Source organism: Girardinichthys multiradiatus, chromosome 2 (genome assembly GCF_021462225.1).
Source record: "Girardinichthys multiradiatus isolate DD_20200921_A chromosome 2, DD_fGirMul_XY1, whole genome shotgun sequence".
Classification (NCBI taxonomy): Eukaryota; Metazoa; Chordata; class Actinopteri; order Cyprinodontiformes; family Goodeidae; genus Girardinichthys; species Girardinichthys multiradiatus.
Genome location: NC_061795.1, coordinates 8126402 through 8370194, shown reverse-complemented (window position 1 = coordinate 8370194; position 243793 = coordinate 8126402). Strand labels below are relative to the sequence as shown.

The following is a 243793-nucleotide window of genomic DNA, read 5'->3' as shown; positions in this document are numbered from 1 at the left end:
GGAGCCACCTGAGAACCACCCATCAACCTGCCTGTCCACCCTCCAATGTTAAAACTCCCCAACCATAGTGGAGTTTCCTGGAAGAGAAGAAACAAAGCACTTCATCCTCAAACTGTTCACAGCCTGTCAGCCTCAAGCCACCATGTAGAAGGACTTATTTCCCCCAGTCTTGCCAAGAAGTCAGCATCTAAAGAACACATTCACATTTTCTCTGTTTCCAACCAGAGTGTTTACCAGCTTCTGTCTTTCTCCTTCAGAGAGACCCCGCGTTTGTCCACCAGCTCCAGCCCTGGTTCCAGTCCGACCTTTATCCATGTTTTTTTTTTTTTTTAACAAAATAGTACATGGTAATTCTGAATGTAAAATGTACTTAGTGAGAGGTGCAGCCCAAAATAGAACATCTGTGTATCTGTCAACACCTGAAGCTCAACACCTGTAAGTATGGGTGTGGACGTGCTCCTGTATACAAGGTTTCTCCACAAAAATATGCAATAGCGAGTGTGAGGACCCACAGGCCTGCCCCATGGTCCCTGGACGGACAATGAGGAGATCCGAGCCACACACATCTAAAGGCCTCCCAAAGCACAGGAACCCCAGGAGAACCACCGCCGGGACTACCGCAACCCCCCCCCCCAGAGAAGAGCAGTGGAGAGTCCCAGGGGAACCACCCAGCAGCGACAGTGCAGAAGCCCCAGGGGCCGCAGCAACAAGTCCACAGGCCCCGCTGGCAGCCGTCCACACCCGAGCAGATCCAGCCATGGACCCAGAGGCCCAAGACCCCGGGACACACCACCCCCCAAGCAGAGGCCCGACAGAGCCCAGGGGACCAGGCCCCGGCAAGCAGCCACCGGGAGTGAGCCAGCCCACACCAAAGCACCCGGCCGCGGACACCGAGAACCACAAGTACACCAGCGGGCAGAGACTCCAACCACCGGCAGCTGATCCAGGAGAGGGAGCAGTTCAAGACCCAACCTGTCGCAAAAAAAAAAAAAAAACAGGCACACAGTCACAATCACCCACTTCCCCCCCTCATGCATACACATAATATCACTCACACCCAACGTAAGGATAAACAACAATGGACGTCATACACTCACTCACACTCCCCATGCATACTCTATACTCCCAGGTCCAGGTGCCGGTACCCCCTCGGGGCAACCAACCCCCAGACTCAGGAGGTGGTACCCTTCCCTCCTGGGGCAGAGGCAGGCAGACAGCGCTGGTACTGCCCAGACCCGGGTGACCCCGGCCCAGCTCCCGCCCCCCCGCCCCGAACCCAGTCCCCAACAATCCCCATCCACCTCCGGAGAGGGGGCTATGTACAAAAGAGGGGTCCACATGGCCCAAAGCAACCCGCCAACCGGAGCCGCCCCAGGACGGAGCAGTCCCGACCCCCCAACGATCTCCGATCCCAACCCCATGAGTCTCCCACCCCCAGTGAACCCCAACAAGAACCTCCCCACAGGGCTACCCCCAACAAGGACACCGATATCGAACACATCCCCCCGAACCCAAACGCCACAAATCCCCACCCCCACAGGGGCACACCCCCACAGGTGAACTCCGTGGCCGAGAAGCCGATGAAGCCACACCCACACAACGCAAGCTCCACACACAGCCCCGCTCTAAGAACCCCCACCACACCCTGCTCCCCCACCACACAGCGTGCCACAACAGCAAGTCAAGGGCCCTGCGCAACGCCACCCCCGCCCACTGGCGCAACAGGGCAGAACCCACCCAGCACCGCACCACAACCGGACCCCCGACCCCACACCATGACGGGACAAACTCATCCACCAAGAGGTCCCCTTTATCCATGTTTCTAAATAAGCTGTTAAAACGTTGTCTTTGTCCTCGTGGTTGTGTATCTCAGTCTAAGAAAACTCCATTATGACAAGACCTAAATTGCGAGTAAAACAAGGCTGTGTGCTGCTATCTCAAAAGGTGTCCCACTAGTAATATAGTTTAAGTTATTCAAGTTCAGTGACAAAAGCGCACTCTTATGAATATTTAATTTGTACCCAGAAATATCTTCAAATTTGGAGACATGTCAAACGTCCAGATAAAGCAACCTTCATCCACAAAAGGAGGAACCAGGGTTTCAAAAAGAACACATCAGAATCAAAGCAACAGAGCTACTCCAATATGTTGCCTTGAGCGGTACAATTCAAATGAAAAACAAAACAAACAAATGAAACATGGTGAACACATGTTAGACTTTGGAAACGTAATTCGGTTCTGCCAAATGGGATTTGGAAGCGTGTTGCTTGAACAAGAAACACCATCTGGTAGGCTTTTTTGTGTGTGCACAGGGGCCTCAGGTGCTGCATCACCATACATAGTATTGTATAAAAAGTATGAATGTAGCTGAACTCTCAGCTGATGCCCACAGAAAGGACTCTTGATGTCACTGAAGTCCCAGCCTCACTTCCAGTCCGCCATCTTGGGTGGCTCCGTGTTGCTTCACAGCTCTACACAACTGAGCAACATTGCATACTTTTTCACCCATGGATAAGTATCTAGAGTAGTTACAGTCTCCTGATAAGGCCATGTACCTCACGAAAATTGTGGTGAACAGCAAGGTGGATGCATATGTACTGCCTGTTGGTTTCTTTAGCGCAAATCCAGACAATTGGCCACACATATCACACAATCAGAATCGGAATCAAGTGCCAAGTTCGTACATACAAACAAGGAATTTGACTCTGGTACACTTTGCTCTCTAGGTTTTTAAATATATTTTAAATATATTTATGCATATATCTTTATGTCCTTAAATATACATATATACAAAGTTGCATTTGCAACTTCAGTATGCAGTTGTTTGGTACACTATTGAATGTTCATCAGAGAAACACCCTGGGGGAAGAAACTGTCTCTGTGGCGGCTTGGTTTTAGTAAACAGTGCTCTGTAGCGGCAGCCTGAAGGTAAAACCCTAAACAGTTTATGTGCAAGGTGTGTGGAGTCTGCTGAAATTTTAGCAGCTCTTTTCCTGACCCTAGACCTGTATAAATCCTGGATGGAGGGAAGGTCAGCCCTGATTATTCTCTCTGCAGTCCTGATTATTTGTTGCAGTCTGGACCTGTCCTGTTTTGTGAATGAGCCAAACCACACTGAGATGGATGAAGACAGGACAGACTGAATGATGGCAGTGTAGAAGATGACCAGCAGTTCCTGTGGAAGGTCGTACTTCTTGAGTTGCCTCAAAGTACAGTCTCTGCTGGGCCTTCTTTCGAACTGTGTCAATGTGTGAAGACCATCTCAGGTCCCCAGAGATGGTGGTTCCTAGGAACCTGAAGTGGTCCACAGCTCACACGGTGTTGTTGATGATGGTGCAGGGGGTGTATGGGGGTGGTGTTCTCCAAACGTCCACCACCATTTCCACAGTCTTGAGTGGGTTGAGTTCAAGGTAGTTCTGACAACACCAGTGTACCAGCCGATCCACCTCCTGTCTGTATGCAGACTTATCACCATCCTGGATCAGACCAATGACAGTGATGTCATCTGCAAACTTCAGGAGTTTCACGGACGAGTCCGCTGAGGTGCAGTCATTTGAGTACAGGGAGAAGTGGAGTGGGGATGGAACACACCCCCGGGGGGCACCAGTACTTATTGATCTGGTGTGGGACAAGATGCTCCCCGGCCTCACCTGCTGCTGTCAGTCCGTCAGGAAGCTGTTGATCCAATGACAGATGGAAGCTGGGACGTTAAACTGGTTGAGCTTCTGGTGGAGGATGTCTGGTATGATAGTGTTGAAGGCTGAGCTGAAGACTACAAACAGGATCCTGGCGTACGTCCCTGGACGGTCGAGGTGTTGTAGGATGAAGTGTAGACCTAAGTTGACAGCATCATCTGCCGACCGGTTTGCTCGATAAGCAAACTGCAGGGGGTCCAGCAAGGGGCCTGTGATGTCTTTCAGGTACTTCAACACCAGCCGTTCAAAGGATTTCATGACCACAGACGTTAGGGCTACAGGCCTGTAGTCATTTAATCCTAGGATGGTGGGTTTCTTGGGCACCGGGATGATGGTGGATTATTTGAAGCAAGAGGGGACCTCACACGTCTCCAGTGACTTGTTGAAGATCCGGGTGAAGATTGGGGTGAGTTGATTTGTACAGGCTTTCAGGCATGATGGGGAGAGTTTATCAGGTTCTCCAGCTTTCTTTGTTTTCATGTGCTGAAAGAACCTGTTTACATCTTCCTCAGAGATCTTTAGTGCAGGCAGAGGATCTGAAGGTAGGGGGTTGGTTGTTTTATGGGAAGAATTTGTTCCTGAATGGGATGTGGAGGAGATGGTTTGAGGTGTGAACAGCTTCCTGTCATGCCTGCAGTAGAAGCCATTCAGACGGTTAGCCAGGTGAGGATTCTGTTCAGGATGGGTGTGGGGGGCTCCTTTAGGCAGTCAGGATTCTCAGACTGGTCCATACAGCCGAAGTATCACCAGTAGAAAGGCTGTTCCTTAGCTTCTCACTGTAGCTTCGCTTGGCTGCTTTGATCTCCTAGTTTGTTCCTGGCCTGCCTGTACTGCGCCCAATGTCCAGTGCTGTGAGCTTCTTCCTTATCCCTGTGCAGGTTCCTGAGATGTGGAGTAAACCATGGCTTGTTATTCCCAAATGTGCAGTGTCTTGGTCTGCACACACATGTCCTCACAGAAACTGATGTATGATGTCACCACATCAGTTAGTTGGTCAGTGGCTGAAGTTTCAAAAACAGTCCAGTCTGTGCATTCAAAGCAGGCCTGTAGCATCTGCTTTGATTCCTCAGTCCACTTCTTAACAGTGTGAACCTTGGGTATGGAAGCTCTTAGTTTCTGCCTGTAGGTTGGGAGGAGGTGGATAAGAGAATGATCCGAAAAACCCAGAGCAGCCCTGGTAACAGCATGATATGAGTCTTTTAAAGTTGTGTAACAATGGTCCAGTGTGTTTTTGTCTCTGGTGGGACACTTAATATGCTGTCTGTATTTGGGGAGTTCATTGGAGAGGTTTGCACTGTTAAAGTCTCCCAGTATTATGATGAAAGAGTCCGTGTATTTTTTCTCCACATCTGTAAGCAGCTCAGCGAGATGTTTTTCAGCGGCAGAAGTGCAGCCATGCGGTGAGCCAATGAGCCAATTATTATAAACGAGGAAAACTCTCGGTGAATAAAACGGTTTACAGTTTATGCAAAATGTCTTCAGATCAGGACTACATGTTTTCCCCAGCACTTTTATGGCTCTGCACCAACCTTCATTTATATAGAAGCAGATTCTGCCTCCTCGCTTCTTCCCCGATAGCTCCGCGCTGCGATCCGCTCTGAACAGCTGGAAGCCTGGTATCAGCAGTGCGCAGTCCGGGATGTTTTCATTTAGCCATGTCTCGGTGAAGCAGAGAACCGCTGATCCGTGGAGGTCCGTGTTTTTACAGGTGGGAAGAAGCACCTCATCCATCTTATTACTTAGAGAGCGGACATTTGCCAGATGGATTGAAGGCAGTGGTGTGCGGAGTCCTCTTTGGAGGAGCTTTACCAGCGAGCCAGCATGCTTTCCCCTCCGACACTTTCGGTGCAGTATCCCATAAAGTGCCCTGGCTCCGCTCGCTTGCATTTCATATATGTATTGTTCATTTAGTTGTGTAAAACACATTTCAAATATTACTGGTCTGTTTGAACTATGGTGAATGAACGTTCCTCATGTCCGATTTCAGTCCCTGTTTTAGACTAGCTGTCCTTGGGTTAAGCTGTCTCTGGAAATGTCCCCGATTTTATCATTTTATGCATGAGAAAAAATGTTGCATTTGTGGATTGGTATTATTGTAGCTGGGGGTTGAGTATAGATCGAGCTGATAAAAATAGATCGAGCTGATAAAATCTAGCCCGACCATACGCGGGCCAGCGGCAATAAAAGCCAGACCCAAACCTGACCAACTCACCTGAATATAATCACATGAATAAATATTTTATTTATTTTATTTGCACTTTCACTGCAAAGATATAAACATTCATGATTTTATATTATATTGTTTTAAAACCCCTTGTTTTAAAAATCAAGACATAAGAGCACAACTTACTGAAGTAGGTCACAGTTCTGGGTTGCAGTACAGAGAACTGCCACCCAGCTCAGAATTAGCTGATCAGCTCACAGTCTTGGCAGACTACTTTCCAGAATATTATTACAATAAATGTAGATGAACAAAAATGTGCACTGCTCACTTGGGCGTGAGTCAGGTTCAAGCCGTCACTCGTGATACGGCCTCGCTTTGCTGATCTGAGTCTCTCCCAAAGGCCTTTGGTAAATCTTTCTCTCTTTGTATTATTCTTCTTGTATTAAATTTTTGCATTGGAAATCATTGGACTTATCATTTACCAAATTAAACTTGTGTTAATCTTAATTTCCTGCTCTTCATCTGCTCTTTCTCACGACATCTGGACTGGGGTGTTGAGGCTGTATTATGATATCTGGTGGAATTATTTTACCTCAACAGTGCCTAAACTTTCACACTACTGTAAGCAATAAATTTGAGTCAAGAGACATAATAAAACTCATGAACTGTTTTGTGTATTTCACTCACAGTGTACAAGATCACCAAAAGAAACAGTAACAATAGTATAATAAAAGCACACAGTTTGTTAATGTTCTGAGGTTGCTGTGTAGTCAGTCTTCTTATTAGTGACAATGTTAACAGGCTACATGACAAACTGGTTGCCCAGGGCAGCATCTTGATAGAAGCCCAGATACTTTACCATAACTGGGTTCTTGCCAAAGTGTTGTCGTGCCATCAAGTGTTTCTGTTCAACCCACTGGATAAATGTGGTTTCATATGCCTGGAAACACAGTAGAAAGACTCAGAGGAACAGCTGGACATGGCCATAAAGAGAACTTCTGAAGTCCTGAGAAAACAACTTTAGCAAAACTTGTCTTCCATCTTACCACTTTATTGATACCTTAGTCACATGAACAAACCTGATGAATATCTTCGACTTGCGTGTGAGCGTAAGTCTCCTCTTTGCACAACAGTATGCAGTTCCAGGGACTCCAGTCCTTCTGATGTTCCCAGCGAGCAAATGCCAGGTTATAGAGGTCTCTGCTACCATTGAGAGCTGAGCAGGAAGCCCAGACTTTTTCTGTTAGGTACTGAATGTCTTCCACCTGAACAGATGCAAAGGTCACGGTATAGGCAGCTGTAATTTTTAAACTAAGACAGCAAACTGAAAGAGAGAGAGAGATTTTTTGACAGATGACACCTGTCCAACTACACGCTGGCAAGTCACAGAGAATAATTTTACCTTGGCCCGGAAGCATAACATGCACATAACATGTACCACTAAAACTACTAATTTCAGAATGCGGTGGAACTACTAACATATTATAATGTTAGTCTGGGGTTGTAAATATGAGCTAAGTCTGGACGGACTAGAAGGGCCATTAAGGTCACTAACCTAACCCTTATTTTAGAAACATAATTTATTTAGGCTTATGTTCCATATTTCTGTTTTAACACTTCGTGTAAATCCCCTCCTTGAACCGCCACCTTAACGTGGTGGAAGGGTTTGAGTGCTCAAATGATCCTAGAGGCTATGTTGTCTGGGGATTAAATGTCCCTGGTAGGGTCTCCCATAGCAAACAGGCTCTAGGTGACGGGTCAGACAAAGACCGGTTCAAGACACCTTCATGAGGACCATAAAACCGAGGTACGTGACATCGCCCGGTACGGCGGAGCCAGGGTCCCACCCTGGAGCGAGGCCTGGGGTTGGGACTCGTCGGAGAGCGCCTGGTGGCTGGGTTGCTCCATACAGGACCCGGCCGGGCCAAGCCCGAACGAGAGACGCAAGGCCATCCCCCAGTGGGCCCACCACCTTCAGGGGGAACCATGAGGGATCGGTGCAAAGAGGTTCTCAGCATCTATTGTCGATGCTACTGCCTGTAGCTGTGGTGCTTGTCACGGTAGCAATCCCCAAACCCGGTGGTGGACACCGGCAGTAAGGGACGCTGTCAAACTGAAGAAGGAGTCCTATTGGCTGTGGTTGGCCTGTGGGACTCCTGAGGCGGCTGACGGGTACCGTGAGGCCAAGCGTGCCACGGCCGTTTGGGCTTGAAGCGATTCTGGCAAACCGTCCAGCACCTCAGGAGGGGGAAGCAGTGCTTCACCGACACTGTTTACAGTGGGGCTGGGAAGTTGCTGACCTCGACTGGGGACATTATTGGGCGGTGGATGGAGTACTTCAAGGATCTTCTCAATCTTGGAAGGAGTACTTCAAGGGATCTTCTCAATCCTGCCATCATGCATACCCTGGTGGAAGCAGAGGCTGGGGACTCGGGGTTAGACTCTTTCATCACCCAGACTGAAGTCACCAAGATGGTTAAAAAGCTTCGCGGTGGCAGGGGTTTGGGGGTGGATGAGATCCGCCCTGAGTACCTCAGGTCTCTGGATGTTGTGGGGCTGCCATGATTGACACGCCTCTTCAACATTGTGTGGCGGTCAGGGACAGTGCCTCTGGACTGGCTGGCTGGGGTGGTGGCCCCTCTTCATAAGAAGGGTGACCAGAGAGTGTGTTCCAACTATAGGGGGATCACACTCCTCAACCTCCCTGGTAAGCCCTACACCAGGGTATTGGAGAGAAGAGTCCAGCACATAGTTGAACCTTGGCTTCAGGAGGAGCAGTGTGGACCAGCTCTATACCCTCTACAGGGTACTCGAGGGTCCACATGTGTTTTGTGGACCTGGAGAAGGCATTCAACTGTGTCCCTCGTGGTGCCCTGTAGGGGGTGCTCCAGGAGTAAGGAATTGGGGGCCCTTTATTAGGGTCCATCTGGTCTCTGTACAAGTGGAGCAGGAGTTTGGTCCGCATTGCCGGCACCAAGTCAGACCTGTGCATGTTGAACTCCGGCAGGGCTGCCCTTTGTCACCGGTCCTGTTCATAACTTTTATGGACAGGTTTTCTAGATGCAGCCAATGGGCCGGAGGGGCTCTCGTTTGGGGACCAGTGGATTTCTCTTCTTTTTGCAGATGATGTGGTCCTGCTGGCCCACTCTAGCCAAGACCTACAGCATGCACTGTGGCGGTTCCACCCGTGCGGCCCTCCAAAGAAATGTCAGCCCACACCATTACTGACCCACTGCCAAACCGGTCATGCTGAAGGATGTTGCTGGTAGCAGATTGCTCTCCACGGTGTCTTCAGACTCTGTCACGTCTGTCACATGTGCACAGTGTGAACCTGCTTTCATCTGTGAAGAGGACAGGGCGCCAGTGTCAAATTTGCCAATCCTGAAGTTCTCTGGCAAATGCCAAGCGTCCTTCACGGAGTTGGGCTGTGAGCACAACCCCCATTTGTGGACGTCGGGCCCTCATACCTTCCTCATGGAGTCGGTTTCTAACCATTTGTGCAGACACATGCACATTTGTGGCCTGCTGGCAGTGCTCCTCCTGTTCCTCCTTGCACAAAGGCAGAGGTAGCGGTACTGCTTCTGGGTTGTTGCCCTCCTACGGCCTCCTCCCCATCTCCTGGTGTACTGTCCTGTCTCCTGGTAGCGCCTCCAGGCTCTGGACACTATGCTGACAGACACAGCAAACCTTCTTGCCACAGCTCTCATTGATGTGCCATCCTGGATGAGCTGCACAATCTGAGCCACTTGTGTGGGTTGTAGAGTCCGTCTCATGCTACCACAAGTGTGAAAGCATCACCGACATTCAAAAGTAACCAAAACATCAGCCAGAAAGCATAGGTACTGAGAAGTGGTCTGTGGTCCCCACCTGCAGAACCACTCCTTTATTGAGTGTGTCTTGCTAATCGCCAAAGATTTCCCCCTGTTGTCTATTCCATTTGCACAACAGCATGTGAAATTGTCCATCAGTGTTGCTTCCTAAGTGGACAGTTTGATTTCACAAAAGTTTGATTTACTTGGAGTAATATTGTGTTGTTTAAGTATTCCCTTTATTTTTTTCAGCAGTGTATATGAGATAGGGCTGCAGCCATTGATTTTTTTAGTAACAGATTAATCTTAGTAAATTAACATAGGCTTGCCTCAACAAGCGTTTTGAACTTAAATAAAGTTAGTGCCCATTTTAAATGCATTGCAAATGTCAGAAACATGTAAATTCTCAATGCTTTGAACATGGCAAATAAAAAATTATTGTAAACTATAATAAATTGTTTCAAAACAAACATGGTTTTGGTGCATAAAAAAACATTTTTTACAATGTAAACTAGAATCTGATCCATGTAAATATATTTGCCTTTCTGATTATTTTGCATTTTATTCTCTTTATTGATCACCAACAGCAACAGGGTTCCTCCTTTTCCCGCACTAGGTGTCAGCTTTAGTCTCCAACATAACTGGTATTTTTAGTAGATACATCAACATCCAGTGCCTCTACAATGAAATGGAGGAATAATAAAAGGGGCACGCTGGCTTGTACATGTTTGGGTTGTCCATGTATGTAAAGCTTACATTTAAACAGATAGCACTAGCTTATGTCGTCTGAAAGAATTTACTACTTCACTGTTGCAGATACAGTAGCTTTACTGACGTTTTTAATTTGCTCTCAATCATTTGTGTCCATTAGCTTGTAGCATTAGCTTAGCATTTAGCATCGCACATACTTATTGTCACATGCAGTAAGGCAATGAGTATGTGTTTGAGTAATTCATTTAAGGTGTCAATTTTATAGAGATATTATGTTGCAACATTTGCCAAAATATGCATGCGTTGACATCTTCGTAGTGCACACTAGCATTTTCACAAAACAACACAACACAAGTGCTACATGTGACGTGTTTGCACATTGCACATTGTAAGGTCGATGAGTATATATAAGACCCATATGAACATTTATAAAGTCCCAACCTAGTTTCTGGTGAAGTTTCTGGCATAGTCCATGTAGGATGTTTTCTTTTTAGGTGTACTGATGTTGTGTTATTATGGTTCATTGCAGTTCATTTTTGCAATGAATGCACCGGGTTTGGGACTCGTCGGAGAGCGCATGGTGGCTGGGTTGCTCCTCGCGGGACCCGGCAGGACCAAGCCCGAATGAGAGATGCGAGACCATCCCCCAGTGGCCCCACCACCTGCAGGGGGAACCGTGAGGGACCGGTGCAAAGAGGATTGGGCGGAGGATGAAGGTGGATCCCCGGATGCTTAGGCTGGCTCTAGGGACGTGGAATGTCACCTCCCTGGGGGGGAAGGAGCCTGAGCTTGTGCGGGAGGTCGAGAGATATCGACTAGAAATAGTCGGGCTCGCCTCCACGCACAGCGTGGGCTGTGGAAGCCATCTCCTCGAGAGGGGCTGGACTCTCTTCTACTCTGCAGTGGCCCACGGGGAGAGGCGGCGGGCTGGGGTGGGTTTGCTTGTCGCCCCCCAGCTCAGCCGTCTCGTGTTGGGGTTTACCCCAGTGGATGAGAGGGTCGCATCCCTGCGCCTTCAGGTTGGGGAGAGGTCTCTGACTATCATTTCAGCCTACGGGCCATGTGGTAGTGTGGAGTACCCGGCCTTCTTGGCATCCCTGTCGGGGGTGCTGGATAGTGCCCCTCCCGGGGACTCCATTATTCTGCTGGGGGACTTCAACGCCTGTCCCTTGGCCAGGGATGTATTCAACTCTCACCTCCGGGAGAGCTTTGACCAGATTCCGAGGGATGTTGGAGACATAGAGTCCGAGTGGACCATGTTCTCCACATCTATTGTCGATGCTGCCGCCAGTAGCTATGGCCGTAAGGTCTGCGGTGCCTGTCGCGGCGGCAATCCCTGAACCCGGTGGTGGACACCGGCAGTAAGGGATGCCGTGAAGCTGAAGAAGGAGTCCTATTGGCTGTGGTTGGCTTGTGGGACTCCTGAGGCGGCTGATGGGTACCGTGGGGCCAAGTGTGCCGCGGCCAGGCGGTGGCAAAGGCAAAAACTCAGACCTGGGAGGAGTTCGGTGAGGCCATGGAGAAGGACTACCGGTTGGCCCCGAAGCGATTCTGGCAAACCGTTCGGTGCCTCAGGAGGGGGAAGCAGTGCTTCACCAACACTGTTTACAGTGGGTGTGGGGAGCTGCTGACCTCGACTGGGGACATTATCGGGCGGTGGAAGGAGTACTTCGAGGATCTCCTCAATCCTGCCATCACGCATTCCCTGGTAGAAACAGAGGCTGGGGACTCAGGGTTGGACTCTTTCATCACCCGGGCTGAAGTCACCGAGGTGGTTAAAAAGCTCCGTGGTGGCAGGGCTTCGGGGTTTGATGAGATCCGCCCTGAGTACCTCAAGTCTTTGGATGTTGTGGGGCTGTCATGGTTGACATGCCTCTTCAACATTGCGTGGCGGACGGGGACATTGCCTTTGGATTGGCAGACTGGGGTGGTGGTCCCCTACATAAGAAGGGTGACCGGAGGGTGTGTTCCAACTACAGGGGGATCACACTCCTCAGCCTCCCTGGTAAGGCCTATGCCAGGGTATTGGAGAGGAGAGTCCGGCCGATAGTCGAAGCCCGGCTTCAGGAGGAGCATTGTGGTTTTCGTCCCGGCCGTGGAACACTGGACCAGCTCTATACCCTCTACAGGGTATTCGAGGGTTCATGGGAGTTTGCCCAACCGGTCCACATGTGTTTTGTGGACCTGGGGAAAGCATTCGACTGTGTCCCCCGTGATGCCCTGTGGGGGGTGATCCAGGAGTATGTAATCGGGGGCCCTTTACTAGGGGCCATCTTGTCTCTGTACAAGCGGAGCAGGAGTTTGGTTTGCATTGCCGGCACTAAGTCATGAAACTGTTCCCGGTGCATGTTGGACTCCGGCAGGGCTGCCCTTTGTCACTGGTCCTGTTCATAACTTTTATGGACAGCATTTCTAGGCGCAGCCAAGGGCCGGAAGGCCTTGGAACGCCTTGGGCTCCCCCCGGAGGAGCTGGAGGAGGTGTCTGGGGAGAGGGACGTCTGGGCATCTCTGCTGAGTCTGCTGCCCCAGCAAACCGGTCCCGGATAAAGCGGAAGACGACGAGTATGAGTACGAGTATTTTTAAATGTACTGTTTTTTTTCCAACAAAATAAACAGTATGTTATGTTTGAGTTGCCTTCTATATAAGATGTCTAAAGATACAGTAATATTTATATGGAAATAATTCTATTCGAAAAATTTATATCTCTTAAACATAAACTGCATGTCTTCTCTTGATCTTGATGTATAAAACTCAGTTTGACACCCCTCAATATAGACAAGAGTGAACTCTTCAGATGCTCACATGTAGAGAGTGAAAGCAGTGCTTACCTGTAGCAGGAAGGGGATGGTAGCTTCTGTTTTGAGTCTGTGCTCATCAGTTCTCAACCTCCTCAGGATGCTTTTGTACACAGAGTCTTCATCACGAGATCTTGCTATGTTGTCTAGTCTGGTACAGTTTCGGCACCAATGACTCCGGCTGCCACTGGCACATGAGCCAAAGTCAGCAGAGCAAAGGTAACGGTGACAGCCGTGGCAAAAGAACATTTTGTGCTTCAGCTCAGATGGCTTCTTGTAAACCTGCAACAAACTTTCAGTTACACTAACATCTTATTCACACATACTGTATCTCCAAAGCCAACGTGGACATTCAGCTGGCTGTTAATTTAGCTCTAGTGTTAATCATAGATTCAATCTGCACATATTAACTTTGTTAGTATTACTTTATTCATTTTTAATATATATACTAATATATATATATATACTAATATACCATCCAATGGTGTTTTTTTTCTACTACAAACTTTCAATGACAACACAATTCTAATTATACAAAATGCTAAGTTTAAAAAATATATATTTACCCTGACAGATTAAACTTGGTTTTGCCTTTCTGTCACACAGCTTCAGACCATCACACCCATTTTAAAATCAGTTTACATTTTTCAAAATGGGATTTCATTTATTAAGGGAAAAAAAGTTATCCAAACCAACCTGGTCCTATGCAAAACAACACGAGGAATGCAAAAAGAACTCAAAAAGAATTATGCCTCAATCTAAAGACATTAAAAACAGACAGTTTTGGTCTAATGTAAATGTGAAAATGCCATCACAGTAAACCTTATTGGCTTCACATCAAAGAGCACCCTCACCGTAGGGTCTCAAACATATTGTTTACCTTCAGCAGTTTGGCCACTTTGGGGTTAAACACTGGTGTTTTGATATACTGAAGGAACAGAGTACAGATCCTCTTCCTTAGCCCCTCCAGATTATGCTCTTTAATCTCTCGACTCATCAAGTCAATCTCCCTGTCAATCAGATCAATAATATCCCACACCAGCTGACACTCATGCTCCTGTCCAATAAAGAAACACAATCATTTCAGCAATCATTACACTAATGTTTCTGTGAAGCCAAAACAGAAGTGGCATTTTCAGTGAAATCAATGTATATTACCTTAACATTGTTTTTAAGCTTCTTTAGGAAGGTGAGTCTCTGCTGCTTGTCTACAGTGTACAGGCTGATTTCATTGTAGAGCTCTTTCAGCTCCCTGGCTCTGATGTCCTCTGCAGTGTCCATCTCTAGCAGACGACCATTAGCTGATTCCCACTGATGAGGAGCAGCGGACTGGACCGGGTACACCAACCTGTCAGCATTTCTGGTACTGACAACCTATTAGTACCTTTAATCGTGCTCCATAGCCTTTCATTGCTCGAAGGTTTCACTTGTTTTTTTTTTTGTTTTTTTTGCAGGTTTATTTATTATTTATTTCTGAAACTTAATGTACAAAAATTTCACCTTAGCAGAAAAAGTAAGAAAATACGTGTTTAATAGATCATTGCTTTGCTGTAACAGTGCTTCCTGGCAATATTTCTTAAACCATTGAAAAGTCTGTATATTTCCCTTTAAATGGTGCCAAATTTGTAAGAAAATGCATCTGTGGATACAGTAGCAGAGACCAGTTTATGGGTTGTACCCATAAAAACCTGTCAAATCCTCTCTGTCAATGCCAAACAGCTTTTGGTGGAAGTGGTACGATGGTGTGGGGCCATCTGCTTCACTGGAAAAACCAGGCATCATAATTGAACACAGTCTCAATACAGAGAGATAACAAGATGAAATTCTACGACCAATTCTACATCTCTACTCTTAAGGACTCAACTCTGCCACCATAGATGTGAACTCGCTCCCAAACACCACCCAGGTTAGCATTGGTGGAAGCATTGTTACAGCAAAGAAATATTCCACCAAACACAAATTTCCTTACATTTTGTGCAAATTTTGTTTTAATTTAATGTCTTTATCACCATCCATACTGAGAATGAGGAAGCAGTCATAATGAAAACCTTATATACAGGTCCTTCTCAAAATATTAGCATATTGTGATAAAGTTCATTATTTTCCATAATGTCATGATGAAAATTTAACATTCATATATTTTAGATTCATTGCACACTAACTGAAATATTTCAGGTGTTTTATTGTCTTAATACGGATGATTTTGGCATACAGCTCACGAAAACCCAAAATTCCTATCTCACAAAATTAGCATATCATTAAAAGGGTCTCTAAACGAGCTATGAACCTAATCATCTGAATCAACGAGTTAACTCTAAACACCTGCAAAAGATTCCTGAGGCCTTAAAAACTCCCAGCCTGGTTCATCACTCAAAACCCCAATCATGAGTAAGACTGCCGACCTGACTGGTGTCCAGAAGGCCACTATTGACACCCTCAAGCAAGAGGGTAAGACACAGAAAGAAATTTCTGAATTAATAGGCTGTTCCCAGAGTGCTGTATCAAGGCACCTCAGTGGGAAGTCTGTGGGAAGGAAAATGTGTGGCAGAAAACGCTGCACAATGAGAAGAGGTGACAGGACCCTGAGGAAGATTGTGGAGAAGGGCCAATTCCAGACCTTGGGGGACCTGCGGAAGCAGTGGACTGAGTCTGGAGTAGAAACATCCAGAGCCACCGTGCACAGGCGTGTGCAGGAAATGGGCTACAGGTGCCGCATTCCCCAGGTCAAGCCACTTTTGAACCAGAAACAGCGGCAGAAGCGCCTGGCCTGGGCTACAGAGAAGCAGCACTGGACTGTTGCTCAGTGGTCCAAAGTACTTTTTTCGGATGAAAGCAAATTCTGCATGTCATTCGGAAATCAAGGAGTCTGGAGGAAGACTGGGGAGAAGGAAATGCCAAAATGCCAGAAGTCCAGTGTCAAGTACCCACAGTCAGTGATGGTCTGGGGTGCCGTGTCAGCTGCTGGTGTTGGTCCACTGTGTTTTATCAAGGGCAGGGTCAATGCAGCTAGCTATCAGGAGATTTTGGAGCACTTCATGCTTCCATCTGCTGAAAAGCTTTATTTTAAGATTTCATTTTTCAGCACGACCTGGCACCTGCTCACAGTGCCAAAACCACTGGTAAATGGTTTACTGACCATGGTATCACTTTGCTCAATTGGCCTGCCAACTCTCTTGACCTGAGCCCCATAGAGAATCTGTGGGATATTGTGAAGAGAACGTTGAGAGACTCAAGACCCAACACTGTGGATGAGCTAAAGGCCGCTATCGAAGCATCCTGGGCCTCCATAAGACCTCAGCAGTGCCACAGGCTGATTGCCTCCATGCCACGCCGCATTGAAGCAGTCATTTCTGCAAAAGGATTCCCGACCAAGTATTGAGTGCATAACTGTACATGATTATTTGAAGGTTGACGTTTTTTGTATTAAAAACACTTTTCTTTTATTGGTCGGATGAAATATGCTAATTTTGTGGGATAGGAATTTTGTGTTTTCATGAGCTCTATGCCACAATCATCCGTATTAAGACAATAAAAGACCTGAAATATTTCAGTTAGTGTGCAATGAATCTAAAATATATGAATGTTAAATTTTCATCATGACATTATGGAAAATAATTAACTTTATCACAATATGCTAATATTTTGAGAAGGACCTGTACGTGTTTTATCAGTGTATTCCAAGTGTAATCCAACAATTGGAAAACATTGATGAGCCTTTTTATTTACATTTCATTGTGGCTTAAGCAGATTAGTGGCACTCACCAATAAAACTGATCAGACTAGAAGGTTACATAAGCTGCTTCTTTCCACTGAAGCTGCATAAGAAAATTGAAATAGATCTGGATTGTTTAAAATTCACTAAAGTTAACCAGCTTGCAGCTGATGTATCTCAAGATGATTTTTTTTTTTTTATTGTTAACCTTAACGTCATTTTAAAGTTACAGTTTGGAAATAAAAAATATATATTTTCAGTGTGTTCCATGAGTAAAAAAGTTACCCCTGACCTTGTTTAGGAAGTCCCTAACAATTTTGTCATGGTTGTTAGCTTCTACGTTGATCTGATGACGACCAATGGCTGCAATAAGCTGCATTTCCTGCTCCACCAGCGAGCACAGAGCCACCTTTCTCTCAGCCCCTCGCAGGGTGGAGTTTATCTGCTGCTCCTCCTCAGTCCTCCACTCTAAGAAGTTCACACAGGAAATAGAGATTTTAAGACAATTTACAGATGCAGAAGATTCCTATACCCCCACCCATTGCTTTCAGGCCTACTCTCCAGGGCGTGGTACAGCAAACTGAAGTCCTCTCTTCTCTGTGGGTTCATCCAGCGATTACGCCGGTCTCTCAACTGCTCCTCTTTCTCCTCTTTACACCTTCTGTCTTGCATCTCAAACCAGGCCAGTCGCCGCGTTCGCTCCTTTTTCAGCTGCTCCACTGCCTCCTGGGCTAGCCATCGGCGAACATATGACTGCAGGCAGATAACCTGAGTAAAAAAGAATATACATACTTACATTACAGACCAAAAGTTTGGACACACCTTCTCATTCAAAGAGTTGTCTTTATTTTCATGACTATGAATATTGTAGCTTCACACTGAAGGCATCAAAACTATGAATTAACACGTGGAATTATATACTGAACAAAAAAGTGTGAAACAACTGAAAATATGTCTCATATTCTAGGTTCTTCAAAGTAGCCACCTTTTGCTTTGATTACTGTTACGCACACTCTTGGCATTCTGTTGATGAGCTTCAAGAGGTAGTCACCTGAAATGGTTTTCACTTCACAGGTGTGCCCTGTCAGATTTAATAAGTGGGATTTCAAGCCTTATAAATGGGGTTGGGACCATCAGTTGTGTTTTCCAGGAGGTGGATACAGTACACAGCTGATAGTCCTACTGAATAGACTGTTAGAATTTGTATTATGGCAAGAAAAAAGCAGCTAAGTAAAGAAAAACGAGTGGCCATCATTACTTTAAGAAATGAAGGCCAGTCCGAACAATTGGGAAAACTTTGAAAGTGTCCCCAAGTGCAGTCGCATAAACCATCAAGCGCTACAAAGAAACTGGCTCACATGAGGACCGCCCCAGGAAAGGAAGACCAAGAGTAACCTCTGCTGCGGACGATAAGTTCATCCGAGTCACCAGGCTCAGAAATCGCAGGTTAACAGCAGCTCAGATCAGAGAACAGGTCAATGCCACACAGAGTTATAGCAACAGACACATCTCTAGAACAACTGTTAAGAGGAGACTGAACCCAATCGAGATGGTTGGGGTGAGCTGGACCGCAGAGTGAAGGCAAAAGGGCCAACAAGTGCTAAGCATCTCTGGGAACTTCTTCAAGACTGTTGGAAAACCATTTTAGGTCCTCTTGAAGCTCATCAACAGAATGCCAAGAGTGCAGGCCTATCGAGCAGGAAGCCTGCAAGGGCCTATTGTAATCGTAAGGATTCTTCTTTATTATTATTATTCCATTGCCTCTTTTGGGGACTTTGCCATGCACCAAAACTCACAAAATGTTACCCAAAATTGTCCCCCACGTGAAATTCTTGTTCCTTAATGTCGTTGTCAGTGGGCGTGGCCAAACCACTTAGCCACGCCCATAAACGTGAGTTGTAGAGATCTGAAATTTGGCACACAGGTAGAGCTCCTCAAACCAAGAAAAAAAGTATCTTGGGGGTATGCCCTAAAACGCACAGGAAGTCGGCCATTTTGGGTCAAAGGCCAATTTTTGGCCGTTTTTTACTTTTACTCACCTCGAACTTTAACGAACTCCACCTAGGGATTTTGAGCTATTGGCTTCATATTTGGTCAATATGCAGATAAGGCATGGGGGATTAAAAGTTATCAAAATCCTGAGTTTTCATGTTTAGGGGGTGTGGCCGGGGCACGAACCTGGTGTTCGAGGTCAAAGAGAAAAAATGCAATAACTTTCCCAAAGAAATGCCAAATCACACCAAAGTTGGCATGAAGGAGGACCTACGGGTTCCCGACGATCCTAAGGGGTCATATGCTGACATCATCAAAGCCACGCCCCCTGAGAACAGGAAGTCACTTTTTTCACTTGGAAAGGTGCCTCTCTGACCCCCTTGACCCAATCAACTTGAAAGTGTGTCAGAAGACAGATAACTAGTGGGTCTATCTTCGTTTGAAGCACAGTAACTTTTCATAAAAGGGCGTGGCCTTGGTGGCGCAGCGAAGTTGGACCTCACGCCATGGCCATACGTTTGGCTTTAATTTCCACATACATCATCTGATCTGCACTAAATTCAATGTGATTGATCGTAGTCCAGTCTCCAACAGAGATCTGATGACATATTTGGTGGGCGTGGCCTAATTCTTCCACAGCGCCCCCTAGAAAAAAAAAAATCAGCCCCAAGCCATGCTTTGACCGAGGAATCTGAAATTTGTTACACATATGTAGCTTGTCAGGACCTAAAAACAAGTCACTTGGAGCGTTGGTCCAAACCCCACAGGTAGTCAGCCATTTTGGATTGAAATTGCCATTTTGACCCCATTTTTACTGTTTCTAGCCCACGTATCTGAGCGAATTCCTCCTACAGCTTTTGACTTAGAGACTTGAAAATCACTCAGTATACTCTTAAGGCACTGGGGATCAAAAGCTATCGAAAGCTTTTTGATACATGAAAGCGTGTGGGCGTGGCCACGCCTCAAAATATGACTTCTCGCCATAAAAGACGAAATTGATATAGCTCCTACAAGGAAAGTCAGAGAGCTGAAACCTTCTAAGATTGATCTGCCTCTGGCCCTGAACTATATTCACTCTTCAGATGCTGACATCATCAAAGCCCCGGTTGATCTTTGTCAACCCCCAAACAGCTCTATTGGATTACATTGGAATTTGGATAAACAGCGCCCCCTAGGACACTTTAAGGGCTATAACTCCCTCATACATCATCGGATCCACTTGAAATTTAGTATACATCATCAGGGATCGATGCTGAACATATTGCCACAGTCAGTTCATAACATCATTTCAGCTCCGCCCACTAATAAAAAACTCAGTTCAGCTTCCATCAGGAAGGTCGGATTTCCCCCAAATTTTAAATGTTTCACGCCACATGAGAACTCTGCATGTCCGAACATCATATGACATGTCGCTTACAGTTCCTCCTAGTGGCGATGTGTGGAATTGAATGGCAGCCTCGTCAGGCTCCCGCAGTCGCTGCACAGGCCGAGTTGTGCTGAGGTGCGAGGGCCTTCAAGGCTGCTTGCAGCTTTAATTGTTAATGTAATTATTATAGTTAATTGTCTTCCTTGTATTCTCTAGTTTAATTTCTCTTTTAGTATCTTTGTATTTATTTATGTCCTGGCAATTGTTCCTTTGCACTCTTCTTGTTTATTAGTTTACTTTCTAGTCTATTCAGTCAGTGTGGTTAGGTTGGTTTACTTTTGTATTCTTTATGGGTTCTTTGTTTGTTCTTAGGTTGTCATTGTAGTCATTGTTGTCATTGTTTCTCCACTTACTTTAGTTCATGGTTATTTTAGTTTCTTTATGCTTCATGTGATTATTTATCTTGTTTGCTTGGTATTGTTTCTATGTTTCCTCTAGTTTCTCTGTTCATGGTTATTCTAGATTTCTTATGCTTCTTTGGTTCTTTTATCTTGGTCTGTGGTTTCACTTGGTTCTGCTTACTGTTGTGTTATTTAGTTCCTTTCCTCATGCTATAGTCTCTGTATTAGTTTCACCTGTTCCTTCAGCCTCCCTGCCTCCGTGTCACACCTGTTCTTAGTTCTTTTTATTACTAGCCCTTTGTTACCCTCTGTATATTAGTTAGTCTAGTTCCTTTGTTCAGTGCTGGTTTGTTGCGTCACTTTCCCTGCGCCAAGTTCCCTTGGTTTCTCGTGCTCAGTTAGACCTAGACTTCTGTTAACTCTCTGATACACCCTGCCTGCCTGCCTTCTGTTTTGCCAGAGTTAGGACTTAAATAAATCATCGTTTTGCTCAACATGACGTCTCCTCGCCTGCATCTGCACTTTGGTCTGCAACAAAAACCTCAACATATGACAACAATATTCATAGTCATGAAAATAAATAAAACTCTTTGAATGAGAAGGTGTGTCCAAACCTTTGGTCTGTACTGTACGCATACACATACATTTTTAAAACTATTTGGAAAAGTTAGACATTAATTTATTGACATCCATTTTTCATATAAAGTATTTAATATAGCAGTGGCCCACCAACTGCAGCAACAACAGCTTCATCTCTTCTTGGAAAGTTGCCTCTATGGTTTCAAAGTGTGTTTATAGGGAATATCTGGTTATTCTTCCAGGGGATCATTTCTGAGGTCAGACATTGATGTTGGAAGGAAGGCCTGGCTCCCAGTCTCTGCTCCATTCCATCTCAGAGGTGGTCTACCAGGTTGAGGTCAGGGCTCTGTGCACACCAGCTGAATTCTTCCATACAAAACTTGCTTATTCATTTCCTTTTGGACCTCACTTTGACCTTACTTTGTACATTTTATAAAACCAACTTTTGCTGCAGTTTCAACTGCAGGTCTTTCGAGGTATGTTTCTACCAACTATGAATGACAAAAAAATACGTTTCTGCTTATTTCTTTTAAGGAAACAGCTCAGCCTCAGTCAGATTGGATGGAAAGCATCTTTGGAAACATCTGTTTCCACGTCTTGGCACAGATTCTCAGTTGGATTCAGTTCTGGACTTTGGCTGGGCCATTCTAACATGTAAATATCCTTTGATCAAAACCACTCGTGACAAAATGTGGAAACATTCTATATGTATGCATAGTTTTCCAAATTGCTGTACACCCTAACTACACCTTTTTGTCACATTGTTAGAAATCTACAAACTCAGCTATTGTCAAATCATGATTTTTCCTTTAGTTAAGTAAACAGACATTGTGAATCAAACAAGGAAATCAGTTTTTACTAACAGCTTTTAGCCTCCTGCCATGATACTCATCAGCAGTGATATATTTTCCAGGAGTTATCAACTTGTCATTCACACAGGAGATGTAGCAGCCAATGCCAGTCATCTGAGTAGACATGTTGACAGAACACTGTTGAAGCTTGGACTTCAGGTCAACTGTCTGTTTGAGAGAAAACAAAGCACTAATGAATTTTAGTATAAAACGTTTACCTTCTAAACCAGCAGGTGCCAACTCCAGTCCACAGAGCTACCATCCTGCAACTTTAAGATGCATTCCTGCTCCAACACACCAAAATCAAATGACTGAATTCCCTCATCAGCTTTAGTCATTCAGCTCTGCCGAGGCCTGGAAATGAGCCATTCATTTGATTCAGGAGTGTTGGAGCAGGAATGCATCAGGATTGTAGCTCTGAAGGACTGGACTTGGGCCTCCTCTGGTTTAAACAATGTAGTTTATACAAACACAGCACCCTAAACAGCCTGTGTGGACATAAATATGTACTTGATTAATTTTATAACACTGAATAATTCAAGTAAAACTAATAAACAAAGACTGAGCAAAAGACCTATCAAAATGTTTTGTAAAATGTAATAAAATCCATACAGTTTTTGGAGAGGATAAAATCTATGGAGTCCCCACATTCAATTAAACATAAAATGGTTCACATGCTGTGAAGGGATGCAACCTTTCCAGGGTGTACCCTGCCAACAGCCCCCGGTAAAGACAAAATGTAGTTTTCAACTTGTGATTTCATTCATTTAGGGAAAAAGCAATTCCAACCAACCAGGCCATATGTGAAAACGTTATTACCCACCCTTTTGAATCATGAACTAATTGTGATCAAGTGCCTGTTTTTTGAAAGGAAAGTTTAATTTCGCAAGACAAACCCAGGCTTAATTTTTGCCTCAATTGTAGAAGAAATAAATTAAACAGAACCTGTATAGCAACACGAACCAGGCAAAATAATCCGTGAGCCATAATACATTTGAATCCAAAGGAACAAAGAAAGTGTTTTTAACAGTTCAAAATTTGTTACAAATAGGAAAAAGACCATTGTAATATAAAAAGGATATTTAAAAACAAACTATGATGATATATATTGTTGAGTATTAAAATAATTTAGTTTCATATATGAGTTCAGTTGGCATGTGTAACCATAAAAACTGACATAACATGTATTGTGAGCCTGAGTGGGAGAAGTCAGAGGTCACAGCAGGCTCCAGGTTAGAGAAAGAGTTAATCTCAGGTTAAGATGTTCCCAGCAGCTGTAAGCAGTAAAACGCCGGCGGTATGGGCAGTAAAGCAATAAATGTCGGCTGTTGGGCATGGTATAGATAATAAAGTACTCACATGGGGTTGTCTAATTTACAGCGCGGACACAGACTTCATAATAATTCTTGGAGGGGATGGTCAGTCAGTAAGCTTTGAAGCAAAAGGTATAAGAGGTTTTAACATTTATTGTAAGACAGACCACTCGGTTAAAGACAGCCTTTCTTTGCTGACTGAGTCTCTCCCAGAGGGCCCTTTGGTAAACTCTTTCTTTTTTGTATCATACTCGTACTCGTCATCTTCCGCTTATCCGGGACCGGGTCGCGGGGGCAACAGACTCAGCAGAGACGCCCAGACGTCCCTCTCCCCAGACACCTCCTCCAGCTCCTCCGGGGGGAGCCCAAGGCATTCCCAGGCCAGCCGAGAGACATAGTCCCTCCAGCGTGTCCTGGGCCGTCCCCTGGGCCTCCTCCCGGTGGGACGTGCCTGGAACACCTCCCGAGGAAGGCGTCCAGGAGGCATCCGGTATAAATGCCCGAGCCACCTGAACTGGCTCCTCTCGATGTGGAGGAGCAGTGGCTCTACTCTGAGCCCCTCCCGGATGGCCGAGCTCCTCACCCTATTTCTAAGGGAGTGGCTGGCCACCCTACGGAGGAAGCTCATTTCAACTGCTTGTATCTGGGATCTCGTTATTTCAGTCATGACCCAAAGTTCATGGCCATAAGTGAGGGTAGGAACGTAGACCAACCGGTAAATCAAGAGGTTCACTTTTCGGCTCAGCTCTCTCTTCACCACAACAGACCGGCACAGTGCCTCCATTACTGCGGCAGCCGCACCGATCCGTCTATCGATCACCTGCTCCATTCTTCCCTCACTCGTGAACAAGACCCCGAGATACTTGAACTCCTCCACTTGAGGAAGGAACTCCCCTCCAACCTGAAGAGGACAAGCCACCCTTTTCCGGTCGAGTACCATGGCCTCTGACTTGGAGGAGCTGATCTTCATCCCAGCCGCTTCACACTCGGCTGCGAACCGCCACAGCGCATGCTGTAGGTCTTGGCTAGAGGGGGCCAGCAGGACCACGTCATCTCCAAAAAGAAGAGACGAAATCCACTGGTCCCCAAACCAGACCCCCTCCGGCCCTTGGCTGCGTCTCGAAATCCTTTTTTGTATCATTCTTTTGTATTCAATATGCATTGGGAATTATTGGACTTATCGTTTACCAAATTAAACTTGTGTTAATCTTAATTTCCTGCTCTTCATCTGTTCTTTCTCATGACATCCGGACTGGGGTGTTGAGGCTGTATTATGATATCTGGTGGAATTATTTTACCTCAACAATATGAAAGTGGAAGCATAAATCACTTCTTTAAAAACCAGATCAAATTAGATTAAAATGTATTCAAGAACGTGTCTGGGGGAAGTCTGTAGAAAATACAGTTAATAAGAGCTGCAGTAGTTTTCAGCCATGAAGGGTGCAACACATCCTGTACACACTCTAAAAGTCGAGGCTGTCGTGTGGGAGACTTTCAGGTCGCACCTCTGGGGGAGTTTCTCTTATGGAACAGAGGAGGTTGAGGATGTGAAATCCAAATGGGGCCATGTTCAGGATCTCCATTGCACATGTGGCCTTTAGGAGCAGTGGTCTGAAGGTCATTGTGTGTGTTGTGGTGGCAACTAGAGGACCTGTTGGTTGGTCAACAGTGGTGATGGAAGTTGTCAAGCTAAGAAAACAGTCCCTTAAGAGTTGATTGTCCTTGGGGGCTCCTAAAGCAGCAGACAGATTCCCCAATGGCCAAAAGGGCTACAGCTTCTGTGGTTGTGTAGGAAATGGGAGGACTGCCCACATTCTGGGCCCATCCCAGGTATGTTTGGATTAGGAGGGGAACTTTCGATCAGGACTGACGACATTGTGAGTCTATGAAAACAGCACTGTATCTCCTCAATCCATTCACAATTTTTTCCATCGAGGAGGCAGAGTTACCAAAGTCAAAAACCTTTTTGGGCACAAAGAGTGGACAAGAGTCGCCCTGAGATGCTAAAGGCTTTGGACTTTGTGAGGCGCCTCTTCAATGTTGTATGGAGGACTGGGACAACAACTCTGGAGTGGCAGACTGGGTTGGTGGGCCAAATTTTAAAGTTCTCAAACCAGACACCCTCGTCTGCATGACTACACCTTGAGATTCTATGTATGAACACCATAAACAGAACCTTAGACAAGGGGCAGCCCTGGTGGGGCCCAACACACACCAGAAATAAGCTCTCTGCTCTCAAATGGTTTTTCCTCACTAGCCTTTCAGGGCAGAACAAATAAAACAAACAAAAAAAACTCCTTGAAATGATAATCTAGATTTTTCTTACCTGCAACTAACTTCAAAAGTCAGAAGACAAAGATAATTTGGACATACTTACAAAATGAGTATATACAATTTTTATTAAGGCACAGTTCCTATTCTTGTTGTTATAGAAATCTAACAGGACATTACAGCACCACAAAAGTGGGAACAGGATTAGAAATATGCATAGATTAGCACAAATTATAACATTTCATGACATAATAATATAACTTGGGTTCATGTGTACATTAATAGAAGATAAAGTATTGGCCATGGCATAAATAATATTTATCTTTCAATCAGTTTTGCAATTGAAAACCCAATCTTTTCTGTCATACATATTATTCAAATGAATTAGGAAATAGTGGAAGAATAGTGCTAAAGGTTTGAACCAAAAATAGTTGTGTAATATTTACAGCAGAATTCTTTTAACTAAACCTTTCTGTTTTAGCTTTGGCTGTATTTTTAGGGTCATTGTTCCACACCAAGGACATTAACCCCTCTTAGTTTGCTAACTCAGTTTCAAGTATTGTCCAGCCTTTAAAAATGTTTTCTTCTGGAATTGCTTTGTGTCTATTGATACATCCAAATCCTATCAAGTCTGACAAACTTTCTTTAATCTGCTAAACAAAAGGATTTTCTCACCATATGTCTGCCACCACCACTTTTCATGGCAGGGATGTGTTGTTCAGGCTGATGTGCAGAAAAAAAGTTGCATAATTTTTACAACAGATAAGGGCCAAAGGTAGGAACCAAGTGAATCATGCTACTTGTACCGCACTTGAACACTGAAGCGGCCAGCATAGATTATGCATTTTTCTCAGAGAATCAGAGATTGAGGGTCTATTTTGACCCCAACATTTATTTGCTCAATTTATTCCAGCAATCAATAATTTCTTACAATGAAAATCTCTTAACAAGAACCCTCTCTGTGTGAACAAAGTGCTAGCATTTGTAAAGGGTTATGTCAAGATCATGTTTGTGTATTGCTAAAATGAAGAAATCTGGCCATGACTCTTGACACTGATTTTATCTTTGACTTGTTAAAGGCTTCTTATTTTGACAATCATAAGTTATCAGCCTGTGAGCGTGCTTTAGCCTTCAAAAAGAAATCCTCTTGAGATTGGATGTCTCTTCCAGGAAGAACATTCACTAAGCCATCTGGTTAACATTACGGAGAAAAGCTGGAGCATCCTGAAATCATAAACATGTTGTGACGTAAAATGTTTAATTCCAAGATTGATAAAGTTGACATCCTGTATCCAGTAACTTGAAATAATTGCTTCCTGGAAGGTTGGAGCTTTAAAGTTAGCCTAAAATATTTGTGCAAACTTTCCCAGAAACCTTGCATTTCATTTAAAACTGTTACATGGCACATGTGCACCTCTGCTTAATCAGTGTTTTTGCATGGTTTAAAACTAATATGTTTAAGAAATTATTCTGAGTTTTATGTAAGGTGAAGCCTGTAACACTATTAAAAACCCACCCCAACCCTGTCACCAATTGTTCAGCTAACGTTTTAGCACATTGTGTTGGAATTAAAATAGGAAAATGTATTAAATTTTGCCTCGCAAACTATGGTTTACTTAAAGTAATTCAGGTGATTTAATTTACTATTGTATGAGTGCCAAACAAAGTTTAGCATTGGTAAAAAAAATTACCATCTCCAACTTTCTTTTTCTGTCAAACAAATCTGGATGTATCTATTTCCAGCCTTGACAGCTCGAGGAGAAAGTAGGTAAACAGTAAAATGAACATGTTAAAATGGTGTTAGAACGCTCCCCATGTTACAACTGAAATAAAGTGATTCTTGCTTGCTCAGGGTCCTAATGTGTCAAACGTCATAAGAGTTGTCTGGTCAAAATAATAGTTATTTTAGGACGTTTATCTCCATCTTTTTGATGTAAAACCAAAAATTGATGCTGGTTTATGTCCATAGGTGGTAAATGCTTTATTTATAGTTACTGAGTAAAAGTACTCCTTAAAAACAGCTATCACAAAACCACTGCTCAAAAAGAATAATCTGGACAAGTTAATACAGCAAAATTGCAGGCCCATCTCAAATCTCCCATGCATTAGTAAGGTTACTGAAAAAGCTGTGCTTCAACAGTTAAATGACTTGTAAACAATGACCAGCTGCTTTGATGTCTTCCACTCAGGGTTTTGTGCTTACCAAGACGGCCCTTGTCAAGCTATTCAATGACATTTGCACAAATGTAGACTGTGGAAGAACCACACAGCTGGTATTATTGGACCTCAGCACAGTATTTGACACTGTTGATCATGGTATATTACTGTAGCGACTGGAGAACTGGTAGGTTCGACCGGTTTTTGTCTTACTAGAAGGACAGGGACTCAATAGGTGTCAACATGTAACTTCATGTTAGAGTTGATTAAAAAATCACATGCTGGGTTCCCCAAGGTTCCATCTTGGGGCCCTCCTTTTCAATATCAACATGCTCAGAATAGAACAAACAACAAGATAAGTTACTTTAGCTTCACAGGTGAAACACAGTTCTACATTACAATGTCACTAGGTGACTAAGAACCCACTGAAGCGTTGGATAAATGCATAGAACAAATCAGTGCATGGATGTGCCACAATTTTCTTCAGTTGAATAAAACCAAAATTTAAGTAGTTATTTTTGGACAAAGCAGGGAGTCAGCACACAACTTTAGTTACTACAACTAGAAAACACAGATCAGGCCCGAAATCTGGGTGTAATGATTGACTCAGCCCTGAACCTTCAGAGGCACATAAAGACAATCACTAAGTCGGCCTCCTCACTAAAACTAAGGTAGTAGAGAACATCATCCCAGGATCCCAAGTCCTTACACAGGCCAAGTCCTCAATCTGCTGCCTGAAGCACCATTACCCACCAATTGCCTCTAAGACATTTTCCGTTTAGAGAGAGAAGCAATGGAGACTTACATAAATGACTCCCTCGCTGCAGGGATCATCAGACCTTTGTCCTCTCCCTTGGGGGCACGCTTCTTCTTCGTGTCTAAGAAAGATGGTTTCCTCCAACCCTGCATAGATTACCGTGGCCTCAGCTAAATCACTATAAAGAACAGACACCCACTACCACTCATCTCTGCAGCCTTCGTACCTCTGCATGAAGTCCGTATTTTCTCCAAGCTAGACCTCCACAACGCCTACCACCTTGTCCGCATCCGCCAGGGGGATGAATGGAAAACAGCTTTCAAAACTCCCATTGGACACTTTGAGTACCTGGTTATGCCTTTTGGACTATGTAATGCTCCCTCAGTATTTCAAGCACTCATAAATGACGTTTTCCATGACTTTCTGAACATAGTCGCTTTCGTCTATCTTGATGACATATAAATTTTTTCCAGGAACCTGTCTGAACACAAGCGCCATGTCCGTCTTGTCCTCCAACGACTCCTTCTCAATCGTCTGTAAGTCAAAGCAGAGAAATGCGAGCTCCACCAGCCAGCAGTGACCTTTCTGGGCTTCATTTTCGAGGGCGGACAGGTACGTGCAGATCCCACCAAAACAGAAGCAGTCACAGCGTGGAGTTCCCCAGATACAAGAAAACAGCTACAACAGTTCATGGGCTTCGCTAGTTTTTTATACAGGGTTCAACTGCAATTACAGCCAGATCGCCACACCTCTTACATCACTCATCTCAACCAAGACACCATTCTCCTGGACTCAAGAGGCTGAACAAGCTCTGCAAACTCAAACAGATGTTCTCAGATGCACCCATATTAGTACAACCTGACCCCCTAGAAGCAACTCATCTTAGAAGTGGATGCATCAAATACAAGGGTCGGTGTTGTACTTTCCCAGCGGTCAGACTCCAGTAAACTCCATCCATGTGCCTCTTTCTCCCGTCGTCTCACCCCTCCAGAACGGAACTATGATGTGTGTGACCGGGAACTCCTTGCCATCAAGCTGGCCTTAGAGGAGTGGCATTGGTTGGAGGGCGCTGAACACCTGGTGCTGGTTTGGAGTCATCACAAGAACCTTTCTTACCTATAATCCGCAAAATGTTTGAATCCCAGACAATCACATTGGTCCTTTTTCTTCTCCTGATTCAACCTCACAATCTCCTACTGTCCTGGATCCAAGAACATCAAACCTGACGTCCTTTCATAGTTTTCTCCTGACAAGGACACCACTGAGACATCCACCATCCTACCTTCCAGTTGCATCATCGGCTTGGTAACCCGGGAGACCGAGGACATTGTCACCTGTGCTCTCCAGAGAGAACCTGATCCGAGACTGCCTCCACAAAGAACCACCTGTGTTCCAACCTCTGTTCGTTCTCAAGTCATTCATTGGTTTCACAACTCCAAATTCACGTTTTCGTGGCCATCCATTCACAAGAATGTAAAAGACTACATCAAGGCCTGCACTATCTGGGCCCGAAATAAGTCCAATAATCAATCTCCAGCAGGATTACTTCTGCCTCTACCCATACCCAAGCGCCCCTGGTCTCATATTGCCCTTGACTTAATCAACGGACTGCCCATCTCTCAAGATATGACCAGATTGCCAAACTCCTCGTGAAACATGTTTTTTGTCTCCATGGAATTCCCTTCGACATTCTGTCTGACCGGGGTCCTCAATTCTCATCTCAAGTCTGGAAACACTTTTGCTCAGCTCTTGGTTCTAAGGTCAGTCTCACCTCAGGTTATCATCCCCAGTGTAATGGTGAGACAGAACACCTCAATCAAGAGATTAAAGCTACTCTATGTTGTCTTACGTCGTCCAACCCATCTGACCGGAACCAGTATCTCCCCTGGATTGAGTACGCTTACAATTCACAGTTGTCTACAGGTACAGGTTACTCCCCCTTTGAGATCTCCCTAGGTTACCAGCCACCCCTTTTTCCATCAGATGAAAAGGAGATTTCTGTCACCTCGGTCAACCATCACCTCCGCCGCTGTCACAACATCTGGACCAACACCATCGCAGCATTCAATCGCACTGCTGCCCAAAATAAGAGGATTGCGGACCGTAAACCCATTTCAGTTTACCAACCAGGTCAACAGGTTTGGCTCTCCACACGCGACATTCATCAGCATGATGAACTGATTAGAGACAACCTTTCATTAGCACTGTTTTATAAGGGGCTTTCTGAACTCATGCAGCTGGATGCTGAACTAAACTTGGATAAAGCTGTCAGGATGGCAAGTCAAAGTGAGGAGATGAAAAAGAAACAAGCTTCTCTGAGAGGTGACACCAGGGCACTGGCAAGTGATGTGGATAGAGTCAGAGCATTCAAGAGCTGCAAGCCTGCCAAAAAATAAACTTCAGCACACAAACAAGTCACACAATGCCCTGAACAGCAAAGCGAAATTGTTGCAGTCACAGTGACACAAATGTGGCTGTTCTCCATCACATCCCAAACGTGATTGTCCTGCAAATGAAGTTAAATGTCAAACAAGCAGCAGAAAGGGACATTCTAGCCGTGTGTGCAGAGCACCTAAATCTGTACATTACATTGTAGATTTTCTTGGATCACTATCCAAGGATCACCAGATGGTCTTAGGATGGTGAAAACCAACATTAATAATAGCAGATTGTAAATTGAAAAACAAATGTACCTCAACAAATTCAGCTAAAAAAGATCGGTGAAAAACAATCAGAGTGGCACTTTAATTAATTCTTGCAAGAATTGAGAATGGACAGAAAATACAATCAAACCAGTGTCATGGTCTGCCCACTCTGCTCTAGACAGAGAGTTAGTCACCTTTATAGCTCTTTCACGGCTGAAAATGTAACTCACAACACACAGGAGACAATGAGATAAAACAGTCCTTGAGCATCAGATATGTAAAGGGGGTCAGCATAATGTGAAGCTCTGGAGAGGAGAGAGGTATCTTATCTTGGGTAAATAAAACCTCCATATCAGAGGAAGGCCTTGCATTCCAGGCGTCTCTAAGTGTGGCGTGCTGACCTGGCAAGAGCAGAACTGGTCTGAACTGGATATTTTATAGAAAACAAACCGATTTAGGACACACATAAGAAAAACAGACATATCCCGATGACATCCAGAGGGAGCCCAGTCCTAAATTGCTGACCCGGCTCTCAGTGATACTAAACAGGGTGGCCTATTTACATTTTTTTAAGGTAAGTAAGGTAAGGTAATTTTATTTATATAGCGCTTTTCAGCAACAAGACACTCAAAGCGCTGTACATGCAATTACAATACAATCACAAAGAAAATAAACACAGATACAGACACAGAAAAACAAATCAAATGATAAAATCAAACAACAGAGGTAATTTAAAAAATAAAATAAAGAGAATAGAATGATGGATAAGAAACTGAAAGGAAACTTGGACTGAAAACGTAACTAATTATGCTTAGATGGCACAGTCAAAGGCCACTCTAAATGGATACGTTTTTAATCTTGATTTAAAGCAACTTAGGGTTTTGGCGCTTTTATAGTTTTCTGGGAGTCTATTCCAAATTAGTGGAGCATAAAAACTAAAAGCTGCTTCTCCATGTTTGGTTCTGGTTCTGGGTATGCAGAGTAGATTTGAGCGAGATGACCTGAGAGGTCTGGGTGGTTGATACACTGACAACAAGTCTGTAATGTATTTTGGTGCTAAGCCATTCAGTGATTTATAGACTAACAGAAGTATTTTCAACTCTATTCTCTGAGCTACAGGGAGCCAGTGTAAGGACTTTAGAACCAGGCTGATGTGCTCCACTTTCTTAGTTCTAGTGAGGACGTGGGCAGCAGCGTTCTGAATCAACTGCAGCTGTCTGATCGACTTTTTAGGCAGACCTGTGAAGACACCGTTGCAGTAATCAATTCTAATAAAGATGAACGCATGAATTAGTTTTTCAAGGTCCTGCTGAGACATTAGTCCTTTAATCCGGGAGATGTTTTTTAGGTGATAGAAGAACAACCTTGTTACTGTCTTTATGTGCCTCTGAAGGTTCAGGTCTGAGTCCATCATTACACCCAGGTTTCGAGCCTGACTGGTGGTTTCTAGCTGTATTAACTTAAGCTGTGTGCTAACTTTTAAACGCTCTTCCTTTGGTCCAAAGATTATTACTTCAGTTTTGTTTTGATTCAGCTGAAGAAAATTTTGGCCCATTCATGCATTGATTTCTTTTAAGCATTTACCCAGCGCTTGAATGGGTTCAATAGTCACCTGGTGACATTGTAACGTACAGCTGTGTGTCGTCTGCATAGTTATGATAACTTACGTTGTTGTTTATTAAAACTGAGTTAGGGGGAGCATGTAGATATTGAATAGGAGGGGCCCTGAGATGGACCCTCGGGGAACGCCACATGTGATTTTTGTGCTTTCTGATGTAAAGTTACCTACTGACACAAAAAAGTCCATGTCCTTCAAGTAGGATTTAAACCAGTTGAGTGCTGTACCAGAAAGCCCGAACCAGTTTTCCAGGCGTTCTAATAAAATGGAGTGATCAACAGTGTCGAATGTACAAGGTCCAATAATACCAGCACTGTGGTTCTTCCACAGTCTGCATTTATACGCAAGTCATTGAACACCTTGACAAGAGCAGTCTCTGTACTGTGGTGAGCACAGAAGCCTGACTGGAAGACATCGAAGCGGATGGTCGTTGTTAGGAAGTTGTTTAACTGCTGAAACACAGCTTTTTCAATAATCTTACTGATGAAGGGGAGGTTTGATATAGGCCTGTAGTTCTGCAGTAGCAGCTTGTCCAAATTGCTCTTTTTCAATAGAGGTTTGATAATTGCTGTTTTCAGGGTCTGGGGGAAAACACCTGAACAAAGGGACGTGTTTATTACTTGTGTTAAATCAGATGTTATTACAGGCAAAGCTTTCTTAAGGAAAGCTGTGGGTAAAACATCGAGACAGCAGGAAGAAGAGCTTAGTTGCTGTACGATTTCTTCTAAGTTTTTGTAGTTTATTTGGTGAAATTGGGAAATTTTGTCAAAATCAGTTCTAGTTGGAGACAGCATTGGTACTGGAGTTGATGTGGATGTGCTGACTGCCTCTCTGATCTTTTGGGTTTTTCCAGTAAAGAATTTAGCAAATTCATTGCAGGCCCTGGTAGAGTGGAGTTCAGATGCTACAGTTACAGGGGAGTTTGTTAACCTTTGACCGTGGCAAATAATGCACGAGCATTGTTAATGTTTTTGCTGATGATCTCAGAAAAGAAAGATTCCCTTGCATTTTTCAGTTGTAGGTTATTTCTGTATAGTCTTTCTTTATAGATCATATGTGAACCTGGAGTCCAGTCTTTCGTCACCTGCGTTCAGCTTTTCCACACTCCTTTTTTTTCACTTCTGACTGGTGGAGCACTTCTCCACGGAGACAGGGCAAAGTGGAGGTAGAAGAGTAAATCTGGTTAAAGGTTTCAGCAGCACCATCCTTAAAGATGCGTTTTCTTATCATGTCTCTTTGGCAAACTGAGTCATTGCAGATGATGCTTTCAAAAATAACAGAAAAGTGGTCAGATAGGGCAACATCAGTTATAGACACCTTGGAAATGTTTAGACCCTTAGTGATGATCAAGTCCAAAATATGTCCCTGTTTGCGCGTTTGCAGTTTAACATGTTGAGTCAAACCAAAATTTCTAAGAGTGTCACATAGTTCTATTGCACTTCTGTCTTCAGGATTGTCGATGTGAATGTTGAAGTCTCCCACAATAATTAAACAGTCATAATCGACACATATCACTGATAAAAGTTCATTAAAATCACAGATAAAGTTTGTTTTGGACTTAGGAGGCCTATAAATATTCAAGAACATGGTTTGGACAGGGCTCTTTACCCGGAGGGCCAAATATTCAAAAGAGTCAAATTTGCCCAGGAGTACTTTTTTAGACTCTAATAAATCTTTAAACAAAGTGGCCACCCCTCCACCTTTTCTTTGTTGTCTGCTCTCACAAAGAAAATTGTAGTTCGGAGGCGTTGACTCTATCAGAATGGGGCTTCGTTAAATTCATGTAACTATGTTTCTGTTAAAAACATAACATCAAGATTATGGTCAGTAATGAAGTCATTGATTAAAAATTATTTTCCTGACAGAGATGTAATGTTCAATAAAGCCAGTTTATATGACTTAGTTGTTGATATTAACTCTGTGTCTGGTTGTACCTGACAGTTTATGGCTTTTTTTGATTGTTTATTACTGTCTCTTATCCTTTGGGCTTTGTTCTTTCTGTCACATATAAGCACAGAGATTTTACAACTATCTCCTATCAGGGGCCCAAGTTTTTCCTTGACATGCTCATTTCTGATAGCGTTACCACTGGGGCCCAGACTGTATCACAGAGAAGTGATTTGAAGGTCCTGATTAGGAGGAGATAAATTAGGAGGAGGTGGGGCTCTGTGGCATTTGGAAGATGTTGGTTCGATAGCAGGGCCTCGGCCACGGGGGGTGTTGAATGGAGAAGATGTCAGAGCCATTTGGGTCCCAATTTTAAGAGCTCCTTTCATGTTATCAGAATCCAGTAAAGCAAAAAGCGGGCTCAGTGGGGAGATGGGATAGTTCTGTGCAGTCTGGGTCGGGCTCTGGGGTGAGGGGGGTTTACCAGGGGTGTCGGTCTGGGTCTGGGTTTGGGGGGAGGGGGGTATAATGGGGGGGTCCACCTCTCCTGTGGATTTTGATGGGGAGATCTTTTGTGATGACCTCTCTTTCTCAGCCAACTGGCCGATTGTTTCTGCTGGAGCTGTTGGAGGCAGCGTTATCATTGTTGTTGATACTCCATGTTCTCTGCTGAAGGTCGAAGCTGCTGGTGGATTATTTACTGAATAGAAGAGATTAGATGTGAGACGTCTGGCTCCTGGCTTGTTCAAACAGAAACCATCTTGCTTGAAGAGTTGTCTTTTTTCCCAAAAAATATTAAAGTTGTCGATGAAGTTCACAGGCGTGGTGGCACATGTTTTTTTCAACCTCTTATTAATCATCAGAAGTCTCGAAAAAAAGTGTGACGTTCAAAACTGACACAGGTGCAGACGTCACAGTACTGCCACATGCAGTGTTCCAGAAGAAAGTATGTATACTATAGAGGATGTGTGTGTTGTTTATCATCTGTGCACTGCACCATTTGGAAAACCTGTGAGCTGTAGGCTGGAGCTTGTTGCGCACCTAGACAGCGTCACTCTATAAACACCAAAGCAACCGTACCCAAAACTGTGCACTGGACTCAGTACACCACAAAGCTGAAACCAGTGGTTCCACCATTCTTATTAAAGACTCCAAGGAGGATCCCATTGCCACTATTGGACAAAGTCAAGCAGGAACTATTCCGCATGGAAAGCCTCGAGGTGATATGCATGGGTGAGGAGCAAACAGACTGGTTTGTGGGTGATAAGTGCGCTTATGGGTTGACCTTAATAAACTGAATGAGTCAGTATGTTGTGAGAAGTCTATTCTGCCATCAGTGGAGGAAAGACTAGGCATGCTGGCTGGAGCCAGAAATTTTTGTAAGCTGGATGCAAATATGGGGTTTTGGCAGATTCCTCTTGTTGTAATAATTGAATAAAATTTGTCTTATAGTTTCTCCTATTTTTTAAGTTAACTATTTGATCTTATAATCATTCATGATGTTTGTGTGAGTAAAGAATGTGATGAGTTGTTTGCAGGCAAAGATAATAAATGGAGCTGAGCTTGCAGAGAAGGAAGCAGTCCAGTTGAGGAGGTCATAAAGATGAAGGCTGATTGCACTGAACAAAAGGCGCAACTAATCCTGGAAGATGGAGAGATTGTGGAAATGTGTTGTTAAAGGATAAAGCTGTTTATGACCTGTTTACGATGCAGCTGTTGTTTCCCATCCTTAGAGAGCAACGTTCTTTGTAAATAGGGACCCCCGAAAGATAATAAAAAGAGAGGTGCGGACAGATGCTGTTCAGAGCGGTGCGAGATCTGTAACTGAGCACATCTTGACCGTTTCTCCTCGCAGCGAGTAAAATAACTAATTATTTGTCTCTCTCTCTTCTTTTTGTGATTGTTATAAATATTGTTAGGTTGGTTAAACCTGACATTAATTTGGTCCTTTCGAGCCGGATTCCAACTACGCCTGATGGTTCCAGCGGGTCGGTAGACTCTAGGAAAAGACCGTGCGCACGGCTGTCTTCATCAGGAAGACACACAGACCCTTTCCGGGACTGGATTTCGGCCCGCCCGCTGGGATCTGACGGCTGACGGAACTCTGAGAGAGAGGAGAGGACAAAGTGGTGAGTGAATCTGGATTTAAAACAAAAGTGTGACGAACGACTGGGGGTCATTGCGCGAAGTAAACAAACCCTGTGAATCCTAGGCATTAACAGGTAACAGCAGTGCGCCGGAGTTCTGCTTAAAGTATTAGTGAAAATACTGAAAATTCTGAGGTTAACAGCAGTGCGCCGGAGTTCTGCTTAAAGTATTAGCGAAAATACTTAAAATTCCGTGATCCAAGACGGCGGAGTCCTTTGAGTGTTAAGAAGTATTTTAAATAACAACAGAAAATACTAAGAAAATTCCGCGTTTAAAATGTGTGCATGTGAGAAATGAATGGAGGATTTAAACCACTAGGTTTTGCCTCATACCAAAGCAGTGGGATTGTAAGTGACTAACTTTTGTGGATGCAAAGGCAAGAATTCTCCACTCGAAAGAGTTGAAGTGAGAATTACCACAAACGGAAATTTTTCTGTCACCCTACTGAGGAGAATAATCCAGCATTTAGAATACCCTAGGTATTTATATGCTGGACCAAATTTAAATAAAAGAAATGGGAAAAGGGTGATTTAAATACACTAAAATGAATAATAATGTAAAGATTGGAAATGTAAGGAAGCACAGGATCAAATTAAAATATTAAAATTAAAATATTTAGATAAATGGATAACCACATACCATTATGATGGTCGTTTAAACTCTAAAAAATTAGGTGATCTATAGGATGCAATAATTAAAAGTACATTAAAAGTAAACGTGATTTAAGAAAAATGGACAAAGAAGGTTATGAGGATGTAGATTATTGCTTAAAAGTAACTAAAAAGAGAGAGATGTGATGCAGGAGAAAAGAATGGGTGTTTTTGTGGAAAGCAGAAAAGGTCAGAGGGCTAAGAAGTAATTTTTGATGGATTTACAAAGTAGAACAGCAGGACAGAAGAAGGGGAGTAAAAAGAGTAGGTGGAAAGTTTTTGTTTTGTACCAAAGATCTGATGAGGTTCGACAGGATTGGATGGGCTAAAATGAGTCCCTTTGGTGAATAAATCCATCCCCACCATAGCTGTACCTCAGGTATGTTTTATTTGTGTTTATTTTTTATTATTATTGTTTTGAGACGCTGAAGGCTGTTGATACAGCTTGTCACGGAGGTTCATGGCATGACATGGTTTTTTTTTCTGTGTAACCTTAGAAAATATTTTACTCTTTTTAATAGCCAGAGTGAAACAAAAAGAGGAATAACCTTTTGAAGAATATAGAATTAGACTGACAAAAGTGTTTAAAATACATAGTGGTCTACAAGAAGATGAAGACGAGCAAGGAGCTTATTAACAGCAGTTAAAAAAAAAAAGCACTACATGCTGGTTCCAGGGATGCAATTAATACCTGGGTAAGGAGATATTTTATAGGGTTCCCCACAGCAAATCTAGAAGACTATGTAAATCATGCCCTCCATGCAGAAAAAGTTATGAAGGATAAAAAAAAAAAATGGAAATAAATAAATAAATAATTAAATAGGCAACACCTTTTTTTTCAGCAAGAAGAAGAAGAAGAGCAGATTTATTATTAAAATAACAGAAGGAAGAGAAAAATTTAGAGGCAGAGGACAAAAACCGCAGGGGTCAGAGAGGAGTGAGCAGAGGAAATTACAGACAATACACATCAGGGTGTTGATGTTAAAAAGGAGTAGGACCGCCTTATTACCACTATTAACTGGACGCAGGGATAGCTTTACTAACAGAAGGAAGAAATGTGATTACTCAACTACAAGATCAGATGACACCAGATGATCTACATATTACCATGTGGTATAAAAATACTCCTGGACCAGATAAAACTTACGAAGAAGCATTAAATAAAGTAACCCCTATAAAAGTCATGGTAACTTATGTTTATACAGATAGGAAGAGTACGTCAGTTGCTGAAGTAGTGTTAGAGGATGACACTAGGAAGCTGTGCAACATGTGGTCACTTCCACAAATATCTTTATTCAAGGATAAAGAACTCAAGTGGCATGATATGGGAAGAATAGTGCAGAGGGGAAAAGATGCCACAGACTGGTATGTAACAATAATGAATACAGAAACTAGTGCATCCACAGAATTAATTAGAAAATTATTATTTTGGACAGTGACAGTGCAGGAAGGGATACATTTGCATACAAAACAACAATGAGAACTATTCCTTACTGAACAGGAGGAACAGTTTTTGAATGAAGTCCCTGATAAGTTATGGTCAAAAGACCCTACTGATGTGGGTTTAGTAAAGGAGCATTACCTGTTCAAATTAGAGCAAAAACAGAATACAGGCCCAGAGTAAAACAATACCCTTTGAAATATGATGCTCGTGAAGGGATAAAACCAGTAATAAAGGATTTAATAACTGCAGGGGTGATAATAAAATGCGAGGATTCACCATGTAACACCCCCATTTTTCCAGTTAAAAAAAAAAAAAAACAAGCTCCATCAACAGGAAAGATAGGCAGTTCTGGTTTGCATTTACCTTTGAGGGACAAAGATATAATTATACCAGACTACCTCAAGGCTACTGTGAAAGTCCAAATATATACTTTCAGGTAATGAGTGCAAGTATGGGCAAGTTTGACCCTCCAGGAAGTAGTCAGAGTTGATTATATGTTGATGATGTGCTATTAGCCTCTCCTGATGAGGAGACCTGTAAAAATGACACCATAGCATTGTTAAAACATTTAGCAGAAGAGGGACACGAAGTCAGAAAAAGAAACTTCAGTTGTGTAAAAATGAGGTTAAATACCTAGGCCACAATCTTAGCGCAGGGGGACGCACAATTGTAGAAGAAAGAAAGACTGCAATATTACAAGTTCTAAAACCAGAAACAAAAAAGCAAATGATGTCCTTCCTTGGACTAACTAATTATTGTAGAAACTGGGTGCCAAATTATGCAGAAATAGTAGCTCCATTAAACAAATTAATGTATGAGGAAGAGCTGAAAATGACGTCAGAACTAAGATGGAGTGTAGAAGCTGAAGAAGCATTTACTAACATAAAACAAGTTCTAGTTTCCAGTACTGCTTTAGCATTACCAGACTATAGTAAACCATTTGTTCAGATGGTAGATTGTAAGGGACATTTTATGACTTCAGTTCTGGTTCAACAACATGGAGATAAAATGAAAACAATAGCCTATTTCTTTTCAAAACTAGACAGTGTTGCGTATGTGTAACCATATTATGTGAGAGCTGTAATTGCAGCCTAAAATGACAGTTGCAGTGCTACAATAGTGTTGTTTCACCTTTTAACCTTAAGAGTTTCCCATGCAGTTTCAGCATTAATACTGCAGAATTAGAAAAAAAAGAAAAAAGAAAAAATTAGAAGTGATTTGCAAGATCACAAAATAGTTTATGTGAATGATTTCTCTAAAAAGATGAGAGAGGGAAGACACAAACAGGATATGCATTGGTGACAATGGATATAGTGTTAGAAAAGATGCAACAATAAAGCCCACTACAGGAGATAGCAATGTGGAAAAAACATGGAGCTGCATTAAAAGATGAAAACTATATATGACCAGATAATAAACCTGTTCTACCAAAGAACCTATAAATGGAAGCAATATTTGAGCCATCGTGTTTCACAATGTCTCAACAGGGGGGAATAGTAGGACAGATATATTAATATTATATAACATATTGATTAAATTCTAAAATTCTTATTAAAAAATTTTTTTGTAAAACGTGTTTAGCATGTGTAAAACATAATCCACAAGGGAATTTAAGACCACGAAGGGGACAATTTTCAAAACTAAGATACCCTTTTCAAACAATTCATATGGATTTTATTGAGTTAAACCACAGTGAAGGAAAAAAGTTCTGTTTAGTCATTATAGATGCATTTTCTAAACTGATAGAACTATTTCCAACTAAACATTACAAGCACCTCAGGGTTAACACCCTATGAAACGTTATTTGGAAGACCATACAGACTACCACAGTTCAAAAATCAGTGGGAGTTAGATGAAGAAGCTAACCTAGCTGATTATATGAGGAGTATGTTAGAAACCAACAGAAACACAGTTAAGCTATGATGAATGTTCTATTTCCCAGCAGGAAAACTAACTAGTGGAACAAGGAGACTGGGTGTTGATAAGGAGTGTAAAGAAGAAGCATTGGTATTCACCTAAGTGGGAGGGCCCATATCAGGTATTGCTAACCACTCCCACGGCAGTAAAAATAGCTGAGAGATCAACCTGGATTCACCTTACACATTGTAAAAAGATCATTTCGGTTGAAAGCTCCGTCAGGGGAAGTGATTTACAGACTGATAATAGGGTGGACCCAGACATTTAGAGGCTGGAGAGACCCGAAAGTCAGTGAAGACAATTAAGACACTGGAACCATTTAGAGGAGTGAAAATTTCAGCCAAAATGATTTCTAGATGGATGAACAATGCTTTCCGATGCTGGGTGGTTATATTTTTTTCCTTATATTGATTTTTATTTTTGTAGTATTTCTGGGAACCAGTCAAGATGAATTAGAATGTAACAACATCTGCTATGAGTCATTTGAAACAAGTAGCGCTAAATCAAGGTAGGCAAGATAACCTAACTATGTGCACTAAACAAACTTCTTATACTAATGACATTCAAGTGTGCGTGAAATCTAATACCATAGCTGTGGTGCTGATCCCACTCATTAGCTTGACCAAATGAGGAAGGAAAGGGCAGGATTATAGAAGTTATAAATGGTACTTAACTAATGACAGAAGAGACACCTCATGGTCCATGATGGTAGCTGATGAAGGAAATAATTGGACACCATAGTGGGGCACCACTGCTTATGCTAGTTATCAAAAGAAGTTGTTTAAGCTTCATAAAGCTGATAATGCAATCCAAGTAACAAAGCGAAGAGAGTAAAAATTATGTTAGGAAAGTTAACCACAGATGACTAAGTTCCTGGTTATTACTGGAGTATTAGGAACAAATAATAACTGGTTATTGATGGTAGAGCAAGCGGCTAACATGACTAAAAGAGATTGTGTTGTGTGTTTGGGTTCCAGGCTTTTGTTACAAATAATTCCAGCTGTGATACCACAACTCTGTGTGATGGAAGTAATGAATCAAACTAATCCTAATGAAATGTGTTAGCACAAGGATTCTGTTTTTCCTGTAATTAGAGCAGATAAGGATAAATCAGTATTCCATAAACGGGTCACCACTGGAAACTACACATGTATAAATATGACAGAGAGAGGTAATAAATTGGGAAATCTCATTGCAGTATGGTGTACTACAATTGTAAAAGTAAATAAGTGTTTTAAACCAGTCTCTAGAGAAGACATTTGGTGGTGGTGTGATGACGACAGGTTGTTTGATTGATCACCTTCAAAAGTGACAGGACTCTGTGCTTAATTACTTTATGGTTATATCCTATGTTAGTAGATGAAGTAACAGATGGACTATTTAGTGTTAAATCCACATGATCGGCATGATAGGAAGTGCAGAGAAGTAGCTTGGCAGACTGAGGGAGACTCTACATACATAGATGCTACAGATGAATATAAATTAACTGATCAAGTAGCTGCAGGATTTGAATCAAGTATCTGTTGGTGGTGTACGTTGAACAGAAACATAGACAGGATCTATTATATCCATTACAATGTTCAAAAACTAGGAAATTGGACACAAAGCGGGTTTGAACTGTCCATGACCGATTGGCTTCAACTTCCCTGATGGCATTCCAGAATAGAATTGCTTTGGACATGTTGTTAGCTGAAAAAGGAGAAGTTTCTGCTATTTTCGGAGAAAAATGTTGCACATTCACACCTAACAACACTGCTACTGGCTGATGGCAGCCAAATGAAATCCATAGAAGGTTTGAGATCTCTAAATGGCAAAATGAAAGAGCATTCTGGAGTAGACACCTCGATGTGGGACTCCTGGCTGGATGTGTTTGGGAAGTATAAAATTTTAGTATCATCAGTAATAATTTCCTTTGCAGTGTTTGCTGCAATTTTGACATTGTGTGGATGTTGTTGGATTCCCTGCCTTTGTTCTCTGTTTAACCGTCTTATCACCACAGCTATTTTTCCTATGGAAAGCAGAGTTACACAACTCTATCCGTTATTTAAACATCAGGATGATGAAGATGACGAGGATGGGACTGACCACTTTTCTGGCCTGTATCCAGATCCATTTCTATATGATTCTGTGATTTAAATGTCAGTAAGTACCTCTTGTCTTTGTACTCATGACGATAATCTTACAGTTAAACATTTGAGAGAAGTGGCTGTTTAAGTGATATGAGAATGTGAGCAAATATAAGACAAACAAGGGAGAAATGTTGGAATAATTGAATAAAGATTTGTCTTAGTTTCTCCTATTTTTTAAGTTAACTATTTGATCTTATAATCATTCATGATGTTTGTGTGAGTAAAGAATGTGATGAGTTGTCTGCAGGCAAAGATAATAAATGGAGCTGAGCTTGCAGAGAAGGAAGCAGTCCAGTTGAGGAGGTCATAAAGATGAAGGCTGATTGCACTGAACAAAAGGCGCAACTAATCCTGGAAGATGGAGAGATTGTGGAAATGTGTTGTTAAAGGATAAAGCTGTTTATGACCTGTTTACGATGCAGCTGTTGTTTCCCATCCTTAGAGAGCAACGTTCTTTGTAAATAGGGACCCCCGAAAGATAATAAAAAGAGAGGTGCGGACAGATGCTGTTCAGAGCGGTGCGAGATCTGTAACTGAGCACATCTTGACCGTTTCTCCTCGCAGCGAGTAAAATAACTAATTCTTTGTCTCTCTCTCTTCTTTTTGTGATTGTTATAAATATTGTTAGGTTGGTTAAACCTGACACCCCTGAATGAAGATTCAGAAAAGATAATAACATTCATCACACCCTTTGGACATTACGTTTTCAAGCAGCTTCCATTTGGCATTTGTTTCAACTCTGGAACACTTCCAAAACTGGATGGCAACAGAGGTCACTGAGGGGGTCGAAGGAGTGGTTTGCCACATAGATGATGTGCTGGTGTCGGGTAGTACGCAGGAAGAGCTTGACGCACGCCTTCATCCCATGTTGGAAAAGATACAGAAGGTAGGTATCACTTTAAATACTGTAAATGTGTCTGGGTGAATTTCCTTGGTCATGTGATCCCTGCCAGTGGCATCAGCTCAGACCCAGGCAGCACGGAGGCATTGAAGAGGAAGCAAGAGCCAGCTTGGCAGGTTTATCTCTAAGTTGGCTGAGAGAGACATACCCCTGTGTGATCTCCTGTTGAAGAAGAACTGCTGGACATGGAGCATTGAGCAAAAGCAGAGCCTTTCAAGATCTGAAGGAAGCGTTGTCATTACAACCAATGCTGGCCTTGTATGATCCCAACAGAGAATGCAAGGTCTCAGCAGACGCATCATCATATGGGCTAGGTGGTGTGCTTCTTCAAAAAGGGGAGAGGAGTGGAAGCCGATCGCCTATATGTCCCGTTCTCTCACACCAACCAAGCAGAGATACGCACAAGTGGAGAAGGAGGCATTGAGACCGACCTGACCTTTGAGAGGTTCTGCAACTTCCTCATTGGGAAACATTTCCAGCTAAAGACTGATTACAAGCCTCTTTTAAGTCTCCTGGGGTCCCAAGCATTCAATTCAATTCAATTCATTCAAACATACTTTATTAATCCCAAAGGGAAATTAAATGTTGTTGTAGCTCATTATGAGTGTTTCTTCAAAGAGTGGTTGTAAATGCTGATGGCTGTGGGCAGGAAGGATCTCCTGTAGTGCTCCATCTTACAGCAGATCTGAAGAAGCCTCTGACTGAAGACACTCTGTTGTTGTTGGACAGTCTCATGAAGAGGATGCTCAGGGTTCTCCATAATGTTCTTCATTTTATGAAGAATCTGTCTTTCCAAAATGATCTCCAGAGGTTCCAGAGGAGTCCCCAGAACAGAGCCAGCCTTTTTTATCAGCTTGTTGAGCTTTTTTAAGACCCTGACTCGGATGCTGCTTCCCCAGCAGATGATGGCAGAAGAGATCACACTCTCCACAACAGACTTATAGAAGATATGCAGCATCTTGCTGCAAACACCAAAGGACCTAAGCTTCCTCAAGAAGTACAGTCTGCTCTGTCCCTTCTTGTAGATGGCTTCACAGTTGCATCTCCACTCCAGTCTGTTGTCCAGGTGAACACCAAGGTATTTATACTCCTCCACCACCTCCACTTCTTCTCCCATGATATAAATAGTTTTTGACTTATTCCTGTTTCTCTTAAAATCTACAATCATCTTTGTTTTAGTCATGTTCAAAATGAGATGACTGTTTCCACACCATGCCACAAAGCGGTCCACCACCTTCCTGTACTCAGCTTCTTGTCCATCTCTGATCCACCCCACGACTGAAGAATCATCCGAGTATTTCTGCAGATGACAGGAGTCTGTCTTGTACTGGAGGTCTGAGGTGTACAAAGTGAAAAGGAATGGTGAGAGTACAGTCCCCTGTGGTGCTCCTGTGCTGCTGACTACCTGGATAGAATCACACCCCTTCAGTCTCACAAACTGTGGTCTGTTTGTCAGGTAGTCTTTGATCCAGGAGATTGTCTTCAGGAGTTCTGACAAAGCAAATCAGGTTGGATTGTATTAAATGCACTGGAGAAATGAAAGAACATGATCCTGACAGTGCTGCTGGCTTTGTCCAGATGACAGTGGGTTTGTTGAAGCAGGTATATGATGGCATCTTCAACTCCAACTTCACAGCGATAAGCAAACTGAAGGGGATCCTGATGGTTTACTGTTTGCTTACTCGGGTGGGCCAACAGGAGTCTCTCTAGGACCTTCATGATGTGAGATGTCAGGGCAGCAGGTCTATAGTCATTGAGGACTGATGGGTGAGTTTTCTTTGGTACCGGAACAAGACAGGAGGTCTTCCACAACACCGGAACCTTCTTCTGGGCCAGGCTAAGGTTGAAGAGGTGCTGCACAATCCCACAGAGCTGCTCTGCACAGGCCTTCAGGACTCTAGGGCTGACATGATCTGGACCTGCAGCCTTATTCCGATTCAGTCTCTCCAGTTGCATCTTCACTTGACTTCTTGAGACACACAGGTGGAAGGGGGAAGCAAAGGAAGCATCAGGATCTTCTGATATGGTTGAAGGCAAACATGTAGAAGCAGAAGGGTCTAGGGCTGAGGTGGAAGATAAAAAATTTGAGGTGTTACTGGACAGCTGTGGGTCCTGTGGGTCAAAGGAAGGTGGAATGTCTGTTTGGCTGTGAGCAGGAGAGGAGGATGTGAAGCTTGTTTCTGAACTGAACCTATTGAAGAATGTGTTCAGTTCATTGGCTCTGTCCAGATCTCCATTGGTCTGATCATCCTTCTGCTTGAAGCCCGTGATCTTCTTCATCCCTGTCCACACATCTCTGATATTGTTTTGCTGGAGCTTGCTCTCCAGTTTTTTCTTGTACACCTCCTTGCTGTCTCTTATCTTGACTTTAAGTTGCTTCTGTATACTCCTCAATAATTCTCTGTCTCCCTCTCTGAAGGCTCTTTTTTTTCTTGTTAAGAAGGTCCTTCAGGTCACTGGTGATCCAAGATTTGTTATTGGGGAAGCATCTCACGGTTCTGGTGGGGATGGCGTTATCCACACAGAAGTTTATATAGTCGGTTACACACTCAGTCATGGCATTGATGTCCTTTCCATGTGGCTGGCACAGTGCGTCCCAGTCCGTAGCCTCGAAGCAACCTTGCAGAGCTTCTTCAGCTTCCTGTGACCATTTTCTCACAGTCCTCTTTATTACAGGTTGCCTCTGAACAAGGGGCTTATATTTTGAGCAGAGAAAAACAAGATTGTGATCTGATTTGCCTATAGGAGGTCTTGCTGTAGAGATGTATGAGTCCTTGACATGTGCATAAAACAAATCCAATGTTTTGTTTTCTCTGGTAGAGCAGCTGACAAACTGTTGAAACGTTGGAAGTGTAGCAGAGATTGAAGCATGGTTAAAATCACCAGAAATTGCCACAAAAGCATTGGGGTTTTGTGTCTGTAGCTTAGCAGCAACTGAGCTGATGGCATCACATGCAGTGTCAGCAACAGCGGAAGGTGGAACGTAAACTGTTGCCAAAATAACACTGGTGAACTCTCTGGGTAAATAATATGGATGAAAACTTACTGCCAACAGTTCAATATCTGGACTGCAGAGATGACACTTCACAGTTACATGTCCTGGATTACACCATCTGTTGTTCACAAGTACTGCCAGTCCACCTCCTTTACATTTGCCGCTCCTCTTTAAATCTCTGTCTGCTCGTATGGTTAAAAAGCCCGGCAGAGAGACACTGGAGTTGGGGATATGATCCTGCAGCCATGTCTCAGTAAAACACATAATACTGCATGCCCAGTACTCTGGCTGGGTCCTTTGTAGGGCTTGGAGTTCATCCAACTTGTTTCCCAACGATCTCACATTGCCCATCATAATGGACGGAAGAGATGGTTTGAACTTCCTCCTCTTCTCTCTTCGCTTAGCTCCTGCTCTGCATCCACGGTGTCTCCTTTTCAACTCATCAGGGATTTGGGGTTGTAGTTGAAGTATTATTTGAGCTTTTGAGATATTAATCAGCTTCTCCCGGTTGTAAGAACCAACCCCATTGCCATGGCAATGCATCATAACAAATGTCCAAAAATAGAAAGTATTAGGAAAAATCCTCAAAGCTGCACAGCATCTGACACCGGAGAAGACAGTTGTCCAAAAAAAAAAAAAAAAAAAATCAACGGTATCCAGCAAAAAAAGAAATGTCTGTGGACAACAGATACACTGTCTCAAGCACCAATCAAGACAGGTGTCCGGACGTGAACAACGGACGAACCCAGAATGCAGACTAGCAGGCAGCATGACGGTAGGTGAAAAACAATTTAATAAAAAACAAAAACTCACTCACAGATGGTGACCGCAAAAACTGACATGGGCAGGTTGGCAAGACAGGCTTGGCATGATGAAAACGCAAGACTTGAGCATGATTTGAAAAGATGTTTCCGGGACGACTAACAGAACAGGTGCGATTAAATGGAGCATGGTACAGGTGGAACACAAAACTGATTAACATGGTGCAGGTGAACCGAATAACTTAATTTACAGAACAAAACATGAATGGAGCAAAACATGGCTTGAACAGAACGCAAATCCAAGGAAACAAACTAATAGAAACATAACTAGAAAAACATGAAACGAAAGCATAACCAGATCCAAAAACTTAACTTGACCGCACATGAACTAGAAGACAAAAACTAAAGCATGACTAGGAAAATAATAAACAGAAACATGATTAACGACTGGAGCAGTGAAAAACATAAGGAAAAAACCAGAAACCAAAACCCAAACAACTACAAATCATAACAGAACCCCCCCCCCTTAAGGGCGGATACCAGACCCCCACAAGAGTCCAAACAAAAGACACCCGACCAGGGCGGGCGGTGGGGGCCTTGGTAGGAGGGCCAGAAACAAAAGACAACCCGACCAGGTCGGCCGGTGGGGGCCTTGGCAGGAGGGCCAGAAACAAAAACAGAGTTCCGGCGGGCGACCAGGAGGTCGTCCCCAGCAGGCACAGAGTTCCGGCGGGCGACCAGGAGGTCGTCCCCAGCAGGCACAGAGTTCCGGCGGGCGACCAGGAGGTCGTCCCCAGCAGGCACAGAGTTCCGGCGGGCGACCAGGAGGTCGTCCCCAGCAGGCACAGAGTTCCAGCGGGCGACCAGGCGAACCCTCAGAGGCTGAAGCAGAGCCTGGCGAACCCTCAGAGGCTGAAGCAGAGCCTGGCGAACCCTCAGAAACAGGGTTCAAAGGCCAGAACGAGGACAAAACGTTCCTTAAATCCCTCAGGAAGAGGGTCCAGCGGCGCTTCCTCCTCGAACCCCTCGTCGCAGGGCTCAGAAGCCAGGACAAGGACAAAATGTTCCTTGAACCCTTCAGGAACAGGGTCCGGTGTCAATCCCTCCTCGAACCCCTCGTCACAGGGCTCAGAGGCCAGAACGAGGACCAGTTCCTCACTGAACCCCTGCAGACTAGGAACAGGAGCTGAGGCGTCGGCGGGACCCTCAGTGATGTGAGCAGGAGCTGAGGCGTCGGCAGGACCCCCAGTGACGTGAGCAGAAACTGAGGCGTCGGCAGGACCCCCAGTGTCGTGAGCAGGAGCTGAGGCGTTGGCCAGACCCCCAATGGCATGAGCAGGAGCTGAGGTGTCGGCAGGACCCCCAGTGACTTGAGCAGGAGCTGAGGCGTCGGCAGGACCCCCAGTGACTTGAGCAGGAGCTGAGGCGTTGGCAGGAACCCCAGTGACTTGAGCAGGAGCTGAGGCGTCGGCAGGACCCCCAGTGACTTGAGCAGGAGCTGAGGTGTCGGCCGGACCCTCAGTGGCGTGAGCAGAGGCTGAGGCATCGCAGAGACCCTCAGTGACGTGAGCAGAGGCTGAGGCGTCGCAGAGACCCTCGGTGGCGTGAGCAGAGGCTGAGGCATCGCAGAGACCCTCAGTGGCGTGAGCAGAGGCTGAGGCATCAGCCGGACCCTCAGTGGCGTGAGCAGAGGCTGAGGCGTCAGCCGGACCCTCAGAGGCGTGAGCAGAGGCGTCGCTGGGCCCCCGATGACTTGAGCCGGGGCGTCCCTTTTACGACGTCCTCTGCGATGTGTGGAGGGGGTTGAGGCTGACTTAGGGTCTGGCCTGGAGTCAGGCTGTGGTGTGTCTGGCCTGGAGTCAGGTTGTGGTGTGTCTGGCCTGGAGTCAGGCTCAGGCTCTACTTCAGCCTCTGAGGGTTCGCCAGGCTCTGCTTCAGCCTCTGAGGGTTCGCCTGGTCGCCCGCCGGAACTCTGTGCCTGCTGGGGACGACCTCCTGGTCGCCCGCCGGAACTCTGTGCCTGCTGGGGAGTGTCAGGCTGTGGCTGGGGTGTGTCAGGCTGTGGCTGTGGTGTGTCAGGCTGTGGCTGTGGTGTGGTGTGTCAGGCTGTGGCTGTGGTGTGTCAGGCTGTGGCTGTGGTGTGTCAGGCTGAGGTCCTGACGTGGGCTGCTCAGCAGCAGCAGCAGCAGCTCCCTGGAGTCCTGGCGTGGAAGGAATTGGACGGCATTAAAACTGCCTTACTGCAGCCTCATAATCCCTCTCCATCTGCCTGATTCTGTCCATCAACTCAGGAGAGGAATATATGAGGCTGGTCTTCCTGAAGCTCTTAATCTGGCGGGCTTAGAACCGTAGACGCTGCTCCAGCTCGTCAGGTGTCACCTCAGAACACGGGGCTGGAGCGAGCGAAGACGGCATGGGCGGAGCTGCAGCGAGCCTGGGAGACAGTGCTGTAGCAGACGAAGATGCGGGCTTACTTGTCGCAGCCCTCACGTCGGCTGGCAGGGAAACCACGTCCTCACCTGCCGAACCACAGGAAAGTGCTCCATGCCAACATTTCTTGCGACGGGAGGAGGGCGAGGGCTTCACTGCCAGACCAGAGTGCGCAGCCAGGGGAGCATGCGGAGAACGACGCTGAACCGCCTCACGCTCCATCTGCTCCAGCAGAAGTGGAGAGGGCACAACCTCCAGGTTGGTCGGCAGGTTCCTCATCGCCTCCTCCTTCTGCCGTTCAACCCATAGATCCAAGGCTTCTGCCTTCAGCGTGTCCGCGGGGTCCGTGGTTGGCGGAAACATTCTGTCAGGACGTGAACAACGGACGAACCCAGAATGCAGACTAGCAGGCAGCATGACGGTAGGTGAAAAACAATTTAATTTAAAAAAAATCACAGATGGTGACCGCAAAAACAGACATGGGCAGGTTGGCAAGACAGGCTTGGCATGATGAAAACGCAAGACTTGAGCATGATTTGAAAAGATGTTTCCGCGACAACTAACTGAACAGGTGTGATTAAATGGAGCATGGTACAGGTGGAACACAAAACTGATTAACATGGTGCAGGTGAACCGAATAAACTTAGTTGACAGAACAAAACATGACTGGAGCAAAACATGGCTTGAACAGAACGCAAATCCAAGGAAACAAACTAATAGAAACATAAATAGAAAAACATGAAACGAAAGCATAACCAGATCCAAAAACTTAACTTGACCGCACATGAACTAGAAGACAAAAACTAAAGCATGACTAGGAAAATAATAAACAGAAACATGAATAACGACTGGAGCAGTGAAAAACATAAGGAAAAAACCAGAAACCAAAACCCAAACAACCCCAAATCATAACAACAGGTGAAACACAAGCTGACAGAGCTGCTCAAAGACACTAACATCTAGAAAGAAATGGTAATGGAAAACCTACTCGCAAGCACTACCTATCTGGAGAATAGATAGTGCTAATGAGGATAGAGGATAGGCTGGGAGACCAGCTGGATTCAGACAGTGTATGCACATGTAATGCAGTTGTGCGCTGAAGGATGGCCAGCACTCAACATCACAAGAACCTGCACTCCAGTCATACTAAACCTAGCAAGCTCTTCTCACAGTCCCGGAGGGTCTACTGTTTAAGGGGCAAAGACTCTTTATACCCTTAATAATGAGAACTGAAATCCTCAACAAGCTGCACGAAGGACACCAAGGTGTGGTCAAGCGCAGAGAGAAGGCATGGCAGACAGTATGGTGGACAGTCCTTAGCCAGCAGCTAAACGAGTTGGTTGTAAACTGCCAAGCATGCTGCCAGGACAGGCATAACCACAGAGAGCCACTGATACCAATATTGTATCCACGGAGGCCTTTGCAAAAGTATGGAGCAGATTTGTTAATGCAAGGGAACAATACCTACGTCCTAGCGGTGGACTACACGTCAGGGTACGTGGAGATTGTTCTGCTAACCCCAACAAGGTCTAATGATGTATTCATCCACCTCAAGTCAGTTTTTGCACTTGCACTTGGGATTTGTGAGACCCTGGTGACTGATAATGGGCTACAGGTCTCTAAAGAGGCCTTTGCCAGGTTTGTAGAGTCCTATGGCTTCCATCATGTGACTAGCAGCCCAAAATATCCCCAGGGAAATGTCATTGGATCACCATCTTATCGTTATGTAGCCTTTGTCAGAACAGAGCAACAGTGTTGCAACTGAGCCCCTTCAGGGAGGTGCCCCGGAACGACCTGCAAAGGAACAACTGGCAGCAGCATCACTGCAGCCGAATGTTCCAGATCCGTTATCTACTCCTATCTTTAGAACCGGTCTGGGAGAGCGGTGGCAAGACCAATCCGATTAAACTTATAAGTTCTTATAAAAGAACATTGATTTCTCTCTTCCGTGATATCTCTTACTAGTTCTAATACATAAACACGTTAAAACACATTTTTCTTTCGTTTGCTGCATTTAACGTTTGAGGACTCTCCGTGTCTTACACGATTTTTCAAGTAGTGGTAAGGGGTGGCTAGCTTAGCGTTAGCTTTAGCTCCACCATGGTTACCCGTTCTGCTGTTTCTCTCTCTGAGTCTCTTCCTCTCTCCTGCTCTCAGATGTTCAGTTTCTCCTCTGCTTCCTTTAGTGATAATGGTACGTGTAATAAATGTAGTATTTTTGTAGCTTTGGAGGCGAGGGTGTCGGACCTGGAGGCCCAGCTCCGCGCTGTTGAAAAACCAACAGATAGCCGAGGTCCCTTAGCCAGCGTGGAGCCACCGAGCGTAGCTCCCCGTACCAGTCCTTCAGCAGAGCCCGCGCAGGTGGAGCCTCAGGTTGGCTGGGTGACGGTACGTAGAAAGCATAGTCCTAGATCCCAGCCCACAGGTCACCACAGGTTTGCGTTTCTAACAGATTTTCCCCGCTCAGCGACACACCCGCTGAGAAGCCAACTCTGGTAATTGGCAGCTCCATAGTCAGAAACGTGGCACTAGAGACACCAGCGACGATAGTCAAATGTCTGCCAGGCGCCAGAACGGGCGACACCAAATCCTACCTGAAAGTGCTGGCTAAGGATAAGCAAAAATGCAGTAAGATTTTTATTCACGCTGGCGGTAATGACACCTGGTTACGTCAAGCGGAGGTCACCAAAGTTAGTGTTGCTTTGGTGTGTAAGTTTGCCAAAACAATGTCAGATTCCGTAATTTTCTCTGGTCCCCTCCCCAATCTGACCAGTGATAACATGTTTAGCCGCATGCTGTTATTCAACCGCTGGCTACCTAGGAGGTGTCCAGAAAACGATGTGGGTTACATTGATAATTGGCGAACATTTTGGGGAAAACCTGGTCTGATCCAGAGAGACGGCGTCCATCCCACTTTGAAACTGCTTGGTCAGTCACTTAACCTGGATGGCATTGAATTGACCTCCGGTAATAAAGTAAAAAACCTTGGTGTTATTTTTGACCAGGACACGTAATTTAAACCCCACATTAAACAGGTTTTCAGGATTTCCTTCTTTCACCTCCGGAACATTGCCAAAATTAGAAATATCCTATCCAGGAGTGACGCTGAAAAACTAGTCCATGCATTTGTTACTTCAAGGCTGGACTATTGTAATTCTTTACTATCAGTATGTCCACAAAATGCAGTTAAAAGCCTTCAGCTGATTCAAAATGCTGCAGCAAGAGTTCTGATGAAAATTAAAAAGAAAAATCATATTTCTCCTACTTTAGCTTCGCTTCATCGCTCCCTGTTAAATCCAGAATATAATTTAAAATTATCCTCCTCACATATAAAGCCCTTAATGATCTAGCTCATTAGATATCTGATTGTTCCATATGTTCCTAACAGAGCACTTCGTTCTCAGACTGTAGGTTTACTGGTGGTTCCTAGAGTCTCTAGAAGTCGAATGGGAGGCAGATCCTTTATTTATCAGGCTCCTCTCCTGTGGAACCAGCTCCCAGTTTTAGTCTGTGAGGCAGACACCCTGTCTACTTTTAAGGCTAGGCTTAAAACTTTCCTTTTTGATAAAGCTTATAGTTAGAGTGGCTTAGGTTATCCTGAGCTATCTCTGTAGTTATGCTGCTATAGGCTTACACTGCTGGAGGACATAATGACCACTTTCACCCTCTTCGCTACATTCTCACACTACTCTCCAAATTTGCATTGTTTGCTGTTATTTCAGCTTTTAACTTTGTTCTCTCTCTTTTCTCTTCCTAGAACCTACACCTGGCCTGACTCTGTGTCTACCTGTGACACCTTTCTGGAGGGGGGCATCATCCAAGCTTCTGCTGGCAACAACTTAATGCTCACCCTCTACCGATGATCCACATGGCCCTGTCTTTCAATGCTTAACCCTTTTTCTCTCCTAGACATAGCTACAGGCTACAGACTGAGCTTCTACTGTGACTAACTCTATGTGCTTTCTTTCAGACTCTAACCTTGAAAACTGGCTCAAAGTTTATCTGTTCTTTCTTTCTAGATGACTAAAGGAGCTACATCCATTAACATTTACTTTCCCTTCCCATATAAAGTACTCCTGGATCAGTGCTTCTGTGTTCTTTTTGTGTCTCTGCTCTGTTCTCTCAAACCCCTGGTTCTGCTGGAGGTTTCTTCCTGTTTAAAGGGAGTTTTCCTCTCCACTGTCACTACATGCATGCTCAGTATGAGGAATTGCTGCAAAGTCAACGCCAGTGACTGTCCACTGTCTCTACATGCTGATCCAGGAAGAGTGACTGCTACAAGTCTCTGACTCGATGCAATCAGCTGGGTTTCCTTAGATAGAAATTTTTTTTATTCAATTTGAATAAATAACTGAATCTGACTGCACTGTTCAATGGTTAGGATTAATTGGAATGTATGTACCTGACTTTTATGAAGTGCCTTGAGACATGTGTTGTAAATTAGCGCTATATAAATAAACTGAATTGAAAACTGAATTGAATTGAACAAGAAAAAAAGGAAAAGAAGTGCCAGTACAATTGACCATTTGTGTATTTGCATTCTTTGAATGTAACTGTTCAAGTCTCAGTGGTCAGAGTTAGGGCACACAATACAGGGTTGTTTTGTATTGAATTTATACATATAAATTAAATACAAAACAACCCTATGGTCATATATATATACTTTGACTAAAAGAAATTCCCAGGGTAATTCTTATACTTAGAAATTAAATGTATACTGTACAGTGAGTCTTTCCCTCACCTGATTACCCACAGTTGAGCCTGAGGACTGGCAATGGGTTGATTCGGTGCCTCAGAAGTACTTTAACAGCGGTACTGAAAATGTTTCACATAACTTATGAGATGATGTAAAAATAATTTTTATTTTATTATTTCAAAGAAATTACCATGCTCTGCAGCAAACAATTTATGCCAATACTATATCTCCAACTATGTAGCCATGTAGCCTGGTGCAAAACCACATTGCTTGCAAATGTCAAACATGGTGACCTTTTAATTAATGTTTGCTATCAAACGTAAGCAAAAACTTTGTTTTAAAGCCAAAAAAAAAAATCCAAATAAAAAGGACCAACTCCGAGAATCTACTCAGTGAAAATGGAAGCTCAGTATTACATAAACACAAATATATCAGCATGAATATTTGCCTATTTAACTTTCGATTGTTTACCTGGCGAGCTAATTTTCTAATAACGGCTACACAACACTCTTTGACAAAAATTACATTAAAAGACATTCAAACTCTTTATCCTCTTTATTTTCTCTGCCCATGAAGGATATTTCCCTTTATCTAGCTGTTTTGTCTAACCGCCTTCCACCTGGAATGTAGATTATTTTTTTTGATTAAAGAAATTGTAGCAACCCAAGGGGCGCTTCTGAATGACACTGTAGTGTTTTGAGACCTGTGGTATCCTGGGACTGTTCAATTGATTATTTTGTCAGTTTAACCTGTTGTTTCTGTTCTTTTCTTTTTACTGGTGTAGAGGTGCTGAAGAGGTGTAATTAGGTAGAGACAATTCTACACCTTTAGTTAAGTGTCTGTTCTATTTAGTGAGTTTCACTGTTTGATCTTGTGGAGATATATTATGTGTGTGCATTATTATTATTATGTTCATAACCAGTGTGGGAAATAAAATGTATAACCTGTGTTAGTGGCCTGCAGAATAGTATTGCACAAACTTGGCCTTGAGTGTGGTGAAGCAGAAAAATACTGAAGAACTGTAGGGGTGAGAAAAGGATGTGAACAGATTAACAGGCCAAGTACTCCCTTCTCATATCAGCAGAGTGCAGGTGCAAAATATGCAGAATAATAACTTTCTAAATATGGTCAGCCGGAAAAGTGTGTACGTAACTCTATGTGTGAAAAAAACTGTAAACAGGGGCGTTGCCCATTCTTCATGTGTGTTTCAATAAAAGACATGAGCCCAATGAAAAAGGGCCGAAGACATCTCTGCGTGAGCTCCTCCCCTGGGCCCAGGTATTTTTGAATACAGCTGTCTCCGTGTGATTTATTCTAATGTGTGTGATTCTTTCAGCTTACGGTGAATAAACGAATGCGCAGGAGTTACCCGTTAAAGGGAAACTTCAACAATCTGTACATAAATAAATAAGTAGTCAGTCAGTCATCTTCTATACCGCTTCTTCCATAGTGGGTCGCGGGGAAGCTGGCGCCTATCTCCAGCAGTCTATGGGCGAGAGGCAGGGTACACCCTGGACAGGTTGCCAGTCCATCACAGGGCAAATAAATAAGTATTTAAGCTTATTTCTGGTGTGTCCGCCAGGAGAAGCAGCAGAAATGGAAGTTAAAATGAAGCCTGTCTTCTCTCTGTTTCACCTACATACATTGTCAAAATGTATTGTAGTAAAGACCTATCATGTTCAGATTGTGTTTTTATAAACAATCTATGTTTGATCATGTAGAAATCATTGATGGTCCATTCAAAGAGAAAACATACATTACATTAATTGCTCTTAGATCCCCCTAGTGGTCATAGGGCCCTGAGCAGCTGCTTAGCTCGCTTGTTCCTTGGGCTGGCTCTGCTACACACACACTGTAGAGGAATGCTGAATGAATCCTCTGCCTTAACTCTCCCTCTTCACAAGATCAACCAGTTTCCCTGAATGCCAAGCCTTTTGCCCACTCTGACATCATAGTAACTGCTGCTTCACTGCTCACATCTCTTTTTTGCAAGTTAGTGAAGTTGATGCTTGCAAGCTCACACTACCTCTACAGTCTTTAGGTCACTCACCTGTTTTTTCTGCCGTAAAACTAGGAGTGATGACCCAAATCCAGAAATTTAAATTTGTTCTTAGATTAATAAACCTATTTTCTGATCAGACTCTTTGGTTCGGTGAGTTTCTTAGTATGTCTGGACTTTCTTCTGAGTCAGCAAAAGACAGCTCACAGAATTTTGTATTATTGAGATGTTTTCAGCCACCAAATGCATTTGAAGTATATAATAACAGTAAAAAAGTACACATCATTATGGATCATTTAGTTCTTAGCAGGCGGAATAAGATAATTCACTTTAAAAATACTTTGACATGCACTGATATAGACTTAAAAACACATTTTCATACTAACATATGGGTCATAAACATTGCATAAATTTGACCATCACAGGAACATCATCAGCAAGATGAAAGATTCTTTTAGCTGAATATAATTTTATAATGAAAGCCGTCTGCAAAAACTGAAAACATTACAGTGTGAATTAATCTTGTGCTTGTATATGACACAGAATTTACAAAAATAAATTATGTGCAGAATAGAGAAACAATTAAACAAGCCTGTGGTGTCCAGACAGAATTAATGAACCTTGTTGTAGCAGAAGGGTGCAAATACTGGTCTAATTAAAAGAATTTGAGGAAAGAAATAATCAGGAGAAAAATCCAAGAGATGGCAGTAGGGCAACAATGATGGATGCAAGCTGCCGTTAAAAACTAAAGAAGGAGAAGTAAAAACTAGAAAATTTCGGAAGAAATTTAGACGGGGCCTGCCTCTTGGTGCGTGCTTCTTGGACCACCAAGGTTCTCTGGCTGTTTGGTTTAGCTCGCATCAGGATTCATGGTAGAGCCTTGAAGAGCTTAAAAGAACTGTAAATATTTGTGTCGGATCAATAACAATAATATCCATCCTTTTTTGTTGAAAATATAATAATAAAGACTCAACACTAGGTGAAAATAGAGGGAAAATGGAGAAAAAGACAAAAATGCTTGAACATGCTTCTGAACAAAGTCTAATATCTCGGAAACCATACATGGTATTTGAAAACCTTTTGAAATGTGGTCAACAGCCGTCCCCCGTCCCCAATCATGGATAGTTTCATAGCTATAATAGTATAAAATAGGACAATGGAAAGAAATGGTGTCACTCATGGACTACTGGTCAAACTGTGTTTCATTTTCCTATTCATTCCTATGGCATTTTTTGGCTTCGGTTCTCGGGGAATTATGTCAACATGGTAACTCACACTGAAACCAAAAGTAATAGTACACCTCTCACGTCCAAGCCGCACGTTTTGATATATATATTGTGTGGGTACACTCTTCCGTTCGGGCCGCATTAATGTTGATAGGTGTTCATAAGTGCATAGTAAATAGAACACATTTTCATAGCTCTATGTCATTCACAGTATAAAATAGGAGGATGGAAAGAAATGGTGTCACTCATGGATTACTGGTCAAACTCTCATTGAAAATACATGGGAGAAGGCCTACAGAATTCTACTGACTCTTGGTGATCGAGGGGTGTTTGACAGAAAACCGTGAGACCTAGAACAATTTTAAAGATATTGTCTGAAAGCAGAGGCCCGGCCCTACAAACTGACCGAAAATGGTGACGTTAGAGCAAATTTTGTGGCCGTGAGTTAAAAATAAATTTTCCTGAAAAAAAACCCTGCTTTCTACACTAGTTAATTGCCATTTCCACTGTAGGAGTGGGATTTTCTGGCAAACTTTGTGTCGCTTGGAGTCTAATTGTAGAGAAACCGTAGCAGTTATCAACAAACCGTTTTCACTTCTGAAAAGCCGGCAGATTTCTCTACAAACTGAAAGTTAAACTGTGTTTCTAGGTGAAAGTATGGCGATACAGCAAAGCCTCAAAAATAGTGAATTTTGAGGATTTCTTCCTCCTCTGACTCCATTCATTCCTATGGGATTTTGGGCGGGGTAGTTTTTCGTTAATTACGTCGCCATGGTAACTCCAAACGCCAAGAAAAGTAATAGCACACCTCCCGGGACCGAGCCGGACGTTTTGATATATATATTGTGGGGGTGCGCGCTGCAGTTCGGGCCGCATTAAAGTGGATAGGTTTTGACCAGGTGAATGACGAGCCGAACGTTTTGATATATATATTGTGGGGGTGCACGCTGCGGTTCGGGCCGCATTAAAGTGGATAGGTTTTGACCAGGTGAATAACAATAGGTGCCTGCATGCTTTGCTTAGCAGGCCCCAATAAAGAGTCCAGTTTAGAGGTGAATAGTAATAGGTGGCTCCATGCATTGCATTGCAGGCCCCAATAAATAATAAAGAGTCCATTTTAGAGGTGAATAGTAATAGGTGCCTCCATGCAATGCATGGGGCAATGCATACAATGCCTCCTTGCATTGCTATGGCAGGCCCCAATTAAAGAAGAAGAAGAAGAGCGCTATGTTCTGGAAATAACAAATAAAGTTGTTACCATGTGGACCTTCCAGTTGTCTGTTTGAAAGTTACTTTATTAAATCTAGTGTATCATACATAACAAAACCAGCCCAGCATTCTGATCAGGGTAAATTAATTGACACAATTAAGATAAGTTAGAAATTGTCATCCCACAGTGGCTGTGTGCAGGTTTTTTGTGTTTGTGCAGGGTGTGACTGGCAGGTGCAGCCACAACAGGTGTTTCTAGTTGAGCCCAATCACTGGGGCTTCTTAAGGAGCAGGAACCTGGATGGGGCCATTGGCTTGTTGTCTCTGCCAGTGTGGTAACTAGACTATGTGCTGCAGTTCTCCGCATTTTCTAAGCCTGCTATAATTGAGTTTCTTGTCCTGCTTTTCCAGATCTAATCACTTTGTGACAGTGTCCTGGATTCCAAGCTCCTGTTTCTCTGTATCCATGCTCAAGTGAGTTCTGGAAAAGACTCCCTGCTGCTCCAACCGTGACCCTCTCTTTCTTTCCTACCTCCAGCTCTGCAGCTCTGAGATCACCTCGTGGAAACACCAAACCATTGCTCACCTGCCTGTCCACCATCCAACGCCGCATGGTCAGTGGAAGCACTGCTGCTTAAGGATCACAAAGAGATGACATTGGCACTGTGAATCTCTGTACTACTACTCCTGCCAAACTCTGCCTCTGTGGGGCAGACTTGCCACCTCCAGCAAGCCATCATCCACCACCAACAGTAAGCTACCTCAACCTAATCCTGCACTACTCTCCATAACATTCTCTGAAAAACAATAACCTCTCTTCTCCACCTCAGTACCAATCCAGGTCCCTATGGGAGATCCTGTCTGTATTCTACCTTGTTTTGTACATATTTCAGATGAACAGTTAAACTGCTGTTCTGTCTCTGCAATTGTGTCCACACTTCATCGGTAAAGCCAACATTATGACAGAAATACTTCATAACTCTATTAGAGAGTAATGAATTTATAAATAAAAACTAGAAAAAAAGCTAAGGGCACTAACTAACCCATTCATATACACTATTCATATTAATCAGTAAACAGAATTTGATTGGAGGTTGCATTTTCATTTATTTCTCCCAAATAGGATCTAAAGTGACCATTTTAGCTGCTCATCAAGCTTTTTCCAAATCAGCACTCTTCTCAGTACACACTAAACCTGGTACATATTAACTTCAATTTCTTTTCCCCTGGAATTTGGCTACTATTCCTGGTTTTGTAGGTGTCCACAGGAAGGAAGATTGAAACAAGATTACTTTTGATTGTTTATGAACACCTTGGTGCATTGTGAATGTAACTATACTTGGTAATTGTTCTGAAAGGAGAGTCGAGCTGAGACCTTGATATGTCACATGACTTTCTAACCAGCGGAGAACAAAGAGAACCAGTGAGCTTATATACTGAGGTAGGGGTGGAAGATATGTGAGCCAGAGGAGCTAATCAGAGGAAGTGTGGGACAGCTGTGGCAGAATGAAAGCAGAGAAGCTGAAGGAGGGAAACTGCAAACCAAAGGAAGAAATCTAACAAATAAATCCAAATGTACAAAGACCAGAACACAAGACTAAAGTGAGAACCGAAACACAAGGAAATGAGCTAATTTGAAATCATCTTAAAAACAATAAAGAACATAGAGAAATTAACTGAATATGGCAAGAACATAATAGGGAAATGATAAACATATAAACACAAAAGAAAACCAAAACCCAAACACCTTTGGAAACACCTGTGGATCGTGACACTCAAAATTTTATACAAGGTGAGTCCAAAGAGTGGAAGAAATGTTTCAATATGAAAATCAAATATTGAGACATTTAAAAAGCAGATCTGGATGTAACTCCCTGGTTGTCTTTTCTGTGGTTTGGCATTTTTGTTATATTAACTATCTTAAATATAAATACATTTTTAACAGTTTTGAAGAGCTTAGTGTTACCTGTGTGCTCCGACTGTAGATAAGCACACCTCTGTCATGTTTCTTTTTGAGCAGGGCCTGGACAGAGGCATGGTGGTACTCCACCCCTGTCAATCGGTGCCTGTAACCACCCAGGAAGGGCTTCTGATGGCAGGAATGCTTGATCTCCACCACCACCTCCTTGAATACCCCTTCCTCTGAAAAACAAAGAGACAAGAACATATTAAAATCAAAAGCTTAGGGCTCACACACAGTAGCCTACATGTGCCCCCTAGTGTTCAAACGATTAGCTGATTTAATCAGAATACTTCCAGGTTTGGACACACCTTTGTCATTCAATAGCTTTTCTTATTTTTATTACTTTCTACATTGTAGATACATTGTGAAAATATCAAAACTATGAAGCAAATTATATAGAATTATGTAGCAAATAAAAAAATTATAAAATAACTGTAAACATCTAATTGAGTTTTTCTCAGCAGTTACAAACTACAAAATAATCTTGGTATCAAATTATAGCTAACACTTAGAGATTCCATCAGAAGTGTAAATATCACAGTAGCTGCTATTGTTCCAGAGATGATGAGGATGGAACACAAAGAAAATAGTTTTTTTTTCTCTCGCGAGATCTTTTTTTAATTGTACACTATATAAACCCTTTAGGAATATCACGAATAAGGCTACAAACTTTTGGGAACCCTAAATCCACTTGTGGACATTATCTGTGAAAAGATTAATGCAGCTGAGGTAAACTTAAGCAAAGTTACAGAGCTTTTAGTAAAGACATACAGTGCCTTGCGAAAGTACTTGGCCCCATTGAACTTTTCAACATTTTGCCACATTTGAGGCTTCAAACGTAAAGATATAAAATTCAAATTTTTTGTGAAGAATCAACAAGTGGGGCATAATCATGCAGTGGAATGAAATTTATTGGATGTGTCAAACCTTTTTAACAAATAAAAAACTAAAAAGTGGAGCGTGCAATATTATTTGTCCCCTTTACTTTCAGTGCAGCAAACTAACTCCAGAAGTTCAGTGAGGATCTCTGAATGATCCAATGTTGTCCCAAATGACTGATGATGATAAACAGAATCCACCTGTGTGTAATCAAGTCTCCGTATAAATGCACCTGCTCTGTAATAGTCTCAGGATTCTGTTCAAAGCGCAGAGAGCATCATGAAGACCAAGGAACACACCAGGTAGGTCCGAGATACTGTTGTGGAGAAGTTTAAAGCTGGATTTGGATACAAAAAGATTTCCCAAGCTTTAAACATCCCAAGGAGCACTGTGCAAGCAATCATATCGAAATGGAAGGAGTATCAGACCACTGCAAATCTACCAAGACCCGGCCGTCCCTCTAAACTTTCATCTCGAACAAGGAGAAGACTAAGATGCAGCCAAGAGGCCCAATGATCACTCTGAATGAACTGCAGAGATCTACAGCTGAGGTGGGAGAGTCTGTCCATAGGACAACAATCAGTCATACACTGCAAAAATCTGGCCTTTACGGAAGAGTGGCAAGAAGAAACCCATTTCTCAAAAGATATCCATAAAAAGTCTCGTTTAAAGTTTGCCACAAGCCACCTGGGAGACACACCAAACATGTGGAAGAAGATGCTCTTGTTAGATGAAACCAAAATTTAACTATTTGGCCACAATGCAAAACAATATGTTTGCCATAAAAGCAACACAGCTCATCACCCTGAACACACCATCCCCAATGTCAAACATGGTGGTGGCAGCATCATGGTTTGGACAGGGAAGATGGTCAAAATTGATGGGAAGATGGATGGGGGCCAAATACAGGACCATTCTGGAAGAAACCCCGTTGGAGTCTGCAAGAGACCTGAGACTGGGACGGAGATTTATCTTCCAACAAGACAATGATCCAAAACATAAAGCCAAATCTACAATGGAATGGTTCACAAATAAACGTATCCAGGTGTTGGAAGGGCCAAGTCAAAGTCCAGACCTGAATCCAATTAAGAATCTCTGGAAAGAGCTGAAGACTGCTGTTCGCGAACGCTCTCCATCCAACCTCACAGAGCTCGAGTTATTTTGCAAGGGAGAATGGGCAAGAATTTCTGTCTCTCAATGTGCAAAACTGATAGAGACATACCCCAAGTGACTTGCAGCTGTAATTGCAGCAAAGGGTGGCGCTACAAAGTATTAAAGCATGTGGGCTGAATAATTTTGCACACCCACTTTTCAGTTTTTTATTTGTTAAAAAAGTTTTACACATCCAATAAATTTCATTCCACTTCACGATTGTGTCCCACTTGTTGTTGATTCTTCACAAAAAATAGAATTTTATATCTTTATGTTTGAAGCCTGAAATATGGCAAGAGGTTGACCAGTTCAAGGGAGTACTGTCGCAAGGCACTGTACCTTGGCGTTTTGCTCATTTGCACAGTATGGCACATGTTGGCAGAATTTACAAAAAGTTGTTTTTACATGCAAAACAAACTTTTTATATGTCTAAAAGCGTTCGTTTTAGTATAATGGTTTTTTAAATTATCGATAATTTCCTTTTTTAATAATACACTGAGAAACTGCTCTCTTTTGCTGGGAAATGTAGTTACCCGATGAAAAGGAAACAAAGGATTACATATTTGGGAGAGAAAATTGCGAAGGTAAGAGTTTTTAGATTTGTTTTTCATTCGTGAGTGATAATTAGGCCTGAGCAGCTAATCGCTGCGAAGGCCTATTATAATTCGAATGTTTATTATTTTTCTCCGGCCAAATGAATCGCGTTTTTGGGGGCCTAAACATATTCGAAAACTCCCCAAAGTTCACTGAAAATTGTCCCCCTAGGGCAGTGGTGGATGCTGGTCTTTCAAGGAGGGGAAGTTCAATTTCAAGACCACTGATTCGCTCATTTTGCTGTCAATCACAAAGGGATTCAGCCTCACACAGATCATCCAATCATCATGCAGAAGCTGAGCATCAGGGCCGGCCAAGGCCAACCCAGTGCCCCATAGACCCCCAGAAACGCTGAGCGTCCGATGGGCAGGACAAAGCATTTTTGCTTTGCTATTGAACTCACTGTTTAAAGCACTGTGAAGCTGCGGGAATGAGTGAGAGGAAAGCCGCGTCGTTACCAGTGATAAGAAGCTGATTCTGTACAAAAGTTTAGTGTTGTAGCACATATTTAGTCAATGACATGTACACACAACAGTATATATTTGATCACTTATTTTTTGACATTTTAGGGGAAGCTGAGCTTCCCTTGCAGTCTTAGAGCAATCGCCACTGCCCTAGGGAAATTTAAGGTTTTTAATGGAATTGAAAATGGGCATGGCCAAACCACTTTGCCACGTCCCCTAAAGTGAGATAGGCCAACTGGTAAGTCTACAGACTTGAAATTTGCTACATAGGTAGACCTCCCCAAATCATGAAAAAAAGTCTCTTGGGGGTATGCCCTAAAACCAACAGGATGTCGCCCATTTTGGGTCAAAGGGTCATTTTCGGCTTTTTTTCACTTTTCATACATGTCGAACTTTAACGAACTCCTCCTAGGGATTTTGAGCTACTGGCTTCATATTTGGTCAATATGTGGTTAAGGCATGGGGGATTTAAAGTTATCAAAATTGTGACTTTTTGAGCATGTTGAAGGGGCAGGGCCAGGCCTCAAAGTTTGCCTTCTCGCCGCAAATTTCGAACAGCTATAACTTTCACATAAATTGGCTGAATTACACCAAACCTCATATAATTCATAGCTGTCAGGTGACCAACAATCATATGTGGTCAAATCATCAAAGCCACGCCCCCCGAGAACAGGAAGTCACTTCTGTCACTTCAAAAGGTCCCTCTCTGACCGACTTGACTCAATCAACTTGAAAGTGTGTGAGACAACAACAGAAAACAAGTTGGTCTAACTTCGTTTGGAGCACTGATAGTTTTCGCAGGAGTGTGTGGCCGTGACGGCATGGCTACGATTGCCTCTAAATTACACAAAGATGGGTTGGACAATGAAACTGAAATACCTGGTTTTAGACCACAATAATTTAATAGTATGGTGTAGGACTTCCTTTTGCAGCCAATACAGCGTCAATTCGTCTTGGGAATGACATACACAAGTCCTGCACAGTGGTCAGAGGGATTTTAAGCCATTCTTCTTGCAGGATAGTGCCCAGGTCACTACGTGATACTGGTGGAGGAAAACGTTTCCTGACTCGCTCCTCCAAAACATCCCAAAGTGGCTCAATAATATTTAGATCTGGTGACTGTGCAGGCCATGGGAGATGTTCAACTTCCCTTTCATGTCCATCAAACCAATCTTTCACCAGTCCTGCTGTGTGTATTGGTGCATTGTCATCCTGATACATGGCACTGCCTTCAGGATACAATGTTTGAACCATTGGATGCACATGGTCCTCAAGAATGGTTCGGTAGTCCTTGGCGCGCCCATCTAGCACAAGTATCGGGGCAAGGGAATGCCATGATATGGCAGCCCAAACCATCACTGATCCACCCCCATGCTTCACTCTGGGCATGCAACAGTCTGGGTGGTACGCTTCTTTGGGGCTTCTCCACACCGTAACTCTCTCGGATGTGGGGAAAACAGTAAAGGTGGACTCATCAGAGAACAATACATGTTTCACATTGTCCACAGCCCAAGATTTGCGCTCCTTGCACCATTGAAACCAAAGTCTGGCATTGGCATGAGTGACCAAAGGTATGGCTATAGCAGCCGGCCGTGTATATTGACCCTGTGGAGCTCCCGACGGACAGTTCTGGTGGAAACAGGAGAGTTGAGGTGCACATTTAATTCTGCCGTGATTTGGGCAGCCATGGTTTTATGTTTTTTGGATACAATCCGGGTTAGCACCCGAACATCCCTTTCAGACAGCTTCCTCTTGCGTCCACAGTTAATCCTGTTGGATGTGGTTGGTCCTTCTTGGTGGTATTCTGACATTACCCAGGATACCGTGGCTCTTGATACATCACAAAGACTTGCTCTCTTGGTCACAGATGCGCCAGTAAGACGTGCACCAACAATTTGTCCTCTTTTGAACTCTGGTATGTCACCCATAATGTTGTGTGCATTTCAATATTTTGAGCAAAACTGTGCTCTTACCCTGCTAATTGAACTTTCACACTCTGCTCTTACTGGTGCAATGTGCAATCAATGAAGACTGGCTACCAGGCTGGTCCAATTTAGCCATGAAACCTCCCACACTAAAATGACAGGTGTTTCAGTTTCATTGTCCAACCCCTGTATATCATCTGATCTCCACCAAATTTAAGATGATTGGTCCTAGTCCAGTCCCCAAACGAGATCTGATGACATAATTGGTGGGGGTGGCCTACTTTTTTCACAGCGCACCCTAGAAAATTTAATAAAATCAGCCCCAAGCCATGCTTTGACCTAGGATTGTGAAATTTGGTACACATATGTAACTTCTCAAGACCTACAAGAATGTCCCCTGGAGCATTTGTCCAAAATCCACAGGAAGTCGGCCCTTTTGGATTGAAGTTGCAATTTTTACCCCATTTCTGTCATTTCTAGCCCGCGTATCTGAGCGAACTCCTCCTTGGGGATCAAAAGTTATCAAAAGCTTTTCATGAAAGCATGTGGGCGTGGTCAAGCCTCAAAATCTGACTTCATGCCATAAAAGACGAAATTGATATAGCTCCTACAAGGAAAGTCACACAGACACAAAACTTTCTGGGATTGATCCATATGAGGCCCTCAACAATATTCAATGGTCAAAGGCTGACATCAAAGCCCCGCCCCCTCAGAATAGGAAGTGTAATGTGTCACTTAGTGTGGTCCATTTTTGAACCCCTTCACGTAATCAACATGAAACTGTCCAGTGACGGATAACATTATGGTCTAAGTTCGTCTCTCATACTGACAGGTTTGGCTAGAGGGTGTGGCCATGGTGGCGTGGCGAACTCTGATGTCACTCCAAGGACATACGTTTGGCTCTAAATTACACATGCATGGTCCTATTTACTCCAAAATGAATATGGTTGATCTTTCTCAAACCCCAAAAGCTCTATTATATTATATAGGAATCTGGATCAACAGCGCCCCCTAGGATACTTCAAGTGCTCTATCTCCCTCATACATTTTTGGATCCATGTCAAATTTAGGATGCATGATTGTGGATCAACGCTGAACATTTTTGCGCAGTCATTGGATGACAACAATTTAGCCCTGCCTACTGACAAACAAGGGAGTGCAGCTTCCATCTGGAAGGTCAGATTTCGGCAACATTTTTTATGCTTCTCACCAGAGCAGTACTCGCCTTGACCGAAGTGTATGAAAGCCTGCTCACACTGTCGCCTAGTGGTGAAGTGCGGAATTCAGCGGGAGAATCGTCGGTGGTGTGGAGTAGGCAATGCCATGCTCCCGCAGTCGCTACATAGGCCGAGCGTCGCTGAGCTGCGAGGGCCACCTGCTTGCACCTTTAATTCTGGTTTATTTTGCTGCTGGTTTACTAAATCCTGGGTGGATTGTGACAAAACTTGTATTTTCAGACTCTGTGAGGTTTTAGCTGTCTGCAGATATGCTGTTTGTGTGTACAAGCTACCGGGAGGGCAGGTAAGACCAAGATTTGCGGTGATGGCGTTGGAGTTTGAATACTTTCTGATTCAACTGCTTGTAGTTTTAATTGTGTTTGGTGTTTGTAGAAGTGGTTTATATCAATTTGTAGCCAAGAGTCTGACATTTTAGAGGATACCACACATGTCTATTTTTAACTAAGATAATTTAGGTTAATCAACCCAAGTGAATGGCAGGAGTGGAAGCAGAGGTTTCACGTACTTTAGCAACTATTTGAGCTGTTAAAGATGTAGGTGACATGGCCCTGAGGACCATCTCAACAGCTATGAGTGCCCTAACATCCGCACCTGCAATGTCCCTCTTCGACATAAGCAGGTCAATAGTAGTGTCTGCTGGTGCCAGCAGTTATGGCTTGGGTGGTGAATGTGATAGTGACTAGAAACCTTTAGCATATTGTTCCAGGCAGCTGTGAGCTACTGAAACAAGGTACATTCAAATTAAACCAGTGTTTAACCAGTGTTTGGGGATGTAAACATTTTGAAAAATATTTGGTGGGACTTTAAATGATGTTCCACTGAGATGCCAGAGACATCTTATAAAACTGTGTTGCTAAAGCTGTGTATGCACCTGATAAGACTCTAGCTGTAGCTGATGTTCTTTCCAGAGGATCAATGCCATGCAACATAAGTGACACATCAAGTGAAGATTTTGCTGTTCACTGTGTCTTGAGACATGTTCTTGTTTCATCACAGAAGAGGCATATGATCAAAGCTCAGACAGACAAACACCCTTAGCTTCAGGTGGTGAAACAGTACATTCGGGTATGGTGGCCTGAGTATATGAAACAGGTACCTGAGGTGATTAGGGATTTCTATCAGGTGAGGGGGAAGTTATCTGAGATAGACAGAATGGTGGTCAGAGGCAGTCGTATTGTCATTCCCACAGGGTTAAGGAATCCATGAGGGTTACCAAGGACTATAGCATCACTGAAACCAAAGGCAGACATGCAACACTGTGATGTGTTAGAAAGAATAAAATGTATCTTGTTGTTCGAAGTATTGATCAGGAAAAAGGTATTAAGAAATTCCAACACATTATTCAAACATTGCCCAATGCAAAGAAAGTTAGTAGTGGAGATGATATGATACAACATAACCACGGGCCTCAAGTGTGAAAGACGGCGCAGCTTTCATACTAAAAGTTGGTGGTAGGAAGAAATTCTGAAACTAGCGGCACACAAAAAAAATTCAGATGTACGAAAACGTGCCTAGACACGTCACGGAACACGTAGCCTTCATACATCCCAATTTGCAGTGAGTTTGGTTCAGCTGCACGTGGCACTTAGACCTCCAGACCCCTCCCTTAAATACATTTGCAAAGTAGTATAAATAACCGGAAGGCACCCACTACGTGTCCAAATAATCAAGGCAACAGTGCTGTGACAGTCAAAGAACCGAACCGGTTACATTTGGTGGAAAAACGCTAAAAGGGACTGTGTCTACACACCATGAGGGATGTTTGTAGTCAATTACAGCAAACCAACAACTACTTGAATGACATCAGCAACTCAAACCTGACTGAAAATAAAAGCGTTTGTCAGCTCATGCCTGTTTAGTTCTACAATATCTGAATCAAATCCACACAGTGCTGAATGATGATCATTATTATGTATACCACATCATTGTAATGACATGACTATGCCTCCAATTTTGTTTTTATTAGGAAGACTGTCACCACACACACTAGGTGAAGTACTTTAAATCTTTACAACCATTGAGGACGTCACATAAAATAACAGAAAAATACAGAGAAGCCGCTATCGTGCATGGAGTCTGCTTGAGGTTTGCTACCAACACAACTATTATAATAAGATTAATTATAATTATTTTCATAGTGTAAACAAATCATGAGTTGAGGAGGCCATTGTGCTGTTACATTAGTGAGACACATTCGCACATCACAAATACAGGGGTTGGACAATGAAACTGAAACACCTGTCATTTTAGTGTGGGAGGTTTCATGGCTAAATTGAACCAACCTGGTAGCCAGTCTTCATTGATTGCACATTGCACCAGTAAGAGCAGAGTGTGAAGGTTCAATTAGCAGGGTAAGAGCACAGTTTTGCTCAAAATATTGAAATGCACACAACATTATGGGTGACATACCAAAGTTCAAGAGAGGACAAATTGTTGGTGGACGTCTTGCTGGCACATCTGTGACCAAGACAGCAAGTCTTTCTGATGTATCAAGAGCCACGGTATCCAGGGTAATGTAAGCATATCACCAAGAAGGACGAACCACATCCAACAGGATTAACTGTGGACACAAGAGGAAGCTGTCTGAAAGGGATGTTCGGGTGCTAACCCAGATTGTATCCAAAAAACATAAAACCACGGCTGCCCAAATCACGGCAGAATTAAATATGCACCTCAACTCTCCTGTTTCCACCAGAACTGTCCGTTGGGAGCTCCACAGGGTCAATATACACGTCCGGGGGTGCATGGGGGTGGATCAGTGATGGTTTGGGCTGCCATATCATGGCATTCCCTTGGCCCAATACCTGTGCTAGATGGGCCGCAAAAGGAGGCCCTACACCATACTAATAAGTTATTGTGGTCTAAAACCAGGTGTTTCAGTTTCATTGTCCAACCCCTATAGGTCGCATATATATTGAATGAAAATGCTTTCTATTCACAAAATTCAATTCAACTGAGTTTTATTTATATAGCGCCAATTCACGCATCTCAAGGCACTTTACAAAGTCAATTCAATGGATTCATGCAGATTTCTACTTAGGTACATACATTCCAATTTATCCTAACTATCAAACAGTGCAGTCAGATTCAGTTATTTATTCAAATTGGTTAAAAGTTTTTCTATCTAAGGAAACCCAGCAGATTGCATCGAGTCAGTGACTGGCAGCATTCACTCCTCCTAGATGAGCATGTAGGGCCAATGGACAGTCGCTGGTGGTGACTTTGCAGCAATCCCTCATACTGAGCATGCATGTAGCGACAATGGAGAGGAAAACTCCCTTTAAACAGGAAGAAACCTCCAGCAGAAACAGGCTCAGTGTGAGGGCCATCTGCCTGTTGGACCACTTGTTTGCTGAATATTGGACCATTTGCACGTTGCTGGACGCCAACAGGCCTCCTGGCGTTTTCGGCCATTTTGTATCCAGGACATTACGACTGATATGATGGGGCGCCCCAGTCTGACGTCACAGGACGCTGTATAGGATGTATAGTTACCAACATCTGAAGCATCACCCGGAGAAGAGTCCCGAGTGGATCTCATTTATTCTCTCTCGTTGGCCAACGAAGAATTCATAACTGAGGTTTCTGGAATAAGAAGGCCAAAAATTTCACTTTGCCGATCGAAGACGTGAGCTCAACACGTAACTAAAAAAATACGGAGTTTCAAGGAGACGAATCGCCACCGTGTTTTGTCCTAGTCGACTTTGATGGTCAGATCATATTTTCCCTTTCGCCAAGGAGGCCAGAGCACGAAGATTGACCGCTTTTCCTGAAGTTAACTGTGGACGCACAGTAACTTCCAACTTCCACCCCATTCTTTCTCACCTCCGCTCAGAAAGAAGGCTTCAACAAAGTAAAACACATCATTTTATTAATTTTATTTCTTTATTAGGAATAGCCGGGGAGGGTAGAGGAGATTTTTAGTGCAGTTAGAGTCTAATGTGTGTTCGGAATTGTATGTGCATGCCATTGTTTTGAAACTCGCTGGTACGTCTGGAGACCGCCGTGTCTCGCAAGTGTGTCTTTACCGTGCAAACACCTGTGTGCAGGTGCGCTGTGTAACTGGACTGTTATAATAACCTCATGGTGAAATTCACCATTTTCTTTGTCTTCAACCTCACTGCTTATTAGTTTGCCACCAAAAGTTTTATGACTCTTTGTGTGCTCAGCCCGCGCAGAGTTGGGGGAGGTTTTATGACTCAGTATAACTGAGTTACAGTTGGAGCCGTGCCACCACTTCCACTCACCGCCACATCCCTTTGTCATATTATCATTTTTGCCATAACTGCTGGTTGGTTCCATACGCATCCACTGCTGTTTTGCTTTATTTTGTTTAGTTAGATATTTTACCCCTTTTGTGTAGAACTTTGCATGTTTGGGTAGGTGAAGATTATTAAATTGGAAGAGCGAGTGTATCAGGGCTGTGATTTAATGAATATTCACATAGATGGTAATAGAAGGCGTTCTGTGTTTATTTTGTGCAAGAGTGATTCGTCAGTCAAGATAAGGTTAAAAGTTCCACACGTTTGGGCAGAAACAGTCGATTAAACAGTGACATCTCTGGTAATAGTTATCAATTATTACTGAGTATTTAACGGTTGTAATTATCAGAGGCGTTGAGCCACAATTACAACACCAGAAGACATCTCTGGTCTCGATTCATAAATGAGGATTTTGGTTAAGAAATTCATTTAGTCAAATTATGATTTTTAATTATAATTATTGATAAAGATTAATTAATCAATAATCATAATTCTAACATAGCCCTGGGTGGGCCTTAAAAAGACAGACATCAAATCACTGTTGCACAGAATATACAATTGTGATCTCCGTTAACCAGAAGTCTTATTGTGAGATTTTTGAGTTTCGCACAGAACGTTTGTGAATTAGGGGATATCTTGACTAGAGTTTGCTCAGTTCTGCTGCAGAGGATAAAAATAATCTTTCAGAGGTGTTTGTTGTGGATGCAAGGTGAAAGTTGGTTTAACTTGTGGAAAATTTAAAGTTAATTTCCAGCCGGCCAGCCTGCTGGATCAGCTGCAGAAAATCAGCGCTGATAAGCAGCAGACCTGCCCCCAGTGTCCGCTGGGCGTAATTACAGTTGTGACCAACATCCTCCCAGTCAGGTAGAGAACAACACCTACATTTGGTGGCCATTTAATAAAATTGCAGTTGCAGCTGGATTTCCCAAACCGCAGACCTGCACTAGGTACCATCTGGTGGTCACTAGTGAGAATTGCATTTCCTACCTTGATTTGAATCACTCAATTCATTAACACAGGCAGATAATTCCATCACCTATGATCAAAAGGGCATAACTTAAAGTTGAAAGTTGAAGTTACAGATCATTCATTACCATGTTTGTATAAAATGTAAGCGTTTTTGCTGGGTTTTATTGTGTGAAGCATGTTTTGATTTGACTCATAAAACTAACTTAGCTGTCTAACAGGAAGGTAGGTGATCCATATTAGAGAACACTAACATTTATTTGAAGCTAAGAACAGCATTGAATGTTTTAGTTTTGTTTTCCCATTTTTAAAATTTTATTTTGAATTTGGTTTTGGGTTATTTCAAAATTCTTTCTCTTCTTCTTTCTTTCCCTTTTTGTGTGTGTTTGCTTGATTACTCCCATTAAAGCATAGACTTGGGTAAGCCACGGTTTAAACGGTCAAACCTGTGTGCCCATTTTTAAGCAAACCCATACACCTGGAAGATACATATATGAATCAGACAGCTAGCTGAACAGCTTAGCCTGTTGTGTGCTGCTAATTAATTTTAGCAATTCTTTAATCATAGAACAGCCTAGCCTGTTTCTGCTGCTGCTAATTAATTTAGCTATCATTTAATCACTGAACAGCTTAGCCTGTTTGTGTGCTGCTAATTAATTTAGTAATCATTGGTCACTGAACAACTCAGTCTGTTGCATTGCTGCTAATTTCTTTAGTGGTGGTTCATAGATAAACAGTTTTCTGTGTTTGCATTGTGCATTTTGGGCCAAAGATGGAGGGAACATCCCAGACTGCAGCTGGAGATGTGTGTATGGTGGAGGACTAAATAGGATTGCAGGCACAATAGGTGATTGGGTCATTGATTCTGTTGTCCCCAGAGGAGCGTAAAGGTCTCAATGAGTATGGCATTGAGCAATGTGAAGCCAGGATTCAGGAGTTGCTCCAAGTCATTAAAAACCCACCGAAGCACAGACGGGTCTCAGATGTGTTAGGACAGCTCGCTCTGTTATATCAGCGAAGGTTAATGTTGGAAGTTGACCAGCGTGTTAAACTGCAGTTCGAGCTGAATTATACTTTGCAGACGGTGGATGTTCGTAGAGGTGAACTAAATAGATTGGAGGCAATAGAGGGTAGCCATGCCACCCCCCCCCCCATCACTGGAGGAATGGGGGGACGAACCGAAACCCACTTCACAGGTTGAAACCTTTGGAGGTGAGCCACACCTGCGAAACCCTGAGAGAACCTGCAGGTCAGATCTGAAGGATGTAGAAGCTGCTCTCCAGAGATTACCTTTCCAGGCTCATGGTGTTCCCCATACATCCACCGAGGCAAGAACAGGTGTAAGTAGTCAGAATAGGTTTAGTGGTGCGATGTCCCACCCCACTGCAATCAGCAGCCATGAACGGTACCTGGCTGGGGACGCAGCAGGTGTAAATAGTTCACGGCTCAGATGCGAGCAGCGTTCACACTTGACTCGCAGTACGGGTCTCTACGATCCCTCACCTCCGCCAAGGCGACAGGAAAGCCGCCCCTGGGATTCAGGTGGTTCCTACCACCCTCAACCGCTGCCCAGGACCCGAGTCCGGGAAGCACAGGGCCCACCGTTGTACTGGGAGCAGCCTCCACTGACTCCTCCGAGGATGAGGCGTGATGCACTGATACACCCTGAGTGCAGCCGGAGTGAACTCTCCGATGATGACTCAGATGGGCCGGTACCAATCCCTGAGAGTGGATTGCGCACCCGCCAGCTTGAGTCTCTTGCCAAAGACATAGAGCGTTTCGACCCAAATAATGCAGAATCAAACATTGATGATTATCTTAGGGAAGTTGAACGCTGTCTTCTAGATTTGTATTTCCCATCAGCATGGGAAAAACTGAAGCTCATCTGGAAGACAACATCCAGGAGCGTCCATGTTTTCATGGAGAGCCTGACCCCCACAGTCCGAGACCGTTATTCAACCCTTTGCGAAGCTTTAAGGGAAGAATATTCTGTGCACACGGAACGGGCCTCCGCCACACTTGGTGCTTTCACTATCCAGCAAAAGAAAAGCGAAGCACCCAGGGAGTATTACCCGCGCTTGAGAGCTGTTTACTTCCAAGGACGCAATGCGCCCACCTTTGAGGAGGAACATGCTTTTAAATCCCTGTTCCTCCACAACCTTCATGAAAGTGTACGATACGATGTTACTATGTATTGCAGAACCAAGACCATGAGCATGCAAGAGATCCGCAAATATGCTCAGATGGCGTGGGAAACACGTGCTCGCCCGACCAAGGGACCAGAGGGCGAGGATAGAGTTTTACGGATACATGCAGAAAGGAACAGTCTTGCGTTGGAAGATCAGGAAACGGCTTCAACCAGAACCCATGTGAAGAACAGGTTCAGGGAACAACGTAGGTTTGGTCAGCTGGACTGGGGGGGTGGTACTGAATACCAACCACAGTCAAAGTTGCCGAACAACTTCCGGTCGAACAGACGACCTGACCATCACGTGAAGCCTAAAGGTAAACCTGATGGAAAAGGGTGGAACTGACACGCAGAAGGGATTATGGGGAAAGAGATGGAGGAGGCCTTACGTATGATGGTGACAGAAGCGGTGCGTCAGGCCACCACGCCCCCACAACCCTTGAAACAGGAAGCCGACCCTCCAGTTAAACCAGACCCAAATTTCCCGTCAGCATGACTAGGCGTGGACCCAGTCTCCACAGCCATCAGAGTGTACCTGATCGGATGGGGAGACACACCTGGGAAACTCCAAGTACCCCTTGGGACCTGCCCAGGAGAAACACCACAAACCATCTTTCCAAGGTTCTCAGGTAAACTGAACCAAAATGGACGTGCACGTCGTCTATACTGTGTGATCATGATAGGGGGACGTTTCCAACTGAGTTTCTATTCTAAAATAGGATCAGAGATCAACCTGATGTGCTCAATCATGTTTGAGGAAGTGAGTAGAGCCATGCTCTCCTTCAGTGAACCATTTCAGGCCGACGCTTGTGATGTAAGCATCACCAGCCGCACCCAAAACTGATCATGCATCACTAGTTGGGTGGAGCTGGACATCACACTCAAAGACATGGCTCTGGTGCACCCCATCTATATGTGCACATTAAACAAACAGCTTTTTCTTGGTGGCCAGGACCTGCTGGACAGGCTGGCCCCACTCATTGACTGCCACCAGGACCAACTCTGTGTCCAGGCGGAGGTGCACACACCACTGGGTGCAAGCAGCAAACCATCCTTGGTGACAAACCAGGTTGCCAGCTTAGAGGAGCCCAAAGAACCTCTCAGGTCCTTGTCGGTGCCAGACATGGACACCTCTGTGACACAGCTGCACCCAGCCACCCAGAAAACTCCTCCCTGCTGTCATGCATAATTTCTTTGCTCTTTAAAGAACCCAGGTGTGGAAACTTGCAACACCAAAGTGGTGGAAGGTGTACACCTGGAAACCATGATCATACCAGAAGTGCTTCTAAGGAAATTATCAACTGGTAGAGAGCTGTATGACCGCGTGTGCCAAAAAGACCCCCTTTTAGCTGAGGCACAACACAGCCACACACTCCTTTTAGCAGACGGGCTCCGCCCTCTCCTCAAGACAGCCAGAGTGTGCACCTCCAGTGTGCAGATTGGCATCAAACAGCTCTCCCATGCTGTGGACATTGTTCCAACAGACCAAAGGGGGGTCACATTATCCTACGCCCATTACTCTCCTGTAGGGGGCCATAGGAGCTATAAAGCCACACTCCACACCCTCCAACAGATGGCGCACTGGCCTCCAATGTCTCACGACACCAAGGTCTACATCAAAGGATGTTTAACCTGCCGCCTGTTTCAGCCATCCCAGCCAACCAGTCAACCTCCGCTTCAGCGAAGGGGGGTTTCATTACCTTGGTTCCACCTTCAGACCAACTGGGTCGAACCAGCTCCAAAATTAATAGGAGGTAACAAATTCCTCCTAACTGTGACATGCAGCTTCATTAAGTGGGTTGGATGCTTGTCAGAAAAGGTTGACACCATCATCCCAGCTGCTGCGCTTTTTGCTGAACCAGATGAAGTTCTACGTCAAACTCTCCTCCCCAAGAACAGAGCTTGTCTCCATGTCCGGGAAAGGAGAGACCATTGCATAGGACTAGTTAAATAGGTGCATGTTTCATGAACTCACACTAACATGCACTAATCACTAACAACTTTCTTCAACAGAAACAGTTAAACATATAACTACCTTCTAGGACACAGTCTTAAACTGTAAGTTGGCACGGTAATTTTCCATAAGACTCTGCATGCACAGCAGACCTCATAAAAGTGATTAAGAATGATGTAATGGACACCCACATTGCCAGAGATTTCATGCAAAATCTTATTAAAGGAGGTTGGTTTATTTGTAGACAGTCCCACCGAGGCACAGATACCCACTGGCCTAGTTCTGCTGAACTTAGTAGAGAAATCTTAAGTCCACAACGGCAGACACCTTGCAACCTCCACAAACACACCAATCTTATAGCCTAGGTAGTGCCATTCATTTATTTTTTTCTCCCTCTTTTCACATCTAGATAGTTTAGAGACAGGAGTCATATTAAAACCCACCATCATTTGGAAGAGCCGATGGTTTAAGCCTAAACCTAGATTATACACCGCATACTGGCAGGTTAAGCATTTACAGGCCAGGATTGATTCCCTCACATTCATTCCCCCACGGATCATAGCACTACCTTTGCCAATGACACAGCCAGGTTCCAGCGCTTAATGGAAGTTGGTCCGACGAATAAGCTATGAACCATGATTTTGTTTTTGTTTGTTTTTTGTATATATATATATATATATATATATATATATATGGTATATGGTATATTTTATTGTTGTTTCATTTTGTCTCAGGGTTACCAAAGCTGATGACCAAAGAATGTAATGATGATATGAATGTATTGTCTTGTATTTTCTCATTGAACAACGTAGAAAGGTATGAACTAGTCAGAGTTTAGTCCTGCCCAGGCTAACCTCTATCCTGCCCAGTCATAGGTTTTGAGGAACACAGAGACAGTTTGTTTGTTCTGCTTCGCCACGGATCACTGATTGTTCAGCAAAGGACAGAATGGTCCCAGTAGCTTCAAAGACTGCAATTCATCTCACCCTTTGAACCTAGGGGGGAATGTTGGACCACTTGTTTGCTGAATATTGGACCATTTGCATATTGCTGGACGCCACCAGGCCTCCTGGCGTTTTCGGGCATTTTGTATCCAGGACATTGCGACCGATATGACGGGGCGCCCCAGTCTGACGTCACAGGATGCTATATAGGAAGGTGCCCATTTTGACCATTCGCTTTTCAGCTGGAGACCGTGACAGTGACACGGTTACCAACTTCTGAAGCATCACCCGGAGAAGAGTCCCGAGTGGATCTAATTTATTCTCTCTCGTTGGCCAACGAAGAATTCATAACTGAGGTTTCTGGAATAAGAATGCCAGAAATTTCACTTTGCCGATCGAAGATGTGAGCTTAACACGTAACTAAAAAAATACGGAGTTTCAAGGAGACGAATCGCCACCGTGTTTTGTCCTAGTCAACTTTGATGGTCAGATCATATTTTCCCTTTCGCCAAGGAGGCCAGAGCACGAAGATTGACCGCTTTTCCTGAAGTTAACTGTGGACGCACAGTAACTTCCAACTTCCACCCCATTCTCTCTCACCTCCGCTCAGAAAGAAGGGTTCAACAAAGTAAAACACATCCTTTTATTAATTTTATTTCTTTATTAGGAATAGCCGGGGAGGGTAGAGGAGATTTTTAGTGCAGTTAGAGTCTAATGTGTGTTCGGAATTGTATGTGCATGCCATTGTTTTGAAACTCGCTGGTACTTCTGGAGACCGCCGTGTCTCGCAAGTGTGTCTTTACCGTGCAAACACCTGTGCGCAGGTGCGCTGTGTAACTGGAGTGTTATAATAACCTCATGGTGAAATTCACCATTTTCTTTGTCTTCAACCTCACTGCTTATTAGTTTGCCACCAAAAGTTTTATGACTCTTTGTGTGCTCAGCCCGCGCAGAGTTGGGGGAGGTTTTATGACTCAGTAAAACGGAGTTACAGTTGGAGCCGTGCCACCACTTCCACTCACCGCCACATCCCTTTGTCATATTATCATTTTTGCCATAACTGCTGGTTGGTTCCATACGCATCCACTGCTGTTTTGCTTTATTTTGTTTAGTTAGATATTTTACCCCTTTTGTGTAGAACTTTGCATGTTTTGGTAGGTGAAGATTATTAAATCGGAAGAGCGAGTGTATCAGGGCTGTGATTTAATGAATATTCACATAGATGGTAATAGAAGGCGTTCTGTGTTTATTTTGTGCAAGAGTGATTCGTCAGTCAAGATAAGGTTAAAAGTTCCACACGTTTGGGCAGAAACAGTCGATTAAACAGTGACATCTCTGGTAATAGTTATCAATTATTACTGAGTATTTAACGGTTATAATTATCAGAGGCGTTGAGCCACAATTACAACACCAGAAGACATCTCTGGTCTCGATTCATAAATGAGGATTTTGGTTAAGAAATTAATTTTGTCAAATTATGATTTTTAATTATAATTATTGATATAGATTCAATAGAATCAATAATCATAATTCTAACATGCCACAACTGACTGGGGTTTGAGAGAACAGGGCAGAGACAAAAACACAGAAGCTCTGATCCAGTAGTACTTTCTATAGGAAAGAAAAGTGAAACATTAACGGTTATAGCTCCTTTGGTAGTTTCATCTAGAAGAGAAAAACAGCTAAGCAGATAAAGTCTGAGCCAGTTTTAAAATCTAGAGTATGAAAGAGAGCACATACAGTTAGTCACAGTCGAAGCTCAGCCAGTAGATATGTCTAGGAGAGACAGGGTTAAACACTGAAAGACAGGGCAAAGTGGATCATCTGTAAAAGGTGAGCATTAATTTGTTGGCAGCAGCAGCTCAGCTGATGTCCCCCTCCAGGAAGATGCCGCAGCTAAACACAGAGCCAGGTCAGATGGAGCTTCTAGAAAGAGAAAAAAAAAACCAGAAAGAGAAGATAAGAGTTCAAAGCTGAAATAACAGCAAATAACACAAAATTGGAGAGTAGTATGAGATTGTAGCAGATAGTGTGAAAGTGATTAATATGTCCTCCAGCTAGGACTGGGCGATAAAACGATAGAGATAGATATTGCGAAATAACTTTTCCTCCATAGAGCTATGAAACATGGTCAATAGACTTTCCGATAGATGGCGCTGGGCCAGTCATGTGGCTGGCATATAGAGAGGCAAAGTTATGTTGACGTAGACAGCACAATAACAGCCAGACATGCTAACAGCTAATGTTTGTGCAGCTGTAGTCTCTTATTTCAGGTAATGGTTAGAACAGACATCACTGAAAAAAATTTGAAAAACATTTATGCCTTGAAAGAAGAAAAGACAGATGACACAGCGAACAACATCATTGACAAGAAGGGTCAGAGCAGTTTAGTCGTGTGGCTATTTTGGCTATTTAAAGTCTGACAAAAAAAAAAAAAGTACTTGCACTGCAAATTATGTTGAGCGCATGCTCTGACAAATTCGGGGTATACCACAAATCTTTTACCACCTGAACCAGTGCCACACTGGAGCATGCAGAGTGTAAAACATTACATTCCCAGACAGGAGAGGAGGACTGCTAAGCCCCCGCCTCTGCTCCCTCTCTCCGAAAACAACGCCTGTACACCTTCAACAACTGATCAGTCAGCTTTCTCATGCCTTATGATACAAAGTCGAAGCGACAGAGAAATCACAAATGCAGGAGTTTATTGTATTGCACAAGAAGATTTTAGTTTAAAGTATACCTCTTTTAAACTGTTTAGACTTTTACTGTCGGGTCAGCACTACACAGCACTGTCTGCTAAAACCAGCTGATACAGAGACAGTTTCTCCCGCCAACAGGGCTAATGCTCTGATGAACACTTAACACCATGCATACTTAAACTGATATTTTAATAAATGCTATTGTAAAGTCAGTTGTGTAAATATTTTTAAATTGGAATTTTATTTTCATTTATGTTGACAAAAAATAAACAAATCTTCACTGAGAGCAAATGTACCGGAGTCAAATTCCTGGTTTTTGTCACAAACTTGGCAAAAAAGCTGATTTTGATTTTATTAATCCAAAACAGTTGAATAATGTTCGATGACATGTTCAGCATTTTAAAATCCAATCTTTTAATCAAAAATAACCTTCTAATAATAATAACGCACTTAATAGTAGCAGAGAACATTAAAGATAGACAAAAATAGTGATTTGTTTTATATTGTGATATATATCGATATCGACTGATATATTATCGTGATTTCACCCAGCCCTACCTCCAGCAGTGTAAGCCTATAGCAGCATAACTACAGAGGTAGCTCAGGATAACCTAAACCACTCTAACTTTAAGCTTTATCAAAAAGGAAAGTTTTAAACCTAGCCTTAAAAGTAGACAGGGTGTCTGCCTCACGGACTAAAACTGGGAGCTAGTTCCACAGGAGAGGAGCCCAATAACTAAAGGATCTGCCTCCCATTCTACTTCTAGAGACTCTAGGAACCACCAGTAAACCTGCAGTCTGAGAATGAAGTGCTCTGTTAGGAACATATGGAACAATCTGATGTATTATGGAGCAAGATCATTAAGGGCTTTATATGTGAGGAGAATAATTTTAGATTCTATTCTGGATTTAACAGGAAGCCAATGAAGGGAAGCTAAAATAGGAGAGATATGATCTCTGTTTTTAATTTTCATCAGAACTCTTGCTGCAGCATTTTGAATCAGCTGAAGGCTTTGAACAGCATTTTGTGGACATCCTGATAGTAAAGAATTACAATAGTTCAGCCGTGAAGTAACAAATGCATGGACTAGTTTTTCAGCGTCACTCCTGGACAGGATATTTTTAATTTTGGCAATGTTCCGGAGGTGAAAGAAGGAAATCCTAGAAACCTGTTTAATATGGGATTTAAATTACCTGTCCTGGTCAAAAATAACACCACGGTTTTCTTCTTTATTACCAGAGTTCAATTTAATGCCATCCAGGTTAAGTGACTGACTAAGCAGTTTCTTTTTCAAAGACTCCGGTCCAAAGATGACAACTTTTGTCTTGTATGAATTTAGAAGCAAAAAATTTTAAGTCATCCAAGTTTTTATGTCTTCAAGACATGCTTGTAGTCTATCTAACTGGTTGGGCTCATCAGGATTTATGGTTAATTAAAGCTGGGTATCATCAGCATAACAGTACAAATGTGTATATATATATAGTAAAGAGTATTGGCCCAAGTACTGAACCCTGTGGTACTCCACAATTAACCCTGGAGTTTAAAGATGATTTATCATTTACATGAACAAACTGGAATCTGTCAGACAAATAAGATTTAAACCAGCCTAGCGCTGTTCCCCTGATCCTTACAGCATATTCCAGCCTTTCTAAGAGAATATTGTGATTGACTGTATCAAATGCAGAACTAGGATCTAACAGAACAACTACAGACACAAGTCCATTATCTGAGGCCATAAGAATATCATTAGTGACTTTCAGCAGAGCTGTTTCAGTGCTATGATAAGCTCTGAAACCTGACTGAAAGTCTTCAAACAGATCATCGCTGTGTAAATGGTCACACATTTGATTAGCAACTATTTTCTCAAGAATTTTAGATAAGAATGGAAGATTGCATATAGGTCTGTAATTTTTCAAGTCATTTCGATCAAGCAAAGGTTTCTTAAGTAAAGGTTTAATTACAGCTACCTTAAAAGCTTGTGGTACATATCCATTTACTAAGGATAGATTAATCATATCTAAAATGGGGCTGGTAATCAGAGGGAACACTTCCTTAAATAGATCCACAAGGTCAAAACAATCCAAACACAGATCAGGTTCCACAGTTACTTCCAGTGCTGTATTACTTACTGAGGATGAAGTAATCATGTTCGGGAGTATGCAAATGTTTTTGTTTTTAATAGAATCAATTTATTTTTAAAGTATCCCATAAAGTCATGACTGCTGAAAGCTGGGGGAATGGATGGCTCAACAAGGCTCTGTGTAAGTTTAGCTGTACTAAAAGACTTACAGATGGGCTCTTGCAGTATAAGTGTATTCTGTAGCTCTGATTACATTCAGAAATCAGCTACTCGCTGCAAATGAGAGCCATAGTTTAGGGGAACTTTACAGGTCCTTCTCAAAATATTAGCATATTGTGATAAAGTTCATTATTTTCCATAATGTCATGATGAAAATTTAACATTCATATATTTTAGATTCATTGCACACTAACTGAAATATTTCAGGTCTTTTATTGTCTTAATACGGATGATTTTGGCATACAGCTCATGAAAACCCAAAATTCCTATCTCACAAAATTAGCATATCATTAAAAGGGTCTCTAAACGAGCTATGAACCTAATCATCTGAATCAACGAGTTAACTCTAAACACCTGCAAAAGATTCCTGAGTCCTTTAAAACTCCCAGCCTGGTTCATCACTCAAAACCCCAATCATGGGTAAGACTGCCGACCTGACTGCTGTCCAGAAGGCCACTATTGACACCCTCAAGCAAGCGGGTAAGACACAGAAAGAAATTTCTGAACGAATAGGCTGTTCCCAGAGTGCTGTATCAAGGCACCTCAGTGGGAAGTCTGTGGGAAGGAAAAAGTGTGGCAGAAAACGCTGCACAACAAGAAGAGGTGACCGGACCCTGAGGAAGATTGTGGAGAAGGGCCGATTCCAGACCTTGGGGGACCTGCGGAAGCAGTGGACTGAGTTTGGAGTAGAAATATCCAGAGCCACCGTGCACAGGCGTGTGCAGGAAATGGGTTACAGGTGCCGCATTCCCCAGGTCAAGCCACTTTTGTACCAGAAACAGCGGCAGAAGCGCCTGACCTGGGCTACAGAGAAGCAGCACTGGACTGTTGCTCAGTGGTCCAAAGTACTTTTTTCGGATGAAAGCAAATTCTGCATGTCATTCGGAAATCAAGGTGCCAGAGTCTGGAGGAAGACTGGGGAGAAGGAAATGCCAAAATGCCAGAAATCCAGTGTCAAGTACCCACAGTCAGTGATGGTCTGGGGTGCCGTGTCAGCTGCTGGTGATGGTCCAGTGTGTTTTATCAAGGGCAGGGTCAATGCAGCTAGCTATCAGGAGATTTTGGAGCACTTCATGCTTCCATCTGCTGAAAAGCTTTATGGAGATGAAGATTTCATTTTTCAGCACGACCTGGCACCTGCTCACAGTGCCAAAACCACTGGTAAATGGTTTACTGACCATGGTATCAATGTGCTCAATTGGCCTGCCAACTCTCCTGACCTGAACCCCATAGAGAATCTGTGGGATATTGTGAAGAGAACGTTGAGAGACTCAAGACCCAACACTCTGGATGAGCTAAAGGCCGCTATCGAAGCATCCTGGGCCTCCATAAGACCTCAGCAGTGCCACAGGCTGATTGGCTCCATGCCACGCCGCATTGAAGCAGTAATTTCTGCAAAAGGATTCCCGACCAAGTATTGAGTGCACAACTGTACATGATTATTTGAAGGTTGACGTTTTTTGTATTAAAAACACTTTTCTTTTATTGGTCGGATGAAATATGCTAATTTTGTGAGATAGGAATTTTGGGTTTTCATGAGCTGTATGCCAAAATCATCCGTATTAAGACAATAAAAGATCTGAAATATTTCAGTTAGTGTGAATCTAAAATATATGAATGTTAAATTTTCATCATGACATCATGGAAAATAATGAACTTTATCACAATATGCTAATATTTTGAGAAGGACCTGTATATATCTGACCAACATATGGATGAGGTCGTTCCATACAACTGGCATGGCACAGCTCAGAGATGGCTGTTAAATACCTGACCTGTCAGTCAGATCCCTCTGAATAGGTCTGGTTGAATGGACTGTAACCTAGTGAGAACTTGAACTGGCACCGGTGACCCACGGTTCCTCCTGGTTTCCCTCTTAACACTGAGGCCAGCTCCATGCAGAGCTCCAAAATAATTGCCCTGGGCAATCTAAAGCAGCTAATAAGCCATGCATCATCATGTGCCAGCAGATCAGTACAAACCCCCCCCCAAAAAAAACGCTCCTTCCAACCTCTTCCATAGTGGATGTCCTCCAGCTGTGCCAAAGCTGCCATCGTTCCACAATTAAGTGCCACTTTACGCAGCTATTTATAGGCGTGTGGTTGTCAGCCTTTCCACCTTAGGAATCATCAAATCTGACTTGTTTGAAATTAATCTGCTGATCTGACACCGTTTTGTTATTCAGTGAGAATGAAAGTGCCCCTCTGATGATTCATATGCATTTTATGCTCCTCAGTGCACAGACTGATGCGCATTTCCATCCACAGGTGACAGAAACAGAGGAAGTTTCACAGTTTTTATCTGATTGAGGTTTTTTCCATCACTTTCTGAGGTGTGTTACGTTGTTGTATGAGGCTAAATTTGATTTAGTTTAATCGCTTGGGTTTAAACCATAAAAGCATGAAACAATATCAGGTTTGATGCTCCATGAAATAAATAAAACTGAATGGAGTCATATTTCAGTGTATTTAGGGGAGGTTTGGTTCTCTGTAGTTTATTATTGTTAAAGTTTGTGTGGCTTCCGCAATAAATCAAAACATTTTAAATTAAACATTAGTTTTCAACTTTGATTAATTCTTGTTCGATAAGTAATGACAGCCCACCTTCCTTTCATAATATGCAGAGTATGTTAGAAAGGCCATACCTTTTGGGACTTGTACAGTAATGACATCTGGCATGCTGTCATGTTCTGGGGGATGTAGAAGGCGAAGCGGGTAGGAGCTTGGGTCAGAAGAGCTCATCTCCATCTGGGTGGAGCTGTGAGGCCGAATGCCGAGCTCCATCAGGCTCTGATGCTCCTCCACCACTCTACCTGCAAAAACAGAATTTTTAGATTATGTCTTATCCTGAACAGAAGCTGAACCAAAATGCTCTGTGTAACGGAGTGACATTTTGGACTTTTATGGTTTCTTGTGATAGTTTATTTTGTCTAGATGTTTCTATTAAGTTTATTAGTTTGTTTTGCTCCCTCTACTGCCTCCTGGTGTTTTGTTGTTCTCCTCCCTCATTAAGTTCATTTATGTTTTTTTTATTACTTGACATGGTTTATTATTATTATTATTATTGTAATTATTATAGTTCTTGGTCTTCCCTGGATTCTCTAGTTTTATTTCTCTTTAGTATATTTGTGTTTAATTGTGTTTTATTATTTGTTCCTTTGCACTCTTCTTGTTTACTAGTTTATTTTCTGTTTCCTTTCGAGTTAATTCAGTCAGTGTGGTTAGGTTTGTTTACTTTTGTATTCAGGTTTTCTTTATGGGTTCTTTGTTTGTTCTTAGGTTGTTATTATTGTTCCTATGTTCCCTCTAGTTTCTCTGTTTACTTTAGTCATGATTATGATTATTCTAGTTTTCTTATTCCCCATTTGATTATTTATCTTTGTCTATAGGTTTGCTTGGTCTGTGTTTCTGTTTATTGTTTATTAGTTACTTTGCCAATCCTCAGCCTTTGTATTTGTTTTCACCTGTTCCTTCTGCTTCCCTGCCTCCTTGTCACACCTGTTCCGTTGATTATCTGCCTTTGTTATCTCACAGTATATAAGTTGGTTTTGTGTCTTTGTTCAGTGCTGGTTCCTTGTGTTTGTCATACCTCGTTCTCGTCCATGATTATGCTTTGTTTTTTGCCACGCCTTGCCTTGGGAAACCTGCAGTGATTTTGCTACGTTTTTTGACTTTGTAAATAAATCTTTGAATTACAAAGATGATCCTGCCGAGCTCTTGTCTGCACTTTGGTCCAATCCAAAACCACATCGTAACACTCTGGAATACATATTATTTTACTTGCAATTTGTTTTTTAAAGATACTCACTAAAACAAACTATAACATCACAGAAATCTTTAAGGAGCTGGAATTATGTATTTGTGAAAGCATTATTTTGTCTTATACCTTTTCTGGATTTTATGACAATGCTTTTGCATTGGGTTTGGATCTAAAACCTTCAGAGCTTATTTGTAGGATATCACATGTTTAAAATGGATTGGTTACTTTGGTCCAGGACAGCTACACAATAAAAAATGTTAGGCAGAATCAAAGCATGTAGATATAATTTGACAACATATAAAAGCAAACATGATCTTATGAAAGGAAAACAGTTAAGATTAGTCTGAACAGTTTTTATGAGGTTTCCATTTGATTGTAAAACCCAATGAAAAAAGAGAATGATTTTTAAACCACTTTGAGACTTCCATCGTTTGCCTGTTCGACACCTGGAGCCTCCTGTGGAGTAGTTGCAGTTACATATATGACAACATCCTCTGCAAACAACTTGCAATGGACATCTTCACAACTTTCAGGTAATTTAGAATTATATCAACAGAAGAGCAGTAGTCCATCAGTTTTACAACTTTAAAAAGTTTATCTAGTCCTATGAACTCTAACACATTATTCTGTATTTATTTTACAGGAATGAAAGTAAATAAGACATTGTTGTGAGAAATGTAACTTTTAAAACTTGGAGAAAAATGTAGAAGAACATTATGGTTTAATGTATCAAAAGCCTTTTTCAAGACCAAAAATACTCCACTGACTATACTAACTTCATCCAAGGTTCTTTTCATGTTTTTAATAACAGAAGATGTTCCTTGTTGTGTTGACTGAAACCCAAACTGTTCTGGATGGAAAAGCAAATTTTTATCAATAAAATGTATTAACTGGTCAGCAACCTTTTAATACCTTTTTATATGGCGGGTAGACCGTGATTTGTTCTATAACTACATACTTAGTGATAATAATCACACTTCAAAACTGGAGTTATAATTCATTTATTAAAGATGTCTAGAAATTTGCCATTTTCATAGGACAAATCTACTAGGTTGCTTATTGCTTCTGTGAACATATTAATATGTATTTCATATATAAAAAAGCATCATGGAGTTACTCAAAGTAGAGCCGCTGTTCCTCCACATCGAGAGGAGTCAGCTAAGGTGAAAGCAAGGCGGCCTTGCGGTCCGAAGTGATGTGATTTGTAAACACAAACAACAACAACTTAGACTGTTGCTCAGTTTATCGCTGTTGTCAAACTCGGCGTGAAAGAAGAGAGACAGAGAAGGTTCTGTGCAAGGAGACCTGAAGCACTTTGGATAAGTACAGGAGAGGGAGAGATAGGGAAGCCATGCTGTATCAAACGGAAGGATACAAACTAGAGGGCATTTGCGGGTAAGCTAATGCTTAATGCTAGCTTGCTATAGTGCTCATATACACAATAAGCCCATAGCAAAACAATTTAAAAGTTGAAAACATTAGTTATTGAAATATGCTGTGAATAGTGATGCCGTCCCCTAGCTAATCAGTGACTGACAGTCTTCTGATGTCACGTTTATAGTGCGACTCGGAACGGTTGTAACCACAAGCAAGCAGGGACTAAAAATAGTAACAGTTCTATGTAACCATTACTATTGGAAAAGCCGAAACAGTCGACCGGTAGCAAACGCTTTAAGTTGGTACTGGTGGAAAAGGGGCATATTTCCCTCAGCTGCTCTGAGAATGCCTCGGGCTTCCGTTAAAGGAGCTCGAGGAGGTGTCTGGGGAGAGGAAGGTCTGGGTTTCTCATCTGAGGCTGCTGTCCCAACGACCCGGTCCCGGATAAGCTGAAGATGATGAGTATGAGTATATAAAATCAGGATCCAGCCCAAATATACCTTTAGTGTTAGAGATTTTCAACTGATGTATTATATACAGTGACTTGTAAAAGTATTCATACCCTTTGACCATTTCCACATATTACACATTACAACTACAAACATAAATATACTGTATTTTACTGGAATTCTATGTGAAAGGCCATCACAAAGTGGTATACAATTGTGAATTGGAAAGAAAATGATAAAAGATTTAAAACGATCTTTACAAATAAAAAACTGAACAGTGCAATAGTATTCAGCCCCCTTATGAGTGCAACTAATTGCCTTCAGAAGTTGCCTGATGATTGCTAATAACTAAATAGAGTCCACCTGTGTGTAATCTAACCTCAGTACAAATACAGCTGCTCTGTGACAGCCTCAGAGGCTGGTTAAGAGAATATTGGGGAGCAAACAACAAAATGAAGTCCAAGGAACACACCAGACAGGTCAGGGATAAAGTTGTGGAGAAGTTTAAAGCAGGCTCAGGCTATAAAAAGATTTCCCAAGCTTTGAACATCTCATGGAGCACTGTTCAATCCATCATCTGGAAATGGAGAGAGTATGGCACAACTGTAAACCTACCAAGACAAGGCCATCCACCTAAATTTACAGGCCAAACAAGGACAGCACTGACATGGTGACTCTGGATGAACTGCAGAGATCCACAGCTCAGGTGGGGAAATCTGTCCCCACCTGAGAGTAGCAAAAGAGTAGCAAAAAGAAAGATATTGTTAAAAGAAAACCATAAGAAGTCCTGTTTGAAGTTTGCCAGAAGCCATGTTGGAGACACAGCAAACATGGAAGGAGGTGCTTTGGTCAGACGCGACCAAAATTGAACTTTTTGGTCAAAATGCAAAACGCTATGTGTGGCGGAGAACTAACACTGCACCTCACTCTGAACACAACATCTCAACTGTAAAATATGGTGGTGGCAGCATCATGCTCTGCGGGTGCTTCTCTTCAGCAGGGACAGGGAAGGTGGTCAGAGATGATTGGAAGATGGATGGAGCCAAATACAGGGCAATGTTGGAAGAAAACCTGTTGGAGTCTGCAAAAGACTTGAGACTGGGGCAGAGGTTCACCTTCCAGCAGGACAACAAGCCTAAACATAAAGCCAGGGGTACAATAGAATGGTTTAAAACAAAACATATTAATGTTTTAGAATGTGCCAGTCAAAGTCCAGACCTAAACATAATCGAAAATCTGGGGCAAGATTTTTCAGTTTTCTGATTGTTTAAAAAAAGAAAATATGTATGTATAATTTTGGTTCCACTTCACAATTGTATACAACTTTGTGTTGGTCTTTCACATAAAATTCCAATAAAATGATAAAATATTCATGTTTGTGGTTGTAATGTGACAATATGTGGAAAGGTTCAAAGGGAATGAATACTTTTACAATCTACTGTACATAGGTTTTACGCTGATCGATCTTCATGATAAAAAAGGGAATCAGTTGACTTAATGACTGGTAAATCAGGTTAGATTGAGTAGAGCAGCTTTTTAAAGTCTTGTATGTGACATACCAGTACTAAGATTAGGAAACATTAAGATAATGTATACAAGCCTGGAGGCTAAAGAAAACAAAACTCACCATCCAGAGAGAGCTGCAGCACCTCCAGGGGGACTTTTAGCTCGTAGGCAAGGTGATGCTTTATCTCTTCAATGCTGAGCCCGATAGCAAAAGCCATAGTCATGACATGACCACCTGGCATCAACAATACTTTCACTGCAAACATACAGAGGCATAGGCTGTCACTTCATTGGGTTTACTCCTGAAATTTGTCATTTTCTATAATAAAGGACTTTTAATATGTAAAATGTCAAGAGGTTCACTATTTAAGGTTTTCAGACGGTCTAGATTTTTTATTTTTTTTAATGATTTAAACTTTTAGTTTAAATCATCAGCTACACAAAAAAAAAGTGAGGTAAAATCAAAGCATGCAGCCAGTACCCTTTAAAGCCTCATATAGCCATCAATCTACAAGTTTACATATACAAACTGTAGCTGAAGGAACTGATCATCATTAGTGAAAACTGGCAGATTTGAAGACAAACTGGGTGGAGATTTTATATCGTGTAAAACAAACAACACTTTGAGACTCCAACCAACTCCACAGGCTCTGATCAGGGTACTGAGCAGCCAAGATGGGCAGACAGGAGGCAGATACAGGGCTTGGACAATGAAACTGAAACACCTGGTTTTAGACCACAATAATTTATTAGTATGGTGTAGGGGCTCCTTTTGCGGGCAATACAGCGTCAATTCGTCTTGGGAATGACATATACAAGTCTTGCACAGTGGTCAGAGGGATTTTAAGCCATTCTTCTTGCAGGATAGTGGCCAGGTCGCTACGTAATACTGGTGGAGGAAAACGTTTCCTGACTCGCTCCTCGACGATCCGACGGACAGTTCTGGTGGAAACAGGAGAGTTGAGGTGCACATTTAATTCTGCCGTGATTTGGGCAGCCGTGGTTTTATGTTTTTTGGATGCAATCCGGGTTAGCACCCGAACATCCCTTTCAGACAGCTTCCTCTTGCGTCCACAGTTAATCCTGTTGGATGTGGTTCGTCCTTTTTGGTGGTATGCTGACATTACCCTGGATACCGTGGCTCTTGATACATCACAAAGACTTGCTGTCTTGGTCACAGATGTGCCAGCAAGATGTGCACCAACAATCTGTCCTCTTTTGAACTCTGGTATGTCACCCATAATGTTGTGTGTATTTCAATATTTTGAGCAAAACTGTGCTCTTACCCTGCTAATTGAACCTTCACACTCTGCTCTTACTGGTGCAATGTGCAATCAATGAAGACTGGCTACCAGGCTGGTCCAATTTAGCCATGAAACCTCCCACAATAAAATGACAGGTGTTTCAGTTTCAATGTCCAACCCCTGTAATTTGACATGTAAAAGCAAACATGATCTTATCAGAAGAAAACCGTTAAGATTAGTTTTAACAGTTTTTATAAGGTTTACATTTGATTGTAAAACCCAATGAAACCGTTTTAGTGCCATCCAAAGACAGAAAATGATTTTTAAACCACTTTTTCTTGCAGTTACATATTTGACAACATAATCTGCATACAACTTGCAATGGACATCTTCACAACTTTCAGGTAATTTATTATTACATAGGCTGAAGAGCAGTGGTCCATCAATGATACAACTTTAAAAAGTTAATCCTCTGAACTCTAACACTTTGTTCTTTTTTTTTTAAAACAGGAATGAAATAAACTCATGCGGAAGAAACAAATATTAAAGTCATTGGCTTATTTTTTGTCATAGTAAGGGATCAACTGACCATCTGGGGATGAATTATAATGCTGCATGAGTGTCCCATGAGTTGTTGGATTTTACACACCTGTGGTCATGAAAAAGACCGAAATACCTGAATTTAATAATTTTGAGGGATGAGTAAATAATTTTGGAAAATAAATATGTGTGTAATATTGAGAGATTGCTTAAAATTAGAACCTGATGTGAGAAAGGAATATAGTTTACTTGATTCTAAAGCATAACTCATCTTTGGTAATACAATGCATACACTTGGACCATCCTGCAGGTATGTATTCAAAAGAACAGCACAGATTTAATTTATCTGCATGAAGATTTTGTCACATAATTTGGTCAAACAGAATCGAGATGTTCCTCTTAAAAGACTTTATTTTAGAGGAACATCCTGGTGTTTCAACTCCCTTACGACTAAAGCCATATACAGGCGAACTGAATTGGTTCACAGGCAAGACACCAGCATGCATGGTCGGTGCAGGGGCTCACAGCCCTCCCTTGCCTTGCTCTTTTCAGAATCAGAATCAGCTTTATTGCCAAGTTCGTACATACAAACAAGGAATTTGACTCCGGTACACTTTGCTCTCTGGTCTTTGTTTTTGCGTTACAGAATATACATATATACAATATACAAATATACACATATATAAATAAAAAGGTGCATTTTCTAGAATTGCGCCACTCAAGGTGGCAGCACATTGGAGTAGCTCTGTTACTTTTCATTTTGATTTATTCTTTTTTGGGAACTATTCCTCTTGTGGTGGATACAGTTGATTTATTTTTTTTTTTTTTGGACAACTGTCCTCTCCGGTGTCAGATGCTGTGCAGCTTTGAGGATTTTTCCTAATACTTTCTATTTTTGGACATTTGTTATGATGCATTGCCATGGCAACGGGGTTGTTTCTTACAACCGGGAGCAGCTGATTAATATCTCAAAAGCTCAAATAATACTTCAACTACAACCCCAAATCCCTGATGAGTTGAAAAGGGGATGCAGAGCAGGAGCTAAGAGAAGAGAGAGAAGGAGGAAGTTCAAACCATCTCTTCCGTCGATTATAATGGGCAATGTGAGATCGTTGGGAAACAAGTTGGATGAACTACAAGCCCTAAAAGGACCCAGCCAGAGTACCGGGCATGCAGTATTATGTGTTTTACTGAGACATGGCTGCAGGATCATATCCCCAACTCCAGTGTCTCTCTGCCGGGCTTTTTAACCATACGAGCAGACAGAGATTTAAAGAGGAGCGGCAAATGTAAAAGAGGTGGACTGGCAGTACCTGTGAACAACAGATGGTGTAATCCAGGACATGTAACTGTGAAGTGTCATCTCTGCAGTCCAGATATTGAACTATTGGCAGTAAGTTTTCGTCCATATTATTTACCCAGAGAGTTCACCAGTGTTATTTTGGCAACAGTTTACGTTCCACCTTCCGCTGTTGCCGACACTGCATGTGATGCCATCAGCTCAGTTGCTGCTAAGCTACAGACACAAAACCCCAAGGCTTTTGTGGCAAATTCTGGTGATTTTAACCATGCTTTACTTTCTGCTACACTTCCAACATTTCAACAGTTTGTCAGCTGCTCTACCAGAGAAAACAAAACATTGGATTTGTTTTATGCAAATGTCAAGGACTCATACATCTCTACAGCAAGACCTCCTCTAGGCAAATCAGATCACAAGCTTGTTTTTCTCTGCTCGAAATATAAGCCCCTTGTTCAGAGCCTGTAAGGACTGTGAGAAAATGGTCACAGAAAGCTGAAGAAGCTCTGCAAGGTTGCTTCGAGGCTACGGACTGGGACGCACTGTGCCAGCCACATGGAGAGGACATCAATGCCATGACTGAGTGTGTAACCGACTATATAAACTTCTGTGTGGATAACGCCATCCCCACCAGAACCGTGAAATGCTTCCCCAATAACAAACCTTGGATCACCAGTGACCTGAAGGACCTGCTTAACAAGAAAAAAAGAGCCTTCAGAGAGGGAGACAGAGAATTATTGAGGAGTATACAGAAGCAACTTAAAGTCAAGATAAGAGACAGCAAGGAGGTGTACAAGAAGAAGCTGGAGAGCAAGCTCCAGCAAAACAATATCAGAGATGTGTGGACAGGGATGAAGAAGACCACAGGCTTCAAGCAGAAGGATGATCAGACCAATGGAGGTCTGGACAGAGCCAATGAACTGAACACATTCTTCAATAGGTTCAGTTCAGAAACAAGCTTCGCATCCTCCTCTCCTGCTCACAGCCAAACAGACATTCCACCTTCCTTTGACCCACAGGACCCACAGCTGTCCAGTAACACCTCAAATTTTTTATCTTCCACCTCAGCCCTAGACCCTTCTGCTTCTACATGTTTGCCTTCAACCATATCAGAAGATCCTGATGCCTCCTTTGCTTCCCCTTTCCACCTGTGTGTCTCAAGAAGTCAAGTGAAGATGCAACTGGAGAGACTGAATCAGAATAAGGCTGCAGGTCCAGATCATGTCAGCCCTAGAGTCCTGAAGGCCTGTGCAGAGCAGCTCTGTGGGATTCTGCAGCACCTCTTCAACCTTAGCTTGGCCCAGAAGAAGGTTCCGGTGTTGTGGAAGACCTCCTGTCTTGTTCCTGTACCAAAGAAAACTCACCCATCAGTCCTCAATGACTACACCTGTTGCCCTGACATCTCACATAATGAAGGTCCTAGAGAGTCTCCTGTTGGCCCACCTGAGTAAGCAAACAGTAAACCATCAGGATCCCCTTCAGTTTGCTTATCGCTGTGGAGTTGGAGTTGAAGATGCCATCATACACCTGCTTCAACAAACCCACTGTCATCTGGACAAAGCCAGCAGTACTGTGAGGATCATGTTCTTTCATTTCTCCAGTGCATTTAATACAATCCAACCTGATTTGCTTTGCCAGAAACTCCAGAAGACTCAGGTGGAGGCCTCAACAATCTCCTGGATCAAAGACTACTTGACAAACAGACCACAGTTTGTGAGACTGAAGGGTTGTGAGTCTAACCAGGTAGTCAGCAGCACAGGAGCACCACAGGGGACTGTACTCTCTTCATTCCTTTTCACTCTGTACACCTCAGACTTCCAGTACAAGACAGACTCCTGTCATCTGCAGAAATACTCGGAATATTCTGCATTCTTGGGGTGGATCAGAGATGGACAAGAAGCTGAGTACAAGAAGGTGGTGGACTGCTTTGTGGCATGGTGTGGAAACAATCATCTCATTTTGACTAAAACAAAGGAGATGATTGTAGATTTTAAGAGAAACAGGAATAAGTCAAAAACTATTTCTATCATGGGAGAAGAAGTGGAGGTGGTGGAGGAGTATAAATACCTCGGTGTTCACCTGGACAACACACTAGAGTGGAGATGCAACTGTGAAGCCATCTACAAGAAGGGACAGAGCAGACTGTACTTCTTGAGGAAGCTTAGGTCCTTTGGTGTTTGCAGCAAGATGCTGCATATCTTCTATAAGTCTGTTGTGGAGAGTGTGATCTCTTCTGCCATCATCTGCTGGGGAAGCAGTATCAGAGCCAGGGACTCAACAAGCTGATAAAGAATGCTGGCTCTGTTCTGGGGACTCCTCTGGAACCTCTGGAGATCATTGTGGAAAGACGGATTCTTCATAAAATTAAGAACATTATGGAGAACCCTGAGCATCCTCTTCATGAGACTGTCCGACAACAACAGTGTCTTCAGTCAGAGGCTTCTTCAGATCTGCTGTAAGAAGGAGCGCTACAGGAGATCCTTCCTGCCCACAGCCATCAGCATCTACAACGGCTCTTTGAAGAAACCCTCAATGAGCTACAACAACATTTAATTTCCCTTTGGGATTAATAAGGTATTTTTGAATTGAATTGAATTTGCAACATCTGTATGCTGTTGTTTTGTACTCTATTGAATGTTCAACAGAGAAACAGCCTGGGAGAATAAACTGTCTCTGTGGCGGCTGGTTTTTGTAAACAGTGCTCTGTAGCAGTGGCCTGAGGGTAAAATTCTGAACAGATTATGTGCAGGGTGTGTTGGGTCCGCAGAGATTTTTGCAGCTCTTTTTCTGACCCTAGACCTGTATAAGTCCTGGATGGAGGGAAGGTCAGCCCTGATTATTCTCTCTGCAGTCCTGATTATTTGTTGCAGTCTGGACCTGTCCTGTTTTCTGGATGAGCCAAACCACACTGAGATGGATGAAGATAGGACAGACTGAATGATGGCAGTGTAGAAGATGACCAGTAGCTCCTGTGGAAGGTTGTACAGGTCCTTCTCAAAATATTAGCATATTGTGATAAAGTTCATTATTTTCCATAATGTAATGATGAAAATTTAACATTCATATATTTTAGATTCATTGCACACTAACTGAAATATTTCAGGTCTTTCATTGTCTTAATACGGATGATTTTGGCATACAGCTCATGAAAACCCAAAATTCCTATCTCTTTCTTTCAAACAGTGTCTATGTGTGAGGACCATCTCAGGTCCTCAGAGATGGTGGTTCCTAAGAACCTGGAGTGGTCCACAGCTGCTACGGTGTTGTTGAGGATGGTGAGGGACGTGTATGAGGGTGGTGTTCTCCAAAAGTCCACCACCATTTCCACAGTCTTGATGTTTTGTTGTATTTTTTTCTCTCTTTGTTGTGCAGCACTACTTTCATGGGCATTTGCTACACCTGCTATGATCTTGTGGACATTGGCTACTGGCTCAAGGTCTCTATTTCAAATATGTTTTACCACCCTTACAACATCCCAGACGGCATAGCCAGAATGACAGGCTCTCAGTGGATTGTTATTGAACCTGGGAGGGAGAGGAAGCAAAAGTGGGGCGACAGGCCTGTCCTTGTCCTTAATTGTATTTATTAATTGATGATTATTAACCAAAACCAAAATTGTCATTGTGTTTTACCAAAAGGTGGGGACAATAACCTTATTTTGACAAATAAACACTCTTACACAAAATAAACACAAACACTGTATCACTTTATCTATGTGAAAATGTATTAAACCAATAGTCCCTATCACAATCAACTAAAATAAAAGAGACCGCTCACTGCGGTGTGTTGCCAATCAGATACTTTAGCCTGTGCTTGTAATGTGAAAATGTTTGGGCTCTAGCGTTAAAATTTAAAGCTCTCTCAATGATTATTTCAAAACAATCCACAATAACAGCAACACGATTGCCAAGAGCCTCCACAAACTGATGTGGTATGCTGCCTTGCAGCAATGTCTCTCTTGCCCGTGCATCAAAAGCCTGAGGTGTGTAAACATGACATCTATGGTATTTGTGAACGTGGTGGACACAGTCAATCGAACAGGTGTGCAATATGCTGAATGGGATTCAGCCTCAGGCCCATTGGAGTCAGGAGGAGCATCTGGAAGGGCGAACATTTTTGACCAGTCTGTGGTAAACGGGGAAGGAGCTGAGACAGCACACCCATCACAGCAGCCGAACATAGAAGCCCCATGTAATACTTGACCATCACATCATCTTTTAGGAATTGCTCGTCCATCTTCTTTCCTGACAGCTCTTCCTTCAGTTTTCTGTTCTCCTCCTGCAGGCGTATAATTTCTGCACATCTTTGGCTGCACAATCTGCATACTTGCTGTTCATTTTCATATTTTGCATTTTCATCCACCTTTGATTTCTGTTCAGCTCCATCCACCTCAACATTCAGTGCTGTTTCATTCACGTCTGCTAAAACAACAGCTACTGAAGAGGTTGCAGTTTGCCAAATAATATAGTGACAGGCCTAAAGAGAAATGGACCAGCGTGTTGTGGACTAATGGAACCAAGATTGTACTTTTTGAGTTTAGGACATACCGACAATTTATCAGATGACCATGAACCTTTTCTTTTCTGAGGGAAAACAGAGAAATCCAGAGGAATTGTGGAATGCAGTCCAAGGCTGGAATACCTAATCACAAGTACCAGAAGATGGTTGAATCTTTGCAACACAGATCTGAAGCAGTTCACATAAACAGTGCTTATATAACTACATTTTACTTCAGTGATTTACAGGAAAGATAAATCTTCAAGCATTTCTCAGTTTATATAATAAATGTTGAGCTAGGGAAAGACAATTGTTGACACTGCCTAATATTCCTTTTCCCCCCTTTCTATAAATTATTAACAAATGTGATCACATTTTCTTCATGTTTTGCTCTGGTATAGAATGGGCAGTATTTCAAATTGTTGCAGGAATAAAATTTTGAACTTCAGTCATTTTTAAACTCAGTTATTTTGAACTGTATTTGTGTTGGTATTCAGATTGTTAACAGTATAGCACAGAAATATGTACACTAATCCTGAAATTTGTTGAGGGAGGGCAAAATCACTTTTATGTCATGGCTAAACATTTGGTTTCATACCAACTAACCACACAGTCCATATATTTGACCTGTTCTCCAAACTCATTATAAATCCATGATGAACCTAAAGAGGCCTGAATCCACAAATGGCTGTATTTTAGTGTCTGGTGATGGTCATACTCACCAGTAGCTGTTAAGTTTTTAACATTTGTTTTCTCATCATGTTCCTCAGTATCAGTAGGGAAATCATACTGAGCTTCTTCCACAGTCTCAAGCGCAACTGGATAATAAAGAATGGCGAGAATTTTACAGAAAGTACTTGTCTTTCCTTTGTAAAATATACATGAATATAAGAACCTAAATGACAGAAAAAGCACAGATGGCCTGTGACAATTTAAAACTAATTTGAAAAGTCTAATTTGGATATCAGATACAAGTTCACTAGAATAGTTTGAGCTGAAATAAGACCAGTTTCTATGACGTTTTTAGCATTTCCTGTTTTCTAGTGCGTAAGTTTCATATCATCACCTTTAGCTTGAGTTCCAGTGTCTTTCACATTCCGCTGTACATCTGCAAAGAAAAAGCGGCATATGTTGGAATCTCCATAAAAAATGAAATATTGTGCATTATAATTTTTGTTTTGCCATAAAAAACATGTTCGTACAGTCTTCTGACAACATTGCTGCTTCTGTTTACTTCAATGCAACTCTAATCTCATTTACTAGTGTTATGCTTCCCCCTACGCCTCCTGCATCCCTTGGCATGATTCTCGTGATCAGAGTACAGAACAAAATAGAATATTGCTTTAAGGAAGCCAGATGCCATCAGGTGTCACTGGTTCCCTGTGCTGAAATAAAACCAGGTCATCCATATGACCATATATGCCATGTAAACATTCATCCAGCCAGTAACAGATGGCAGCCTCTTAAACTATTTCTATGTTTTTGCAGGTAGAGCAACTATGATCCCAAACGTAATGCAACAGAATCCACCTATCTAAAATTTAACAGCTCTCAAATGACTTTAGGCCCAGTTTAGACACAGAAAATTCATAATGTGTTTACTGCAAAGACTTTCCTCAAAGTCAACTAAATCTCCACAGACCACACGAGGAAAGAAGGCTTTATTTGGTCGTTGTTACATACGCCCTACTCGCACAAGGCTGACCTGAACAGAACCTCTGCACTGGTCTTACCTGGACTGGACCTGTCTGGACAGTCCTCCTCTCCGAAAATTCCCGAGTCTCTCCCGCCACGTGGCGGCCCTCTTGCAGCACTTCTAAGTGACTGCGGGCTTTCTTCAGCGTGCTCGGCCTCTCTTTCTCTCTCTCCGGTTTCTCCTGGCTTTAACATTGTGGTTTTAACTGACAGCATAAAGGTAAACAGTTAAATGACTGTTGTGCTGAACCTCGATCAACAAATGTTCAATAAGAACGTCCGACCGCAAAACAGTCCACAAAACAAGCGACACCAAGATAAAAATAAAAAAACACCCCGCCAATTGTCGCTTAAAGCCGTAACTATTTTTTTTTTTACCTTTTAAAGTTTTCTGCTTGTAAAGCCAAACAAAGCTACGCTTCGGGATGCCAGCGTTGTGAAACGTTTACATGTTGTCATAGCAACCTGAAAGAAGGGATTCTTGACACAGTAGTCACGTGAGCAGACGTATCAGCTAACCATCCATCTATAATATGTAAATACGTCAACAGCATTCTTTAGCATAACTTATGAAGAAGGGCAAATACAATCCAAACCTCCATGGCCCTGTGTTCCAGCGACTGGAAAGCTGGAAAAGGTTATGAAGCCATATCTAAAGCTGCAGTAATTACCACAATTCTGCAAAGAAGAGTGGGCCAGAATCCTCCACAGTGATGTAAAGACTCATTGCTATTGCAACAGCAATCAATTGATTGCTGTTGCTGCAAAATGTGGCCCAACCAGTTACTAGGTGTAATGGCCAATATTCACACCTTGTCATACGCTCCTTCTTTTAAACAGTATTTTGTGTTTAATTGTGTTATCATTGTATAATATACACTGCTCAAAAAAATAAAGGGAACACTCAAATAACACATCCTATATCTGAATGAATGAAATATTCTCATTGAATACTTTGTTCTGTACAAAGTTGAATGTGCTGACAACAAAATCACACAACAATCATCAATGGAAATCAAATTTATTAACCAATGGAGGCCTGGATTTGGAGTCACACACAAAATTAAAGTGGAAAAACACACTACAGGCTAATCCAACTTTGATTTAATGTCCTTAAAACAAGTCAAAATGGGGCTCAGTATTGTGTGTGGCCTCCAGGTGCCTGTATGACCTCCCTACAATGCCTGGGCATGCTCCTGATGAGACGGCGGATGGTCTCCTGAGGGATCTCCTCCGAGACCTGGACTAAAGCATCCGCCAACTCCTGGACAGTCTGTGGTGCAACGTGACGTTGGTGGATGGAGCGAGACATGATGTCCCAGATGTGCTCAATCGGATCCAGCTCTGGGGAACAGGCGGGCCAGTCCATAGCTTCAATGTCTTCATCTTGCAGGAACTGCTGACACACTCCAGCCACATGAGATCTAGCTTTGTCCTGCATTAGGAGGAACCCAGGGCCAACCGCACCAGCATATTGTCTCACAAGGGGTCTGAGGATCGGTACCTAATGGCAGTCAGGCTACCTCTGGCGAGCACATGGAAAGAAATACCACCCCACACCATTACTGACCCACTGCCAAACCGGTCATGCTGAAGGATGTTGCAGGCTGCAGATCGCTCTCCATGGTGTCGCCAGACTCTGTCGTGTCTGTCACGTGTGCTCAGTGTGAACCTGCTTTCATCTGTGAAGAGCACAGGGCGCCAGTGGCAAATTTGCCAATCCTGGTGTTCTCTGGCAAATGCCAAGCGTCCTGCACGGTGTTGGGCTGTGAGCACAACCCCCATTTGTGGACGTCGGGCCCTCATACCATCCTCATGGAGTTGGTTTCTAACCGTTTGTGCGGACACATGCACATTTGTGGCCTGCTGGAGGTCATTTTGCAAGGCTCTGGCAGTGCTCCTCCTGTTCCTCCTTGCACAAAGGCGGAGGTAGCGGTCCTGCTGCTGGGTTGTTGCCCACCCTACGGCCTCCTCCACGTCTCCTGGTGTACTGACCTGTCTCCTGGTAGCGCCTCCAGGCTCTGGACAATATGCTGACAGACACAGCAAACCTTCTTGCCACAGCTTGCCTTGCATTGATGTGCCATCCTGGATGAGCTGCACTACCTGAGCCACTTGTGTGGGTTGTAGAGTCCGTCTCATGCTACCACGAGTGTGAAAGCACCACCAACATTCAAAAGCGACCAAAACATCAGCCAGAAAGCATAGGTACTGAGAAGTGGTCTGTGGTCCCCACCTGCAGAACCACTCCTTTATTGAGTGTGTCTTGCTAATCGCCAAAGATTTCCCCCTGTTGTCTATTCCATTTGAACAACAGCATGTGAAACTGATTCTCAATCAGTGTTGCTTCCTAGGTGGACAGTTTGATTTCACAGAAGTTTGATTTACTTGGAGTTATATTGTGTTGTTTAAGTGTTCCCTTTATTTTTTTGAGCAGTGTATATTAACCTGATGATCTGAAACATTTATGTGACATACAAAAAAAAAAAAAAATCAAAAAGGGGACAAACACTTTTTCTCACCTTAAAGTAAAATGTATAAATAAAAACATATTTTTGAATGAACTTTTTTAACTAACTGAATGAATAATGTTTATATTTTCTGGCAATAATTTGATTTTATCAATATGTTCTAGAATTTCAAAAGGTCTCAATGAAACCCTAGGAAAATGGTCGATGCTTAGGTATTTCTGAAAAATATAATTTCTCTTAAGACTGGGCTGACATATACAAAAAATATATTGAAATCTCTTTGGAGGTGTTTTGATATGAAGACAATCCAGTGAGTTGTACTTGAAAAAGGAGCTGTACTCCCAGCTTGTGGGAACACTGGGAACCCCCCCCATCTTTAGACTGACTCCTCTAGATAAAGTACTGGTGTGTGGTCATAGGTTCTCATGGTACTTGGAGCTGGGTAAATGCTACAGGCAGATGGATTTACACTTTAACCTATTTTTGTTTATGATGTTTCAGGTTGGAGGGGAGTTCCTGCCTCAAGTGGAGGAGTTTAAGTATCTCGGGGTCTTGTTCACGAGTAAGGGAAGAATGGAGCGGGAGATCGACAGACGGATCGGTGCGGCTGCCACAGTAATGGGGGCGCTGTGCCGGTCCATTGTGGTGAAGAGAGAGCTGAGCCGAAAAGCAAAGCTCTCAATTTACTGGTCGGTCTACGTTCCTACCCTCACCTATGGCCATGAACTTTGGGTCATGACCGAAAGAACGAGATCACGGATACAAGCGGCTGAAATGAGCTTCCTCCGTAGGGTGGCCGGGCACTCCCTTAGAAATAGGGTGAGGAGCTCGGCCATCCGGGAGGGGCTCGGAGTAGAGCCGCTGCTCCTCCACATTGAGAGGAGCCAGTTGAGGTGGCTCGGGCATCTATACCAGATGCCTCCTGGACGCCTTCCTCGGGAGGTGTTCCAGGCACGTCCCACCGGGAGGAGGCCCAGGGGACGGCCCAGGACACGCTGGAGGAACTATGTCTCTCGGCTGGCCTGGGAACGCCTTGGGCTCCCCCTGGAGGAACTGGAGGAGGTGTCTGGAGAGAGGGACGTCTGGGCGTCTCTGCTGAGTCTGCTGCCCCCGCGACCCGGTCCTGGATAAGCGGAAGACGACGAACGAACGAACGATGTTTAGATTCAGCTAGCTGTTGTTTCAGGTTAGTAAGTAGAAATTATTGCTGTTGGAAAACTGACAATGCTTTGGTTTGGTCAACCTTTCTGTCTATATCAGTACTGTAGCTGACTGAGAAACCTTAATCACCTTTAATCACCTAAAGAGGGCGGTAGAAAAGAGAAGTCCCAACAATCTGAGCGCCTTTGCAAAGGAAGAGGCTCCCATGTAGGAAGACAGTGCACAACATGTAATGCAAAGGTGCTTTAACAAAGTATTAGGGTATGGGTCAACTGTGCAACTTGGTTATTGAAATTTGTTCTAAGCTGTATTGTACATATTAGATAAAGCATTTTGAAAAGGTTTTAAAATAATTTATTATGGCATCATTTTACAACAGTCAGTATGACAGGGGCTCCTTTCGAAGTTCTCTAAAAGATCACACACCCCAACTTAGGAGTGAAGTTACCTGGGTTTTGGTTCTCTGGGAGCTTACCAACCAATTTGATTTTTTTCACAAAATGTTCTACTCGTATTTTTCTCTAGAACACCTCTTTAACCTTTACAATCCAAAGAGCCATTTTTGCCCTCAGTCTAGCTAAATAAGACTTGTTTAGATCCCCAAATGTTACATGACCTTTTGAAAAAAAAAACTATGCTGTTAAAAAAACAATTTTTTAATAAATATTTACTATAGAAATTTGTCATTTTTAAAGAACTATTTATCAAGTGCTGTAAATTAGCAGCTCAAGGCTGCTTTTCAATTAGAAATTACATTACAATATAGATCATTTACTTTGAGTTATTTTACATAATTTCAAATTAGGTAAATAGGGAACATACCAACACTGAACCAAATGAGGGTAGGATTAGTGACCTTAAAAGCCTGGTTAGTGTCACTGAACTAACTACAAACTATAAGCCTTTTACATCTAACTTAAATTGTAAAATATTTCTGCAGTTCTGAATTTAAGGTGAAACGACATAAACAAACAAGAGAAGAAGCTGTGTTGTCATCATCTACTTGAGTACTCAGGATAGCCATTCCCTGGACTACTGGCAAGCTACACAAACAAAATGGAACCAAAACCTCTAAAATCAACTTTTAGGAAAGTTCAGTAACAAATAAAACAGCAGACCAACTCATCTCTGTAAATAATAGCATTTATTCAGGTATACAATTTAATATTCTCACTGACCCCATCCGTCCCATTCCCACCCGAACGTTTTCACAGGCTTTATGTCAATATCTTGGCTTCTTGATGCAGAATTAGGCCTCACTGTAGGACAGTAAAAACTTAGGACAGACAGGAAAACTGCTTATTTCTTTACACTGTTTGCAGATAAAGGATCACAGGTATTGCCAAAGCCACGAGCTGCTTGAAAATGCCACATTTGGTTCATTATTATTTGCTTTGTCTAGTATTTGCCGTAGGGCATTTGCAGTTGCATTGCATAAAATCAGTTTCTTAAGAGATGAAAAATGCCATTTTAACTTGTTTTCTTTAAATGACGTGAGACTGATAATGCTACAGATTAATGGGATGTTGCAGAACAAATGAAAGCTAAACAAAAGGTCCCATTATATAAGCTATCAAGTGTGTGAAACAAAATAAGTCTGTAACTCAAACCTTGTTTGTCTTCTTATATCAAAGTCAGTGTATCCTACTGTCTACCCTACTGTATGAATCTATTACCGACAAACACACAAAGTAAAAAACCCAACAAACTGCAAAAAAACAAACAAACAACAAAACCTTTTAATCAAGTGAAAAATGAAAGTTAAAGATCCACACGAGGCGACCGAGTGGCCGCCGTTTGGTCAGCAAGTAGAACTATAACACAAAAAGATCTCTAAACTACACCTTCAGAAGGAAATGAGAAACAGTAGAGCGGTAAAGATAAGAAGAACAAAGGTGATAAGATAACAGTGTTAACTGACATTTCACACAAAAACACAGATTTTCCTGCCTGTTTCCTTGGAAAATTGTCCCTTTAAACTTTCTCAGGCAATGAAATGTAACAGAATAAATCCCATGAAGCACAACCAACTCCAGCTCCTCTCAATGCAGAATATGTTACCCCTTCTGTTACTTGGTGAAAGAAAACTAGCTGCTTGAGTCTTTGCACTATGCTAATGATGCATTTAGGTGCTTTCTATTGACACAAGAGAAGGAGAGGAGATTTTACCACAGGGGTATGTGATGAATGGAACAGTTTAACTGGTGAGGTATTGCACAGATTAATTGGAATAATCATTTTTTTAAAAAAAGCAAAAATAAATATACAACAAACTCAAACAACATTTACATTACTTAGTGTAGTCAGGTTCTGGAAGATTTTTAGGAGATTTTAGTGTCGGCGGTAGGTGCAAGGCTAGTGAAGTGGGGCGGGGGGAGGCTAAGGTTGACGTTTTCACTAGTCATCCCACTCTTCATCATCCTCAAAGTCATCATCCTCGTCTTCATCCTCATCGTCATCTAAGAAAAGAAACGTAAAAGGTTTAAAAACCTGTCAGCCGCTGAACATTGGTCTGCTCTACAGAAAACGTTGGAGGAATGTTTCTTAAAGGAAAACTGGTGAATATGCTCAACTGAGTCACCCTTTAATGGTCCCTTTAGGCACTTCTCCTGTTGTCCACATTCACTTTTAGCACACACCAAACCATAAGATTGAAAGTGTAATATAAATTAGCCCCCACTTGAATGTTCCTTATAGATGGTTTAAGCTCAGGTCCTCCACCAGGACCAGGCCTGGAAGCTGTTAAGATACAGATCTTAGCTGTTCCTGGGAATTTGCTCCTCTGGACACAGATGTGAGAATGGTTCCTGAAATCTGCTGGAACCTCCCGGGTTTGGGGCTCACAGTGCTCCGATGACACCTGACACCACTGAGAACTTGACTTTCCACAACCAGGTGTGTAGTGTGAGGAGCTCTCTTGTCCTAATATCAGGGTTTCTAAGGATGGACACAGATCTTCCAATCGTCGAATAGTCACTAAACTCTGTGAATGTGGAGCTGTCTTTTATCCTCATCACAAAGTAACATGTTGTCACATTAACACATGAAGACCCAAACAAACACACTGATTCTAATGACCAAAAAGCCCAGTTCTATACCATTCTAGGTAAGCTACTTGGTTGGTGTTTGCTGGTTATGGGATATGTGGACCGTATCAGTCTTCTCATCAGAATCAGCACATGTAGAAGCATTTCCAGCCAATTGTTTTGTGAGAAGGTCCCAGTTCTGCTAAAATTCTTGGAGGTCAGAGTGCACTCTGTGGTTCACGTGAAGACTTACCTGAGGAATGGATAGCTTTGCTCCTCTTTTGCATAACCTCCATTAGGGCTCCAACAATCCCTGCAGCTGGAGCCAGTGTCGGGGGACCAGATTCTGGATGATCTGATACCTGAAGGCACAAATACTATCTTAACAATCACATCATGCAGAATGCCTCATATTTTGGGATGGGTACTGAATTCGGTACTTTAATAGGTACTGACTGAATTCCGTCGGTACTACTGTGTACAGAATCACGTTTAATCCAACGGTGCCATGTTTTGGTACCTAAACACATCATTGTGACACTGAGGGACTGAAAGAGTGGGCGATTTTCCATGCCGTACAAGAACACAGCATTGCAGTTTTTATTATAAACTAATTAACATTTATAACCACATAAACACACACGCAAGTACCGAAAACTGGTATCGTTGAGTACCGATACAGATTCCCAGGTACGGGGCATCAGTACTGTATTGGTTCAAATGTGAAAGGTACCCATCCCAACTCATATTATTTGTAACATTCCTTAAAAGAACAGAAATCCCATATTTCCAGATAAAAGGTGCTCCACATGTCAGACTTCAGTGCTGAAATACATCCTTTCCTATTTCGTACTCCTTGTGGTTTTCAGGTTTGAGGAGCCGCCTGCAGAGACATCAGTTTGTACTTTTCTTCTGGACATTTGCTGAACTGGAGAAGTTAGTAATGCTAAACCTGCTAATTGGCTCGGGGAAACCCGGTTTTAAAGCAATTGCTCCCCCACAGCAGGTGGGATTTTACATCTGCTCCTAATGCGCTCACGGGAAACCAGAAGTGTCTAAAACCTGTGTTGGCTGTTCAGAGTTAGCAGCAACGCTTCATTGGAAATCGGCCACAAATCCTTCACCAGTATATGTTTACCAGAACTTGTCCCAGAACTCTACTTCAGCTTCAACTAAACCCTGAAAAAGAACAAGGTGTTTAATGGTCTCACAGTCTTGAGCTGGATTCCTTGTCGGATCTGGTCCAGCAGGGCATCTCGACCTGTGCTGGAGGCCGGAGCCCTGTGGTTCTGCTCCACCTTCTTCAGCTGGGTTCCCCCTCTAATCTGCTCCAGCAGAGCAGACTTGCCGCCTATGTTAGGAGCCTGAGAAGAGTCTTCACCGCCACCAATGCCATCCACCTCTGGGGGAGGAGGAGGACCAGGAGGAGGAGGTGGTGGGGCAGGTGCAGAGCTTGCAGAAGATGGTTGGACAAGAATGGGAGGGGGAGGTGGAGGAGCTTGAGGGGCGGTGGAAGATGATGGAGGGGGAGGAGGAGGAGGCTGCTGATGGTGATGGTGAAGAGGGGGAGGTGGCTGATGACCTCCTCTAGAAGGAGGAGGAGGTGGGGCACCAAGAGCTCCTGGTCTTGAGGGAGGAGGTGGGGGAGGAGCGGAAACAGGCGCTCTGGACGGAGGAGGTGGAGGAGGGGCTCCTCTGCTCCCTCTGGACGGTGGTGGTGGCGGCGGTGGGGCTGGGGCTGTGTTGTGTGGTGGTGGTGGGGGAGGAGGGGCGCCACTCCGAGACGGGGGTGGAGGTGGTGCTGCAGTGGGAGGAGAAAGGACTATGATCAGAACAGACAATCCTGCATCTGATGGATTCATTTCCACAATCTAAACACTAAAACTCAAAGCCACAGGGTGGCTGGGTTTGGGTCGGAACAAGCTTTAACACCAGACATGCATTTAAACCCAACATTATTAATTCCTTTAGCTGATTTGGGTTTAAGACTTCTTCTGACTGGAACAGGGAGCTAAATATTATGGTGATGGCAAGGAGGCCTTCCAGCCCCAAAGATTTGGAGCTCATCACCAAAAAGAAACAATCAATATAACAGTGGAAACAAACAAAGCTGCCCAGCTATTAGAAGAAGGGTTTGATCGCTTTAAGGCCAATAAAGATTGGTTCAAGGCTTATTGAGGAGGGAATAAATCTTTCATTAAATGTAAATAACAGATTTTCTTTTCGCAAACTGGACCTCAATTTTCATTACCTTTTCTCCTATTCGTCACTTTTCCATTCAGAAACAAACTTCTTGGTTGAATGAAAAATGATCTTAAATCTAAATCTGCCAGGATATGAATCGTTTGCTGTCTACCGTTCATAGTTCCTAGCTGTGCCTTGACTCCCAGGTTGGAACATCTATCCATTCCAGCTGAGCGAGCGAGAGGCGGGGCACTCCGCTGACCAATCACCAGTTAGATGTGGGGAAATCCAATAAGTGATTGGGAAACTGACACTAAAATCTTTTAGAACCCAGTAGATTTATTTGGCAACGACTAAATACCATTACTTCTGCAGAGAGAATAACACTATTTGTATTCTCTCTGTAAGAGTAGATAGCCTTAATCTACAGGGGTTGGACAATGAAACTGAAACACCTGTCAAGTCTTTGTGATGTATCAAGAGCCGCGGTATCCAGGGTAATGTCAACATACCACCAAGAAGGACGAACCACATCCAACAGGATTAACTGTGGACGCAAGAGGAAGCTGTCTGAAAGGGATGTTCGGGTGCTAACCCGGATTGTATCCAAAAAACATAAAACCACGGCTGCCCACATCACGGCAGAATTAAATGTGCACCTCAATTCTCCTGTTTCCACCAGAACTGTCCGTCGGGAGCTCCACAGGGTCAATATGCCAAACGTCGGTTTCAATGGTGCAAGGAGCGCAAATCTTGGGCTGTGGACAATGTGAAACATGTATTGTTCTCTGATGAGTCCACCTTTACTGTTTTCCCCACATCCGGGAGAGTTACGGTGTGGAGAAGCCCCAAAGAAGCGTACCACCCAGAATGTTGCATGCCCAGAGTGAAGCATGGGGGTGGATCAGTGATGGTTTGGGCTTCCATATCATAGCATTCCCTTGGCCCAATACTTGTGCTAGATGGGCTGCTGGATCCATACTGAAACCTGAGTGCATGCTCAGAACATGCAGTCAGAAGAGGACAAGTTGAAGATTCAGACACTGACCTCATCCACAGTTTTGGGTTTTCTAAACAGCAGACCCTTAATGTCACTGGATGTTCGGATTATTTTCCTCAGGGCAGGAACAGGTGGTGTCACAGTTTAAAGGGTTTATAACCAGCTTACTGTAGCCGTGAGGCTGTGTGAGTAAACTGCTGTTATGTAGATCATAGTTTATACTTTTAATGGATTTCATGACTAATCAAGCTTTAGGTTCTGTTGTGACCCAGTACCCTTTAAAGCCTCATATAGCCATCACTCTGCAAGTTACATATACAAACTGTAGATGAAGAAACTGATCATCATTAGTGAAAACTGGCAGATTTGAAGACAAACTGGGTGGAGATTTCATATCGTGTAAAACAAACAACACACTTTGAGACTCCAACCAACTCCACAGGCTCTGATCAGGGTACTGAGCAGCCAAGCTGGGCAGACAGGAGGCAGATACAGGGCTTGGACAATGAAACTGAAATACCTGGTTTTAGACCACAATAATTTATTAGTATGGTGTAGGGCCTCCTTTTGCGGCCAATACAGCGTCAATTCGTCTTGGGAATGACATATACAGGTCCTGCACAGTGGTCAGAGGGATTTTAAGCCATTTTTCTTGCAGGATAGTGGCCAGGTCACTACGTGATACTGGTGGAGGTAAACGTTTCCTGACTCGCTCTTCGACGACCCGACGGACAGTTCTGGTGGAAACAGGAGAGTTGAGGTGCACATTTAATTCTGCCGTGATTTGGGCAGCCGTGGTTTTAGGTTTTTGGATACAATCCGGGTTAGCACTCGAACATCCCTTTCAGACAGCTTCCTCTTGCGTCCACCGTTAATCCTGTTGGATGTGGTTCTTCTTGGTGGTATGCTGACATTACCCTGGATACCGTGGCTCTTGATACATCACAAAGACTTGCTGTCTTGGTCACAGATGCGCCAGCAAGACGTGCACCAACAATTTGTCCTCTTTTGAACTCTGGTATGTCACCCATAATGTTGTGTGTATTTCAATATTTTGAGCCAAACTGTGCTCTTACCCTGCTAATTGAACCTTCACACTCTGCTCTTACTGATGCAATGTGCAATCAATGAAGACTGGCTACCAGGCTGGTCCAATTTAGCCATGAAACCTCCCACACTAAAATGACAGGTGTTTCAGTTTCATTGTCCAACCCCTGTATGAGCTCTAGATCAGCACCTGCAGATGTTACATAATGGGAGAAGAAGACACTAGTAGCATAATGTACGGGACAAACTCATACGGGAGAAACTTCCACGTGATCATGGTCTGAAGACCCTCACAGTTTGCAAGTCAGTGTAGCTCTTTTAACTTTAATGAACATCTGACCTCTCCATAAACCTTTCTGTGTATCCATCAACTTGTCAGCATCTGCACTGTTCTCTTCTATAAGGTCGACGCTTTGCTTCAATACCGCAGTGTAGCTCTTCTGCCACCTAGAGGCACACTGAGGAAGGAGCAGGAGCTTCCGACATCACGCTGCAGTGGGTCTATTAGCACACATTATATTTTGCATTCCCATCACAGAAGCAAGTACATCCAACCTGCAGTACTGCCCTCTCGGAGTCTGGTTCTGCCCAGTTCTTCTGTCCACCGATACCTACCAGATGGCTCATTTGAATGAATTAGAACTTCATCAATAAAAACTGGTTGAATTAAATCTAGATTGGTTGTAAAATGAATTAATTTATTGACAACATATAGATTGAATTGGCCTGTATTTAATTTGATTGAAATATGTTTAATTATAATAACCTGAATAAAATCATAAAGAAATCAGTTGGAGAAGAATTAACTGGACCTGTCATGAACATGTTCTCTTTCTTTCAAAACTGACCTGAATGACAGATTCAGGACATATGAGTAGGCCCATTTTAGATGATCAGAACCCCTTCCTGCCCTGATTGGTTGGAAACATGAGAGGAAGGTGTATGTTCATCTCACCCTGCCTCCTCAGCTCGTCTTTGACGGCCTCCACCCCGCCCTTCTTCTCAATGAAATCATAGATGACTTTAGATGTCTCTCTGTCCTTCAGCTGAGCCTCGGAGATCCCGCACATGTCAAACAGGTTCTTCAGCTCAGGGTCCAGGTTGTTTAGCTGGTCAAACACAAGAAGCTTTTTAAAAATGCAAACACTTCACAACCATGGCAACTCAAATGACCACATGATTAACGGACTATGAAATCAGATTTTACTGCTACTACAGACAAGAATTTATTGGCAACCTGAGTGCTTTGTTCCCCCTTCTGAAATGGTTTGGACAGATCTAGTTCACCTGAAGAGGCTGTTAGTCATTATAGTGTTTAAATTTCATTAGTATCAGAGGTGCTTGAAGCCTTCTGTTCAGCCAATTAGCCCATTTAGAGGGAACACACAGGCTGCTGGGTGGTTGGGGTCTGTGTACCATACTGAACATGGAGCAGAGAAAGCACACAAACACCAGTATAAAGTGTGAAGTTCATAGGACTGTAGTCAGCCTCCCCAGATGTTAGAGGAAATTCAACCCCAGGTTGATCAGATTGTAGGCAAAGAGCCAAGGAACTCACCCAAAACCATTCGAGATCTAAGGTCAGGATGTGTCACTTTCTGAAGAAAACAGACTAAATTCTTTCAGAAGAGAAATTGTTTCAGACTCATGAGACAAAACTGGACCTTTTCTATCAATCACATGAGCTCCATATTCATAGAAGATAGAGAAAACAACACTGTGCCTACAGTACTGTGAACTATGGAAGGGGCTTGGTCTGGTTCTGGTTTCAAAGCTACCAAGGCTTCCTGGAGCAGAAGGTATGGTCCAGAGTCAGAGAGCTCAGCCTGAGACGCAGGAAATGGGTCCTTTAACAGAAATAGGACCCATGGCTTACAACTAAAAGCTCACAATAGGCAGCAAAAAACACTGAATTATTTTCAAATGGCTCTCCATGAGATCAGATCTTCATCCTGCCGAACATCTATGGAAGGATCTGAAAGCTGCAGAGTGGAGACCAAGCTTCGAACCCGAGACAGCTCAGGTTCAAGAAGCTCATGGTTCAGGAAGCATGGACAGACCTACCTGCTGTTACATGCAAATGTCTCATTGAGGACCACAGAGATGGCTTGTTGGATGTGACTGTTGCCACTACTTAATGTAACAAATTATGATTAACCTCTATTGTTTTCCAAGATCATGACATCCACATCATTCCACCTGAGCTTCTGCATCTTGGTCACCAAGATCTATAGCCGGTGTGATTATTAAGGGCAGCGAGAGTTCATCCAACTGGCTGAATGTGTTAGAATGCATGGAGTCTGAACCATATTAGCCGACCAAATAAAGTTTGCTCTTTGTTTTTGTTTTATTTGAATATGTGCAGGACATAACTTCAATGGATAAAATCAGATTGTTGACACCAGCAGCAATTGATCACTGCGTGTCTCGTGCAAGTATCTCAACAGAGAAGCGTTCTGACCGTCTCCAATAACCTGGGCTCTGTTATTTTGGGGTAATTTCTGTCTGGCCCGTCAGACGGAGGAAGAGCCAAACGCCTTGTTGCCTGAAACACAGTAACAGTGATCTCACCAGGGACTGCTGCAGTCTGGACCATTCAGTGTCTGTGCAGATGAGACTGCACAGGACAAGAAGCTATTGTGTGATTACATCGTGCCGTCATCAGACAGGTCACTATTGTGCCACTGTGGAAAGTGTGGTACTCACATCAAAACCTGTATTTGGATCCCAACCCACATGGCCAATGTGCCTGAGGAACATGGAAGAGATATGTGGTGAGATCGTAGACATGTTCATATGCAAATATTCAAACCAGCTGTTTAGCATATACAACAAAGAGATCCCAATCTGACAGATGGCAGACTGGAACGTAATATGTTTACTGTTACTATGAAGGGCTTTACTGTGGAGGCAGACAGCAATTTTAACTCCTAACTTGTTTTGTCCTTTCAGAACAATAACACATAGGCTGCATTGGTACTTTGGTACTGCATCTTTGGAAAGCGTTATGCGAGTCATCCAAGTAAAGGTGGAGCAGGTAGGTGAGAGATCATTTCTTTAGGATAATAGCAAGATGTCACTCTTGGAACTTTGGAGGATTTTATTTATTTCTGTGAAAATTTTGGAGTGATGTGGTTCTGGTTCACATTAAATAAAACATGACAAAACACTGCAGGTCCTGGCGCTGAACAGGGTGATCTGACTAGTGGAGAGCACACTGGGTAATGCGGCATGTGAACACAGCTACCTCAACGGGATCATTAAAGCTCTGGATCAGTTGGTTTCTTTGCATTCAATTAAATTCAATTCAGTTTTATTTATATAGCACCAACAACACATGTTGTCTCAAGGCATTTCATAAAAGGCTTGAATGGTGCGGGGTTGTTGGGGAGGTTAGAATGAACTACTGAGTGTTAGAGTTTGGCCATTTTAGAAAGGGCTATGTGTAGAGTGCTAAGTAAAATAATAAACTGATAAAGTTTGTCCATCTAAAACCCATTGGTGGCCATTGTTATACTAAAAACCACAAGGATTGGGGGTACCTCCCTCTGTCAGACTGATTATAACCATTGGAAAAGAGAAGGGGTCATACAGGCAGCAGAAATGAAGGGTGTTTGCACCTCAACCATAACTGAGCCGGTTTAGGCTAAACCTGACTCCCCCTTACTCCGTCCAACAGGGAGGGAGGAAGTGGACAGTGTTGTTTCCTGTTGCATTGTGTGAAAGGTGGGTAACTTTAAAATGGGTCAAGTCAATTCAATCGAATCATACAGATTTCAAGTCGGGTTCATAAATTCCAATTAATCCTAATCATTGAACAGTGCAGTCAGATTCAGTTATTTATTTGAATTGGTTAAAAAGTTTTTCTGTCTAAGGAAACCCAGCAAATTGCATCCAGTCAGAGACTTGTAGCAGTCACTCCTCCTGGATGAGCATGTAGAGACAGTGGACAGTCACTGGCGTTGACTTTGCAGCAATCCCTCATACTGAGCATGCATGAAACGACAGTGGAGAGGAAAAACTCCCTTTTAACAGGAAGAAACCTCCAGCAGAACCAGGCTCAGTATGAGCGGCCATCTGCCACGACCGACTGGGGGTTTGAGAGAACAGAGCAGAGACACAAAAAGAACACAGCAGCACTGATCCAGGAGTTGCACAGGTTTAAACAAACTACTAAGTTATTGTGAGCTAGCTCAACATGTTATCAGCATCAGATTTTGATGATCAGTCTATATCTCAGATCAAATTGACACTGAAGTATCATCTAGTATCTCTGCCCTCTTTGTACCTACAGACTCGTTCTGCTGCTGTCTTTATGTTTTGTGTCATTTCAGGAGGTTACAGCCATTCTACAACCTCGTATCATCCCTTCCAGTTCAGAGTGACAACCTCCCAAGGAGGACAAGGGACGTAATAAATCCAGTCCCCCATTGTGGACCTTTCAGGTTTTACTTCTACAGTCACTGCATGGAACCTATAGGAGAACCACCCATCAGAATTATTAAGGTTTTACCATTTATACCTATAGCTTGGACACTACGAGAAGCCTGGCTACCTGAGCAGATAGCCCAGCTAACTAATAAGCTAATGGATTGAGCTCATCAGACTTTTTTTCTGTGGTATGAATAATTGCTGCCACTATGTTTTAGGTTAAATTAAAATCAGATCATTTTTACATGCTTAACTCACTGGAAGTTGCTGGGCGTGCCGATGTCGGCCTTGGTCAGCTTCTTCTTCTTTCCTTTGGTCTTCTTGTCCCTCCGGATCAGAGCGCTGTGACTCAGCATGTTGTTGAGGTGGTAAGGCTGATGGTGGCTGTGGGAGTTATGGACTCGGATGTTGTTGATCTCCGGATTCTTGATGTCCACTGTGGCCATGGGCAGAGCTGGACCTGAGATGTTTAGAGAAATAATCATGAATGGGGTGGATGTTCAAACTCATTCTATACCAGTTTTGTTGCACTTTACATTTTTAGATGACTTCTGAAAAGTATAATTTCTGAAACGTTTTTAGGATGAAAAAAGGTGGCTTTATCAGAGCCAGACACTGATTCTTCTGGCCTAAACACACTCCCAGCTGTACGTCTGGTCATTTCATACCCAACTTCTTTGGAGAAAAGACATTTCATGCAGACCGTATTAATTTCTATCTGTTAGATGGATGTTTATTACCCTCTATGACAACTAATGACTTAAAGTAGCTGTACGGTGCAGTCTTCAGTAAGGAAATGTAGATCTATGTCTAAAGTAAAGAATGCATATCGATGGGATGTTGCTTACAATTAGATCAGGTTGATCCAAAGATATATAGAGTATAACAGTGTATAATTATCATTAAAACAAACACACAATTAAATAGTTTGAAAGACTTTAGCATTTTTTATGACTATTTCTCTATACATATGCACGGCTGTGGCTCAGGTGGTGGGAGTTCGTCCTGTAACCGGTGGGTTGCCGGTTCGAACCCCGTCGTTTTTGTCCTTGGGCAAGACACATCACCCTCCTTGCCTACTGATGGTGGTCAGAAGGCGTGGTGGTGCCTGTGTATGGCGCCTGACAATGTAGCGTACCACTGTCAGTGCATGAATGGGTGAATGACTGAATGTAGTATGAAGCACTTTGTGGTCTATGGGGACTTGATAAAGTGCTATACAAGTTCAGGCCATTTACCATCTCCAAAGTTCATTAAAATGGTTTCTAAACAGAAAATCCACTGTTATGTAATGGTCTAAGGAGGGTTCTGAATAGTTGGTTTTACGGATGGGTACCTAATTCAGTACTTTTATAGGTATTGACCAAATTCCATCGGTACTACAAAGTACCGATTCACAAAAACTCAAATAGTAACATGTTTCGGGACCTAAACACATCATTGTGACACTGAGGGAGTGGAAGAGTGGGCAATTTTCCATAAAGGACATGAACACAGCATTGCATGCACAAGAGTGTAAAGACGTCGCTGGTACCGTCAACAAAGCATGGCTGACAGAAAGCGCTCGAAAGTATGGCTCCACTTTTCAAAATGTGGTGCAGATTACGCTCTGTGCAATAATTGTGATGCGAAGTGCAAGGCCAGCAGCGGGAATACTTCTAATCTGAGGAAACACCTGGTTAAAAGCGCAAGATTGTTCTCAAGGCTGAAAAGTTTCAGTTTTCATGAGGCTCAGATCTACGGCTACAACTGCTGCATTCGACACCATTAGCACGCCTGCATCTGTTAGCGACTCGTTGTCTGCAGCCAGCAACATGGGAGAAGAAATGTTTGAAACAACTGAAATGTTACAATACAAACAGCTGGATGTTGTTTTGATATATTCATGAAGGTTTATATATTGAACAATAAATATGTTAAAATGAAAAACTGAGTTATTATTATTAAACTAATTAATATTTATTACTACATAAACGCACACAAAAGTACCGAAAACTGGTCTTGTTGAGTACCAATACCGATTTCCAGGTACCGGGTATCGGTACTGTATCGGTTCAAATGTGAAAGGTACCCATCCCTAGGTTGTTTACAGGCAGAAACTGAAGGATTAAAAAAAGACTAAAAACAACATACGGGGATGGGGGGCAAACAGGGGTACAAGCTTGACCAGGAACCACAGCTAAACAAACCTTTGTGTTGGTTAACTTTGACTAGGGTATTCACTCAGGTAGAATACAAACTAGAGTAATCTAGAGCATTAAAGACTAGACTATTCATTTTTTTTCTAGTACAGCAGATTTGATCTATTTGTGGAAAATCCAGAACAAATGCTGACCATTCCTTCCAACCCTCCAGCTAGTAAAACTATTCAGTCCTTGAATTCCTTATAAGCTGAATAAACCACAGCAACATCTGACATAACCACTAATCCACCACTAATCCCAGCCCAAATCCCTGGTCCCCCTCCCCAAGAATCTGGGGTTTTCCCACTAGACCAAGAGGCTGTCCTTCAATCTGCCATCTCCCGAGGTCTCCAACAGACCCACAGCTTGTTTCCCCACTTTAAAGCACTCTGATTTTAGGGTTCATGCTAGTCCTTGGTCAAAAACTCTTAAATTGCTGAAAAATAATCATGTCCAAGAATCATAAGCATTGGCAAAACAAACAAACTTCCATCTTTTTACCATACTATATTTGGACTTTGATGGGTTATGATCAGAACGGTCCAATGTTTTCCATTGAAACTGGTTGTAGGTCTCTAGATTGCTCCGTTCATGTGTTATGGTCAGGAAGGTCCAACAACGAATGACCTGACCGTGTTTTCGTGCCAGGCTCAAGATGAATGAGGCATTACCTCATGTAATCAGAGACTACATTCTTTTATAACTTTGATCTTTGTCTGGCCTTCTTTAGACAAAATAGCTTTTATTAATATGATCCACTGATTATCACTGTATTGTATTATAAATGTAGTGAATTGAACTTTTTAACAGGATTTAAATCTGAATGTGACTCTACTGGACCGAGCTGGACACAAATGAAAGGATTGGGAATTCATTTGGTGGTATAAAGACTGGATTAGCTTGTTCAGTGCTTCAATGTTTGTTGTGAATTAGTGGCAGAAAAAAAGATACCTGCTCTACTCTCCATGTTTCCAGAAGTACATTAGAATTTTCTTTCAACGACAGGCCAAATATTATTTAATGTTCAAAGTAAATGTGAGCAAGACCATGGAGGAAAGTTTGTTTCCACACTAAGGAAAAGCCTTAACACAGCTGATTCAGTAGATTAAATAGGGAGGATACACTGCATCCTTCTTGGATTCAAGGCATGAACCCATGAAGTTCATAAGCATTGAAAGATTTCATGCTGTGCAGGAAGACATGTTTGATCTCCAGTCAAGAAGCTCTGTAGATGCAGTTCAGTCACAGGACAGTTGGCTAAGCCTGAACCCAGCACTCCACAATGATCCACTGCCGTGGTGGTAAACAGGGATCCGGACCCACCTGAACCATTAACCTGTTCCTCAGAGAGGTTGTTCCTACTTTCTTTTCCCGGCAGGACCTGTGCTGCCATGTCTGCACTCTCTGCCTCTGGACAATGTGGGATGAACCCACAGTTGGACACATGAATGTGAATTAGTCCAGAACAGCTGCAATATTAGATCTCACAGGGATGACGGTAAGAAATTAAAACTACTGTGTATATATATTCTTTCAGCTAAGTGGAAATGTTCATGTTAGAAGATCCTAACAACAGCTAAAACGCCAACTCCATCATTTGGTCTTTGTTCTAAATTACCAGTAAAACCAGGTTTTAGAGTGACTGCTCTCATGTCACTTCTGCTCACAATATAAATCTATCTTCAGACATTATAGTTTCTACAGAGAAATCAGGGCTGGACAAACTTGCATTTGGGAGGTCAAACAAAATGGAAATTGAGCTTAAACCTCAGATTGGTGCATCTCTAAACTTAGTTCCCTAAAAGGTCAAACGTCTGGCTTCTAAAACATGAACACTCCAACACTCCATTAATGGTTCAGAATAATCAAATACGTCATTATAACTCCAATAGTAAATCTAAAGATGGTTAGTGTGTTTTCTTTTATTCGAAGAAAATGTTTGATAAATGATGGCATGGAGTTTAAACACACAGTAAGTTCCAGTGACTGGGAGGGATTACAAATGAACCCTAATGTGTATCACACGAAGGCTTAAAGTGAACAACAGCAGTGACCATGTGCTGCACATATGGCCCAGTTCAGGGTTCCTGCTGACCAGATAAACCTGTAGCAGAGCAGCCTGTGTGAGTAACACAGTCTGGGGAGAAAAACACAACAACACTCTGCAGGCATCTGTCACCCTCACATGCAACATCTGATTCTGATCAGTCGCTCCACTCTGAGCGGCTCTCTACAAACTGTCCTGTCCTGAACAGGTCCATTACCCTTACAGCAGGAAAGCTGAAGCTGAGTGCCTGCATGATAGCTGTTCATTTTAATGTGGTACTGTCTCCAGCCACCAGTATTTCATAAGCTGTTGCTATTCAGACTTTCTGGAGTGTTTCTCTATTGTCTTTGCCCTGGATATGGGCCTTTTTGACCCATTGATCCATTAGCCCATGCCATACCAAAACTGCTGGGCTGCTTGTAAAAAACGGAGAAAACAGGAGTCCTTCTGGCCAATAATCGACATTAAACCCAGAGCTGACAGCAGGTAAAATGCGAACAGAAAAATCTGTTGTGTGTTATTTCATATGCAATGTACAGGTCCTTCTCAAAAAATTAGCATATTGTGATAAAGTTCATTATTTTCTATAATGTAATGATGAAAATTTAACATTCATATATTTTAGATTCATTGCACACTAACTGAAATATTTCAGGTCTTTTATTGTCTTAATATGGATGATTTTGGCATACAGCTCATGAAAACCCAAAATTCCTATCTCACAAAATTAGCATATTTCATCCGACCAATAAAAGAAAAGTGTTTTTAATACAAAAAAACGTCAACCTTCAAATAATCATGTACAGTTATGCACTCAATACTTGGTCGGGAATCCTTTTGCAGAAATGACTGCTTCAATGCGGCGTGGCATGGAGGCAATCAGCCTGTGGCACTGAGGTCTTATGGAGGCCCAGGATGCTTCGATAGCGGCCTTTAGCTCATCCAGAGTGTTGGGTCTTGAGTCTCTCAACGTTCTCTTCACAATATCCCACAGATTCTCTATGGGGTTCAGGTCAGGAGAGTTGGCAGGCCAATTGAACACAGTGATACCATGGTCAGTAAACCATTTACCAGTGGTTTTGGCACTGTGAGCAGGTGCCAGGTCGTGCTGAAAAATGAAATCTTCATCTCCATAAAGCTTTTCAGCAGATGGAAGCATGAAGTGCTCCAAAATCTCCTGATAGCTAGCTGCATTGACCCTGCCCTTGATAAAACACAGTGGACCAACACCAGCAGCTGACACGGCACCCCAGACCATCACTGACTGTGGGTACTTGACATTGGACTTCTGGCATTTTGGCATTTCCTTCTCCCCAGTCTTCCTCCAGACTCTGGCACCTTGATTTCCGAATGACATGCAGAATTTGCTTTCATCCGAAAAAAGTACTTTGGACCACTGAGCAACAGTCCAGTGCTGCTTCTCTGTAGCCCAGGACTGGGGAATGCGGCACCTGTAGCCCATTTCCTGCACACGCCTGTGCACGGTGGCTCTGGATGTTTCTACTCCAGACTCAGTCCACTGGTTCCGCAGGTCCCCCAAGGTCTGGAATCGGCCCTTCTCCACAATCTTCCTCAGGGTCCGGTCACCTCTTCTCATTGTGCAGCGTTTTCTGCCACACTTTTTCCTTCCCACAGACTTCCCACTGAGGTGCCTTGATACAGCACTCTGGGAACAGCCTATTCGTTCAGAAATTTCTTTCTGTGTCTTACCCTCTTGCTTGAAGGTGTCAATAGTGGCCTTCTGGACAGCAGTCAGGTCGGCAGTCTTACCCATGATTGGGGTTTTGAGTGATGAACCAGGCTGGGAGTTTTAAAGGCCTCAGGAATCTTTTGCAGGTGTTTAGAGTTAACTCGTTGATTCAGATGATGAGGTTCATAGCTCGTTTAGAGAGCCTTTTAATGATATGCTAATTTTGTGAGATAGGAATTTTGGGTTTTCATGAGCTGTATGCCAAAATCATCCGTATTAAGACAAAGAAAGACCTGAAATATTTCAGTTAGTGTGCAATGAATCTAAAATATATGAATGTAAAATTTTCATCATGACATTATGGAAAATAATGAACTTTATCACAATATGCTAATTTTTTGAGAAGGACCTGTATTACTAAAAATAGGCTAATGACAGAATATATGCCGTCTACAATACTAATACTAATACTAACTAACTACTAATACTAACAGAGCCCATCCCTAATTGTTTATGCATGATATCAACTACTGGGCCACATCAGAACCTATAGTGACCCCTTCTTGTCTTTAGTGCTGATCACAGTCTTTTGGCTTTTGCTCTGGTCCATTAGAACTGACTGAGGAGGACCAAGCAGGGTTAAGATGAGTTGCTTTCTGGTCCAATATTTCTGTGTCTTAGGATTGAATATGTTTTAATCTGACTTTTCATTAATGGCTGTGTTCTCAGGCAGAACCCATGAAAAATCTCTCATCTTGTCTTCTCCTGATAATCAAATAACCAGAGAGGACACAGCAGGGTTCTCCAGTACATTTCAGCGTAGTGGTTGCGGCCCTTTGACTGACATCTATCTCTCCGTGTGGTTTTTATGTCGGCTGTAGCGCATGCGCCGAGTCTGCTCCCGCTTCCTTTTACACTGTGCGACTGCTAACGGTAAAGCTTTCTGAAATCATGTCAGCTTCGAAGAGTGGCTATAAACGGTGTCATATCATGACGGGCCTCCAGAAATTTTTTTATTTCAGGTGGACTCTTTGGCTACGTTCCCACTGCAGGTCTTAATGCTCAAATCCAATTTTTTCAGAAATCTGATTTTATTGTGTGGTCGTTAACATACTCTTAAAAATGTTGCGGCTACAAACTGTCCTACATGCACATAAGAACAATACGAGCGGCAGCACAACAGTAAAATGGGAGAAATAGGTGTTACGGTTTAAGAGCACAACAGAAGCCATTTATTGTGTCAGTGGGTGCTGTGTGGGAAACACATAGATAAAAGGTGAGTGAAGCTCTTTATTGTTCCATTTTAGGGAGATCTGACTGCCAATTCAGCACAACAAACTGTTTGGATGCGGAGACACAGCAAGCAATGATGGTGCAGGGATGTTAACAGCTTTACAGAGACCAAGTTTATTCAGAACTTTATCATGTCGAGGGCAACTTTTAATCATATATGCCAGTGCCTCTCCTCTCAACTCCACAGGCAGAACACTTGATGCAATCCAGTGTATCGGACTGCAGCAGGGGCAGATCATCACATACTCTGTAACCTCCATAGCATTTTAAAGTCCTCAGTTTGAAGGGTTGTATATGAATTGTACAATCCAAACTACGTCCCACATTCAGACGGTTCCTATGAGCCTTTTAATTAGGCTTGAATAAAGTTTTATCTCAGTTCATTAACGAGCTTATTAACGTCTCGCTGTCTCTCCACTGTGCAGTTCTATTCTAGCCCCCCGTCTGTTTTGCTAACTGCTACCGTTTCCTGCTGGGCGCCGCAAAATTGTGATGAATGTGATGGAAAGTGACGTCAAAGTCACATCTAATCCTCCTTAGTCGTTCCAACTGGAGTCACATTCCAAAAGATCAGACAGGAGTCAGATTCAGGATCACCTATGAATGTGGCTCAAATGTGACTTGAAAAAGTCAGATATGGTCCAGATCTGAGCGTTCACACTTGTTCTAAAAAGTCTGACCTGGTCACTTGATGTTTGGCCATGACAGTACATGCAAATCATGCAATAGAGCTGTAGAGCTGCAGCAACGCCACAAAAACCGCCTAAATGCTTCCTATTGTAAGGTCCTTAAAAAGTGAAAGGACAGAAATGAAATATTACAATATGCTGAGAGGACTGAAACTAAAGGAGTTTAACATACCATTTCTCAGGTCACCTCTTTTCTCTGCAAGAGACAAATGAATACAATCATGGTTACTCAACAATCAACAGACGGACCGAGGCAGAGTGAGCGTGTCAGGACCGGGTGTTATTATTTAGAGATTTTTAAAAGCAAGACGAAGCAAGACTTGTTGCAGTTCCGACAGTGTTTCTCCTACCATTATCTAAGGGGGGCACCCCACCCACCAAAAAGACCGCCCACCCCCCCAAGAGGATCGCTGCATGTAGGAACAGTATGTTTTAAACAGTTAATTTCACTAATTTTATTAGATCACGTCGCGAGTAATTTCTGACCCTGCGTCGTCGTCATGGATGGATGGATGAAGATTGAAAGATGGAAAGAGACAGAAACAGATAAAAGATGTGATAAAAGAGCCAAAGATGGAGAAATAAAGATGGAGAGATAGTTAAAAATGATAAATAGATATAGAAATGATAAATAAGTACCGAAGGTAGAAGATGAATAAAGAACATTTTAGAGTTGTTGTTTTCCTTAGGAATGATCTGTCGAATATGTAGAGAGCCTAAACAGGCTGCAGTCAGGGGAAACTAGTCAGAGAACAACAGAACACCCAGTAGCAGAGGAGGAAACGGTCCTAAACCCGACATCGGCTCATGTCTTTATGGTGGATCGTTTTACAGTGGCTTGCAATAATATTCACACACCTTAAAAGGTTTTATCATTTCACATTACAAACACAAACTGTAGGGGTTTTATGTGATAGAGCAACACAAAGTAGCGAATAAGTGTAAAATTGAAGAAACAAGATATTTGGTTTTCAAGTTTTGTTTTTAGAAATACAATCTGAAAAGTGTGGCATGTTTATGCATTCAGATCCCCTTAGTCAATGCTTTGTAGAACCACTATTCACGGATGTGGCTTTCTTCTTACAACACTTCCATAAAGCTCAGATTTGTGCAGTGCACAACTAATAACTGTCCTACCATCAGATTGTTCCACCTGAGCAGCAGATCTCTGCAGCTCCTTCAAAGTTACCATGGTCCTCTCGCCACCTCTGATGCTCACCTTGTCCAGCCTGTCAGTTTAGGTGGACACCCATGTCTTGGTAGGTCTGCAGTTGGTCCATCCTCTCTCCATGTTCAGATGATGAACTGAACAGAGCTCTGGGAGATGTTCACAGCTTGGGATATTGCTATTAGAACCTAACCCAAACGTTCTCCCTGACGTGTCCTCTAGGTTCTGTGGTCTTCGTAATGCCATTTGTTCTCCAATGTTCTTAAACAAACCTCAAAGGCCAGAAAGAGAACAGCTGCATTTATCCTGAGCCAAAAACACTGGATATTATTTAGGGGTACCAGAGTAAAGGGCAAATAATAAATGCACCCAACACATGACAGATTTTACTTTTTAAAACTATTTAACTTCACAACCAGGTGCTGTTTTCTGTGGGTCTATCACATTAAATCCCAGTAAAACACATTGAAGTTTGTGGTTGTATTGTGAGAAATATATGACAAAGTTCAAAGGGTGTGAATAAGTCAGCAAGCTGCTGTTTCCTGTCTGAACTGAGTTAGACCCCTCCTATGGTACAGATGTTTTCAAACAGCTGGAATCATAGTCCTCAGCATCAGTGCAAGCAACAGCTCCAGGCTTTCGTTACAGAAGGCAAATGATTGGCTGGCATAAGACTAGAGCCGCATCCTAAAGCAACCCCTGATGTTCTGGAGGCACAGCCCAGGAATCTCCTCCCTTACAATGTTCCACAGCTTATGTTTAAATGAAAACAGTTTGTACAATAACACCACACAGCAGGCTTTGGTTACATCAGGTAAGGGGTGCAGATTTTTAAAGTTAGAAGCAGTGGTCACAGCGGCTGAGAGCAATACAAGACGAACTCAAACGGAGGACCTCACCTGTTTTCCGTTGCCTCCGGTTGAGCAGGTCGCTGACGGCCACTCTGAACCGCTTGGCTTCTTCTTCACTGGCAAAGTTCAAACCGACCTGACAGCTCTGAGAGAAGGATAAGCCAGGTGAAACTCTACTGCATGCAAGACACCGTTTATTTAAACAAGGAAAACATTTCTTGGCTGAAATAGGTTTGACAGCAACCGAAAACAGCCCGACACTCACGTCCCCTGCAAAAGTGATAAAGTACGGTCTGGGGCTGCTGATGGAGAAGTTGTGGTAGAGTTCTTGTTCAAACATGGTTTTCCCTTCCTGCAAGAAGACCAAACAGACATTGGAGAGAGGATTGTTCCTAAACCAGCGAAGGAAGCCAACTTCTTTATTTACTGGGTCTAATTCATGTCACTGTTTTGGTTTATTCAATAAAATATTTAAATGGTTAACAGATTTTTGGGATATTTAACTGTTGCAAAGTCAGACACACACTGGCTTATTCTGATGTGGAAGAGCAGCATCTCCACTCAGCTTGTTTCAAATGCTTTGGACTCCCCAGCATGAACACATGCATCTTCATGCTACCGTTGAGGCAGTTTAGACCCAGAATTACACTCAGAGACAAAAAGTGGCGAAAAAGTGCTTACTTTTTAATTAACTGTCCAAAAGCATTACAGAAAACAACCTCACCTGTTTTTGGCCGTTTCAGATCAGCCTTCTGCTCTGTGATCAACGCGTATTAATGGGGGGTTGAAGTCGACGCACCGATATTACTGTTAACACCTATGAGTAGGGCAGCCATAATAAGCAATACATCAATAAATCGCATGAATCAAATTAATCGTGACATAAATTACCACGAGGTGGATCATTTCCGTTTGCCTACTTGTTTGTTTTCCACGTGTCGTCCTTTTACTACTAAAGAAACGTTATGAGAAAAGCTTCGACTCTGGTGCATTGGTCTCAGCTCACCCTACCTTGCCTGTCTGAGCCTAACAATCAATATTTTTGGAAAGGCAATTTTGTTTACGGAGACTTCATAACCTGTTTTACTTATTGTTTTTAGTTTATTCATTTTGGATGTTAAAAATCTCTTCCAGTGTTAATTGTTCTTTAGAAATAAAAAGGTTTATTCATCTTTTGCCCCTTTTCCACTGGCTCGTTTTAGGCGGCGCGGGTCCGTTCCACACGGTTTCGCTCTACTCGGTATGGTACCAGTTGTGTTTCCATCGACCCAATGGTGGAGTTATGCCGGCTGAAGCTCCGCCTCTAACTGTCAGTGTAGTGCTGTGCTGCTATTAACGTTACTCTGTGATATTTTCTCATTAAAGTAATCTGCGTGAAATGATACAAATTAATTAATAAATAAAAACGTAAATAAACAAAATACAAATAATGAATCATTGTATTTGCCAGAAAGTCTTATATTTGTTTTTCCATGTCTAAAATGATCCACTGGGATAATAATCTAGAACCCAGCCCAGCCAGAATTTTTAAAATAAGGCTCAGGGGTTCTGGCTCAGCTGCTCCCTCCTTCTGCAGACGCTGGTTTGCTTAAGGATAGTCAATACATTTCTGAACCAAACGCCGTTTTATAGTGGTTGTTTTGTTTTGTGTGTTTTGGGGGAAATGTTTCTGCCTTTGATCAGCTGATTTAGGATGTTATTACATACAGCGCTCTGCCTGCGTGTAATTCAGAAAGCTGATTTGTCCTTTTTCTTTTCTTTCAGCCATCAGGACTGGTTTATAATCTGTAAATAGTAAAATTTTATTTCACCCGCTGCGGACATTGTGCTCCTTAGTATTATTGTAGTTGCTTTTCCATTTAATTCACTTTTCCTTGCACTGTCTCAACAAAAACCTTCTCATTTCTCCTGGTCCCATGGCCAATCAGTGAACAGCAGTCTGTTCACGCCACATGTAAACCCGACTCAGCCCCCGTCGTACCTACTCAGGAGCAGGGACCAAAAACCTAGGTCACACTACGGAAAAAACAGCTCGCAAAGTGAGCTGAGTGGAGTCGAGTAGGGCCAAATTGAGCCAGTGGAAAAGGGGCATTTGAGAGAGTGTAGCTACTTGCATTGTGTGATTTTGCAAACACACCCTCCATTTCTGCTACCTGTATGACCCCTTCTCTTTTCCAATGGTTATAATCAGTCTGACAGAGGGAGGTATCCCAATCATTGTGGTTTTTAGTATAACAATGACCATCAGTGGGACCCTTTGTGAGGTGCCTTGAGATGACATTGTTGTAAATAAGCACCGTTTAACTAAATAATCTGAACTGAAACTATCTGTTTAGTTATGCTGTTATAGGCTTAGGCTGCTGGAGGACATAACGACCACTTTCACCCTCTTCGCTACATTCTCACACTACTCTCCAATTTTGCATTATTTGCTGTTATTTCAGCTTTTAACTTTGTTCTCTCTTTTCTCTTCCTAGAAGCTACACCTGGCCTGGCTCTGTGTCTGCCTGTGACACCTTTCTGGAGAGGGGAATCGTCCGAGCTTCTGCTGGCAATAACTTAATGCTCACCCTCTACCAATGATCCACATAGCCCTGTCTTTTAGTGTTTAACCCTTTCTCTCTCTTAGACATGGAAATTGACTGAGCTTTTACTGTAACAAATTACATGTGCTCTCTTTCAAACTCTAACCTTGAAAACTGGCTCAGAGTTTATCTGTTCTTTCTTTCTAGGTGAAACGACTAAAGGAGCTACATCCATTAACATTTACTTTTCCTTCCCATAGAAAGTACTTCTGGATCAGTGCTTCTGTGTTCTTTTTGTGTCACTGCTCTGTTCTCTCAAACCCCCAGCCGGTCGTAGCAGATGGCCGCTCACATTGAGCCTGGTTCTGCTGGAGGTTTCTTCCTGTTAAAAGGGAGTTTTTCCTCTCTGCTGTCGCTACATGCATGCTCAGTATGAGGGATTGCTGCAAAGTCAATGCCAGTGACTGTCCACTGTCTCTACATGCTCATCCGGGAGGAGGGAATGCTGCAAGTCACTGACTGGATGCAATCTGCTTGGTTTCCTTAGATAGAAAAACTTTTTATCCAATTTGAATATAAAGCTAACTCCGACTGCACTGTTCAATTGTTAGGATTAATTGGAATGTATGTACCTGACTGTTGTGAAGTGCCTTGAGACAACATGTGTTGTGAATTGGCACTATATAAATAAAACTGAATTGAATTATTAAGCCATTATCATTATATTACTGAAATGGTCTCCAAACGTCAATTTTATCATTTCTCGCAATTATTTCTGAGATAATTTATTGTCCAGCAAAATTATTTATCATGACAGGCCTACCTATGAACTGTGGGGTGATGTGGTTTGCAGAAAGACTGTGATGAAGGATATGAAACAAGCACCGGAAGCAGCTGCATGAGTCTGCAGATGCCCATAGCACCAACACACAGAGGAACCTGAGGAAGACGTTCCTCAGCAGAATCTGATGCAGATAACATGTTCAGGATGGACCACAACAAGTTTGTCTGCATTCATAGCACTGGAAGCATCTGAACAGAACATTTTAAACAAAATGGGAAAATAAAAACCATGTACAGTTATTTACAGTGGAGACAGCAGGATTAACCTTCAGGCTCCATTTGAGCACAGAGCTATGCAGCATGATTTCACAACTCTGTGCTTAGGCTGTTACAGTTGCTAGGGGACAAAAGTTACTCTGAGGTAAGGACAGGAACAGCTGGAGAACAGTTGGAGAAGGCTGGATTGTCCAATTTCACAGCCGATCGCTTCCGGGTTTCTCGGTTTTACGTGGTCATCGAAGGACTCGGCCTACGTAGACCAGGTCCTTCGATGGATGCAGCTCCTGAATCTGGACACAGATAAGGAGCAGAAAACTCGAGGGGAAAGACACAAGACATAAGTTTATATCTATTAAAAACAGAGACAAGTGAACATCCTCTACTGTAGTGTGAGTTAGCTTAGCATAATGGCGCTACATCAACAATAACTTGACAGACCCTATGATTCAGAGATCAGTGTGGAGCTTTGTTTCCACACTGACTGTCTGGTTTCTGCTGTCTGGAATGATTTGATATTGGCAGCACAAGTATCCGTCACATAGCAACCAAAGTCTAAGTTCAAGGCATTTTAACTTTCAAGTTGAGTGCAGCCCAAGCTCCGTGGAGCTGCTCGTTCCGCCACGGCGAGAAGGAATGAATGGATTTTAGGGACCAGTAGAACTGGTGCCACATCTGGTGTGGAAGCCTCTGAAACAGTTTTACCTGTAGACAGTATAAATCTGTTGTTGGAGCTACAGGTCGATGGAGGATCCTGAATCATGAACAAATCTGAGTGCAGATGGGAGTGAGAAAAGCTGAAAATGATGAGCTGTAATGATGCGGTCCATCACTGTTGAAGGCATTTAAAATGACTGCTCCGTTAAATGAGGAATTATTTGATAGATTACTCCATCACTAAAATATTCAATAGCTCCTGGTAGCAGAAAGATCGCATCTTAAAGTTTCCATCCAGGTCACAGAGCAGGGTGGCTCGAGCTGAAATTCAGGCGATTTCTCAGTGAATCTGGAGCTGAAATTTTCCAAATGTAGAGAATCTGAGATCTCCTCACAAAGCATTTCTGTTATGAATTAAAATGATGATATGCCACATCTGCCTCTTATACCTGCGTTGTTCACTATTAGTTAATTCAAGCTAACCAGTTGCAGAAGACCTGCTTGTGTTGGACTTGTTTAACTTTCTGTGGAAAAACTGAAGCAAATCTTACTCACCTTGATGTCAAACACTCTGATGAAGTAAGATCTCTGAGGGTTATCTTTGACCAAACACGCCACTCCACAGCACCTTTTCACCCACTTGTAGCTCCGCTCGGCCCGGTACACCTGCACCACCGCTGAACAAAGGGTCTGAACACACACAGGTAGACATGATGTGGAACATAAGCTGGTGCATGGTTTATTAGAGGAACTAGAACTAATCAAAGACTCTGAAAACAGATGCTTAAAACATATCAGCACTTAGGAAAGCGGAAAACTGCTCAATGCCTTTGACAAAGGTCAGGACAATAAAGCTAGTCCAAGCCAAGCAGACACCGTTGTTATATTTTAAAATCAGATCAGAAGTCAAATGCAAATATTTTACCAGGAACAAGAATATTTTACTCCTGACTTTATAACAGGATGTTGAGATGTCAAACAATGTGATAAGACACCACGCAATATAGTTTGTCAGCTGAACGGAATGGTGCAGGGCAGGAGGAAGAGCCAATCAGCTGTCGTCAGCACTGGCTTGTCTTCATTGATGGTTTTGAGTTCCTGCAGAGGTTGCATTGTGTTAAATACCCGGCCAGGAGTCCTCTTTTGGCGGCACATAGTTACTCTGGCCACCGCAAGAGGAAAGAGGAAATGCCAATGACCCAGTCCTCCTCAGGTCAGAGCCACTCCAGGAAGCACGCTTCACTGCTTAAATCACTGCTCAGTGTGACACATGCAAGGTCAAAACACAGAGCAATGACAGAATCTTTCAGGCTCTCTAGATTCTCACTGAGGAGGAAGAAATGCAGCAGGAAACACAGGACCGATTCCAGCCTCTCCTGTTGTATCTGTTAGCAGTTCAGATATATACAATGATAGTTGCCCTCCGAAGCCAATGTTAAGGATCTTTGGCTTTAATTATGTGCCCAATCTACAACCATGAATGCTATTTATTTTAGTATTGCCAACAGATCAATAAAAGGTGCTCTACAAAAGTATTCATTCCCCCTAAACGTTTCCACATTTTGTCTCGTTGCATCCACAAACTTCAGTGTCTTTTATTGGAAATTTCTGCGACAAGCCAACGAGTAGCGCATAACTGAAGAGCGAAAATGATACATGGTATAAAATGCTGGTGTTCAACTCCCCTGAGTCTCTGCTTGTTAGTGGAATGGTTCAATCAGCTTTGTACATAGAGACTGACGCTTTTGGCCATCATCAGCTCAGCTTCAGACGGATTGGACGGAGAGCATCTCTGATCATATATAATCAATCTTGATGCAGATTCTTAATTGGATCAAGGTCTGGACTTTAACTAGGACATTCTAACACTTGCTCTGATCTGAACCATCCCATAATATCTCATTCAGGCTGTACATGTAGGATGGTTGTCCTCCTGGAACGTGAACCTTCACCAGCCTAAAGTCTTCTGCAGCCTCTAACAGCTTCTCTTCCAGGATTCCTTATAACCACCACCATGTAAGACTAGTTTTTTGACCTGAAGATGATAAAACTCTCTTTATTTTCTAATTTTCACATACCTGGGAACAGAGCTGCTTACAAAATTCCTAAATACATTTCCAGGACATGTTTTTGCCTCAGTTTTAAAACAGTAGTGCAGAGAAGTTTAAAACTGCTGCTTTACTAACTTTCTTTACCTGCTAGCAGTGCTAACTCTCACTTGAATGTAAAACAACATAAACCAGGGATTTAGTTTGAGGCATGTTATGTTTACTTCTCTCTTCTAATACAACACTACTGCTGCTACGAACTAGGGGTGCACCGATTGATCGGCCAGCCCCGATTTCCTTCATTTTGGGAGATCTGTGTTTGGCCGATACTTACATGTGAAACCGATCTTATCCACCAATATTTTCTGCTTGTCTAACCTGTTGCACAAATTCTGTTTCTTTTAAAATGTGAAAAATGAAAGGCTAAAGGAACTGCAATGCTCTAAACGTTTCATTTATATTTGAGACCACTGCCTCACGTGCAGTTAAAACAAGTTTGTATTGTTTCACAGGTATTGTTCAATGTTTTTCAATATCAACATTGAAGCCGTATTTTGAACATATAATGCCTGACAGTGTCAGTTAAACACAAAATCGATATTGACCAAAAAGAGAATCTGCAGGTCAGGCTTTTTAAAGATCAGTAATCGGCCAGAAAACTGCAACTGGTGTGACCCTACTAACAACACGTTTGTTGTTTCTCTGTCTAAAAAGGTAAAAAAAAATTACAGCTGATTTATTTTTCATATAGACAATTTCTACTGAGAGAAGTCAGTAGCCTCAAACTTCCTAATGGCCTTTGATGCAAAATTCCCACAACGTTTGTCTATCACTGTGACCATGTATGAGTGTGAAAGCTCAGGAAATATAAACTCACATGGTGGAGTGCAGCTTCCTCACATGTGGAGGAAACACACAATGACCTTTGATGAAGTGAAGGGGAATACTGCAGACTGCAAACATTTCTTGCTTCATCAACAGTTTTACAAGTAGCATTGGAGCATTTCAGGCTGGGGAACAAATCTTCAAGTTCTTTTGCAATGAATGTCAGAAAAAGATACAACTGAATTTGGACAGCCCTTGTATTTAAAACGATTACAAGAGGAAAAGGTGTGTTTAAATAGCAACAGTATCGCCAAATCTTAGAGTGAATATGCAAAGAAAAAAAACACCTGGCACAATATAATTAGTAAATGTGATTGTGATCATGTTATTTATAACAATTCTATATTTTTTGCCAACCTAAAAATAAAACATAATATTTAAAATATCAAAACTAACAAAAGAATCAGAAAGAATTGTGCATTAATGCCAAAAATAACCAAGGTCCAAAATGCTGTGGAAAAAATGTTCTTTCGAAGAAGAGAGATTGTTGTTACTGATGCCGTCCTTCTAAACTTCTATGGCTGCTTAAATAAAAGCCAAGTAAACGCATGTAGATGCCAAATACATTCAGTCTAATTACCGGCATAGCTCACGATATTAAAAGGTATGTGTTAGAGTTGGAGACTGCTACAATAATGATATGTAATAAGATTGTTAATGTCTTGATACTTTGGGTTGATACGAGATCATCAATCTATTCAGCTACTGGGGAAAAAAATAACATTTAAAAAGTTAACAACAAAGTTAGACTGAAAAACTTGCTTGTGATGGACATCTGCTGTTTCAGGAATGAAACAAGTTGGTTCTTCGCCTTCTGAAAACAGAGGAGGCCCAGGTCCTGACCTGGAGAGCTACCATTCTCAAACCTTTAGATGCATCTGTTCTCCAGCACACCTGAATCAACTAAGCGGCTCCTTGCCAGGCGTCTGCAAAGCGGCACGAGCTGCTGATGAGGGATTCAACCGTCTGGAGCCGGGATGCATCTAAAAGTTGCAGGACGGTAGTTCTAAGGACCGGACCTGGGCAACCATGGTCTCAAACATTTTAATGCTGCATTAAACAAGATGGGCACCAAATTTATTTCAGGCATAAACAGCCTGAACACATGGCACTTAAATGGTTAACTAACCCTTATTGTAGTCCAAGCAGCTCATCGCAATATACATCTTGCAATGACGATAAATGTGCAGTTAAAACATCTTTTTTAAAACGTCACATACGTTATTATTATGCTAATTATAAGACCTAGAGGCCAAGGGAAAACATGGTTCTTCAGCCTGACCTGTGCTGAACGCACTTGCTCCAGCTCCAGCCTGCAGAGGGGTAAACAAACAGCAGAACTTACTGCGCATTTCCTGCCCAGGTAGCCGAACAGACACTCGTTCTCCTGCGGGGTGAGGAGCAGGGAGCCGACGTTCACAGCCCTGCGGGGCGGGGGATGACTGTTCATGGCTCCGAATTCGCTTAGACTCCCCGGGTACGGTGCGCTTCTGGTGGAACTGGCCTTAACCTTCTCTCCTCAGGACAGAAATTTCATGCGGTCTCCGGTTGCTGTGGCCTGCAACCATCTCCGCTCAGTCCCACTTCGGCCAGAGGGACCGACCAGAAGGGCGCGGATTATGTTCCAAGATGGTTTCTGCTTGGGAAAGCTCGTTATATTATCTGCTTGCTGGAAATATGAAAATACGTAGTCTGTAAATGTCCGGAGTTGAAGAAACACGCAACTTTTATTCGGGAAGTCCAGCAGCCTCAGGAGCTGTGGATGCATCCAACATGGCAGAAGGAGGCACACGACCCCTTTATCAGGGAGCGGGGGGAGATTGGTGCTTTGAACAAACTCTCTCAGCCTCACTTCTCACACACATTAGGTGAACACGTCATCACAACAATACTCACTAAGACATAGTTTGAATAAATTTGAACAGCAACTTGTGTGCGAATGTTTTCTTTAGCCGTAACGAAGCGTGGCTGTGTTTATTCCCACCAAATGGTACAGTCCGATGTGGCAGGAGGAATGCGGCTCTGCGGAGGAAACGGGAGCGGGGAGGAGTGGGTTGCTGGCGTAACGTTGCTTGGTGAGGATCACTTGGCGCACATGACGTGTTTCACGTTTTGTACACAATGTAGGGTCAATGGGTCCACTGCTAATCACACAGTTATCTTATATAAATGTGCATCTAAACAAAATTATTTTCTTTTTTTTATGAAAAAAAATCCATCCGTCCTTTTTCTGGGAGGGGGCTTGTACGGTTTACCTTGGACACGTCAGACTGTCACAGGTCCACACATAGAACACACAGGACAAGCGAGCAAACAACCAAACAAACAACCAAACAGATTAGTTAAGCTAACATTCATGTGGGAGGAAGCCGGAGTACCCGGATAGAACCTACACATAAATGGGGAGAACACGACAGCTCCATGAAGCAAGACCCCTCTTTTAGATGTCATTTTCTCCAACAACGTGTTTAAATGACATTACTGTATAAAAAGATTCACTTAGAAATGTTAATTTGAAGATGTAGCTTGGTTTTTAAAGGAGGGATCTGTGATATTTTACCCTAGGGAGATACTTCTTTCTGAATCTTTAATTCATACAGAATCAGCTTTATTTGACATGTTTATACACACAAACAAGGAATCTGACTTCAGTTTCACTCTGCTCTAAATTAATATTTACATTTTAAATATAAATATACAGAAATAATCACTGGGAAATACATTTTTTATATGTATATATTCAGTGTTTTTATAAAAGAGGACGGCATGACTCAATTAGTGCAAATGTGCATGCACTGTATTGACCTGGGAACTGTTAAGTATTAATCAGAGAGACAGCCTGGAGTAAGAAACTCTCTGTGGTGGCTGGTTTTTACAGGGGTTGGACAATGAAACTGAAACACCTGTCATTTTGGTGTGGGAGGTTTCATGGCTAAATTGGACCAGCCTGATAGCCAGGCTTCATTGATTGCACATTGCACCACTAAGAGCAGAGTGTGAAGGTTCAATTAGCAGGTTAAGAGCACAGTTTTGCTCAAAATATTGAAATGCACACAACATTATGGGTGACATACCAGAGTTCAAAAGAGGACAAATTGTTGGTGTATGTCTTGCTGGCGCATCTGTGACCAAGACAGCAAGTCTTTGTGATGTATCAAGAGCCACGGTATCCAGGGTAATGTCAGCATACCACCAAGAAGGACGAACCACATCCAACAGGATTAACTGGACGCAAGAGGAAGCTGTCTGAAAGGGATGTCCGGGTGCTGACCCAGATTGTATCCAAAAAACATAAAACCACGGCTGGCCAAATCATGGCAGAAATAAATGTGCACCTCAACTCTCCTGTTTCCACCAGAACTGTCCGTCGGAAGCTCCACAGGGTCAATATACACGGCCGGGCTGCTATAGCCAAACCTTTGGTCACTCATGCCAATGCCAAACGTCGGTTTCAATGGTGCAAGGAGCGCAAATCTTGGGCTGTGGACAATGTGAAACATGTATTGTTCTCTGATGAGTCCACCTTTACTGTTTTCCCCACATCCGAGAGAGTTACGGTGTGGAGAAGCCACAAAGAAGCGTACCACCCAGACTGTTGCATGCCCAGAGTGAAGCATAGGGGTGGATCAGTGATGGTTTGGGCTGCCATATCATGGCATTCCCTTGGCCCAATACTTGTGCTAGATGGGCGCGCCAAGGACTACCGAACCATTCTTGAGGACCATGTGCATCCAATGGTTCAAACATTGTATCCTGAAGGCGGTGCCATGTATCAGGATGACAATGCACCTATACACACAGCAAGACTGGTGAAAGATTGGTTTGATGAACATGAAAGTGAAGTTGAACATCTCCCATGGCCTGTACAGTCACCAGATCTAAATATTATTGAGCCACTTTGGGGTGTTTTGTAGGAGCGAGTCAGGAAACGTTTTCCTCCACCAGTATCACGTAGTGACTTGGCCACTATCCTGCAAGAAGAATGGCTTAAAATCCCTCTGACCACTGTGCAGGACTTGTGTATGTCATTCCTAAGATTAATTGACACTGTATTGGCCGGAAAAGGAGGCCCTACACCATACAAATAAATTATTGTGGTCTAAAACCAGATGTTTCAGTTTCATTGTCCAACCCTTGTACGATCAGCGCTCTGTAGCGTTTATCTGAAGGTAAAAGTAAACCGTTTGTGTCCGGGATGTGTGGGGTATGCAGAGATGTTAGCTGCCCTTTTCCTGACCCTAGACCTGTACAGGTCCTGGATGGAGGGAAGGTCAGCCCTGATGATCCTCTCTGCCGACCTAGTTGTTCATTGCAGTCTGGACTTGTTGTGTTTTGTGTCTAAACTAAACCCCACAGTGATGGGACTGAATAACGGCTGTGTAGAAGATGACCAGCAGGATTGTGGATGTTGCTACTTTTGACACTGTGAGCTGGGTGAGCTTCTGGTGGAGGATGTCTGGATTGATGGTGTTGAAGGCCTAGCTGAAGTCCACAAACAGGATCCTGGTGTATGTCCTTGCATAGTCAAGGTGGTGTAGGATGAAGTGAATGGCTTCATCATCTGAAGACCTGTTTGCCTGTTAAGCAGACTTCTGGGATGGTGGAGCATTTGAAGTATGAGAGAACCTCACACAACTCCAGAAACTTGTTGAAGATCTGAGTGAAGATGGGGGCCAGTTGGTCAGTGCAGGTTCTCAGTAATGCGTGGGAATCATTGACAGGTCATGCAGCTTTCCTGGTCCTCTGACACTGAATGACGTCAGAGTTTTTAAGAGTTGAGAATTAGCTGTTCATACATTTTTTTAGCCAGGTGGATTGGAACAGAGGGGAGTGGGGTCCCCGTTGCTGAAGCCTCACCAACACGCCTGCCTGTTTACCTCGTCTGCGTCTCCAGTAGTACTCCCATAGAGTCGCAACCAAGATCTCATAAATGTTTCCTCTCCAGCAAGAGTGACCAGAGAATGGTGGCAAAGAGCAGAACACACACACAAAAACACACAAGCTACTGGAGAGCAGAACACCAAGGCTGCCAACTGCAGCGCTGTCTTGGAACATGATACCACGGTCCAAAAAATGTAGAGGTTTTTCATTTCTATAAAGAAATGTAGGTCTAACTTATTTACAAAATAAATGTATGATTCTGCTTTTCACTGTGCGAAACAATAACAATAAATTCTATTCTATTCTGTATGTAGAAAAAGTTGGAATTATGAATATTGATTAATTAATATTTATCAAGAATTATAATTAACAATCATAATTTGACAAAATTAATTTCTTAACCAAAATCCTCATTTATGAATCGAGACCAGAGATGTCTTCTGGTGTTGTAACTGTGGCTCAACGCCTTTGATAATTACAACTGTTAAATACTGAGAAATAATTTATAACTATTACCAGAGATGTCACTGTTTAATCAACCGTTTCTGCCGAAACGTGTGGAACTTTTAACCTTATTTTGACTGATGAATCACTTTTGCACAAAATAAACACAAACGACTCCTCTTTATCTATCTGAATATTTATTAAATCACAGCCTGATACAATCCGATCTTCCGATTTAATAATCTTCCCCTACTCAAACATGCAAAGTTCTACACAAAAAGGGGGTAAAATATCTAACTAAACAAAATAAAGCAAAACAGCAGTGGGTGTGTATGTGATCAAACCAGCAGTTATGGCAAAAATGATAATATGACAAAGGGATGTGGTGGTGAACGGAGTTTGGGAGTGTTGCCCAAACTGTAACTCAGTTATACTAAGTCATAAAACATCCCCCAACTCTGGGCAGGGGTGAGCACACAAAGAGATATAAAACTTTTTGGCGGTAAGCTAGTAAGCAGTAAAGTTGAAGACAAAGAAAATGGTGAATTTCCCCAGGAGGTTATTATAACAGTTCAGTTCCACAGCATGCCTGCGCTTGCTCTCAGGTGTTAAATAACTCCGCAAAACACACAGAAAGCTGGGTAGCACAACGGCATCTAGACATCCAACACAGCACATCAAAGTTTCAATAAAATGTTGCATGCACATATAATTCAGAACACATTAGATTAAATGGCGAATCTAATCACACTAAAACCTCCTCTACCCTGCCCAGACTATTTCTAAGAAATAAATAAAAATAAAGGATGGGTTTTACTTGTCGTTGTCTCCTCTGAGCAGAGGGAGATAGAGGATGGGGAGGGGGGGGGGTTGGAAGTTATCGTGCGTCCACAGTTAACTTCAGGAAGAGCGGTCAATCTTCGTCCTCTGGCCTCCTTGGCGAAAGGGGAAAATATGATCTGACCATCAGGAGTTGACTGGACAAAACAAGGTGGCGATCCGTCTCCTTGAAACTCCGTGTTTTGTTTTGGTTACGTGTTAAACTCATGTCGATCAGCAAAGTGAAATTTCTGGCCTTCTTATTCCAGAAACCTCTTTTATGAATTTTTGGTGGCCAACGAAGGAGAATAAATGAAGACTCCACGTGGGACCTCTTCTTCTCCAGAGGATGCTTCAGCTGAATGGTAAACGTGTCAAGGTCTCCAGCTGAAGGCCTTCTTTAAAGGGGGTCACCTTCCTTTATAATCTCCTGTGACGTCAGACTTGGGACGCCCCCGTCATATCAGCCGCAGTGGCCGATGGGATTTGTAGTAACGGACTGTCCTGGATACAAAATGGCCGGAAGGCCTGGTGGTGTCCAGCAACGTACAAATGGTCCAATATTCAGCAAACATGTGGTCCAACATTCCCCCCTTAGGTTCACAGGGTGAGATGAATCGCAGTCCTTGAAACTACTGGGACCATTCTGTCCTTTGCTGACCAATCAGTGATCCATGGCAAAGCAGACAAAACAAACCGTCTCTGTGTTCCTCAAAACCTATGACTGGGCAGGATAGAGGTTAGCCTGGGCAGGACTAAACTCTGACAAACTCATACCTTTCTACGTTGTTCAATGAGAAAATACAGGACAATACATTCATATCATCATTACATTATTTTGGTCAGCAGCTTTTGGTAACCCTGATACAAATGAAACAACAACAAAGATACAGTACACATATCTGTATATATAAAAAAACAAAAACAAAATCATGATTCATAGCTTATTCTTCCAACTTCCATTAGGCACTGGAACCTGGCTGTGTCATTGGAAAAGGTGGTGCTATGAACCGTGGGGGAATGAATGTGAGGGAATCAATCCTGGCCTGTAAATGCTTAACCTGCCTGTATGCAGTGTGTGCCATTACTGCCATCACGACCCACCCAATTACAAGGTGAACTACCGTAACGGTCATAGTGTGGGTTTCTGTCCATTCTGTCCGCTTGGGGAACTGAGGGAGAGGTGTGAAGCTTAACTCTGCAGGGGTGAGGCTGAACTTAATTTGTTTGGTACCTTCCACTACAAGTTGTTCTTTAATACTAGCATTGATGCTGAAATTATATCCTTTGAAGGCATCCATAATTTCAATTTCTGTATCATATCGATCGAGATTAAGATAATGAAGGATTATGTCTCCAAGATGGAGGAGTGCACCTTGGGGTACGGAGACGAACATCATTTGGTTGGGTAATTTTATTTGGGTAACTGTGTCGTGCTAATCGTAGGATAGCAAAGCTTCTGTTATTGGTGTGCTTACAAGCCATCGATTACCCGCACATTCGACCTTGGTTTCTATTCCTAAATCCTTCAGAGTTACTTTAGCCTGACAGTTTTGTTCAGGAGATCCCTCCCTTAAACCACACATGTAATCGGTGACGTCTCTAATAAAAGGATTACTTGGACACACCCAATAGAGGTCCTTGGTTTTGGTGCACAGGTCTAAATTGGGAATTAGGTAAAGTTTTGGGTCGACCTCGTGGTAAGCTAAGAGTGATGGGGTTTTCAGATGTACGTGTGTATTCGCCTTCCAGAACCCAACATTTAACACTGTTTTAAGCCTGTATACATTTGCTCCTTCGATGATAGGGACATTGAGCATAAATCCTATCTCTAAGTTATCTGGATTGACGAAGATTGGAATTGCGCCGCCTAAGCTATAAGCTATGTGTGTTTGTGGAGGTTGCAAGGTGTCTGTTGTGATGGACTTTAGGATTGTCTCTACTAAATCCAGTGGAACTAGGTAAGTGGGTATCCGTCCTTCGGTTAGGCTGTGTACCGATGAACCAACCTCCCTAATCAGGTCTTGCATCAAGTCTCTTACAATCTGTGTGTACATCAAATCATTCTTGACCACTTCTGTGAGGGTTTGCAGTGCATGCAGGGTATTGTTAATAAGAGTGGAGTGTAAATTTACAGTAACCACGGTGCCCTGGAGGGTCTTGGTTTGTACTTCCAATAGTCTCTGTTGGAGGAGGACTCTTTGTTGGATTTCCGACATTTCTTCATCTAATTCTTGCACATGCCTCTGAATAATTTTCAGACTAACAGAATTTGCTGCTGAAAGGCCAATGGAAAACAACGTCCCAGCGCTGCAGTTGAGGCTATCAATCCACCTAGGAATCTCTTTGGGCGTTTACTGCCACTGAGGTCCTCTTTGGTGACCATGAATTTCTGCAGTTGTTTGAGGATATAGATTGTAGTTTGTTTGGCATGGTCTATGGTGTCGGGGGTTTGAGTCCCCTGCCGTCTTCCTTCAGTCATCAGTGGGGGAAGACGGATGTGTTTGCGGTACACGTCCCATGGGTCTAGACGTACAAAAACCCTCTGCGTATGAAGTCCATAGTGTGTAATAAGGAGCCCGGGGTGTCTTGCAGGACTGTGCCGGTTGGGGGTCCTATCTCTATTACACTGGTTGGTAGAACAAGTGTGGAGCCAACAAGAATGCCAATCATCCAGATGACCACCATCCTGCAACAGAGAAATTCTGATTTTAGAAGGGAATTTTATGGGTGGAGTTGTTAGTGGTTAGTGCATGTTAGTGTGGGTTTATTTTAACATTCACCTATCTGGCTGACTCTATGCATTATCCTCTCCTCCCTCCTGTCCGGAAGGAAGCCCTGTTCCTGTGGAGGAGAGTCTGTTGTAGGGTTTGATCTGGTTTGCATGAACCCATTTGTACACCGGGGCCTATTTGGATTTTGAGATCCTTATTCTGTAGGCCACTGGTGAGAGTCTTCCCACAATTTCGAAGGGGCCTGCCCATTTTGGGAGATATTTCCTGGAACGCCCGGTTGGTTGAGCAAATCTGAAATAGAAAACTTTTTCGCCCACTTCGTATTCACGGTGGGCTGCTTTCCGGTCATAATATGCTTTTGCGCCCTCTACGCTGGCTTCCAGGTTAATTTGTGCCCAAGCGAATGTGGATCTGAGGTGCTCCTTCAAGTCTGTGACATATTGATGTTCTGTGTAGGCAGTTGTCACACTCACATCTTATGGATGGTACAGCAGATGGAGTGGGAGGATCATTTGCCTTCCAGTCATCATCTCAAAGGGTGTTACTCCTGTGGAGCGTTGGGGGGTGGACCGGATGGCCATCAGGACCAAACGGAATTTGATGTCCCAGTCTTTTCCGTTGCTGCTAACATACTTCTTTAGCGTGGCCATTATGGTAACGGTTCATTCGCTCCACCTGACCCAACGATTGAGGGTGGTAGGGAATGTGGAATTTTACTTCCACTCCCAGAATGTCAAAAAGCGCTGTCATGACGCTTGAGGTGAAATGTGTTCCTCTGTCTGAGTTAATGGACAGGGGAAGACCCCACCGGCTGAAAACATGGTTTAGCAAAAGAAAAGCCGTGGTTACAGCTGTGTTGTTTGGTGCAGGTAAGCATTCAGCCCACTCAGTGAAACTGCACGTCACTGTTAGGAGGTATTTATTACCTCTGGTCGATTTGGGGACTGGTCCAACCCAGTCGATTTGCTGGTGGGACCACGGGAATGTAACCCCCCTTTGCTCAAGTGGAGCCCGACCGAGTGGCTGGGATGGTTGGAACTGACAGCAGGTCAAACATCCTTGGATGTAGATTTGGGTGTCGTGAGCCATCGAAGGCCAGTATGCCACCTGTTGGAGGGTATAGAGAGTAGCTTTAAGACCCCTGTGACCCCCTACAGGAGAGTCATGAGCGTAGGCTGACATGACCCCTCTATGGTCAGCTGGTACCACCCGATGGGGCGTCCTGCGCCCGTTGTGGGTGTAGACTAACAAACCTTTCTCCAGCTTCAGGCGGGACAGGTTACGTCGGAGGGTCCTCAGTTCTTTGGTCTCGCCCCGCGCCAATGGCGACGTTTCAGCTGACAGACCGCTGGCGACTAGCTCCCTGATGTTGTGGAGGTTATCCCGTAGCCATCTGAATAATATCTAAAGGTTGTAGGGTGGAATAATCTATTTTGATCGTTTTACCGTGGTCAGTGGTGGTCTTTTTATTGAAATTAACTTTAATCAGTCCCTGCGGGTCATACCCCATATACCATCCTGTGTTTAAGTGAATACCTAGAGCCAGATATACTACTTCGTTCCATTGATGGGATTCTTCCAACAAACCCCGTTGTAGACCCTTTATGGTCAGTAATAAGGGGATCTTAACGCCTTCGCCTTTCCCTGGGAGCACTCCACGGGTCAGAAATTTTTTTTCAGAGTGAGCTTTTTGTTGTGTGTTCAAGGAAGATTTGGTGGGGATCCAGGTGCGTCCGCTCCATGTTATAACCGCTCCCCACGTCCCTCTGCATAGAGGAGGATTACCAGACTCTGTTACCCTATTGGTGGTGTTATCCGCGCAATAAACTGAGGTTTGTTCGTTGGCACATAAGTAAAAGTCTACTTTTGTGAAATGAGTGAACTCGTCGCCACAATTTATGACGTTGCAGAGGTCAATTTGGAAGGTGGTAGTCGATCCTAGGGTGTAATTTAACTCAATTCCGCCAAAATCTCCAAGGCACTTGTCTGTGGGAGGAGGGGAGACGCTCCGCCTGGATATTTTATTTTGATGATGACTGGTACATGTTTGGAAAGGCAGTTCACAATACAAACCTAGAATCAATGTGACAATGAAAAATGCCAAAACACCTATACCTACCATGACCCAACCCTTAAGGGGCCTGGGTCCTAGATTTTGACCTCCCATACTTTTCAAAGGTACCTGCAAAGGAAGATAAGGATTAACAATATGGTGAAACACAAAAGACCTTTTTATTATTATTATTATTATTATTATTATTATTTTATTTTTATTTTTGAAAAGTTCAGAGTGTTCAGTTCAGTTCTTGGTGGGAGTGCAGCTACGACCATCAGTGAAAGAGAGGAAAGCTCAGTCACATCTGCCTCTTCTGTGTGATGTCCTGGTCTTCACTCACAGGTGTAGACTGACCTGGAGCTAAGTGGTCTCACCAGGGGATTATTCTGCCCCTATTTGGTGGGACCACTGATCTGACGGTGCACCTAAGGTGTAGACTAACCTTTAGGCGTAAATTAACGCTTTCTCACCCTAGGGTATTATTCTGCCCCTTGAATTGGGTGAGAAAGGTCTTCTGGTGTGCTGGTGTTGTCCCTCAGGTTCTGCTGGACCTCTGGCAGCGATCTCTGCGGTGCCTCTGCTGCTGCACACTGGCTCCAATGATACCACGCGTCTCCTTTGCCCTTGACCCTCACCGCATGTGAGGTTCTCTCTGTGACCTGGAATGGACCTGTCCACCTGGGCTGTGACCACTTCCGTTTGATGACTTTCAGAAGGATCCACTCTGCGTCTGAGGTGGTGGCTCGAGCCTCGGATGGTTGGGCGGCCACCTGTTTTGAGAATGCTGCAACCAAGCTGTGGAGAGATCTATAGTAATCACGGTGAGACATAGATTCTTCACATTCAGTCAAAAAAGGTAACCTGGTTTTTGGGCCTGGAAAAGGTCTTCCAGTCTGCAGTTCATGGGGCGTCAACCCATATCTCTGGCTCACTGAGCTTCTTACTGACATCAAAGCTAAAGGCAATGCTGTGACCCAATTCATTTTGGTCTGTGCACAGATTTTAGCCAATTTAGTTTTGATTGTCTGGTTCATCCTTTCCACCTTCCCTTGAGATTGGGGGTGGTACACTGTTCCAAAGGAATGTCTCAGTCCCAGGAACATTTCGACCTCTCTAAGTTCTTCATTTTTGAAATGTGTGCCATTGTCTGACCTGATTTTTGTAGGAAACCCGTCCCTGGGGATGTAATGATTAATCAGACACGTCACCACTGTTTTGCTGTCTTCCTTTTTTGCTGGCCAGGCCTCTGGCCAACCGGTGAACGCATCCACACACACCAAAAGATATCTGAACCCATTCACTCTCTCAGTCATGTCCGTGTAGTCTATGATGATTTCCTTACCTGCTACCGGGTCCACAGGGAACTTACCTGGTGCAGGCTTCAGAGTGGGTCTCACATTGAATTGTTGGCTGTTGCTACACGAGCTTATCCAATGACCTACCGTCTGTTTCAGGTATGGATGCCACCAGTGCTCAAGAATCTTCATCATTTGTGCAGTTCCTGCATGTCCCGGTCCATGTGCTTCTTCCAGTGCTGCTGTGGTCAACCCTGGGGGTAGGATGGGACGTCCATCCGGACTTCTCCATAGTTCATCCTGGTCTTTTCTTCCCCCTCTTGCCTTCCAGACTGATTTCTCTTCCGGTGAGGCCCCCTTTTGCAGTCTACTCACCTCCTCCAGAGTCGGTTCTGGTGTCCATTCAACTTCAGAGTTCATCAAAATGTGTATGGGCAGATATCCAGCTTTGGCTTTGGTTTTGGCTGCTTGGTCTGCAGCTTGATTTCCTTGAGCCACCCTAGTGTAGCTGTTATCATGTCCTTTGCATTTTATGACCACTACTTCTTGGGGAAGTAGTAGGGCCTCAGCTAATCTTCTCATTTCTGGCTCATGTTTAATGGGTTTCTGTCCTGCTGTTCTAAACACTGTTCTCATCCACTGCTTCAGTTCCACGTGCGCTGCTCCCGTGACATAAGCTGAGTCTGTGTAGATGTTCACTTTTTGTCCTTCCCCTAGTTCTAGGGCTGCTATTATTGCTAGCACCTCTGCTCTCTGTGCTGATTGGGTGTCTGTCAGCCCTTCTGCCTTAAGAGTCACAAAGTTCGTTCCTGTGTCTTCCACCACCACATAGGCTGCTTTCAGACCCTCTGTGTCATGTCTAAAACAACAGCCATCTGTGTACAGGTTTCTTGCTTCTGTCAGTGGTTCTCCTTGTAGGTCTGGTCTGATTTTCTTACTTCAACTTTTTCGGCGCATACATGGGGCTCTCCTTCTGTCATTCTGTCTGGCGTGTTGATCCCTTCATGGCTGTAGATGATATTTGGCGCCTCCAGCACCTTACTCAATCTCTGTTGTCTCAATGGTGAGAGTGTGAAAGTTTTGGAATTGACAAATGCCACTACCCCATGTGATGTTAGAATGTGTAGTGGATGTCCCATCACTACGTGGGCTGTTTTTGGATGATTTTTGCCAACCCTGCTGCATGTCTGGTACATTCATGGTGTCTTTGTTCCATGTTGTCAAGCATCACGCTAATGTACATCAGCACTGTTCTTACTCCCCCTTTTTTCTGGAACAGCACTCCGTTCGAAGTATGTGCTGTTACAGAAACATCCAAGTGAAAGGGCAATGTGTAGTCTGGATGTGCCAAGTTAGCAGCTTGTGAAAGGCTGGTTTTAAGAGCAATAAAGGCTTCCTCTGCTTCTGTTGTCCATTCTAGAGGCGCCGTCAAATTGCGCATGCCCTGTTTCTTCACTAAGTCTCAGAGTGGACCAGTTAGGTCAGTTTATCCTGGAATAAATGACCTGCTGTATCCGGTGAGTCCCAAAAAAGAAAGCATGTCCTTCACCCGCACCGGTTTTGGATGAGAAAGGACAGCAGATTGATGTGAAGGGGACATTCCTGTCCCGGGCTGGGAGATCACCCTGCCTAAGAAATCCACCTGTTTCCTGCAAATGTGCAATTTGGCTTTGCTGACCTTGTACCCAGCTTTTGCCAGGTGTGAGAGTACCACAGCCGTGGCCTCCAAGCATTCAGAAACAGTTGGTGTTGCCAAAAGAATGTCATCCACATATTGGATCAATGTGGTGTTTGGGGGGAGAAGACAGTCTTGGAGGGATTCCTTAAGGACCTGATTAAAAGCCTGGTGACAGAGCAAAACCCTGTGGCAAACGAGTGTAACGGTACCTGTTTGACTTATATGTGAATGCAAAAACATCTCTGCACTCCTCAGCTAGAGGCAGGCAGAAGAAAGCGTTGGCCAGATCGATGCAGGTGAACCATGCATGTTCGGGGTTTAGATTGGTAAGAGCAACATAAGGATTGGGCACTGGAACTGTAGGAGTGGAAAGTGCTGCATTTACAGCTCTCAAGTCGTGGGCCATTCTCCATTTCCCAGTGCCCTTCTTTTCTACTGGTAAGATGGGTGTGTTCCAAGAAGAGTCGTCAGCTGGTTCCAGCACCCCAGCGTTCCACAGCCCCTCTATAGTGTCAGAAATTCCAATTTCGGCTGCTGGTTTGTGAGGGTACTCGGATTTTCAAATGGGTCGGTCAGTGTTAAGCTGAAAAGTGATGGGAGAGCAGTGAATGAGTCCCACATCCGTGGGGCCCTCAGCCCAAAGTGAAGATGGCATGCTCTGAACTACAGCTGCAGCCATTGGATGATCTGTTTTTTCTCTCCCATGATGTATTTCAAGTTGTACATGTTCCAAGGTGCCAACGTCTTTGGACGTGTTGGTAATGCGGTAGGTGTTACCTGAGGGTGAATAAGATAGATTGGGTGTGGATGAAGAATGCCAGTCAATGAGAGCTAGGGAGCGTTTTAACACTCCTCCCAGCTCGCGAGCTTCGTGAGCAGGGTGGAGCGCTAGTGAAACATGGGGTACACCATCAGACCACATTTTGAACCAGTCCTTCTGTTCTGTAGACAGCTGCACAGAGGCTACGACACCTTCAGGGGCTACATAAATGTCTGCGGTGGCAATTTCCCAGGACATCCCCTCCAGCTCCTCAGCAAAGCTTTCCTGATAACACTCACAGTTATTCCTGTCATAGAAGAGGGTGACATGTCAGGGGGAGAGACGTAGGGTGCCAGGGTTGAGATCCAAGATTTCCACCGAAGGAAAGACGAGAGAATGCCTTCGCCCGCTGTGGTTTCTGGATGCAGGAGGACCCAATATATGTCAGCCATAGGGTCGGCCAGGGGTTGTATGAGATACTGTCCATGAGAGAGGCGGAAATTGTTGCCACAGGCTAGTTGAGTTCCATTGGGCAGATGCACAGACAGTCCATCAGGTCCACATAAAATGGTGGCACCCATTTTGATCAAAATGTCTCTGCCCAATAAGTTGACAGGGGTGTCCGCTGACACCAAATAGTTGTGGTTCAAAGTCTGTCCCCCTATCTCGGTTTTTAGGGGTGTGGTGTAAGGCAGCACCTGTTTAGCCCCAGAAAACCCCATGACAGTGGTAGTCCTTGTGGAGAGGGTGGTAGGAGGGGCTCGTTGAATAGTTGAACATGTGGCCCCAGTGTCCACCAAAAAAGGAAGATTTTGTCCATACACCGTCATGACAGTAAGGGGTCCTCAGTCCCTCTGTCCGGGGGGTTCTGTGGGGGCCCTCAGTAGTGGTCCGGGCCAAGGCTGGGTTCATCCCAGGCTGGCAGCTGAAGTGAAGGTTGCTGCTGTTGACCTTCACGCGGTGGACCACCCCGTCCTCGATATGGGCGTCGCCCTGGGCCTCCTCTGGGTCTATACCGACGACCATATGCCTCAAGGTTGTGTGGACATTCTCGGCTCTAGTGACCCTGCTCCTCACAGTAGTAGCAAACGTCAGCACCCCCCCCCATCGCCTTGATGGTCCGCCACGGAATCCACAGCCCCTTGGCCCGCCCCTGCCCCTGAACCGGACTGGTTGGGCATGATAGAGACCCGAGGTTGCAGACCTCGGTGCAATCGTGTCCTGATGACCAGGAAATGGAGGAGGCTGGAGACCCTGAGAAACCGCACCTTCATACATTATTTTGGGGGGTTTATTGTCTTTCTTCTTGTCTCCTGCTTTTTGCTTGGCTTCAGCTAACTGCATTTTTAACAATTGGGTCTGCAGAGTTTTAAGTTCCTCCTCATCTTTCTTATGTTCCTCTCTTATTTTGGACAGTTGGTGTATCAGATGGCGATCCCAAGTTCCAGTGTCCGTTCCAAGCATGTCAGGATTGTCATCCATACTGGCCTTCACCTGTTGGGACAGTCCCTTAAGGACAGCATCTCTGAACCAGTCTCGCTGTGCCCCCTCATTAGCTGGGTTAGTTCCTGTCTGAGTTTGCCACATGGATTTACACTGATCCAGGTATTCCCTGGGGTTAATTTTAGGGTCCCATTCAAACTTAGGAATGGTGCGTCCCCTGGTTACAGGGTATGCTTGTCTCAATGCATCACCTAGCCAGTGGCCATGCTGGGAGAAGAGGTCAGAATCCGGGGCTCTTGAGGTAAAAGCAGCTGTCTCAATCTATCTACATGTGTGGTGTGGCATGCAACGTCCTGCCACTGCTCTATAATCCCCCAATGCTAAGATGGTGCCAGCAGTTAGGGTGTCTAAAGTCTGGAGCCACACTGCCGCTCCTTCAGAGATGGGGGGCAACTTGTCAAAGAGAGCAGTAATGTCGCCCAGAGAGAAAGGTTTATACTTACCGGGGGCTCCAGAGCCTTGTTGCTGTAAAAGGGGATAATTGGTTTTTGCGGCATAACTAAAGCCTTCTGGTTTAGCTGAAGCTTTGCGGGGTAATTGTTCCCTTAACTGTACAACTGTCTGACTGTGTATTGGGGATCCGTCCTCAGGATGGTTTTGCTACGGACCTGCTTTTTCACAATATGCGCACAAAATCCGCTTATCACGGTATTGTCTTTGTTAACAACACAGTGCATTTATTCATCCGCAATGGTAAAGCTGCTGTGGCTGTACCCACACACACATACAATCAGTCAGTCAGCGCTTGTCACAGTCACTACCGTTTAATATCAGCAAAAACACTTAATATTCACATTTATTCTATAATCCGCCACACAGACACGTATCCCTAGGACACAACAGTTATTTTAACCCAAATGATCCTCTCGCTCAGTGCACACACACACATTCCAGCTCGGACTTCCTCAATTCAACAGCACTATCAGTTAGACATTCGCACACAGAAAATGCATAAATATGCAGAAACAATTCTCTACAAATTCACTTCACCCTATATTCAACAAATGCTTTTTATTTTCCTCAAATAATAAAAAATCCAACCGCATTTTTAATTCAGAACGTGTGTTCAAGAGTAACACTGACTGCACTCCCAGCCAGTTGTGTACTTCCTCTGTGTGTCCACTAGATGGGACTGTAACCCTTTGTAAAATTTCTGAGTGAATCATTTACCTGTTTTCTTTAAAAAATTCAGAGGAAGTACTCGTCTGGCCTCTAACCAATGCCAATTATTATTATGGTAAAATCTCACTATACAAACAGAAGGACGAAGAAGACCCACAAGATTTTTTGGATAGGATAAGACGTGTTTTTAGAGCAAACTCTGCTATACCATATGATGAAGCAGAGGCAGGAGCCTATCAGCAACAGTTGAAGAGAGCCTTTTTGCAAGGCCTTAAAATTGAACTCAGACGGTATATAGATAAACACTGGGTTCATCAAAATACAGGAACTGTTACACAAGCTTTAGAGTACGCGGAGCACGCTCATAAAACACAGAGAGATAGGAAGACAGATATGTGTGGAATGCAAGACAGTTTAATGGCTTTGCATCGCTCAGGGGCAAGCGGGCAAAGAGGACGGAGGGGATTCAGAGGTCACGGAGGAGGAGGAGGAGGAGGGCCACGACACAGTTACACACAGAGCAATGTGTGTCTGAGGTGTGGAAAAATAGGGCATTATGCTAGAGAATGTAGGACAATTTTACAAAACCCTGGCGCAAGAGATGACAATTGCTGGATTTGCAATGAGTCAGGACATTTTGCAAGAGAATGTAATGAAAAGCGGGTGTATAATCCCAACTCTACCCAGAATTGACAATTACAGCCACAGCCCCCACCTCCTCCCCCACTAGCAGAGAGAAACAGTAGTGAAATGGAGGAAGTTGACATACAAGCAGCATTGGAACTTATAGCACTGAGTAGGATGCAATATTTGCCATATAAAAACATAATAATAAATGGCAAAGTATATTGCTCTTTGTGTGATACAGGGGCATGTAGAACTGTGCTAACTAAACCTCCACCCGGAGTAAAATATTCTAACACCACAGTGCATGTTAGATCAGCAGCTGGCACATCAGAGGTACATTACCTAAGTGCACCAGTAACAATAATATGAAAGCTGTATTAACCCAACCATTTGGCTCCAAAAACAGACCTTTAGCATTTTATTCTAAAAAATTGGATTACATCTGGATTTCCAAATTGTTTGCAGAGCTGCATCGCAGCAGCAGAAGCTGTGAAGCAGACAGCTGAAATTGTGCTGTGCCACCCGCTCACACTGAAAGTTCCTCATTCAGTGTCACTTGTATTGCTACAAACATCACTTCCTTTCTTGACACATGCAAGGCATATTACGTTGACCTCATTGCTACTCTCACAACCAAATATAACTCTGCAAAGATGTGGTCCACTGAACCCTAGCACATTAATTCCAACAGCAGAAGATGGGAAACCACATTCTTGCAAAACAAAGGTAGAGGAAGATACAAAACCTAGGCAAGATATCTCTCAGACACCTCTGGAAAACTCACAAATTGTCTTTGTAGATGGATCAGCATCAAAAGATGAATATGGAAAAAACAGAGTCGGTTATGCAGTAACCACTGAAACTAAAATTATAGAGTCACAGGCCCTGCCCCATACATGCTCAACACAGACTGCAGAGCTGTATGCTGTTATCAGAGCGTGTGAATTATATGAAGGAAAAATCCTAACCGTTTATACAGATAGCCAATATGTATTCAGTTCTGTTCCCCATTTTGCCAAAATATGGGAAAATAGAGGGTTTAAAACATCAGCTGGAAGAGAATTGACACATTTTAATCTGTTAAAACGACTGCTGTTAGCTATCCAGCTACCTGCAAAGATAGCACTTTGTAAATGTAAAGCGCATCAATCTAATGAAACCATGGGGAACACCTTTGCTGATATTTCTGCTAAAATAGCTTCAAGACTTCCCCTCACTTTGAAAATGTCAAATCTCTTATTTATAGATACAGATGTGCTGAAAGATTCACAACAATCTGCACCAGCTGCAGAAGTTAAATCTTGGCTGAATAGAGGGGCCATAAAGAAGGATGACATTTATCATTTGGGAAATAAGCCAATATTACCAAAGAATTTATACAAGACGGCGGCCCATGCGACACACGGAATTTCGCATGTGTCAAAGGGGGGAATGGTACACTTAGTAAATCTACATTTCCATACCATACATTTTTCTGACTATGCAAAAAACGTTTGTAGATCATGTATTATCTGATGCAAACATAATCCACAGAAAAGAGGCCAGTTCCCAGCAGCAATTCATCCCTTTCACACGATACACATGGATTTCATAGAGTTATCATGGTCAGGGGGAAATAAATATTGTTTAGTGGTTATAGATGCATTTTCAAAGTGGGTAGAAATGTACCCCGCCAAACACTGTGATGCGCTCACAGTGGCAAAGAGTTTAGTGACACATTTCTTCCCTACATATGGTATCCCACAAATCATAAGATCAGATAACGGGACTCATTTTGTAAATAATGTAATAGAACTGTGCTCTAAAGCATTAGGGTTTCAGTTAAAAATCATTGTTCTTACCACCCACAATCTGCTGGGCTGGTTGAACGAACAAATGGAACAATAAAAAATAGATTAAGGAAAACAATGGAAGAAACAGGGAGGCAATGGCCTGAATGTCTATCTCTGGTTAAATTATGGATGAGAATAACTCCAAATCAAACTGGTCTTACTCCATTTGAAATAGTACATAGCAGACCTTTTCCATTGCCATCAGAAATGGATGACATAGGAAAAGCACAGCAGGAAACATCATTGGCTGAATGGATGAATAAGATGTTACAAACAAAAGAAGTAGAGTTGTCCAGTAGTCTGCCAGTAAATTCTGGTCCAATTTCACAGAACAACTTGAGGCCTGGAGACCTGGTCCTGATTAAGACACTTCACAGAAAGGACTGGAGCACCCCCTGCTGGAGAGGGCCATACCGTGTTCTCCTGACCACACCGACAGCTCTGAAAATCACAGAGAGACCATCCTGGATCCACAAGAGCCACTGTAAGCTAATATCAACGTTACAGGAGCCAAACCAACCGACGGGGTAACAGGGGAAAGACCGGGTACAAAGGGGTTGGAAACCCATATGGTCCAACATCTCAAACCGGCGAAGAAAACAACTGACCTGTGCCCAATTTAGCATGGCTTTTTGTAACATGTGGACAGGACTGATAAGCCTGAGCCTACTCCTGGTAGCAGGGCTCTTTCTCTGTTTAAGGCAGGATCCACAGGATGCAACATCACACGAGAAGAGATGGACACCGGACGGGTCTCATCTCAGACACCTAAAGGAAGGAGGAGGTCACCCATTTCTGCAAAATTACTGGTATCGTTATGTGTATGACACAGCGAAAACTCAAAATAAAACTGATTGTTATGTGCGTTCCATAATGCCCGTGCATTCCCAAGGCCCCACCATATATGTCAAAGCTATGAACCTCACTGAGACAAGTTGCGCCATATCAATGGGCCTGATAGGATATACAAATAAAAAGTTATTTCTTATGCCAAACCAATCTTTCAGTAACCAGAGATTAAATTATAGTTGTGACCCAGAAAACTGTACTTGCGACAGAGAACAATGGCAACCTCTCAACATTACAGGGCAATCAGAACCATTCAAAGCACATGTATCAGACCCCGGAAACCATCGACACTGCATAAGACAAAATATTACAGAGAATCATACTCATTTTGTAGGGAATACTACGAGATGTAACTACTTCTATACTAACCGGAATAGTCCCGGAAACGGCACATACAGGATAGAAAGGGTGGCATGGTTATGTGGTAATAATGCGTATTATGTACTTCCACCCAGCTGGTATGGTGTACAGGTCCTTCTCAAAATATTAGCATATTGTGATAAAGTTCATTATTTTCCACAATGTCATGGTGAAAATTTAACATTCATATATTTTAGATTCATTGCACACTAACTGAAATATTTCAGGTCTTTTATTGTCTTAATACGGATGATTTTGGCATACAGGCATACTATCTCACAAAATTAGCATATTTCATCCAACCAATAAAAGAAAAGTGTTTTTAATACAAAAAACGTCAACCTTCAAATAATCATATACAGTTATGCACTCAATACTTGGTCGGGAATCCTTAGGCAGAAATGACTGCTTCAATGCGGCGTGGCATGGAGGCAATCAGCCTGTGGCACTGCTGAGGTCTTATGGAGGCCCAGGATGCTTCGATAGCGGCCTTTAGCTCATCCAGAGTGTTGGGTCTTGAGTCTCTCAACATTCTCTTCACAATATCCCACAGATTCTCTATGGGGTTCAGGTCAGGAGAGTTGGCAGGCCAATTGAGCACAGTGATACCATGGTCAGTAAACCATTTACCAGTGGTTTTGGCACTGTGAGCAGGTGCCAGGTCGTGCTGAAAAATGAAATCTTCATCTCCATAAAGCTTTTCAGCAGATGGAAGCATGAAGTGCTCCAAAATCTCCTGATAGCTAGCTGCATTGACCCTGCCCTTGATAAAAGACAGTGGACCAACACCAGCAGTTGACACGGCAGCCCAGACCATCACTGACTGTGGGTACTTGACACTGGACTTCTGGCATTTTGGCATTTGCTTCTCCCCAGTCTTCCTCCAGACTCTGGCATCTTGATTTCCGAATGACATGCAGAATTTGCTTTCATCCGAAAAAAGTATTTTGGACCACTGAGCAACAGTCCAGTGCTGCTTCTCTGTAGCCCAGGTTAGGCGCTTCTGCCGCTGTTTCTGGTACAAAAGTGGCTTGACCTGGGGAATGCGGCACCTGTAACCCATTTCTTGCACACGCCTGTGCACGGTGGCTCTGGATGTTTCTACTCCAGACTCAGTCCACTGCTTCCGCAGGTCCCCCAAGGTCTGGAATCGGCCCTTCTCCACAATCTTCCTCAGGGTCCGGTCACCTCTTCTCGTTGTGCAGTGTTTTTTGCCACACTTTTTCCTTCAAACAGACTTCCCACTGAGGTGCCTTGATACAGCACTCTGGGAACAGCCTATTCGTTCAGAAATTTCTTTCTGTGTCTTACCCGCTTGCTTGAGAGTGTCAATAGTGGCCTTCTGGACAGCAGTCAGGTCGGCAGTCTTACCCATGATTGGGGTTTTGAGTAATGAACCAGGCTGGGAGTTTTAAAGGCCTCAGGAATCTTTTGCAGGTGTTTAGAGTTAACTCGTTGATTCAGATGATTAGGTTCATAGCTCGTTTAGAGACCCTTTTAATGATATGCTAATTTTGTGAAATATGAATTTTGGGTTTTCATGAGCTGTATGCCAAAATCATCCGTATTAAGACAATAAAAGACCTGAAATATTTCAGTTAGTGTGCAATGAATGTAAAATATATAAATGTTAAATTTTCATCATGACATTATGGAAAATAATGAACTTTATCACATTATGCTAATATTTTGAGAAGGACCTGTATGTGCCCCAGTTTTCACATTTGATCATAGTATAATACTCAGCAAGGTAACGATGATACCCACCTTCTCCAAAAGGCTAAAAAGAGACATAGAAATGAAACCACACGACCCTATCTGGGGAACTAATGTCCCGGATGAATTTAAGCTTTGGCCAAAAGATGAGAAAGTGACACTATCTCTCCTTCCTTGGTTAGGTGTGGGTAAACTAATGCTGCGTGTGGAAACTTTAAGCTACCGATTAGGGCTGTTTTTGAATAACTCCATAATAGTAGAAGAGGGCCAAAACACAGAAATGAGCGCTATGCGATCTTTGGATATTTTAACAGCATCAACGTTTTGTTGAACAACACCTGTTGCACATATATCCCAGATAATATACATTTCTCAAATATAACAGGGACGTTGAATAACCTGCGTAACCTGCAAAACGTCATGACACACAACCATCCGATTCCCAGCTCCTCTTTGCTAGACTGGATGCTCCGAGGGGGGTGGATGGATTGGGTTAAGATTTTCTTATTTGCCATAGCAGCATTCCTGATCATCCTGTGCACCTTGTCAATATGTATTATCCCAGGTTGCAAATGCATGGTAAAAAGGATAGTAACTTAATCAGTCACAGTTGCGTATGCAGCATTGATTCAAGTCGACACATCACTGGACCCAAAAACAGATGACTATGATGACATGTTGTAAATGAATATATCTTCAATGCCTGAGTGTATTCATAATTGTGCTTCATAATTGTGCTTCATAAAATGACCTTATAGCAGAAAATCGAAAGAAGTTGCTGTTACGTGAAATGAGAAAAAGTGCAATGATGATATGAACAAGGCTTGTTTTAATTCTTTTACTTTTATTACATTTTGTTTTCTTTGTTTTATTATATTGTTTTACTCTGCCATGATTGGTTGTCGCCTAGGGGCTGTGTGAGTGTTTCCCACAATTAAATCTGCTTTCCGTCCTGAGGGTTTGTGCTCACACAGAGTGTTTTCTTTTACATGTATTTTACTCATGACTTATTTGTGATAAGAGGGGGGACTGTTAGGGTTTTTAATACTTTTATATTGTTTATCACTTATGTCTGCTCTTAGTGCTTTCTTCCCCCATATGCCATACACAAAGAGATAAGAGAGAAGGGTGAGTTATGCTATTATCAGCAACATCTAGGGACTGGCACCATTCCTCACTCCTTTCTCTCTGCTTAAAATCAAGACACAGGAACCCTAACCTTTCACACACACACACACACACACACACACACACACACACACACACACACACACCCTGAATGTTTGTTGAATTATGTGTGAACCAGCATGTTATAAATAAAAAGAGATGAGTGCTAATGCTTTGTAGATTTGCACTGCAAAGTGTGAGCTACCCTTGCTGCAAGTACATCTGACTCTGTGTCGTTCCTTACCTCTGAGTTAACTAAATAATACCTAAGAATACCCCTGGCAGATTTGGAGTTTAAATTATTTTTCATTCAATCAGGCTGTTTGTCTCTGATAGGAAATAAGGCCAACATCTCTCAAATGAAAATAAAACCATGTAAATTGAGTATCTGTTTTAAAAAATCTGTTTAAATTTAATTTTATTAGACAAATGGCATACCAAACATTACTTACTTGGCATTACATCAATCAACCCATTTTTATAACCGCTGAGGATCTTTTGTGCCGGTTCCCACTGTTATTTTGGTGATTTATGTTAGGTGATGAGCTTCAAGGTATGAAGGTTTCCTTTCCATCACCATAATCTTTAGCTTCTTAGCTTCCTCTCTATCAATTCAGGACTCTGGCCGGGCCGTTCCAAAACGTTAATAGTTAGAAGAAACATGTTGATAAATGAAAAGATTACTTGAAAGCTAAACCTGCCAAGAGTATGAAAAACATTTTGCTTTATGTCAGTTGTTGAAAGGTAAATTAGAACAGTTATGTGTGATGTGATATGAGTGTTATGTTCAAGTAAGCAACACATTTGTACGTTAAATTAAGTCATACACTATACTGCCAAAAGTATTTGTCTACTTCTACATGTTCATGAACCTTAATGACACCCTATTCTTAATCTATAGGGTCTTGTTTGTTGATGGACCCACCGTTTCCAGCAACAGCAACTTTAACTATTCTGTAAACATCTTCCACAAGCTTTAGGAGTGTGTTAAGAAAACCAGAACTGCAGCCTCCGCTCTAATTCATCCCACTGGTGTTCAAAAAGGTTGAGGTCAAGACTCTCTGCAGGCCAGTCAGATTTCACCACAGCAAACGTCCTGAAGCCATGGAAGTGATTGGAACACCAGAATTCATTCATTTGGTGGTGTGACCCAATACCTTTGGTATTATAGTGTATGCACATAATTATCCCCAAATTCCCTCCCTTTTCCTTTCTTTGTCTTTCAATTAAACAATAGGTGTCTTGATAGTGGATGGATTATAAAGCCTCATGGTAGGCCTCATGGCAGACAGAAATGACTTCTTGTACTGTTCTTTTGCTCTTCTGGGGTAATTGAGTCTGTGACTGAACCTGCGTTTTGAGATTGTCAGTAATTCTTCAGGGGGTCTGGGAGTTGTTATTCATGATTGGCTATAGGCTTGCCAGCATTCTGTCACTGACCACCTCCTCCAAGACTTTGAGTTGAAAACAGATGTGCCTGAGTTTTAATTTTAAATAAGAAGCATCCAAAGACTGTGTGTTCTATTGGTGGGATATCTGAGTTTAAATTATTTGTCTCTTTGCATCATTAGCCAGTCACACTATGAAGTGTGTCCTGCTGTCCCCTAGAACGGTTTCACATACCTCCTCGTACCCTTGTATCCAGTCCACTTGGAACTTATGTAAATCATGCCCTCCTAATCATTATTTTTATCTCGGCTGAACAATCACCTTCCACAAAGATTTAAAGTTTACACCACAGCAGCTTAGGGGGCAACAATACGCTGTCTACTTCTAAGTAGACATTGTCTATTCCATTGTCTACTGCTCAGAGGAGAAGAAAAAAACAGAAAAGAGTACAGGGTTTGTGTCCTTATAGATAAATTATCTATAGTGGGAAAACCACAGATCTCTCCTCACTGAATTTCTGTAAAACAAGTTTTGTTCATATTTTTTTTCCTACCCTGAAGGTATGAGCTCTGTTTTCTTCATATGCTATGTGTTTGGCACCACCCTCTGACAGAGGTTATTATTGTCACTGCCAGTGAGGACAGGAAAGGCAGATATCCGATGAGAACTCAAGTGGGACCTAATGGGACGGAACAGGTGGAATAGTTTGCAACACACAAGCTTTGTGTCTAGGCGATATGACTTATGCTGTAGAATGATGAAAATAAGGACCTTAGGTGAAAACAGTGGGTGCAAATCAGATTATGTCATAGGATATTTGCATATCAAATAAGCACTACATGTGTCCTCTGCTGTGTTCCTCTCCTTTTGCCTGTTCTCTGTCTCACTTTGTAGCAAAGAGAGAGCTTGTTCATTCATTAGTGTGAAACATAAAAAACAGCTCACGGCTATATTCCATTTCACAGAACTCAAAACTGGGAAGTTTCAAGGTGATAGTGTTCCAGTTTCTTGCTTGTCTGAAAGTTGGTAAAAAGCATAATGGGAGCTCATATTCTTCATTGCTCACATGTAATGCCACCGCTACAACAATAACAATGATTCTACGCTGTTCTACGTGCTATTTTGTGAGTCGAAATGTCTCGTCTTATAAACACTAAAATGTAGTACATGTACAACTGACTAAATGTTATATAAATAAAAAAATGCTAAATCCAGTCCAAGTAGGAAGTAAATGGTAAATGGCTTGTACTTGTATAGCGCTTTATCAAGTCCCCAGAGACCCCAAATCGCTTCACACTGCAATCAGTCATTCACCCATTCATACCCACATTCACACACTGACAGTGGTGAGCTACATTGCAGCCACAGCTGCCCTGGTGCGCACTGACAGAAGTGTGCCCAAGTCTTACTTCCTAAGACTTGGGCAGACTTAGGAAGGCTTACTACTGTTGATGCAAGTTGTGCCCATCTTGAAATCCAACTCTCATTGGAGTTGCTTCCACTTTTCAAGTGGGATGTCCCACTTGGGGAGATTTCCAGTTGAAATTTACGACTAGAACCTGGAAAACTTCCATTTCCCAGTGCTACTGGAAGGCAGTATCTGTTTCCATCATTCATGTCAAAGAGATAGATTTGGTTTGTTAGTGAACATCACAACTCTAATATAAAGTATGTACAAATTATTAATATTAAATTGTAAGTTAAATTTCAGCTTTCTTAAATGGTAATGAATGTATGTTATTGGAATTCTTATTTACCACAAAAAAATAAATATATATGCTGTTTTAATCACATGGGCATGACATGCTAAGCTCACATCTATGAACTGTAGGTCAGGATGAAATAGTGACGGGAAAGAGAAACTGTCTGCTGCACAAGAAACATCTCATAACAGCCCAAGAAAATGGTATTCTGTTCATTTCTTATTTATTTTGTATATTGCACAGTGTTTCCTTCTGAAAATTACTCTGGACAGGTACTTGTAATAAAATTAGTTTTGCATGATCCCTGAAAAGTTTTCTAACTGTAGCACCACTGGCCTACAAAAGTATGGCAGATATTATTATTAGCCCTAATAATAACACAAGTGTCATGTTAATACCAGAGTTCTGAGCTCTGCCAACGTTGAGCCAAGAATCCTCTACACAGCCCTCCTCGCTTTTATTTCTTTAGAATCAAGTAGTTTGCATGTTAAAATATTGCTGTTCATGAAAATAATGATTATCGCGTTGAATGAAGGAAAATTTATTACCCACTCTGCTTTTACGACCAAGAAATCCCATGAGATTTAAATAGAAGGTTTCTTAGTGTAGTGGTTCTGTTTTTAGAAAAACATTGTTAACAAAAGAATATGTTCACATTGTAGTGGAATCAATTTTAGGAGATTTTTTATGATCTTCTCAGCTGCACTGGCAGATAAATGACTTTTAGTTTTCTGTTTTTCTTCAGTGCCATGTTTCTGAACTGAACTCTAAAAAGCAGTCGCAATTTTTCTCCAACAACCAGAACCCAGTAACTGCAGGACTGGTGGCTCATTTGAACAGTTCACTTTAATGTCTTTGAGAAAGTCATGTATAATAAATGCATAATTATTAATTGTATTTGTAGAGGAGCACATTGATCCATTTGTACTCATATACTTAATGTTTTTTTAAAGCGCTTCACCTGACCTGCAACATTATATTGGTACCACAAGATGGCTGTAAAACATTGCTGCCGTTTGTATTCCATTGTATGCATTCCATCCAATGTCAGGGCTTTATTTTATTTCAACTACATGACTATTAATAGATCATTATTAAAAATAATAATAAATGAGCAATTCCTGGACAAATGTAAACTCACAACAATGCTGTTTAGCTTATTTTCTTGCTAAAACCTGCATTTTAAATGGAATTGCCTTATAAAAGTGTCTCTCATACCCTTTGAACTTCAGTCAATACTTTGTAGAACTACCCTTGCCATTCTAACACATGACTGTGCTTTGATCTAAACCAGTGGTTCTCACTCCAGGTCCTCAAGACCCCATTGTCCAGCAAATTATTTCATTACCTCCTGCACGCAATTAAATGTTGTGGAAACCTGTCTATCACCTATTTATTTAAAGTAGGCAAGTAGCATCAGGAAAACATCTAAAACATGCAGGACAATGTGCCCCATGGACCATTGTTGCTCTGACTGTGAATTTAAGGTTGCTGTCCTGGTGGAAGTTGAATCTCCATCCCAACCTCAAGTCTTCTGTAGCCGCTAACGCCTTTTGTTTTTAGGATTTCAGGATTATTATGCTCCATCCATCTTCCCATCAACTCTGACCAACTTCCCTGTCCCTGCTGAAGAAAAGCATCCCCATAGCTTGATGCTACCAACACCATGCTTGATGGTAGGGATGGTGTTTTCAGTGTTAATATTCCATTAGATATACAACATTGAACAATAACACTCCTCTTACCATCCTTCCTTAAAAGCTAGATTGGAGTGCACAAGGAGAATTTGTACTGTGGACGGAGGGTATTCCTATTTCCAGCAGTCATTGGATGAGAGGCAGGGTACACCATGGACAGATTGCCAGTCCATCACAGGACAATACAGAGAGACGCAGGAAAAACACTGTGTGCACACCCATTCAAGACACCCAGCACATAATGTGCTTTGATATCAAGTTGTGCTGTGCAGCTGTAAGCTGATATTTTTGCGGGTTTCTGTAAGGCGGACGCTGAGGTGAGGCTGAGTTTACTTTTAAATCCTGTGGATGTTATCTTAGCTGCAGGAATAGAAAATGTCTTTACCAGAGCAAGGAGGTCAGAAATCATATACAAGCAAAGATACAACTAAAGATGCCAATGCCCTGAGGTCAGTTTTTTTTTTATGGAATTTGAAATAAATTAATTTAATATTTCTCATATCAAAACATTTGAGGGGGACAGAAGGGTATTGCTTCTGACATTTCTGCATAAGCATGTTCACATCTCAGATATAAAGGCTTACAGATGTGAACAAGTTTGATACGAAGATGTGTAAAATTCCATCTTTAACTATAAATAAAAAAACTTTTTCATGGGTGACAGAAACTTTCTCCAATTCAAGACTCATTTTATGTGTGGTTCTGAAACACCTGGGAGGTAATTCAGTAATGTCTTTTTATGCCAGCCAAAACTGGGAAAATAGCACAAATAGGTCATATTCATTTAAATAAACAGTAGCCCAAAAATACTCTGAAAGATCCCATGAGTTACACGATGAATTGGAAAAGTATCTGGTGCAGAGAGAAATAATTTGGTGCGCACAAGAAAGTTTATTTATTTCTGTTCCCTTCAATGTCGCTTTAAAGGCTGTGTATGAAACATGGTCTTACATTAAAAAAAATTTCAAAAACCCAACATGACATAAAATACATTGGGGCAGCCATGTGAAAAAATTAGGACATCCTAGAACAGCCTATGTGTTTTCTAACATATTTAGTCATATAGATACAGTATTTAGTATCACTTCTGGCAGGAAACGCACAGGTTCTATGCGAAGCAGAGTTAGTCCGAGTGGAGCGGACCCGTGCTACCTAAAAAGAGCCAATAAAAAAGGGGCATTTGCAACATTGAGGGACTCCATGACTCTTTACCAAATAGTGCTTGGTGTGGAGGATAAAAAAGTCAGAGAAAGGCTGCTGAGGCAAAGGGAGCTTACGCTGGAAGAAGCTATACAAATTTGCCAGGCCAGTAAACTCTTCAAGATGCACATGAGGACTTTCAACAATGCCCTGTGATGGACTGGCAACCTGTCCAAGGTGTGCCCCGCCTCTCGCCCATAGACTGTTTGAGATAGGCACCAGCTCCCTCGCGGCCCAGTATGGAACACGCGGGTATGGAAAATGGATGTCTGGCAGACTGTGAGTGTTTTTTCCCTCTCCTCTTTTTCTACCTCAGGTTCAGAAGTCCAACTGGTGCCAATTTGAAATCTTGAGCTCTGACTGGATGGGGAACTTAACCAGGACTCGGGACTGCCTTTATAAAGGAAGCTCACATGTGGGGCTGGCCCTGCCTTCTTCTCCTCCTGGCTGATGACTGTTTGGTACACCTATATGGATTCTCAGGAGCATGTTTGTTTGTAAAAGGTTTGTGGTGGGAGTTAGAGGACATGGGTTGAAACAAGAAATTAAAAATACAGTCTTACAAAAATTGGTTGAGGTACAGATCCTTGATGACTTAAGCAAGACTGGTCCAGATGTTACTGATGACCTTGTACCTTCTGTTGAATAAGGTGTCTCACCTGTGAAATCTGCGGTCATGACGACTCCCCCTAAGAGATTGGTCGAGCCTCAGAAGCCTCTTGCAACTTTTCCTCATTTAGATCCTGTGTTACCAGATTTCAACGGATCCAGTGGTAGCCTCAGACTTAAGGTTCATCTCGCTCGCCTTCAGTTAGAAGCAGAGGAAAGGGAGATGGTGCGTGAAGCAGAGTTTAATCTCAAACTCCAGATTCACCATTTGGAGTTTGAAGCTGAGAAGGAGGTAAAATTGAAACAGCTTGAGGAGGAAGCTATGAGGCTTTTATAGAGCCAGACTTTCACAAGTTCATCTGTTCATTCTGGTACTTCAACAGAGTTGCAAGATAAACAGAAATTTGATGTAAGCAGAATTTTTTCTTTGGTGCCAACATTTAGGGAGGCAGAAGTTGGCTCATACATTAGTGCCTTTGAAAGGATTGCAACAGCACTGGAATGGCCAGATGAGATGTGGGCTGTGCTACTGCAATGCAAGCTAATGGGTAAAGCTCAAGAGGTTATATCATTTTTGTCTACTGAGGACAGCATGAAATATGATGTTCTGAAAGAGTCCATATTACGTGCTTATGAGCTTGTGCATGAGGCCTACAGGCAAAGGATGAGGAATCACAGGAGGTCTAGTGGTCAAACACATATAGAGTTTGCAAGACAGGAGTTCTCTTTGACAAATGGTGTGCTAGTGAGAGGCAGCCATCTTGGGTGATGAGTTCATATTGACACATAGAAATGTGTTTGCTTCTTCACCTCGTTCAAGTAAGGTTTGATTACCCATCCACCAAAACCTGAACTTGATTGGTCTGAAGCCAGAGTTAAACAACCACCATTTCTTTCACATGAGGTACGGGAATGCTTCTATTGCCATAAAAAAGGTCATGTTATTGCTGATTGCCTTTCATTGAAGAGCAAGACTTAATCATCACAAACAAAGGGGATGGGTTTGCTTAAAAATGTTTCACTCCCCAACAACCTGATGTCGTTAAATGAAGATAATGAACCAAATCCCTGTTTATTTTGCCTTTGTCAATCATGTCATGTTGCCAGTCTAGTGTAGTTGTCCAAGGTACTGGAATGACTTTTGTGTCTACACCTTTGCATAATATTCTCATCAGTTCAAGTCTTGTCATTGGCTTTTGCAGAGTTGCTGTCTTTCCCATTTTCTCATTCTCTGGAACAACTTGGCCGGTGGCCTGTGCCTGAGGTTGTAGACACACCTGACAAGAGTCTGGAATCTGACCCACAAATGTATTTTGATGTTTTTCCCTGCTTGCGTGATAACAAGGACCCAGTCAAAGGAAAATGACATTGAATTGGCTGAATATTTTCTAGCAATGGAACAGCCTTCCGAAACTATTAGATTGGGTGTTAACCTTAATGATAAATCTGAAAAGGTGTCCTCTCTTCCAACTCTTAACAAAATAAATCTGCCAGCTTCAAGAGTGGAGTTTGCTGATGCACAGAAACATGATGTCTCTCTATTGAAATGTTGTTCTTCTGTGCTTACCCAGGAGGAAGCCAAAGGAAAGAAAGTGGCATATGTTATTGACAAGGGTCTTCTGCTGCGTCGCTGGGCTGGTGATGACTTGGAAGACTTGGGTAGAGTTTATCAGGTTGTTGTGCCAAAAGATTTCCGCTTACAGGTGCTATCTTTAGCACATGATCATCAGATGTCGGGGCACTTAGGCATAACTAAAACCTATACCAAAGTCCTCAAACACTTGTTCTAGCCAGGACTCAAGTCGGATGTGTCACATTATTGTTGTACCTGCCATGTCTGCCATGTTGCTGGAAAACACAATCAAGTAATTCCCCCTGCTCCCTTATCACAAATTCCAGTAATGGGTGAGCCATTTGAAAGGGTGATTGTTGACTGTGTAGGTCCTTTTCCTAAATCAAAGAGTGCAAACTAGTTCATTCTAACAATAATGTGTGCTTCCACTAGATTCCAGGAAGCAGTGCCCTTGTGGAGAATCACTGCTCCTGTTATCACTAAAACGCTGGTAAAGTTTCTTTCGTATTTGGTCTCCCCAAGGTGGTTCAAACTGAACAAGGCACAAACTTTAAATTTAGCACCTTTGCCCAGGCACTAAAGGCATTGGGTGTAGAGCATATCACATCAAGCTCTTAACATCCTGAAAGCCAGGGCTCCCTGGCTTTCAGGATGTTAGTATCAGGGAAAGATTTCCCCAGATACTAAAGTCCATGCTACGTAAAACACTGTATGGACACAGACAGGGACTGGGATTTCTGTTGTTTGCTGTGCGTGAAACAGTGCAAGAGTCTTTAGGTTTTAGTCCTACTGAACTTATGAAATTGACATGAATTCAATTTCAGTTTATTTATATAGTGCCAATTCACAACACATGTCGTCTCAAGGCACTTAACAACAGTCAGGTACATACATTCCAATTAATCCTAATCATTGAACAGTGCAGTCAGATTTAGTTTTTTATTAAAATTGTATAAAAAGTTTTTCTAAGGAAAGGAAACCCAGCAGATTGCATTCAGTCAGTGACTTGCAGCATTCCCTCCTCCCGCATGAGCATGTAGAAACAGTGGACAGTCATGGGCTTTGACTTTGCAGCAATCCCTCATACTGAGCATGCATGTAGCAACAGTGGAGAGGAAAATCTCCCTTTTAACAGGAAGAAACCTCCAGCAGAACCAGGCTCAGTGTGAGCGGCCATCTGCCACGACCGACTGGGGGTTTGAGAGAACAGAGCAGAGACCCAAAGAGAACAAAGAAGCACTGATCCAGGAGTCATTTCTATGTGAAGGAAAAGTAAATGTAAATGGATGTAGCTCCTTTAGTCGTTTCACCTAGAAAGAAAGAACAGATAAACTCTGAGCCAGTTTTCAAGGTTAGAGTGTGAAAGAGAACATGAGGTTAGAGGACCTTTAAATTTCCTTAAAGAACAGCTAGTTTCACCCTCCAAAATGGTTAAGAGTATTCCCGAGTATGTTGCTACAATGAGAGATCGCCTTCAGTCACCTTGTTCTCTGGCCAATGATGCCCTGACATCTTGTCAAGCAAAGATGAATTAACGCTATGACCAAAGAGCGGTGGTTCATGAGTTCCATCCTGGTGACAAGGTTTTGGTTTTACAGCCCATTTTAGGTTCTGCTGTGGAAACAAAGTTTTCTGGACCATATGTCATAGAAAAGAAACTCAGTAAAACTAACTATGTTGTACAGACCCCTGATCACCAGCGCAAGACTAGACTGTGTCATGTTAACATGATGAAACTTTATCATTCAAGAGAGAATGAAGATTCTCTAACTGCAAGGGAGGTTGAATCTATTTCCCCTGTTGCTTGCACAGCTTCGGATTCTAATAATGGGAATAATAATGAGGATTTAGTCATGCACAAAGATGTACCACAGGGTGCAAGACTTAGTAATAATAAGGTTTTGTCCAATCTACCCCACTATTTGTCTCAATTATCAGGTGACTATGCTAAAGACATTCAGAAACTCATAGCAGACTTCTGAAGTTCATTTAGGATGTTCCTATCTAGACAGGGGTGATGTCCCATGACATTGTTCTTGCCAATCTTGTCTATTAAACAGCATGCATATCGTGTCAACTCCACAAAAAGAGATATTATGAAAAAGCAAGTGGGGTATATTGTTAAACATGGACTTGCTGTTCCTTGCTGTAGCCCATGGAGATCTCCATGTTTACTGGACATGAAAGCTGATGGTAGTCCAAGGTTCTATACAGACCTCTGTAAAGTAAATGCAGTGATGGTTCTTGATGCAAATCCTTTACCTCTCATCGATGATTATATAGAAGAAATTGGACCTGCCACCTATATTAGTAAACTTGACATGTTCAAAGGATATTGGCAAGTTTCTTTAACAAAAAGAGTTTCTGAGATTTCTGTTCTTGTGACACCAGACAGTTTTCTAACATGCTTCACCGATAGAAGCAGCTTACGTGAATACACGACGCGCATCTCAGAGGAGAAAATATGATCTTGACAGATTTGCACAGCATTTTAAGTCCGTGTTGGAGATTTTCCATGCTCTCAACATAAAGCAAAAGAACCACCAGACTAAGCAGCGGGAATTAAACCAAATGCAAAACGAGATGGTATTTTCTGAATATCCTTGCATAATTAAGCCTGGACTTGTTTTCACAAGGACTGGACTCGGGTTTCGGTTTCTGGTGCATTTTTGATTAAAACGTGTTTGGTCTTCATTTAGTGAAGTGACTCACAGCCAGGGGCAAACTGGCGTATGGGGCAACCGGGGAAATTCCCGGTGGACCGATGGCTTAGTGGAATGGTGATTCACTTCAGCTCGTGAACCACTGACCTACCGCCCTGCACAGACGCAGGGCGAGCACGACATCAAGTACGCAAGAGGCGACAGTTTCTGGGGCGCTGATATTTTGCTGGACCATTGTGCCCTAAACTATGCCATATCAACCTGTTAGGGATAACCTTTATTTATATGACTCATAGCTGTTTTTCCCACTTATACCATAATGATATGAAGCATAAGTTCTAATGTTTCCTTTTTGTTAGAATAGGATAAGAATACTCACCGACACACATTACAAGGATAAATGGCCCAAGGTTTGTCATGAATGACTAGTGGCTGGGGCACTGGGTTTGATAGTGGAGCAGGCTGTAACTGGTTTGATTAGAATGCAGCAGCACACTTAGATTGAGTATGGACACCTGCTACTACACAATCTAACAGATAGATACCACAATGGGGACACATAGTCTACTGATAATCACTGAGGGAGGGCACAGCCATTGCATTGGATTGCCAGATATAAAAACTATATGTGACCTTCTGTCATGGCTCTTCGTCATCCTCTAACAGACGGTGATGGTCCGAGACGGGAGCCTCAGCACTGATCTCTGCAAACATTCCTCTGCCTTAATTTTTATTAAAGGAGCTAAAAGTTAGAAACTGTTTGAGATTCATTTATTTTAAGAGTCTTTAGATAGAGTGTGCGATTGTTTCCGGGGTCCAAGGACCGGAGGGGCTCCGAGGCGTCTGACTGCCAAAAGGGCGCGGTAGCTCGGACAAATTGGTGTTCCCACCCGCGCCCTGGAAGCGAAAACCACTTTTGGAGAGGATAGGGTTGCCACAGAAGGACAACACATCACAGCAGCGACCGCAAACTAATACGTATGGAGATTCCTCTTAAAAAGCTCCAGTGTTTTTCCTGTAAAAACACTCTGGCTGTGTTGTTAGTTCTGAGTGAGCTGTTTTTGTAGTTCTTGGAGGCAGAGAAATGGTTCAGAATAATTGTTGCCTACGCATTAATAAGTGATAAGATGTGTTAATAAGCGGTGCGATTTTAATGGTGACAGCCCGGGAAGAAAGGTACAATCTTCTAAAACACAACTAAAATCTAAGCGTGTAGGTTTTGAGTTCCTTTATTGTATGCAAGGGAAGATCGGTTTCCCTCGCACACAATATAAAAGCTACCTCCCTGAATGAGGCATGCAATACTTGGCTAAGGTTTGAACGGGTCCTGAGTTCCGCTTAACGGAATTTGAAAGCGCCGCCAAGGGGGAAGTATTAAGTTTCGATAGCTCCTTGAACTTCTTAAAAGATTCAAAAAGCCGCTTACTTCCTTGTGAATAAAACACGCAGAGATAAATGCGCATCCTCGGTTTAGGTTTCGATGGTTCCAGTTTGCTCTTGTAAAGAGCACGGAAGCCACCACCGAGAGGGGGTCTTTCTCCAAAGTGTTGGAGAAATTATGATTTTGCATAGGTCTGTTCTATGGGAAACAGAGGGGGTGCAGACACTGAGGGCTGCTGGGAGTAACTGGGGACCGGAGTTATGCGACAGCCGGAAGGAACTGCCTGCCATATTCTAGTTTAGGTCCATATGCACTAGACACATTGGTTGATGTGAGGTGGGTTTTTCCCACCTCAACAGGGGGATTGTTATGGATGTATGATTCTGTGGCCTTTTCTAATTATCTCTTTGGTGCCCTAATAAAATATATCTGCCCTTGTTGTTTATCTGCCGCAGCGCTCACTGCTACAGCTTACACAACATAACTGTTGATTTCACATAAGATGCAACACATAGTCAAGGATAAACTGATACAAGAGGATGACACCTTTAGGCTCTCATCCTTAGGGGCATAACTACAACCATGGACTCAGGGTGACTGAGAGTGCCGACCGCCTATCAGATGCCGATGGTTAATGTGTCGGACCCTTCAAATCAAGGGTGCAAGAAAGAGGGGGCCGTGATCAGACTCACTGGATTGAATGAGGATAACCCTTAAGTGAAAAGGGGGCCCACCATCTGAGCCGATATCCTTTACAGAGATTTCTGTGACTTAATGAATAATGTTGATATTGAAGGAATCAGAATATTTGATATATTGGTAAGAATGATGCATCAGATAAAGTTAATGATAGATTGATTAAGTGAAATTAGTTAAGCACATGTCATGAATGAAAGTATTAATAGGACCTCGCAGGTTATTTGTAGTTATATGTTCACCTCTCCATAGGTTGATTTTTAGGACATGTGTTAAGTAATAAATGGAGGCTGCATTAAAGTGAACACACACACAAAGCGGACACACGTTTTAATCAAAAATGCACCAGAAACTAAAACCCGAGTCCAGTCCTTGTGAAAACAAGTCCAGGCTTAATTATGCCAGGGTATTCAGAAAATACGTTTTGCATCTGGTTTCATTCTCGCCGCTTAGTCTGGCGGTTCTTTTGCTTTATGTTGAGAGCATGGGAAATCTCCAACATGGACTTAAAATGCCGTGCAAATCTGTCAAGATCATATTTTCTCCTCTGAGATGCGCGTCGTGTATTCACGTAAGCTGCTTCTATCGGTGAAGCATGTTATCTTTCAAAACCAATCATGTATATATAGAATATCGATGATGTATTACAGATAATTCCAGTTCCCACAGTCCCTGAATGCAACAGCTGGGAATATGTTATACAGCGGCTGTGTTGAGCTGTCAGTCATGATTCCGCACCCCCGTGATCTGAGGCCCGCCACCCACGCCAAAACAGAGCCAGAAGTTTGAAGCCGTAAAAAAATCTCCAAGTTAAAAAAAAAACTTGAATCTGAAAAGTAGTTGTGAATTTTTTTTTTCCAGTTTAACATCTGCTTTTTTTCAGTTGCAAAACTTTTTTTTCTAGTTTTCAAATTTTTTTGGGGCAGGTTCAAAATAATTTTTCAGGTTCAAATTTTTTTTCTTTTGAACAAACTTATTTTTCAGGTTCAAATTTTTTTCGTTTGAAGAAACTTTATGGGCACAATTTAGCTCCAAATAGATGCCTCACAAGGTTTTTGGTGACCAAAACTAGATGAAATCAACAGCAAGTACTATACTTTTAACTCTCCTCATGGCAGATAATCAGAATCAGAATCAGCTTTATTGCCAAGTTCGTGCATACAAACAAGGAATTTGACTCCGGTACACTTTGCTCTTTTGTTCTGTTTTTGCATTACAGAATATACAAATTTACAATTTACAATTTACAATATACAATATACAATGTACAATGCAATATTCTGCATTACAGAATATACGAATTTACAATTTACAATGTACAATATACACATATCTAATAGAAAAGGCGCATTTGCAACATCTGTATGCTGTTGTTCTGTACTCTATTGAATGTTCATCAGAGAAACAGCTTGGGGGAAGAAACTGTCTTTGTGGCGGCTGGTTTTAGTGAACAGTGCTCTGTAGCGGCGTCCTGAAGGTAAAACTCTAAACAGTTTATGTGCAGGGTGTGTGGGGTCTGCAGAGATTTTGGCAGCTCTTTTCTTGACCCTAGACCTGTATAAGTCCTGGATGGAGGGAAGGTCAGCTCTGATTATTCTCTCTGCAGACCTGATTATTCGTTGCAGTCTGGACCTGTCCTGTTTTGTGGATGAGCCAAACCACACTGAGATGGATGAAGACAGGACAGACTGAATGACTGCAGTGTAGAAGATGACCAACAGCTCCTGTGGAAGGTTGAACGTCTTGAGTTGCCTCAGGAAGTACAGTCTCTGCTGGGCCTTCTTTCGAACAGTGTCTATGTGCGAAGACCATCTCAGGTCCTCAGAGATGGTGGTTCCTAAGAACCTGAAGTGGTCCACGGCCAATACAGTGTTGTTGAGGATGGTGAGGGGGGTGTATGGGGGTGGTGTTCTCCGAAAGTCCACCACCATTTCCACAGTCTTGAGTGGGTTCAGTTCAAGGTAGTTCTGACCGCACCAGTATACCAGCCGATCCACCTGCTGTCTGTATGCAGACTCATCACCGTCCTGGATCAGTCCAATGACAGTGGTGTCGTCTGCAAACTTAAGGAGCTTCACGGACGAGTCCGATGAGGTGCAGTCATTTGTGTACAGGGAGAAGAGGAGTGGGGATAGAACACACCCCTGGGGTCACCAGTACTTATTGATCTGGATTGGGAGAAGATGCTCCCCAGTTTCACCGGCTGCTGTCGGTCCGTCAGGAAGCTGTTAATCCACTGACAGGTGGAGGCTGGGACGTTGAGCTGGGTGAGCTTCTGGTGGAGGATGTCTGGTATGATGGTGTTGAAGGCCGAGCTGAAGTCTACAAACAGGATCCTGGCGTACGTCCCTGGGTGGTCGAGGTGTTGCAGGATGAAGTGTAGACCTAAGTTAACAGCATCATCTGCTGACCTGTTTGCTCGGTAAGTAAATTGCAGGGGGTCCAGCAGGGGGCCTGGGATGTCTTTCAGGTGCTTCAACACCAGCCGCTCAAAGGATTTCATGACCACAGACGTCAGGGCTACAGGCCTGTAGTCATTTAATCCTACAATGGTGGGTTTCTTGGGAACCGGGATGATGGTGGATCGTTTGAGGCAGGAGGGGACCTCACATTTCTCCAGTGACTTGTTGAAGATCCTTGTGAGGATCGGAGCGAGTTGATGTGCGCAGGCTTTCAGACATGATGGGGAGACGTTATCAGGTCCTCCAGCTTTCTTTGTTTTCATGCGCTGAAAGAGCCTGTTTACTTCTTCCTCGGAGATCTTTAGTGCAGGCAGAGGATCTGATGGTGGGGGGTTGGTTGCTTTATGTGAGGAATTTGTTCCTGAATGGGATGTAGAGGGGATGATTTGAGGTGTGAATGGCTTCTTGTCATGTCTGCAGTAGAAGCCATTCAGATGGTTGGCCAGGAGACGACTCTGTTCAGGATGGGTGGAGGGGCTCTTGAAGGCAGTCAGGTTTCTCAGACCAGTCCATACAGCTGAAGTGTCACCAGTAGAAAGGCTGTTCTTAAGCTTCTCACTATAGCTTCTCTTAGCTGCTTTGATCTCTTTTGTTAGTTTGTTCCTGGCCTGCCTGTACCGCACCCAATCTCCACTGCTGTGAGCTTCTTCCTTTTCCCTGCGCAGATTCCTGAGGTGTGGAGTAAACCATGGCTTATTGTTCCCAAAGGTGCAGAAGGTCTTGGTCTGCACACACATGTCCTCACAGAAACTGATGTATGATGTCACCACATCAGTTAGTTGGTTTAAGTCAGTGGCTGAGGTTTCAAAAACAGTCCAGTCTGTGCATTCAAAGCAGGCCTGTAGCATCTGCTTTGATTCCTCAGTCCACTTCTTAACAGTGTGAACCTTGGGTTTGGAAGCTCTTAGTTTCTGTCTGTAGGTTGGGAGGTGGATTAGATAATGATCCAAAAAACCCAGAGCAGCCCTGGTAACAGCATGATATGAGTCCTTTAAAGCTGTGTAACAATGGTCCAGTGTATTTTTGTCTCTGATCAGCTGGAAGTCCGGCAACAGCAATGCGCGGTCCGGGATGTTTTCACTCAGCCATGTCTCGGTGAAGCAGAGAACCGCTGATCTGCTGAGGTCCGTGTTTTTACTGTTGAGAAAAAGCAGCTCGTCCATCTTGTTGTTGAGAGAGCAGACATTTGCCAGGTGGATTGAAGGAAGTGGTGTGCGAAGTCCTCTTTTGCGGAGCTTTACCTGCGCGCCAGCATGCTTTCCTCTCCGCCGTTTTCATCGCAGAATCCAATATAGAGCCGCAGCTCCACTCGCCAAGAGCTCAGTGAACCTCGGATCAATGAAAGATGGTGAAAAAAACCCTAGAGAGGACTCTCTGATGTTGAGAAGTTCCTCTCTACTGAATGAGACCACAGGATTGTGGCCCGACACCACAGAACTGTGGCTCGAAAAACATAAAAACACACAAAATACAAAAACAAAGAGAGAGTGAAGCTCCGAGGCTGCCATCGTCGGCGCCATCTTGAATGTGAATAATGAGACTGTCCTTTGGAATAATCTCAGCATCCGACCATTGAAGGACTCGAATGAGTTTGGGTTTATATTGATGACATAATAATATGGTGGTCCACTCTTTAAGATCACGTGAAAAAGCTCCAGAGTACCAGAAGCAGGTTAAAAAAACATTGACTGAAACTCAACAGGAGTAAAAGTCACTTTGGGGTCAATATAATTCTCTTTTTAGGAGATTAACTGCATGCAAAAGGCATTCAACCGAGCCAAGAGAAAATCAGTGCCATACTCAACATACCAAGATCCACAGACAACAAAACTACTAAAAAACAGAATACAACATCCTTTCAAGACAGTATATATTGATTGCAGTGGGTTCCCACATAAGTAGGTTCTGATCCCTGCTACCTTGTGGAAAAAATTTACATGTACTTAAAATGTCATCCATAGTACATGAATGATTGTAATTCCGAAGTAAATCACAGTCTCAAACCGGGGGAGACTCTAGGTTACTTTTAATAAATATTATTTTTATTCAAAATCTGCCAGGGTGAGGTGTGGAATTATAGAACAATAGATAAAGGAGTGGCGTTCACGAACAGCAAGCAGTGTAGACATACAAAAAAGCACAAACTTCTCTCCAAAATATAATTTATTAACAAAATAATTCAACTTAAAATACTTTAGTCAAGAAACTCTTTAGCTAGGTTAGTAACACTCAACTAAACTGCTAATTAAAAATGAAAAGAATAAGAAAACTAATAAACTCTTTGAAAAAATAAAATACAAAGGGCCTCAAAGAATTAAAACTGAAACACCAATAAGCAATAAACAAAGGGATATCACAGTTCAGTGTTAATATGCATGTTTGGGTAAAAAAGTCAAAATACTTTATTGTCAGTTCAGCCACATGCAGAAACATGCAGAAAACTGAAATTTACTTTCTCTCAAACCTTCAAACAAAACACAACAAAACACATACTAAAAAAACACTTAAAAAATACACAATACAGGAGGGCAGAGAATTCAGCTTCCTGACAGCCTGGGGGATAACCCTGGTTAATAGCAGTGTTGGGAACATTACTTTAAAGAAGTAACTAGGTAAAGTAACTATTGAGTTACTTTTTAGAATCTAAAATGATGTTACAAGTTGCTGACCAGAAAAATCAAGCCTTTTGTGTTTGCACAGTGTAGGATTTTTCGGAGCTTGCGCTGGCCGCAGCAGGGCTCAGGTTATTAGCCACAAATATTGTGGAACGGTGAGACGAGTAGGGTGACCAGATATTAAAAAACACGAATGCGGGACAACAAGGATGCCAATGAGGGACATTATGGGACACATTACCAACACTACGATGATGTCATAAATTTTTATTTACCTTTAAAGATCTCACATTACATTCATCTACAGTATCTCTGCTTTGCCTGTTAGTGCACAACAATGAATTAGCATAAATCTGAAAAAAAAACAAAAAAACTTTACAAACTTATCAAGTTTAACCCTGGTAATCTCAATTGCTTTTACCTTGTCTGTCTGGCGGTCATCTCTGTGTTTGAGTAAAAAGGAGTCCTTAGATCAGCAGGTGGATTTTCAGCTGTGCAATTCTTGTGCAACTCACGCTTACAACGTCGCTTCACATCGTGCTTCCCTCCGTTTGAACTTAACAATAACTTTGGCAAACTTCATAACAATCCCTTTTCTTTTCCGTTACATACTTTCCATTATATTCTGTATAGCCTTCCTACAAGAAAATCCTTTTCTTGTTTTATTTTTACTAGCTTTGTGGCACACAGGTTGGCGTGGGACCCAACCTGGGGACCCTGATGCATATTTTGATTGATAGCTGATGCGGCCCTGTGATAACTGCAGCTTTGCTTTCTTTACAATTCAGAAGAGCTTCAGTCGAATAGTTTTTGACTTATCAGAATTTGACCCAGTCAAATGAAGGACATTGTTTCTGTCTGAGGGACACCGGGACAGAATTGAAAAATGAGGCAGAGTCCCGTACAAATCGGGACATTTGGTCACCCTTGAGACGATGCGAAGTGTTTCATAAGGTTGGAGTTACTGGTCACGGACGTGGATAATTTCTTTGTTCCCGGAAATAACTTGTAAAATTCATGCACATTTTTGCCTTTAACTTCAGGGAAAGTTGCTTCCAACTTTCAAACGCTATTCTACTCTGTGTGGTGAAAACTCGCCTACCTGATGCCTTTTCAGCCAATCTGCAACACGTATTTGTCCGTGCCCCCCTCCCCCACCTCCTGCTGTTGCCTTGAAAAGCTTTAAAAAAAACTCACTGCAGCTGTGGGAGAAAGCAGATCTCACCGCACCAGCTGACTGTGCTCTTATTAACCTCCATTTATTGAGTTATAGTAACGCATCGTGTTACATTGTAAATATCATAACTGCGTTACAGAAATGAGAAAAGTGATTAGTTAATAATTATGTTACCGAAAAAGTAATGCAGTTACTATCGCTGCAATTTTGTAACACCAATACTCCCAACACTGGTTAACAGTATTTAGCAACCCCATATCTGACATGTATCTTTAAGTACCTCTAATACAAATATTAATGTGTGTATGAGCGCTGACTAGATGCCACAACCGATGGTGGCATGAACAGAACAAGCTATGTTATAAACACAGCAGAACTAATGGTAGCTTTAGTATTAGCAAGGCCTTATTGTTAGCAGCTGGGACAACAGAGACACAATTTAGGAAGTTCTAAGGACTATGCGGACATATTTTTAGCCAGGTTAGTAGGAGAAAGAGAAAACGTATACAAAACAAAGCAAGCTTATGTTATCGATACATCAGTGTTTAAACCAGTCATTGAAATAAAGTTTATCGCAACTTTAAAGAACAAATCAAAACCAATTTGGTAGCATCAGACTCTGCAGCCTAATTCACTCGAACAACTAAGCACCACAAGCAAAGCAATAGATTGTTAGTGTTTTGTCCTAAACAGTTTTCTCTGTCCAGACACAACTTCTGTGAGCTGCTCTAGTGAGCAGGAGAGCACATTGAGTCTAACAGGTCCAATGAACAGAGAGACATGGTGGCTGCTCTCGGTCTAGCGGCTGGGGGGAGCATCTGTTCAGACTGGCAGACGTGTCAGGCATGCGGAGCTGCAGTTTCAATGCTGTCTTCTTCAGGCAGTGGATGATTCATTAACATAATTAGGGATCATTGTTTCTTCCTGCATGAGCTTAGACAGATGGTTTTAAATTTGGCCGGGGTATGGTCACGGTTACATAAACAGCAGCCTGTTCATGCATATCTTCCACAATGCTGTCTTTGGAGAGCCAGGGGCAAAGAGGAAGAAAGCTGCTGCGCCTAGAGTTTTGTTGCTCTATGATGTCACAGGGATTCCATTTGTGACTCCTCGTCCTTGGGAGCTGTCAAGAAAATGGGTTAATGCTGTGCATTCTGGGATTCAGAGTTTTTACAAGTCTCTTTTGTTTTCTGTGGGCAGTTCAGTCATTATTCAGCCAGCCCTTTATCTGATATATCAGGATGAAGCATGAAAGGGAGGTAAGAAATCAGGAGAGCCAAGCACTGGTTATGCTGGACAGAATGTGTATGAGCTTGTCTAGAGCCCTTTGGTGCTGGCGTTCTCAAAACTATAATGGCTTCCAGATTATTGGGTCCCTCTTAACTCCATTTGCAGAGATCATAAAAAACACAGTTGAAAAGTTTGCATTTGATTTTTATGCCACACTGTTGAAGGGCCCTCATGACTTTTTTCAGAACTTCAAAATGATCTTCTAATGTCTTAGCAAAGCACAGGACATCATCTAAGCACTCGTCTTCCAATGAGATTAGCCTCTGCTACATGCTCTTCTGACAGGTGGATGGTGCATTCAAAAGCCCAAAACTGTCAAGTGCCATGACCTCTCAGGTATTAAACATTGATGATAGGTTTTACTGTGATACAAAATTGAGAACCAGTTGTACCTAATAATTGTGTCAATAAGATTTTGAATACAAGGCAACAGATGGCTGTCTAGGACTGTCTTCTGGTTTTTTCAGGAGGTTGCTTTTATAAATCACATTATGATAGGCTACAGTCATATTTTACAGGTTAATTTGGACCTTTACCAAAATACTTTTGGTATATTTGGTAAATATGTTTGTTAAATCATCGGTTTGAGATTAACTTATTTTATAAAATAGTAAAAATAGTTTATTATTTTTTTAGGGTTGGTAAATTTTATCTTACCGCCCCTTAACATAGAATAGTCCCTGCTGTAGCCCTTATTTATGCAACAGTGTTTATGAGGGATAATTTGACCTACCTTCTGTGTCAGTGAAAAAGGGCGAAATACTGACCCTTCTCTCTGTGGTGAGTTACAGGGGTTTGACAATGAAACTGAAACACCTGTCATTTTAGTGTGGGAGGTTTCATGGCTAAATTGGACCAGCCTGGTAGCCAGTCTTCATTGATTGCACATTGCACCAGTAAGAGCAGAGTGTGAAGGTTCAATTAGCAGGGTAAGAGCACAGTTTTGCTCAAAATATTGAAATGCACACAACATTATGGGTGACATACCAGAGTTCAAGAGAGGACAAATTGTTGGTGGACGTCTTGCTGGCACATCTGTGACCAAGACAGCAAGTCTTTCTGATGTATCAAGAGCCACGGTATCCAGGGTAATGTCAGCATACCACCAAGAAGGACGAACCACATCCAACAGGATTAACTGTGGACGCAAGAGGAAGCTGTCTGAAAGGGATGTTTTATGTTTTTTATCCAAAAAACATAAAACTACGGCTGCCCAAATCACGGCAGAATTAAATGTGCACCTCAACTATCCTGTTTCCACCAGAACTGTCCGTCGGGAGCTCCACAGGGTCAATATGCCAAACGTCGGTTTCAGTGGTGCAAGGAGCGCAAATCTTGGGCTGTGGACAATGTGAAACATGTATTGTTCTCTGATGAGTCTACCTTTACTGTTTTCCCCACATCCGAGAGAGTTACGGTGTGGAGAAGCCCCAAAGAAGTGTACCACCCAGAATGTTGCATGCCCAGAGTGAAGCATGGGGGTGGATCAGTGATGGTTTGGGCTGCCATATCATGGCATTCCCTTGGCCCAATACTTGTGCTAGATCGGCGTGTCACTGCCAAGGACTACTGAACCATTCTTGTGGACCATGTGCATCCAATGGTTCAAACATTGTATCCTGAAGGTGGTGCCATGTATCAGGATGACAATGCACCAATACACACAGCAAGACTGGTGAAAGATTGGTTTGATGAACATGAAAGTGAAGTTGAACATCTCCCATGGCCTGCACAGTCACCAGATCTAAATATTATTGAGCCATTTTGGGGTGTTTTGGAGGAGCGAGTCAGGAAACGTTTTCCTCCACCAGTATCACGTAGTGACCTGGCCACTATCCTGCAAGAAAAATGGCTTAAAATCCCTCTGACCACTGTGCAGGACTTGTATATGTCATTCCCAAGACGGATTGACGCTGTATTGGCCGCAAAAGGAGGCCCTACACCATACTAATAAATTATTGTGGTCTAAAACCAGGTGTTTCAGTTTCATTGCCAAACCCCTGTATATGACTCACTGCCAGTCTATATCTTTCATAGACTGGCAGTGTTTAGTCACTGCCAGTCTATGAAAGCTACATTAGAGTGTGCTGTCTGGAAGCTATGTGTGATGAGCTGTTTGCACTGATCCAACACAATTATTTTTCCACACAGGAAACATAACTTCTGATCAACCAGAAGTTCCTTGTCTTCTTTTAAAAACAACACAACCCAGAGTCAAGGGGTTTGGTTTGGGCCGGCCAATTGCAGTGCGGTGAAGCAGAAACTGGTTACACTGGTGTCATGACCCACTGCAGTCCTGTTTGAGGGTCTGGGCTGTCTCTTTCCTGGACAGTGGAGTGAAGCATCACCACATGAACTGTGAGGAAAACTGTGGGGGGAGTGACTTCCCTTGTTCCCACGGTTTCCTTTTTTCTCATGGGACATTGAGGTGGGGGTATGTACTGCTTTTTAAATTTTTCTTCTTTGCAGTTTAGTTCATCACAATGGCTCAGTGTACTGGTGATTCTAGCCATTGTGCAGCATTGCATTGATATGTTGATCTGAGATTTCACATGGTAAAGTGTATTTCTAGGGTACCTTCTCCATTTAGATTTATTTTATTTAAGCTTTGTTTCTTTATTTTCTGGGAAGTTATATTTGAGGTTTTGCTTAATATTTAATTTAAAATTTATATATATTTTTCTCTTCACATTTTATACTTGATCTCATGAAATGTTCTTTTCCCCTTTTATCTTTTCCTTTTTTTTTATTGTTTTGCATAACTGCAGAAAAATAAAAAAAACATCTGTTTACTCATGATGGATTTTCCCACTGTTGACAGGGGGAGAGGTACAATTAGTTTTACCCCACTGCATTCACTTGGCAAGGGTAGAACAAGGTTGCTGACAGCCCCAGTTTCTTTCACGCCTAAACCAGTATTTGCTGATCTTAAAGAAAAATCTGTTGAAGGAGGTTCTGATGATATACCAAATCCTGAATCAGCCTCCGAACCCACATAAGAGAACCTTTAGGCAGAGACAGCAACGCAAATTGGGTTTTTGATTGGTTGTGAAGTGTTGCTTCTTGCATTAAGTCTCGCTTGGGCAGTGGAATGGGAAACAGTGCTGTTGGTTCTGCTAATAAAGTACTCTCAGAGCCTATGGAAGCAAATCGTTATCATATTTCAAATGAAAAAGCATTTTCAGAAATGCTTTTTCATTTTAAGAATGTGGCTGCATTGTTTGACTCATAAATGAAATTAGTAATCAATAATCCTATTTGCATTTTAATTTTCTTCTTCAAGACTGCTTATTCTTTCACTTAATTAAAATGAAAAAGAAAAATACTTTTGATTTATTTTTCAAAATATGCCCCAGCAAATAGATACCAAAATTCAATTTGAAATGTAAAATTTGAAAATGAAAAAGCATTTCCAGAAATGCTTTTTCATTTTAAGAAGGCGGCTGCATTATTTGACCCATAAATAAAATTAGTAATCAATCATCCTATTTGCATTTGCATTTTCTTCTTCACGACTGCACATTTTATGCCACAATCAAAAAGAAAACAAAGCAGACATTGCTTTTTCGTTTTCGTGGTCTGCCCGCAAAGTACTGCCCAGAACTCGAACTACCAGTTCTGCCTGCCACTGCCACAAATTGAGCTCGGCCCTGCTGCAATTCAATCAATTTCTCGGCACGTTTGCAATGTAATGCACTGCAGACGTGCACAGCGCCTCCCACCGAACAAGATGGGTAGCTCGGTCAGCAGGGAGCTGAGGAAGGGCGGCTGCTGACGTCACTCTTCTGCACCCGCAGCTCGGAATGCTTTTTCGTTTTCGAGTTCTGGGCAGTACTTTGTGGGCAGACCACGAAAACGAAAAAGCAATGTCTGCTTTGTTTTCTTTTTGATTATGGCATAAAATGTGCAGTCGTGAAGAAGAAAATGCAAATGCAAATAGGATGATTGATTACTAATTTTATTTATGGGTGAAATAACGCAGCCGCATTCTTAAAATGAAAAAGCATTTCTGGAAAGGCTTTTTCATTTTCAAATTTTACATTTCAAATTGAATTTTGGTATCTATTTGCTGGGGCATATTTTGAAAAATAAATCTCAAAAGTATTTTTCTTTTTCATTTTAATTAAGTGAAAGAATGAGCAGTCTTGAAGAAGAAAATTAACATGCAAATAGGATTATTGATAACTAATTTCATTTATGAGTCTAACAATGCAGCCACATTCTTAAAATGAAAAAGCATTTCTGAAAATGCTTTTTCATTTGAAATATGGTAACGATTTGCTTCCATAAGAGCCCTCTCTGTTGAATGTGACTGTGAAGTCTGATGTTAAAGAACCTGAGTGTTTAACATCAGGTTAAACACAGGGATGGCCGTGACACACAAAGTGTACAGAGGGCCTTCTGGTTGGGGTTTGGGCTGGTCAGCATGTTGAGGTGCATCCGGGTTATGGCATTCCTCCAATGCTTCCTCTTGCAGCTCTAGCCCCGGCCTGGTGCCAGGCTATGGTCGCAGTCGGGTGGATGGGGTGGTAGAATGCATCTTGTCGGGGGGTCGGGGTCTTTTGAGTATGGACGATGATGGCACTAGTCTGGACTGGTGTCTCGGACAGTCTGCCTGTCTCCACCCCCGGAGGGAAGGGGAACACCTCCTGGGTCCGGGGGCTGGTTGTCCCTACGGGGTATCGGCACCTGGACCTGGGAGTATAGAGTATATATGGGGAGTGTGAGTGAGTGTACGACGTCCATTGTTGTTTCTCTTTACGTTGGGTGTGTGGGTGTGAGTGTTTTTATGTGTACGCATGAAGGTGGGAATGTGTGATTGTGATTGTGTGTGCTTGTTTTTTGTGTCAGGTTGGGTCTTGGGCTGCTCCCTCTCCTGGATCAGTTTAGGCCCCCATCAAATGTGGGGCCTATTCCCTCCCGGCCACACTACCTGCCGGTGGTTGGTATCTCTGCCCGCCGGTGCACTTGTGGCTCTCAGTATCCGTGGCCTGGCTTTGGTGTGTGCTGGCTCACTCCCGGTGGCTGCTTGCTGGGGCCTGGATCCCTGGGCTCGGTTGGGCCTCTGCTTGGGGAGTGATATGTCCCGGGGTCTCAGGTCTCTGGGTCCATGGCTGGATCTGCTCGTGCGTAGATGGCTGCTGGTGGTGCCTGTTTGCTCATCCCTGCAGCTCCCTGGGGCTTCTGCACTGTGGCTGCTGGGTGGTTCCCCTGGGACTATCCCCTGCTCCTCTCTGGGGGGGTTACAGTGGTTCTCCTGGGGTTCCTGTGCTCTGCGGGACCCTTGGATGTCTGTGGTTCAGATCTCCTCCGTATCTGTCTCGGTCCAGGGGGGTGGCTCTGTGGCTCCTCACACTCACTATTGCATATTTTTATGGAGAAACCTTGTATACACATGTGTGCTCACACTCAGACCCACAGGTGTTTAGATTCAGGTGTTAACAGATACACAAATGTTCTATACTGAGCCTCATTTACCACTAAATACATCTTGCATTCATAAGTACCATGCACCTTTCGATGAAAAAGCTGGTAATACGAACATTTCTGCAGGTGTAGAAGCAAGCAGGATGTTATCTTGTATGCTCTTCATCCTTCTTTCTTTTCTCCATTCTATTCTCCTTCTATCCCCTTTTCCTTTTTGTCCCCCTTTCTCTCTTTCGTGCTTCTTTTTTTTCCTGTCCATTTCTGTCTCCGTGTCTGTAACAATTGAAATAATCCCAAAGCAGTTTCTAATAAAGTCTTTTTATGAATATCAAGCAGAGCTTTAAAGCAGTAGCTGTAATGCTCCACTTGTGAAAGTAAATCTGTTGGGCTTTTTCTTGGCACTCAGACAACAATTCTGAGTGCTACTCTGCCAGACAGGACACAGTAAAGAAAAAAGCTTCACAAGAAGACACAGACACTCTTCTAACTATTGGACTGTAATGTAGCCATGGGAAATCCTAACAGAGTTTTTCTTATTTCATAACACTGATAAACAAAGGCTCAACAAACTGACCTGAGAATCAATGCCTCTGTCTGACTGCCTCTAGATCTCTGTGCACATCTGACTTGATTTAGCCTAATGAAGCCATTATAAAACATGTTCATAAGCTTTTCATTCCTTTCTCATAGACATCTTTATCAAAACGCCTTCATATCATTGTGGTTTTTCTACTTGGCGTTTTGTATAACAAAAAAATGACCAAATGTCTGTAATTTTTCTGTTCTCTGCCATTTCAGCTGACCTGGTGGACTGACATTTGGACACACACACACCCAACAACAACAACGCAGACTGGAGATATTTTCATTAGCACACACCCACTACAAAACAAAACAAAACAAAACAAAACAAAAACTTATTGCATAATTAGTAAAAATATGCTTTTTTTCTCAAAGCAGCGGAACAATGTTTTGGATCAAATTTTTTGCCAATCAAAACTTAGCAATCATGGACTTAAAAATAAATGAGATATCTGTCAAACCAGACATTTAAATCATGTAATAACTACAAGGGTACAAAACATAATCAAAACTCTGACCTCAAACTGAAATTAAGAATACAAATACATTTCAAAATCTGGATCTCTTACAGGGAACAAATCTAAAATGTCAGTAAAATATGAATTAGGTTTATATCTGACAATAACTATGAGGGGTCAAAGTAACAAAAATTAACTTGATATGAATTGCAGGTGTAAAATACTGAACATGGTAAAATTGAGTGCCGTAAAGACATCTGATTAATATCGCCTCTGTGAAAATTAGAATCTGAATTTGGAGGTCATTAAATGATAACATGGTAAATATTAATGTTATAAATATTAAGGTTATCAAATGTAACGTTGCCTGTTTTCATTCACTGCCTTGATTTAAGCGCTCCACTTTTACCACTTCAGATTTATCATTAAGGGCCTGGTCTTCAAAGATAGCAAATAGCGGGTGCTAATTTGCATGTACCTTAAATAAATTGACCTTGCAATAAGTGGACATGTTGCGTGCGATTTTCAAAGATTGCGCGTGCAATGGATAACAGGTGCAGACCGCCCTATTTAAATTAGGAAATTGCTTGTGCTACTAGCTGGCTGCTACTGCCTGGAACAAGAGGAAAAGCAAACAGCTCCTCTGCTGTGTTGCTAGAAACATGCAGGGATTGTTACGCTGCATCATTATAAATGGTCCACTTGTTGATTTTTTCCTTCTGTTCCATTCGGCCCTTGCTTTTCTAGTTAACCTTTGTTGCGCTACTCACAGGAGGTTTGTCATCTGCCCTAACAAGATTACTTCTCTTATCTTGCTTGATGTAACTCACAACAAATTGGCCAATCAATATCAACAATATAAAAGACAAACATATCTGTTAATTAATTTGTCTCCCTTGATCTTTTAATTATTTTTGGAGACTCACCGAGTTCTGCTGTTTTTTGAGAGTATATGTTTGAAGAGTTCGGAGTTTATCATGAACAGACACAATATTTTAGCCTGAACTATAATATTAGCAGCATTAAAATAGATTTTTGTAGGATTTGGCAATCTGTATATTATAACTTTGCTAATTTTAAAACATAGCGTCACATAACTGTCCTGCAAAAAAGTTAAATTGGACATTTATGTACGTAAAAATTTTTTATTTTCCAATGATTTTACTGAATTCGTTTTGGTTGTTTTGCCAATATTTTAATTATATACAATGTGTTTGATTGTTTAAATTGTTTTTTGGTGACTCAAACAAATTTTTTACTGCATAAACAAAACCCTCCCCTGGCATATGTTCACATTTAAATAATGTAATCAAACTGATCCAGCTCCGATTGCCCTGCAATGACATAACATTACTGTCAATAATGCATGTGTTTAGTTTAGTGATAAGGATAAACACTGTCTTTGTCACCACATGGAAAAGCTGCCTTAAAATGAAGATGTTTCACCTGCTAAGAAGTGATTTTAGCATCCAGTTTGCAAATGAAGGATTTAATCTGCCTTACAATGTCTTTAGTTATTTCCTATTAATTATATTATCAACATCATGGGTCATTAGCATGATGTGCGATTACAGGCTGTGCGCGCTTGATCCGTAATGTGGGGATTTCGCCATGATCAGGTTTGTGCATGTTTAGCAGATGATTACTGACAGCGATGCCATTGTAAGGATAATGATTATTGATTCATTAATATTTATCAAAAATTATAATTAAAAATTATTATTCAGGAAAATATTTTCTTTACTTACCAATAGAAATCAGAGATGTCCTCTGGTGTTGATTATGGGCTCAAAGGTCTTTAATAATTATAATTAGCTATTCATCGTTAATAATTGATAAATTATTAACCAAAACCAGTAAATGTCACTGTTTATTCAACTGCTTCACCGAAGGTGGGGGAACTTCGACCTTGTTTTGACAGATAAATCACTCTTACACGAAATAAACACAAACACTTCTCTTAATTAAATATATGAAGATTTATTGAAGCCAAATAATTCTGATATACCATTATTCTGGTCCAAAAACCTTCACCTAACTAAGAAGAACTATGCTACACAAAGGGGATAAAAATGACTACCTAACAATAATAATAAAATAAAAATATATGCGCATTGAGTGTCATTGAAGATCAAACCAACAGTTTTATGGACACAATGTGTAATTTGGGTTAAATGGATAGAGAAGCCCTCCTGGTGTGCTGATGTCTCGATGGCGGCGATCAGCTGTTAAAACAGTGAGGCCACGCCCCTTTAGCCGTACAGCTGATTGCCCCAAATCTCAAACAAAGAGTCATACAACTCTGAGGCGGGAACTCAGTGGAAAAACTCCAGTAATAAAACTGGAAGAAAGGAGTGGTCAGCCGAGGCACAGACTGCAGCTGCTTTGTATGAAAAACTTTTAAAAGTCGAACTTCTAACTCCTGGCTGATTTGGGATCAGCCAGACAAAACATGTACGCGCACAATTCAGCAGCGCTTGCACAGCAAAACAAAACACAGCTGAGCATGAAACACTTCAATCAGTATTGCATGCAACAAGTTGATACCTTGGATTAACTACTGGTGATGCTATATGAACTATGCCTCATCCTGCCCAGACATCTAAATGCACCTATCAGGTTTAATATAAAAAAGAACAAAATTATTTTGATGTTGATTTCTTCCCTCCACTGGTTGAGGATGGGTCAGGTCTGAAGAAAAACACCTCAAGAAAAAAAACCGGTAAACTTCTCCTCCGTCCAGGAGGGGAAATATGAAGAACCGTTTAGTCGACTGAATCAACCAGGAGGAAACTCATCTCCTTGGAAATAAAACCTCTGTGGGTTTTTGACCTGTGCCGGGTGTCGGCGTGGTCTTCGATCGGTATATGAATCCTCTGACCTTCTTGTGTAAGACAGAATTCCAGCTTTTAAGCTCTTTCGGGAATGGCCTTGTGGAGCAAAAATTTGCCTGCAAGCTTTTGTCTCTCCAGATATGCGCCTCCGTTGCATCGTCCCGTGAGACACGCAGGAAATGGCAACGAAAGTTTATTTTCTGCGGGTTTTATAATCCCGGGTGACGTCAGAGGTGCAATGTCTGTTGAGCTGCGCACGTTCCACTGTGCGACCAAAATGGATGACTCCAACACTATGCTGGAATGAAGTTGAATGAAGTGTTGCAAGGAGTTTTACCATAGGAGAAATATCACAGCTTCTGTTTGAGATTGGCTCCAAATCAGAGCTTAGATAATCCTACATAGGATCCTTTATTATCGTCTATTTTTTATATTTTTATTTTTGAAAATCCAAAACTGTTGGCACATGTACATAAGATTCTCTCCCTGTCATCTGTCATTCTATCTACGCCAGTTAGCACCTGCATTTCAAATGTGCTAAATCAACCTGCAAAAATGGCACCTGCAAACCGTTTCATGCTTTGAAAATTGTATTGCAGGTGGTAAGGGATGACATTTGCATATCCTCCTCCCATGAATTTGTGCGTTTGGATCATTATCATATGTTTTGCATATTCATGAAGGCACGAGCTAAATAGTTTGTGCCCGCAGTTGCGTTTATCACCTCGTTTGTAGATTGCTGACGCAAATAGGTTTGCATGCGGTTTTGTACACGCAAATCTTTTGAAGATCAGGATCTAAGTGTATTAAATTTAACGTTACCTGTTTTCATTCACTGCCTTGATTTTAGCACCCCTGTTTTTACCACTTCAGTTTTATCATTCATCGCCCTCGCAATGTAATTTTTGTTACTTCAAGTAGATCGGAATACGGCAGCAGCCCTGTTGTGGTGGAGTTTTGTAGTCCTTGACCCACAATTTCCCATGATCCACTGCAAGTCAAGCTCGGGCAACAATTGCGGATATTGGTGGCAAACATTGTGTAGAAATTTAAATAATATGCTTTCTGTGACCCCAAATAAACATTTGAGATGTTTTTAGGCAAGAATGTAGGTTTGTTGAACTTCAAATATCTACTCGGTTTATTAAGATTCCACTAAGTGCCAGCTGTTCTGGCAGCTCTCTGACCGAGCAGTGTTCCCTCCCTCTTCCGGAGAAGGCGCCTGATTCCCGGCTCATCGTGCTGAACCTACCGCTGGGTTTAACTACTGGGTAGAACCCACATTTGTCATTGTCTTTTTCTTGTTTCCCTGTAAATAAACCTTTTGTTTGTACAGTGCCTTGCGAAAGTATTCGGCCCCCTTAAACTTTTCAACCTCTTGCCACATTTCAGGCTTTTTTTGTGAAGAATCAACAACAACTGGGACACAATCGTGAAGTGGAATGAAATTTATTGGATATGTCAAACTTTTTTAACAAATAAAAAACTGAAAAGTGGGGTGTGCAATATTATTCGGCCCCTTTACTTTCTGTGCAGCAAACTCACTCCAGAAGTTCAGTGAGGATCTCTGAATGATCCAATGTTGTCCCAAATGACTGATGATGATAAACAGAATCCACCTGTGTGTAATCAAGTCTCCGTATAATTGCACCTGCTCTGTGATAGTCTCAGGGTTCTGTTCAAAGCGCAGAGAGCATCATGAAGACCAAGGAACACACCAGGCAGGTCCGAGATACTGTTGTGGAGAAGCTTAAAGCCGGAATTGGATACAAAAAGATTTCCCAAACTTTAAACATCCCAAGGAGCACTGTGCAAGCAATCATATTGAAATGGAAGGAGTATCAGACCACTGCAAATCTACCAAGACCCGCCCGTCCCTCTAAAATGTCATCTCGAACAAGGAGAAGACTGATCAGAGATGCAGCCAAGAGGCCCATGATCACTCTGGATGATCTACAGCTGAGGTGGGAGAGTCTGTCCATAGGACAACAATCAGTCATACACTGCACAAATCTGGCCTTTATCGAAGAGTGGCAAGAAGAAAGCCATTTCTCAAAGATATCCAAAAAAAGTCTCGTTTAAAGTTTGCCACAAGGGACCTGGGAGACACACCAAACATGTGTAAGAAGGTGCTCTGGTCAGATGAAACCAAAATCGAACTGTTTGGCCACAATGCAAAACGATTTGTTTGGCATAAAAGCAACACAGTTCATCACCCTGAACACACCATCCCCACTGTCAAACATGGTGGTGGCAGCATCATGGTTTGGGCCTGCTTTTCATCAGCAGGGACAGGGAAGATGGTCAAATTGATGGGAAGATGGATGGGGCCAAATACAGGACCATTCTGGAAGAAAACCTGCATATTTGCAAGAGACCTGAGACTGAGACGGAGATTTATCTTCCAACAAGACAATGATCCAAAACATAAAGCCAAATCTACAATGGAATGGTTCACAAATAAACGTATCCAGGTGTTGGAATGGCTAAGTCAAAGTCCAGACCTGAATACAATCGAGAATCTATGGAAAGAGCTGAAGACTGCTGTTCACGAACGTTCTCCATCCAACCTCACTGAGCTCGAGCTGTTTTGCAAGGAAGAATGGGCAAGAATTTCAGTCTCTCAATGTGCAAATCTGACAGAGACATACCCCAAGTGACTTGCAGCTGTAATTGCAGCAAAGGGTGGCCCTACAAAGTATTAACCCAAGGGGGCCGAATAATATTGCATGCCCCACTTTTCAGTTTTTTATTTGTTAAAAAAGTTTGACACATCCAATAAATTTCATTCCACTTCACGATTGTGTCTCACTTGTTGTTGATTTTTCACAAAAATTACATCTTTATGTTTGAAGCCTGAAATGTGGCAAGAGGTTGAAAAGTTCAAGGGGGCCGAGTACTTTCGCAAGGCACTGTATATTGGACTCTTTTGAATAACAGGCTACTGCCTAAACCACAAACCCATGGTGTGCATCAGTGATTATTTGAGTTAAGTCCTTAGTTTGGTTGTTTTGTTTCCTTTGACAAATAGTCACCACATAGTCTGAAAATAATTCTACAGCATCCCACTTATATTGGTAGTTTTTGATAGCGTTGTATGCCAAGTTCTGGACCCTAAAGAACGTCCAGCAAATCGTTTATTGTCCCATTCCCATATAAGGGTGAGCAATATCACTGCCTACTTCTGAAAATGCTTGGGAATGGCGATGGACTACAAGTACTTTGCTGGCAAGTACTTGGCAAGTTTTTACGGCACTCAATTTTACCATGTTCAGTATTTTACACCTTCAATTCAGTTCAAGTTAATTTGTGTTACTTTGACCCCTCATAAACAACATCCTGACAGAGGTTTTTGAAAAATCTGTCCTCTCAGTCGGAATCTCTTTTCCCTCCTCGCTCTCTTCTCATTTGTCCCGACAGTGCTGCTATTTACCTACTCATTTCAGCTTGTTAACCATCATAAGCTAGGCTAATTGCTTAGGTAGCAAGCTGATAGGAGAGGCTGGTTTTGGACAAAGCAGGAGAAATATCACTTTTTATTATATAACAACAAGTGAACAAGTGATGTGGTAAATGTCTTACTGGCTTTTACACATTGGTGCAGTTTTCTCATCAAGCGTGTCTGATCCGCTCTAAAAATGGAGTTGCCGAGAGTAGCAGCTGGTTGCCCCTCCCTTGGAAACAGCATGTGCATGTGGACCAAACCACTTTGTGGGATAGGGGTGTCGTGAACTTTTAATAATTAGGAAACTTTTTTTTACGTACTATCTAACTTGGATCACTTTAGCCAGGCTTTTATTAAATATTAAATATTTATATTATCATTTAAAAAATGTTTTTGTATTTTCCATGCCAGACATGAACACAGAATTGTACGCACAAAAGCGTAATGATGTCAGTAGCCGCTGGTACCATCAACAAAGCATGGCTGATAGAAAGTGCTCGAAAGTATGGCTTTTTATCTGCCTTTGATTCAATATTTTATTGTCTGTTTGTATATAGTTCATTGGTCTGACTCATTGAGTGTGTTGACTGAAATATGTCTAACTTCAAGTTGAATTATTTTTGTTAATAAATTCTTGTATTTTAATAAATTGTGTGAATTTATTCCATGTGTGTGCAGAGGTTTGCTGTTCAGTAATGCCAGAGCTTGACTCACCCTTTTCTCTATTGTTCTAATACCACCACCTTATTGGGCTGGTATTCACAGGACAACCCTAAAGAGACTGCATTGTTATTTAAATAAAATATAAAAATTTATAGAATATAATCATAATAATAATGACAAAACCTTTTATTTCTTAAGCACTGATATTTTTTCCACCTCTAATATGTCCCTCTTGTATTTTTCTGCCCAACAGATTTCCCTGAGCCCATTTATCTCTTTTTCTTTTTTACAGAACTCTGTCTGTATTGTCTTTTCCTTTTCAACATGCTCTTGGAAACGTAAATACGAACAGGACGGGACTGAGACAGAGGGGGCGGTCTTTGGAACAGCGTCACTGCCTCAGCTTCTCTTCTACTGGATGAGGCCAAGCCTCTAGGAAGTAGCTGCTGAGCCTCATTATGGCTGCATGGTTCTGAAAAGGAGCTTACAAAACAACTAACTTCTGTCATGTTGATAAAGAAGTCAGGAGCGTTGTGGATTTGAAATCGCTGTTAGTCAGGATAGTTTAGTATTAGTTTAGTTTAGTATTTCCTGTTGACTTTAACTGAGTAAAGGGGTTTGCCGAGGTACTAAGAGGCATTCAAGTTGATGGACTCACTTTCAAAATAAAAGCATGGGTCAATGATTGACTGTTTTCACAATCTGACCAGAGGAAACATACTACAAGAACTTCAACGTTAAATTATCATCTTTAAACATTTACAACACTTTCTGAAAAATTTTAAGTTATACATTTTTCAACCCCTCCTTGAACCGCCACCTTAACATGGTGTAGGGGTTTGAGTGCTCGAATGATCCTAGAGGCTATGTTGTCTGGGGCTTAAATGCCCCTGGCAAGGTTTCCCATGGCAAACAGGCTCTGAGTGACGGGTCAGACAAAGAATCGGTTCAAGACACCTTCATGAGGACCATTCAATCGAGGTACGTGATGTCGCCTGGTATGGTGGAGCCGGGGTTCCACCCTGGAGCCAGATCGCATGGTGGCCGGGTTGCTCCTCGCGGGACCTGGCTGGGCCAAGTTTGGACAAGAGACACAAGGCCATCCCCCAGTGGGCCCACCACCTGCAGGGGGATCCATGAGGGACCGGTGCAAAGAGGATTGGGCAGCAGACGAAGATGGAGACTGCGGCACGATCTCTGGATGCTTAGGCTGGCTCTAGGGACGTGGAATGTCACCTTGCTGGGGGGGAACGAGCCTAAGCTTGTGCGGGAGGTCGAGAAATATTGACTAGAAATAGTCGGGCTCACCTCCATGCACAGCGTGGGCTCTGGAACCCATCTCCTTGAGAGCAGAATAGGCAGCAGGCTGGGGTGGGTTTGCTTGTTGCCCCCCACCTCAGCCATCTCGTGTTGGGTTTAGCCCAATGGATGAGAGGGTCGCATTCCTGGGCCTTCGGGTTGGGGACAGGTCTCTGACTTTCGTTTCGGCATACGGGCCGAGCGGTAGTGCGGAGTACCCGGCCTTCTTGGCATCCCTGTCAGGGGTGCTGCATAGTGCCCCTCCTGGGGACTCCATTATTCTGCTGGTGGACTTCAACACCCACACGGGAAATGACAGTGACACTTGGAGAGGTGTTATCGGGAAGAATGGCCTCCCCTATCTCAATCCGAGTGGTGTTTCTTTATTTGACTTCTGTGCTAGTCACAGATTGTCCATAATGAGCACTATGTTCAAGCATAAGGGTGTTCATCAGTGCAGGACACCCTTGGCAGGAGGCCGATGATCGACTTTGTTATTGTGTTGAATGATGAGCTAGCAGGAGTGATGATGTAGAAGGTAAGGTCATATTCTACGTGCAAAAGGAATGGAGTCCTTCAAGGACAGAGTGGACAAAAGAAGCAACAAAGAGGCTTCTGAAGACATGGCACAAGTTGACAGTGAAGAAAGGTTTACTGTATCAAGTCTTGAAGAACCCCATCACAAAAGTGAAAACAAACCTGTACGTTGTTCTACTTACCCTACATTCTGTGGTATTAAAGTGTGTCAATGATGAAGGCCAATATAGCAAATATTTCACTGGCCTGGTATGACTAATGTTGCGGCAGAGTATGTGCGATGCTGTTGACGATCTGTACTTAGCAAGTCGTCTGAGCCAGAGGCTAGAGCACCTTTAGAGGACTTTAAAACATCAGAGTCTTTTGAGGTGGTGTAAACTGACTTTTCTTTGGCGGACTATTGTGCAAACAAATCTGTGGTCACTATCCACTTGTGGTCACTGTCCAATTAACAAAGATGGCACATGCCTTTCTATACCTCAACCAGTCTACCAAAGCAGTGGCACACCAACTGTGGCATAACTACTTCTGCATCTATTGGTTTCACGCTAATTAGGGAGCCAATTTCAAGAGTGTGCTCATTGCTGAGCTGTTAAGTGTAGCAGGTCTCCTGAAGTCCTACATGACACCATACAATACAGAAGAAAATGGTTCCTGTGAAAGGATGAACCGCACTTTGGGCAATATGATTCATGCATTACCCCCTAGACTAGAGCTAAGTAAAAGTGATATAGTGCACTGTTTGCATACAACTGTAGTGTCCATGAGACAAATGGCTATGCCCCATTTCTGCTAATGTTTTGCAGAGTGCCAAGACTCCCAGTTGATGAAATCTGTGGCTCAGTCATTGACGACCATAAAATTGCAGAATTTGACTGGTTTGTCCAGACACTAAGGAAAGGTCTCAGAATGATGTCAGGACCACCCAGAGTCTGGGAAGCCAAATATGCCATGGTTCAATAAACTTGAAAAGTCACAAAATTGATATTTATACATGAAAAAAAAAAACCCTCAAATGAATTAATCTATATTTATCTTAAATAAAAAAAATATGAAAATTATTTTTATTTTAATATTTAGTTGTTATTTGAGAATATGGACATGTGCTCTCTCCACCTTACAAATAAAATCACTCAGTGGGGTTAACACTATTATAGTTAGTTGATTACTCTGCAGCTGAGTTGCTGTGCAGGATAAACAAGCAGATGTTAGGGTTTTTCTGTAGTAAGACATAGCAGCAGTAAAATATGATTTTACTATATATTTAAATCAAGTTTTAATTATATTTCCGTATTTAATTATTTTATCGGGTAATAAAGTTAGACCTTTAAAATATATCAAAAATAATTTTTAAAGATGTATTTGATATATAAATTAAATTGTGTCACGGTTAAGTTTCTATGGCAATATTATCTATCTATCTACTATCAACCTGTTCTAAGGCAGAAGACTAAAATTCCTGAAGTATGGAACTGAAAGAAAAGAGGACAGTAAGGTAAAATATGGTAAAAGTAGTTAGAATGCAGTATTAATCATATCTTGAAAAACTAATATTAATTAACTTTCTATTACAGGTCCTTCTCAAAATATTAGCATATTGTGATAAAGTTCATTATTTTCCATAATGTCATGATGAAAATTTAACATTCATATATTTTAGATTCATTGCACACTAACTGAAATATTTCAGGTCTTTTATTGTCTTAATACGGATGATTTTGGCATACAGCTCATGAAAACCCAAAATTCCTATCTCACAAAATTAGCATATCATTAAAAGGGTCTCTAAACGAGCTATGAACCTAATCATTTGAATCAACGAGTTAACTCTAAACACCTGCAAAAGATTCCTGAGGCCTTTAAAACTCCCAGCCTGGTTCATCACTCAAAACCCCAATCATGGGTAAGACTGCTGACCTGACTGCTGTCCAGAAGGCTACTATTGACATCCTCAAGCAAGAGGGTAAGACAGAGAAAGACATTTCTGAACGAATAGGCTGTTCCCAGAGTGCTGTATCAAGGCACCTCAGTGGGAAGTCTGTGGGAAGGAAAAAGTGTGGCAGAAAACGCTGCAAAACGAGAAGAGGTGACCGGACCCTGAGGAAGATTGTGGAGAAGGGCCGATTCCAGACCTTGGGGGACCTGCAGAAGCAGTGGACTGAGTCTGGAGTAGAAACATCCAGAGCCACCGTGCACAGGCGTGTGCAGGAAATGGGCTACAGGTGCCGCATTCCCCAGGTTAAGCCACTTTTGAACCAGAAACAGCGGCAGAAGCGCCGGACCTGGGCTACAGCGAAGCAGCACTGACTGTTGCTCAGTGGTCCAAAGTACTTTTTTCGGATGAAAGCAAATTCTGCATGTCATTCGGAAATCAAGGTGCCAGAGTCTGGAGGAAGACTGGGGAGAAGCAAATGCCAAAATGCCAGAAGTCCAGTGTCAAGTACCCACAGTCAGTGATGGTCTGGGGTGCTGTGTCAGCTGCTGGTGTTGGTCCACTGTGTTTTATCAAGGGCAGGGTCAATGCAGCTAGCTATCAGGAGATTTTGGAGCACTTCATGCTTCCATCTGCTGAAAAGCTTTATGGAGATGAAGATTTCGTTTTTCAGCACGACCTGGCACCTGCTCACAGTGCCAAAACCACTGGTAAATGGTTTACTGACCATGGTATCACTGTGCTCAATTGGCCTGCCAACTGTCCTGACCTGAACCCCATAGAGAATCTGTGGGATATTGTGAAGAAAACGTTGAGAGACTCAAGACCCAACACTCTGGATGAGCTAAAGGCCGCTATCGAAGCATCCTGGGCCTCCATAAGACCTCAGCAGTGCCACAGGCTGATTGCCTCCATGCCACGCCGCATTGAAGCAGTCATTTCTGCCTAAGGATTCCACACCAAGTATTGAGTGCATAACTGTACATGATTATTTAAAGGTTGACATTTTTTGTATTTAAAACACTTTTCTTTTATTGGTCGGATGAAATATGCTAATTTTGTGAGATAGGGATTTTGGGTTTTCATGAGCTGTATGCCAAAATCATCCGTATTAAGACAATAAAAGACCTGAAATATTTCAGTTAGTGTGCAATGAATCTAAAATATATGAATGTTAAATTTTCATCATGACATTATGGAAAATAATGAACTTTATCACAATATGCTAATATTTTGAGAAGGACCTGTAGTTACCAAATACCCAGGCAGGGCTGTCAGCTGGCCTTAATGCACCCAGTGTTTTTGTTTGGTTTACTTCGGTTTGGAACCAACATCCTCTGAGCATGCTGACTTAAAATGCTCTGTCAGAGAATTATCAGACTGCAGATGAATGAGTTCAAGCTGGACATCATTGGGTTCATTATCCACTTCACTTTCACTTTTAATCCCAATATCTACCATATTTATGCTAGAAATCTATAAACAGATTGATTTTCACCCAAGAAATATTTACTAGAATAACATAGCAAACATTGTGCATACTTTCTCATTTTTATTCGTATATGGTCCAGTAAATGAGCACTGACATGTAGTGAGGAGGGGCCAGTGCAATAATGCTGGGGCATCTCTGCCCTGAACACACTCAGGGGACCAGAGCAGCATGGGACAGTGACAGAGACGTCGTTTGTCTTTTCATCAATGAACATATGTTTTTACATTTTGGAGCCTTAAAACACCGAATCAATAATACTAAATCTCCAAAAAGCGCAGAAGCAATCCTAAGCACAGCCAGAAGAGGGGAACAGGTATGTCATCTTTAAAATAGAACATAAAAGGGTATTTATTATTTGCTACATCATAATAAAACGAACAGCAGTTGCTGATCTCTATATATGTTTTGCTCCTAAGATATTTCCTCCAAACGTTTCAACAAAAAAATGTTTTCATAGCATCTAAACTTCTAAATTGACCTGCTGACTGATTGACTTTGATAAAGTTAGACTGTCTGTTGGATCGGAAAATTGTGTTTTAGGAATAATTTTAAAGTGGAATTTGATGAGTTATTCCCCTCAAACTTGCTGTAAAAACATTTTTACTTTGGAGAAAGTTGTAACAAAGCAAAGCTGTTGGCACACACTGTTGCTATGCCCAACAGTTAACCTGATGCAGTATGCAGTGATCATGATGGTAAATTTACCACTGAAATCTAATTGGATACATTTCTTATACCCCACAGCGCAAACACAGAGTTTTTCAGCTGGTGATTGTTCACGATTTGCTTCATAGCCAGAGCTGATTATACAAACACATGCTGGAACACATTTTTACAGCAGAGGGCTAAGGACAAAGCCATGCAGATCTTCCTCATGCCATGTGAGCCTGTCTTAGCAGAACATGACTCAGTTCCACAGAAACTACAATCACAGTGGCTGCCAACATTAATCTAAGATCTTCAGCAACACAAATATATTAAACTCAATTCAATCCAGTTTTATTTATATAGCGCCAATTCACAACACATTTCGTCTCAAGGCCCTTCACAAAGTCAATTCAATCTAATCATCCAGATTTCAAGTCAGGTACATACATTCCAATTAATCCTAACTATCAAACACTGCAGTTTTTTATTCAAATTGGTTAAAAAGTTTTTCTATTTAGGGAAATCCAGCAGATTGCATCGAGACAGTCACTCCTCCTGGATGAGCATGTAGCTACAGTGGACAGTCGCTTTCATTGTCTTTGCAGCAATCCCTCATACTGAGCATGTATGTAACGGAAGTGGAGAGGAAAACTCCCTTTTAACAGGAAGAAACCTCCAGCAGAACCAGGTTCAGTCTGAGCTTCCATCTGTCACGACCGACTGGGGGATTGAGAGAATAGAGCAGAGACACAAAAAGAACACAGAAGCACTGATCCGGGAGAACTTTCTATGGGAAGGAAAAGTAAAATGGTAATGGATGTAGCTCCTTTAGTGGTTTCATCTAGGAAGAAAAAAACAATAAAAGTAAAACTCTGAGCCAGTTTTCAAGTTTAGAGAATGAAAGAGAGCACATACTGTTAGTCACAGTAAAAGCTCAGTCAGTAGCTATGTCTAGGAGAAAAATAGGGTTAAACACTGAAAGACAGGGCCAAGTGTATCATCGGTAGAAGGTGAGCATTAAGTTGTTGGCAGCAGATGCTTGGACTATGCCCCCCTCCAGGAAGGTGTCACAGATATAAACAGAGTCAGGCCAGGCTAGCTTCAAGGAAGAAAAAAAAGAGAGACCATAAAGTTAAAAGTTGAATTACCATGCAATGTTATTTATGTATGAGAACCAAGGATTATCTTGAAGAATCTGGAAATGAAGTTAAGTTAGTCTTGGAACCAACTTAGGCAATAATCAGCAAACGTTTAGACAACCATTCACAATGCAAGATCAGATAAAATATTATTTTAATAAAATAATATTTTAAAGAATGATTTGCTGAATAAAACCAACCTTCTGGATGACCAATTCTCAATGGTGTTTATTTAGCTGCCTTCATTTATTAAAATAATATTTAAGGAAATATTATTTTGAATAAGAACCAAATCTTTGAGAAATGGGCTTAATTGTGTTGCTTAGTTATCAAGTTCAGTAAAACAATATTTAGGGAAATATTATTTTACTAGATTGAAAACTAACAACCTTTTTGGGTAATCTCTAGTAGGCAAACATGTGTTCTTAGCTGTTTAGCGGTTGAAGCTAACAAAAGAAGCTTATAGCTTAGCATCCGAATCAAACGCATACCTTTAAAATACCATTAATAAAAGTGTTAAATGCATAAGCGTGGACGGCGCGTTATGGCCAATCTTCTGTGTTTAAAATCACCCTTTAAATAAAGTTTGTCTTAACTTTAAAAGCACAAACACAGAACACACAAACAGAGCAAATGTGCTGAATAGATAATGTGCAAGCACTAAGACAGCTGAGTTTTCAACACAAACAAAACCAAATGTCATATTTCATTCTAAACTACTTCTCCCTGCCCAAAACACAACCTCTTACATGAACTGTGCGGAGGAAATGTTGTCAACAAAGTTGAGGAAAGCATCCACAGTGAACAAAGGGTTAACTTGCAACTAACCTCCGCAGCTGTGGGTGGGGCGGCTCGTTCTGTCGGCCGGCCAAACTGCACATTGCGGCTATAACCATGGTGATGCTGTCCCGTTGTCCTTCCTTCAGGCCGGGAAAACTGCTCCACTCGGCGTTGTAGAGAGATGTTCTCTACTGGGAACTCTCTGGAACACAGTTTGCTTCTGTAGACCTCAGAGAGAAAAGTCAAGCCACGCTTGCACCTTAATTACCCCCGTTCATGAATGAATACTGGATACACAAACAGCAATTCATTCCTACTTAACTTAGTGCATATGATCACATGATTGTATGACACTCTTGGATCCAGTTTGAAGAGTTATGTCTGTTTGCTAGCAGAGAGACATTAGCGCGCTGTGTCCCTCCATCCAGTTCCACTGGGGACCTGGAAGAGGTCAGTTTGTTGCAAAAGCTGGGTTTTTATTCAGACAGTGATGTCACGGGAAGTCCGCTGTTATCCCGTTTCTGGCTGTGCTGGAAGTAGGTTAATGCGATGTGTTTTGAAAGTTCCAGAAATGTTCACACTGGCATTTCATTTTGTAATCCATGGCTGTGGTCCCAACAAATGCAAAATTGGAGAGTAGTATGAGAGTGTAGCAGAGAGAGTGAACGTGGTCATCATGTCCTCCAGCAGTCTAAGCCTATAGCAGCATAACTACAGATATAGCTCAGGATAACCTCAGCCACTCTAACTAACTCTAACACACTAACATGTCTTCAAGACATGCTTGTAGTCTATCTAACTGGTTGGGCTCATCAGGATTTATGGATAAGTAAAGCTGAGTATCATCAGCATAATAGTAAAAATGTACCTCATGCTGCCTAGTGCTGTTCCCTTGATCACTACAGCACGTTCCAGACTTTGTAAGAGAATATTGTGATCCACTGTATCAAATGCAGCACTAAGATCTAACAGGACAAGTACAGACACAAGTCCATTTTCTGAGGTCATAAGAATATCATTGGTGACTTTCAGCAGAGCTGTTTCAGTGCTATGATGAGCTCTGAAACCTGACTGCAACTCTTCAAACAGATCATTGCTGTGTAAATGCTTACACATTTGAATTGCAACTATCTTCCCAAGAATTTTAGATAAGAACGCAAGATTGGATATAGGTCTGTAATTTATTAAATCTTGATCAAGCAAAGTTCTCTTACGTAAGGGTTTAATTACAGCTACGTTAAAAGCCTGTGGTACATATCCATTTACTAAGGATAGATTAATCATATCTAAAATGGGGCTGGTAATCAAAGGGAACTGTTCCTTAAATAATTTGTTTCGGATTGGGTCTGACATACAAGTTGAAGGTTTAGGTGAAGCTAATATTTTTGATAACACCACAATAAAGCTCTACAGGGTCAAAACAGTCCAAACACAGATCAGGTTCTACAGAGCTATGACTCTGTATAAGTTTAGCAAGTGTAATAAAGAGAAACCTAGGATTATTCTTGTTCTCTTCTATTAATGATGAGAAATAAGCTGTTCTAGCTCGGCGAAGTGTTTTTTTATACAACAGTAGACTATTTTTCCAGATTAAGTAGGGATTTAGGGAAGGCTGGTCCTCCCTAGGTGTGTAGAGTTCGCTCTACACACCTAGGGAGAAACAGCCTTCCCTAAATCTAAGATTTCAGGTATCAAAATATTAAAATAAACCTATTAATTATTCATATGGTGGCAAAAAGAGAACCAGTACCTTGTGAAAGTATTCATGTACCTTGAACTTTATCATATTTTGTCACTGTAAATCAATCACCACTGTGTGTTTGTTTTGGAATAGATCAACACGCTTTATATGGTTGTGAAATGGAACATAATGATGCAAGTTTGAAGTTTCAGCAGGAACCTTTATTTAGCCTCTTTTACTTTGATGCCACTAAATAAAACAGCCATCTGAATAAGTCATCTAATTAGTCCACTCATGTATAATTGAATTACGGCATAAATCCAGTTGTTCTGTGAAGGCGGAGATTGGCTAGAGGTCACTTAAGAGATATCAGCAGACAGGTCAAAGTTGTGGAGAAGTTTAAAGCAAGGTTAGCTTCTAAAACAATATCCCAAGCTTTGAACATCTCACAGAGTGGAGAGAGGATGGACCAACTGCAGACCTACCAAGACATGGACGTCCACATAAACTGACAGCCTGGGCAAGGAGCATCTGTCCACAGGACAACTAGTAGTCATGCACCCCACAAATCTGGACAATATTGAAAAGAGAAAACATTGTTGAATGTTGAGAGAAAGTCATAAGTTCAGTTTGATTGAATGAATGAATGAATCAATCAATCAATCAATCTTTGACTTATTTTTATTTTTGGGGAGCTCAAAACTTCTACTTTTCTAAACTTCCTGAATTGGCGAGCTGTACTGCAGTGCTAACCACAGTTAGTACAGAAGCAGCAAGCTGAGATTTTGTTTTCATCTCTGTTCAACTACTACCAACTTAAAGAAATATAATGTTCTGTGATTTTCGTTAATGTTGGTTAATTTGTGGGTGTAGAGTAGCTCCATTGCCAGTAACACAGATGTTGGGAGGGTGATGCATTGTTGCCCTACAGTTATCACACTAACTTTACTGAATTTTCCTATTTAAGACTATCAGTTTTAATCTGATGCACATATAGCATTATTAAGTAATGTGACAAGAAAAACAAAATAAAGAGTAAAGAGCTAACCTGAAGGAAAATCAATGAATGGTTAAGTTTCTCTTATTATTCAGAGTATTTGATTACATTAATAATTGCTTGCCATGTTTAGGTTTTTAATAAGAAGGTAATTGTTGTGCTTTGGGAGAAGCTCAGAGTTTAGGGAAATGTTTGATCTGACAGGGTCTGCTCTGTCAGAGTTATTCTGATGCAGTTTGGTGCACATGTTGAAAGACACCAATCCTGATAGCTACTAGTTTTCCTTCTACTTTCATTCACACTAAGCAGCTCAGTGGTCTGATGATGCTTATTTTTCAAGCTAATCTAAAGCAGCCAGTTCCAGTAATTTCTTAATTACAATAATATGAATTGTACACTGTAGCTGAAGCCATAATAATCAGTGTGACTGGTAATAAGCCCTATTGACAAAAAACAAAATACAGGAAAGTGATGAAGGCCACTAAAATATGTGGTGATTGAAAAGGATGCTTTAGATACAAATTAAATCTGTATAGTTGTAACTTCATCACAGCATGCACTGTAAACCCAGATTTTGATTCAACTCAAAGACAGTGAGTTCATATTACTTAAATGTGTCTAATTTATTAACATTATTTGCTAATTCTGAATAAATTGTACGTATTATTGGCCTATCTTATTGTAATTATATGTTTGAGTTCAAACGACTCAACATCAAGTTTTGCTTGTTAGTAACGCAATGACCTCACCTACCTGTTAAAAATCTAGTTTAAACCTGTTTTAACAGTCACTAGCTGGGTTTCCATTGACCATCAAATTATGCAAATTGTTATTACGAAAATAAATTCGCTTAATGGATTCGCTAGGATAAAGTGGTTTTTTGGGAATATCGTAATTGGTGTATTTCCCAAAACTAAAATGGAAACACTTTTTTCGCATCACATGATGATGTTACTACAGGCAAAAAAGACAAACAAGACGTCAGGAAGTAGTAGGAGGATGATGTTATAATAGATACAGTACAGATCAAAAGTTTGGACACACCTTCTCATTCAAAGAGTTTTCTTTATTTTCATGACTATGAATATTGTAGGTTCACACTGAAGGCATCAAAACTATGAATTAACACATTTGGAATTATATACTGAACAAAAAAGTAGCACTTGTTGGCCCTTTTGCCTTCACGCTGCGGTCCAGCTCTCCCCAACCATCTCGATTGGGTTCAGGTACAGTGACTGTGGAGGTCAGGTCATCTGGCGCAGCACCCCATCACTCTCCTTCTTGGTCAAATAGCCCTTACACAGCCTGGAGGTGTGTTTGGGGTCATTGTCCTGTTGAAAAATAAATGATGGTCCAACTAAACGCAAACGGGATGGAATAGCATGCCGCTGCAAGATGCTGTGGTAGCCATGCTGGTTCAGTATGCCTTCAATTTTGAATAAATCCCCAACAGTGTCACCAGCAAAGCACCCCACACCATCACACCTCCTCCTCCATGCTTCACGGTGGGAACCAGGCATGTAGAATCCATCCGCTCACCTCTTCTGCGCCGCACAAAGACATGGTAATTGGAACCAAAGATCTCAAACTTGGACTCATCAGACCAAAGCAGATTTCCACTGGTCTAATGTCCATTCCTTGTGTTCTTTAACCCAAACAAGTCTCTTCTGTTTGTTGCCTGTCCTAAGCAGTGGTTTCTAGCAGCTATTTTACCATGAAGGCCTAATTCACACAGTCTCCTCTTAACAGTTGTTCTAGAGATGTGTCTGCTGCTAGAACTCTGTGTGGCATTGACCTATTCTCTAATCTGGGCTGCTGTTAACCTGCGATTTCTGAGGCTGGTGACTCGGACGAACTTATCGTCCACAGCAGAGGTGATTCTTGGTCTTCCTTTCCTGGGGCGATCCTCGTGTGAGCCAGTTTCTTTGTAGTGCTTGATGGTTTTTGCGATTGCACTTGGGGACACTTTCAAAGTTTTCCCAATTGTTTGGACTGACTGACCTTCATTTCTTAAAGTAATGATGGCCATTTGTTTTTCTTTACTTAGCTGCTTTTTTCTTGCCATAATAGAAATTCTAACAGTGTATTCAGTGGGACTATCAGCTGTGTACTGTATCCACCTCCTGCACAACACAACTGATGGTCCCAACCCCATTTATAAGGCTTGAAATCCCACTTATTAAACCTGACAGGGCACACCTGTGAAGTGAAAACCATTTCAGGTGACTACCTCTTGAAGCTCATCAACAGAATGCCAAGAGTGTGCGGAGCAGTAATCAAAGCAAAAGGTGGCTACTTTGAAGAACCTAGAAAATAAGACATATTTTCCGTTGTTTCACACTTTGTTGTTCAGTATATAATTCCACATGTGTTAATTCATAGTTTTGATGCCTTCAGTGTGAAGCTACAATATTCATAGTCATGGAAATAAAGAAAACTCTTTGAATGAGAAGGTGTGTCAAGACTTGGTCTGTACTGTATATATAATGCTAACTCGGTTATAAATGTGTCCACAAGTTTGTTCTGGAGTCCAAAAGCATGGATGTTAAGTGAATCTGTCATTCTATGTTGTCCATACATGTGATTGTTTATGTTTATCATTCTTGTTGTGTAATAATAGGACAATCTCTGCCATTGGCTGCACTTTCAGTACTTTAATTGCAGTTTGTTTTACAAGCTTTTCAAGCATTTCACACAGTCATTAGAATTACTGATATACTGAAGTGCTGTGTTGTTTGAGCCTTTTTCCTAAAAAAAAAAGCTTATGGAAGCTTGAGATTAGCATTAGGAGACAGTGATTTTTCTCTTGTAAGGTAATGCCAATTTGTCAAAAAAGGTTTTCTCAGGCTGACAATTTACTACAGTATCATCTGGTTCCATTAAGTCAACTGCAATGAGTCTCTTATGTTAGGATGAACTGAGACTTTGCGTTTGGGGGGCCTGTCTTGTGGTCTGGACTCATGATTTTTCCAGTGGCTACTTTTTTTTGCAGTTTTGTGGAACGTCAGAGTGGCTTCACCACATTCTGCTTGTTTTGGATTAACTTTACCATGAAAACCATTCAGCTGGGAAGATCTGTGAAACCAGTGAGAAACACGCAGCCTGAAGACAGCCAGCTGTCAAAAACCAAGACAACTTGAGAAAAAGTCACAGAAAAAAAGGATTTAAACAAAACATGTCCTGTCCAGGGTGTACCCCACCTCTCGCCCATAGACTGCTGGAGATAGGCACCAGCTCCCCCGCGACCCACTATGGAATAAGTGGTAGAAAATGACTGACTGACAAAACATGTATTAAGGTTATTAGTAATAAACTTTCAATGTACAGCATTAACAATTTTCTTTTCTGGCTTACTTACTCACTGACCCACATTTGAGGTTACTATGATTCATACGATCTATTCCCATTAAAATGATTAGATGACCTCAGCTTCATGCTAGTACTTACTCAAATCCATGAAACACTAAGAACCCACAGCCCACCAGTGGTTTCTTCCTCCCCTGCTCTGTGCTGGAAAAGAAACAATGGGAGATTTTCCATGGCATTCTTGAAAGAAACCTCTGTGGCTGTGTTTCTTAAGAGCTAGGTCACAATGTTTTTTTTTCTCCAACTTTGGAAAAGCTGAGAAATGAATCACTCGCATATGAGGGAGCGCCAGGAGCAATTAGATAATGATGGTTGTTGGTTAAAATACCAGAGCAATGCAAGAATGATAGAGAAGATATGGAGTCCAAACTACAGAGACTAAACACGTGTTTGTTGATAAATTGCATCGATTTGATGGATGGATTGATCCATTTTTTATGATGGATGCAGAGATGGATGGATGGATGGCTGGCAGGATATATTTTTAACACCCCAGCAGGGTATCACATGCCTTTAAGTTAAACAATTTTTTGGTAGAGCTAAATAAGTATTATTTTAAAGGAACCAAATCCTGCTGATTTCTTAAAAATTGATACCACTTCATACCTTTTTTAGTTGATATACAGGAATATAGTTTCTCTTATATTCTTTTAAAATATTTTGTTTGTGGCTGATTGTATAGGGCAAATGAGACTTGGTTGTATGCCCCAACCAAGTCCTTGGTAATCTGCCTGACAAATCCCAACAGCAACAGCGTTGAACATGCAGCTTATATCTTTTAAAAATTAACACAGGTTACTGTTGTATCAGCTTCAGTTAATAAGGAATTCTTCTAAAACAAACTTGATTATACCATTCAAGTTTGTTCAAGTTTAAAAACAAAAATGAATTTGGGATAAAGTTGGAAGGGTACGAAAAAGAGGTTGGATTTGTTTTGTTATAGAGTGAGAATGTGACATACATCTACATTAAACTGTTCACTGAATTGTACTTTAAGAAATGTACAACTTAGTAAAAACACACAAAAAACCCTATTGGGCCAAAAAGAAAATTACAGATTTCTTTTGTGAAATTTGTGTTTGTAGTAACTTCAGAGATCTAATTATATACACGGAACAGAAATCTTGTCCCATAAATTTTAAACTCCTGTAAGAAATCTTGAGTAGACTTTATGTGTCTTGGTTAGTTACGGCAAAATGAATCCAGAGAATGTTGATGATATAAGAGTGAGAAAGGGGGGAGCTTGCCAGTCCACTCTGACCATTTGCATTTCCAACAATTATTTCCAGGACAGTCTTGCTCTTTCTGAGAACAGGGTAGCTTTGTGTATTGTTTGGAATTTGGAGCACTCACTTCAGTGACCATTGCTGATGATGTTCCAAAGGCCTGGCTGATTATCTTGGTTTAGTGAAGCTCATGTTATCTCTGTTTTCTTTCTAAATATTAATTTCTTTTTACTCCCTGTATAGGACCACTAATTGCTTCGTTAAGAATAACTGGCCATGATGCTAACAGGCCTCTACCTCCTGCTGCTGGTCCTGTGGCTTAGCAAAGAGGAAAAGCTCCAAGTTCGAGGTCACCAAACAAAACCAGCTCGAGCACCTTTGATCCCTCATCGGCCTTTTGTTGTAGTTTGGAACGCCCCTACAGAGTCATGTCGCCTACGATTTAAGGTGGACTTGGACCTCAGTATTTTTGACATTGTAGCGAACCTTAATGAGACCTTAAGTGGACCAAATGTTACAATATTCTATCATAGCCATCTGGGCTACTACCCATACTACACCAGCTCAGGGATTGCTATCAATGGTGGCCTGCCACAAAACCAGAGCATCTCCAAACATCTGAACAAGGCCCGAGTGGACATTGACAAACTAATACCACACAAGGATTTTCGAGGCCTAGGTGTCATTGACTGGGAGAACTGGAGGCCTCAGTGGGTAAGGAATTGGGGTTCCAAAGACATCTACCGCAAAAAGTCCAAGGAACAGATCCACAAACTTCACCCACACTGGCCAGAAAGCAAAGTCGAAAAGGAAGCAAAGGAACGTTTTGAGAAGTCAGGGCAAGCTTTCATGAATCTGACTTTGGTATTGGCTCAAGCTCGCAGACCAGATGGTTTGTGGGGGTTTTACCTGTTTCCAGACTGTTACAACTATGGCTACAAACAACACCCACAATGCTATACGGGGGAATGTCCAAATGTTGAACATGTTCGCAATGACTATTTGATGTGGCTCTGGAAAGAGAGCACAGCCCTCTATCCATCCATCTACCTGGACTTTGAGCTAAGGTCTTCCTTAAACACTGTGAAGTTTGTTCACTATCGAGTCAAGGAAGCCATGAGGATTGCATCCATTGCACGTTCAGACTACACATTGCCTGTCTTTGTCTACGCCAGACCTTTTTATGCCTATACCTTTATTGTGCTTTCAGAGGTATGTTTTCAGTGTTTCAATACAAAATTGAATGGATTATACTGCATTACAACTTTAAAGTTCCTTCATGCAATTTGAACAAACTCCAACAAGAAGCAGTTATAATGGGGATCCAAGCCCACTAGCAAATCTGGCCAGCATATATATCCTGGCCTGCTTCCTCTCATGTGCCCTATTAACCTTTATTTATACATCCATGCATTTTCTATACCAACCATGCATACACCCATTTGCACATAAGGGCAATTTAGAGAGACTAGTTAACCTAACAGTCATGTTTTTGGACTGTGGGAGGAAGTTGGAGTATCCAGAGAGAACCGACAGATGCATGAGAACATGAAAACTCCATGCAGAAAGAGCCTAAGCTGGGAGCTGAACCATCTTGCTGCAAGGCAACAGTGCTACCAACTGTGTGCAGCCCATATTTCAGAATCAGAATCAGAATGAGCTTTATTGCCAAGTTCGTACATACAAACAAGGAATTTGACTCCGGTACACTTTGCTCTTTGGTTTTGTTTTTGCATTACAGAATATACATATTTACAATGTACAATATACACATATATAATAAAAAGGTGCATTTGCAACATCTGTATGCTGTTGTTTTGTACTCTATTGAATGTTCAACAGAGAAACAGCCTGAAGGAAGAAACTGTCTTTGTGGCGGCTGGTTTTAGTGAACAGTGCTCTGTAGCGGCGTCCTGAAGGTAAAACTCTAAACAGTTTATGTGCAGGGTGTGTGGGGTCTGCAGAGATTTGGGCAGTTCTTTTCTTGACCCTAGACCTGTATAAGTCCTGGATGGAGGGAAGGTCAGCTCTGATTATTCTCTCTGCAGACCTGATTATTCGTTGCAGTCTGGACCTGTCCTGTTTTGTGGATGAGCCAAACCACACTGAGATGGATGAAGACAGGACAGACTGAATGACTGCAGTGTAGAAGATGACCAACAGCTCCTGTGGAAGGTTGAACTTCTTGAGTTGCCTCAGGAAGTACAGTCTCTGCTGGGCCTTCTTTCGAACAGTGTCTATGTGCGAAGACCATCTCAGGTCCTCAGAGATGGTGGTTCCTAAGAACCTGAAGTGGTCCACGGCCGATACAGTGTTGTTGAGGATGGTGAGGGGGGTGTATGGGGGTGGTGTTCTCCAAAAGTCCACCACCATTTCCACAGTCTTGAGTGGGTTCAGTTCAAGGTAGTTCTGACCGCACCAGTGTACCAGCCGATCCACCTGCTGTCTGTATGCAGACTCATCACCGTCCTGGATCAGTCCAATGACAGTGGTGTCGTCTGCAAACTTAAAGAGTTTCACGGACGAGTCCGATGAGGTGCAGTCATTTGTCTACAGGGAGAAGAGGAGTGGGGATAGAACACACCCCTGGGGGGCACCAGTACTTATTGATCTGGATTGGGAGAAGATGCTCCCCTGTTTCACCGGCTGCTGTCGGTCCGTCAGGAAGCTGTTAATCCACTGACAGGTGGAGGCTGGGACGTTGAGCTGGGTGAGCTTCTGGTGGAGGATGTCTGGTATGATGGTGTTGAAGGCCGAGCTGAAGTCTACAAACAGGATCCTGGCGTACGTCCCTGGGTGGTCGAGGTGTTGCAGGATGAAGTGTAGACCTAAGTTAACAGCATCATCTGCCGACCTGATTGCTCGGTAAGCAAACTGCAGGGGGTCCAGCAGGGGGCCTGTGATGTCTTTCAGGTGCTTCAACACCAGGCGCTCAAAGGATTTCATGACCACAGACATCAGGACTACAGGCCTGTAGTCATTTAATCCTAGGATGGTGGGTTTCTTGGGAACCGGGATGATGGTGGATCGTTTGAGGCAGGAGGGGACCTCACATTTCTCCAGTGATTTGTTGAAGATCCTTGTGAAGATCGGAGCGAGTTGATTTGCACAGGCTTTCAGGCATGATGGGGAGACGTTATCAGGTCCTCCAGCTTTCTTTGTTTTCATGCACTGAAAGAGCCTATTTACATCTTCCTCTGAGATCTTTAGTGTAGGCAGAGGATCTGAAGGTAGGGGGTTGGTTGTTTTACGGGTCAAATTTGTTCCTGAATGGGATGTCGAGGGGATGATTTGAGGTGTGAATGGCTTCTTGTCATGTCTGCAGAAGAAGACATTCAGACGGTTGGCCAGGCGAGGACTCTGTTCAGGAAGGGTGCTGGGGCTCCTGTAGGCAGTCAGGTTTCTCAGACCAGTCCATACAGCTGAAGTGTCACCAGTAGAAAGGCTGTTTTTAAGTTTCTCACTGTAGCTTCTCTTGGCTGCTTTGATTTCCTTTGTTAGTCTGCTCCTGGCCTGCCTGTACCGCGCCCAATCTCCACTGCTGTGAGCTTCTTCCTTTTCCCTGCGCAGATTCCTGAGGTGTGGAGTAAACCATGGCTTGTTATTCCCAAAGGTGCAGATGGTCTTGGTCTGCACACACATGTCCTCACAGAAACTGATGTATGATGTCACCACATCAGTTAGTTGGTTTAGGTCAGTGGCTGAGGTTTCAAAAACAGTCCAGTCTGTGCATTCAAAGCAGGCCTGTAGCATCTGCTTTGATTCCTCAGTCCACTTCTTAACAGTGTGAATCTTGGGTTTGGAAGCTCTTAGTCTTTGTCTGTAGGTTGGGATGAGGTGGATTAGATAATGATCTGAAAAACCCAGAGCAGCCCTGGTAACAGCATGATATGAGTCCTTTAAAGCTGTGTAACAATGGTCCAGTGTGTTTTTGTCTCTGGTGGGACACTTAATATGCTGTCAGTATTTGGGGAGTTCATGGGAGAGGTTTGCTCTGTTAAAATCTCCCAGTATTATGATGAAAGAGTCCGTGTATTTTTTCTCCACGTCTGTAATCAGCTCAGAAGTGGCAGAAGTGCAGCCATGCGGTGGAAAATATGAGCTAATTATTATAAATGAGGAAAACTCTCTCGGTGAATAAAACAGTTTACAGATTATGGAAAATGACTCCAGATCCAGACTACATGTTTTCCCCAGCACTTTTACGTCTCTGCACCAACCTTCATTTATATAAAAGTAGATTCCGCCTCCTCACCTCTTCCCCAATAGCTCCGCGCTGCGATCCACTCTGAACAGCTGGAAGTCCGGCATCAGCAGTGCGCAGTCCGGGATGTTTTCACTCAGCCATGTCTCGGTAAAGCAGAGAACTGCTGATCTGCGGAGGTCCGTGTTTTTACAGGTGAGAAGAAACAGCTCGTCCATCTTGTTGTTTAGAGAGCGGACATTTGCTAGGTGGATTGAAGGCAGTGGTGTGCGAAGTCCTCTTTTGCGGAGCTTTACCAGCGCGCCAGCACGGTTTCCCCTCTGATGCTTTTGGCGCAGTATCCCGTATAGTGCCGCAGCTCCGCTTGCCAGGAGCTCAGTGAACCTCAGATCGATCAAAGATGGTGAAAAAATCCCAAGAGAGAACTCTCTGATGTTGAGAAATTCCTCTCTACTGAATGAGACCACAAGATTGTACGGTGGTTCGAAAAACATAAAAACACACAAAATACAAAAACAAAGAGAGAGCGAAGCTCCGAGGCTGCCATTGTCGGCGCCATATTTACAAATTTTTTCACAAATTATCCAATAAAGAACTGTCTGCATAATTAAGTAACCATCTTTCCATCAAGATGACTTAATAAGACCTATATCTTCTTTTCTTGTGTAAGAATATAACTAAGATTGTGTGAGCATTTAGACACTACTGGTCTGTTTGAAGAGCTTCAGTCAGGTTTCAGAGTACATTTTAGCACTGAAACAGCACTGGTGAAAGTCACTAATGATATTTTCAGATACTGGACTTGTGTCCTGTTATATCTTAGTGCTGCATTTGATACAGTCGATCTCAATATTCTCTTAGAAAGTCTCCAACATGCAGGGATCAGGGGAACAGCCCTAGGCTGGTTTAAATACTTTTTGTCTGACAGCTTCCAGTTCTTTCATTGAAATGATAAATATTCTTCAAATTCCAGAGTTACTTGTGGAGTACCACAAGATTCAGTACTTGGGCTAATTCTCTTCACTATATATATGCTTCCACAAAGGTTCAGTGCTTAGGTGCTTCTCTTTAATATATGTATGCCTCAACTTAATAACAAGTATTAATGGGATAGATTTCCCCTGTTATGCTGATGCTACTCAGCTATATTTATCCAAAAATCCTGATTTATCCATGAATCCTGATGAATCCAATCGGTTAGGTTAACTACAGATCCATCTTGAAGACATAAAAACCTGGATGTCTTTTAGCATTTTAATTCATACAAGGCAGACGTTGTCATCTTTGAACCAGAGTCTTTGAAAAACAATTGCCTAGTCTAACTCCAAATGGCATTAAATTTGCACCTGGTAATAAAGTAATAAACTGTGGTGTTATCTTTTACCAGGATTTTTCATTTAAATCCCACATTAAAATTTTTTATAGGTTTTCTTTCCTTCACCTTCGCAATATTGCCAAAATTAGATATATTCTGTCCAGGAGTGATGCTGAAAAACTAATCCATGTATTTGTTACTTACTTTGCTTTCACACTGCAGATTTACTGTTGGTTCCTAGAGTCTCTAGAAGTAGAATGGGAGGCAGATGCTTTAGTTATCAGGCTCCTCTCCTGTGGAACCAGCTCCCAGATTTAGTCCGTGAGGCAGACATCCTGTCTACTTTTAAGGCTAGGCTTAAAACTTTCTTTTTTTGATAAAGCTCATACTTCATGTGGCTTACGTTGTTCTGAGCTATCTCTGTAGTTATCCTGTGATAGGCTTTTGCTCACTGGCACATTTTTCTACTACTCTCCAATTAAGCATTATTTGCTTATATTCAAGCTTTATGGGGGGGGGGGGGGGGATAAACTAATAAGTTCATGTTCTTTCTAAAGAACTCGGTACACTTGTCTTTGTCTTTCTGTGTTTGACAGAGCTAATACTGCAACTAACCATGTTTATGGTTCTTTATTTATTTATTATTTATAAATACATAATATATAACATAATAAATAAATACATTAATTAATTAATTAATTAATTAATTAATTTCTTTATTTATTATATATGTGTATATTGTACATTGTAAATATGTATATTCTGTAATGCAAAAACAGAACCAATTAGCAAAGTGTACCGGAGTCAAATTCCTTGTTTGTATGTACGCACTTGGCAATAAAGTTGATTCTGATTCTGATTTATCTTTTAGATGGTATAACTGGCCTAGACCTTATGTGTTTGGATGTGTTTCTCTCCTAGATAAAGGCATGAAGGGAACTACTGCTGCCATAAATTCTCTTTGTTATCTCTACTTTTTCTTTAACACAGAAATCACTCCTGGACCAGTGCTTTTGGTGTGTTTTGTGTTTTTACTTTGTCTTCTTAAACATTAGATAGAAAACCTTTTCCATCTTTGAATAATCAACTTAACTCGACTAAAAGCTTTCATTATGTTTTTAGAGTGACTTAGTTCATACTATTGGGGAGAGTGCTGCCTTGGGAGCTTCAGGTGTTGTCCTCTGGGGATCATCAGAGTATGCCCGATCAAAGGTAAATATTAAAAGCACAACAAAGAAATATGTAAAACATTTTTAATTGGCCCGTAAAGACATTCTTTTGAAAAAAACATTTATTTATAAGTAAGATTTTGTTTAACTAAAAGTCAAGTTGAAATGTAAAGGAAATACAGCGCGGTTTAAAACATTAGAAGATACCACCACTACACTTGCTTCAGACACTTGACAATGTCTCATTTTCTGTTCTTCCTCTAGAGGAACTGCCTAACTATCAAGAAGTACATTGATGGACCTTTGGGACATTATGTCATCAATGTCACATCAGCAGCTAAATTGTGCAGCAAAGCGCTTTGCAAGAAGAATGGAAGATGTGTCCGCAAGAGCCTGGACTCAGGTTCTTATTTGCAACTCAACCCACGCTTCTTTCACATTCACCAGAATCCGGCAGCCAGGGGCTCCCAGTTTGACGTAAGGGGTCACCTCAACAATCACGACATCCTGGACATGAGACACAAGTTCACCTGCCAGTGCTACCAGGGCTGGACTGGTGCTTACTGTGAGATCCCACAGGCTCAGCCACCCACTCCTCCACCAGCTCTACCACCTGCTGACCCACTTCCACACCCTTGGGACAACAGGCTGATGGCACATATTATGCTCCTCTTTTCTGTCCATTTCCCCTGCCTGTGCATAAGCATGTTCTTGGGACTCTGTCTGATCATAAGAGGTCTCATACCGTAGACACCAGAAATATCTTAATTCCTTGTTATTCACTGTGCTAAATATAAACTAGTCCAGCTTGAGAGTAGCCCTCAGCAACAATCCTTTAACCTTGCCCAATAAGAATGAGTCCCAGATAAAACATCGTTGGAATTTGTGTGTGTTCATATCATTGTATTGCTAATTTCAGTCACGGATTGTCCATAATGAACACCATGTTGGATTGGCAGACTGGGGTGGTGGTCCCCTACATAAGAAGGGTGACCGGAGGGTGTGTTCCGACTACAAGGGGATCACACTCCTCAGCCACCCTGGTAAGACCTACGCCAGGGTATTGGAGAGGACAGTCCGGCCGATAGTCGAACTCCGGCTTCAGGAGGAGCAGTGTGGTTTTTGTCCCGCCGTGGATCACTGGACCAGCTCTATACCCTCTACAGGGTACTCGAGGGTTCATGGGAGTTTGCCCAACCGGTCCACATGTGTTTTGTGGACCTGGAGAAATCATTCGACTGTGTCCCTCGTGATGCCCTGTGGGGGTTGCTCCAGGAGTATGGAATCGGGGGCCCTTTACTAGGGGCCATCCGGTCTCTGTACAAGCAGAGCAGGAGTTTGGTCCGCATTGCCGGCACTAAGTCGGACCTGTTCCCGGTGCATGTTGGACTCCGGCAGGGCTGCCCTTTGTCACCGGTCCTGTTCATAACTTTTATGGACAGGATTTCTAGGCGCGGCCAAGGGCCGGAGGGGGTCTGGTTTGGGGACCAGAGGATTTTGTCTCTTCTTTTTGCAGATGACGTGGTCCTGCTGGCCTCCTCTAGCCAAGACCTACAGCAGGCTCTGGGGCTTGGGGTCTTGTTCACGAGTAAGGGAAGAATGGAGCGGGAGATCGACAGACGGATCGGTGTGGCTGCCACAGTAATGGGGGCGCTGTGCCGGTCCGTTGTGGTGAAGAGAGAGCTGAGCCGAAAAGCGAAGCTCTCGATTTACCGGTCAGTCTACGTTCCTACCCTCACCTATGGCCATGAACTTTGGGTCATGACCGAAAGAACGAGATCCCGGATACAAGCAGCTGAAATGAGCTTCCTCCGTAGGGTGGCCGGGCACTCCCTTAGAGATAGGGTGAGGAGCTCGGCCATCCGGGAGGGGCTTGGAGTAGAGCTGCTGCTCCTCCACATCGAGGGGAGCCAGTTGAGGTGGCTCGGGCATCTATACCGGATGCCTCCTGGATGCCTTCCTCGGGAGGTGTTCCAAGCACGTCCCACTGGGAGGATGCCCAGGGGACGACCCAGGTCATGCTGGAGGGACTATGTCTCTCGGCTGGCCTGGGAATGCCTTGGGCTCCCCCCGGAGGAGCTGGAGGAGGTGTCTGGGGAGAGGGACATCTGGGCGTCTCTGCTAAGTCTGCTGCCCCCGCGACCCGGTCCCGGATAAAGCGGACGACGACGAGTACGAGTGAATATAAACTAGTACAGCTTGAGAGTAGCCCTCAGCTACAATCCTTTAACCTTGCCCAATAAGAATGAGTCCCAGATAAAACATCGTTGGAATTTGTGTGTATTCATATCATTGTATTGCTAATTTCAATGTTTAAATGTGTTTATTGGGTTTTGACATGGGTTATTTGGCTGTTGCCCAGGTCGACATTGGATAGAGGGGTTAAACAAGCACGAGGTAATTAATTATAGGTCATGTGTCAGTTGTACCTTAAAAAACAAGGTTTTTATTGTTTTTATGCATGTGCTGTCAATGCGGATAATAAGGAAACTAGGTTAGGTTCTCTATTCGGGACTGTACTCCATTTTATCCTGCCCAAAAATTGCTTCTCAAGAATTTTTGCATTTTTATTGATTAGGGAGAATGGCACCTAGGGTAACTGACTGGATGCTGGAAATTTTTGATTTTAAGTTGCTCGGTGCAACTCTCTCTTACCCTACCCCTTTTGCATTTATTCATAACAAAGACAAAGTTGTTCAGTTGTCTGTATGAATTTATTTAACTATGTAAGACCAAACTAATGCCATGAAGAAGACTCTGAATCTCTGAAAAGTTGTCAGAAATAATGGGCACAAGTAAAACAACAACAAAGAAGAAAAATAATTAAAACATTTCATAATGGAAAATGGCAGATCCCTGCAAATAAAATGAACAGTATAAGGACTCACACAGAAATGCAAATTATATGCTTATTTAATTTTTTTAAAGCTTTACAAAGCCAAAATGGAAGAAAAAAACTGTTTTGTCATATCAGGGGTTTTTCTTCCTGCTAAATAAATCAATTGATATTGAACACATAATATTATTCATTTAATTATTAATTTTGCTAGGGCTTCTATCTTTTCTTGTGCTTTATTTAATTTCAGCACACTTTAATGTATTAAGCTATCATCAGTGTGTATCATACAGTATCTAAAATCAGGATGTGGAAATATTACAAATGTGCCAATAATTAGCTGTTCATCCTGGAAGTACTGTTCCGTGCAGTAGTTTATTATGAAAGCTAGACAGCTGTGTCATAATGTAGACTGGCTCTTGAGCTACCCTTCACCTCTTCCAGTGATATGAAGACCATCTCAGATATAAGTGAACTTTGTCTCTGCTTATGGCCCCCTACTGGCCGGGGGGCCCCCAAAAGAAATTATGGAAGATTAAGTCCTTGTTAATTCAAGATGGCCATTTTTCAAAACCTCTGAAGACACTTAACAGAATCAAACATGTTTTTATTGTTTTATTGAACACCTTAGTAAATGTGTGTTTTAATGATTTATTTTAATTGATGTGTAAATTAAGTAACATGAGTATATTAATAAAATAGTACAGTAAAGTGAAGGTTTCCACATATACCACGTGATTTGATAAATTAAGTTTGACTGATATTTTGATATTAAGATGTCTACTCAGGCAGAAGATATTTGAAGTGTTTTACTTGCTTTCTGTTTCGGTTCTAACGTGAAAGTTAAAATGCACCCATCAAGTTGGTGCCAATGCTACAAAGTAGGATTAATGGTTTATCAAGCTACCTTGAGGGTCAGTTTGGGATTTTCACTATAGCAATGCTGTTTCACATCATTCCTAGGTTTGTGTTGATGAAAAAGACTTTAGAAAGTCCCTTTTTTTTACGACCGGACACTCTGCTTGACCTGACAAAAGTATTCACCTACCCCCTGTCCCCCCCTGCTGCAAGCCTGATTGTGGGTATAAGGCAAATGGCATTATTTAGTCTTAGAGAAGGCTTTGCGACTAAGGAGCATAGAGATAAGGAGGCACAAGCTGCAGAGCTCAGAACCTCCCATTGGGCCTATGCCCACCCTGACAGGATCTAAGCTTCATGGGAGTTACTTTGGAATGGTCTCATAGGAGATCTTTTTATTGTTTGCCTAGTTAGGAACAGATACGGGACACCTCTGGTACACCAGTCTGGTGCTGTAACTGTTCTCAATTACAAGGTTATTGTTACTGAAGTTGATTGAGTGACGATCATTGAACTCTTTCTTTGAGAGGTACACATTTTTTCATGACAGTCTGTCACTATGGTAACTTAGTGACAGACCGGCAGCAAGATAGTGCAACCTCCCAACCACTCAAAGAAAAAGGAAAAATAGAGTGGGTGGCGGTTTATGAACACTGTTCTTCTTTGCTCCTTTTTTCTCCTCGTCACAGAGTCACACAGGTTTGTTTTAGTTTGCAAGAAAAATCTTGTGGCAGATACTGTATCTCATCACGACTGATCCTTATGTTCATAAGATTGAGACTTGAGATTAGAAACTAGCCTCAATTGGGTTTTTTAGTTAAAGTGTCTCCTTAAAATATCTTATTTTTTAACATTGTGGCAGGGTGTATCATCCTCCCCTAACTGCTGCATATTGGGTCTATATGATTATGTTCCTACTCACATCGTTTGTTCACATTTTTTAAAGACATCTTAACATCACAGATAAGCACCAGGGTTTTAACCTGATTACTTATAATATATCTGTCTGTTGGACTGAATCATTTTTGTCTTTATAAACCATTTACCAATGACAAAATGTTGGCTATATTGATGTTTTAATAATATAGGTGTGATATAAAAGGAGTATTGATTTGTACATTCGTCAGCTTTTTTCTCTTTTCTTTTCTTTGTTACCATCTTTCTTCCTGCGTCCTCATTGTGATTGCTTCTCCTTTTGCAGCTCCATCTGTTTTACATGAATGCACAGATCCAGAGTCAATAACCCTGGGTTGGTTTAAATTCGTACTTGTACTCGTCTTCCGCTTACCCGGGACCGGGTTGTGGGGGGCATTGCGTGGAAGCTGTTGAAGCTCGTTTTCAGGATTATATTTGGAGACCAACTTAAAAATTTCCCAAACTTATTTAGAGCCTTTTCTGTTTCTCTGTCCTCCCTGAAAGAAACGTTCTGTTTGGCACACATCATGACAATATCCAATACCACATTCACATGCTGACGGGTTCTCAACAAATGTGGTGTGGCTGTTAGGTGCATAACTTTCTCTGTATGCCGCCAGTTTACTAAGAGCTAGAATATGAAGTTTGCTCTTTCGTGTATGGAACAAACTTGTCTTAAGTGCCTCCAGTTTCTAAATCCATTTCCCATGAAAACAATTCTCTGTATAAACCCCAGGATAATGTCTGCAGCATTTGCAAAAAATGGCATCCTTTGCTACACAATACTGAACCCATTTAAAGTCGTCATACCAACTTGAAGAAAAGCAGCGTAGTTTTCCCGATATCACAGTTCCAGGAAAGCTTGTCAATAATGGCTGAGTCTCTGCTTCATAAATAACAGATAAATCTGGTGGTGGCATTCTGAAGATCTCTAAGGGGTACAGGTGCAGGTTGTTTGCAGGTCTTGCTGTCAGTTGATGATGAAGGCCTGTCAGGCTTAAATTTTGAATGTACTGGTGTTGATTCAGTGCCTCCCTTTTCTGTAATGTTTGTAATGGCATCGCTCACCTGCTCCTCCACTTTTTGTTTTTTGAAAAACTTTGAAATGGACATTTGTTTTGCCATTTCTAAATTGCCTTTGTCACTACAGGTCACAGTAACATTAGCAGAACATGCACACAGTTATCCCTAGCTTGCCTGGAGAGGTCAGAAGTAATGTTTTTCAAAACAGCCAACAGCAGCAAGTCTTGCAAAGATGGAATTGTTAACTGCTCCAATCACCACGATGCATTTATGCAGAGAAAAGTTAACAAAACTAAAGAGCGACTACAATAATATTAAGAACCACAATAGCCGGAGTGAGTAAAACCAAAATATAATTTTACTATTTACAAATCATAAACCATACCTGAAAGCTGAAAGAAAAGAAAAAGGACCCCATGTCCTGTTTTTTGGCATTCCATTAAATAACATCATAAACCAGCTGATCACACATAAAATCAGCTGTTCAGACGCACAAACATTTGTCCCAAAACACACAGAAGAATACCACCATGAAACAGCGTTTGGTTCAGAAATGTATTGACGGTTCTTAAGAGAACCACCATCTGCAGGAGGAGGGAGCAGGCAGAGAGCAGCTGGCCGTAATCAGACTGCCTGCATCGGGTCAAATGCGAGGAAGATCCCGGAAAATCCGCAAATGAAACTAACTTTACCACAGTCAAAAGTCAGCAGTTTTGCTCTTTAGAGTCCTTGTCCTCGTTATTGTCATGCCTGAGACAAAAACTTATTAATTAAGCAGCGTGTCTCCTCTCTGCTTCTCCTGCCTTTCTTGTCATCATAATAAAAACCTTAAGCCACGATCACTTTTTTAGCTTCAAATAAGCTAACTTAATAATAGAGCGAATAGAGGCCTCCAAGAAAATCCTCTTGAAATTGGTAACTTGTATATATATCTTGGTGTTATCACTGATAGTGCAGTCACTCTCAATTAGAGCATAAACAGTCTTGTGTGTACATAAAAAAAACAAATTGGGTTTCTTCTTAAGAAACAAGTCTTGGTTCTCTGGGCAAGTTAGAGATTATTTAATTTCTGCAACTTTTTACCTCTGTTGGACTGTGGTGACTTTTTGTATATGAATTACTCAGTGAAGAATCTAAAGAAATTAGACCACTCTGCATTATGATTCATTATCATTTTCATTTGTAGGCTGCTGCTGGCCATGATTCTTCTCTGTCTATCTGTAGACATTCACACTAGCTGCTTTTTCTGTACAAATGTATTCTAAGACTGTGAAGACTCAGGTAGGAGGGCAGTAAACTTCCTTTCTATCAGACTGCTTTGTTGACAAGGCCCCTCAATTTTCACAGACTGCCCTCTCAGGCTTTTTATTACCTGAACTGGATAAGAATCCAGTTCAATTCAGCTTATTTATGAAGCGCCAACTAACAACACACATTGTCTCAAGGCACTTTACAAACTCAATTCAATCCAATCATACAGATTCCAAGTCAACAACATACAGTACATTTCATTTGATCAAAGTTATCAAGATGCAGTCAAATTTAGTTTATTATTCAAATTAGATAAAAAGTTTTTCTGTCTAAGGAAACCCAGCAGATTGCATCGATTCAGTGACTTGCAGCATTCACTCCTCCTGGATGAGCATGTAGAGACAGTGGACAGTGGAGAGGAAAACTCCCTTTAACAGGAAGAAACCTCCAGCAGAACCAGGTTCAGTGTGAACAGCTAGCTGCCATGACCAACTGGGGTTCTGAGAGAACAGACCACAAACAAAAAAGAACACAGATGCACGGATCTAGGAGTACTTTCTATTTGAAAGAAAAGTAAAATGTCAAAAGCAGTAGTTGCTACTTTAGAAGCTTAATCTAGGAGAGAAAGACAGCTAAGCAGATAAACTGAGCCAGTTTTCAAGTCTAATTTATGAAAGAGAGCACATAGTTAGTCATAGCAGAAGCTTAGCCAATAGCTAGGTGTAGGAGAAACAGGGTTAAACAATGAAAGACAGGGCCAAGTGTCTGCTTTTAAATATGCCACCCGCTCTGCCTGGAACAGAAAACTCAAAGCTGACAGAACTTGTGACTGTTGGTGAATTCAAGTCAATCTTAAAAGACCGGAAAAGAAACAGCTGAATTTCTTGTAATTGTTTTGAGTTGGCACCTTGATCCTGTGCTCCCAGATTTGTTTATATGAGTTATGCTGTGTATGAAATTATTTATTGTAACTGTATTGCAGTCTTTCCAGGTCCCTCTTGGAAAAGAGACATTTTTTTGTCTCAATGAGGCTTTACCTAGTTAAATAAAGGTAATAACAATAATTAAAAAGGGGCCACTTTTCGAGCCTACTGGGCTACTTTTTAAACCACAATGAAAAAATTGCAGGTAGCTTTTCAGGATGCAGGAGCATTCAGGATGCTCTTGCTGTTTTTTCTGTGTCTCCAGTCATGTTTTCTGTTGCTCCTTGTTCCTCTCCCATTGTGTTCTTGGATTCTGTACTGCCTTTTTCCTTTCATTCAGTTTTTTCTTTTTTTTTTTTATCAATCTTTATCTTTAAAATCATTTTGCCTATTTCCTGCCTGCACCGGGGTCATATCCAACAACATAACAATCTTGACAATCTTACTATGCTATAATTAGAGCCACTCAATGTATCATCTCACAGTCATCATCACACATCTTATGTGTGCCATATTGCAAACAGAAAGAAAAAAAAGAAGATGAGCACTGGCCGGTAATGAGAATGAGAATAAATGGCACCCTTTTAATCTCTGAAGACATTCATATTATGGAGAAGCTGGACTGCAGCAAACATTAGTGCAAACATCTTGCAATCAGCCTGTGATCTACTGCAGCAGAATGAATGCCTTTGCCATTTTATTCAGAGGATTGGCAAAGTGATCCTCACAAAATAAAAACGTGAATGTAGCATAATCTCCTGTATGGCTGCATGAAAGCTTTATTTTCTTATTCAGACTAATCTCCAGCAGCCAGTTGTTGATATAGAAACTGGTTCTTATCGGTCTATGAAGTAAATACCAAAGATTTGCTATTAATAATCAGATGTCTGGTTATGTGTTTTTGGGTTCTTGTGTTTCATTTCCATACATTCTTGTGATTTGTGTGTACAGTCATGTTTCTGTATCTCCACTCCCACATCTGGATTTGGTATATGCTGGATGGATCCAGATGAATGCCAGATGTATCGCTGCGGACCCCACCCACTCGAGCGACAGAGTGTTTATACTGCTTTCTTCTGGACAACGGTAGAGGAACATAGAGAAACACGCATCACCAGACTGAGGAACAGCTTCCTCAGAGCTGTGTAATGTCCCCTCAATACACACACATCCATTCACAACTCTTTCCCCAGACACACAATACTCCCTTACTTCCCCAAGGAGACACACACATACCTTCCCGCTACAGAGAGACATGCAGATACAGACTCTGAATCTTGATCCTATAATGTTTCATTATTTCCGTGTGTTTTGTTGTAGTGTTTTTTGAGTCATTACAACTCGGTGTCATTGTCCAAATATTCAAGGTCCCTGCTTTCTGGATTCTTCAGTTGACTGGAGTATTCCCAGTTAATCTTGATGTCTTTACCTTTGTTCCTTTACTGCCTTGGTTCTGCACTGAAACATACAGTGCTTTGCAAAAGGATGGGTATTCTTGAACTTTTTCACATTTTGTGATGTTACAACTACAAATTTATTAGTATTTTATTGTAATTGTATGTGATAGACCAACACACAGAGGTGCAGAACTAATTTAGATTTGGCCTTTGACTGGGCCATTCTAAAACATTAATATGCTTTGATATTAGCCATTCCATTGTTGCTCACAACATACTACATGTGCATCACTGCTGCAGAATTACTGCAGCTGTAACTTAAACATTGCAATAATGACGCTATATTACCAGAGATTAATATCATGAAACGATTTAGAAGAGAAAGCGGATGATTGAAAGTGAAAATGAAACTTAACTGTGTAATTAAATTGGTTAATAATTATCTGACCACTTGGGGGCACCCATAAAATATTAAATTTTCTTTCCTAAATATTCATTTGTAGTGACAGTTCCACTGTTAAAACAACAAGAGAAGAGAAGAGAAGAGAAGAGAAGAGAAGAGAAGAGAAGAGAAGAGAAGAGAAGAGAAGAGAAGAGAAGAGAAGAGAAGAGAAGAGAAGAGGAATTCAGGTGTAACAGCAGCAAAGTGAAAAGCAAATCTATGCATGCAGGTACACACAAAGGTACAAACTATAATAAAAGAATAAGAGACTGGAAGGCGGAAGGGGGTATTTACAAAATAAGAAAACATACTGTGCAGTTATTAAAAATAGCATACTTAGGTCAAAAGAAATGTGCAACTGAGTAGGGTGATTTGCCCTTGTTAGTTAATCTTACTGGTGCACAGCTGAAGCTGACTCAGTTCCCTTATTTTAGAATCTTCTCTGACAGTGCTACTATTGGATTATGACGGCTGGCAACAAGAGAGGAAACATGCTCATCTAAAGTTCACAGTCCTTGTTTGTTTCATTTTGGGTCTTCTTCTGCCTTATTTTCTGAATGTGAATCTGACACAGCAAGATAGGGGGAAGCTAATAGCAATAAGATGCTTTACAGTCACCTTTTATAGTTTACTTCTTCCAGCTGGTTCACATAACCACATGTGAAGAATTTGCTGTCTTAAACAACGTATCTTCTATCCTTCAAGACAAATAAAGTCCTCAGGTTTATTTTTCAGACAGCACACAAACACCCAACACCTGTAATTAGAAAACCTCAGACTCCACTTAGCTCCTGCTCCAACTAATAACCATAATCTGCTTGAGCCCAGTGCCAGTACAAGGTTCAGGTTCTAAAGGTTCAGCTTGTCAGCAAGTGAAGTTGGCAGAGACTAAACATGAGTTTCTTTTTGAAATCAATACTGTGTCAGAAGCATTTTAAGTATACAACAAACTAAATCTTATGTTGATCTTAAAGAGTTCATATTTTTTTAAGTGGGATTACATTAAGAGGTTGTGTTCAGTCAACAATTTAGCTACAGTAGATAGTTATTTTACCATTCTAACTCAGTCATATCATTTTTAAAAAGTTAACCTCAGTAAAATAGTTATGCTTAAAGGTAACTTTAAGTATAATATTCTTCAGATCATTGCCTGTTTATACCAGTATGTGGTAAATGGCAGGTAAATCCTGCATTCAGAGTAATATAAAGTTTTTAAATCACTTAGGCAAAAATAGAAACAAGTAAAACCCTTGAGGATCAATGAAATGTGCTGTTGATGGATGTTGTTAATGTTCCTTTGACACATGTCTCTCAGGATTTATTTATTAAATATCTGTGAATGTTACAGACATCCTCTGCTTGTGAAGTGATCATAATGCAGTTTCAAACGCTGTGAAATTATCACCGGTTTATGTCTGTAACAACAGACTATAATCCCAATTGCCGTTGTCTTCTATCAAATCAGAAGCAATAGAACATGATCCTAGTTTGCAAAATCCCTTTATAATTAGCCAGTTACACCTTTCTATTGAGTTTATAGTGACTCTGGAAGAGTTAGAGACTGCAGTCACTGGGACAAATGAGCAACAACTGACTCTGCTGCAGTGTAATGACTCGACAGTGTTAACATACATTTCTGGGAAAATAAAATCTCATAGTCTAGATCCACAATTACATGTTTCTTGTACTGCAGTCTTTGTGGTAAATAACTATAGACTTCAGTGCCAAGGACCACCTAATACCACAGCTCTCAAACGATGTACTGCACACCTTTGGTGGAATTTTGAAGAAATTTTGGCGTGGCACAATTTTTGATAACTGTGTCCGTTGTCAAAAGTGCAAATACATTGTTTTTTCTTATAGTTGTTATTGTCATGCTTTTTGGCAGTGTCTTGAATTAAATGTTTATTATGGAGACAAACTATTCCAACTTTAATGTCCTGTGTAGAAAACTTGAATAAATATCAATGACTGCAGTCTGTGTTCCCTGTGTAAACTATGTTTATCATCAAAAATATTGTACTTCATAACTTTTATATTTACCATCAAATATATTTTACTTCTCAACTTTTAGCACAATAATAGAAGGTTGTACGATAGTTTTTAATTCTAGGTGCTGTTGGTTTTCTAAGATTGAATCCTCTGGAGAAAGTCAAACATGTGGCATAACTGTATTAGGAGGCAACTGTGGCGGTAGAAAGAGTAGTCGTCTTGCAATCAGAAGGTTGTGGGTTCAATTCCAGCTTCCTCCTGCCATAGGTCAATGTGCCCCTGGGCAAGATACTTAACCTCAAGTTGCCTACCGATCTGCATATCGGTGTATGAATGTGTGAGCGTTAGAGAGTGCAATTGGGTGAATGTGGCTCTAGTGTAAAGCGCTTTGAGCGGTCTGTATGACTGGAAAAGCGCTATATAAGTTCAGTCCATTTACCATTTATTAAGTAGAAAATTTGAATCCATGTGGAAGTTGCAATTGATATTGTTTTCTGTCTCTTCGGAGGTTTAGAAATGTTTAAAATGATAAATGGCCTGTACTTGCCTAGCACTTTATCTAGTCCGAGGATCCCAAAAATGTATTTAAGATAACAACAGATAAGACCCATTCCCATTTTGTCCACTGTCAGATTTATTTATATGCAAAAAGAGCAAGAACTTGCTGGAGGAACTATATATCCCGTCTGGGAATGCCTTGGGATCGCCCAAATTGAGTGGGAAGAGGTTGGTTGGAATAAAGATCTCTAGGGTTCCCTCCAGGACCTGTTGCCCCGGTGACCCAAACTCGGATAAGTGGAAAGACAATGGATGGGTGCATGGAAGGAGGAGCAAGTGGCTGAAATTTTACCACTGAGCCACAGTAAGTCTTGCAATCCAAAAGTTGAGTTTGTTTCCAGCTTCCTCCTGCCACATGTCAATGTGCCCCTGGGCAAGGCATTTAACCTCAAGGTGCCTCAAGTTGATCTGCATATCAGTGTATGATCTGCATATGTGTGCATGTGTTTGACTGTGATAGTGGCTCTAGTTTAAAGCGTTTTGAGGGGCTGGTATGACTAAAAAGGTGCTGTATAAGTTCAGTGTATTTAGTAGGGGTGCACCGATTGATCAGCTGGCCGATCGATCAGCCCCAATTTCCTTAGTTTTGAGAGATCGGTGAAAAGCCAATACTTACATGTGAAACCGATCTTATCCGTCGATATTATCAACTTCTCTAACCTGTTCTGCAAGTTTTGTCTTTTTAAAATGTGAAAGATGAAAGACTAAAGCTGCAATACTCTGAACATTTCATTTATATTTGAGTGCACTGCCTCATGTGCAGTTAAAACAAGTTTGTATTGTTGCCGTTTAAAGATATTCCTAAGTTTTTTCTTATTATTCATTTGCAGTTTATTCTACCTGGTATGGCCTCTCCTCCGTCTTATCACAGAGCAAATACAGTCCAACCATCCAGCAGCTAAACTCATATAAAGCTGTTCTAACATCAGTTCTCAGCTGTTTCAGGTGGAAAACACAAACAGTGAAACAGATCTACCAGAAACTAAAGATCACATGCTAACATTAGCTTGGAACAACAACAGAACCTTCCTCTTAACTTTATTTAGCTCATCCGTAAGGAACGTGTATGAAGGATTAGCATTCACTCTCAGACCCTCTGCTGATTTATTCAAACATTTCTTTACCTTCTTATGTTGTATCAGCTGGTTATGGCACAAGGGTAGGTACAGTAGGTCCAGTTTTCCATTTGATTTAAGCAGAGGGAGGTCCAGCAGAATGAGCAACAACAGAGTTTTTGTTTGTATTTTCGGAATTAAAATTTTCAATACAAAGCATGAGAAAAGTGTGTCAGTCAGGGCTGCACGTTGATGCTGTTACTTAATTTATTTTATATTATTTTATTCTTACTCAACAGTTAGCACCCCAGGGTATCATCTCTGTGGCCTATGCCAAGAGCTGTCTCTGGTTTGTGATAATGTTATGTTCTCAAAAATATTATTTGTTATTGTTCCACAAGCTGTCTGTGAGGAAGAAAGGAGAAGTGAGGATCTTTGTGAGTTTTTAAAGGAAAATATTAATATATATGATAGGATTTGTTTCTGACTGTTTTGTAGTGATCTTGGATCTGGGGGGAGTAAAGGGAGTCAGGGGTTTGTGTGGTGGCTCAATTAGTTTCCAGGAGTGTTGAATACTGTTGTCCACAGAGCACTGAAGGGCAAAGAGGAAGATGGACTTTAGATTTAACAGAAAGAACCAAGTCAGCGGTCATGGAGACTGGTGAGTGTTTTGCAGCACAAGTTCTTGTCACTGAGGATACTTTCAGAGTGAATCACAGGTGGAATCTTGGAACTGGATCCACATAAAGTCGACACTTAGGTTAAAGATTTTCATCAGGTAGCTCCCTATTGTTATGGTCCTGATGAGATTGATGAGACACAGCTGTGCTAATAAGAGCCTGCTTGTCCCTGCCCTCCAGAGATAGAAGCTGCAGCTTAGTGGAAAAAAAGGCACAAAAACACAATAACAAACCCCAGAACTATGATAATTGCATGCAATGCAACCATAATGAATTTTAGGGCTAACAAGGGCGTAACTTTGGGTCTAGCATTGGGGGGGTTAAGCTCTCTGCCTACTTACACTACTGGTCAAAAGTTTTAGAACGCCTTTCTCATTTAATGGTTTTCTTTATGTTTATGACTAGTTACATTGTACGTAGATTCTCAGTGAAGGCATCAAAACAGTGACTGAACACATATGCGATTATGTTGCAAACAAAAAATTGTAGAAGAACTTTATACATATTTTATATTTTAGAATCCTTAAAGTAGCCACCCTTTGCTGTAATGATTGAAATATTAACCTCTGGTCATTTCTCATTGAACCTCTGGGAAGTTCTTTCAAGACTCTATGGAAAACTATTGTATGTGACCACCTCATGAAGCTCATGGAGAGAACACCAAGAGACCAAAGCAGTAATCAAAGCAAAGGGTGGCTATTTTATGATAATCTAAAACATAAAAATGTTTAGTTATTTCAGACTTTTTGCTTATAATTCCATGTGTGTTCATTCACAGGTTTGTTGTGTCTGGGGAGAATCTACAATTTAAATAGTAATGAAAATAAAAAGTTAAGTGAGAAAGGCTTTCTAAGACTTTTGACTGGTAATGTATTTATTTATTGAATAATTTACTTTTGTAAAAGGACTCAGGAAAATTTGGCATTCCTGTTTTAAAAATTCATTCAAATGCTTTTACTGTGATTTACTTAACTTTCTTATTTTCTTTGTATTTACTCTGCAGTTTTTTTGTTCCACATGAGATCAGCAATTAATAAAAGGCTTACTTTTAAAACATCTTTTTTCTAACACAGAACCAAATATTTAACATTTTAGGGCACCTGTATATTCCTGATTGCGGCATTGTGGTGTTTCGGGGGTCTGGAATGGAATAATTATACCTCTATTCACTTCAATGAGGAAAATGGATTCCACATATGAATAATTCCAGTTAAGAGCTCCATCATGGAACAAATTAACTATAAAGTAGAGGCACCACCAGGGGTGTTTTTAGGGTTCCATCAGACAGCAGCCCAGTTTATAAGTCACTTAAAGTTAAAGCAACACAACACATGTTGTAGCAGCTCTCTGCCTTGGCTGGGTTTTCATTTTATTGTGAATCAAACAAAAAAGCCTTACAATAATTTGACTTGGTATAAATTTGTTTTTAGTTGACATGAAGCATGAAGAGAAACAGTTTACAACTGATAAAAAAAAACAAAAACATTTGGCTGAAGCAGATAATGACACATTTGTGATATTTAGAAAAAAAAACTTTCTGTTCGGTCCGTCGGACTAAAGTTGTTCTTAAACTCAGAGAAACTGTTTACTGTGGCTCAAATGAATGTGCGTCTTTTCTCATCTATGAAAATTACTTTTTTAAATTTTACTCTCCCTTCCACCCACGAGGCTCCATGGTCATAATTTCTTACATTTCTAAAAAGAAAACTGGTATAAAAAAGATATTCTTAGATTTTAATGGAATGGTAAGACCCTAAAACCACATTTATTTATTTCAGTTATGCTGTGAGCTATCCCAGCATTTCATTAAACTATGTTCCTTCTTTCATGAACCTGTTGTTTTATTGCCATCTTTCCACCCCTTCATTCCACTTAGTCTGTTGTTCTCCACTGAGCAGGTGAGCTATTAGTTTGGTCTTTGCTATTAAAACCTTTCTGTAGAGAAAAAAAGTGTTTAAAATAGAACATGGAGACTCATCCTGGATCTTTCTTGGACTCACCTTTTGTCCTATTATCACTAATAATATTAAGTAATTAATAAATGAATACATAAAGTGGTATGTATTACCTTGAGTAAAACTGTGTCTTCGTTTAATGAGTTTAGTTTATATAATGTTGCATATTACATGTATTATTCAGAAAAATAAAACAGTTAACTAACTAATGGTCCACCTGTGATTAACTATGATTTATGTTGTATTAATTCTGCACTTTTAAACAACCCAGAGCTGCATGTTTAGGATCAGAAGATATGATAGAGAAGAGGGAGGCTTACTTTTGCTCTTTCTACGGTGTCTTTCTGGCACCAGGTGATATTTTCCTGGTTTATTGAGCAACACCTGACTATGGGACCGGCTGCAGCCATGAGATGCATTGTGGTGATCTGAAGGACCTTTTAATGTGTTTAGCTACTTTAAGATTCAATGCTTTGATTTTAACTTAAGTAAAGGATCAAGTATTTTTCACATCATGATGCAGATCCAGCTAGGAGCTCACAGAGAGGGTTCCTACTGTTTTCTGTCACAGGCGGGCCCTTTAACTCTACCTGTAGCTCAGGTGAAAGTCCCTCATCATGACCCTGATGATTCTCATTAGTGAACCTCCACCTCATGCCTTGCTGGTTGAATCAGTGATTAGCACTAGCTTACAATTAACCCATTCTGAGCCAGCTCTCAGGTTTACAGTCTGGGTTAAGCCACTCTGCTTCCACTTGTTCCTGGGCGCACACCCCCACCAGGCTCCCGCTCTCTGGTTGGCTCCACGGCTGCTCTGAAATGAGCCGCCTCCCCTATTGTGGGCGTGTTTGATGGGCTTAACGAAACTTTTCGGGTAATTAACGAGGTAGGCCAACGCTCCTGGACTGACAAATTGCCAGTCTGCCTGCGCCTGTGCGCGTAGTTGCGCAGTCGCGGTGCAGCGTGTGCACATATAACCACTTTTTGCCTTCTTTTCCTTTAGACTCATTGTCAGGTTGGGTGAAGCAGGCAGTGATTATATGAAACACAATAGAAACAAATCTGATTGTTTTTAATAAAAATGTGAAGTCTGTCATTTTGGGGCTTAATTCATCTTTTGAACAGACATGGACTCCTAAATGTCTTCTTTCGTGAGATTCGGGGCTGTTCTGAAAACATCTGGAGCTTCAGCTCCAGAGGTCCAAGTGACAGGTCTAACAAAGTACCTGGGTACCACTGTCTTTCAGTGCTAGTCCAGATGCACTGCCATTCAGTGTGTCAAATCATCAGCTAATTTAACAATACCAATATATAGTTACTTCATTTAGATTTTTGCTCTTTTTACAAGGTGTTGTTGTCGACCAGCAGTAAAAAATCGCTGTCTGTCCTTTTTTTGAGGTGACAAGCACTCTCACCAGTGACTGAATCAAAAGTACAGCAAACAGTGAATGCTTGGTGGAGAAAGCAGGTTGGGTGATACAAAGTTTTTTGGGAGGAGGAGGGGGCTTACATTACCAGATGATGATGCTATTTTGCTGGCAAATTAAAATAAAAGAAAATCAACAAGTCATTCATGCAGGATATATTTGTAAATCAAAATGATGTTATTTTATGATGTTATATTGACTCAATCAGATTTTTGGGGGGGTCATAACCCCCCCTCACAACCCTGCAAATTACACCCTTGAGGGCTAAAGAGAAATTACGTTTTTGTAAGCTATTAAAACCTATTGGATTTTAAGGTGTTTGGAAAGGTTACCTTGCAGGACATTATAAATGACTAATAATGAGAATATTAACTATCAATATGTGTCAATGTTACGCTGATATGATGGAAGTGGTTGGCTAAAATAGCACGGCTAGCATAAAAGTAAAATTAAAGGTTCAAAAGTGAGCAGAAATAATCCATTGTGAAGGACTAGCAGCTTCATCTGCGATTGTTTCCAGCCATCGGAAGGCTTCTTTCCATACTGGATTGATTCCAGACCTCCGTCTCTTCTGCTTGTTAAGACCTCCAGCAGCAGAAATGACGTCCTTGTCTATGACTGATGCAGTGCTAGTACTGGCTGCAGGCCCGTCATTTTGCTCTTCGCCATTGTTGGAATGTCCGTCACCTGATTCCTGCTTAGCAGCTACCGGGAAGAACGCCGTGATAGGACACCGTTTATACCCACTGAAAGAAGCTGACATGATTTTAGAAAGCTTTACTGTTAGTGCTCGCACAAGGTCATAGGGTGAAAGAAAGTGGGAACAAACTTAGTGCATTCACAATAGCCGGCATAAACACAAGATAGGGCCCAGATGTTGGTCAAAGGGCTGAGTATCGGCCTAATTTCAGTGTAACGGTAACAACTTTCAGCATAGCGGCCTGGTATGCTGAAATGCACTGGCAAGAACCCTGTGTATCATACATACACAATCCTCTCAATACCACAGGCAGAACATTTGATGCAATCCAGTGTATCGGACTGCAGCAGGGGCAGATAATCACATACTCGGTAACCTCCATAGCATTTTAAAGTCCTCAGTTTGAAGGGTTGTATTTGAATTTTACAATCCAAACTACGTCCCGCATCCAGACGCTTCCTATGAGCCTTTTAATTAGGCTTGAATAAAGTTTTATGTCAGTTCATTAACGAGCTTATTAACGTTTATTAACGTCTCGCTGTCTCTCCACTGTGCAGTTCGGGGAATTAAGGTACACGCCTGGCTTGACTTTCTCTCTGAGGCCTGCAGAAGCAAACGGTGCCCCAGAGAAATCCCTGCACAGATGCTGTCTCTTCAAGCCGAGTGAAGCAATTTTTCTTGCCTGAGAGGAGGACAAACGAGTAGCCCATTACGGCAGTTAACATGCAGTGTGGTCAGCGGACAGAACGAGCCATCTTCCAGCCAGAGCTACGGAGGTTAGCTGGAAGCTAACCCTTTGTTCACAGAGCTCTCTTCAAACATCATTGTCGCCTGGACAGCTTTTCCTCAGCATTGTCAGAGGTTAGGTTTGGGCAGAGCAGAGCAGAATAATGTAGAAGTGATTTAGATTGAAATGATCTAAACGATTTTCCTTTTATGAAGTTTTGGTTTTGTTTGGGTTGAACTCAGCTATCTTGGTGCTAGCAGACTATCTGCAGCACACGTGCTCAGGTTGTGTTCTTTGTGTGTTTTAAAAGTTAAGACAAACTTTATTAAAGGGTGATTTTAAATAGAAGATTGATCATAACACGCCATCCGCGCTTATGCATTTTAACCCTTTTATTAATGGTAATTTAAAGGTGTGTGTTTGAATCTGGTGCTAAGCTAGTAGCTTCTTTGTTAGCTTAACTGCTAACAGCTAAGGACATGTGCTTGCTGCTAAATAATATTTACCCAGAAAGGTTTAGTTTTCGACAATAGATGCAGAGAACATGGTCCACTCGGACTCTATGTCTCCAACATCCCCCGGGATCTGGTCGAAGCTCTCCCGGAGGTGGGAGTTGAATACATCCCTGGCCGAGGGCTCCGCCAGGCGTTCCCAGCAGACCCTCACTATGCGCTTGGGCCTGCCAAGTCTGTCTGGCTTTCTCCTCCTCCAGCGGATCGAACTCACCACCAGGTGATGATCAGTGGACAGCTCAGCCCCTCTCTTCACCCGAGTGTCCAAAACATGCGGCCGAAGGTCTGATGATACAACAACAAAGTCGATCATCGACCTCCTGCCTAGGGTGTCCTGGTGCCAAGTGCACTGATGGACACCCTTATGTTTGAACATGGTGTTCGTTATGGACAATCCATGACTAGCACAGAAGTCCAATAACAAAACACCACTCGGATTCAGATCGGGGAGGCCATTCCTCCTGATCACGCCTCTCCAGGTGTCACTGTCGTTCCCCACGTGGGCGTTGAAGTCCCCCAGCAGAATAATGGAGTCCCCGGGAGGGGCACTATCCAGCACCCCCGACAGGGACGCCAAGAAGGCAGGGTACTCTGCACTACCACTCGGCCCGTAAGCCGAAATGATAGTCAGAGACCTCTCCCCAACCCGAAGGCGCAGGGATACAACCCTCTCATCCACTGGGGTAAACCCCAACACGGCTGAGCTGGGGGGCAACAAGCAAACCCACACCAGCCCGCCGCCTCTCCCCGTGGGCCACTCCAGAGTAGAAGAGAGTCCAACCCCTCTCAAGGAGATGGGTTCCAGAGCCCACGCTGTGCGTGGAGGCGAGCCCGACTATTTCTAGTCGATATCTCTCGACCTCCCGCACAAGCTCAGGCTCCTTCCCCCCCAGCGAGGTGACATTCCACGTCCCTAGAGCCAGCCTAAGCATCCAGGGATCGGGCCGCTGAGGTCTCCACCTTCGTCCGCCACCCAATCCTCTTTGCACCGGTCCCTCACGGTTCCCCCTGCAGGTGGTGGGCCCACTGGGGGATGGCCTCGCGTCTCTCGTTCGGGCTTGGCCCGGCCGGGTCCCGCGAGGAGCAACCCGGCCACCAGGCGCTCTCCGACGAGTCCCGACCCCAGGCCTGGCTCCAGGGTGGGACCCCGGCTCCGCCGTACCGGGCGACGTCACGTGCCTCGATATTGTGTTCTTCATGAGGGGTTCTTGAACCATTCTTTGTCACCTAGAACCTGTTTGCCATGGGAGACCCTACCAGGGGCATTTAGGCCCCAGACAACATAGCCTCTAGGATCATTTGAGCACTCAAACCCCTCCACCACGTTAAGGTGACGGTTCAAGGAAGGTTCTCTGCATCTATTGTCGATGCTGCTGCCCATAGCTGCGGCCGTAAGGTCTGCGGTGCCTGTCGTGGCGGCAATCCCAGAACCCGGTGGTGGACACCGGCAGTAAGGGATGCTGTTAAGCTGAAGAAGGAGTCCTATCGGCTGTGGTTGGCTTGTGGGACTCCTGAGGCGGCTGACGGGTACCGTGAGGCCAAGCGTGCTGCGGCCCGGGCTGTGGCAGAGGCAAAAACTCGGGCCTGGGAAGAGTTCGGTGAGGCCATGGAGAAGGACTACCGGTTGGCCTCGAAGCGATTCTGGCAAACCGTCCGGCGCCTCAGGAGGGGGAAGCAGTGCTTTGCCAACACTGTTTATAGTGGGGGCGGGAGACTGCTGACCTCGACTGAGGACATTATCGGGCGGTGGAAGGAGTACTTCGAGGATCTCCTCAATCCTGCCATCACGCATTCCGTGGTGGAAACAGAGGCTGGGGACTCGGGGTTGGACTCTTTCATCACCCAGGCTGAAGTCACCGAGGTGGTTAAAAAGCTCCGTGGGGGCAAGGCTTCGGGGGTGGATGAGATCCGCCCTGAGTACCTCAAGTGTCTGGATGTTGTAGGGCTGTCATGGTTGACACGCCTCTTCAACATTGCGTGGCGGTCGGGGACAATGCCTCTGGACTGGCAGACTGGGGTGGTGGTCCCCCTTTATAAGAAGGGGGACCGGAGGGTGTGTTCCAACTACAGGGGGATCACACTCCTCAGCCTCCCTGGTAAGGCCTACGCCAGGGTATTGGAGAGGAGAGTCCGACCGATAGTCGAACCTCGGTATCAGGAGGAACAGTGTCGTTTTCGTCCCAGCCGTGGAACACTGGACCAGCTCTATACCCTCTACAGGGTGCTCGAGGGTTCATGGGAGTTTGCCCAACCGGTTCACATGTGTTTTGTGGACCTGGAGAAGGCATTCGACTGTGTCCCTCGTGATGCCCTGTGGGGGGTGCTCCAGGAGTATGGAATCGGGGGCCCTTTATTAGGGGCCATCCGGTCCCTGTACGAGCGGAGCAGGAGTTTGGTCCGCATTGCCGGCACTAAGTCGGACCTGTTCCCAGTGCATGTTGGACTCCGGCAGGGCTGCCCTTTGTCGCTGGGCCTGTTCATAACTTTTATGGACAGGATTTCTAGACGCAGCCAAGGGCCGGAGGGGGTCTGGTTTGGGGACCAGTGGATTTCGTCTCTTCTTTTTGCGGATGACGTGGTCCTGCTGGCCCCCTCTAGCCAAGACCTACAGCATGCGCTGTGGCGGTTCGCAGCCGAGTGTGAAGCGGCTGGGATGGGGATCAGCTCCTCCAAGTCTGAGGCCATGGTACTCGACCGGAAAAGGGTGGCTTGTCCTCTTCAGGTTGGAGGGGAGTTCCTGCCTCAAGTGGAGGAGTTTAAGTATCTCGGGGTCTTGTTCACGAGTGAGGGAAGAATGGAGCGGGACATCGACAGACGGATCGGTGCAGCTGCCACAGTAATGGGGGCGCTGTGCCGGTCCATTGTGGTGAAGAGAGAGCTGAGCCGAAAAGCAAAGCTCTCAATTTACTGGTCGGTCTACGTTCCTACCCTCACCTATGGCCATGAACTTTGGGTCATGATCGAAAGAACGAGATCACGGATACAAGCGGCTGAAATGAGCTTCCTCCGTAGGGTGGCCGGGCACTCCCTTAGAGATAGGGTGAGGAGCTCGGCCATCCGGGAGGAGCTCGGAGTAGAGCCGCTGCTCCTCCACATCGAGAGGAGCCAATTGAGGTGGCTCGGGCATCTATACCGGATGCCTCCTGGACGCCTTCCTCGGGAGGTGTTCCAGGCACGTCCCACCGGGAGGAGGCCCAGGGGACGGCCCAGGACACGCTGGAGGGACTATGTCTCTCGGCTGGCCTGGGAACGCCTTGGGCTCCCCCTGGAGGAGCTGGAGGAGGTGTCTGGAGAGAGGGACGTCTGGGCGTCTCTGCTGAGTCTGCTGCCCCCGCGACCCGGTCCTGGATAAGCGGAAGACGACGAACGAACGAACGAGGTTTAGTTTTCAATCCAGTAAATAATGTGTCCCTAACATCATTTTACTAAATTTGATAACTAAGTAAACACCATTAAGCCCCATTCTCCAGAAAGATTTGTCTCTTTCCAAAATATTCCCTTAATAATATTTCTTCAAATATTATTTTAATAAATAAAGTCAGCTAATGAGGCACCGTTGAGAATTAGTCATCCAGAAGGTTGGTTTTATTCAGCAGATCATTATTTAAAACATTTTATTAAAATAATATTTTATCTGATCATGCATTGTGAATGGTTGTCTAAACGTTTGCTGATTATTGCCTAAGTTGGTTCCAAGACTAACTTAACTTTACTTCCAGATTCTTCAAGATAGTCCTTGGTTCTCAAACATAAATAACATTGCATGGTAATTCAACTTTTAACTTTATGGTCTCTCTTTTTTCTCTTCCTTGAAGCTAGCCTGGCCTGACTCTGTTTATATCTGTGACACCTTCCTGGAGGGGGGCATAGTCCAAGCATCTGCTTGTTGTGCGAATTCATTCCATGTGTGTGCAGAGTTTATGCTGTTCAATAATGTCAGAGCTCGTCTCACACCTTTCTATTTTGTCCTAATACCATCGCCTTACTGGGCTGGTATTCACAGGACAACCCTTAACAGATCGAAATATTATTTGATAAAATATTAAAATATTAATGTTAAATATTAAATAATATTCTCAGATTCATAATCCCAACACTTGCTACAGGTGAGATATTAACCTCTCATAATGTCTTCATAAAACCACACTTCAAAAATCTGAATTATCCCTTTAAAGCAACAGGACATGACCAAGTGACCTCAGAGCTATCTGGCATTACTTCCTACTTTCCTCAAAGGGTGACATCATGATGTGTTTTATACAGCACACACCTCAAAATCCACTGGTTCCAATTTTAACATTAACAAATGCAGAATGGCAGCTGGCATTATAGCCTGGGAAAAAAATCTTTCATAAACAAGAGGACAACAACACATTTCTGGGCACTATTTTGGGTAAAGTTACCTCATGCAAACTGCTGAATAACTAAACATGCTCTGAGTTTGGCTGGAGTCTCCAACTGGCAGTTCATCAGCTGTTTATCCTCTTTCAGCAAGCCCTCCAAGAGCTTCTTCTGCCGCTTCTGATTACAGGCCGAAGTGGCTAAACATTTCTACCCTTCATATACAAACAGTTAACGAGATCTAAACATTTACAACTGATGATTCACATGAATCGTACTTCACAAGTCGCAGTCAAAGGCTGAGATTAAATCTCTTGGAGGCACATCATTTTGCCTCTGAAAACGAAAGTAAACAGAAGAGTGATGGCCCAAGCATCTGTTAGATCTAAACTTTGATGATTTTGGGTTTGAATCTTGTCGCACAGCCCAGCAAAAACACTCCTTCCCACTAAAGTAGGAGTGAGATTTATTGGCAGAAATGCATCAAAACTGTAAAAATTGGAGAAAATGCCCAATAGTGTTATCAGTACGAGCAGAGGCAAAAAAGGAAAACACTTTTTCTGCACACACATATGCACTTTAAATAACATCCCATTATTTATTTTTTTGAGAAATCCAATTACATTTATGGAAACATTAATAAAATATTTCAAAACCTAAATTCAAGCCGCTGAAATAAACAGTGGTCTAGATATATGCTCAAAAAAATACATTTCCAGACTGCTTCTTTGCACTCATTTATGACATGGAAGGGGAACCCCAGCATCCAAACTGACTGCTGCTACAATGGCTGATAACACAAACAGCAGCGAAGAATCTTATTTTTTTTTTTTTTAGATTTATTTCAGTCACTATCAGAGAGAGAAGCAGAGTCAGGAGAAGAATGTCAACCTTCATCAGATGGCGGCGTGCGCACGGCAATCTGCTCACACTGAACGCGGTGCAGCTGCGGCGCGATCGTGCTGCAGAAAGCCACTCACATTGCGCTGCAGTTCCGGCTGCGAAAATGGCGCTCCCGAGAGCAGAAGTTCACATGGGTTCTGGGAGTTCACGTGAGAACTAGCCCAAACATTTAGCAAGTCTCTCATAAACAAAGCCCGTATTTGTCTGTGTTTTGACCTCATGTCACCGGTTATGAAGTAATATTCACGTTTCGGAGCATGCAGGCAAAACAAGAGAGGAATATCCCTGTCTGGTCCTTTCTGTTGCTATCCCTCTAAATGAGTAAATACAGCTGTGGATTTCGTTTACTATGGCACAACCCGTTATCACGCATACCTATCCTTTTTCATCCTCAAATAGCGCCTTGTCCTTTCGTTTTTCAGTTTTTTGTCGTTTTGTTTACACTTGTCTGTTACAGCCTGAGGACTTCACCATTGCCCACACACCTTACAATGCCATGGATGAACATTGTTCACCCATACTACATCTCATATGGTCATCAAGGATGAGAGCACAGTACATGTTGCATCACTAAATCTAAGCAATGCACATACATTGGATTCAGATAATGGACTGCTCATTATGACACACACAATAAGGGACTACTCTCCATGTGAAAAGTGCCAACTATTTTACTGACATGCAGGCACCCAGACACAGTGAACTCTTGTTTAGGAGTCACGCGACGAACTTTAAGATGGTGGAAAAATAGTAAATTTCAGGTTGCTTGACAACATGGACATACCCTCAAAATGGGAATGTCTGAAAAGAGTTCCAGTCTGTAAATGGAGACAAAAACAGTTTGGAATGTTGTTAGACTGATGTGTTGCTTCAAATGTTTCTGCCGTCTTTTGCTTAAAAAGGCAAGAGTTGGGATGTTGGGGACAACATATATTTTGATGGAGTGTGTGTTGCAGGGTGTAATCCTGGGTAATTTAACTTAATATTATGCTCATTTATAAAAACAAATTTCATTTGTATGTTTTCCTAATTTGGTTTAAAATGTGCAAAAGGTGAAGCAGTTAAGTTTCTTTGTTTGGGAAAGGGGTTATTTTAACGTCATGACCTGAAGGTTCCACTAGGGGCACTCAACACACACGAGTGAAAGAAGAAGCAATGATACGGTCTCCTGTGATCATTTTCTTGCACTTTCTCCCTTCTTTTAATGTAATTAATGGGATAAATCTTTTAAGAGAATGGTGTGTGGATTTATAATAACCCTGTACGTATGCATTTGTATCTGTTTGGGTTGCTTTGCACCGCAGAGTTGTGTGTTTGTTGCTTATGTGCAGCTTAACACTATTGCTAACACCGTTGCTAGCAGCAGAAAGCCTCGTGTCCCGTTATGGTGTCAGGCAGTCCAACTTATCTAAATAAGAATAATGCACTGCCTTGCTTATGATTGCTATGACATCAGTACAAATGTGTTTGCTTAATTATTTTGACTGGGAAATGTTTCTTTTTTATGCTTTAAAAATTAGTTTTGACTTTTGTTGAGAATTAAAATCATCTAATTTCATGTTATTAGTTTAGTTTGAACGTGAGAACATTAAACTTGAAATGACAGAGACATCTGGGTAAAGACAGCCATGCTTTGCTGAAAATCCATCTCTCTCCGTAAGGGCCCTTATGTACATTTTCTATTCTTCATGTAATTTTCTTTCATTGTTTTATTTTGTATATTCATTTTGCGTTAGAAATCATTGGACTTATTATCTTCCAAATTAAACTTGCGTTAATCTTAATTTCCTGCTCTTCATCTGTTCTTTCTCACGACATCCGGACTGGGTGAGGTTGAGGCCGCAAGAATATCAGTGATAGCATTATTTTACCTCAACAATTTGGTGCCATGACCCGGATATCGTGAGCATAGCCGAAGGAGATCGCATCATTAGCGGGGACAAAGGTAAATGGTTTTTACTTGGCTGTTTCCCCGCTGTATGATGTGATGAACCTGACGTGCATTTAAAGGGCCGCGCTGAGGCGGTTTAGAAAAGCGTTTAGAATAAAAAACTCTGTGCCCCAGAGCTTGTCGCTGGCCTAGCCCCCTTTCTACCGGACGCGGAGTCACAGATCGTGCTGAGAGTTCCACACTCGGGATTTGGCTCACCCAATACGTGGATATAGTTTAGTTGGGGACGTTTGGACTTAGGAACGGGTTGGCTCACCCGGAGGTTTGTGCTCACCTCAAACAGGATGCACTCATAGGAGCGGTTTGCCCCGCCACGTCGAAAGCAACCAAACGTGTGGCCGTTGAGGTACGGGGTAACTCCCTTGGTCAGGACCTAAATGTTACACTCAGTTAACTGAAACCCTTTCTCTTTGTTGGTGGTAACCGTAGAGATTTCAGCTGTCTACGTTGCTTTCTTTTATTTCCCTTTTCTCTCCTTGCTGTGTGACTGTGTGTGTTGGGCTGCGAGTGGTGACATCATCAAATGAGCTGTTTGTGAAATTTTGAGGAAACAAACATTGTGATTCCAACAGTTGGTTTTGTGCTGCAGTCAAGAATAGTAACATGGAGGAGTATTATAGGGTGTTTGAGGAGGATGTTGACAAGGGAAATGGTTGGAAACCTCTTGCAGAACAAATAGATGAATTGCAGTGTATTTGGACTGCTCATACAGATTCACACGATGTTAATAAAGTGAAAGAATGCCTGGAAAATGCTGTCAAAGTGACAGGGGCAGATATCACACAGCCAAAACCCCTAGGGCCATTTATAACTCTGGCCATTCAGATACAGGTGCAACAGAGGGATCAAGCAGAGACAGAAAAGGATAAAGTGGGTGTTTTGCATCGAGGAAAATATGCAAGAGAGGCGGATAAAGCGGAGAAAAAGCGGAAGTATTTAATGCAGCTTTTGCTCGCGTGGCAAGGGACTAAACACAGATGCTGTTTGATGAGAATTGAAGAAAAAACAGAGGCAACAAACACCGTAAAGGGGCCGCCTCCAACTCCGTACATTAACCCCACTAATTCATCTTCTGATACTGGCACGACAAACTCTCTTTATCCCTTATTGAATATTGAAGGAGGACAGTTTCAGTGGTCAGTAGAAGATGCCAGGCGTCTTACCGCAATTAACTCCACTGCGTGTGAGATAAATCCATCTTCACCGCCGTTTAGATCACCGAGAGAATCACAAGAGGAGTGTGAAGGGCTCACAGGAATACATCACTCTGCAGGAGAGCATGATAGGGATTTGTCGACCAGCACCAAAGTACCGTGTATTGTTCACGTTAACGCTCAGCTAAAAGGGGAATTACAAGAGACCCCTGAAGAGGCAAATATGAGAAAAACCACGGAACAGGTAGAAGGAATGCGATTAGAAGCCCAGCGCCGTTTGGAGGCGTCAAGGCTGTTACAGGACGAACTGACTGAAGCATTAAAGGGTGCAGAACAGATACTGAGCAGAGCAAACAGTAAGCCAAAACAACAGGAGGAGATAAAATTAAATGATGGGTCTGAGGATGAAAGTGTAGATGGAGTACAATACCAACTATCACCGCGTTACTCTTTGCGTAGTCGCAGCGGAGCGGTAGGCAGTTATCCCCTGATTGATGCAGGGCAGGGCAGGGCAGATATAAATACAAACCGTTTGCCCTGGGAGATGTCCAGCTTCTGGTGGACAAGTTGCCTGACTTATCTGACGGTGCAAGTCATGGCTGAATGAGTTAGATAGGATGTCAGTCGGAGTAACTCTAGCATTAGGGGATTTTAGACAAATCTTGGGACGCAGCACTACACTTAGTAATCTCCAGATTATTGAAAATGTGGCCCGCACTTCTCAGCAGTCAGATACTACACCTATGGTCCCCGTGGGCGGGCCAGGGGTGGGCTGTTTGGAAATAGGGCTGTTTGGAGGAAGGGCTGGACGGGGAGGGGCTGGTTCCTCCTCCTGCCTGGTCTGTGGGCAAATGGATCATTGGGCCCGCAACTGCCCACAGCGCTATGGGGCACGCCCAGAAGGAGCTCCTCCGCCTTCGCATCAACCCCCAGGACAGCAGGGGCCTTTTCCTGCACAACCTCCAAATGCAGCATTCATACCTCCACAAGGCTGTCAATATCCTGTGCAGGGATGGGGACAGCAGTGACACACCCCACAGAGAGTTTCAGATAATGGGAAAACGGCAGAACCCATTGTTTCAGTGGAAATTGAGGGACAACTGTTGCCATTTCTTGTGGATACTGGAGCCACTTTTTTTCCACTTTGAATATTCCTCCCTCATCCTCATTCCTCCTTCCTCCCTACACCTCTTCAAACCATGGTTGGAAAACAAAAACTCTTGCATTCATTTGTCGTTTCGCTCGATACACCAGTGAATTTACTCAGCAGAGACATTTTGATTGCATTGGGAGCAACAATAATTTGTTCCATGGATGGCTTGGTTGTGACTTTTCCAGATGGAACCACACTGCATGCTGCGGATGGCCCTGAAGCACATCAGTATTTGCTGCAGTCTGGAGCCTTGTGTGGACATATATTGGGGCTACATTGAGCCTGAAACCCCGTCTAGTGCAGGGGTGATTTCCAGTTTCCTCCTCTGGAAGCCCTGGATTCAGGCCCTTGCTCCTTACGGCTCAACGCCTGACCCACCACATGTGACTTAGTTTTATGACAGAAACCAAACAGATTGGTATCAGGAACAGTTTGAGGAATATTTAGAAGGGAAAAAATGGACCATTTCATCTAAAAACATCTATGTGGCACCTGAAGGTGTTGCTGCTGCTGTCAAACTACAACCTGAACAAAAAATATGGTATGAAATGTCTGATGAAGCTGTACCTCACATACAGGGGTTAGACAATCAAACTGAAACACCAGTAATTTTAGTGTGGGAGGTTTCATGGCTAAATTGGACCAGCCTGGTAGCCAGTCTTCATTGATTGCACATTGCACCAGTAAGAGCAGAGTGTGAAGGTTCAATTGGCAGGGTAAGAGCACAGTTTTGCTCAAAATATTGAAATGCACACAACATTATGGGTGACATACCAGAGTTCAAAAGAGAACAAATTGTTGGTGCACGTCTTGCTGGCGCATCTGCGACCAAGACAGCAAGTCTTTGTGAGGTATCAAGAGCCACGGTATCCAGGGTAATGTCAGCATACCACCAAGAAGGACTAACTGTGGACGCAAGAGGAAGCTGTCTGAAAGGGATGTTCAGGTGCTAACCCGGATTGTATCCAAAAAACATAAAACCACGGCTGCCCAAATCACGGCAGAATTAAATGTGCACCTCAACTCTCCTGTTTCCACCAGAACTGTCCGTCGGGAGCTCCACAGGGTCAATATACACGGCCAGGCTGCTATAGCCAAACCTTTGGTCACTCATGCCAATGCCAAATGTCGGTTTCAATGGTGCAAGGAGCGCAAATCTTGGGCTGCGGACAATGTGAAACATGTATTGTTCTCTGATGAGTCCATCTTTACTGTTTTCCCCACATCCAGGAGAGTTACGGTGTGGAGAAGCCCCAAAGAAGCATACGACCCAGACTGTTGCATGCCCAGAGTGAAGCATGAGGGTGGATCAGTGATGATTTGGGCTGCCATATCATGGCATTCCCTTGGCCCAGTACTTGTGCTAGATGGGCGCGTCACTGCCAAGGACTACCGAACCATTCTTGAGGACCATGTGCATCCAATGGTTCATTGTATCCTGAAGGCGGTGCCGTGTATCAGGATGACAATGCACCAATACACACAAGACTGGTGAAAGATTGGTTTGATGAACATGAAAGTGAAGTTGAACATCTCCCATGGCCTGCACAGTCACCAGATCTAAATATTATTGAGCCACTTTGGAGCGAGTCAGGAAACATTTTCCTCCACCAGTATCACGTAGTGACCTGGCCACTATCCTGCAAGAAGAATGGCTTAAAATCCCTCTGACCACTGTGCAGGACTTGTATATGTCATTCCCAAGACGAATTGATGCTGTATTGGCCCCAAAAGGAGGCCCTACACCATACTAATAAGTTATTGTGGTCTAAAACCAGGTGTTTCAGTTTCATTGTCCAACCCCTGTATATCTAGCTTTGCATCCAAGTCATTTGGCCAAAGAACTGGGAGGAGTTGTAAAACGTTCCCTTGTAGCCACTGATTGGCAACCTAGTCCCAGCCCTTTCTTTTTCTCCCTCCACTAACACTTACTGTATTGCAGTTATTGCCTCTGACTCTGCCGGGCTGGAACATCAGCAGCTATCTAGAGAACATGGCAGAGAATTAACTGATCACCCTCGTGCGGAGGCTGTTTTATCCAGATGTCCCTGACATCTATGGGCTCAGGGACCCACTGATGTTGGATGTGTGAACATTGCCCCTGTAGAATTTAAGTTGCAGGATGTCTCTCCCATCTGGAAAAACCAGTACCCACACTCTCCTGTTGCAGAGGCCGGAATTGCAGACACTATTGAGGGGCTGTTAAAAGCAGGTGTGTTAGAACCCTGCCGGTCTGCTTGGAACACCCCCATTCTGCCGATAGAAAAGAAAGATACTGGTAAATACAGAATGGCTCATGATTTAAGATCCACTAACAAAATTCTGAAAACATCAACTGTAACTGTTCCAAATCCGCATGTTGCATTGGCATCCCTGGATCCCTCACAGTTTTGGTTCACATGAATAGACCTTGCTAATGCTTTCTTCAGCATCCCTCTAGCTGAGCACTGTAGGGATTTTCGTTGTCCGCTGAGCCAACCCCTCCCTCCTACTTCCTTAATTCTAAAAGGGATTGCTCAATCCAGCTCTCCATCCAACGGGTCCGGACTTCCCTAAACCTGAGAGGTCTTACTAAATAGGTTTACTGAAAGTTCTGTTTAAGCTGGTGTCGAGAAATGACTCGCCTAGCCTCTGACAGCCTACATCCAAAAGTCTCACCCTTCTTCAACTGGAGGTCCGGGTGACCGAGTAGCCTCTCGCAGTCTTCCACACTTTCGACAGTCACTTTTGTTCACGGCTGCTCATTCCCTAATTTACAACTGGCACTTGGTATATGGGCTAGGTTAATTTTAGGAGCTCGGAACAAGCTCCAAGGGCATTGTTTTGTCAAACTTTGGCTAAGGCAACCAATAAAAACCTCCTAATGCATCTCAGAACCAGGCAACAAGACTTTTTACCACCACTGAAAAACCAACAGTATAGTGACTCAAATAATTGAATATCCACAAATGAACTAGAATTTTTTATGCTTGCTTTAATTCGTAACGCTTTGGCAGGAGTCAGTAACAACTTAAATTCAGCAATACAATTAATTATCACAAAAATAGTAATTAATCAATCAACTCAACCTGTCTTTCCCTGATGCTGAAACTAGGGGATTTAAAGAGGCTTTTGAAGACGGAGACTCATCCATGAACCTGATGGAGAAGAATTATTTTGGTGACAACGAGTGGTTTCTTGAAGGGAAAATACGACTTAATCTTCAGTTTTCTTCCTTTAAGTGGCAGGTACTGACGCTCCAAACTTTGATGGTTAAACTGGATCTTTGTTTTTCTTTGTCCCCAAAGGCAGTGGTTTCCTGGGGCTGAAGAGTTGAGGGAAACCCGGAGACGCAAATGAGGTTGATTCAGGACTTCCAGATGCCTGAATCTTGGAGCAATCCGCTGTTCACCGATCAAGTTCACTTCTGTTGTCTGGATAAAAAAGCTTTCAGATGAAATCAGATCCCTAATTATGAGACATGGTCCTTCAAAGGCAACGGGTTGATCCTCTGTTAAATGCGGTCGATCAGCTGGGCTGTGTCTCTGGTCTGATTCCCACGTGGCATCTCTCTGATCTTGTTTGCTGGTCTTCTGCGAGGAATACAACCCTGTTTCCTCTTTTTTCCATTGCTTTTATAGTGCTTGAAGTCTTCCTCAGTCAAGCCCTTATTAGGAAACTTAGTTGTTGTACACTCTTTTATTTCAACCTCATGATTATTGCTTAATGTAGACGTTATGCCTCTTAGTCTTTCGAAAAGCCCCATGAAATCCATACTGGGACATAGTCATCTGGCTCTCGGAAAGTCCCAATCATCCCATGATGAGATGTAGTCATCTACAGTTCTTCCCCTATTCTGCTCAGTTTTAACCTTGTACAGTGTTATACATGTCATCTTTCAGCTTTCAATATTTAGCTTTTAAAACATTGTTTCAAAATCATCACATCACTTCATTTTCCAGTTCTTAACCACATTTCTATCATACATCTTTTAATTTGTTAATCAAAATCTGCTAACTTTATTCATT

At 42.5% G+C, this 243793-nt stretch overlaps 3 protein-coding genes and 1 long non-coding RNA gene across 7 annotated transcripts; 2 read left to right on the top strand and 2 right to left on the bottom strand.

Moving 5' to 3' along the window:
* Positions 1 to 6511: 6511 nt before the first annotated feature.
* Positions 6512 to 99623, bottom strand: iqub (IQ motif and ubiquitin domain containing). Of its 4 annotated transcripts, XM_047382359.1 has the most exons (15): positions 99503 to 99623; positions 99163 to 99330; positions 98496 to 98537; positions 98152 to 98247; positions 89973 to 90107; positions 85405 to 85572; positions 61196 to 61371; positions 22089 to 22244; positions 17445 to 17655; positions 17180 to 17355; positions 14334 to 14504; positions 14056 to 14232; positions 13209 to 13457; positions 6939 to 7124; positions 6512 to 6799 (listed from the first exon to the last, which is right to left on the bottom strand). In XM_047382359.1, exons 2-15 carry the CDS (start codon positions 99317 to 99319, stop codon positions 6662 to 6664), a joined length of 2238 nt encoding a protein of 745 aa, XP_047238315.1. In that variant the 5' UTR covers positions 99320 to 99330; positions 99503 to 99623; the 3' UTR covers positions 6512 to 6661. The 4 variants fall into 4 exon arrangements, with proteins under 4 accessions (XP_047238315.1, XP_047238309.1, XP_047238326.1 ...); XM_047382353.1 differs by having other exon boundaries at positions 99163 to 99595; XM_047382370.1 differs by lacking the exon at positions 22089 to 22244 and having other exon boundaries at positions 99163 to 99595.
* LOC124878440 lies at positions 59309 to 91702 on the top strand. Its single transcript, XR_007040772.1, has 3 exons — positions 59309 to 59981; positions 91440 to 91499; positions 91606 to 91702. It is a non-coding gene; the product is annotated as an uncharacterized LOC124878440 (long non-coding RNA).
* A 4258-nt stretch (positions 99624 to 103881) lies between the features above and the next one.
* Positions 103882 to 133521, bottom strand: wasla (WASP like actin nucleation promoting factor a). Its single transcript, XM_047391889.1, has 11 exons — positions 132885 to 133521; positions 129162 to 129296; positions 124631 to 124717; positions 124414 to 124510; positions 122519 to 122542; positions 114703 to 114904; positions 112720 to 112762; positions 110969 to 111122; positions 106994 to 107583; positions 106036 to 106144; positions 103882 to 105215 (listed from the first exon to the last, which is right to left on the bottom strand). The coding sequence occupies exons 1-11, from the start codon at positions 132987 to 132989 to the stop codon at positions 105154 to 105156; spliced, it is 1608 nt and encodes a 535-aa protein (XP_047247845.1). The 5' UTR covers positions 132990 to 133521; the 3' UTR covers positions 103882 to 105153.
* Positions 133522 to 194698: 61177 nt separating this feature from the next.
* Positions 194699 to 211984, top strand: hyal6 (hyaluronoglucosaminidase 6). Its single transcript, XM_047352106.1, has 4 exons — positions 194699 to 194821; positions 204589 to 205557; positions 210987 to 211076; positions 211298 to 211984. Exons 2-4 carry the CDS (start codon positions 204622 to 204624, stop codon positions 211781 to 211783), a joined length of 1512 nt encoding a protein of 503 aa, XP_047208062.1. The 5' UTR covers positions 194699 to 194821; positions 204589 to 204621; the 3' UTR covers positions 211784 to 211984.
* The last annotated feature ends 31809 nt before the right edge of the window (positions 211985 to 243793 follow it).

Coding starts and splice junctions, on each gene's coding strand:
- iqub (XM_047382353.1), bottom strand. CDS start 99,340: ATGCTGTCAGTTAAAACCACAATGTTAAAGCCAGGAGAAACCGGAGAG. Junction 17,656..22,088: donor ATGGCAGGAGGCTAAAAGCT/GTTAGTAAAAAC, acceptor TTTTTTACTCAG/GTTATCTGCCTGCAGTCATA. Junction 7,125..13,208: donor CCATCCCCTTCCTGCTACAG/GTAAGCACTGCT, acceptor GCATCTGTTCAG/GTGGAAGACATTCAGTACCT.
- wasla (XM_047391889.1), bottom strand. CDS start 132,989: ATGAACAGTCATCCCCCGCCCCGCAGGGCTGTGAACGTCGGCTCCCTG. Junction 124,511..124,630: donor TTATCACTTTTGCAGGGGAC/GTGAGTGTCGGG, acceptor TCCTTCTCTCAG/AGCTGTCAGGTCGGTTTGAA. Junction 106,145..106,993: donor AAGGAATCCAGCTCAAGACT/GTGAGACCATTA, acceptor TTGTGCCTTCAG/GTATCAGATCATCCAGAATC.
- hyal6 (XM_047352106.1), top strand. CDS start 204,622: ATGATGCTAACAGGCCTCTACCTCCTGCTGCTGGTCCTGTGGCTTAGC. Junction 205,558..210,986: donor CCTTTATTGTGCTTTCAGAG/GTATGTTTTCAG, acceptor TTATGTTTTTAG/AGTGACTTAGTTCATACTAT. Junction 211,077..211,297: donor CAGAGTATGCCCGATCAAAG/GTAAATATTAAA, acceptor TTCTTCCTCTAG/AGGAACTGCCTAACTATCAA.